General features: G+C 36.0%; 3 protein-coding genes and 1 non-coding gene across 6 annotated transcripts; 3 read left to right on the top strand and 1 right to left on the bottom strand.

Moving 5' to 3' along the window:
* Positions 1 to 74250: 74250 nt before the first annotated feature.
* On the top strand, positions 74251 to 227333 carry LOC125237033 (homeobox protein abdominal-B). 3 transcript variants are annotated; one of them, XM_048143959.1, is made up of 7 exons: positions 74251 to 74306; positions 120808 to 120853; positions 166906 to 166967; positions 200751 to 200840; positions 214851 to 214897; positions 219362 to 219967; positions 225037 to 227333. In XM_048143959.1, exons 4-7 carry the CDS (start codon positions 200830 to 200832, stop codon positions 225429 to 225431), a joined length of 1059 nt encoding a protein of 352 aa, XP_047999916.1. In that variant the 5' UTR covers positions 74251 to 74306; positions 120808 to 120853; positions 166906 to 166967; positions 200751 to 200829; the 3' UTR covers positions 225432 to 227333. The 3 variants fall into 3 exon arrangements, with proteins under 3 accessions (XP_047999916.1, XP_047999933.1, XP_047999926.1); XM_048143976.1 differs by having other exon boundaries at positions 74262 to 74306; positions 120808 to 120858; XM_048143969.1 differs by lacking the exons at positions 74251 to 74306; positions 120808 to 120853 and adding an exon at positions 132633 to 132859.
* LOC125237051 lies at positions 105983 to 117952 on the bottom strand. The gene is made up of 5 exons (XM_048143988.1): positions 117928 to 117952; positions 107665 to 107781; positions 107210 to 107380; positions 106758 to 106914; positions 105983 to 106077 (listed from the first exon to the last, which is right to left on the bottom strand). The coding sequence occupies exons 2-5, from the start codon at positions 107752 to 107754 to the stop codon at positions 106013 to 106015; spliced, it is 483 nt and encodes a 160-aa protein (XP_047999945.1). The 5' UTR covers positions 107755 to 107781; positions 117928 to 117952; the 3' UTR covers positions 105983 to 106012.
* On the top strand, positions 206374 to 206445 carry Trnas-cga. The gene has a single exon. It is a non-coding gene; the product is annotated as a tRNA-Ser (tRNA).
* A 25867-nt stretch (positions 227334 to 253200) lies between the features above and the next one.
* On the top strand, positions 253201 to 287972 carry LOC125235488. Its single transcript, XM_048142063.1, has 3 exons — positions 253201 to 253256; positions 262812 to 263017; positions 287877 to 287972. The coding sequence occupies exons 1-3, from the start codon at positions 253201 to 253203 to the stop codon at positions 287945 to 287947; spliced, it is 333 nt and encodes a 110-aa protein (XP_047998020.1). The 3' UTR covers positions 287948 to 287972.
* The last annotated feature ends 386 nt before the right edge of the window (positions 287973 to 288358 follow it).

The raw sequence follows: 288358 nt of genomic DNA, 5'->3' as shown, positions 1-288358 counted from the left end.
TCACATTTCTAAATATCTCGAGAACTACTTATGCTATCGATTTGAAATTTGGAACAGTTATGAACATTTTTAACCTCTATAAGCTGAAACTATTATTTTTAAAATATGTTAATATTAATTATAGAAAATGGCCAAAATGGGAGGGAGGCAAACTGTAAATGTCAAGTTACTAGGTCAAGTGGGATATCGTTAGAAAGAACTCAAATTGTACATATCAAAACTATTTTTTATAATGTTTTTGTTGTGGAAAAAAAAATTATGAAGGAAAATGTAAAAAAACCGGCCAAGAGCGTGTCGGGCCACGCTCAGTGTAGGGTTCCGTAGTTTTCCGTATTTTTCTCAAAAACTTCTGAACCTATCAAGTTCAAAACAATTTTCCTAGACAGTCTTTATAAAGTTCTACTTTTGCGATTTTTTTCATATTTTTTAAACATATGGTTCAAAAGTTAGAGGGGGGGGGGGGGACGCACGTTTTTTTCCTTTAGGAGCGATTATTTCCGAAAATATTGATATTATCAAAAAACAGTCTTAGTAAACCCCTATTCATTTTTAAATACCTATCCAACAATATATCACACGTTGGGGTTGAAATGAAAAAAATATCAGCCCCCACTTTACATGTAGGGGGGGTACCCTAATAAAACATCTTTTTCCATTTTTAGGGTTCCGTAGTCAACTAGGAACCCTTATAGTTTCGCCATGTCTGTCTGTCCGTCCGTCCGTCCGTCCGTCCGTCCGTCCGTCCGTCCGTCCGTCCGCGGATAATCTCAGTAACCGTAAGCACTAGAAAGCTGAAATTTGGTACCAATACGTATATCAATCACGCCAACAAAGTGCAAAAATAAAAAATGGAAAAAAATGTTTTATTAGGGTACCCCCCCTACATGTAAAGTGGGGGCTGATATTTTTTTTCATTCCAACCCCAACATGTGATATATTGTTGGATAGGTATTTAAAAATGAATAAGGGTTTACTAAGACCGTTTTTTGATAATATTAATATTTTCGGAAATAATCGCTCCTAAAGGAAAAAAAAGTGCGTCCCCCCCCCTCTAACTTTTGAACCATATGTTTAAAAATATGAAAAAAATCACAAAAGTAGAACTTTATAAATACTTTATAGGAAAATTGTTTTGAACTTGATAGGTTCAGTAGTTTTTGAGAAAAATACGAAAAACTACGGAACCCTACACTGAGCGTGGCCCGACACGCTCTTGGCCGGTTTTTATTTTTGCACTTTGTTGGCGTGATTGATATACATATTGGTACCAAATTTCAGCTTTCTAGTGCTTACGGTTACTGAGATTATCCGCGGACGGACGGACGGACGGACGGACGGACGGACAGACAGACATGGCGAAACTATAAGGGTTCCTAGTTGACTACGGAACCCTAAAAAACCGTTCCCTCTTATCTCCGAAGTTTACCAACGAAAAAAAATTTTTTTTTTTACAAAATATTGGTTTTATGCTTAATTTTACAGGAAAAATAAAATCGTATCTGTACCTTGGATTTTGTTTTTAATTCACAAAAATTTTTTCAGATTTTAACTTTCAACTTAACCACCCTTAAAAATTATATCGAACTTCAAATTAATACGAGATTATACGTAAAAAAAATCTCTTTTAAATAAAGAAAGAACTGTCCAAATCGGTTAACATTATAAAGAATTATCCCTGAAAAACTGACATACTAAACAGTCAACAGGTCGCGCAAATTAGCGAAATCGCCGAGAGATGGCGCTGTGCAGTCAGCTGCTGAGAAAAGTAGACCTCTCTGCATACAAATTTGTATTGTACCTGTAGGTAATTATAGTCAAACCTTTAAAGTTATACTTGGTTATACATATGAGATACATGAGATTATTTCAACTTTTGTAAGTTTGTACGGATACGGAACCCTCGGTGGGCGAATCCGACTCGCACTTGACTTGGCCGGTTTTTTTTTCTTAAATCAAATTCCAAAATCGGATGAAAAAATGTATAGACAAGAATCCGACACACTAGGCGCACTTGTCTGATGCAAGAGTTTTGTACCTTTACCTTTCATTATTTTAAGCATAGGTAGTAGATGACACTGATAACTGGACGAAGAAAGTATACTTATTGTATTTTATTGTATGGGAAGGTAGTAGTTTGTATGGACCATTCCGCAATTTGCGAATTTAACGCGAGCGATGCCGCGGGCAAAAGCTAGTACTTAATTAATATATGTATTGTATTAATATTGTGGGTATATCATACATTCCGTATGATATACCCACAATATGAATACAATACATATTATTATAAACTCTGTCAAACAAGTCTGTCAGTAAATAAGAACAAAGAAAACTACATATATGCATCCCTTTCTTTTGGGGTGCTAGAGAAAAGGATACCTTTAGTTTTCTTTGTCCTTATTTACTGACAAACTTGTTTCTCGTCGATGCGTCGGAGAGGGAACACTGGCCGTCGAGATTTTTTGAAATCAGAATGGGCATATAATGGGCAGCACTGGAGACTGACTGATGACGCTGGATTAAATTTTACAAAATAACTGGAATTTGATAGAGATCATTGGGTTGGGATATAAAATCATTATAAAATGTTATTGAAGTACCTAAATAAATGTTGTGAAATTTCCTAAAGTATTTTGCTGAAGCTCACGGCCGTTCTAACATATGAAAATATATTACGAAATTTCAAGTTAATAATTATGGTAAGTATGAAGCGTATTTTTCTATACTTATCAAGGACGATATATACCGGGACTGACAAAGCCCATACAAAAAAGTGTGTGTGTTTTCGCCACGGGCGCCTCGATTCAACTGACAGGAGATTAGTGGATGAAGTCATAGACAGAGCTGTCAATGTGGATGATAGTCACAGTTTTTAGGGTTCCGTACCAAAAAGGTACAACAGGAACCCTTATGGTGCGACTCTGTCCGTCTGTCTGTCCGTCTGTCACATTCCTAAATATCTCGAGAACTACTAATGATATCAACTTGAAATTTGGAATACTTGTGAACATTGTAAACCTCTACAAATAGAAAGTATAATTTTTTTAAATATATTAATTTTAATTGTAGAAAATGGCCAAAATGAAAGGGGGGCAAACTGTAAATTTCAAGTTACTAGGTCAAGTGGGGTATCGTTGGAAAGAGCTCAAATTGAACGTAAATAAGCTATTTTTTATAATTTTTTTGTTGAGGAAAAAAAAATTTTGAAGGAAAATGTAAAAAAAAAAAATACCGTTCCCCCCCTTATCTCCGAAGTTTACCAACGAAAAATTATGAAAATTTTAGTGAACATTGGTTTTATGCTATATATTACAGGAAAAATATAATCGTGTTTGTATTTTGAATACTTATTTTTTAATTCACAAAAAACTTTTCAGATTTTTACTTTCAATTTACCTACCCTTGCGGATGTATATCGTACTTCAAATTAATACGAGATGTTACGTAAACCATCTTCTGTCCAATAAAGTAAAAACTGTTTAAATCGGTTAACATTATAAAGAATTATCCCTGAAAAACCAGGACGCGCAAATTAGTTAGCAAATTGACCGGGAGATGGCGCTATACACTATAATACTCATTAGTGCCTATACTTTAGTCTTCTAGTCAAGTCATTAGAGTTATATGAAAATATGGGATTATTTTTACTAGGTAGTTTGAAAGAAAATTTGTACGGAACCCTCGGTGGGCGAGTCCGACTCGCACTTGGCCGGTTTTTTTAGTATTGAGCGTTACGTCCATATAATATTAGGTCCATGGGCATCAGTGGCATCACCAGTAGTGTAGTTATGGTGGCGCTAAAAAAATATGAGGTACGATTCTTAGTATGAAGATTCTTAATCCTATATAAACCATCCTTGATAAGTATGTATAATATTATTTTATGTACATTCATATGTACCTATTAAGCTATTTTAGATCCAATAGAAGTTGTGAACTCCAAAAATAACCGAATATTTGTTACACCAGTTATACTTCCCTGGTAACATCCATTACATCTAACTAAAAAATAAATGAAATTACCGGAAACCAGTACCTACCCATTTAATATTTAAATAGTAGCCTACCCATTTAATTTAATATTTTTTCTACTCCCGTGTTGTTATTCGTCATTTACCGTGTCGTACATAGATCGTTAAAACCCTACATAAAAGATGCCCGCCCCCGGCCGGCGCCCCGCGTACCCACGCATACGATAGGTATAGCTCTTAAAGCATTGTGAGGATGCCTTTAAAGCCCCATTTAGATGGTACGAGTTTCTCGCCTCGAACGTACGATTATCGAAGTACGAGAAAAAATATCGTATCATGTAAACTATGCGTGCGATATCGCACGAGAGGGGGCGATAATCGCCTCGCCTTTGATATTTGTATGTCTCCGTGTAAACAAAACACATATGCGAGAATCGTATACGAGTTTATACGCTACTCAGTCGAAATGAATTCAGTAGAAATCATGTAAAACATGGTGTTTTTATATTTATAGCTGCCTCTCAGTAACTGCTAAAACCAAAAATAAATTCGGCTTATTAATATTATACAGTTAATGTTTACCTACTGACATTTTACCTCATATATCTATGGGGCAAAATGCCTACTATGATTTAAAAAAATGTTATTTATATTCTATGTTTAATAATAATCGCAAGTATCGCAACCAAGATTTTATTAGCTAGGTAACGCTACGTACGGTCGAATTCATTATTTTCCCTATTGTATATTATTGAGACTTTCATAAATCATTTATAGTGTTTTTAATATTATTGGGTACTATTCAACTTAAATTCAAATAAATCCAATGTAAATTATACCCAATATTATAAAAAAGCATATAATATATGTGTTTATAATTAATTAATTAGCAACTAAGCACGCAAGTTGTCAGGCAAAACTCGTATGAAAATCAGTTCGCTCCGATTCGTGCGATAATCGCACATTCGAGAAAAAATGTCATACGAGAACCGGTTTAGACGAGTCGAGAAATGTTATGGAAATATCTCCCGAAAATTCTGCTCTCCGTCTAAACTATTTCGCCTGGCGATAATCGCCTGGCGAGTCTCGCATACGATACTCGTATGCGAGTTTTTATTTCTCGCACTAATGTAAACGTTTTGGTACGATACTCGCCAGGCGATTATCGCATACGATAATGTCATACGAGTTTCTCGACCAAGACGGGCGAGAAACTCGTACCATCTAAATGGGGCTTTATAGGAAACAGTGCGATTTTCACGAAAGTTATTCTAGAAAACTATTCAAAAGTAAGTACATTTAAAGGACAAACGAACTTTGTCGGCTTGATAACTTTAGTGTACCTACGTTTATAAATAAGGATAAACGTACACTAAAGTTATCAAGCCGATAAAGTTAGTTTGTCCCTTTCTATCACACCAATACGTCGGAGAGGGACAAACAAACTTTATCGGTTTGACAACTTTAGTGTACGTTTATGAATAAGGGGTTACCCTTTTTTTAGAATATTGTAGTGATTTCCGATAATTTTATTTTTATTATGGTTTCCACTTGAATGACTTTAACAAGGTAAATAAGTACATTAAAAAATTTTTTTATTACAAATTGGGACTTTCCGAGTAGACATGATTTCGAAGTTAATACATATTTCAGAACATAAAACATAAGTATAAATTGAACGCGTTTCCTTCATATACATAATGCACAGATATTTCGACTAGGTACCTATACTATATTTATTATATTTTAATTTTTTGCGGAACCATGTTGAACTCGATGTTCGAGTTCGAAACACGAATCAAGTTTATTGTTAACTAGTGTTGGTCCTAGGAATATCTATTGAAGACTAAGGATGAAAAACTGGTATACCTTCGGAGGCGTAAGAAGCGAAGATATATAAATACAAAAGTTATATTCAGTAGACGGACTTCCCTGATAGACGGTCTTCCCAACACTGACTTTACCACACAATACATTACATAGGTACACTCTAGATACAGATATGTATATCAACATTAACAATAAGATCCCGCCAAAAACAATTACCTATCGACCGTATGCTTGATGTTTGCCACCGACGTAGAATAAAAAAAAACCTTAAATGTTAATCTAAAATATCTGGGAAATTACTTTTTCTCAAACATGCAATGAAATATTGTCTTTACGTTCCTTAAAATGGGCTGGGAAGTATCGCTTTTTGGGCGCAACAACTCGAGAGGACTGTAAAGGGATTTCATTATTTTTCAGGCCTAGGCCTGCAAAGTAACTTTTTTTATAAAATATTGTCCTTTAGAGCATTTTTTTATTTATTTCATTGTATGTTTGAGAAAAACACAATTTTTGAAAACGGATTCCCGGCCTCGTAGGCATTTTATCGGCCGTATATACCCACTTGAAATTTCTTCTGTATGTAATGTACTATTTTATTGATTAAATTATTGATATTATATTATTGGTTTTCCAATTTTTGTATGTTTCTTTTTGATTTTCTCCCCTCCTTGACTCCTCCAGCTGCTCTGTTTCTTTTGCTCTGTTGACTTTATCTTATCTCTTGCTATGTTTTGCCTTCAGTAGCCACAATGTCATCCTGCCATTTGGCAAGTGGATCCTCTCTTTCTTGAGCCCTGTGGCCCTTTCCATTTGGTCACCTTTCCTGTCCACCTGTCATCATTTAGCCTCGCCACGTGACCCGCCCATCTCCATTTCATGCTCTGAACAAAGCGAAAAGCATCAGTTTTAGTTACTTGTGTCCTTTTTAACCCCCTGACGCAAAAACCACGGGGTTTTATAAGCAGTGATCGGGGATTTGGATGTCACACGGGGTGAATGACCTCAAACATTATGCTAGTATGGATATGCCGCGGGATTCCAAACTTTATGTGGTTAGAAAAGAACATATTTTTTTTATCATAATTTAAACCTACCTTTATATTATTATCAATTTATTGCTATTATTGGTCAATGTTTTAAATAATTTACGCGACAGCAAAGCATCGTTGTTATTACTGCTGAATTTATTTTTCTCGATCAGTTTAGGCCTCCTTCACTTACAATAAAATATGTGATATATAAATTAAAGTGAAAATTCACTTTATTATCGATAAATAATTTAGTGCAAAAATTTTCCCATATTATATTCTTAGTGACAAAGAAAGTTTGACTTTTTTATATTACTTACACGTAAATAATACCTACAGTTCTAATCATTACTATTTACCTAAGCAACACTTGCTTATTTAATATCGTTTATGTTATAAATATATTACCTACACGGGAATTGCGTTTATTCTTCGACCAGTTACTTGTAACCTCATTATTTATGGGCTACGATAGTTCCTTATTATTAGTCGCTCCGTCTGATCATTTGTCTACTATGACATAAGAAAAATTATCACGGGCCGGACGGCATACCCATATTTATCATTGTTTCTACTTGACATTCCGCAGTGTGGCATGCAAATCCCTGATCAGTGGTTATAAGTTTGACGTGCCTGCCTGTTTGTGTGCGTGTCTGTCTGTGGCATCGTAGCTCTCGAACGAATTAACCGATTTAGATTTAGTTTTTATATAGATAAATGTATTGTACAATAACTTATCCCTTATCATATCACTGAGCTGGAAAGGCGTTCGTATCAGAATAATTTATATTTTTTACCTATTTATGTTTTCTTAGTCACAATAATTTATAAGTAATGTGAATAAATCAAGTGTCTACATTGTACAATAACTACAATAAGGATTGCAATAAGCGCGGCAAAGTTTTTTTTAATGGATAGGACGCCAACGAGGCAGACAGGTCGGCTGATGGTAAGCGATCACTGCCGCCCATGGGGGTGCGAAACGATCGATATAACTTTTTTGTTATACAATTTTTAGCCGTAATAACGATCATTTGAATATAAAATAATCATATAACGACAAATAATGTACTAACAAATTGTATAACTCTTGTTTAATACTCGTATAATGATCGTTTTTTCGAATAACATACTTTAAATTGAAATACAAATTTTTTTTTAGTTTCGAACCCTAATTTGCAAGAGTACTTTAAACTTGAGTAGTTTCATGTGCTCTGCCTACAATACAGGCGTTTGTATTATGTTGTTGTTTTTTTTATGAGGATAGATTAATTTGTTCTAAGAACATACTTTAAGTAGAGGTATAATAATTATTTCCTATTTTATTCCTATTTGTTGAGGACTGCCAGCCATCTAAATGAAGGAGATGGAAATGTTGTCGCGTAGGGCGATGGCGGAAAGAAGCGGCAGGGATTACTTAATCCGAACAATTCCCCGGAGCACTCCCCCTTATACCTACATGCGATAGAAAATGCAGAGCGAGTCCACATCTCTACGATTTACATTTATATTCGAATACTAATATAATTCGTTTCGTCATAATGGACGAAATCTAGCGCCGGACTGAAACTAGCGCACTAACCCTGCTATGATTGTAAATAATTTTTCCCCTCACTACCTCGGAAACACGTGTTTTATCCTTTAATGCCAGCGGGTAAAAACGCATTTTATCCATTAGTGGGTAAAGTAATTTGACCTTGAATAAAGTCAAATTAACTGCTTTAAAATTGATAAAAGCAGATGAATCTAGTAATAAAGATGATTTACAACCTGTGGAACTACTGGAAGCAGTGATAAACGCATTTTTTGCGTTGTAGTTTCCTCGCTATAGTGAGGGGAAAAGTTTTGTGTTACATTCGGGTGCAAATGTATTTTACTTCTCGTGTGTTAAAAAACTCGCAAGTTCAGGATTCTATTCTCGAACCACTCGCTTCGCTCGTGGTTCAACTATAGAATCCTTTCACTTGCTCGTTTTTCAATTTGACACTCGGCGTTAAAATACAACTTTGCCCCCTTGTATAACAAATAACTAATAATTGTCGTTTCAATATTTTGTTTTCGATTAAACATAATGATCGCGTATCTGCTTGTAAATGCTTATCAGTTAGTCTGCCAGCTGCACCTTCGCTTATGTATCCTTTAGGGCTACATCGAATCCGTTTTATAGCCAAACTCAATTGTTGTGGTAATAAAATCATAAATAATTCCCAACATTTCCAAAAAGTAATTTGGCTAGCGTCGTAAAACGCTAAGTGCGTAAGGCTAGCATTATTCAAGATATGCAATTTTCTTCCCGGGGTTTATATTTTTTTTATGGCCGTCTACTTGAGTAATGAAAAACTATTAAAGTGCCCGCGTGGGGATAAAACGAGGGTCGTTGGGACCTTCTTGTTTAATGGCGCCCCGGCGAATGGCAGGATAGCTATTTTTACAACCCTGCCAATTTTATGAGCTTCGCAAAAGATGGCCACGGGTAATGTGCTTAATAGTAAGCAATATGTAGTTAGCAGTTCGGAGTAGGTAGGTACCAAATATTAGGTGTATATCTGTAGGTGGAGGACGGTTTGTAGGTTTGGTAGATTTTAACAGAAAAAATTACCGCATTTTAAACATAAATTCGTTCATAATTTGTCTGAACTTAGATAATTCAGGAAAATCTCTATAATCATTATTGTTTCCGTTTTCATCATCAATCATTACTATCACCAGAGTGGTCTACATTTGCAAACAAATAATTAAGGAGACATTAGCAGTTATATGGAGTGCTGCAACATGACATAGGTCGTGCTATCTGAGTCGAACTTGTATTTCATACAAATGGATTTTTAAGTACCAATTATAACGAGCCCAGCCTAGACCATGAGTTGGATACGAATTACGACGCTTTACAGTACATTATGGTAATTTGAATTTTTGACAAAAGTAAGTAGTTACGTAATGAGCTCATTACCTAACTAGTTCGGTAATATAACGCCATAAGATGTAGGTACTGTAATAGTAAATTACGATTTACCTACGATAGAGGTGCGTAATAATTTATCGCCATTCGTTTCGATCATGGACCTAATATTATACGGACGTCACATTTTTTACGGAATTACGGAATCACTGTTTTTTACATTGAGTAATTATTACTTCGTATAGAGGAGCTATAGCAAACAACGAACGTGTCACAGCCTGTAAGCTGAAGGCGGGGTGAGGGGGCGGGGTGTGAACCAATGGCCTGCTTCCGTAACGTCGCAAGCGCTACGATTTTACTCGGCGCTTACGACCTTTCGGTCGCGATGATGAGCCCTGCATAGAGTGCATAGATTAGAAGTCGTAGTATAGAAGTGACATGGGTTTACATGGGCATTTTTTAATTTATGACTTTCAATTAGCGTGAGTTGTTAACAAAAAACATAAATCGCTGTTAGTTTTGTAATGATAATCAAGCTTGAAATCTGTATTTAAAACTAAACTTTTTTCACGTTCTGAATTTAGATTATAGCTTAGTATAATTTACGATGTTTTTATTGAAATTCCATGCTTAATTATCGTTGCAAAACCGACAGCGATTTAACTTTTTTTTAACAACTCTGTGAGTTCCAATTTTTTCAAATGCCCACAATTTTTAAAGCTGTATACGGACTGAGCTACATGTGTACACGTAGCCGCAACTGGATATTAGTTATTTATGTGACATTTGCATAATGGTAGGCATTAAAAGATGAGTGTTGTTTTTGTTGTGTTAATAAGATAACATGAGTGTTTTAATGCCTAATTATACACATATAACTTTATGTACATCTATGTATGTATGGGCGCGGGTTTATCATCCCATAGAAAATTTGAATTTCGCGCGTTTTTATACTCTCATAATTTGCTTGACCGTCTACCTACCCAAATTCATTCAGGCAGGTTAGGTACTGCACTTACATTTACATACTCACATGAAATTCGACACGCGTATTGAGAATCTGTTATAGACCGACATGTCGGAAAACTGTGCAATTCTGACAATAATAATTAAATAACCTTTTTTGCGTCGATAAATATATATAATTTAATGTATGATAGGAAACTTGAACTAACTTGCGATATTGTCACGTCTGCTTTTGTTGCATTTTTTACTCTTTGGTTTCAACGAAACATGGCCGCCGCAACATGGCGCTTCGGCATGAGTTTATATTGATACATTTTTTAAAAAGTAAGCGTGTTTAAACAAAAATGCAGTAAACCTACGTATGAAAAGTCACTCCTTAGCTTTTGTTAGATTTTCCTGAGCAGTTTGTGCAGTACCTCACTACACATGACGGCATTATTTAGACGAAATATTTTTCATTGCGATACGTCAATCTACCACAGCCGTTCGGCACAGACTAAGCGCGTTTGTGCTGATCAGCTCTAAGTGTTGTTACACAAAATCAAGTTGAGGTGCCCTCTCTAGTTAACATAATTACTCAAAGGTTTTTTAGTACTGAGCGTTACAGTACTAAAAAACTGTGATTCTATCATCCACATTGACGGCTCTGTCTATGACCTCATCCACTAATCTCCTGTCAGTTGGATCGAGGCGCCCGTGCGGCCCGTGGCGAAAACATGTGAAGAAAAATAAGAACATATGCCTATATGCGCTGTCAAACTATGTAAAGATGACACTAATTGAAAGAAAAAAATACGATGTCAGTTTTCACGGCTAACTTAATCAATTATCATTTAAAAGTACGTAAAATCACGATTAAATTAATGGTCATAAATCAGCAAACTGGAAAATACTAGTGTGGCCAGTAAGTTGAATGGGGTAATTTGGTGAAAGTAGGTTGATGTCCTTTTTATTATATAATATATAGATTATTAAGGTGAATGGCGAAATTATTAATTGCGATTTTGTATTTTCAAAAAAATAGGCGTGTTTGACAATTTCGCGAGTAATAAATGCTTAAATTCGATTTTTCGACCATGAACTATGTCGTGTTTCAATCTTCGGTAGGAGTAATTATTTTATATTATACAACGTGTTTCCGGTATCACTCAAACCCTCAGACACCCCAACTGATTTTTATTTTTTTAAACTCATCTAGAGTATTCATCTTTTAATCTGATGGTTACTTTTTTTAAAATTTAATTTTTAATTTTCTGTTCAGCTCTACTTGACTTTTAGCTCTACACTCAATGAAATAATTGCTAACTACCATCATAAAAACTATTTATTTATGTACGTTACTGCAACGACATAAGGTTTACCAATAGACAGCTAAGATGTCACTGTAAAACACTTTAAAGGTTTGTCACAGTAAACTTCTAATTGGACAGGTAAACGCAGTAAGCAAATTTAAACCCAATATTCAAAATGACAAGGTTGTAATTAGGTACGAGTTCAATTTGTTATGACTTATGATAAACATTAAGATTAAACTGACAAGCAACGTCAAACTCGTATCGGAAAAAAATAATCACCCAGTAACCAGCCAGTATTAATACCCCTTAATACTGAAAAAGGTATACAACCTCTAGCAATGCGATATACACAATGTTGTATTACGAGTACAATAGAATAGGCACGTAAAAAATAACTAATAATACTAATTTAAATAAAAATATTACCCTCATCAAGATATAGCTCAATCGATTCTACTCTCGATTCTGAACAAACTGTATTCAGGTTTTTAGTGTAAAGTGAAACACGGTGTTTGTATATATCTACTGACATGTAATATGTATTTTTTATTACTACATATCTTTTTCTTATGTTAAATTGCATTTTTTAATGGTGGTTGCACTCATTTTTTCTAGACACGTTTCATTTTGATTTTATATTGTGTTTGCACATGGCTCATTTATTCTGTAGGGTAAATTTGTATGATATGGCAACACTAAATTGACACCGTCCGCCATTGGTATGTCACAAACTGGTCTTCAGTGAAACTCCCTCTGTCTACTATAGTAACTCTATGGTTTCGATCTTCCTTTTTTCCGCACTAGTATCGTAAAGTACTATTTTAATAAATAACAGAATTTCCATATATCTATATACATGCAGGCTTTTCCGAAGTAGGCATTAAATACCTTTCTTATTCTATTAATCATAATCAAGGCAGTTCAAAGAAACTGTTAAGTAATTTATGGCTTTTTGGTTCCCAGCACGCATTTTTTTTTCATACATGTTTCATAATAATGTTCACGTAAAATGTGTCCTGTCTTTTCTTCACTAATTTTTATTTCTTGGATAATGTGTTCAGCCAAAACACATTATTCAATTTTTCATCGATTTCATTGGTAAGCACCTTGACACGGCGGATATGGCGGGGTCATCTGCGCAGCTCTTTCGTCCTTGTCTTTTTTATCATGGTACGAAGGGCTTAAATTACTTAAATAATGGAGAGTTCCACTATATATTGATTTAAACTAACACGATCTTCACTCATATTATTAAATTAAAACGGGACTTAATCGCGTAAAACTTACGTTTTATATTTAACCCGACGTTTCGGACATGACATTACGTCCGTGGTCACGGGTAGACTGGCTGGGAGTTGTATCAACATCTTCTAGCTGTACGAGTTTTTCGAACTACCCGCACTTGATTGTCATCAGTCACTTTTACGCTAGGGTTGCCACTCTGCCTACATACAACACTCACGACATCCGATGGTATGGGACGGGAAGTTTTCTCACGTTTACACTTGCTAATCACTGGATTCCACGAAGATGAAATCCCTTGCCCTTCATTTTGATTGAAATTACGATGTTTCCTGATTTCAATCGCTTCACGTACTTTCCTGCTATAGTAAAGACGTTCAGTTGAAAGGACTTATTAAGTAAGAGTATTTATTAGTAGCCAAAGAGGCGGGGAAAAGTGACAAAGTTTTACTTAATAGGTTGACACAACTTTGTAGACGATGCCATTCGAGAGAACTGTAAAGGAATTTGGCACAAAATGGAAAGTTATTTTCGTAATTTCCAATTCATAATTATATATTTGTGACAGTACCTATCAGATTTTTTTTTTCGTTTGTCTACTAATTACAAGTAAATATATTTATTCAAAAGACCGTAGTTAGTTTTACATGTACCGAGGGTACATGTAAAACTTCAAAAATAATTGATTTGTTTATAATTTGGATGTTTAGATTATTGCAATCTGATAAGAAATCTGAATTCAAAGGTTTGTTATTTTTGGCTTTTTAGTTTCTCCGTGTTTTGTAACGCGCTTATTTTTGAAGGCGGTTTTATTTTTTGTTAAATATTACTTTAGTAGATCAACTACCTTATGACCGAGCAATGTTTAGTTTTCTTATTTATGTGTACGAGTATTTAAATAACTTTGTACATTTTTGTTGCATAGTACCAAATATTAAAAGATTTTTGCTACGGATATTTAACTATGTCATATATCAAACAATAAATCCCTATGCTTTAATTTATCGCATCTTCGTCCACTGTCACAAGTTCAGTCACAACACATCCAAACAATCCTGATTTACGATACGCAGTAAATCTCAAATTAGAGCTTTACGTCCGTTTTACGAGATACGCGTAAACCAGAACTAATCAGTTTATCCTGTACATATTTTCCCATTTCGGTTCCGGGACCCTTTTTTCGTGTTTAGGTTTATGTGTTTGTAGGGGAGAAAATGGGAAAGCAGTCGTTAAATTGTGAGTGCGGGATGCGGATAATGTGTAGGTAGGTCTACCTACTATCACAAAAAGCGCACGATGAGATAATATTTAGGTAGCTGTAATTTAAGTTGTGAAGGTGAAGGTCTTCACCTGCAGAAGGGTTCTTGAAAATTAAATAAATACTTATGTAATGTAGAAAAATAATATAACTAAGATCTAAACTTAAAAATTAATAATTACACTTAAAGATACATGTATCTCTAATACATATTACTTACTCATAAAAATTAACAGTACTAACAATTTTACTTTAGTTTTACTTTTTTGGAAATTTGCAACCAAATAAAAGGCTTTTTATCAATTAATTTAAGTTGTACTTGGTTGCACATAGTAGGTATACATATTTCCACTTCTCGGACTAGTCCAGGTAGAAAAAAGCACCATTCTGTACTGAAAATAATATTAGCTATAGACGTTAAACTTTCGTGACACATATTAAAATCCAATTTAGCCAATCGCGATATATGAACGTGAGTAGGTGTAGGTGCATCTATTATAGTATAGTAAGTACATATATAGTTGTTGCATATTTGAGCCGTTTGGGGTTGAGACCCTGGGGCTCTGGGGGGAAGGCGCCCACAGGGTCTTCAAAAAATGCAGCCGCAAGCTTGTCGAATTGACACGTGACCAGAGGGTTGGGTCTTGTCTGTCATAGCGGATCATCATTGCCATACAACCACAGAATATATAATAGTACAAGTACAGAAGGCTCACTCCTTTGATGTTCACAAAACGCCGCCATTCTAAATTCTTACCTACATTAACAAACGGACCGCACGCGTGCAGACGACATTGAATTCTATTGCGCCGCGCGAAATCGTCGCCATTGAATAGTTTAACTCGCGGCCGCCGGCATTTGAAAGGATCGCGGAGTGAGCCGCCCCTGATACAACGTGGCAATGCTGCTAGCCTTCTGGGCACGTTGCCAGTGGACGGCGATTTGGGGCAAATCTTTTATTTATAGTTTATTTATAAGTTTAGATTTTACTTTTAGTTTGTAGTTTTATGGAAGGATAGGTAATAATTATATAGATACACAAACTCAAAAGATCGTGTTTTCCCTGAAATAAGCCCTGGCCCCGTAGCCGAATGGCATTTCTCCGACGCCAAACGAAAGCGATACGCCGCTGGCTCTGTCGCGCCAATACGCAAGCGCGATAGAGATAGATATCTACTTAGCGCTTCGTTTCGTGAGCGTTTCGTGAGCGATTGTGCCATTCGGCTAGCCACCCTGTTAGCTAAATTTTTTTTGCCCCCGAAAAACATTTACTATATTGCATCACATGAATTGTTTGAAGGATAGCTTTAATTTTAAAATTTCAATATTCGTCTCAGTTGTTCACGTAACTGTAGATACATAGGTAGGTAGCTATTGTTAAGTATTACATATTTCATTTTCAGATTGACTTAAGTGTAGGTGCGCCATAGGTATATAGATATAATACTAGATGAAAACTAATAAACCTGAAATTGCTTCCGTATCTTGGACGGTAGCGCCAACACGTACGCAGTAAAAATAAAAAAGCTATTCGAACGACCCCTATAAAAAGCAAGGAACATTCATTTTGTTTTATAAGTCTTTGCTGTTGCCAGGGGTCCGGACAGGGACACGTCTGCTGCAGCACCCGGACCCCTCGGTACGACTACATACGTTTAGGTACCTAAGTTAAGCTTGCTTGCTTGGAGGGTTTTTATTTAATAAGGGGTAAGATGAAAAATGTTCTATATAATGAAGCAAGACGAGCGGCTTTCCATCTTCAACGTAAAACGCATTGCAAACAATACCTATTAGAAATAAAATTGAAGTCATTTGATCAGTCAATCAATCAATCAATCAACATATTTATTTGTATAAATAAGGGTACTTACATAATAATCCTTATTTTGCCAAGTTTGGCGTAAAATATTATCACAATAAACAATCTTTAGACTAATTATTTTTTTTAACGGACTTAAAAAAAAAGGAGGAGGTTCTCATTCGATTGAATTTTTATTATTTATTTTGTATGTATGTTACTCGATATCTCCAAGAATTGTGAACCGATTTTCAAATTTTTTTTTATCGCACGGGTATAACCCCGAGATGGTCCCGTTGGCACCAAGTCGGGGTCTGATGATGGGATCTTGGAGAAATCGAGGGAACTTTGCAAATATTATAGGCACATGTTTAACCGAATGTAGGTTAAACGATAATAAACCAATACCCCACATACCTAACTATACTGTTCTATTAACTAAAAACAATTTAAATCAGAATGACGGAGTTGTGGTATTTGTAAAAAACCATTTAAAAGCAAACCTCGGTGAGTTAGAGCTTGACGAAGCTTCAGGTATATATATTAAAATAAATAACATGATAATATTAGGTATTTACCGGTCACCATCATACTCAAATGCAAACATTTTCATCAATTCTCTAAGTAACTATTTAGATAGTATCAAATCGTATAATAACATAATAATAACGGGGGACATCAACATAAATCTTATTTCTCGACACCAAGACACGTCACAGGAATGTTTAAATAGGAATCAATATCTAACTATTCTCTCTACATATGGCTTACTTTCCGCTCATTCATTACCTACTCGATTGAATAACTGTTTAGACCATTTTATATTAAAAATTCAAAACCACAAATTGACTGCCGCTGTCGCTGTTCTGAACACTTCTGTGACGGATCATAATTCCATTCTTTTAGTCATGACAGGATATAAAGCAATTGAAAAAGCTCCTAAAATTCATACATTTTATGATTATAATAAAGCCCTTGAAATCTTGCAAAATAAAAACTTAGAGTATCTCCTATCAAGTAGTGATCCAGATTTTATAATTGATCAATTAACAATACACATCCAAAAATCCTTAACCGAAAGCAAAAATGTCAAACTCATTCCTAAAAGCCGTAGAATAATAAAACCATGGATAACACCAGGAATTATGCGCTGCATCCGCAATAGAAATAAAATGCAACTTAAACTTCGCTCGGATCCACAAAACATAATCCTGAAGACTACTTTTACTAGATACCGTAATTATTGCAATAACTTAATTAAAAAATTAAAACGGAATTATGAAAGAGAGAAACTTGCAAGTTCGATGAAAAGCTCCAAAGCACTTTGGGACTCGATCAAGACAGTAACACAATACAAAAAGGGAAAAAACAATAATAACGATTTATTAAAATGTAAAGCTTCCCCTCAACTTGCAGTTGATCACGTAAATGAGTTTTTCGCCAATATTGGCAAAAACTTAGCCGAAAAGATAACTATCGCTGAGCCTAATTCCTCCTCTAGTAGTAACATAGCTGATCCACCTAAATCTAACCTTTCTTCATTTTTTCTCAGTAGCACTGATCCCCATGAAGTAGAAAAATTGCTAATGAACCTAAAGTCTAAAAGTGCCGCAGGACTTGACAATATCCCTACGGAATTTCTCAAACTGTCCAAAAATATTGTTGTGCCTATAATCAGTCACTTGGCCAATCAATGTTTTATAAGTGGAGTGTTTCCATCAGCTCTTAAGAAAGCCAGAATCACACCAGTGTACAAGGGTGGGAAAAAAGACGATGTCAATAATTACAGACCCATTTCTGTTCTACCTGCAATCTCCAAAATTTTAGAAAAACCTATTAATATTAGATTGGTTTCATATTTAGAAAAATATAAAATTTTATCTAGTTCACAATTTGGATTTAGAAAGGGCAAATCTACAGAAGATGCAGTACTAGCCCTCACTTCATTAATAACTCAGCAGTAGACAAAGGCGACAGATGTATGGCAGTTTTTCTGGACCTTAAAAAGGCCTTTGACACCGTCTCGGTTCCTACTCTTGTGTACAAATTAGAGCTGATTGGAATAAGAGGCAAACCCCTGGATTTATTGAGTGATTATCTCCATAATCGTGAACAGCGAGTCAAAATTGAGGAATACGAAAGCCGTGACTCAGACATATCGTATGGTGTTCCTCAAGGCAGTGTACTAGGGCCCACGCTGTTCTTGATCTATATTAACGATCTGACTAACATGCATGTAAAAGACGGGCATGTATTTTCATACGCAGATGACACTGTTATTGTATTTAGCGGAAAATCTGTGAAGACCGGTCTGTTTAAGCTTACTGGGGCTGTTATAACTTAGTAACTTTAATTCTAATTTTTATTAAATTAGGACACTTTGTTCGGTTGTCGTTTGTTTCCTTTCTTTTAGTGAATATTTTAAATATATGATTTTGACTCATGGAGACCATATACATCTCTAAGGAGAATTAGATTAAGTAGATATACATTTTATTTTTAGTTGTGACATTTAGAGTCATTTGCACCTCTAAAGTAATTTTAGACTTTTTTTTTTGTATTTGTACTTTTTATATTAAAATTTAGTGTAGTTCTTGGTTGTAATTCGACATTTAGAGACCTTCTACATCTTTAATTAATTGTATAGAGTTAACTTTAGTTAGAACTTAGAATTAGTATATAATAGTATCAATTGTAATTTCAACTCAATTTTAAATATTTTTTTTAAATACCTATGTACATGTGACGTGTAAAAGTGCCCCTGTGGCCTATTTGCTGAATAAATTATTTTGATTTTGATTTTGATTTTGATTTGATCTTGGGATAAAGTGTATAACAGCGCTGAAATTGGACTAAGCAAAGTATCTCACTGGCTAAAATGTAATTTGTTAACACTGAATATATCAAAAACGACTTATACCTGTTTTACAAAAACCATAAGTACTCAGCCATCTGATAGTCTTTCTCTAAAAATACATACCTGTCTTCCAAATCACACCTACGACTGTAGTTGCACACAAATAGAAAAAGTCAGCTTCACAAAATATCTTGGCATTGTAATTGACGTTCGCCTTTCATGGTACTCACACATTGAATACGTAAATAATAGAATTAGAAAATTGAACTGGATTTTTAAAACTCTTAGGCACATAGCGTTAAAGCCTCTTCTTAATCAACTGTATACTGCTCTAGCCCAATCTGTAATTTCTTATTGTATTACCGCTTGGGGTGGGGCAGCTAAAACCAAATTTCTTGAAGTAGAGAGGGGACAGAGAAGCTTGATTAAAGTCATGTATTTTAAACCTTTCAGATATTCGACGGAAGAGCTTTACAAATATTCTGAATTACTCTCAATCAGAAAGTTGTTTGTACTGCAGACAATTCTTAGAACACATAAATCCTTACCATACAAGCCTAATCTGATTAATACAGGAAGGCGAAAACAAAATGTTGCACTGGTACCCCCCACTAAATCACGTTTTGCAAGGATACAGTACAGCAAAGTCTCACCTCGTCTGTATAATAAAATTAATAATAAATTAGATATTTACCCCCTTCGATTATTTAAATGTAAAAAAGTTGTGGCAGAATGGTTAAAGTCACAAAGCTATGATCAAGTGGAGACGCTCATTTTATAATACACAACAAATAGAGAATACATGCATACTCGTACATCCACATGAATACGTATCACACACCCACCCACTCATACAATACACCCCCCCTACACACACACACACACACACACACACACACACACACACACACACACACACACACACACACACACACACACACACACACACACACACACACACACACACACACACACACACACACACACACACACACACACACACACACACACACACACACACACACACACACACACACACACACACACACACACACACACACACACACACACACACACACACACACACACACACACGCACACGCACACGCACACGCACACGCACACGCACACGCACACGCACACGCACACGCACACGCACACGCACACGCACACGCACACGCACACGCACACGCACACGCACACGCACACGCACACGCACACGCACACGCACACGCACACGCACACGCACACGCACACGCACACGCACACGCACACGCACACGCACACGCACACGCACACGCACACGCACACGCACACGCACACGCACACGCACACGCACACGCACACGCACACGCACACGCACACGCACACGCACACGCACACGCACACGCACACGCACACGCACACGCACACACACACACACACACACACACACACACACACACACACACACACGCACATGCAAATTATATTAAACATGATTTTACTTTCTTAGATTATATTTTCGTTAGATTTATTTTTGTCAAAAGCATTGCACTTCTAAATTGTTAATTAAAATAATGTATACAAGTTGTTATGGAAGATCGGAGTCTTCTGACACAGGTATTTTATACTTAATAGAAGACTCCAACCTATATAAATTGTTACCCCTACATTGTTTTACCAATAAAATATTTTTCATTTTCATTTTTTCACATGTTATGTTTCTAGTGTATTTTTCAAAGCTACACCGCATTTACGCCTGATGGTAATGATTTTATGTGGCTGAGCTGATGGTGGAAGGTTAACTCGTCAATGGTTAGGAGTTAAAGGATTATTCTTTCACTACTGTATGCATATTCAGACTGCTACTTATAATATCAATAGGAACCACTAAAAATCAAGAAATAAATAAACTTTAAAAAAACCGCCTTCAAAAAATAATATTATGATTAGATTTCCTCCTAAATCTAAATATCTAAACATCCAAATTATAAACTAATCAATTATGTTTGGAGTCGGGGCCAGCTTGCGTAAGGTTGGGTGGGGCAAACAGGCAATAGCAAGGCGAGGAACAGGGCTGGTACCGACTACAAAAATAATTGATTAGTTTATAATTTGGATGTTTAGATATTTAGGTTTAGGTAGGAAATCTAATCATCATATTATTTTTTGCTTTTTAGTTTCTCCCTGTTTTCTAACGCGGTTATTTTTTTAAGGCGGTTTTTTTTAAGTTTATTTTACTCGTAGATCCTATTTACATATTTTTTTGATTTGTTCTTCTCATACTTAACTTGTGTTCAACTCATAACTTCCATTTGTCCAACGTGGGGCAATGTTTAGCGTTTAAAACATTAAAATCATGTATTATTTAGTGTTCTTAAATGAAAAACAAAAAATAAAAATAGTATATAGCGATACAAGTGCGAAAAAGAGGAAGTTTGAAACGAGTGGCAACAAATTAAAACACGACCCTACAGGGAGTGTTTCAAATCGTCACAAATTACGAATTTCCTTTTCGCATGTGTATCGTACGACGTTTTTCAGTACAGATAGTCATCCAAAGTTAGGACTTGACATATATATAATGAACCACTACTCGCAGTTCTCGTACTAGCGCGTAAAAAAACCACCATATGTATTGAAAGGAATATTTAGAACTCAGCGACAAATATAAAAATCATCAAGATTTCGTTTGTGGCGGTAGTGGCTTGCAGCACTATTTAAGATACAATTTTGAATAATATTTTACAAATTTTTTCTTTTAATTGACACCATTATTATATGCCAATATTTTATAATTACAGTGAAGGTCGAGACGAAAATATAATTCGGGTAAAGGCTTTGTAAATGATGATTTTTGAATCATAGACATTGAAAAAAATCGATGGATTTGATTTAGTTTGATGTTTTATAGTCAGTATTTTGTTCGTGTTGGTGTGGTGAAAAATTTTGTGTTTCACTCGGTGGAAAAGTTTGTTTAACCTTCGTGCCTTGAAACCCTCGCGACGCTCAAAATTCCACTTTTTGAACCACTCGCTACGCTCGCGGTTCTATATTAGAATCTTTAATATTGGCACGTGCGGTTAAAAACAACAACTTTGCCCCCTTTTAAAACAAATAATTATTATCAGTTGCCCACCCTGTATTAACATCCAAAGAAAACGAAGCGCTCAATGCACTACCAGTGACGTCCCGGAAAAGCGTGAATCATTTCATCCCCAGGGGGCCGATTTTTGAGTCTCACGGCGTTCGAATTCAGAAAATTGTCACTGAAAATAATAGGCAATTCACCGTTTTCAACCGGTATTTTAGTGAAAGTGAGACTCAAAAATCGGCCCCCAGGGGACCGATTTTTGAATTTGGTACGCACGAAGTCACCGTCCGAATGTTTGTGGAAAATTACGTAATTAATGCTATTTTTGAAAAGGGACTGCTAGTAATTTTAAATCTAGTGGTAATAAAATTACTACTTAGAATTTAAGTTGAGTCATTCTGAAAGCCAGATAAATGGATTTTGGGGTTTTTTATATTTTTCCTCTTTAAAGACAACAAAGAAATTCTTTCGTAAATTTTCGTTAAATTTTCATACGTTTGCCATTACCAAGGACGATATAATAACGGGACAGACAAAGCCCGTACAAAAAAGGGGCCTTTTGGGCTTAAAACTAGATGGCACTATTTTGCAGCCTGGAAGTAGCCAAAATCATATTTTCCCCAAATATTTTATTTCTTATAAGACCAAATGACATGCTTCTTTTTTTATCATGATATCACGTCAATACACATTTAAAAAAAATTGTAGGCATCATCAGTGTAGTTATGATAGTATTTAATAGGTGGCGCTAAAAAATGGAGGTACGATTCTTAGTATGAAGATTATAAATCCTATACAAATTGTCCTTGCCGTTACTGTCAGAATTCTCCTTTGGATAATGATAATTGTTGGTTCATTAATACTCAGTTACTCAGTTAAGTAGGCAATTAATTAAGATAGGTTTAAGATTGCGTTCCGGGCACATCCCGTCAAAAAAATTCGCTTACCTAATTAAAAAAGAACCATCCCCTAATTGCGTAGTTCGTGGTTTTGTTGGAGATGTGCAACATATCTTGACGGAATGTGCACGGAATGAAAGCGAGAGAAAATCTTTGCTTAGCAGACTCAATGTAAATAGATTGGATGTAGGTATGCTTCAGAGCATTTTAGCAGTACCCACCTCAGAGGACGCTAAGCAAATATTTAGTTTTGCTATTGATTACTTTAATAAGTACGATTTGTAAACACTAGAATAAGGTACAATGGGGCTGGCATAATCATGTTAATGATTTAAGTCCCTAATAATAAATGAATAAAAAAAAAAAAAGATAATAGTCTATGTTTGGATCAGATGCCGCGAGCGGCAGACGAATCACCGATCGCTCCTTGTTGACGTTTAATTTTGATAGAAATTAATGAACAGTAATTAAAGCTTTCTGTTAAGAATAGTTAAAAAAAGTACGTCGTGTTCCTACAAAACGACTTTTATTAAAATACTACATGGCGCAGTCGGTAGGATACGAACCTACGGTCTCAAACTACTGTTTCTCTAAATGGCTAGAAGTAAACCAATTAATAATAAAAGTGCCAAGACCATCATAAGTAGTCTCATAGATATTTTTTTCCCCTCACTAATCGGAAGTAATTTGACCTTGAATATAGGCGTATTTTCTTCTTTAAAATTGATAAGAGTGAATCTAATGATGAAGATGATTTGCTACCTGTGGAACTACTGGAAGCAGTGATAATTGCGTTTTTTGCGTTGTACTTTCCTCGTTATAGTGAGGGGAAAAGTTTTTTGTTACTCACGGGTGCAAATTATGTACTTTCCTACTTCTCGTGTATTGAAAAACTCGCAAGGTTCAGGATTCTATTCTCAAACTATACAATCCTTTCACTTCCTCGTTTTTCAATTCCACTCTCGGTGTTAAAATACAACTTTGCACCCTTGTATAACAAATGACTATTGTATTTTCCCTTTGACTCACGAGAATGTAAAAATTTTGCACATGGGCATTTAAATTTACACCAGTCCTAGGTACCCACAGCCTAGCTGACAAGGCAGTAAAAAATTCCAAGAAAATGCTTATAAAATGTCAGGAGGACCACACTGATGATTATAGATAGCGCTTCTACAAAATAGATTTTTTTCTGTTTGTGGTACAAAATTTTCACCAGCTGAATTATTAATGAATAGAATTAAATAAAAATTACATTACCTGTGACTTTTAGATATTTGAGGCCAAGACTGAATATGAATATTAAAAGTGAGTTTCATAATACGTACTGTTTCTAGAAATGTAATTAATTATAATGCTAATACCAAAGGTAAAAATGATTTTGTTGTTGGTAGAAAGTCCTATTTAAAAAATACTGTAATAGGAATAAGTGGCCAAATTGTCTGAAAATCTATTAATGCACTTTTCTTAGTTTTATAATAAAAGTCTTATTTTAGTAAAATATATATAGATAGGATCTATGATATTTTAGGTACTTTTCCTCTATGTGGCGTAGCCATAGGACACCTGTATATTTGTTTTGTATGAAAAATTAAAATTTTTAAGATTTCATAATTTTTAATGGTAGCTGAACAAATGTTGGTCAGTTTAAGAACTAATAGTCTACAGTTTAATTTTTTGCCTTTTGTTATATTATAGGGCCCACCCGGTTAGAGAATAGTAGGCACCAAAGAGCCAATTAATATTACATATTTTCGTAATGTTCCTTCTGGGCTAGGTCGATGAACTTTTGTAGGTATGATCTAGAATATACTTGAACTTTTGTATGATGTAGAATATAAATTGGTTCATATTAAAAAACAATATGGTGTTTGTACCAAAAACCGAACTTGTTATACAGGCTGATTACAAATTTGTTTCATTTTTTTTTCATGAATTTAATTGGTTATCAGGGTCATATTTTTTTACATACCTATAGTTTCTAGTGCCATTAATGTTTGTACAAAATTTGAAAATCGTCACTTTCATAGTTTAGGAAAAAATAAATAAAACAGTTTTGGGGTTAAGCGGGTGTTTTTCATCCGCAGGGGGTAACAGAGGGATGAAACTTTGTGCAGGGTATTGCCTCTTCAAAAGGCATCATTCGATTATAGTTTCGACCCAAAAACGCAGACGGCAATTTTTCTTAGCTTATCCTGCTACCCTTTGAATCTACTTAATTATTTTGCAGTCTATTGAATGAAATGCTACTTTCTCATCATTTTTAGGGTATAGTACCAAAAAGATACAAAAGTAAATCTGTCCATCTTTTTGAAGTGTCAAGACTATCAAGAGAGTGTTTACCAGTTGGTGACGTGAAATATAATTACTACTAGTAGACTAATAACGAGTCTGGGTGAAAACTTCTGCTCCGAAAATTGCTACAATACATGAATGGACACCCTACCAAAGACAGTTCGATTTTATAACGCACGTCATTGGTAGAAAGTGTCCCATATGTGTCGGGACCATTATTGATCCCGTCTCACAAGCCCGTTGCACCGCCCTTGCAGCGATGGCGGTCTGGATTCGGCGCTGCTATTGGCTGAAATTGCCGCGCTTTCTCTCGCGACCGCGCATGCGTCGAGCTTTCAATATGGCCGCGATGCAATAATGACACATGCAATACATGTGTCACGTTCGTTAGTAAGTTTTGAAGCACTGTGATATTATATTTCCGTCCTTGTGATTTGGGAAGATACGAAAAGCATGAAGAACAGTATAGTAGCTTCAGGATGGCTGTATTAGACAAGGTATTTGTATTACCTATCTGCCTCAAACGTCGCGAATTAGCATGTTGTTTGTAAAGTATACTTATCTAGGAGTCAATGTGTAATTATTAAGGTACATTTGGATATAGGTAGTACTGTTAGTGCGTTTTCACAATATCCGATCCGATATCGGATGTCGGACCTATTACCTATGCTTACATTACAGGCGCCATCTTGGATTTTTTCTATTCAAATACTTCCGACATCCGATATCGGATCGGATAATGTGAAAACGCACTTTGGTACCTGTTTTTAATACAACAAAAAAATTGGAAGACTTCGGCACTAATCCATACTAATATTATAAATGGGAAAATGTGTGTGTCTATTTGTTTGTCCGTCCTTCACGGCAAAACGGAGCGACGAATTGTCGTGATTTTTTAAGTGGAGATAGTTGAAAGGATGGAGAGTGACATAGGCTACTTTTTGTCTCTTTTTAACGCGAGCAAAGCTAGTACCTAATAAAATAGAAAAACTAGGAATCAATCACCATATCCACTTCGTAGATTCTTAGATTTAAGTATTAACAGTCATGAAATCATGATTCAACCTGAGGTCAAAAAATTACCTACCTATTCCCTATGCACTGTACTGCCTAGGTAGTTATCCTTTTTGTCCTTATCACTGACACAACACTAATGATCACTCTTGGTTAGTAACTCACTCGATAAGGCCGAATACTGAATGCGGTTACACTTCGGTACCTATAGGTAGATTTACTATACATCAGACTACGAAAAAAACATTAAATTAGGGAAATAAAATCACAACCCAACGGCGTTGACCGAAACATAACAAAGAATTTTAACAGGGTCGGATTAGGAACCTGTGATGCAACAAAATATGTTTTTAAAATAGATTATTTTCCAAATCATAATAAAATGCTTTGTCATCCTATTTACATTGTATGCTTTTCAACTTATCCTAAAATTGGTCAGTAGTCTATTATGTACTTACCTACGTATAGAATCGACGCGTATACACCGTGTTTTTTTTGTTTTCCGTTAAATTCGACATGTCGTTAGGTTCGTTATCAGGAACCACCCTGTATATATTATCACTTTTAGTTAAATTCGAAAAAAAATCTTTTCATCGTTTTCATACATAATAAATGAATTAATTAGTGTGAGAGACCGTAAGAGCAAGTTTTTTAGAGAAAATAATTGTATTTGATCTAAAGAACCATCCCTTAAGGGTGCTTTCAAAAAAACGTCAAAAGAATGTAAAATTGATAGTTTTAGTCGGTGAAATACTACACTTTCCGTTATCCAATAGATTTATTTAATTCAAGTTTCAGTTAGATCATCTTACTATTTTGATTTTTATAAGACTGGATTTTTGAAAACTAACTCACTCAATTAATTATGATTTTTTCTCAAATGCACGTTTAGAAAAACTCACGTATACAGCTGAATAAGTCGATCTTATTTGTAAAATTTGAACATTTTTGAATACTAAAACAGGTAAATTTATAATTTGTATATCCTGTACTACAATCTTCTCAGACTACATTCTTATTATAAGGTTTTGAAAAAGAGTAAACGAGGCTGAGACGAATTCAATTTTTTTCAGAAATTACCTAAAATTAAGTGACAATTTCTTTGTAAATCTATCACATCGAAGTAATTTTTGGAGTTAATTAATCTGCAACGCTTACTTAAATTTCTGCTATGCCTAAGGGATTATAAGTTGCTATTATTTATTTTTGGCAATTATTGGAAACGAGCTTTCACTGATAGGTACAATTATTACCACTTTTGGACATTTTCTCATATTTTGTTAGACCAAGTAGAAAAAGTCCTATAATGTGATATATATTTGTAAACTACTAGCAAAGCCCTTTAATTTGATACCACATACGGTATGATCAAACGCTCGGTTGCGATTTCACTGTTTTTCACATGAAAGCCCTCTTAAAATTAACGGAATTCAATAAAAACAGGTAGATACATATAAGATCATTCATGCATTTTTTTTATAGTGGCATGAAATATAATGGCGATGGATACCAATAGGTATGTATAACATACCTCTTACATATAGGTTCACCATTGGTTCACCATCATCGCCTTATACCTAATTGTCAAGTTTAGTTACTAACTTAAAATACCGTGTTTCAAATCCTGCCCTGAGCGCAATACACCAAACCTTTTATTGCACCCCTCAGCACACGTTTGGTCATCAAGTCACCATTATTGTCATGAATGGAACCATTTGCATAAAAAGGGCATAATCTCCTTCCATAGAAGAACTTATGGCATTATACAATTTAAACAACCGATGATTCGGAAAAAAGGGTTGTTTGATTTTTTGTTCCACAGTTAGTAGCAACAATAGTAAACCTTATTGCAAGGAAGCAGGGTTTATCGTTGATTGATAAAGCGAATTACTAATATATACTAAGGACTGAAGTCATACCAATATCTCTCTAATCTCCCTCGCTCTACCTGCAGCTCTGCCAAGCGAGGCGAGCGAGGATGAGATTTTGTACGACCCCGGAAATGATGTTGCGATTTGAAGGGTTAAATTTGAAATAGTAAATTACTTACGTATCTAGCTGAAATAAAGTTTACAATTCGATTCATTCACGACAGCTCAAAATCCTCCTGCCTACCATATACTGCAGCTTGAGCCATTGAAATTTAAACCAATTTTTTGAATAAATATGGTAGATTTTCCTTTGTAGATGTAGTTGTTAGGTAAAACATTTAAAAAAAAAAATATTTTTTGCCTATCCAGTAGGGCAATCATGGTCGCGCGATAGATGATAAAACATCGGGCCGTCCCTGTCGCACTTACAAATAGTCCGATAGGGACGGCCTGCTATTTTATCATTTATCTCGTGACCATAATTGCCTGTCTGGTTTTTAATTTATGTTCCAAAAAATTGAATAATATGTCCTTATATTAAATCATGTTGGGGACGAAGATAACATTAAGCGAACGTGCATAAACTATAGTGACGAACTGTAGAGGGCAGCACTAAAGCCTATGCGATGTAAAGCCGGCCGAGTCAGCGTAAACTGTAGAGGGTTTCGATTTACGCTACGAGATGGCAGTTCCTACTACACCACCTGTACAATTAATCATTTTTTAATTTTATGAAAAATAAGAATTTACTGACGCATCGACATAAAGCCTGACCAAAAATATATTACCAGACTACGCGCCCTGTAGCGGAATTTCATTAGAACTATATTTTCTTCATACTGCATGGAACTGTCACCGCATACATCAGAATAACAGCGCCCTCTTGACAATAGTCATGTATTTTTCGTCAATAGTCATATATTTTTGGTCAGGCTTTAAGTAGGTAGCTTTATTTATTTTTGCATAACTTAGAAAAGGACTCTTGAAGTCTTACAAGTGGAGGCTCCAAGCCTAGCTAAATTAAACTCTAACTTAGTTGAAATAGAGAGAGACTTTATAACAGTAATGTATAAATACAGTGGCGCCCCTAAAAAAAGCTTTGTTCCAAATATTCCTTTGCTTTAAGTTCAATACTTTGCTGACCGAGTTCAGCTTACTTAATGACATACAAGTTCCGACCGTTGACGGTAGATGGCGCTACTGACTGCAGTTAGAAAATGTCGAACACGTGCTTACAGAGCTTTCAAAGCTTCGTATTGGTTTAGATTATTTTGGATAGATGGCGTGTTAATTCAATAAAAAACGTTTTTTTTAATTTATTTTTTATTCTAATAGCAGGTGTATAAAGTATTATTTTAGGAACTGTGTGTGAATTAAACAGTGTAATACCAATGTGGTGGTCGTATTTGCTTAAAATTTAGGTAAAATTATTCAATTACTCCATACAGTATTTAAGAAAGTAGCACGCCACAACACAAAGATAAATAAATAATATAGTCTGACATTTATGCAGTTGCATATACTTTACCGATCTTGAATCTAGATGGAGCTACTAGGTTCCTAAGAATCTTAATTCTAATCAAGAAGTAAGCATCTCAGACTGTTAATTTTTTTTAGTGACTTAAGTAATTTACACATTTCATTTCTGTGACATATTGTGAACTACTGAAATAATACTATCCACCACAGAGCATTGTAGGTCGGTACATCGTCTACTTAGATATACTCGGTGATAGTGATAAGAATTGGTCAAAATGAGAGATTGCCATACCTTACCTACCTACATCATATTTTCAAATGTTTTATTTTATTCATTTTATTTTTTTCAAGGGATAACAAACAACTATACAAATACATTTTATAAATGGAATTACATAATAAGTGTTGTTTTATGCACAGTCAACAACGTTATACGATTACAATATACGATTTTGCTATTCTAGTAATAGTTTAAATGTATCTCTGGCTAAACACAATAATTTACAAAATTAAGTAGGAATCTATTCTTAAACATTCTACGATTTTTGCTATTTAATATAGGTATTTTAATCTATTTCAAACAATCTAATACAGCTTTTTTATATTTAGCGGCGGGGTATGTTGTGACTAAGAATTTTTCAACCTTTTTCTCTCGTGGATGTCACAATTTCGGTTTCTTTCAGTCCGGTAACACTGGTTAACAATGGTTTTGCCCATGAATTATGAAATACAAAAATAGAGAGTACTTGGTAAATACTAATCATCAATTATAATATTACAAGTGTCTTAGCTCGAGTTTTCGAGCTTTGCAAGTTTAATCTTGTATTGCGTTCGCCGCACTCTCGCAAGTTTCGACTTGTTCGTTATTATAGCACAGCTTTACTTTACTAGATTTAATACATCATAAAGAACGTTAAGATTGCGCTGGCGTTCGCTAACAAACACCGTGAAAATACAATTAGTGTATGACGTGGTAATAGCACTGTAACATACAGCAACATCCTTAAGTGTATCAAACAAAATTTGTTTTTAGTTTTTATTGTGAAGTTTGAACTAAAACTTTGTAAATTTATATTTTTGATATGCCTCGTTCCTGTGAAAGTAATCCTAACAATTTTTGTTACGTTTGTGGTAAATTCACTACAAAAAATAAGAGCGAAAACTTCAGTCCCAGAATCTGTCGTGCTTACGAACTTTATTTCGGAATACCAGTGAAAAATCAAGACAAACCCTGGGTTCCGCATGTAATATGCTCGAGTTGTGGTAAACACTTGCGAGATTGGCTATCCGGCCGCCGATCATGTTTGCCTAAAAGTATCACATTGAAGATTGTTATTTTTGAATAAATAAGACAGAAGGGCTTAATACGCGCAAAAAGTTCAGGCATGAAACAGCGATACCAGGGCAAATGGAGTCCTGCTATGTTAGCAGACTACTACTGGACGTTGAAGAGAGAGGCTGTAGATATTATTTATAAACGGAACAGCAATATATTAACTCATTTTTAAATTTTATAATATGTGATTTATGAATATAATGTTATCTTAAGTCAAAAGATTTTTATTTGATTCCACAAAAAACGCGAGCTAACTCGACCTTAGAACTTACATCAAAATGTATATTTAGAGGTATTCTTTCGCAATTAGCACAACTCATTTCATGGATTAACAAAACCTTAAAATTTGTTAACCAGTGTAATTGCTAGGAGTGACACTGAAAATTAAGCAGTTGTTAACGAAAACCAGTCGCGAAATCTAGACATCATATTTTTTAATGTAAATGGACAGTTAGTTTGATCAGACTTAACCTGATATTCTATATCTTTAAATTATTTCTCTAGGAGTAACAAACCTCACGAGTACGAGTACCTATCCTTCGGGGTAAGTCCACTAGACTCGAACATAAATTTGGAGCTGGTCGTTATACAAAATTAACTCTGCCAAGCCGCAAGGGATGCCAAGCACATGCTACTCCGTATTTAAAAAGACTTAACTACAATAGAAGTTTTCTAGTGGTTACGACTTTCTAACTATTGAATGGAATGTAATGGGACCATAAAACTCTTTACGGAGGGATGCCGACAGGTGGAGGCGAAGGTTTTGAGCGCTCTAGGTAGCTTAGTTTAATTAAGGATCTTGAAAACTTAAGGGGGTTTAAATGGGATTTCATTTTGGAGGAGCGTTTTAGTGTAGTTAGTTATTTTATGGCGTGGAAATACTTAAGCACCTACGTTTTAAGTTACAAAATTATCTAGGAGCTTAAGAAGTACTTCACAAACTAAACAGATAATTAATTTACTTGAGATCGTATTATAACATTAAATACCTTCCTAACAACACTTTATCTTAGTTTCATACCTAATAGGTTGATTTCATACGTAGGGAAGTATTTAATATAAAAATATCGGCTGGTATCCATTTGACTAAGGTGCTTAAGTATATATTTTATTCCCTCTGGGCTAATATTAACAACATAGGATCAATCTCTATTTGTTCATGTGTAGGGTGGGGTTAAATCTACCGTAATTAATAGCACTGAGGGGAAATGACCGTCCATCCGTCCGCCATTACTGAGATAAAGCACGCTCCAAGGGGAAATGTCCAAATCAGAGTCCCCTGGTTACGTGATTTCTTCTGCATGAGTTGCATTAAGGGAATTTATAAACCAGTTTAATAAGACTCCAATTAGGGCACTATTGTTAGTGATAAAAAGGCCAGGATGGAGTGGACGCTTTTAAGTGAGGGTGTGGTTGCAAGACCCCAATAAAGCACATGGGTCTCATGTCCCATCTTATTTGAATAAGAAATTGGATGGTGTCTATTTGAATTCATGAATAAATATTAGAGCTACGACTACGATATTATTAGTAGGTATTAACTATGTATCTAAATTTTAAAATAATGTCAAAAGTATAGGTAGAACCCTGGAGCGGATTACTCAATATGGCATGGCACATTTCACACGTTAAATTTTAACTAATAGATACGTTTATGTAGGTAGTGAATAAAAAATCAAGATAAATAATACATAAATAAATTATAGGATATTCTTGACACATATTGACTGAGCCCCACGGTAAGCTCAAAAAGGATGTAACTGTGGGTACTCGGACAACGATATATATAATATACAATACTTATATACCTACATAGAAAACGTCCATGACTCAGGAACAAATATCTGTGCTCATCACACAAATAAATGCCCTTACCGGGATTCGAACCCAGGACCGCGGCTCAGCAGGCAGGGTGACTACAGACTGAGCCAGACCGGTCGTCAAACGATACTGTGGGTGTCCTTACGAAGTTTAATACTTAACCAGGTACTTACCTGCTTATTACGCACTCAAGTCTAGATATTAGGTTGGTATACAGTGTTTTTTACTTACTTGTCTACATTTTTGATTTACATTTGGTAAATTTAAAAGTGGAAAATGTCTGCCTTGGGTGAGACTTGAACTCACGGCCTCTGGATCGATACTCCAGCGCTCTGCCAACTGAGCCACCAAGACTTCAACCAAGCCAGCGAAATTCTAATGGCATCGATTGCAGACGTTTCTGCTAATCAGAAGTTAAAATTTTACATTTGGTAAGTCAAAAATGTAGACGGGTAGCATCTGCTAAAAATAGTTATATATCTACCTACCTATTTCACTGCAGTTTCGCTATGTTTATACCCAGTATCCTATGACACCGAAATTTACGAGTATAGTAGTCCTTATGGCAGTTATTTTTGGTCACGGGTGGACATGCAAGGGGATGCAGACATGTCCGGTCGACATTTATAAACAGGCAAGCTACCGTATACAAAAGACAAGGATATGAAATGATAAGACTGCCAAGGGTCTATTCAAAAATCTGTTTCGCTTCTCATGTTATAGATGGCGTTACTTAGGTATCTATAAATTGCATTATGGTGCAGATATAGATACCTAACTAACGCCATCTATAATATAATTTTAAAACGGTTTAAAGACTTTTTTTCCTATCGGTAATTTTGACATTTCTGTTTATTAGAAGATTTTTAGCAAACAAAATATCAGATATATTTTGTAAGACGCTTTCATAACATAGGTATGATAATTGATAACCAATGAACAATTAATGGATTATTTACACATTCAGGTGTTCATAGCCCAATACGATTTTCTTTGGTTGTGAAAAATTATTCAATATCAAAATAATTTAGGTATTCAGCAAATAGGCCACAGGGGCACTTTTACACGTCATATAGGTACTTACATATTTAAAAAAGATTTAAAATTGAATTGAAATTACAATTGATAATACTAATTCTCCTACTACAGGAGTAAGTACTACTTGCTACTTTTGCCTCGTAAACTAGCATGCACGTCGTCATTAATTTTTGTCGAAATGTCCAGTCTTTACCCCTATCCCGTCTCTCCATTTCCGGACATTTATGCAGCAGCAGTAGCACACCGTAAACCCACAAGAACCATTACTGCTTATTACCGCAGTAACTATGGAGTGGTAGGTATAATTAACGACGCGGATGAAAGCAATCATTAAACGTAGTGCTAATCAACGGAGTAATGGATATGGCTTGAGGTCGGGTGGGGAATGGACTAACCTATGTGCCACTCTAATACCACAATCATATATAGACCGTCAACCAAATCTTGTCACTAGAAAAATGCGGCAAATTTGAAAAATCGCGGGCTAGCAACACTAGTTTTGAAAATCGGTGGAAATTCGCGTGTCATTTGTATCTTATCTGTGGAAATCTCCACCCTACCAAAAAGAGAAATAACTAGCACATATCCGTCCCTTTTTAATACATTATCTAATTCGTAAGGAAGGAGCGAGCCTCGAAAAAATATATCTGTGGCTGTTCGACGTACATTGCTGGTTTTTGTTCCTTTCATAGGGATACCATACTTTAGTTTGATGTACATTGCTACTGCCAAAATTTGGTTGACAGGCTATAACAAGCCAAACTGACAATGATTTTGACAGAACGCCGAATATTATGTCATATAAATTTCTATGATATTATAGCGGTTGCGTACCTATTTGTGACCCTTGCACTAGCGGCGCAATCAATTCACTGTCAACTTAGCTTGGTAAACTCTGAATGGTAATGAGCAATAGCAAAATGTATCAAAGTACGATTTTTTTTTGTTTCAGAAACCTACACCCGAATATGAAGCGAAGTTACCAACTAGTATTGGCGCAGGTACTGCAGGGTTACGGTGCTGTTTCACAAGGTGCCTTGCGTATACTCTTCCTAGTAACAAACGTATTACACATTCAGATTTGGATATCTCCTTTAGGTATACCTATAGGTACCTATTACTAATTCTCGAAGAAAGCTCTGCCTATTGGTAAAACGTATCGTTCGTACAAAATAGTATTTTTTTAATAAAAATGGACGGGCTGCATCCCTCCAAAAGTTACCCTAAAGTCTCATTTCACCACCCATTCTACTTCCGCCACCCTGTAAGCGCCCCTTTAAAAACTCGATGTAGTTCGCAACTGCAAGCGTGCATGCTGTACACGTGCATTCCTTCTACCCATTCAAGTTAAATGAGCGATTTTCTGTAGAACTGCAACTTTATAATAAATTCAAACATGTCGTCAATTTTTTTTTCTGTAATTAAGGTTTGTTAAGACAATCTTTCTCTGGGTTAGGCACGAAAAACAGTATTCTCGAAAAAAAACTAAAGTAATTCAGTCAGTTTTACTTTTTGTTGCGCCCAGAACAAGGTCTTCAAATTGTATCAAAATCTGACGAAAGAAGACAACATATCTACCCTAGAAGAATGCACATAAATAGATTTTTTAATAACAAAACTTTATGATTATATGGTAAATGTGGTACCCTATCTCGCATTTTATCAAGAACCTTTTATTGTGTCACTTAAGGGTGCCAACGTTCCTTCTACACTTTAACAATATTAAACACTCAATACAAACCTACGCATTTACTTCCCACCTTAAAGCGTCTCGCACCCTCCGAAAAAGCACTCTAGTGAAATTTCCTGCAAGTCGAGTTGACACAAAGTTTACGACTCTCGTTATCGGGGCCGTAACTGCGTTATTTGATCACATTAGGGGGTGTTCATGCACCTTGGTTATAGGCCTGAGTAACGAGATAAACAACACAAACGTGCTGTAGGTACGTACGAGGTAGTACCTACTCATAAATCAAGTATTCGTAGGTATTATAAATGGTGAAATATAGTTTATTGACAATAACTTGTGTTATTGAGAATAACTGCCGCAGAAAAGACATACCCGTTATGTGTATTTTCAGTGACAGTAATATATACGTCGACAGGGCGGAGCACAGTCAGCGTCCGTTTTCACACTTTTCACATTATCCGATACAATATCGGATGTCGGAAAAATTTCAATGGAAAAAATCCAATATGGCACCATGTATGGCATATCGGTCCGACATGCGATATCGGATCGGATAATGTGAAAACGCACTAAGGGTTAATTTTTAAATATTTCCGGCCACAGAACAGAACTCGAAATAGTTATTTGTTTTACAAGGGGGCAAAGTAGTTGTTTAACCACAAGTGCCAATATTGATACCTGAGCAAGCGAAAGATTCCAATATTGAACCGCGAGCGTAGCGAGTGGTTCAAAAAGTGGAATCTTGAGCGTTGCGAGGGTATCAAGGCACGTAGGTTAAACAAACTTTGCCACCGAGTGAAACAAAATTTTTCACCACGCCAACACGAACAAAATACTGACTATAAAACATCAAAATAAATCAAATCCATCAATTTATTCAATATTTATGATTCAAAATCATCATTTATAGGTAAAATCTAGCAGCCAGATTAAGATATCGAGTTAAAATTTGTATGAAATTACTTTGCCCCCTTGTGGATAAAATACAATTTTGCTATCTGTTTTCGAATAGCAAAGAAAGCCTTTGCCAGTTGGTGTGGTGAAAAATAAATTATTATACCTATAGTTAAAAAGTTTTCTTCAATTCCTTATTTTATTTTTCATTTATTTATTCGTTATGCAATAATAGGTACGTTTCGTTTAAAATTAATTTACTGTCCAAATAAATGAGTTTGTAATTCTAAATATGTAAGTAGAAAAGTAAGATTCTGTAGGTAGGTAGGTGATACATACATACATACATACTATCACGCCTGTATCCCATGAAGGGGTAGGCAGAGCACATGAAACTTCTCAAGTTTCAGTGCCACTCTTGGCAAATAAGGGGCTGAAAGAAAACGAAACTGTGACATTGCAGTGACAGGTTGCCAGCCTCTCGCCTACGCCACAATTTGCCCCATATCCCACAAACATGCATGATAATAAAGAATACCTCATGTCTAACGAACTTAAAAGGATACCTACCTACAAAACCCCATTAAAAGCACCCTACGTATAATAGGTATATAATTATGTAAGTTAGAATTGGCCTGATATATCCAGGACATAATATACTCCTGAATTCTGAAACCATTTCTTTTGTTTTTAACCGCCTTCCAAATCTCAAGGGAAGGGGTTCTCAATTCGTCTGTATTTTTTTTTAAATGTTTGTTCCTCGATATCTCCGTCGTTACTGGACCGATTTTGAAATTTTTTTTTAATGAATGTATATGCATACAGATTGGTCCCATATTTCTCAGAACCCAGTTCTGATGATGGGATCCTGGAGAAATCGAGGAAACTCCTCAAATTTGAAAGGCATACATATAGTTATTTTTGTGTTTTTAAAGGAACAGCATGTATTTACGTACGGAACAGTAACATTTGGTGCAGTGGAACTCTTGATGATGGTCAGAATGGAACTCCTCAAATTTGAACGGCACACTTATAGTGACTTTGGTATTTTTATAAGAACATCATGCATTTACGTCCAAAACACTGACATTTGGTGCAGTGGAACTGCTGATGAAGAGTGAGCCGCCCCTGGTTAGAGTTCCGTTCTGATAATCATTCTCATCTGTATAAGTACTTCAGAATCATCCAAATTTCAGTTCAGGAATGACGGAAATATCTAATAACAAACATTAAAAAATATACAGACGAATTGATAACATAATCCAACATTTGAAAGTATTTATCACCAGAACCCCAAAGGAAGGCGGTTTTTTTTCTTAAATATTATTGAATTTAAATTTAGGAATATGTACAAAAAACTGTACACGAGGACTTAGGAGGGGGGGGGGAAGTTAGGAGGAAGTAATGAAGTCATTCTAGCAATTAAAACGGCACGTGTCATCTATTAAGGTTGTATGGAGATAAAACTTCAGGGGAGGAATAAGTATAATTATAATTACAAACTTTATCTTAACGAACTTTATTTACTTGATGCCTTATGTATGCGGGCCTCAAGTAACGTGAGAGTATTTAAATTAATGTTCCCATATTCTACCTTATACGTGAAGGTATTTCTAGTACAGGCTTAAGCGTATAACAATATTTACCTATCATGATTTTTAATGAAATAAAAATGTGCTGAATATCTAAGTACCTACTTATAATTTGCGTTGAAGCTGAATAAGGATTTAATTTCAAAGATACAACACGCTTATTTTTTCTTTGGAAGAATTTACAAAGAAATAAAACTATGGAAACGGATTTAATCGCGTATAATGAATTTACAATTCATCCCAACGTTTCGAACACTTTACAGCGTTCGTGGTCAACGGGTGACTGAGGAAAAATTACAATGTGCAAAACCTACCTACATAAAAGAAATATTAACGAACCATGACCATAACTAATACAGATTTCTAATGCAGGTTCACACACTATAAATAAAGCTAGTTATACAATATTCAAAAAATTTACCATTACTATGTTAAAAAACAATTAATCACTACACAAAATTGACAAAAAACAAATTGCAAATTTCCAACACAAATGCCTCACAGTCTTCGTCGTGCTTGTTCCATTATCAGATGTACTACTGGATCCCAAGCCGGTGGTAAAGTAAAGCCATTTTCTCTATTAAAGTTGGATTTAATCCGTTTCCATAATTTTATTTCATGAGTAACTATCGCGGTAACCGAAGACAATGTAATTTACAAAGAGTTAAATCATTAGAAAAGTCTTAAAATCCAGATAGTTTCTTCACATTCCATTCAGCGGCTCAGGGCACCACGTAGAGTTCTGAAAATAAATAAAAATACGTTTGAGATAAAACACATAAACTATAGATAATGAAAACATAAATTAAACCTAGGTAGACTAAGTAATTTCTACAAAAAAAATGTCCCAGTAATTTTGAAAGTGAGACTGTTAGAAAAGTTATAATAACAAAAGTTTTGATGTCATAGCCTCTATTCTGAATAATATGGGTTCCTACAATATGCTCGCATATTGCCGTCAACGCACGGCGTTCAGAAGATTCTTTTAAACAGAAGTACCTATCCGTTTTTCTCTACAAATTAAGAGTAAGTATTTAGTACTTAAGTATGGTAATCCTGTATTAACACGCCCCGTAGTAAAACACCGACCACACATCAGATCCCTACTCTCTTACGACTTACATCCAAGGAGCGCAGGGTAAGTGTGCGCGTAATGGCCATGTCGGCTCAGCCAGTCCTTTAATGACCCCATAATAGGAGACTGAAATTAAGTGTTATTTTTATGATGATTTCTCGACTACTACTATGTTGCTTTAAGTAGACGTAACGGTTTTCTATCAATTCAAATTATTGTGCAAATTATTTTTTACTAACATGATTGTCTTGTTATATTAAGGTTCTTTACCCAATATTATACAGTTGAATCTAACCGACAATTATGTTTTATGGATACTAGAACCTATAAAAGGGCAATTAAATTAACAAATTATAGTTTTAAGCCTATAACGCCTTAAAAAACTAGACTTCAGATATTCAACGGCATTTGTCGAAAGTGTCTTTGTTGTCAAAGCGGACCCCAGGCTCCCATGAGCCGTGACAAATGCCGGGATAGCGCAAGGAGGATGATGATTTGTCGGAAGTGTCTTAAGATCAGCCCTTTTTCCGCTAAACTTGGTTATGGGGCACTCGAAGGCTATATGGTGCACCGTAGGATCTGGGTGGCCACACTGTCACTCCACAGACTCGCACCATCCCCATCTGCACCACAAAGATGACCAGTTTCCGATGCCTTCCCTGATACGGTTCAGCCGACACCAAACCTGTCGAGGCTCCTTAAATCACACCGGTCGGGCCCCAGTATCGAACTCGGACAGCTCTGTAGGAAGAGCTCTGGCTACCCAGTCCATTATCCATGCCTCTAAGGGGCCTTGGGGGGGTAGTCGAGACTTCAGTCTGAGAGCCTTTAGCGCGTCGAGGTCTCGGTGGATGGGTAAACTTGTGTCTGCTCGAAAATTGTGGCCGTATAGCAGGCACACGGCGATAAGGCCTATACATTTCAGAGGTACGCTTTTTTGTATGGGCTTTGTTAGTCCCCCCCTATTATATCGTTCTTCTTTATACTTAACTAAATACGTTCGCAGAAAAATACTAACTTAAGAGCCTCAACCACGGAAAATCTACTTAGTACAAAGAAAGTTCAAAACGCCCCCAAACGGTTTCATTACCCGTTTGGGGGCGCTTAAACAAAAATTACATAATTAAGTAGGCTAAATTTTTTGTGACGTCTTCGTAAAACGTGAAAAACTTTACTCTTGTCAGATGATCTGGAATAGTCCGAAAAGAAGTGATATAAAGTACAATTAGGGATTGCAATCCGGTCTGATATCCAATCCGGCCGGATCCGGCCGGATTCTGGTCCCAATCCGGCGGATCCGGCCGGATCCGGCCGGATTGGCCTTGAGGATTAAAAGTACCCAAATAGTAACTTTTTTGTATGTTTTCAGCATAATATGAGAAATATAATAGTATTTTGCTTCACGATTAATAAACCAAAAGTTGAAAGCTTAGAAATCAACATTTTTACCAGGTAACAAGTAAATTTTACTAAAATAATCAGTCGTGAATAAAATTCTTTCGTTCTTTTTAAACTTTCATAGGATAACAAAATTATTTTTACTGTATTGTTTTACAGTAATACCTTTAGAGCTTTTAAGATACAATTAAGATCGGACATTATAACATTACCTACATGCACTATAGATAACTATTTAAAAATAGATAATTATGTTTTGTCTTATTTTTCTGTTAACTTTTCTCACATGCAAAGAAGAACTAAAAAAAACTACAGTAGCTAAATTAAAGTCATCAAGAGTAATTGACCTTAGTATTATTTGCTATTGCTCAAACCACAATCTTACTGGATACCTTTTAAAAATGTTCATATTCAAGCTTTGAATTGTTCTTTTATGATTCTTGTAGCAATGTGCCCTCGTACTTCTAATATCATGCTGAAAACGTTGTTGTTCTTGTAGTCCTACGTCAACACAGAGATGCAAAGGGCCTTCTCAAGCTCGCGCCATGCCTTCCTATCTTCAGCTACCTTCGTGGCCTCGCTCCAGCTCGCCCCGGTTGCTCGTAGTTCATCCTCAACGGACCGCTTCCATTGTTTACAGGGCGACCGGAGCCAAGGCTCCGTCCAGCGGCAGGCGATTTCCAGCCGAAAGAAATGGTTGCGTTATTTCGTTAGAGGGAACTCTTGGAATTGTGTGCTACCAACGTACTTTTTGTGTCGCGGTTTCCTCACTAATGGGTGTTTGCTGGCATATACTCAATAGATCTTGATTTCGGATGGTGTTTGGTCAGAAAACGCGAAGGATCGACCTCAGTGACATGCTAACGAAGTTTTGTCGTGTGGCCCTTTGTCACTCTCCACTATTCCACATTTTGCATCCAAGCAAACAATTGCACAGATTTCACTACAGATTCAAAGACGGAAAGTTTGACGCGTCACTTGAGCACATTATTTTACTTCCAAACGGCCCAGTAATGCAAAAAACATTCGTATTAAATTATGTTTTGATTGGAAAGCAGACCGGATTGCAATCCCCTGTTGAGCTACGTTCAAATGTTAGCGTAAATGTTATTTGCACTATTCTAACATATTAAATTACATTACCGGATCCGGTACCGGATCCGGCGAATTTCACCGGATCCGGTAGCATGAAAAAAGCACCGGATCCGGCCGGATTACCGGATCCGCCGGACCGGATTGCAATCCCTAAGTACAATTGAATATGTTACTTATTAAAAATACCCAACTTTTCGATTTCTATCAACCCCTTTTTGCCAAGAGTGGCACTGAAACTTTAGTAGTTCATGTGCTCTACCTACCCCTTTATGGGATACAGGCGTGATTATATGTATGTACCCAACTTTTAGACTAACCGACATGTCCATTAAATCTTTCGAAACCCGTTTAAGAAAAATAAAGCACAAAAGCAAGGCATTTAGATACCTGGTCCAAGGGTTAGCAGATAAATTTACGACCTCAATACGCTCGCACGGCGCATGTGCGAACTTGGCCCATAACCCATAAACCGGGAGGTCATAAATTATGTGCAACTTTGTGTGCTGTAAGCTGATGTATACCTACCTAGAAGGACCTAAATATAATACTGATGATACCTACTGTCACACAAATGATATATTACATATTATGCGTAGATTGCTTAGGTAATATCGATACATGCCAAAAAGTAAAAAAAATGTAGGTATCACCAAAGAAAGCAGAAGGACTAAAATACTTTTATCTATAAATTGTTATAGGTGTACTTAGAATAAGTATAGTTGCAGTTCTAATTCTACGTTAACTACACCTACAAAACATAAATTGGCTACCTAAATGTTATTTGGAAGAGATTGTTTTTTTTTAGCGATAAGACAGCTTGTTGTAAGAGAAAGTATTGTGTTGGTTTACTAAAACTGTTTCCGCAAATCCTGGTAAAATAGGTATACTCGTATAATCCAATGCGGCATTGGCACTGGCGACGTATTACAATTATCGAGATTTTGATGAAATAAAACAAAAACCTATCCATCTTGGGCGTTACTTTGTCCAGGGGGTAGTTGGCGGATATAAACCGAGTAATGCCATCTATCTTTACAACGGAACCGTCGCTACAATTCCATCCCTACATCAAAGGAGCCCATTATCCTTTCTTCCAGTCCCCATAAAACCTTATCTGAGAAAGCAACGCAAGCTACGCAATCTACATAGAGCTGATAATGGCAAACCATCGTAGGGTGATGACCTCTCAACTTTGTTCGTCTCAACGACGAAAATGCTTGTTTTAATGAAAAGCCGGGGCTCAAATTTCCCTGGCAACGATATAAGTAATCTTGGAGAAGCGGAGTGGGCGGTTTACGATCCCGGGAGGGAAAAGCTTTTATATTTATTAAGTAAGTTGGGCTTTCGGTAGTATTAATCCACCTTTATTGGGGGCATCCGGGCGCCTGCGAGCAAAGCCGTGCTGAAATTCAACCTAATTCAATTTAAAGAGAAATTCCGTAATTTCATTTGAAATGTAGATTACCATTAAGCAAAGAAAATGTTGGAATGCAAAATTTGGAAAGGAACCCTATTTCCTTTTCGCAAAGGGGAGAACTGAGATATTAACATAGCTACAGGCTGGCGACTGCTACGAGTATAAATAGTACCTACTAACATCGAGCACTTATTAGGCAGAGTCTTTAAACGTAACGGGACTAATAGATAAGTACTTACACAGATTCTTGTACACATCTTGTACATTTTATTCTATTACTACCTAGAATCAGACACGCATATCATTGATTAATAAAACGACTTTGAATTGATTAAGGTCAGTGGCAGCATTCCCTTCAAGTGCTTAATAAATTGTGATATGATAATGTATTTATCAATTTGTTAACACACCTGCAATGGATGTACTCGCTGTAGGTACTTATACCTAGATAAGAAATAATGTTTTCATACTAAGATTTAACCAAGCTATATGTATCTATAATACAAATATATATTACAGGTATATATACAGGTAACTGGTATTAAAGGTAGCCAAAAGGTATTTCGTCGAGGCTGTATAGCCCGCAATCCCATTAAGTTATCTGGAGAGCCGTTAACGCAAACGCAACACGCAAATGTGCCCACGTGCCCCAATTAGGCACGTTTACCCCACGAAACAATTTGTTTATGGATTTCTTGGATTAAGTAGGTATAACCACGAGATGCTAAACCTTTATATTTTTTATATTTATAATGGAAAACAATTTATTTTGAAAATTCTGTCTATCTATTAATATATAGAGATGTTTATTCTTTACATAACAACAATTAGGCAACATAACTCGTAGTGTCACCGTATGACCAACAAAGATAGGTGTGGTATAGAGCTTTCGATTTATATCAAAGCTCAAATGAATCATTGTCCCAATTTAGGATTTCATAATTACATATGTAAGGAGCTCTTCAAAAAATAAAAAGTTCTGATAAAAAGAAAATATAAATAAGGTTCATTTTCATTATTTGATTAGAGAACCTGCCCTTAAAACTTATTTAATTAATTGAAGTTATTTTTATCTCTACAAAAACATTATCTCCCGTACTTCCAAATGAACACAGACCGAGCGGAAATGCTTATCAACCTTTCTCAACGAACGTGTACCTTAATTTACTTTTCACCTGACCCGCTTTACCCGCGCGAGGAGGATACGTGAACGTTATCATATTTTTACGGGCTACGTGAAAACGTGCGCTTTTATTAGGGGGGTTTTATTGGGTTTTCTAGATTAGAAGTGGGCGGGGGAATTCCTAAGCTCGAAGCAGGAGTATGGTGCATATTTATATTGTAAACAGATTATAATAATCACAAATATTTGTCCAATTCTCATCTTATTACAGTAAATATTATAAAGAGACACAGGTTAACCAAGCGGATCCTCAAATTGACCAAATCTTAAGCTTAGATAGGTAGGTACTTAGGTAGGTAATTAAAAAAATGCTGCCTTTACCAATGTGCGTATACCTTTCATTTAGGCAGTAGGTAAATACTTGTAGATATTTAAAAAAACCTTCTGGAATTAAGTTCTAGAGCCCCTAACCCATACAACCATTTCAGTCGCAAAATCTTCAAATCAGTAACTAACTGTCAAATGTGACATAACGCGTGGTAACGTCGTGCAAACAATGCGACCGTATTGTTACAATAACAAAGTGTAGTCGTCGTGTGCACTCGTTACGGTAACAAAATGTGTACGAATTTGTGGCTGTCAATGTCACTGTCAGAATGACTTTTAACGACACTTTATTAGTCGACGTTTGCACACATAACGGTAACAACATGTGGACGAATTTGTGGCTGTCATTGTCACTGTCAGAACGGTTTCTGACAGTGACATTGACAGAATTTGTACACACATGTGTAGGTCTGATTACCGAACTGCTCCTAAACCACTGTAACCGCAAATGACAATCTGAAATACGAAGGTTTCTCAAACTTTCTTGTGAAGTTGTGGACTGGTTGCTTTGAATCATTTAAATGAGCGAATTAAATAATAATAATCGACGACGACCATTTAAGCACTCTTCGACATTTTATAGAAATGTGGGAAAGTTAAGAAAAGTGCAGAATGATAATACAAATAGATAAGCACTTTATAGTTACTTAATGTATTAAATATATAATTTTTAATTCTTATTGATAAAAATGAAGTGCAGTGTTGCTTTACACAATAAAAGTAGGAATCAAATGAAATAGAGTATTTACTGTGATATTAATAGAATTTCTGTTGCGCAATGATAGTTTTTTTCAGTACAGATGCTGTTTTTTACACGCAGTAGTGCGAGCAAATCAAGCAATGATTCATTTCTTGTCTGGTCGAAACTCTTAGCTTGGATTTAGGTACTGAAAATCGTCATACGATACACGTGCGAAAAGGACATTCACAACTCGTGTCGATTTAAAACACTCCCTTCGTTCGTGTATTAATATATCGCTACTCGTATCGATTTTCCTCTTTTCCGCACTCGTATCTACAAGTATTTTGTTTGGGTTACAAAAAAAACATTTTATTTACTCTACTACGTTTTATTTATGTCTCTTTAACATTACAAATTTGTAGACACTTATCTATACAAAAATCTTAACAAAAGAAGTACAGATCGCTGAAATTAATGTTGATAGTAATATTATTGACGACTACTTCAACAAGTGTCAATTGTGAAATGCCGCAAAATACTAGTTGCTCTATAGAAGACCATAATAATATGATCCCCGATCCTTTACAACCCAGCAGCTCGGTACGCACGTTACATTTTTTTTAAATCTTCTTTAGTGAGGGCAACTGAGTACGACGGCATATTTAATTGTTTATAAAGTTTGAGGATACCTGGAAAAAATTAATACAAGAATTACGCCATTTTGAAAACAGCTTTCTGTCACGCGTGTACGCTGCGACCATTTTGCGACCGTTTGTCGACCGTTTGGTGACCGTTTGGCGACTGTTTTTTACATGGAATATTACCGTCTTAATCCATATTTTAACAACTTTATTGGTTTTCTAGGCATTATTTTTAATATTTCAGTATAGTGTATGCACCGGAGCACTAAAACTTCACCAATCAATATACATAACACGCAAACACCGAGTAGTCAATAATATTATTACTGGTTAAACTGAGGTAAATTGATGGCGCGTTGATAAATTTAGACTTATTTTATGAAATCACTCGAGCAATTTAATTGGCCATGGTAATTAGCCCACATTATATTACAAATGCAAACAATATTTATCTTTAACAAATTCTTACGCCATTACATTTTAATGTCAAATGGTTTTATTTCTTTTTACTTTGACGTCTCTGACAGTCGCCATTTGAAAAGAATGAAATGAACGAATGATTTTCGGAAAGTAGTCGCCAAACGGTAACAATGTGTGCACGCGTAGTGCACACTTCTGTCACTTCTGTGACCATTTGTGCCTGTTACCAATCGTCCCCATTTGGGTCGCCGCGACTAAACGTCGACCGTACTGCGACTAAACATTGAGACCCGAAGACCTGTGTGTACACAAAATAGGAGGATTTGCGTAGGAACGGCGACCGATTATGGCTATATGGGTATTGTCTAAGACTTTATTGTTATGGGTGCTATTGAAATTGTGTTTACATGTAGATGATTTGAATTTATGCCATTGTTATGAATATATTCAGCCAAACGCACTTATGCACCTACTTTATGTCTGCCACCTTACCTAGATTATAAATATACGTTTCAAAATTCGGGAGGGCCGGGGAAAGCCATCAGCGTTATGAAGCGTGAAGGAATCGGTCCTTATTTATGGGCAAAGTTATTGTTTGAAACGTCTAAGTCGTAATTCTGGGACATAAACCAGCAGGCACCCCCCCCTTTTCTACCCCATTCGGGATGCTGTTTTTCCCGCGCGAAATGGCCCGTTTCAAATTGTTGTTTTATGGAAGTTTTTAGTAGTTGACTTTGCTCGGGAGGAAATATAGAAGCAATCTTATAGCTATGCTTAGGTTGCTGACGAAGCAGTACGTACAATGTATCCATAAAGACGGCAGGACATTGTGATATGATGTGGAAGACAGTGCCACATAAAAATGTAGAAATTAAATAAAATGGAAGTAAACATTTCCCATACAAATTGTAGCCATGATGCCCATGATTTGCCATGATTTAATTTTTACTTTAATAATATGATAGGTACCTAACGTAAATAATTATTCTTTTCCCCGCACTAGCTCGGAAACACGTGTTTTGTCCTTTATTACCAGCGGGTAAAAACGCATTTTATCCACTAGTGGGTAAAGTAATTTGACCTTGAATAAAGTCAAATAAACTGCTTTAAAATTTATAAAAGTAGGTGAATCTAGTAATAAAGATGATTTACCACCTGTGGAACTACTGGAAGCAGTGATAAATGCATTTTTTGCGTTGTAGTTTCCTCGCTGTAGTGAGGGGAAAAGTTTTGTGTTACACTCGGGTGCAAATGTATTTTACTTCTCGTGTGTTAAAAAACTCGCAAGTTCAGGATTCTATTCTCGAACCACTCGCTTCGCTCGTGGTTCAACTATAGAATCCTTTCACTTGCTCGTTTTTCAATTCCACACTCGACGTTAAAATACAACTTTGCCCCCTTGTATAACAAATAACTATTAAAACTCGGTACTTAATCGCGTATGACTACATATTCGTCAGTGTTGTGTGTCGACAGAGTGCCCTAGATGCGCAAACAGTTCAAGTTGATAATCAAAACCAAGCGCGGGTAGTTCAAAAAACTCGCGCGGCTGTCAGAAGGTGTTGATGTCATTTCAAGCCAGTCTTCTCCGAAAACACGGGGACAACGCCGTAATATGCGATTAAGTCCCGATTTTTAATAATAATTATCCATACCTATTAATATTATAAATAGGAAAGTGTGTGTGTCTGTTTGTTTGTCCGTCTTTCACGGCGAAACAGAGCGACAAATTGACGTGATTTTTTAAGTGGAGATAGTTGAAGGGATGGAGAATGACATAGGCCACTTTTTGTCTCTTTCTAACGCGGGCGAAGCCGCGGGCAAAAGCTAGTGTGTAATAATCGTGACAGTTTAAATAAGTAAAACCTACGTAAAAAGTGGTAGGCAAGTGGTAAGTACTTTCCTTTATTTTCTACCCACTGGGAAGGCACATGCCATGCCATGCCGATTCCGTTTAATGAATTTGAATTAACGTATTAAGCACAAATAACTTTGTAATCCCCTGTTCCCCTGCTTCTATTTCTACCTATATCATATTTAATATAGCACTGGCATTACTTTACAATACATTACCTAATTAATTAACATTTAATACTAACCTCCTACACTTTTTGTGGATATCTTGCATCACGGAACGGAATGGAATTACAAATTTAATAGTACCTACCTACTTATCGCGTATCTTTTTCAATAGTTGATTGTATTTGTTGCAGCTCTAAGATCATGAACTTTTGACACAAAATTCTACAGTCCGTAAAAGGACGAAAAAGATACCTACTTCAAAATTCTTCGAACCTTAAAAAATCGATGCCACGCCGCTATCTCGAGAAATATCGAAAGCACAAACCGATAAAAAATCTAAATAACGACCTGTCACAAAATAATATAGGATGAAAATTATCTCCACCATTTTCAAGGTTGGAACGCTCGTCCCGCGCTGCCATTGGCCCGGTCTTGACAGCTGGGGGAATTTATGCCGCTCCGCGTGCCCGCGCGCAGCGGGTGACAACATGGCTCCACTAAAATCCCCTAATGAAATTAAATTCCATACGTTTTGGATTTGCTCGTAAATAACGCGAGTATCTAATCCGCTGATTAATGAAGGAGAACTTTAATATTGCTGGGGTAGAATTTCCATTAGGCGTCTTACCGAGCAATAAAATTAGTGTAATGAGTTTTGTGCAGAGTTGTGCTAAAACAGACTATGGTGAAATAAAGTATTGAATTCCTGTTGTTGAAATGTTGAAAGAGACTATAAATTAAGGGCATAACGTCTACCGATGCTTAGGTTAAGAGTGTTGCTGTTACGAGTAGTATGTATTGTATACATACTTAGGTATATTATACCTAACTTTAAATATACAACAAATAAAAAAGTAGTTTGTCAGTTACAAAGATTTCCAACTTACGTTGGACCTGACTCAGAAGACATAGGTACCTATGTAAATAACCATAGCAGTAAACTACCAACACCTTTAACCGGCCATCGACATCACAAGACAGCCATAACAACAACAAATAACAAGCAATCATCCGACACTTTTATGACAGCAAATAGCCAACAAATCACGGCTATCTTTATTTGGTAAAATCCTTTACTAGGCTCGTGGCAGTCGTGCCCCAGATAGGGGCATCTTAGCACTTTAAACGCATTACGAGTTGAGATAAACCGGGCGTGTGTCATAGGCCTGATAGTGTTTATGGGGACAATACCATAAAATACGGTTATCGGCTACAAGCAGTATGCGGTTGAGGAGGACCATAATGTCTCGTATATCAACCCTTTGTTATCGAAACGTAAATATGTATTGTTACATCTTTGCATCTTATAACTGAAAGCCATGATTTCAAGCTCTATACTCTATAACTACGAAGAAACCTTAAGCGCGTAGTGTTGCAATTCATGACACCCTATTATTTACGACTGTCTCAAGCCCATCTACAAAGTTTCAGCCCACCCATGCTTATAATAATAAAACGCGAGCCGTCTCCGAGTATGAGGCATAAATTAGTTAAGGAAACCGATATATTCTCCACGAGTATCGTAAATTAAATATTTTAATAACAAAAGTTAAAACAAAATGCATTAACGAGGCGGTACGGTAGGTTGAGGTCTCGAGTGCTACAGACTAAGAGCTGAATGTGAGCGAGCGATAATTTATGGACATGCTGTAATTTAAACGAGGATCAGGAAAGTGATTCCACTAACACGACAACCACATCTCATAGATGAGTCAGTATAAATGTGACCTCAATATCCATAACAATTCTAGGTAAGCACGGACCATGCTTGCCTTGGTCGTAATCGTAAACATAAGTCATGGGAATCGTCAGTTTTCTGCCCAGGGAGTCTAAAGCCACCTTCTGTTCTCCGACCGGTTCCCAACTTGAAAATTTATAGGACGACGCTTACATTTACATATCCTTCAGAGATTATATCTACTCATATTCTCGGGAATAAATTAAGCCGATAACATTTGAAATTTAAATGCCATTGTGCTGGTGTTTTCAGTTACTTAAAAAACAAAGAAATAACTACACGGTTTTAAAACTTGGCTTTTAAATCAGAGGTTCGTTAAGTGCATCCTTTTTATCTAAATGGCGTTATTATGAAAGCGCTAGAGTACCTAGAGGTATACAGATAATTGACTTAAGTAAGTGGCTTGAGTTCATATGTATTTATATGTGGTGCATACATAGTAATTATTTAGCAGCAATGTAGCACAGTTACTTAGGTGATAATGGTATATCGAATAAGTACAAGACGGGAAATGTTGAATTACCAGAACTACCAAACAACTACGAGAATATGTACACCTACACAAATTAAATATTATGCGATAAAATGAAGTAGGTATTACAAATAACAAAAACCGTAACTGTTTAAATAAACATGCCTATCTATTTCTTTAGTCATTCAGATCTCAATCGTCGCGTCATATCTGTCTCCATAAAATATATTTCAGGCAGTTTTCTATATTTCCCGCGCCACATGCGTTCCGATTCCGACAATTTACGATCCAATATTTTTATGCAAAGTATGTCGCCAAATGTGCCACGTCGGTGAAAAAATACACAGTCACGTCCTTTCGCACGTAAAAAAGGATGCTACAGAATAAATATACACGGAGCCACCCTTTTTGTCCATTAAACCGACGAGGTTTTTTCTGATGCCGCCATAAAATGTGCCCCAATAAATATGTAAATCAGATGAGAAAAAAAACTCGCATACCGCCGGTCGAGTTTCACTTTTCGTGGAGTTAATTGGTGTACACAAATGAATTGCGTTGAATAGGCTCCGTGTCAATGATCTTTGTTCTTTTACTATTGGTGTACGGTGCACTATACTTGCAGAATGATTCAGAGAACTGGTGCTAGGTTTATATTTTGTAATTTAAAATTGAACTGTAGGTATCTACAACATTTGTTTGTAGACAAAAAAACCGGCCAAGAGCGTGTCGGGCCACGCTCAGTGTAGGGTTCCGTAGTTTTCCGTATTTTTCTCAAAAACTACTGAACTTATCAAGTTCAAAACAATTTTCCTAGAAAGTCTTTATAAAGTTCTACTTTTTTGATTTTTTTCATATTTTTTAAACTTATGGTTCAAAAGTTAGAGGGGGGGGGACGCACTTTTTTTTCCTTTAGGAGCGATTATTTCCGAAAATATTAATATTATCAAAAAACTATCTTAGTAAAACCTTATTCATTTTTTAATACCTATCCAACAATATATCACACATTAGGGTTGGAATGAAAAAAAATATCAGCCCCCACTTTACATGTAGGGGGGGTACCCCAATAAATCATTTTTTTCCATTTTTTATTTTTGCACTTTGTTGGCGTGATTGATATACATATTGGTACCAAATTTCAGCTTTCTAGTGCTAACGGTTACTGAGATTATTCGCGGACGGACGGACGGACGGACGGACGGACGGACGGACGGACGGACGGACGGACGGACGGACGGACGGACGGACGGACGGACGGATGGACGGACGGACAGACAGACATGGCGAAACTATAAGGGTTCCTAGGTGACTACGGAACCCTAAAAAAGATTCCTCATACAAGAACGATACCTAATACGGGACTGAAAAAACCCATACAAAAAAGCATACCCCTGAAATGTATGGGCTTTTAGGCTTAAAACTAGATGGCGCTGTTTGGCAGCCTGGAAGTGGAAAAATAATATTTTTCCCAAATATTTTTGCGTGTTTTTATTTTTTATAAGAACAAATGACATATTTCTTTATTTTAATATCATGATATCATGTCAATACACATTTTGAAACAAATAAATTTGTCGGCATCATCAATGTAGTTATGATAGTTTTTAATAGGTGGCGCTAAAAAATCGAGGTGCCGTTCTTCATATGAAGATTGTAAATCCTATATAAAAATCCTTGCCTCAAGTAACCGAGAGTTGAGTAGATAATAAACTTTAGCTATCCAGATAGATGCGAGTTTTAGTCAACTTTAAAATATCGACTCTACCTGAAATATAATATGTATTAACAAACAGTGTGAGGACAGCATTTACTTTCAATAACTATGTAGTAACCTATATTTTGTGTGTGATTGTACCGACGTATGTCGTTAGAAAAAGAAAACAACGCGAATACCTATATAATTTATAAAATAAGCACCACTACGGTTTTTTTATAACGATATCACTGCTGCGACATCAGTTTTCCATGAAAACTGATCACGGTCTTGTGCAACCTGGCCGAAACGCCGGAAAAAAGCTAATTAAAACAATATCATTAACTAACTATATCACTCAAGTGTCTATAAAATATGCTATAGTTTAATCTGTACTTATAATAAGTACTCTGTGTATATTTTACATCCGGCGTTGTTTCTCCGAGCAAATCGACGTCCGTGGTAGCAAAGTGGGGTAAAGGAGCTGGATCGATCGGCCCGGGCGAAATGCCGCGGAGGGTTCGAGCTGCTTCCGTCCCTTGGCGTTATAACTACTTATACCTACCAACATTCTGGAACGGAGTGGCATATCTAATAGTGAGTGACATTTTTACTTTTGGCTAGGAATAGGTACGTATAGTACATTGTGCAGCGTTGGGCGGAATTTGAATATTGCTAACGAGAGTTAGTAATAATCGAGTAACACAGAATGTTTTGCATCACTCTTGCAATATAAAACATATGTAAAAAGATAAAAAAGAGAAATAGGTACGTCCGGTATTAGAAATTATATAACTCCCTATTTTACTATAACTCCCGCTCCACCTACGTGCGATTGTATATTTTCTGTGGGAGTGTGATGGAAAGAATATAGAACGATGGCTATCTTCAATCATAATATCTAGCTAAGTATTAGGAGTATTTGTTACCTAAATACGTAGGCACTTCTATAGAATTATTGGGTTTTAAATATATTAGATGTTAAATCAATTTTTTTAATTAACATGAGTTAAATCATTTATATGTTTAATCGTTTATTCCTACGAATTTATTTTTAAACTTATTAAATAAACCTTCCTCAAACAATCTAAAATTCTAAATACATTTTCCATTACATAACTTTTTGTTTCGCAGCGTATATTGACTCACTACTCACAACACATGTTCGAAGTACTCATGTTCGTGCGCAACAACATAAGTCAATTTAAACGAGTACACTGTCCGGGGAAACTGCTACGATCAACAGGACGCCTAAAAAGTGTCCCTCGTCGCATGGCACTTTCAACAAGGAACCCTCGTGTCATCGGACCGACTTATTTCGAGCACCTACCCGCCGATCTAAGAAATGAGCCAAGTGACGAAACATTCAGGCGTCAATTGAGAAACCTTTTGGTGAAAAATCCTCTATACTCAATAAAAGAGTATATGGAATTGAAATTTTGATGATTTGTTGTTGTTATTATTATTAATTGCTATTGTTTTATTTTTGATATTTTTTACGTAAATGACGATCCTTATTGGGAGATTTAATTTTATTTAAGATTGTTATTTTTATACTTATTTTTGTTGACGATTCTTATTGGGAGATATTATTTTTACATTGAAATTTAATAATGACATTATATTTTCATCTTTTATCTTTGTGTGTGACATTCCTTTAATAATCGATTTGTATTTTGATTTGTAAGTATTTACATACTTATGTTAATTAATTTTTAATTTTAATTTTTATTAATTTGTTTTTATTGTTAAATTTTGGAAAATGACGATCCTTATTGGGGGACACAATATGATGATTTATTATTAATATTATTCCTGTTATCTCTAAGTTTTTAATTTTATGACGATCATGATGGGAATTCTTATATTTTTGTACAGAAACACAAACTTATATTGTAATTTTTTTCGTGAAATAAATCATCTATCTATCTATCTATCATAAATCATAATTATGGGATACCCCCATTTGCCAGAATTTCATTTGCCATAATTTTATTTGGCATCCTATTCAACAATCATAATATTGTTTCTCATAACATCTTATGCCATAATCATTGTTTACTATATTAATCTAGTGCCAGAAACTTTGTTTCCCATAAAGTCAGTTTCCATAATGTCATTTGTCAGAATCATCGAAATCCGTAATTACCACATTCCATACCATCATTTGTCATACAAATTAGCGTCCAGAAAAGTCTATTTCCATAATGTGCTTTGGCAGAATCGAAAACTACTATAATAGGTACTAGAAGGACTAGAGAATGAAACTGCTATCAGAAAGTAGGTTAGGTTAGGTTAGAACTGTGACCCCCTGGAAAATGAAACTGCTATCAGAAAGTAGGTTAGGTTAGGTTAGAACTGTGAACCTCTGGAAAAGGAAACTGCTTGAAAAGTAGGTTAGGTTAGGTTAGAACTGTGACCCCCCGGAAAATGAAAATACTATCAGACAGTAGGTTAGGTTAGGTTAGAACTGCGACCCCCTGGAAAATGAAACTGCTATCAGAAAGTAGGTTAGGTTAGGTTAGAACTGTGACCCCCTGGAGAATGAAACTGCTGGAAAAGTAGGTTAGGTTAGGTTAGAACTGTGACCCCTGGAAAATGAAACTGCTATCAGAAAGTAGGTTAGGTTAGGTAATAATATGGGCAACAATTAATATGGCAATAATTGCTTATGGCGTTTGAATATTCTATGAAACCATATTATTGCACTTAATAATATGGCTAACAAATAGTATGGCATTGTATGATTATGGAAGGTAATATTCGGATAAACAACGAGTATGTCATATGATTTTTATGGTATACAAATCATTCGGGCAAATGAAATTCAGCTGGGCAAATGAATATTATGTTAAATGACTGTCGGGCAAACAATAGACAACCCATAATTATACTGTGAATGTGAATACCTACTGACAGTACTGACAACACCTACTATTTAATAGCAATATTTTTATGATAATTATGTTTTAATGTTCAGTAGATTACCTTTATTTCTTTAATGAGATCAAGGTGTCGTTTTAATGCACTTAATGTCTTTAATAGTGCCTGTAACAAGGAAATCACAGGTTAAGTAATGTATACCTAGTTTATTCTAGCTGATTTTAATAGGTTATAATTTATACGTTAGTAATTATTTTAATATTACACCAAGGAGTACATAAATAAGATGATGTAAGTAACTGCAACGCTATATTTAGCGCAAAACGCCATTGATGAGTAAAAGCACTAACAATAAAAATATTTTTAAGTAATTTCGGCGCTGTGTCATGCCGCAAACTTCACGTTAATCCTTTTTAAAAATGGTTGAAAGACGTAGAATGTAAAGGATATATTTTTCCGTAATGAACGCTATTGATCGGGCCGCTATAAGCGAGTAATTTACGACACAAGTCCCGTGCGCTCAGGGTAACCAAACATGGCTTTTTTTGTAAGTCCTAATATGGACAAAATTTTCGGCCGTGTTGTTTTGAGATATTCATACATTATGAATAATATGAAGTTTTAATAAATATAATATCGATACCTCCTAAGTACACTGAGTGCAAAATCACGATTTTACAGGAGAGCCGTTCAAAGGTATAATTAAACATAACTTGAGTATTTGTTCACGTAATAAAAGGAAAATTTGGATTTGTAGGTACTGACGAAATAAATAAGATTAAGGTCAGTGCGGGCAAGACCGGCATAGTTTATTTGAAATAAAGTTTGAGTGGATAAAACTCTATAATTAATGTAGTCTGGCGTAATGCGCATGGGCCTATGGGATAGCAAATATTATATTTTACAAAGCTTTTTTAATATTTTGGCGAAATAAGGTAATTTTAAGTGATAAAAATCACATTTTTTTAAGGCTCAGCGGGTTGACCGTCCCCCGCGGTGAGTACGGGAAGACCGTCTAGTGCTTGTTGTCGCGTAATAGGTATCATATGAGACTAGGTTCCAAAACCATGATCATTGTTATTTTACGCAATAACAGGGCAGAATGTGCTAGATAATTAATAAAATAACGTTGAAATTTTAAACATATAAGCATTTTTCCATTTATAAGGCAAGACCGGCATATGTCCCGTAGATGGGGTTCATAATAACCTTTTCTTTTCAGATCCAATTTAGTCACGATATTACAGGCTCATATAAATCCAACTACTTATTTGTTTTTGAAACTTTGTTATTAAGTAAATGTAATAGGATATTAGGTACGTGAATTAGTTTGGTAACATTTCTTAGCAATGTCTGGGTTTTGCTATAGTCACTACCAGACTTTTGTGTCAAGTGACAGTCAGCAATATCAAATTCCAGATTGATTATTAATTTTGGAATCATCACCCCCGAGAACCTATTTGACCACACCCATGACCACTTTTGTGTCAAAGTGACAGTCAGCAATGTCAGATTCCAAAGTGGTGTTTAATTTTTAAATCAGCACCCCCGAAAACATATTTGATGACACCCATGACGACTTTTGTGTCAAAGTGGAATTAACGGTCGGGTAGCCGTAAAATAGTCGGTCAAAACCGTTTTTAAGGGTACCCATACGGTCCCTGTTGGGTAATGCTGATTATAAAAATAATGACCAACTTGAAACCCTACTCTCTTTTGAAATATTTGTCGCCGCATTTTGCACAATCTACATAATTATTATACTTAAACAAAAATAATAAAAAACGGGTAGAACTTATGATAATTCTACCAACTTAAATATGATGATGAATAATGCAGTGTAGGCTTACTTCTGTTCACCTCTTATCATTCTTCACAACCATGTCACATATATTTTATTTTTACTTAATACTTTCGAATGATTTTAGTAACACCATACGAATCATTACCAAAACTGTATTTCGAAGTTAAAATCAAAAACGGTACAACTACCATAAGCCAAAAACGTACTTATATATTGATATCGTTTACACTCGACTTATTTCCAATAAAGCCTAAAAAAGGTTGGCAACTCCTTGTTTATCATATGCCGGTCTTGCCTTTCTCTTTTATACCGGACTTTCTGAGTAGGCACAATTTCTAAGTTACATATTTCAGAACATAAAACTAGAAATTGAGCGCGTTTTGAGTAAATTAATAGTACTAGTCAGAAAGAACGGTTATTAAATGACTACGTTACATATACAATACGAGTATACAAACATTCCGACTGCTTCTATTTTATTTTAATTTTTTGCGGAACCATGTTGAACTCGATGTTCGAGTTCGAAACACAAATCAAGATTATTGTTAACTAGTGTTCGTCCTAGGGATATGTACTGAAGACCAATGGCTTGAGGATGAAAAACTGGTATACCTTCGGAGGTGTGAGAGGCGTAGATATATAAACACAAAAGTTATAGTCAATAGACGGTCTTTCCGGGTAGACGGTCTTCTCCACACTGACCTTATTTCTGCATTCGCAGAATTTTCAAATTTGTAGCAGTTTTTGATATAGGCGTACATGATCCAGTATACGGTGAGTATTTTAGACGAATACTTGGACCAGTATTCTAGAAGTGAATTTTTTTTACGTTAAAATTTGATTTAACTTACAATATCATGTTTCCTTTGTTATAAGAACTTTTAAAAGTTTATAATATTATCTTCGGTTACCGCGATAGTTACTCATGAAATAAAACTATATGGAAACGTCGGGATGAATTTTAAATTCATTATACGCGATTTAATCCGTTTCCATAGTTTTATTTTTAAAAGTTTGTTAATTCTAACATAGATTGTTATTAGCAGTTTTTACTTGGGCATCTAAGTTAGTTGTATGTATCAGTATTCTATACACGACACTGCGATCTAACTGCACGACATAGGTACAGTGGTGCAAGTGACTTGTCTCAGTATACAATGTTCGATGTTTAAGAAATATGTTAGTTGCATCAGTATTCGTCACTTTATTTCCAAAACTAATGCGAATTTCAGCATGAAATTTCAGTGGAAGGTAAATATTAGTAGGTGTTTTAATAATACCTAAATAGGTATGTAAAAAACGTAAAATCGTAAAATCGTCACTTGGCTCAGTATACTTAAGAGGTATCGATATATTTATTACTAGCTTTTGCTCGCAGTTTCGCTCACATTAGAAAGAGACAAAAAGTAGCCTATGTCACTCTCCATCTTTTTAACTATCTCCACTTAAAAAATCACGACAATTCGCCGCTCCGTTTTGCCGTGAAAGACGGACAAACAAACAGACAAACACTTTCCCATTTATAATATTAGTACGCTGAGAGAAATTTGCATTGTGAATTTAACAAGTTCGACTTGTTGCGGTTTATCCGTTTGAATCAGCCAAACGTATGTTTAAAACAATATGTGTCAGGTTGTTTTTATAAAATCGACTTGTTGATTCAAATATATTGCCGATTCAAATGACAAGTAGCTTGTTGTTTGAACCAAAGAGCACGTAGGCGCTATTTTAACCAAAAAACTTGTTGAACGAACATGAAAACTGGTTGTAATTTCTCTCAGTGTATGGATAACTGCATAACAAGATGTTAAACCTCTTTCTAAAGATTAGTTTACAGACACCAACATGCTACGTAAAACTTCTATATTCCGTGGTGGTTATATACCTACGATTGATAAATGTTGGAAATGGAATATCCATCTAATGTTTGCTGATGTGGAATTTTAATTGGCTGACGATCTCTTTTCGCGTCGCTAGTCTACTGGGTCGTTATAGCTTCAAACTAACAGTTGATATAATTGCCATTATTTATTCAATGCATTTCACACATTACCGTTTACGACCCATTTGTTCGATATACAAGTAATTGTCAACATCTTTTCCTTACTCAATTAGGTCGGATCTGTGAAAATAAGGGACTCATGCAAGTTTCATCTATTGCTGTATTCAGCGATAGAACCTCAACAGTTCGCAATGTAAGTCGCAAGCCAGTTCGCGTGCTGCCTGAACGCCACTAAGTTTTCAATATTTTTAGAAAAGCCTTACTACCCTAAATTCATATCGCATGGTAACCCTACGCACGCTCGCGTGCAGCCCAGGAGGTGTGTTATTTATACCCCCTTTTTCTTTATGCCCCCTTTTTTCGCAGCTCGTAACAGCTGCCATAAAGGGGACGTAATTTTAATTTCATGATTGGAAAGCTCGATTGGCCGGTTATGTGGTTTAATGAGTTTACGACGGCCGCGGCGATAACGGTCGTGGGATTGCACTGTTTAAGGGTTCAAGGACGGATAGTGATTTATTCTGCTATTTCGATCAATAAAAATGACATTTATATTAAAATTTAACGATTTTATAGTCATAATATGGATAATTAGTCTTGCTATGTTGTAAAATTATCATTATCTCTTATTTAGGTAGATATCACGAACATTATCAAATATCTGAAAGCTCGGCCACACATGCGCGTTTTGAGAGCGTAGGCGGAGCGTTAGCAAAGCGCATGATAGCGGTGCGCCGGACGAACGCTGGCGTTGCGCCCAGCGGACGCCGGCGGGAACTAACGAGCGCGGATTGCGAGCGGAATGCGCGGATTGCGAGCGGCACGCCAGCGTTCATCCGGCGCATCGCTATCATTGCGCTCCGCTAACGCTACGCTATCAAAACGCTTTATGTGTGGCGGAGGCTTTAACTTAATTACTAACTTACTTTGTTGGCGCGATGACCCAAGATGAGTCTTGACTCCAACACAAGAGCACGCCACTTTATGCGGTCCAGTAGGCCTAGCACATGATTGTCGCGAGAGTATGTCGCCGCGAGATAGACTACCTTATGCTGTCATTAATACAGTTAGAAGAAGACATATATATCATCTATCTCGCGGCAATCATGAGAGCGACATCCCGCCAGCCCACGCCGACATATCTAAGTAGGTTATTTTAAAATACAGCTAAAAGATTAAAAGAGAAGATGAAAGCTATCGTGTACAAAGTCACTATGTATCCGACCAGGTGCCCGTCTATATCCATATGCTGTACACATAAGCGCAAAAAACTAAGGTTAATGGACCGCGCGGAGGGCGGAGTGAGAAGATTTATCTTTCCCCTCACGGTGGGAACCATTGCGCCGACGCGCTTGCCTTTGCCGTTCTCGATGCTTCCTGATTCGTGAGAAGTGAGAACCAGTGTAATTTGCCACCCCAAATAAGTTCAATGGAATGTATGTCAATATCAGTCATAAAATGGCCAGCGGTAACGTTGTAGGTATTTCGTTTGTGAGAATTAGGTTTGGCAACTCCCAAAACTTGGCCTTCAAGTGGAATTTATTTATGAAGACACGGTTTAATTTCAGTTATTTTGAAAAGGCGCAGTCGACGTTAGTAATTAAGTGCATTCAAGTGTTTTTACTTAAGGAAGAAAAAAACAACTTTCCGGCGTGTTGAATCCGAAATGATTGGTTTAAATATTTTTTCACGTATCAAATTGTGTAGCAAAGTACGCTGAACGAACGCTGTAAAGAGTTCGAAACGTCGGGATGTATTTTAAATTCATTATACGCGATTTAATCCGTTTCCATAGTTTTATTTCATGAGTAACTATCGCGGTAACCGAAGACAATATTAGCAAAGTAAGATTTTTATAATGATTTTGATTGGTCTATATCTAATGCTACTAGGATTTTATGCATTTATCTTATCTGTAATAGGTTGGTAAGTTATTAATTAATTGTTGGTTATCATGTGACAGCATGACTTCTTTGTTTTTCTTCAGGAAATGTGTTTATTTTCAGGGAAGGATCATGGGGTGAGAAATAAATGTAGTTGTGAATTCGTCAGAGACGAATAGTTATCAGTTTATGTAGACTGTAAAGTCTACATAACGGCTCAGCCACGACATTGGTCTAAGCGCGACAACGGTGAGCGGCGGCCATACATTGGAGCGAGACACAGCGATGGGACTTTTCATTCGCACGTATGGCTGCCGTTCACCGCTGTCGCGCTTAGACCAATGTCGTGGCTGAGCCGTTATATACTATTAATATGCAACCCCCGTAAATTAAGCATCCTATCCCTGTGTGAATACCTGCATATTGTGCTCGTATGAAAAATAAGTAGATATAATATACATATCTACTACACCTAGTATACCTAAATAGAATCTGTTCGGAATGAAAAGAGTCCAGACCTACCTAAAAGGGTTTTCATTCAACAGTCATAGGTACTATCTAACTAAAATGCCAAGCTACTATGTAACTACAAATAAGTACTACAATGTATAATTCTTTAGGTATTCTTAAGGTATGGGCACACGTGTTTCTTTATGATACAAGTATGATTCAATACAGTCTTAGTTACAAAAAAGGTTTTCGAACGCAGGCAAAAAGCGAGAAACATTTATTTTGATTTATTAGGTACCTATCGCCTTTAGAGTGGGAGTTATGACCGCTTACATTTTTTACTCCCTTTATTACTCGCAACATTGTTAGATGGAGTCACTTAACCAAAATATGGCGTATTAAATCGCATAAAGAAAACAGTGTTTTCGCAAAATAGTTGAAGATAAAGGAAAGCTGTAAGAGCGTCGTAACTCGGCACATAAAGTCGGTGAATGGCTTGAAAAGAATCTATAGAGAGAATTGTTAATAAAGATATAGAGCGAATATCGCAGGACATTAGTGAGATTTTACGATGAGAATGACGGGAGCCATTGAATGCACCCGTATGGCTAGAGCCGATAACCTTTCGTCGGAGATGGCCAAAGGATGAAATATAGACACACGATCATTATGCTATTAAATTATAGTGTGAAAAGCAATAAGTGTTGGGAGGACATCAGTGTGATCTATGCGGACCTATAGTTTATGGCATTTATAGCAGTTTATGTTTTTTTTTTCATAACATTACCTACTTTGTTAATAATTAGTTATGATATACAAAAAAACACAGAAGTTAAGGTGGAAAAAAGATGAAAAAAGTTTCGTATAACGAAGTACCTACTACACAGTACAACAGGCGGTTTTTTATCTGATCCCGCAAGAAAAACCCTTCAATATTTCCCCACCTCACCTTACTTAAATGTACCTATGTGATAATGAGTAGGTAAGCTATTTCCCTCAGAAAACTTATAATTTTGTCAAGGGACAAGACAAAATATATGTATGTATGTATGTAAACACTTTATTGTACATAAGACAAGTTAGGACATAGAAATACAGTATAGTTAAACAAAGGCGAACTTATCCCTATAAGGCTCTTCCAAAACCTTTGAGCGAATAAAAAATAAAAAAATAAAATAAAAATATAATATATTTAAAGAAGTGAAGTGAAGAAAAGTGCGCAAAATTTCGAGTCTGTCTCTTGTGTCCTATGTACTGTCAGTGTTATCTTGATTGTGTAGGTATCATATTTTCGCAAAAACTACATACGAATAGGTACATACTTTTCTTCGAATCTTGGTGGTAAGTTCGAATTTTGCTCCAATGCAGTCGAAATTTCAGATATGAAATCCAATTCTCCGAAAGGGTGTTTCTATCAGCGATCTCCGCACATAAAAGTACCTAAGTACCAGAAACTCCAGAAAGGGCCTAAAAGGCCACCTATACATATCTCCGAGAGCTATAAATGTCTTGACCGGGATGGTATTTTACGACGGCTTATACTCCGCCTTATCTCCTACACATGTGCAGTGACATCCAAATTTATCGACGTAAAAATACTCAAGATTAAGAAGAGATATGCCCCCATCCGCTCGGCTTTTATAAAATATTATTTTTAGACACAAAAACTTTTTACATATTTATGGACGAATGAATTTAATGTCGAGATAATTTCAAGTATTAATTTAAAATTTGACAACGGAGGCTAATAGGTTTCTGGTTGCTTTTGTTGACATTTGAAGGTTTTACAGGCGTCGGTATATATCTATAGGTACATAAGGTACATTTACATATTTGGACGGACCATTAGGACCTATATTTTCTCGGAGGGTTTTTTGCACAGAAGCAGAACCTCCACCGTCATTGTATTAAAGGTGGTGATTTGATTTTATAGTAGATATAAACTACTAATTTAAGTAGGTAGGTAGGTTTTATGTACTGTGGAATATTTTTCTTACCTGTCAAATAAATAAGAATAAATTTATTGAGAGAACCTTATTGCTAATGACCTGACGATGCTGATGATGTCAATAAAAATACATTAAAATTCAACCAGCCTACCGTTCAGAAAACTTCACAAATGTGAAAATTCACAGTCTTCGCAAGAGGTTCGTCAAGCAAACAACAAGTACCTGAGAACACAACTAGGCTGTCACAACGTGGCCAGAATACATAAACTGCGAAATAGGAGCCATTGCGGTCAGAAAGTGACATAACATTTACTTATTTAGATACTTGTAGCTTCTGCCTATAGGTACATGTACAATTGTACATGCGTCTGCTAAGGAGGATGATTATAATTGACAAAATCTACTTACTAGGTACTCTATGTATTTGCAATAATTTCAATACAAATCTTATTACATAATTATATTTGATTAATTTAGGTGGTTAAATCTGTAGAGATAACAAGCTGCGTCGTATGTGTGCCTGTAATCGCTATATGATCCATCAAGTCATGGAAAAGCGTAATTCTTCGTGTCTAGTTTCAGTTTTCAAAAACCATCTATGTAAGTAGTTGAAATGATTCTCTAATTTCCTCTCCGCATTATAGAGGGTAAATATTTAATACTACTTATACCGGAAAGTACCTATATAGTGATCAAAAGGAAAAGGGGATGGAATTCTGTACATAGCATAGGTACCTACCTACCTATTTCACTCTCTAATCCTAAATCTTAAATAAATACACTTAAAAATTAAAATTACTTAATCCTATCCAAATTGCTCAGATATCCAGAAAAGTTTATCCAGTTGGTTATGGAGATTATCCATACTAATATTATAAATGGGAAAGTGTGTGTGTCTGTTTGTTTGTCCGTCTTTCACGGCAAAACGGAGCGACGAATTGACGTGATTTTTTAAGTGGAGATAGTGGACGGATGAAGAGTGACATAGGCTACTTTTTGTCTCTTTCTAACGCGAGCGAAGCCGCGGGCAAAAGCTAGTAGGTTTATAATCTCCATACAGTAGGTATATCCGCTGAACTTAGGTTAGCTAAATAAAGAATGTCATGTAAGAGAAAATAAAGAAACAAGACATAGCACTCAGCCTGCGCCAAATGGATGGCACAGTCGTGTCGCCATTACAAATGAGTTTCTAAATCGAATCTTTAACACATGTGTCGTTTAGAAACGGTTCGGCCATTTTCTTTCTGTCGCGCTGGTAATTTATTTGTTTTTAATCTCTGGAATTCTTACATAGAGAGTTCGAGCTGTGATGCCTGTCGTGTGATTAGAAGATGGATTTGTAGGCGTTTATTTATTTCACTAAGTAGTTTTTAAGCGCCAAAGAACTTATTTAAGTTTGTACGGAGACTTAAATTGGCTGGCTTAATTTAAAGATTCTCCTGAATTTTGAAGAGTTTGAAGCTATGAGCCGCAGTTAGGATAAGATAGTTACTCACAAGTAGGTATGTAATAATTACATGACGTGCAAAAAATAATTCGTGTTAAAGGATCGGTGTGACAATCGGGTGAAGTCATGAAACCGGAACCTGCTCTGGCGACAAGACAACTTCACTTACACTTCTATACGATATATGTTAGGTGCCTATGCCTACCTCAATACAATTTCGCCTTAGCACTCTTAGCAGACCTGCGGCTCCGAAGCAAATAATGCAAACGGGACGAATGCATCATATGAAGGGAGGACGTGAAACTTTTGTTTTGGCTTCTTTTTTGAACTGCACTATCACAACACTAGAATTCCTATTATTTTCAACAAGCTTGCGGTGTTCTGGACTTCACTCGAATGAGTTTGAAATTGGACTAACATAGTGACTGGCCTCGCACGTTATATGAGACGCCAATAAACCGACCGCATCTATTATGGCATGGCCAGGCAGCTGACGTGGAACATAAACCTTTATGACCATACGTATTTGGACCCGGTGACCTTACACCGGTGGTTTTTAATTGCCTTCAGGACTTTGACTTTGGCTTACGTATTTTTTAATTGTGTGTGGAATACTTATTACACGTCATTGTGTCTCAGTGAGAAATTGAGAAGTTCCAATTGACCAATCTAAGCGCTCTCAGTCTATTTTCTCGAACATAGGTAATTGGCTTTAGATAGAATAAGTAAAATCCAAGGATTTTAATAACAGCAGACAACATTCTCAGCACAGAAAATGTGAATCTTTACAATTTTTTTTTGACCTTAAGTAATATTACAAGTAGGTCAGGTGCTGGTTAACTTAGTAGATTATTGATTTCGACTTCTGCAGTAAAGACAAAACATAAAGATGACGAGTTAAGGCCTAATTTGGTTTAAAATCGACACGTTAATGCGAAGTGTCTCACACGCCAGCCACAAAAAACGAACAATACTAATATTTAATGGCAAATATCGGTCCTAAAGTCTCATACACACTAAATATTGGGACTCGGCTTCGTTAAGCCGGCTCAAACTGATGTAACAAAGTGTGCAAACACACCGTGTGTATCCGACTTATTAACAGATCTTCACCATGCGTTAAGCGTAGGTGCTAAATATCCTATCATAACAAAACGTTTTCCACCAAAATTTCACTTTACAAGGTAATTATTAAGGTTTCTTTTGATTTGGATATGGATCGGATTTTTGAATTGCATGCGCATGATCCGGTCAGCGTTTACTGCACCCAAGGCAATTCATCCCGAGTTAACGTTTGACTAATTTGTGAAGTATTATGACTGCTCATAAAATCGAGCCGCCTACCTAACGGGTATCAGCTGATAGAATCGAGTAGGTGAAATGAAAACCGAGATCCATTTGAAAGGGAAATGCAATTAACTGGAAGCTGTTTAGAAATTGAATTTCCGATTAATCGAATGATGTATTGCTTAAGTACGTGCGATTACTTAGTTAAATTACGACGGAGAGTCTTGTAACGGGACTTCCAGCAATAAGGTAGGTTGTAGTAGATACCTACTACATATTTACTTACTACAAGAATTACGTATGCACATGCATGATCATATGAGTAATTAGGTAAGTTAAGGAAATAAGTTGCTTTAATGATAGGTGCTTACCGTTTTCCTGCTTCGTTTCCTTTGACTCCGTCCATCTAGATTAAGACACAGACTAACATCAATCCAGTCTTCACTTTCTGAGATCACCAGACCCACGTGCTGTGCAGCACAAACCAAAACCCCAACTGGCCCACTCGCCCCGCTTACCTTGAACTTCGTTTTCACTTTTCGCGTTCAAATAAACCGACATTTTATTGTTTTTGCTTAGTATTATGCAAATGAGAATCGCCAACAGTAGCCTGTTTATGAAAGGGTTTCCTAAAAACGGGGAAAAAATCGAGAGTGAAAGCCAACTGGGGGCATATTGTCCCATCGTCACGCTTGCACTGGGCTGTTAAAGAGATAAATATTTACGTTCCGGCATGCAAAAGAAGTTTTTTAGTAAGCGTGGCTACCGGATCGCTTTTGTTATTTAAAACAACAACCCTTTGGCAGCTTTCGGCGGAGTCTGTTTGTTGACACCGGCGGACAAAAAGCGTGCGATGTGTCAAATTGGATGTTTAAATATAGTTTCGGATGTGATCTCTTTAAATAATCTTAGCCAGTTTGGTTGTTTGATGCGTAAGGGATACAGACAAAGTAAAATAAAACATGTAATTTTAGTGCTTGAAATCAAAGGCGTTAGTAGCGTGTAGGTGGGATGTACCTTACTTAGTGATGATGTAATTATTAGATTATCTAAATAAATAAGTGGGTAAGGCAAAAATACACCTCTATTCATTTAGGTACAAATGTTACCTACATAATTAATGCAACACTAGGTAATTATAATAAATTATTGTAACTTTAGTAGAAATACCTAACTGAATAATTTATTAAGCGGCATATATAGTATTTTATGCAACTGGTGGTTAAAAGAGGTCAAAAAAGGTGAGTGGTGGGTGGCGTGTTAATAAAGACGCCACGAGCATTTTTTGACTCAGTTAAACACCGTTGCATACAATACTTTTTCTACGACCAAGCACTTATTTTGAAAGAAAATTATAAATTCAACAAATACCTACTTTCAGTCATCTTAGTTATCTAGGTGGACCGCCTACCATTTTGAATATGCAGTTTGAGTGCAAACATGAAAATAAACCTGTCTATGGTATGGTTCTTTGAAGCCTGGCCACTAAGACGAATCGAGCCGAATTGAATCGAGTTCTCATACATTTGAATGCGATTCGACGCGTCGCCAATGAACGCAGCAGAAAACGAAGGAGTCTCGACTCTGCGAATTGGTTTGTTAAGTTGGTAGCAATGTATTTACTGAACTGTAACAGCTATATCGTGCTACTGCTACTAAATGTTTTCAAGGTATAGACTAGATAGACTTGTCCTGACATCTTTTATGTAGGGTTTTAAAGTTCTATGCACGACCTTGTAACTCACGAATAACAGTACGGGAGTAGAAAAAAACTTTATTGACATCTAAAAAGTCAAACGCGACATCCCAGCTAAAAAATCTAATCAAGACAAAGGAATAACAATTCAAATAATGTAAAAGAATTCGATGTATGGCAGCCGAAATAATTCGGCATAGACAGTGCGGTAGCGGTATTAAAGTTTACGACGGGATTCGAGACGTCATAAAAGTGGAGATAAATCCAATCAGCCCGAGAAAACAATCTACCCGAGAGGGAATTACGTTTGGGACCTAATGTTATGTATTCTGTGATTAGGTAGGTTCTGTTGTGCCTATAGGATAATAACTTATAGAAAGTTACCGTTCATGATTACAATCATTTATATTTCTTCTAGGTGGTAACTAATACTTAATTTACTTATTTGAGGCGGTTGCAAAAAAAACATTAAAATTTCGGCACATAACTAATTATTATTAAGCGGGATACCCCCATTTGCCAGAATTTCATTTGCCATAATTTTATTTGACATCCTATTCAACAATCATAATATTGTTTCTCATAACATCTTATGCCATAATCATTGTTTACTATATTAATCTAGTGCCAGAAACTTTGTTTCCCATAAAGTCAGTTTCCATAATGTCATTTGTCAGAATCATTGAAATCCGTAATTACCACATTCCATACCATCATTTTTCATACAAATTAGCGTCCAGAAAAGTCAATTTCCATAATGTGCTTTGGTATAATAGGTACTAGAAGGACTAGAGAATGAAACTGCTATCAGAAAGTAGGTTAGGTTAGAACTGTGACCCCCTGGAAAATGAAACTGCTATCAGAAAGTAGGTTAGGTTAGGTTAGAACTGTGAACCTCTGGAAAAGGAAACTGCTTGAAAAGTAGGTTAGGTTAGGTTAGAACTGTGACCCCCCGGAAAATGAAAATACTATCAGACAGTAGGTTAGGTTAGGTTAGAACTGCGACCCCCTGGAAAATGAAACTGCTATCAGAAAGTAGGTTAGGTTAGGTAATAATATGGGCAACAATTAATATGGCAATAATTGCTTATGGCGTTTGAATAATCTATGAAACCATATTATTGCACTTAATAATATGGCTAACAAATAGTATGGCATTGTATGATTATGGAAGGTAATATTCGGATAAACAACGAGTATGTCATATGATTTTTATGGTAAACAAATCATTCGGGCAAATGAAATTCAGGCAAGTTAGATTCGGGCAAATGAATATTATGTTAAACGACTGTCGGGCAAACAATAGACAACCATTATTAAGCCTATACAATGGATTTAAAACTATCTGGTACGTACTTCTGAGTTTTGGTCTGGTTGTTTAAGACATCGCACTTTAGCGATAATAAGACAGCTTAGTTCTAGATCTACCGTAGCTAAGATTCTTTTAAGTACTTTTTCTGCTAACCAAATAAGAACTTTTATAATGCCTATATCTTGAGCGATACCTACTTAAAACATGTCTACCTAATAATGTTTAAAGTTAATAGTGACTATAGTAAGTATAGGGACTAAGGGACCTTCTTTTACTTAGCTCAAAGGCATCAAAGAACCAGATAAGTGAGTAAGAATACCTAATACTTACGTCAGAAATGTAAACATTAGAGCGCACTTCGCACTCTGCTAAGCTTCGAGACCTTGTTTTATTGCATTCGCCATCGCGGACTTATCTACATTTTACTTTTCACTTTAAATGAGGATATATTCTGCATTTATTTGTTACAGTTCGTGACATTTATGTGTTCACCCTTGTGTCATGATTTAATATTACTTAAGTTGGAAATTATGTAATTAGGTTCGGATTTAATTCTTGATTGCGTCAATTTCCTGTTCGTTCGAAATGGGGTAGTTTAATAAAAAAGAAAAAAGTGTTGACTAAAGGTGTGGGAGTGGGAAAACATTCTCTCTCGTTTACTAGTAAGTACTTATCATAAATATGAAATGTAGAAATGAATCTTCTACAAGTTTCTATCACCTAACTAACCTTCATTGACGATTTCTTGGCGAATCGTTGATTTGCAGGCCATGTTTCGAAAAGTAATTATAGCGTGTCGAATTTTCCTGCAATGCGTCACGTCACGCTCGCAAATAGTAATGTCTTGTTATAATATCCTTAGGAAACACTGAAAACACGGAGGAGAGGTGGTCTGCGGGAACTCCGCGACAAAAAGTGGTGAGAATTCGCGCACGGCCGAGCTAAGTGCCAAGTCTTAAAAAATGCTTACGGAGCCAGCCGAGTAGGTACTAAAAGTAGGTACTTAGTTCACAAACTGTCAGCTATCAACAATGAGATTCATGATTGAAGAAACCAGATCTCATCCGAATCTAATTGGTAACAAGCGCTGACTATCTGAATACGGCTTCTGGTTGTAAGCTGCGTGGAGGTCGTAGGTGTAAGATCAGCTGAAAGCCTGTCTGGTCTGGCAATTAGCAGAGCCAGTGCAAATGCAAACGCAGCCTGCCTCGTATTGACTGTACCGACAGCGACAGAATCGTAATTTGCAATGGTGTATTCAGAATTTATGTTTTGAAGTTTAATTTGTGTTAGAGAATTTTTGAATACAAACATTTATTGTTTTTCTAGGTTAACGGCGTAAGTACAAGGATCGGAATAATTGCCATACCTTATGTTCGTTGTGAAATTTGTGATGTCTTATATGTCTTATATTATAATTCTTTTTTTAGGGTTCCGTACCAAAAAGGTACAACAGGAACCCTTATGGTGCGACTCTGTCCGTCTGTCTGTCCGTCTGTCACATTGTTAAATATCTCGAGAACTACTTATGCTATCGATATGAAATTTGGAATAGTTATAAACATTGTGAACCTCTACAAGTTTAAAGTATATTTATTTTAAATTAATTAATTAATTCAGATTGAATCTGAATCTGAAGACTATTAACACTTGTTTTGAAATCCTCCCTCTAAATACTAGAAAAAATAGATTTTGTTAAACTCCATCTCAGGTCCTAGTATTTAGAGGGAGGATTTCAAAACAAGTGTTAATAGTCTTATAGATTTAATTCAACCTTGCCTATAAATTGGCTATAATTATATTATAGTCTGATTTGTCCCGTAATAATTTAACTGAGTACATTATAAGCAGGTGATGTAACATACCACTGACGTTCTACATAATTATACACATATATGGGAAATAACTACACAATATCCCACGGTAACACGTATATATTGTGTATACCTACTTATATATTGCCTAAATTTAAAACTTTAATTAATTGGCAGTAATTTACTCTCCAAACATGCGGCCATAAACCGTCCTAAATGGCCGGGATCACTCGAGGATCCACTTTTATTCCAATTTTATTGATACGCAAATTAAGCTGGTAAAAAACATAAAAGTACCTACTTCAGAAAGTAAGTATTGGACTTAAATCAGTAACTATTTGAAGGTAATTAAAAATTAAAATAAAATTACTAACCAACACCTGAAATTTAAACACGTATATATTAATAAACGCTTTAATTTAAAACAAATAACCACAAAAATGAAATGAACTTAACGTCAACCTGAAGTAGTATTCGATATATTGTTTAAGACTCGTGACATGACTATTATAGATACTGTCAACATCAAAGTTCACCAACGACAAAAAATTTGGCTTAAAGGTCTAGTTACCAGGCTATAAAAATCTAAACTACAAAAATGTATACCTATCAGCAGCGGCTAGTCCATACAAGCCGATTCCCACCGGCTTGCCTAAAATTGATTACTAGTAAAGTACCTAATGTTAAGGTAGGTTTCTTTTTGCCGCCACTGATACCTACCTATGTCCGTGAATTCCCATTCTAAAAGCGTTGAAGTCACTTAAAATAATCATTAAAATAGTGACATTGTAGGATTGGTAATGTGACAATTATTGTGTCTAAAAAAACTTTAATACCAGCCCTCTATCATATCCCGAAAGCATTCAAAAACAATTAAGCCCGTATTCTGCATTAAGTCATTAGAACAAAAAGCGCATGATTAAAACTAAATAAACAGTACATAAGATAACTCTTGGCATTCGAGATAACAATGGTTTTATTCTCCGCCGCAATTATAATAAAATGATGAAATGTTTGTGGAGTTAACCAGGCCCGACTAATGCCCTCTCGAAAACAATAGTAAATTATTTTATTGAGGTGCTTCAAAATGTTGATTTGTGTTTTATTAGTTTTTTTAATTAATGTTGGCTTGTTGTAATGACTGTGTCATTCAAACTTAAGTCAAAATCCGTTATTGATATCTATGTAAGTACTAAGACTAAGACTAAACGCTTTCTTGGCGGATGACTTACCCACAATACCCACCCAGAAAGCGTGCGGTTGTTTGCGATAAATGCGATGGCGATAAACGAAGATTGAACGCATGCGATCGACGGAATGTAGGAAAAAAACCGGCCAAGTGCGAGTCCGACTCGCCCACCGAGGGTCCCGTACAAACTTTCTTTCAAACTACCTAGTTAAAATAATCTCATGTTTTCATATAACTCTAATGACTTGACTAGAAGACAAAAGTATAGGTACTAATGAGCATTATTGTGTATAGCGCCATCTCTCGGTGAATTCGCTAACTAATTTGCGCGACCTGTATACTATGTTGGTTTTTCAGGGATAATTCTTTATAATGTTAACCGATTTAAACAGTTTATACTTTATTGGAAAGAAGACGGTTTACGTAACATCTCGTATTAATTTGAAGTACGATATACAAATACATTCGCAAGGGTGGGTAAATTGAAAGTAAAATATGAAAAGTTTTTTGTGAATTAAAAAGTTTCCAAGGTACAAACACGATTATATTTTTCCTGTAATATTTAGCATAAAACCAATGTTTTCTAAAATTTTCATAATTTTTAGTTGGTAAACTTCGGAGATAAGGGGGGGGGACGGTATTTTTTTTTACATTTTCCTTCAAAATTCTTTTTTTTTCACAAGAAAAAAATTATAAAAAATAGTTTATTTACGTCCAATTTGCGCTCTTTATAACGATATCCCACTTGACCTAGTAACTTGAAATTTACAGTTTGCCCCCATTCATTTTGGCCATTTTCTACAATTAAAATTCATAAATTAAAAAAATATATACTTTCTATTTGTAGAGGTTTACAATGTTCATAACTATTCCAAATTTCAAGTTGATAGCATTATGTAGTTCTCGAGATATTTAGGAATGTGACAGACGGACAGACAGACGGACAGAGTCGCACCATAAGGGTTCCTGTTTGTACCTTTTTGGTACAGAACCCTAAAAATGATAATGCGCTTACTATTGTGTTCATAAAACAATCAGGTATTAAATTTAGATGTAGTATCAGATGAAAAATTGTCTGCAAACGACACTTAGTTATCGCATAAAACAACCGATTTTTCCTGACCATTTATTGATAAGAAAATTTTGTTCAGTTCAGGGTGGGTCTCCACCTGGTCTAGGTACTTATTATAGGGAGTTCGTCTAAATTGAATACATTTGATACTTATACGACGTCAACAATAAGTTACAATTTACAACACAGATACTTTTTTAAGGCAAGGGAGCGAAGACTTAGAATGTATAAGTGTAATGTGTTCAACAATTCTTTATTTTGATGATGTTGTAGCTACGCTAATTTCGCACAATGAAAGTTTACGACGCTATAGAACCATAGTGCGCCGGCCGCCGTTTACTTTTATTAACATTACCTCACAAGTGTTTTAATTAGCAGTAGTTACCTTGCTGTAATCTCATAGAAATCTCCAATTAAAATAAAAACCGCAGTTAAGTGTAGTCTGTTATCTTCGTAATTTATATTCGTGCGAATCAGATTGACAATCGAGTCGGGTTGAAAAAGCGAGGAATCCACGAAGGGTCGATGGTACATTTCCCTCGTCCCGAGTCGAGCACATACCTATACCGCCATGTATAAGATGAAAGATGAGGGACCACTAGGGCTGTCACGCGTACAGGATAGGGACACTTGACTTTTCGGAATTTTTACAGGCACGCAAACAAAACTATCCGAATGATTTGATTTCTAATACCTACTTACGCGTCCTTTTGCTAAGAGACTAGATATCACATTTTCACAAAATCAGTCTTAATTTACTAGATAAGTAAATACCTACTGCAGGCTCCTGAAAGTACTGAAAGATTCGTAACCTGCATTATCTTACAGGGACAACTGCGAGAAAATAACCTAAAGTAACAAGAACGATCGAAATGAATCTAAAACAATGTCTTACCTTCAGAACAGCAAGTGGTGTGATCGCATTATTCACACATGGGCTATGGCCCTACACAGAGCGGCGTCTCAGCAGTGGCAGCCCTAGCGGCAGCGGCGCGCGCTTGCTTATCCACCGTCGTCCCGGGCCGCGGCCGCCCGCCCAGTCGCGGCGCGCTCACTACGTCGCTCGCCTCCGCGCCGGCAGCTCGCTCAGCCGCTCCGTACCGTAAACCATAAACTATTAGTGCACATAATTAATTTACAACACAGTAAAAGTGATGATACCAGTTTATCGACTATAAATCTGTGTGTTGTGATCGCGTGTCGCAGGTAAGTGATAATTGCTCAGTCGTTGCCGCGCCGTTTGCGGGGCAAACAGTGACAGTGTGAAACGCTGTTGGAAAACAATGCGTCGGTAACCCTTTGGCTGTCGTTCGCGTTTGTTTGCGTTTTGACAGTTGTTTGCGTTGTACGTTTTTTGTTTTGTGCGCGTTTGTTACACGGAGGGATTTCTAATTTTAACCAGTCTTTGGAAATACGAAATGGCTTGCGACTTTCTGTTACGCTGCGGTCGGTCGTTCGCTAAAATACCTAAAGTATTACTTACCTAATTTACCTATACCTACTTTCAAGGATCGCCTGTGTAAATACACCTGCGTCACATACTTATTGTGGCTAGAGACAAGGTAATCCAGCGTGCTTGTGGTTGTTGCGCTATCTACCTATCTTTGTCTAATTAGTTCAGATTGGAAACTAACCGATTAACAAGTAGATAAATATCGTAACGCGTTAGCAGCTTCTTAATGTTTAGGTAAGGTATAGCGGGGCAAATTTCGACTGGGGGACAATTGTAACTCATAAAAAAAATACTTATTGGGGACACCTTACACAGATCAACTAAGCAAAGCTTGTACTATGGGTGCTAAGCGACGATATACATACTTAAATAGATAAATACATACTTATATACATAAAAAACATCTATAACTCAGGAACTTGTGTTCATTACAGAAATAAATGCCCTTACCGGGATTCGAACCCAGGACCGCGGCTTAGCAGGCAGGATCACTACCGACTGAGCCAGACCGGTCGTCAAACTAATTCATTTTTTCCATTATTACACTCTTTGGATGCCTGGTGTCAAACATTAATTATTAAACTTCGACAAAACATAGGTGGATTACATTACACAAAGTTTTTAGCTAAGTAAACAACAGTTTCAAACATATCTGAACTATATCTACATTTTCTTATGCCTACTTAAATATTAGAAGATTAGATAGGTACTAGTTGTGCAACGTTTGTCCATAAACTTAATTAATTTCTTAGGTAAGTAGTGTAACGCCGTGTCTTGCGTGGGTGACGGTCACGCGACCGTCGCCATCGCGTCTCATACTTCCATATAGATAAGGTTTGATTTCGTATGCGTCGCATCGCCGTCGCGCGACCATCGCGCGACCGTCGCCCACGCAAGCCACGGCGTAAGTAAGGTCAATAAGGATAAATAAATATTGGGGGACACCTTACACAGATCAACCTAGCCCCAAACTAAGCAAAGCTTGTACTATGGGTGTTAAGCGACGATATACATAGTACTTATATAGATTTATTTATTTATTTATTTATCGTATGGCATATATCGTTTCTCTACTTTTAAATGTTTAAAAAGTCAGACTGCAGATACTCGATTGCAGTCGTCGACAAGGTCTTAAGATCTGCCAATTCTCCGCTAAATTTGGTGGTGGGGCACTCAAAGACAATGTGGTGTACTGTCTGATCCGGGTCGCCACATTGGCATTCCGATGACTCGCGCCACCCCCATTTACACCACAGCGATGCGCAGTTACCGACGCCTGTCCTAATCCGATTTAACCGACACCAAAGTCGTCGAGGTTCCTCAAATCCCACTGGCCGGATCCCAGCTTGTAGCTCAAAAAGGTCTGTAGGCATAGACCTCGAGTCCCATTCTGCTGTCCACGCCTGTAATGTGTTAGTTTGTGGGTCGAGCAAATGGAATTTTAATGCTGGGGGTTTGCGAGATTTAAGCCTGAGGGTCTTGAGCGCGTTGAGGTCCTCGTGAATAGGCAAGCATGTGTTCGTGCGGATCTTCGAGATTTCTCGATCGAGGCACTTTTCGCGTCGGATGCTTGGCGGTAGGATATGGCTGAGTGCCGGCAGCCAGTGCGTGGGCGTTGGTTTAAGGCAGCCGCTAATAAGCCGCATCGTGTGCTTCAGCTGGGTATCGACTGTGGAGGTGTGGGTGCTATTTAACCACGCTGGTGACTTATATAGATAAATACATACTTACATACATAGAAAACATCCATGACTCAGGAACAAATACCTGTGCTCATCACACAAATAAATGCCCTTACCGGGATTCGAACCCAGGACCGCGGCTTAGCAGGCAGGGTCACTACACGCTAGGCCAGACCGGTCGTCAATAAGCGTGTATGGCCTTCACATTTGGCTGTTTTACTCATTGTCAGTGGTGGTTTTGAGAGTTCATATTATACTTTTGCATCTTGCTACTTACGATTATGGGTAAACGTATTGAACTCTCAATAAACACTGATCATCTTTTAAATAGGCCTAATGAGAAGATCACACTTCTCCTTATGACGCACTTACCCGTGTTGACCTTACTGTTGACCTTACCTGTTACCTACCTCGGTATGAAAAATATAACAATATCTCCTATATCCAATGTCTCGGTATAATATCAATATCTCCATCTATCAGTAAATTAAGTACGTACCTACTATCTTTCGCCATAAATCTCTGAATAATTTATTCACCGATATCACAGCCATCACAAGCACTTTCCGAGCTCCGCCTGGTATTTTCCCGCTTTTCATTTATTTTATAAACCTCGTCGTTAAACGCTAGCCAAACATCAAAGGCGGCCGCCTGTTCGCATTCAGCCAGACATCAAACATGTGACATGCCTCACATGCCGTCGCCGCCTCCGCGCTAGGCCGCGCTGCCGCTGCCGACGGTGCTACCTACACCAGATTTACATTGCACGTTTCCTTTAACCTCCTCAGTCCTCGTGTTCAAATGTTTGCACCACAGAACTAGTGGTTTGCACATATTTCAATATCTAAGTATTTTGAACTTTTATTGAGTAACAAAACGCTCCAAATTCAAATACAACAGATTCATTTCAGGACTCAGAATGGCAGGCAGCATAGCCTAATTACTCTTCAAGTTTCTGTCCAGTGCTAGTTTTCGTCCATTTGACGAAATGTGTATAGAGTAATCTTATTTGCAACAAACATAACTTTAAGTATTTAACGTTCATAAGCGCATTTTCATATGCTTTCTCATTTTATAATATTTATATCATAAAATTACCTAAACCACTATTTTAGCGTTAGAAAGAGACAAAAAGTACCCTATGTCACTCTCCATACCTTCAATTATCTCCACTTAAAAAATCACGTCAATTCATCGCTCCGTTTTGCCGTGAAAGACGGACAAACAAACAGACATACACACTTTCCCATTTATAATATTAGTATGGATTATAGAAAAACAATCTCAGAACTTTTTAACTAGATAATATAATCTCTTCTTTTTCTCTTTGCTCATCCTTCTACCAACTTAAGCAACCGCGGTCAACAAATAAACAACGACTTATTACACACACACATGGACACATGGACTTATTAGTTATTAGCTTTTGCCGGGGCTTCGCTCGCGTTAGAAAGAGACAAAAAGTAGCCTATGTCACTCTGCATCCCTTCAACTATCTCCACTTAAAAAATCACGTCAATTTGTCGCTCTGTTTCGCCGTGAATGACGGACAAACAAACAGACACACCCTCTTTCCCATTTATAATATTAGTATGGATGTACCTTGATATTTCCCAAGTAGAATATTACAATTTTAAAAATGTTTTGTTAGTTGAAAGCGCATGGTTATTTTATTTTATGCGAAAATGCAATGCATTTACAGCTCATTTTATAACAGACTACAGTTATTGCTAGTTTTTGTCAAGCGCTAATGTTTGTCCATTGACCAAATTACATTACATAAAATTATGTATTTCAAGGAATATTAAAAATTTAATATAATTTATTTGATATTCCGTGAAGTGGACGAAAACTAGAGTTGGTGTGTGGACGATAACTAGTGAAATTACCTACTCTATTGTTTTATACGGTAAACGCAATAATTAGTTAATTGCTGTTATGACTCGCAAATGTAACGAGTCATCCAAACCAACACATGACATAGTATATATCTGGCCAAAATATTCTCTTTGAAGTCTATATGCCTGGTAGTCCGAGCCATAGCGTGAAACTATAAAGATTTAATTAATTATCATTTCATTACTGAGACTGCTTTATAAAAAAGGATTACTGCTAAAATATGGTTTCAGTGTCGACTGCTACCTGTTTTTTAGGATAAATATTTTTATGAAAATATATATCTGTAAACAATATAGGTACTTATGTACCTACATATTTACCAAATAGATATATACCAACGTAAAAATGATATATCAAAAGTAGCATACTAATAAATTAATATTAAGTACCTGTTTTACTTTTAGTGTGTGGTGTGGATGAAAAGTAGTGTAAGTAATTGGACGGAACCTAGGTTCTCATAAACCTGCCAAAGGTACAAATAAGCGCAGTGAACCTAAATACTTATTTAAATACTGAAAGAAGACTAAGTATGATTTAATTTAATGAGTTTTTGTTATCTTTACTAGTTTTCCTGAATAGTAAATTACAAATTATCTAAATTATTATATGATATTAATTATGGTTAGCGTAACAGTAAATTGTTTTAATTGCATTTGCTTTTATTGTAGGCAGAAATTTATTGCATTCCTATGGGGTAATCTATACAGCAACTATTACTAACAATAAAAATGATTTATAACCAAGTGCACTTGAAAATCTAGCTAGTAATTATTTTTAGTTCGCACTTGGCTATTGGTTGTAGGGGGATAGGATATGAAGTGGCTAAATTATTGACTGTTGTTTTTAAAGGTTTAACTACTCCCTAGTTCCCTGTGTTTTGGCGAACAATCGTAAATAACTATAATAGCAATTCGATTGTTTAAATTTAGTTCGCCATAGTCTACAATTGGTCTTAGAAAAGCGGACAAGTTATACATAAGTAGAACCCCATCCCATATGAGTAAAATTCACCGTACAGTTTACTGCGTTATCTCATTACAAACACTAGGATGATGTAAGTAGATACAATCCCACTTATAACAAGTATGTGAGATAATTTCCGGTCGATGCTATAATAAAGTTTAGTATTTATTTTATTTGCTAGGTACTATCAGCTGCAAAATTGCATGGAGAAATTATGAATGAATTTATTGATAAATTCACCATGCACTTTTGCAGCTGATAGTACATCGGAAATATATTTTTTAGGGAGAATCATTTATTGTTGTTTTGAGTTGACAGTTTTTTTTTTATTTAATCAATTTGACGAAAACTAGAGCTGGACTAAGACTAGCACAATGACTCCTCTCGTAAGGGCGGTATCAAAATGAAATTCTAATAAATAAGGAGTGGAATTCCTTGCCGGCGGCTATATTTCCGAGCTCATATAACCCGGCAACCTTCAAATCAAGAGTGAACAGGCATCTTCTGGGCGAGCTCACTCCATCGTAGGCCACGTCTTTGCCTTTGGCTAGTCTGTGGTCAAGAGTAAGCCCATTTATAATTAAAAAAAAATATATATGGTTTATAAGAGAAAGTACTCGATTTCTAGTTCCGGCAGCATTACAGTTTTATTACAACTTAAATAAGGGACTAAATAACCAGTTTAATGTAACAACAAATCGTAAAGCTTCACTCAAATCATTCAACTCAAAACTTGACCTCCATGCCTATTAATTTTACTGCTTCAATGTTGCACAACTGACTAAAGATAGCTCTAATCCACTACTTGGGTGTCTACTTTTATGTTATAGGGCCATAAATACGAATTGCGTTTATAAAACTATAAATTGTTTTATTTTGAGCCAAACTGCTTTTGAAATAAGGTGCAGCTAGTGTTAGTTTTCGGCACACGTGGGTGAATCAACTGTTATGCGTTTACGAGTGTCATTCATTTGGCGAATCGTGATTGTGATGAACAGATTTAAATGAGTTTATATTTGTAGAGCTTTTTAGGTACTTAAGGCCTCTAGGTTCCATCAATTACCCATGTACCTAGTTTTAGGATAAGTGGTTAGTTAGGTACCTAATATTTTTCTATGTTCTTAGAAAACTGATGTTACCTACTTTCATTTATTTCAAAAGTGACAAAGGAGTTTGATTTAATGTCTCGTATTATTTAGCTAGAGAACTTTGTTTATGATTATGAATGTTTACTTAACTTTCATTAATAATATTGAGTGTTTCTACTGATGAACAGTTTTGTGTTTTCCACGCCAGGAAAGTTTGTTGAACCCTCGTCCTCTGAAGCCCTCGCATCACACATATGTTGTCTGTTTGAGCTTTTCGCTATAAGATCGTATTGAAATTTTGTGCAACTCTAGTTATATGTTTTGGAAAACAAAAAAAACACGGTGTATAAAACAAATTATTTGGTTTACTATAAAAAGAATCTACACACATAATTGTGAAATTATATTTTAAATACCTACTACCAAGTTATTTTATAAAAAAAAGCTTTTTTTTATTTTTCCATTTTTGTCTCAGAAATGCGTGGCCAGAGTTAGTCTTTCTGGTTCCTCAAAATAAAACATCTACCTACCTATGTAAAAATATATGTATACAACTGGGCTTGAAGTATAAATACGGTTAAATCCGCATATATAAAGCAACACTGAAAACCGCCGCCCGGACGAGTGAAACGGTTTCTAATCAATATCCAATCAGCGCGCGCCGTAAAGTTAACTAAGCGGGAAATTAGTTGCGGCCGCTGTCTGCGCATGCGTCCAACAGGTTTTAAAGAAATTCTAAATGCTTTTACTCGTTCCATTACTAGCGCTGGCACGGGTTTATCAAGCACGATCAGACAGACAAAAGCTTGTGCTATATACGAAATATACCTATTCGTTTTTTTACTGCCGGGAAAGTCGTAAAAACTCACTAGTTTGACAGATATTTTAACATCGTGTAGTATATACCTAGCGTTGATTTGTTATCTGTGTAAACTACTAGTAGGATCATTGTGCTAGTTTTCGTCCACATACCTACTCTAGTTTTCGTCCACATTTGGAATATCATTTTTAGGGTACCGTACGCAAAAAGATACAAAAGAAACCATTATGGTGCGACTTTGTTCGCATGTCTGTCACATTACTAAATAAGATCTCGAAAAGGGGGCAATCTGTTAAATGTCAACTTAAAAGCTAACGATTAGAAATAACTGAATTTGTACCAACCAAACAATTTTTCATTCGTTTTTTGTTGTGAAAAACAAGGATTTCTGAAGGAAAAATGTTAAAAAAGCCCCTCTATCTCTGAAAATTACAATATTTTTAGAAAACATTGGTATTATGATAAATATTACCTGCAAGAAAAACAATCGCGTAGGTAGCTGTCTCTTGGATTTTTTAAATTCATTCAAACCTTTCTGAGTTTTAACATTTTTTACAAGTTAATAACCATAACCACATTTATTTTAACTCAAATTTATACGAGATAGTACATAAAACACATAAATAGACAAAATATAAACTGTTGAAATTGGTATTTATATATTATACATATATAACATTTAAAAAATTAAGTTTCTACGGGATCTCGGAAAATGGACAAGCAGGTACCTACACATTTCCCCCCTATTAATTACTTATTGATAAATTTAGGTACCTTATAGATAATTATAACCCATGTAGGTACTTGAACGTAGATATATTAAGAAAGAAAGTTGATTACGCCATCACACGTAGATACCAAGTATTCTGTAGCTACCTACACTAGCTACGTAGATAATATTAAGATACCTATATTTATGGTAGGTAGCTACTCGTACTCGTTTTAGAAAACTTACTTCACGCATGGAAGACTAGAAAAGGGAAATTCGCTTTTACTCAGACATTTAAATGCATTAAGTAAATAATTAGTTATATGGATAGATAGGTTTACCTGGCTTATCGATAATTATTAAGAAGCTTAATCACTAGGCATACGAAGAAAATCTTTCATAGACTAGATACCTAATGATGGTATATCTAGATAAAGAAAACATTTAAAAACCGATATGATATATTATATAGGTACCTATCTACCTTAAATATGGCATTAAGTGAGTATACAGGGTGTAAACCTAATACGGGCGAACCTCTTAACGGTGGTGAGTATAGGACATAAGAAATGTAATTAAATAACTTTTACTTAAAATTGAGATAAATGTTTTATCCATACAAAATAATTCGGCCCGCAACGTAATGCAAACACACGCGTTTAACGCTCGATGACAGTTGTCATTGATTGTCATCGCAACCACATTTACATCAGTACATTGCTGCTGGGAAATTTTTCAAAAATTCATTATGGGGTGAATATTAAGAGTAACTCAAAAACACCTCTTAATTAATGATAACAATATTGAATTATACGCCTGGTTTCATTTATCGCCCTTATTAGGTTTACGCGCTGTATAGATATTAGGTTATGCTTTACGTAAGCCGTACTAGGTAGGTAAGGTAGGTACCTAATTTAGAGACTTCTAGTTATAAAATCTCATTTTTCGGTCCAGTGATAGTTTGCGTCCATGTGACGAAATTTTCTTTTCCCCACTTATTACAATTCGTACCTACCTACCTACTGTCTTAACTAAAGTGTTAAATAAAATCTAACTATGTATACTTACATAAAAATGATATTTTGCAAATACCATATAACCTACAGATTTAATATTTTATTGCTATTGCGTTAGTGTTGTTATAAGACTAGTCTTGAAGACTTTTAAACCTTAAAGACTTGCAAACCCTAAAGGTTCACGCTTTAAAGACTCAAGCGTTAAAGGTTTTAACTCAGAAACGGTTCAGAACCTTAACGACTCAAGCTTTTTATGAGCTCTAAAGAGTGAGTCTTTAAGACTCGGGCTTCATAGAGAGCTCAAGCCCCCTAAACCTCGAAGGCCTGTGTCAAGCTTTAAGAGCTCAAACAACGAGCTTTATAGGCAGATAGTATTTATTTTTAACCCTTAATTTGACGTGTCGGTTTGGTAGATTTTAGGGTTCCGTACACAATGGGTAAAAACGTAAGTCTATTACTAAGACTCAGATATCCGTCCGCCCGGTCACGTCACCACGCTGTATCTCATGTATCTCAGGATGCTAAAAAGTACGGAGCTCTCAGTGGGCGAGTCCGACTCGCACTTGGCCTGTTTTTTTACTTCTGTTGACCTTAGGATCTAGTTTATTAAAAGCTCTTAAGACTTAGATGCTACTAACCTTATAGACTTAAACCTTCAAAGTTTAGGAGTCTTTAAAGCTTGAGGACTAAAGACTCGAGGATTCTCTGCTCGTAAGCAGCAACGGAAACTTATAAGGTTGAGGCTTATATGGTCGAGGCTTTAAGGTTCGAAGCTTTAAGACTCAGAAGTCGCGACTCGAGTTTTGTAGTTTACGCCTCAAAGCTTAAATTCACAACACTATATTGCGTAGGTAGGTACCCGGTATGTGGACGAAAACTAGCACAATGACCTAATTTAATATTAATCAGACTGCAGAAGGTACCTACACCTACCTACCTGAGCCTAATCTTGTACGAAAAATGTTGACATAAAATTTTACATTTTGTTTACGGATTTCTAACTTCAACGACTCATAATCTAACGTCTGTCCAAGGTCAAACAACCAACCCGTCGATTGTTTACCGAAACAGGATTTACAAAACACTTGCTCAGAAGTGTAAGAACACAAATCACCGCATTCAACCAAATGGCCAATAATTCCTACGTTATGAAGTTTTGAGTTCATAAATCGAGTTAACGGCCCCGACGTTGTTGTTTCTCGTAAACGGTACGAATGGACAGTAAACCAGTCGCGGGTGACGGGTTATCACAATTACTCGCTACTGAGAAGGAAAACTTGCTACTGACCTAGCCTAACTTGTAGTTTAATTGCCTACTAAACACATATTTAGGTATTTGTTTAGTTTAGTGCTGTTTGAAACACTGACTGCAGCCGTGTAGTTGGTAAGTAGGTTCTGCTGTCAAACTCTATCTCTAAAGTCATCTGCAAGATTTAAATGTGATTTCGTTCTTAGGAATCAATTTTGGGGAAGTGAAAAAATCACTTTAATCACCTACCTATCTGATTGAACCTACAAGGTAGGTACCTACTTACCTAGTTATGTAACTACCTTTAAGGAAGTGTAGTTAAGAAGACTAGCATAATATTTACCTACTTATATTTTGCTAGGTGCTAGTGTTCGTCCAATTGACGAAATTAAATTTGAAAACCTATACCTATTTTGTTGCACAAATTTTGATTTTTTGAGTCTTACTATCTGAAAAATACCTAGGTACCTACTTATGTATCTATCGAACTAGTAAAGTAATATTTCGCAGAAACTAACACAATGATCCTACCTAATACCTACATACTAAGCAGAGTAGGTAGTATGGTCACATTTGCGTAGGTTAGGTATGTACCTAGGTTAACTAATAAAATTGTAGTTAAGAACGATATAATACGGGACTGACAAAGCCCATACAAAAAAGCGTACTCCTGAAATGTATGGGCCTTTTAGGCATAAAACTAGGTGGCGCTGTTTCGTAGCCTGGAAGTGGCCAAAATCATATTTTCCTCAAATATTTAGGCGTGTTTTTATTTTATATAAGAACAAATAATATATTTATTTATTTTATTATCACGATATCACGCCAATACACATTTTGAAAAAAAAATTGTAGGCATCATCAGTGTAGTACTTAGTTATGATAGGTGCCGCTATTTTCAGAACTCAAGGTACCTACCTACCAATTGTTCTTTTGAATCTTCCCTATAATTATTTTATTTACACAGACGAAGCTTATTATGGGCTTCTAACCTAGGCTATTTAATGGTTTTACACTTCACAGCATACCTATGTTTTTTTACATCACTACCTCCTTAAAATCAAATAATATCAAAATAAACAACACAAAACGCCATCTTGTTAATTCAAGAAACCTGTCAGGCACACACTTTATCATTCCTTGTATCGGAACTGCCAATCTTCCAGTCCATCAATTTGATTTCACTCCTCCCCTCCCCGCGCCTGATTGGTTGTCTGCAAAGATGGCAGCAGCAGAGGCGGGATCGTTGAACTGGATTCGGGGGCGTGGCCCGGAGATGTCCGGCCCTTTGCAAATGGCGCCGAATTCCGGCCAATAGCGTGACGAGACTGACAATGGCCTTTGGAACTTGAATTTTAAAAAGATGGGTCTGAGATTCTGCAAATGCTGAATAATTTTAATTATATCTGGGCTTGGGCTTTTCAGGTTAGCAATAAACTCTATTATTGGGTTTTAACCATATGAGATAAAATAATATTAGCTACCTATATATTATAAAAACAGACACAGCGGCTAGTAAATTTATTTAGGTTAGGTAAATTAAGTACCAATATGTAGATACCTCTTACCTTTCTGTGATTTTAACCATATACAATAGGTAGTAGGTACTTAATAAAAAAAAATATTTAAAGTGATTTAGACAGTACCTAAATAATATTATCATCTCTATGCTAGTAAATTCGTACCTATTGGTTAAAAATATTCGTCCCTATTTTCTCTACTTTTAAATTATTAAAAATATGCAGTTTGTAATGACATCTAGACTTGATCCTCGTAGTTTTTTCCCCAACTTTCTGCCTTGGAGCTTTTAAAAGGACTAAAGCTTTATGACAATGCATAGAAGTTCATAAGTACTCCGATAGATGTCACTGCTTGCCCTGTAAGAGCGGTGTTAAAGATGACAATACTTTGTAATAGATGGCGCTATATGCACCCAGGAACCCTTTGGGACTTGGCTTTCGAGTGTTGAGGATAATTTAGCATGATTCACCATTTGAATTTTAGGTTCTAACAAATATTAAGCAATAGCTTTTGCCCGCGGCTTCGCTCGCGTTAGAAAGAGACAAAATCACGTCAATTCGTCGCTCCGTTTTGCCGTTAAAGACGGACAAACAAACAGACACACACACACTTTCCCATTTATAATATTAGTATGGATACAATTAAATTGCCTACAATAAACAGATATAAGTATAATTTAAATTTCTAAATAAATGAGTTTAAGGTCTAACATATATTTTGACAATATTTTCATATTTTCCAGAACTTGTTCTTGTTCTCACTTCTCCATTCGCGTTTGAAGCGACATCTGCCGCGACAGTCGGGTAAGGGATAAGTTCGGGTAAGGGTCCATGTTTGTCACAAGTGAATTTAATGCGTTTTATGCGTGATAGATGGCGCTAGTAATTAAAAATAGCCAAATTGTTTTTTTTTTTTAATTACAATATTTAATACATGTACCATCTTAATTAACAAATTAGTGACATTTTTATGATAATAAGAATAGGCTAATAAAAAGTAGGTTAAGTATTAGGCCACTGTCTACAGGCAGTATGTATAGGTCTAGTTACCTACTAAATTAAGTTAATAAAGCCTGAACATGACAATAAAGCCTGACAAATGACAATGCACTTGCAACCCAGGTATCCACCAGCTTCCTGCTCCTGTTCTCCTCCTACCTATCATAAAAGGTAACCGGCCAAGTGCGAGTTGTACTCGCGTTGCAAGGGTTTCAGTACACTACAAGAAGGACTTAAGCGCCTCCTTTTTAGTAGGAACTTAAGTCATTTTTGCGAATAATCGATATTTTGAACAAAACGAAACAGAAATGAGTTTATATGTAGTATTCAAACGCGCTCACACAATTTCAAGAGATCTGGTAACTCCTTGCAGCGGCAGTGAGTGAAATTCGTAATTTGAATTTTTTTCTTTTAAGTCCGACTTACGCTTTACTGTAGATTTCTAATAGGTTTCCTGTAATGTATAGATTTAAAACTATCTCGTGTATTTTTTTGAAAATTTTACGTTTAGTAGTTTCGGAGATAAGGGGAGGGGGAGTGGTCATTTTTTGCCTATTTTCTTAAATTACTTGAAAATTACTTTACTAAAAATTATTAAAAAAAATATTTTTGAAATACTTATAAAAAGCTCTTTCATTTGATATGTAACACAATATAGTTCTAGAAACTTTGATTTTTAATTTTCACTTCTACCCCCCAAAAGTGGCCCCTATAATTGAATTTTCTCAATTTAAATTACATGACCGTCTTTGGGTCACAGGTTTAGATATGTGTGCCAAATTCCAAGTTAATCGGTTCGGTAGTTTCGGAGAAAATTGGCTGTGACAACGGACAGACAGACACTCGAGTGATCCTATAAGGGGTTCCGTTTTTCCTTTTTGAGGTAGGTACGGAACCCTAAAAATATTGATTTTCTTGGCTAAGGTAGTACCTCAGACGATATCCATGTAAGTAGCTAAATATTTGTAAGTAAGTGGTTTCCACCTCACCGTTAGTTGGTTTTGGAAGTCCTTTGTGCGAGCGGTGAAAAAAATGTATTCGTGTATGTAGGTACCTACTTATTCGTTTTTTAAAGATTTTTAAGGCCTACATACATACATACATCCCTAATGTGCTATACTTACCTACCTATTACTGGTCAGTGTATTGTATTGTGTCACAGAATCAGGGAGGATAGTTCGAACATATGTACCTACCCTACCTGTAGAAACTTAGGTAGCTATACCTAAATATAGAGCTAGCTTTAACAGTAACACTTTAACAGTAAGAAAGGTATCTAACTAAAGAAATCAAATACTTCTAATTTATTAAACAAATTCAAATCTATTTTATTGTTTTAGTTCTCCCGATAAAAAGGCAGACAAATACTTACCAACCTATAGATCTTCAGCAACGCCATCCGTATCCTGCACCTACATATAAATGTGCTATCTTACAAAAAGGTACACTACATACCTACCGCTGTAAAGATTTATCTCTTCAATTTGTTTTCCTAGTCCTTAAGTCGACGCAGCACAGGTTATAATGGCTTGGATCTGTGAACAACAAACGTCACGTAGATGGGGAGGGTACAGGGTGGTTTGCTGTATCGATCGGCGGCCATCTTTGGCGACGCATGCGTACTCTGCTTCCTGCATTCTGGTTCCTTTAATCTAATTTTAATTCTGCCAGTCTCTAAAAGACAGTCTTCGTTGAACATTTTCTTAGCAGAAGTCTGCCTTTTAGCCCTTTTAGGCATAGGTCCCAATTAATAGCGAGTAAGCGATGCTATTTGCCATAGAAACGAACAAAAGATAGTTGCTTCCGTGTGAATAAAAGAGACGCGTTGATATTTTACCTCGCTCTTCGTAGAACTAGTGCCTTAGGACAGGACGTCAGAATTGTAAGACTTATTCAATTAAATATCCGGCACAAAGCCACACAAATTGCTCACATCCAAACACTTTCACATTAGCGGAAAGGAATGCGAATACAATAACAATCTTGTACTAACACGTCAAAATTAAATTTAAGAATTATCCGTTCATGTTGCCTTCAATTCATATGCAGTTGTTAATTTTAATTAATAATTTAATTTCATGCAATTTATTTTACAATGGGATATCCCCGGCTATCTACGATGGCCCGGCTATGACAGTGGATGAGCGTCCATTGTATTTGGAGCACAATGTTATCCGTAATAAGAAGGTAAAATATGGTTACCTAGGTAGGGTAGGTGATGGTCTGATTTCTAAGTTTCTTAGCTCTGTTGATGCTGTTATAGTTGTCATACAAATACGTTAGCGAATTATTAGTAGGTAGGTAAGTAGGTACCTTTTTTTATAAGAACGAAAGTTATAGGATCCTGATCCTAAAAAAATATTTTATATTAAAATACCTACTGAAGGCATGTAATATCACATTATCTACAACTACTACAATCTACAATTATCTAAGATTAGGTGTACGTAATTATTTAGATGTAAGATTATTTTACTAGTTACAGTCCACAAAATTTTAACGTGAACCGTATTTGCCGCTCTTACCTCTTGCAATTTTTGTGGTCTAAGCAATGTGGAATCTACTAAAAAATCTCAAGTAGCATAGTTATTCCAAGTGTGGGTGAAACTGGAAACTAGAGTATGCGGGCAGAAACTAGAATAAAATGACTCTAACTAGTGTTCTAGCGACTACGAAATAAGCGTTAGGCCACAGTATAATAAAGAGTACTATCGTACAGTATGGCTACTCCCGCTCCCCGCTGAAAGTGCCGCACACCCCCTCTCGGTTACCTCACAGTTACCGCCTGTCAAAAACGCGAACAGTCGACCTGTCATATTTCACTCATACAAGCATAGTACGCGTTCACCTACACGAGCTTAGACTGTGTGCTAGGAACGCGCCTCTTTCATATATTTGATCGCCAGTGTCCGAGGTGTGGTTAGGCGTAGCGCGTAGCGACGGCTGCGTAGAGCGCGTTGCCGACGGGTACGGTTATTTGACTTCAGTTTGACATTGAGTGTCTTACTAGTTTCCTTTGTTTAATACTGATAATAAATACCTAATTGCGTATTAAATACTTACTTATTTATATTATATTAAAATTAAAAATAACCTTACAAAAATATAACCTAATAGGATTCTTTGAAATTTTAGCAAATGAATGTACCTACCTATTGTAGTGTAATTTATTAGGGAATCCTAGGAAATGTAGTATTCAAAACTAATATGATCATCGAGCTATGCTAGATAAACCTTAAATTACAATGTTACCTTTACGATTATGTGCTGGATGAAATCTGCACAAAAAAAAAAACAATTCGTAAATATTCATAGACTTTTCAGACTTATTTATTTCATGAGTAACTATTACCAAAGAGGATCAAGTATTATAAAGAGTTACTGTCAAAGTAAAATATGTAATCACAGGGCATAGACTGCCATCTCTCGACACAAGGTTAAAACTTTTAAACCTCAGCCTCAGTTTCGACAATTTGGCCCATATTCTTAGCTTGATAGACATGTGTTAAAATGTCAAATATTAATATTAGCGCCATCTAGCCGAGCGTCCCCCGAAGGTGTAATGGCATCTAGGCCACCGTACCTTTTTCTATATGGTTCTGAGGTACGTTTTTTTCTTAGATTGTAGCTGTCTATACGGAGTTACATATGTCTTTGCTATTACCTAAGTAACGCGCAAAGCGAAGACAATATTGTAGTACCTACCTAATTACTTATCTTAAATCAGTATTTTTCTTTAATTACTTTAGTTGAATTACAAGTGTTTTGGTTAATACCTTTACGTTTACTTACGAGTGTCTTACTAAAAGGCAAAAACTATTGCAAACCTAGGTATAAGAAAGGGCCGAAGGGTCTGTTTTACGCGCGTTATGAATAACGACACACTGCCAGGCACCTCTCGAGGGATCACCTTTTTGCTACGCATAAAATTTGCACAGATATTGGATAGATAGCAGTGGCGGGGCGTGAAAATTTTCGTTGGTAAAGCCGGAGGGGTTTTTGGCATCTGTATTGTATGGACTTCTACAGATACTAGAGAATTTTAGGGAACCCGTTGGGAATCGAGTTTTATCGACGCTCCGCCACTGATAGATAGGTAAACCTATGTCAAGTTGTGAACTAAAAATTTTTTTATTATTTTGAGAGCCAAAATTCACTATTTTCTTATTCATTCAGTGAAAGAAGAAGGATTCTAAAGACAAATGCGTACAAAAGTAGGTATATCCTACTTAATATACCTACCTTCTCGCTAAGAAGACCCTGAAAATAAATTATCTGAATGTTAGCACTCTCTTCGGTTAAAATTAAGACACTTTTGTTGTTATATTGCTATAGATTTCGTCATGCACTGAGAAAAAATACAACCAGTTTTCATGTTCGTTCAACAAGTTTTTTGGTTAAAATAGCGCCTACGTGCTCTTTGGTTCAAACAACAAGCTACTTGTCATTTGAATCGGCAATATATTTGAATCAACAAGTCGATTTTATAAAAACAACCTGACATATATTGTTTTAAACATACGTTTGGCTGATTCAAACGGATAAACCGCAACAAGTCGAACTTGTTAAATTCACAATGCAAATTTCTCTCAGTGTGAGTGTAGGTATGCTACAAATGCTTTTTCCTCATCACGTGGCAAAACTCCAGATTTCTTTGTTATAGTTTTATATCTCTTAGGTATATTGAGTAATTTCTCATTGCAGACGGTTGAAAGAACACGCGACTTTCGTTAACATTGCGGTATCTGGTCGACTGATTCATTGTATTTAATTTAAGTACCTACTCTCTATACATAAGAATGTATCAAATATTTCATGCAAGTTGTATACTTATGTATATCGGTATTTAAGCTTTAAATAAAGTTTTTATTCCACTTGTTTTAAACAAGTATTGTCTTGTGAATGCTGTAAAGTGTTCGAAACGTCGGGATGAATAAAATTGTAAATTCATTATACGCGATTTAATCCGTTTCCATAGTTCTATTTCATGAAGAATATTATTTTTACAAAAATATAGGTATTTTTTGCTTCAATATACCTATTTCAATTTTCAATTTCAATTTCAATGATTTATTTTCAGAAAAAGGGTTAGTATAGGTCTTAAAATTAGGTTAATAATTGTTCCACCTTTATCCGCTATCTCAAGACAGCATGCAAATGTATAACTTATTCCTAAAACTATACCAGGTATCAGTATATTTAACACACATTCATTATAATATATACAATTTGTACCTACACAACAGAATAATTATAATATTTTAAAAATACCAAGCCATTAGGTAGAGTCAGTCACCAATCTTATATGGCAGCTATGTTGATACTTGATACCCAAGGGTTAAGTAAATCTCGTAATCATAATTTTATAGAAGTTGTACGTACTAAATCTTGCACCGGCAGGGTTATCAAAATCCCTGCCAACTAAGCTTAGTCTGACTTTAGCTAACCCAGGCTCTTACATCTGGTATGCCTAGTTGCCTACTCTTCAAGTTGATGCGTTCCTATTGTAGGTGGATATAAATATAGCCGCGGCGCGGCATGCTGCGCCAGCGCCGGGGATATTTTTACAACGAGGGCGACGAACGCCACACACCCGTGCTGCTGTGTTGTGGGTTCGTATTCTAAAATAATGTGTAAAATAATGTATGGTAAAATAATGTGTGGAAAATATGGGCCCAATACTGCAAAAATATGGGAAATTTGGTATTGTGCTAATTTCCATCCAAAGTACCTATGTGGCAAAGAAAGTTTAATATTCAAATTTCGTCACTTGTATTACGAAAACTAGTAAGTACCTATGTACTATCAGCTGCAAAAGTGCATGGCGAATTTATTAATGAATTCATTCATAATTTCTCTATGCACTTTTGCTGCTGATAGTACCTACACTTACTTAATTTTGGTATTTTCTCTAAGAAATATTACCGACTTTTGGAAAAGTATGACTACAGAGACGCGAGGTGCTTGTCTAATTACCTACTCGTAATATGATGGCTTACTTAGCATTTGCCCGTAGCTACTGAAAATGAAATAATTTTTGTTGCGGAATATGTAGAACTAGCTTTTTCCCGCGGCTTTGCTCGCGTTAGAAAGAGACAAAAAGTAGCATATGTCACTGTCACTTAAAAAATCACGTCAATACGTCGCTCCGTTTTGCCGTGAAAGACGGACAAACAAACAGACACTTTCCTATTTATAATATGGGATGGGACGGGATGGATACCTTGTATTTCTATCCATAGCTACATTTTACTCCACGTATTTAATTCTTTACGTATCTCACCAAGCATACAACACGTACAAACCGTGCACCTAGGAGAATACAAAGCCTCTCGGCGTCACGTGCAGTAATAAAAGTGTGCTATCAGAGGGAGAGACTTTTCTTACATTTTCCTTGGCCTTTACGCGCCCGCCGGGACGGGACGTGACGTCTCGCTAAATTTTGATTATTTCAAAAGATAGGAGCCTCGTTACTTTTGTTCGCATATTTTTAGGAGGGAAATAAGATAACGAACCATTTTATAGAAAGGTATATTGTGGTTTTATAATAATACTTCACGTCCACATCCAGTCGATAGCTAAGACTGGGAAAATAAAATATTTACTTTCCTAGAATCTATAGGTACCTATTGGCTTTGTTAGTTTTTTACTGTCAAGTGTCTAAAAGAACTAGGGTTTGAACTTCACTTACCTACTTCACTTGGGTTTCTAAATACTTTGGTAACCTATATGTACACACATGAATGTATTCGCTTGCCCTTATCGTATTCATTTGGGATCGGCTCATCAGTTGCTTTCTTTTCATATAATCTCTCTTACAATCTTTTTTTCGGTTTTGCTTTCCAATTTATTCCTGCCATACATACTTACCTAAATACCTACGAGAATAATGGATCTGAAACGCTATTGGTACATAAAATAAGTATACATCTATAATTAGAGAATTTGTATGTTTATATGTACCTAATAAAGTCAGTACAACGTCTCTAAATAACTTGAATAAGTATACAAGTATACTCGGATCTCGGATACATATCTAAAGGAGCGTCATTAAATTTCTCATCCGAAAACTTCGTTAAGCCCGAGATTTCAAAGTTGGTTGAAATTCAAATCGGTTACCCTTTTACGAGACTTGGCGGTGGGTCGGCAACGGCATAGCGAGATAATTAAAATCTTGCATCAATGACATTTATGCTGATGATGAGGCTTGCTTAATGAGGGAGCGGCGCTTTGACCCACCCTCCTTATGGGTCGGGGTCTTGTGGAAATGGAATTATTTTGTTAATGCGAGATTAATCTATATTGATAATTCCTACCTAAATGAGGGTTTTTATATTGACCGTAAATAACAGTATTTTAGCATACCTACCTGATAGGTTTAATTAAAAAACAGTATTATCTTTCTGTAGGTAATACCTACCTACCTTAAGTAGCTCCACACGAATGGGGTGAAATGAACTTTAATTGTGTGGGTAACACGTGTGTGCAATTCTACTTAGCATTTTTAAAATTTGGTTGAATTTAATTTACCTACTTATAAGAAAATATAATTAAAATAGGTATTTATTTGAAAGGCAAGTTAAATTTATTTTAGATTAAAGAAACTGAAGAATATTTATCTATAATCATTTGTACCTATTTTAGTAACGGAAATAGTTTGCCACTAAGCCTTTAAAGGTAGCCAAGTGGCAATAAGTTACTGGTGTTTCAAACTTCTCATCATAATAAAGTGCTCAAAGTCGTTGAATTTATTTTCGACTAAAGCTGGCAATAAACGACAATCCTCGTATATCATTAAACAGCCATTTAATAGCTTTTAAAATATCTCTATTTGTAGCAGATTAAACGTAGCGAAAAGAAATCGGAACTCAGCGACGTCCATAAAATTTTATATAAAATTTATTAAGATTAAATAATATATGTACTTATTGGAGCAGACGAAGGGTAACTTTGCGATTTTTTTTATGTTAAAGAGTGTTTATCGTCTGAATAAGATATTTAGGGTGGGAACTAAGAGGCAATCGTAGAAGTAAGAACGTTATTTAGATTGAATGTATTTTTTTAATATACCTAAATATGGGCCTCTTTTAAACAGGTGTGATAACTTCCAGAGATTTGGAACAATAAGAAATAGAAGTGCTTAGTAACTTTATAAGTATAATAAATTAGGTACTTACAGAAGACTTTTGCATTCATATCATTCCGATTTCCGACACAAATTCAGCATCTTTAAATCAATATTTCCTTTGTTGTTCTTCTACATACGAACTAATGACTGTGGCAAAGTATAAATTACCTGCAAGAGGGTATACGCATTACTTTAAGTACTGAATAAAATGGTCAATTGTATCTAATAGGAACTATAAGGAACGGCATTCAAACTTACTACAGTAAATGTTAAATATATATTAAATTCATATTATTAAATTAAAACGGGACTTAATCGCGTAAAACTTACGTTTTATATTGAACCCGACGTTTCGGACATTATGACATTACGTCCCTGGTCACGGGTAGACTGGCTGGGAGTTGTATCAACATCTTCTAGCTGTACGAGTTTTTCGAACTACCCGCACTTGATTGTCATCAGTCACTTTTACGCTAGGGTTGCCACTCTGCCTACATACAACACTCACGACATCCGATGGTATGGGACGGGAAGTTTTCTCACGTTTACACTTGCTAATCACTGGATTCCACGAAGATGAAATCCCCTGCCCTTCATTTTGATTGAAATTACGATGTTTCCTGATTTCAATCGCTTCACGTACCTTCCTGCTATAGTAAAGACGTTCAGTTGAAAGGACTTTGGGATTATGCAGTACAATCCAGTGGTTTGGTCCTGACTCTAGCAAATGCTCGGCAACCGCAGACTTATTTATTTGTCGTTTTTTGACCGCCGCGATATGTCGGATGTCGTGAGTGTTGTATGTAGGCAGAGTGGCAACCCTAGCGTAAAAGTGACTGATGACAATCAAGTGCGGGTAGTTCGAAAAACTCGTACAGCTAGAAGATGTTGATACAACTTCCAGCCAGTCTACCCGTGACCACGGACGTAATGTCATGTCCGAAACGTCGGTTAAATATAAAACGTAAGTTTTACGCGATTAAGTCCCGTTTTAATTTAATAATATGAGTGAAGATCGTGTTAGTTTAAATCAATATAAATATTAAATTTTTCACGAAAGAGTTAATGAGATCACTTCAGTCTTGGTTTCTTTTGATTTGATTAAGGCCTTAAGTTTTAATACACTATTAACATTAAACACTTTCTTAAAAAATAGAAATAAATAAATGAAAACATTGTTGGTGTCGTTCCGTTTCGTTACATGTATTAATTTGAAAGGACTTTGATGTTGCCAGTCTCTATAAATTTACTCTATTTTTCCTGGCATTTAAATTACCATATTATACCATGTTACCTAAGGAATTTTATCCCAGTCCATACTTACAAACAAAGTAAATAGACAGCGCAATAATATCGCTGTTGTTGAAGCAGAGAGGCCCGCCAGCAAGTATGGCCGAGGCCAGCATCAGCAACTCCTCACAAAACATGAGCAGCGCGAACGCCGCCCAAATGATGCACGCGAATATGTGCACTTCTAGTGCTGATTTTATCCACTGTGGAACAAGTTTATGCTACACCAAGTATAGTTTTAGGGGGCTATGGTACTGATGTGCCCATGGAATGTTTCAAAATTGCAAAATTTGCAAAATAGGAAAAATTCTAAAACTTTAATTATTTTTGTATAGAGATTGAAATATTCCAATTGATAAATTTAAATTCCCTATATTTCTTGCGAAACTTTAAAAATATAACTGTGGGTCTAGTGAAAAACAACAAGTCCGAGGTGGGACTTGTGCCCTTTTTCACCGAGTCAATTTGAGTTATACCCTTTTTCACTAGACTTACAGTTATATTATTAGAGAGTATTCGCAACTTGAACTTCAGTCAGTAGGCTATGGACATCTTCCATCACCAAACTTATTGATAATAAAAAAATGATCCACATGTAATGTCACGCTATTACACTATATACATCGGGTTGGCTCGCCAATACACACCGCACGTCCGTGCTCCATCGCACTCGGACACCGACTCCATATGTACTCGAGACACCTATACACTACATCCCTTTCTTGTTTTAATTTTTTTTTTTTTTATAAATATTTAAATAATAGGTCAATTTAGTTTTAATTCAAATACTTGCCATGCTGTGCCGTGTATCTTTTTTTTTTCTTTTAATGAACTACGTTTCTTCTAATTGTCTGCCCACTTTCGTCATTCCTAACTTGATCATCTCCGTCTTTACCACTTAGTACTGTATGTGAAGTAGTTATAATTAGGGATTAATTTTCTATCTTTAGTCATATGTTTAGGACATTCCGGTCTGAGGGTTGACTCAGAGCGGACGCTGCACCACCACCTGCAGTGTATACTCAAACATACTTGTGTGTTTTATTAACTACAATTCCTAGATGTCAGTCTCACTCCTTCTTCTTTAAATCTGTTACCTTTTTCAATTCAGACTGTTTTGAAAACTAGATTAGTACATTTTTTTTATATACATATATGATTGTTTTTTTTTTCTTTCTTCAATAGCATACAATATAATTGTACAATGCAAGCACCGCACATTTCTCGCGTCAGCATTAAAATTAATATAATTATGACTTGATTAGAATTGCTTTGCATTGCTTGATTGCATTTGCATGCATTTAGTTATGTTTTATTGCAAATAAATAATGATTGATTGATCGCTGTATTTGCGATTACGCTATACATCGATTTATGCATTAGTTTATGTTTATACGTGCTCCTAGCTAGTACTCAGTATACCTTGGTTATCAATAAATTTATAAGTGTATCAAAAATCAGTGTTTCTATCAAGACTACCATCAACCATCAAGAATCATATCATCTAAGGTGTACGGCTCGTACAATAATATTTCACTAATTTCATACCTTTTCATGATTTACATTATTATTATTATTTTTTTTTTTTAATAGGTCGCTTGTCAGGCGTCTAATGTATAATAGGTAATTATTGATGATAACATTGATAACTGATTGTATCGGCCCTATACTTCATTATATGCACCTATTATTGCTAGTAACTAGTAAATAGTACATATAAGTATTTAGTTATAGAACCTAATGTATCTGGAGCCTCGTCTGCCGACAAACCATACTCTGGTTTGGCAGAAGATAAATTTAGTTGTAGGTTTAGTTTTTGAATAAACATTTATTTCATTTTATTTCATTTTTCATTTCATCTAATGCAATTCATAATACTTACGGATATTATAATGTTTAGTTAGATCTACTCATAAATTTAATTATAAATTGCAGTGCATAGTTATTAAAACTTTTACTGTCTACTGTTTTTTTTTTCTGGATCGAAAGGGCTCGTGATTCATTGCATTGTAATACATAGAGATACTATATAGAATATGCATTAAAATCCTATTCAGGGTCACGTATCCACTTTATCGTTTCATTGATTTTGTTTCATCATGATCAGCTTTCTTTCTCGTAGATACTTTGTACCACACAAAGTAATCAACGATTAATTTTCTAAAATAGATAGCTGTTCATATACTATTTAAGAAGTGCTTACCCAATTGACCCAATTATACTAACATCCGATTTATATCTACACAGTATGTATATATTTTAGATAACACTTTTCTTTTAAAGTATTTTATCAACATCTTTTTTTTATTATTATTATCTCTTTATCTATCTTAAGATCTTAACTCTTAGGCTAGGCTATTTTATAATATGATTGTTAAAGAAATTACAAAACCACTTTTTTTTTTTTTGGCTGATTGGCGATTGACCATAGTCACACCTGATGGAAGGTGAAGATATAGTCGAAGATGGAGCTCACCGATTCAGTAATACTTAGCATATTCACTTTTATCTTAAAGAGACCGAGGTCGTATTTTTCTGGGAACATCTATGGTGGGAGTGCATTCCATTCCTTTGATAAAATATTATCTAAATTATTACCCAAATATTATCTCCTTCATTTACTTTCTTTGCGCTGTTAACCGAACAAATCAGCATGCCCATTTACAAGGCATCAAGTCATACTGAAATTGACCGGAGTAACAGGAGTAACAGAATACTTATACAGCTCACCGAACTACGAGGTAACTACCTCGTAGTAGGTAAGCACAGTGTTTCTCCCCAGGTACCACGATCGATTTAAACATATGTTTGGCTGATTCAATAAAATATATTTTAACAAGTTTGACCTTGTTGTTTGGTTCGTACAAATTTGACTTGTATCATCAATATTGTGATTTATTCCCTTTACTAAAATACTATTGTTTCAAACAGATAAACACGCAACAAGACGAGTTTGTTAGATTCACAAGGCAAATTTCTCTCAGTTGTACCCTTAACTTCACATCCGTCTATCAATCCATTTATATATAGAATAGAATCATGTTCCCTAACTTCTAAATAATGTGCATTGTAAGTAGTTAGGTACCTAGATAATTGACGTGAAGCATTGAAATCTGTGATTATTTAACATTTTACAATCACTACAGACAAAGCTGATTCAGCCGCTGACTGTTGTCCTTTTATTCATTTTCTTGACCAGACGAAATAAGGTCACTAGTGAGATTTATTTTATAAATTTACAAACTTAGGTTACTAGTTCGCTTGGAAAATCTTATACAAATTTAATATGTATTCACGAAAGAGAGACCACATTTCAATATCCTCCCGTGAAATTACGCAAACAAGTTCAGCATTTTTATTTCTTATTTTTTTTTCTATATTAGTTCAATAGAGGCTCACAGATCCATTAGTTTATTTGTTTTAACTGGACACCTGACTTGTATGAGATTCACCTACATGAATCTCTGCAGTATGTACCTATTACCCTAACTGATAACGAGTACCTTCAGTACCAATATATTTTTGTAATGATTTTCAACTGACGTAGATTGTCTTTGAAAATCTATCATGGATCAACTTAAATAGGCATGTCTTTCTCTTGAGGTCACCCATACTGACAAAGCCTTGTTGACGGTAAGCAGAGTTAGCAACTTCTTTTTTTTTCCGCGTTGTTGAAATGTATCAAGCGTTCGCTTAATTTTATTCAATTCAGCTGCACCACTACGTGTTTTTTTTTATATACAATGCAATGTCAAACCAATGAACTGTCTTTATTTATTTATTTTTTTCACTCTTTTCACTCTGATTGACGTTAGCGGCATCTAGGTATATAAAGAGTGCTCTTTTCCAGCGCTCCCACCGAACTCCTACTGATGTAGGATCACCTTCGCTGTCAAATGCCTCCAACGACAATTAAGAAGCCATACTGGACTTTCTTGGGGCAACCTGTACCCAATCAATTTAATGATTCTAACTAACACAAGTCAAAATATATTATATTGAAAATATTTCAACTTATGCTATCTCAAAGTACTCAGTCATTGTACTTGAGTGTTTTACTGGGGTAGTTGTCTCAGACTCTCAGGCACTGGATGCCTTGGTATTTTTTTCGTTCATATGTGTAATTTATTTCGGTTTCAATTTAATGATATTTATTGACCGACGTCAATCTACTATTATGACAATTGAAGGCTCAGATAGCATTTATCATCTGATCTAAGCGTCATTTAAGCGCACGTTCAACCAGTATAACCGTAATTTACTTCGTGTTTAGGTTATTATCATTAAGCTCATATTTGCAACAATTCAATGTTCAGTTTTTTTTTTTTTTTTTTTTTTTTTTTAATTGCTGTTTAACTATGTTTACAACAATTTAATGACCAGATAAATATATCTGCCTTAACCAAGGTAAGTATGTTTTTTTTTTCATTTATTTTACATGACAATTAAATGTCCAGATTCAGTAATCTGCTGCTAAATCCACATATATCTATATTTATCCTCGTAAGGCTAAAGTCATGTCAAATTAATGACCAGATACATTTTATCTGCTTTGAATGAGCCGTGCACACTGTACAGGTCAGGTCATTGTTATTCTGTTACCAGTAGGTTTTTTTTTCCATGACAATTTAATGTCCAGATTCGGTAATCTGCTGTATTAACTAGCTTAATAACCAGAATTTCTGTTATCCAATTCACACACATGACAATTAAATGTCCAGATTCTGTAATCTGCTGTTTCCAAATTCGCAATTTAATGCCTTATTTTCAGCCACAAATGGCATAAAATTTCATAGTATTTAGATGCCATTTAAATGGTCGATACTAAACGATACAATTGAATGTACAGAGTGCACCTCCATGTGCTGTTTCCAAATTCGCAATTTAATGCCTTATTTTCAGCCACAAATGGCATAAAATTTCATAGTACTTAGGTGCCAATTAAATGTTCGATACAATTGAATGTACAGAGTTGCATATCCGTTTAATGCCTCTTTTTTTCTGCCGACTTTACTGACAAAGTAATTTAATACTTAGATGGAAACTGCTTATCATAAGTGCTTCAAAAATGTATTTTTTTTTGTTCTATACCGTGTTTTTTTTCGTTAAATTTGACACGTCGTTAGGTTCATTATCAAGAACCATCCTGTATATCACTTTTAGGTAAATATGCAATAAAAAATGTTCATCCTTTTCATACATAATAAATTAATTTATTATTGTGAGAGACCCTTAAGAATAACATTCAAGTTAGAGTCAAGTGATTGGCGGCATATGTCAAAACAAATAACATTAGGAATTGTTGTATTCAGCACTTTTTTTTTTTTAACTCGATAACCGCAAGAATTACGACGCTAGTTTCATAGATAAATTAATTGTATTTGATGTAATGAATCTCTTTTTTTTTTTTTTAAGTTAACGTAATCCAATAACAACAGGGTGTATATTTCTTTATTTATTATAAGTAGGTATATTTAGCACTTAATGTGAACCCATCTAGTTTTCTGGTTTTTAAGTAATTAAATACTCAGATAAAACTGCTCGAAATCGGCGTTAGGAATGTTTACGTAAGTCAATCCGCGACAAGAGTATTAGTCACGATTTTATGGCATGTTCAATCAATTCAAAAGATTCACGTTCAAGTGATAATCTATCTCTAAATAAGTGTTACTTTCCCGACATATGCATAGATCCTTTCATTTGCAGCTGTAGTTCAAATAACCACTTAATGAAGTCGTGACTTACGTTACTTTTACGTAAATTCACCCCTGTAAGGAAGTATACCTACTTAGGTAAGTATTTATCTAGTTTGTTTTGGTTTTCACCTTACTCTCAAACATCGACTAATGCTACCATAGGACATTTAAGTGTGATGGTTGTACAACATTTTATCATTCAAGTAAATGCCTTATTTAGGTAAATAGCTTATCCATTCATAAATTTAGCAACATCACATAATTTTGTGTATTAAACCAACCAACAGGTAGATGGTAACTTCACTAATTAAAAATAAATATCATTTCTTTTGGTTGGACGGAAATTATTGTAATGATTCCGGGCTATGATTTATGTAAATAATAAATCAATTTTATAAACCCACTACACATAAACTCAAATAACATTTTGGTACCTAAAAACATTTGGCAATCTAGGTAGGTAACCAAACCGTTTACTAGGTAGGTAGGAGCCACACACCGACACCTGTATAGGCATGACAATCTAGGAAGGCTGGCCGTATGTTGTCAATTGCCTCAAACATTTTATTAATTGCATCGTTTGGCTACCTGCTTAAGGTTTATATTCGCACGGTTGAAAGAAATAACATTTCATTTATTTTGTTATTTGGTTTTGACTTAATTCTTGAAAAACTGCCGTTATAATCATTTCGCTTTGTAGTATTTAATGAACACTTTCATTTAGCTTCATTACGTTCCGAAACTACTAAGAATGCCAGTAATTTAAAACGGCAGGTAACCAAACCTGTTTACAAAAAGATAACGGTGCATCATGGCGCATCGTTACTCGATTTTATAGGTTATGTTACTTATGTTTCTATCCCATCTTTTCCGAATACTAGATTCACGTGGTAAGTACTTGCTTTTATCCTCGTCGCCACTTGTAATGTCACGCTATTACACTATATACATCGGGTTGGCTCGCCAATACACACCGCACGTCCGTGCTCCATCGCACTCGGACACCGACTCCATATGTACTCGAGACACCTATACACTACACCACAATAAGTTCGTTTTCACATTACCTATCCGATCCGATATCGGATGTCGGAGGGATTTCAATGGAAGAAATCCAGGATGGCGCATATAATGTATGGGATATCGGTCCTACATCCGATATCGGATCGGATAATGTAAAAATGCACTAAAGCTAATACTTATATGTAATAAGTCAACCCTTTAAGAATGTTTTCCTACGTATACAATCGTCTTTTTGACTTACCACAACTATTCCCGCAACGAAAAAGACATCAGAAGCGATGAAAAGTATTGACGCGATGAATAAACACCATCTTAAATAGTTCAGCGATAAGATACCCTCGTCTGCAGCTTTAGTCAGGTACAGGTCGCATGATGGCGTAACACTCATTCCTATTCCGTGCAAGGATACAACCTATGGGACAATATTTGAATGACCTTATTATGAGTTTCCTTACTTAATTTACTTGTCAACAAGGCAGTAAGGTATCAGTGCATGATGTCTCTTCGTTAAACCTCGAAAATTTGAGCTTTCGTTCCCTGACCGAGGAGTAAAGACTCATGAAGAATGAATGTATCTTTTGTACCCATGCGTACTTACACATTACTATACGAAACTTATTCATTTCTTTCTACTATCTACTTATGCTTGAGTTGATGGTAGGTTGCGAAGTGGAAAAATGAGATTCAATTTATAACTAAAAGAGATCCTCAAAAACTCTTGGCCAAGCCATTGACAATTACATATTTTAAACTTTAAATATTCACATATTAAAAGTAATAATAGATATGGATTATACATATTCTTACAAAGCTATAAACGCTAATTAAGTAACACGCAGTTTTTAAATTCTTGACGCAACAACACCCAGTGGGTTTAGGAAGAAACTTAAATAACCCCATATTTATTAAACACGCGAATCGACTACATATTAAATACTGGTATTAAATTTCTATTTTGTAATATGTACTCCTAAGTAGGTACTTTTAATTTCTTTTATTGACATATTATGACTTTGTGGCGACTTCAATCTGACTTTTATAGAGTTTGTCAATAGTTTGACAGCTTTTCATTCATAGATAGGTATCTATCTTTGTTTTCCCTCTTTTCTTGATGCCACAGCAATGCCACAAACATTGAAACTTTTTCGCGAGTTGCTAGTGAAGGCGCTTGCACATTCTTCACTAATCCACTATAGGCGCAGATTAATTTTATTATACAATACAAAGAGCCTACGTTTTTTGCAATGCAAACAGTACAACTAGCTTTTTCGGGTTGCCGATGCCGGAACAAGCGGCTTCAGCACCGCACCCTCGCGTTAGAAACACAACACTATGAGAAAAAACAATACAAAGTAGCCTATGTCACTCTCCATCCCTTCGACATGCCTTCAACTATCTTAAAACATCACGTCAGTTCGTCGCTCCATTTTGCCGTGAAAGACGGACAAACAAACAGACACACACACACTGTCCCACTTATATTAGTATGGATCAAAGAGGATCGAGTATTAAAGAGAGTTACTGTCAAAGTAAAATGTGTAATAACAGTGCATAGACTGCCATCTAAGAACACAGGCTTAAAACTTTTGAACATCAGTTTTGACAATTTGGGCCATATTCTTAGCTTGATATGTGTTAAAATGTCAAATATTAACCCTTCGTCTGTGTCTGTCAAAAAATTGTCATTAAAAAAATTAACTTTGATATACATTTTTAACCCTTCGTCTGTGTTTGATAAGGAAGCGCCATCTAGCTGAACGTACCCCAAGGTGTAATGCCATCTAGCCCACCGTACCTTTTACTGTATGGTACTGAGGTACGTTTTTTTAGGGTTCCGTAGTCCACTAGGAACCCTTATAGTTTCGCCATGTCTGTCTGTCCGTCCGTCCGTCCGTCCGTCCGTCCGTCCGTCCGTCCGTCCGCGGATAATCTCAGTAACCGTAAGCACTAGAAAGCTGAAATTTGGTACCAATATGTATATCAATCACGCCAACAAAGTGCAAAAATAAAAAATGGGAAAAAATGTTTTATTAGGGTACCCCCCCTACATGCAAAGTGGGGGCTGATATTTTTTTTTCATTCCAACCCCAACGTGTGATATATTGTTGGATAGGTATTTAAAAATGAATAAGGGTTTACTAAAATCATTTTTTGATAATATTAATAGTTTCGGAAATAATCGCTCTTAAAGGAAAAAAAAGTGCGTCCCCCCCCTCTAACTTTTGAACCATATGTTTAAAAAATATGAAAAAAATCACCAAAGTACAACTTTGTAAAGACTTTCTAGGAAAATTGTTTTGAACTTGATAGGTTCAGTAGTTTTTGAGAAAAATACGAAAAACTACGGAACCCTACACTGAGCGTGGCCCGACACGCTCTTGGCCGGTTTTTTCTTAGACTTTATCGGTCTATACGGAGTTATATATGTCTTTGGTATGGATATACTTGCAGTATACAGTATACACATGTAATGTGCGGACAACATGGCGGAATAATATGTTTATTCCGCCATGTTGTCGATTATTCGGTCGGTCGTAGATTATTGAGATACAGATCCATACACATCCAAATCGTATCGAATAGCTATTATCATTAGTTCATAACGTAACGTATACAGACAGTCAAAATATGGTTGTGGTATAATTATACGCGTCCTTCTCATAATGTTAAGGGGCTCCACACGATTTTCAAGTATCTTTGACGGTTTTCAAATTATTTTTAAACATGGTCTAAAAACACTTTTATTGAAAATTGATATTAGTGAAATCGACATGTTAAGATTTACTTTTAGATTTTCTAAAAATTCAAGAGAGATTTTAATTTTAAACTGATGAAAACAAAAGTTATGACAAAAAACACTGTTTTTGACCCTAAAATTGTTCAACTTTGATGCCCAATATCACAAAAACAAAGAGCTGTGAAGTAATTATGAGATAATAATTTGTTTATAGACAATGCTGTTAATATGATAAGCTTTAGAAACTATCATAATATCAATGGATTCAAATCGAAGGTCATTGGCGCAGGGAACGCCCTTAAACTACAACCTTTAAATCAAGTCATGGGTTAACTGAATTTACTTCATACACAATGAGTCAATTAATTTAAGAGAATATTTAGGAACCTACGACAAAATAACAATATCATAGAGTAATTAAAACATTTATTGATTAAAACATTAACATCTACAACAATATAACTAAACGTATACCTACCTATAAAAATACAACTGAATATAAATGAAGAAACTGTAGGAAGATTTGTGATTTTCGAAACAAACCAATTCTTATTATCTTTTTTCAGATCCTGGGTGAAGAATTGAAAATGTAACATCCCTCTATCACTTTATCGCGCATGTTGAGTCCATGAAGTCAAGATCACCCATCTTGTGCTCGTATTTTCTTGCTGTAGGCATGAACCACCATTAAAAAGTAGACCCACACTGAAAATTTCAAAAATCTTTAAAAAATCTTTATACCTGAAGAAGTTTGCGATCCACTGGCAGCAGTCACGTAGGGCATTCAAGAAATTGTGTCCAAGAGAGGCACGAAACCTGGCTCTAGGGGCCCGAGACCCAGAGGCCGCAGAGCCCTGGCCCTCTCTCCTCGTGAATAAAAACATTTGTCCAATTTTTTTTGTAAGAGTTGAGAGTTCAGGATCTTTTAAAATCATTTCTTTCTTTACATAGGACGGTATCACTAAGAATAAGCAAATCCACACTGAAAAATGAAATACTTGAAGTTTTTATAATTATTGTGCCTACAGGCAACTCGTGTAAAAAATTATATCTATATAAAAACAACTAGCTTTTGCCCGCGCGTTAGAAAGAGACAAAAATTAGCCTATGTCACTCTTCATCAGTTGAACTATCTCCACTTTCACACAAATTCACGTCAATTCGACGCTCCGTTTTGCCGTGAAAGACGGACAAACAAACTTACCCATTATTTACCCGTTATTAATAGTATGGATATCACATTTAAGTATTGGATGAATAATGATGATAAATAAAATTGTTACTTTTGATGGGAATATTTATTTTTCTGTTGACTTTTCAATTTTTGAGTCACTAGACTAGGGCCTTCAGACTATTTAGTAGGTTAAAAACAACGGATAACTTACCTCCTAGATCAACAAACGTTAAACATAGCTGACAAAGGGCGATGCCTTTCCCCCGAAGAGCGCAGACTACGACATACATTATTCCATAAATACTTGAGAGGAACAACGCTACCAATCCACTGATGATAAAACCTAAGGCAATCTGACGCGTAGGATTCTGAAAAAAAAAGTGGGTATTTAGAAACGTTGATAATCTTTAGATGACAGATTTTGACCTTCATTTCTATCATTTAGCCTATGTAATAAGACAGTGATTGTGTGAAAACTTCATTGAGCTTTATAATATTTACTTAATTTGTAAATCATTTTCAGTTCTAAAATATGTTTTTTACTCCTTTCGACATTTAAACTAAACATTTTTTTTATCGAACACTAGTCTTGGTACATAATTGTTACACCAAAATCAACTATCTAGAACAGTGTCTGTAAACTGAAATATTCCTGACTCTTACCTGATAAATTCTAAGAAGGAATACTGCACTGAAGATCAAGAAAACGAGGTCAGAGAGCAGCACGATCCATCCCAACCCCTTAATAATTTGGTTTGTCAGTCCCTGCGAATCCTGACTTGCTGTCAGACAAGAAATCCCTAGGTCAGCGTTCACACCAAATCCAAAGCTAATCTGAAATAAGTTGATTGAATATCAAATTCTGGTAAATTAAAATGTTAAGTTAATTTAAGAGTCTTGTTCCATGTTTGTTAGGAATTGTAAAACCAACTAGAAAACGTACTTAGTTAGTATAGCAACCAATTACTGCAAATTTGTAGCTGCTGACATAAAGGTTCTACGAGTCAAATTATAGGTTTGTGATTTAAAATACAATCAGAAACTTACATAAATAATAACAAACTTCAGCCTTCTGTTTTGCGAGCTGCAGAAATGTATAAAAACCACTGGTTCCTTACCACATTATTGATGTTGACGTCGACGACATCCAATCGACTAGCTCCTGAGAGGATACACGCCACCCGCACCGCGTACGAATGCCGGATCATTAGCCATGATAACAATGGATTCGAAACCTGTAACAAAAATTACAAACTCAGTTTTTAAACTCATGTTTGAAGGCCGGTGTTGCCCCCGTCGTCTTAGTGGTGGCGATGTTTTCTCCAGGAGCTACACCATCTACGAAATCAGTTTTAAAACCTGATTTTTACGCAATAAAGTCCCGTTTTGTGCTGTACGTTATGTGTGGAGTCCATGGTTGTTGAAACCAGCGTAAAACACATACGCAAATTGAGACTTTTGAGATTAATTTACCTACAGCAGTTTCTGCGGCTTCAAAATAAGTCAATAGGTGTTTTGATGATTGATTAGAAAAATGAAGTCGAAAATACTAACAAGGGCAAGTACTGCGATAATAGCTGCCGCTGTCCTTAAACTTGGAATGCATCCACAACATGATTCTATATCTGGCCAATATTTAGGATTAGACATGCTAATTGTACACGGGTAATCAAATTATAAGCATTGTAGAATAATTTTAGATGTGCTTGAGTGACAGATTATGTCAAGTTTTTAGACAAATATCGCGTTGAAAGATTTTAGCTTAGAGTTTGAATAAAACTGATAAAAATAGATTGTCATCTTACAGTCTGACCAAAAAGAGTAGAAATAAGAAAGTGGCATCATTTTAGTGTCATCCCTTTCAAATCAATTTATGTGAGAAAACGGGACGACACTCCGATGTTGCCACTTTTTAATTTCTACTCTTTTTGGTCAGACTGTACAGATTTCATCAAATTTTGCTTTGCAGTTTTGAAAAGATCACGTGTGAAATTCTATCCTCAACATGAATGCTTTTACAGATCCTTGATTTCAAGGCCCTAAGGATTTCGAGTTAATATAAGTAATATTATTACCTATTCTGTGATAATCTTGACAGATTATTTCCTGAGTTACATGAAAACGGTGCTGCGTTTGCAGCTGCACACATACGAGTAGCTGCATTTTTTTTACTTAAGGTGCCAACACACTAATTTCGCTAAGGATTCCTCCGTAATACCGAGCTTAGTTTTAAGCGCCGAAACCGGGGATCAGGGCCTTATTGCCAGGGGCGTGAGGCGCGACGATGCGGGCTCTCGCAGGGTTGCTACTTGCTACATCATCTATCTCATTTGATGCGCGGATAGGAGGACTTTTCGATTCATTAGTTATCGCGTTTGCATATCTATCTATTTGATAGCCTTTGTTATTTGTTAGTTTTGAGTTAGTTGTTAGTTACTAATCTTTGGTCGATCACAATGCATGGGTAATATTACCTATTTATGTAATCTTTGTCTATGAAACATGTATGAAACATGACGTATCTGTCAGTGTGTATGATATACTCAAGATCTTGCTCAAGATATACTATTTTGTGACCTTTGTGACTTTTCCCTTTCTTGATCAATCAACACCATATCAACACGCAAACATCCAGAAACCAGACTGTTCAAAATGAATTGTCCTACCAGTTCCACCTACTCCAACAATACGATCTCAAAAGTTGTCTACAATATATACATATTCCGGCATACAAATAATCCAAAGTAGGTACGTGTACATTATCCTTTCTTTGCTTGCTTCAATTGTTGTGCCAAGATTATTATTATCTTTAAAATTATTTGAGTGTTTCACTTTCGGCTGCGAGGTATTTACATATGTATTAGGTAGCTGATTCGAAGTAAGTAACAGAACTACGCGACTGGTGTCCTATACCTTAGATCATGATCAAATTCGCTTAAACTTGAGTTGGTCACGAAAAGCTTTCCCACGTTTCAGCAGCCCTAGCAACACAAGGCCTCTTAACAAGATTACATTGGAGATAAAACGGGGCAAATAATAGCGCGCGGGTAAGCCCAGCCGAGCCGGCTCTAAAACAAAATTAAAATCGGCCGAAAACAACAACTTTCCTTAAGATATACGCCAGCCTAGTTACTTTCATTACCAGTGGCTTTGCAGAGCCAAGAGGATTCTTTATTTTATGACACTGAAACCCAATTTTGATAAGAACTTTTATAATTGTTTTGTATTTTCTACAATCTACAGAGATCTGAAATGAAAAGAGGCCATTTCATGATAGCTTCAATTTACGCTGTAATTCCTAACTCTACTTCTACCTACATGAAACGTGTTAAATTCGTAAATATAATATCGGAAATATTCGCATTATTTTTAGCTTATTTTAACTTTTCATTATCTGGTCAAGAGATGGTGATATGAAAGTTAACTGAAGTAATAAATACTAAAAACCCCTTCATTGAAGTTTCATGGTAGGTACATAATAAATAGCTCATATTTTATTATTATTAATTATATTTGCTTCAGGCACGTCTCTCAAATATCAGGATTCAAGAACACTTATTCGAAATAATCCTAAAAGATTTTATAAATAACTAAGCACTATCCATCAAAACAATCGTGCACTGCAAAAAGACAGTACGAGTATTCATACCTAAGAGCTTTCTTGTATAAACACTGCAGAAAGACTGGTATACTATTCTAGTATCTACATCTAAAGTATTTATACCTAGACCTTTCTCGTAAAACACTGCACAAAGAGATATACTATACCTAGTACAGTATCTAATCTACACCTATACCCGCCCCCATATCGATCCCCGTTTTGGAATTCAATTCGCCTCGTGGAATTACTGCGCCGTTTATCTTGGCTGGTATCACCTGCGCCGATACGTGGAGGGAATACTCATCCGTCCTGATACCATCAGCACGGGGAATTATTTATTCGATATCCTGTTATGTAGGTATAGGTATGTATTATATCACGTATTAATGCTGATTTTGAATGCGTATTTGAAAGCTTTAAATGAAAAAATTTAAACACTTTGGGAGAATAGGTACGAGTTAAAAGCTAGTAGTGGAGGTAGTATAAAAAAAAACAAACAAATAAATACAAATAATTATCTTTTATATCAAATAAAGATACTCGTACAATTACGAAATTCATGTACCTTAAAATAGGTAACAATGTCTTGTCTTGACGACTTAGTGGAGTAAAAGTAAGGTACCCTGGACATAATTCAATAACTCGTCCTTTTTGATATTTTATTGGGTATTATTATTAAGCATCAAATAGTAATTATGTACATAGATAAAAAAAAAGACGATCGTATTCATATCTTATAAAAATCATGAGATAAAGTACATTATCCCACTTTTCGCTAACAGCAAAATAGTTAACCGAAAACTTTGTTAGATTAACTTTGTGGTGCACTCAGATGCGATCAGTTATTAGCGATATTACACAGAAAATAAATCTGATTGTGTACTTTTTTTTACCGTTTTCATTTAATGTGAATATCTAGGTAGGTAAAAATGGTGACCATGATATATATATCAATTTGCATTGTATTAAGTATATATAGACATTTAACACCGATCTTAAACATATATTTTTAACGCTTAAATAAACATGAATTTCTCAGTAGGTATAAATTGTAACTGAGATTTTTTTGCTTAAGACCAGGTTTTTGTGTACTATAATCATGATTTTATCAAAATTAATACTGTGAAGGTCGCGCTTAAGAAACTGTAAATGTCAGTAATTTAAAAGGGTGCAAAGTTGTCGTAGAGCGGCTGTCGCGGGGCGGGGGAGCGCGCGGGGCGCGGGCCTGGGAGAGCGCGCCGCGCACCGGCCGCGTCACCGCGGCGGATCGGTTAATAGGTTAGGGACGTAAGGTACCGGCCACACCAGAGCGTCGCGTGTCTCGGGGCGCGGACGGACGTCCGCGCCACGCCACCTGAGTGTAATTCAAAAATCGTCTCCTCAGTACATTTTGTATAGGAAGGACGTAAGACGCGCCCCAGGCGGCGTGGCGGCGGCGTGGCGCGCGCCGCGCCGCCTGGGACTTGGTGCCAATAGGACCATCTCGGGGTTATACCCGTTCGATTAAAAAAATAATTTGAAAATCGGTCCACGATTCTCGGAGATATCGAGTAACAAAAAAACCGACCAAGAGCGTGTCGGTCCACGCTCAGTGTAGGGTTCCGTAGTTTATCGTATTTTTCTCAAAACAATTTTCCTAGAAAGTCTTTATAAAGTTCTACTTTTTTGATCTTTTTTCATATTTTTTTAAACATAAGGTTCAAAATATAGAGGGGGGGGACGCACTTTTTTTTTCCTTTAGGAGCGATTATTTCCGAAAATATTAATATGATCAAAAACCGGCCAAGAGCGTGTCGGGCCACGCTCAGTGTAGGGTTCCGTAGTTTTCAGTATTTTTCTCAAAAACTACTGAACCTATCAAGTTCAAAACAATTTTCCTAGAAAGTCTTTATAAAGTTCTACTTTTGTGATTTTTTTCATATTTTTTAAACATATGGTTCAAAAGTTAGAGGGGTGGGGACGCACTTTTTTTTTTTCTTTAGGAGCGATTATTTCCGAAAATATTAATATTATCAAAAAACGATCTTAGTAAACCCTTATTCATTTTTAAATACCTATCCAACAATATATCATACGTTGGGGTTGGAATGAAAAAAAAAATCAGCCCCCACTTTACATGTAGGGGGTACCCTAATAAAACATTTTTTTCCATTTTTTATTTTTGCACTTTGTTGGCGTGATTGATACATTGGTACCAAATTTCAGCTTTCTAGTGCTTACGGTTACTGAGATTATCCGCGGACGGACGGACAGACAGACAGACAGGGGGAAACTATAAGGATTCCTAGTTGACTACGGAACCCTAAAAAACATTCAGTCGAATTGAGAACCTCCTACTTTTTTTGAAGTCGGTTAAAAAAACAACCTTTATTGCCGGCCGGCATACGGCTAACCGATTGAAACAGAAACATAAATGAAAAGAGAGGGCGAACGGCGACACCTGTGTGTCGGCGATTTCAAAGGTAAGCGCACGTGCACCCGATCTCGCTACCTACGCCCAGGTGCGGGCGCGGCTTTCGACCTTCGCGCCGTGCAATAGAATTTAATGTCGGCTGCTCGTGTGCGGTCTGTTTGTTTTATAGAGTGGCGGCATTTTCAACATCAAAGGGCAAAATTCTGCAAAATTTTGTGCAAAATTCTGTTATATCAATAACTTCTCACGTCACTAGATTATCGACTTTGAATGTCGAGTATATTTATAGTATCATCACTTTATTTCAGTGTACGAATTTCGTATGTGTTAAAAATCATTGTTCTAGCTTCATAAACCAGGGAGGAAATAATGGAGAGCGTTTATATGTCTTGTTTTGCCTTAATTCAATATCATCACATATTTTTGTTGCTGATAAAATAATACATCCTATATATCAAGGCCTTGTAGCTCGGCGAAAGAATCGTGATCGCGGAGTGCGCCGGCACTGATTATAATTATTTTGTCCAGTTATTATAATAACCTATACAAAAAGTACCGATAGAATAGGTATTCTAATCTATATCTGCATAGAACTATTTAAAACAAACCACAAAAGTTCATAGTTGATCGTTATTGGTACAGTCAGCAACTCAGCTGTGAATAAAGATAAAGTGCCAAATATATGTATACACATACCTTAATGTACCAAGTACCAACACTTGTACAGGAAATAAAATACTCTATACATATTTTTGGCACTTTGTCTTGCCAGCTGTGTTGTTGACTGTACACGATCTAAAAAGGAGCCGAACGGTTATTATAATTACGCGGCGACTTGCGTAGTCGGCGGCCGCGCGATACATAGTGCTGTCTCTGTTCAGGCCCCGTAGCCGAATGCCATTTCTCCGACGCGAAACGAAAACGAAACGCAGTCTGGCTCTGTCGCGCCAATACGCAAGAGCGATAGAGATAGATATCTACTAGCGTTTCGTTTCGTGAGCGTTTGTGCCATTCGGCTACGCACCCTGTTCTCACTACCACGAATTTGAAGAACAATATTGCTGTCTCTCTCAATCTTTAGGCGTCATTCATATATTACGTCATACTAAATGTGACAATCCATGTTAAAGGATTAAAAAAGCGTGACATTGGGGGGTCCAAATAGTAGTCCATAAACCACGTCTTTGACCAACGTGAGTGATATCTCTGTCACTCTTTACGTCTTTACTAACAGAAATTTAAATAACAATAGTGCTATCTCTGTCACTCTTTACTAACAGAAATTTAAATAACAAAAATGCTATCTCTGTCACTCTTTACTACCAGGAACTTAAATTATTATAGTGCTATCTCTATTCTCTGTCACTCTTTACTATCAGGAACTTAAATTGTTATAGTGCTATCTCTGTCACTCTTTACTACCAGGACCTTAAATTATTATAGTGCTATCTCTGCCACTCTTTACTGTGTGCGGGAAGTGCACATACCACGAGTTTGACTAACATGAGTGCTATCTCTATCACTCTTTACTACCAGGAACTTTAATTATGATAGTGCTATCTCTGTCACTCTTTACTACCAGGAACATAAATTTTATTATTACAGTGCTATCTCTGTCACTCTTTACTACCAGGAACTTAAATGATTATAGTGCTATCTCTGTCACTCTTTACTGTGTACGGGAAGTGCACATACCACGAGTTTGACTAACATGAGTGCTATCTCTGTCACTCTTTACTACCAGGAACTTAAATGATTATAGTGCTATCTCTGTCACTCTTTACTTCTAGGAACTTAAATATTTTTTTCGGTTTCGGTTTTGGTCTTGGTTTCGGTTTCGATTTCGGTTTTCGTTTCCATTCCCGTTTCGGTTTCCGTTTTCGTTTTCAGTTTTGTTTTTGTTTAAACTAACAGAACTAAAACTAAAACCAAAACCAAACCAGAAACGGGAAACCGAACACGGGAAACCGGATATCGGATACCGTATATCGGATGCTGGTTACCGGTTACTGTCTACCGTTTACCGGATACCGGTTACCGTCTACCGGTTACCGGTCACCGTTTACCGGATACCGGTTAACGGTCATTGGTTACTGGTTACCGGTTACCGGTCACCGAATACCGGAGACCCGTCACCGGTTACCGGTTACCGGATACCGGTTACCGGATACCGGTTACCGGATACCGGTTACCGGTTACCGGATACCGGTTACCGGTTACCGGATACCGGTTACCGGATACCGGATACCGGTTACCGGATACCGGTTACCGGATACCGGATACAGGATACCGGATACCGGTTACCGGTTATCGGTTACCGGTTACCGGTTACCGGGTACTAGATACCAGAAACCAGGTTTTGATTTCTGGTTTCTCATGTTACAACGTGTATAGATTAGTCGATACCAAGTCGGACACTTCCGATTAGGCGATTTCGGCTCGCATTGTTACGCAGCATTCGAGTGTTGAGTTTCTCACACATGAGGCCCCCTAATAAAATTTGTACCACTCATATTATTGATTTGACTCTCGCAACACAAACACCTCATGCCCACACAAATACACACAAAATAAAATCATTCACAAACTTCAAATCATTCAAAAACTCAACAGTCACACGCGCTCCTCGCGGTCCTCTAAGAACTCCCTCGCGAGAGTCGACACTTCAAAATGAAGCGACATCGCATCGGCTCATCATCCACAAATCCGAAAAGATCCACCGATAAATTTGTACCGGAAAGACCTCACCGCGACAATGTCATATTACCCAAATTACTTCAAAAATCCTCTGAAAGTGAAACAGTTCATTAGGTTTACCGTAAGAGTGAGTGAGACAGACACGCACTGTGCTTCAAATTTGCCTCGCCAAAATACGTTACACACGACTCGAAAGAATACAGTCTTAAGCGCCGCAAGCTTTCATACATATTACGTTGTTGTGATCCAAGCATCTCGTCAAGCTCGATAGGTACTATTATTGAGCTAACGACTTGACCAGTTTAACGTGACCTATCGGACTAATTGATTTGTATGACTTTTGTCACTTGTAATAAGGGAGCTCTCTTATACTGGACGGTGAAATATTTGTTATCGAAGCGTTTTGAAAACGCGGCGCCCTTGATATGAAACACGTGTTGACGACTCGCCGCCCGTTCCCGCTACTACTATACTAGCTATACCTACTCTGTGCACGACCTTATTCTGCAGGTAATAACGTTCATATTAAAGCGCAAGTAAGAAAAATATCAATTAAGTAATGAATCTTACATATTTGTTGTTTAATTGATTTCGTATAGTACTAAGAATATATTAACGGCAAAATTTACCATCTTTCAATTTAGTTAGGTATTTTTCCTTTCCTAAAATTATCAATATTTAAGATTTTGAACAAGCGCCAAAAGTATTGGTATAAGTTTTAATAATTTATCAACACACGTAATATTATATTCATAATAAATTGCAGGATTACGGTTAACAATATTTTCTAGTGAAATACGCCTGAAAATGTGTAACTTACTAAACCTTCTTTATAAATGATAGTTCTGTATGAATTATTTATAAAAATTAGATGTTTTTATATGAAATGCAGGTGTCACAACATAATACAAGCACTTTTTCCGGATTACATTTAATACTTTAGTTATAAAATCAAAAAATATTCAAAGTTCGTTTTTATTTTTTTTTAAATTGAATCAGAACCCTAATTTGATTAATAATTTGTATTTTAACTATCACTAATGATACTTTATACGACAGAAAAAGAAAATTACGGTTATCGAATTATGTCCAGGTCAAGCTATTTTTCCTGGTCTAACTGGTCTGGCTCAGTCGGTAGTGACCCTACCTGCTGAGCCGCGGTCCTGATGGGTTCGAATCCCGGTAAGGACATTTATTTGTGTGATGAGCACAGATATTTGTTCCTGAGTCATGGATGTTTTCTATGTATATACGTATGTATTTATCTATTTAAGTATGTATATCGTCGCTTAGCACTCATAGTACAAGCTTTGCTTAGTTTGGGGCTAAGTTGATCTGTGTAAGGTGTCCCCAATATTTATTTATTTATTTATGTTTGCGCAGACGATGGCACATTTTAAGGTTAATTGGCAAACTGCAACGCACATAAGGTGTATATACTTATAATTACCTAATTTTTAACAATACAGCAGCAAGGACAAAACTATACTTTGATGAATAAAATATTCGTTTGCGCAGTCACCTATACATAAGCATATGGTCACCATCAAATATACTTATATCAAAACTGCTAAAGCGTTCACAAAGATCTTAAGTTCTGAACATACCCAAGTTATCAGGGCATATAGCGTGTGTTCAGATCTTTTGAGGACATCGCCCGCTTTGCTGTATCTATATCTTATGGCGATTATACAGTGATTTAAGGAGCAATGTACGATTATGGCGCCGAGAGTTAATATAGGCATTTGTCGTGAGCCGTAATGCAATATATGTATTCAACGCGGTAGAGCCAAAACTGGTTCTCGTGTAGGTACTTAACGTAACCACTGTTGCATATTCGATATCCAAATTTTAGTAGGATCTAACCGGTGTTTAATTTGGTTCTTGGAATTTTTCTTTTGTAATTGACACCCTAGATCAATGATACTTCTTTTTGTAATATGAGCTAACCAAGTCTCACGGTCCGCGTGTGTAATGTAATGCCCTCAGCCTTGTACAGTTCCACGAACAAGCATGCTCCCAACATGGCGCGTACCAGGAAATGTCAAAATATTTCACACAAAAAACCTACTGTAAATATGAGAGGCGGACCGCAATAGATGATATATATCTCTATTTTTTACTGCCACCGTTCTTATCCTGTCTTTCGGGCTTCGACCGTAGCAAAAACACGCCTCGGGCCCGAGTCACGAATCGCAATATGGCCCTCGTGATAAATCTTCACGAATTCCAGTTTTATTTATTAAGTTGTAGGTGGTTTTATGAGGCCGCGGCGGGGGCGCTCATTACGGGGCTTCGCCGACGTGATGAAAAAACTTTTACCAACAGAATCTTCCTTGCAACATTAATTACAAAAGTCGAAAACTTTCCTCCCTACCCCGAAGTACTTCTGTAGGTATAGGTACCTACACCTACCAACGTAGATATACATGTTTCGCTTTGTAGGTATAACCTGTATTTTATATTCTCGCTTATGAAAGAGGACCTAGTTCCCTAATAAGAATATACTATGAAATACATGTTGCTTAGGCAGCAGTAAAAAACTGAAGACATCACGTAGACCGGTCCACAGAGAGTTTTATGTCGGCAATTCGGAGCTTGCACAAAAGAAATGCGGACTTAGCAGAGAACGTGCCGTCCCATAGAAAACGGGAAATTGAAGATACTTACAAGTTTGGCCTTTGATTAGATTTCTTTTTCATTTCACTTTGACTTTGCAGTTTCTGCTCAATTTCAGGTTACAGAAATTTTAAATTTGAACCAATTTAATCAGCCAAGGCAACGTAGTCCAATAATCACGGAGGGCGTATCTTGCAGTTAATTTATGCCACAATAACTCAGCTGGACAGCCAGTCAATAGGTAATTTAGACGTTCCGGCAACTTTGTAGTAAATGAGAGCGCCTTTCCAGCAAGGTTTATTGGCGCGCTGAGGGGCAAGTGAGTGGGCGCGCTGATGAGCTTGTAGGTTTTGAAAGCGTTCACTTCAATTCTTCATTTTCAATTCTACGACAATAAAAACAAGAGTTAAAATCCATAATACTTTTATATTATCCAGTGTACATAATAAAAGCTATTAACTGAAGTGACTCCAAATCGATAACACTGAAGCCAATGGCACTGTAATTATTGTAGGTAGGTACAAGGTAAATGATTATTACTAAAGTGCGCTTCAGGATTATTGACTCAATGTCTCCGCAGCTAAAAATCGATATTTGGTTGCACGCAAATTTATTCAAACCCGTTTTAAAACGGTCGGGCTTAAATGAAAAAGCTCATAATGTATACAAGATACTGCTACATGTGGCAGTTTGTTATGAAGTTTATTGGGAAACCAGCGGTGCTAGTTGCGGGGCTTATTGAGAGAAAAAATATAAGACCGCCGTCTCGAGTGTTATGTGTCATAATTTACAGATTGAATCACTTCGCGTTCCTAAAGTTATAATATTGTGAACGAAAGCAGATACATTACAAGTAGGTAGTAATTGGATAGTTAGATATTTTAAGTTTACGAGACGTAGGTGGATATACAGCATGATAATCGCTTTGGGAAATATGGAACACGACGCCGGAATGTTATTAAAGAATTTTATTAAAGTTTCAGTCGTAAAGTAGATCATAGGGAGCGATTCCACGGTTAACTCTTTATAATGATGCTAGTGCTATCATTTGTCGAACACGTTTCAAGTCTTTATGGTTTGTTATTACTGGCGTCTGTGCTGATGAAGTCGGGTTGCCTTAATTCAATTTATTATAGGTCTGGTAAGGTGTTATTTTAACGTTCATAGTAATTGCTGAGCACAAAACATACCTACCACTTACGTAATTTTCCAAGATATTAGTTTCTTAAGTACAGTAATTCTTATTGCCTTATCCCGTTTGTTTGAATTATCGTTTCCCGTGATCGTAATAGTGTCTGTCTGTAGTGTTTGTAAATTAGTACCTACCCCACAGATGGGACAAAATAATTTAACATCGTTATCAAATTAGTTTAGCTAAACAAGTGTCACGAAGAACCTTATAAGTTTTATCAGTGATGTTAGAATAGCAACATTCTTATAAAAAGGAACCTATGAGGGCTACGAGTACAGGTAGATCTGAGAAGAGTGGTTTGGCGCCACATATTCGCCACAAAATGTCGCTTATCTGCGCGATAGTCCTACTTCACTTGCCTTAAAATATTTTCATACTCTTTAAAGCTTATTAAAGATAAAATTCATTCGTTGTCATTTATGTTTGTTTTTAGACGTTTATTTAAAAATCTCTGGTCATTTGAGGAGGAGGTCGGCGGGGTGCAGGTGCGGTCGTAAAGCGAGCGTTTTATGGAAATATAAGATCCTTGTCGGGCGAGCGCAGCCAGCGAACGTGGCGCTGGCGCCCTATTCGGAAAATGAAAATTCCACCTTTGCGGTGCATACAACTATTGAATTTTCTTCACGAATCCTAGTAGTAAGCTATTAAGCGGAGGTAAAAACGCAGTACGGTTGATTCTAATTACACATAATCCTGCGGGCGAAGCACACTATTTGGATAAACTTTATCGCATCGGTGCGACCGTGCTTGCCTGCCTAACCTCTTTGATGTCGATAGAAAGCGAATTACTTACATATATAAGAAACTATAGTTAAAAATTGCTGGGTTATGCTCCTCCTAAATCGGTATTTATTATAATTCACGCCGTATGCAGTTAGCTCAAAAATCGTGGTCCTTCTCATGGCGTTTAACTAAACAAATACACGGGTAGGTACTTATATTACTCGTGCATATCATTGAATACACATAGGTACGTAACGTAGATATCGTTAGAGTGCAATGGTAAAAGTTGGTAGGTAACTGTTTTATGTAGGCACCTAAATATGTAAATATAAGTATTTATGGTATTTATTATATGTTGTGTATATTGCAGTTAGATATCAGATAACCTATGGTGTGTTTGTTTGGTATGTAACAACGGTAACAGGCACAGAACGCTCCCGATATATCGTGGCAGCGTAACATTTACGTTACCTTCATTCATTTGAAGCAAGTAGGTTGTAAACCTTATCCTAAATACGACGTTTACTTATCTCGAGCAATCAAATTTGATAGCGATCGAATACGGAATCTATTTATCCAAATAGCCGAGTTAACTTCCGAATTCTACAGCGCGCTTCAGAATCGATACTCGATGCCTATAAAACAGCATCGATTCACTAACACATAAAATGGATTCAAGTCTTCTGCTCTCTGTATAAAGCTAGAGAAGGGTTCCACTTTTATTGCAAGGAATTTGCATATAAAGTAACCATTGAAGAAAAGCGATCTCCGTTTGGCTCCGTGTTTTTTCGTATTCATTGTTGGGAAGGCCGCGTATTCGCGCACATTCCGTTTTATGGTTCATGATGCTTTCTTAGCTTTTAAATATATAAAAGCATCAACAGTTTTTTACGCTGCTTGATTTATTTTGAGAAAACACTTTTTATGGTTTTTTGCTAGTCAAAATTGTATTTACTTATATTGTGATGATAGGGACGTTATTCGAATTTTACACTAATCTGATTTTTATTTTTCAGGTTCATGGATGAATTGCAGTCGCACCGAGTATGGATACATAAACTGGTAAAGTAAGCTATATTATTTTTACATAGACGAGGCACTAATGCTTAAAGTTATGACGACGCGACGCGACGGGATAAGGCTTAAGGCCAAACGAAAAAAAACTTGTTGACCACGGGGCGTTTCCGAGGATTCCTAATAAAAATGGTATTTAATTGAAGTCGATAACGCGTCGCGGCGAGAGAGCTAATAAAGTGTCTTTATTATGATCGTGTTAGCCGGCCGCGATAAACTAAACACTATCTGCCGGGTCCGGGCACCGTGTAGCGGCGAAATAATGATCTCGGGGATTTTGTTGCGCATAAGTATCCGGAGAGGTTTTATTTTGGTTTGTTTTTGTTTTAAAGCTTTCACCGGTGTCTATTTTCTTCTTGTTTGTGTTGATAGTATGTAGTTTTTTTTCACTAGTTTACGTTTTTACTTAAGTTGGCGTAAAGTGACTATAAAAAGCTATCACTTTAGTATTATCTAATAAATGCCAACAACGAGTATCAAATATACCCTATTAAGATGCATATGGAAATATGGATATCTTCTCGATTAAAACAAAATATGTTAATTTATTTAAATGGAAGTAGCATTCCTACATACTTACTTTATTTATATATGTAGGTATGTATTTTTTATCTTAATAATTAGGCACCAATCAATGTCACAACGAGTTAAGTTGATTGCTTTCATCTGTTTAGCATTAATAAGGAAATACTTGCTTAAAATTTTTAGCCGGTTTAGTGTAATCATTGCTTAGATTTATCAAACCTGATTTATAAATCCTAAACAGTAAACTGGTATTAATAATTACGTAGATTACACGTCTTATAGGTGTGTGTTTTATTGAGCTATAATATTAATAAGCACAATTTACTCAAGATCCAATGTAAATGTTATGATTGCGTGTTGCGTGACAGAGACCTCGAATTATCGATAAGCGCCTAGTTAATGATTATGTCAGCAATAATTACGAACGTTACGTAATCTATTACGACGGTGCATGGTCTTAAAAGTACCAAGCCGAGGAGATTATATTAAGTTCATGAAGTTTCTTACTTCTATTTAGGAATTAAATATCGCCTACAAATTGCCTTCTCTTGTGTTGTGCCTGTAGCCGCCGTCAGAAAATATCAAAGCGGGGTAAATAGGTGCTCACAAATATCTGAACGAGCCTTTATAACCAAAGAGTAAAAATGTATGATCAGATATTTGTGAGCAGTGAGCACTTTGCTCCGGAATATCAGATGGCGGTGGCGACTGTACACTTCGTTTTCCTCTTGATATAAATACCTACGCGTTTTCGACATATAGGTAACTAGCTTTTGCCTGCGGCTTCGGTCGGGTTAAATTGGAAAATTGCTGAATGATCCATATAAACTTCCACCCCTATTTTAGGTAAGTGGAGGGGTTAGAAAAAGACAAAAAGCAGCCTATGTCACTCCATCCCGTCAACTATCTCCACTTAAAACATACCGTCAATTCGTAGCCCCGTTTTGCCGTGAAAGACGGACAAACAAACAGACACACACTTTCCCATTTATAATATTAATATGGATACACTTTTAATACTGCCTTATGTATTGGGTACTGCCTTTTAAAACAATTTGGACCATTATTAGCAATATTCAAATCCTTACACCTTAAGTCGCACAAAGTTGCACTTTTCGTCAGTCGTTCGAGACACAACGGTCTCACAATGGCGTTTAAGTGATAGTTATGGCAGTTTTTATAGGCAGTTAGATTTATTTTTATTGCTCTGTTTGTTTAATGCGTTCGCGATGCAAGAGTTCGCGACAATTGCTCTCGTATTGCATTTATCTGCTGCAATTTGATTCGAGACTGTTAATAACGGAATAATTAGAACAGAATTTTACTACCGGTTGTTATGTCGTTGTAGTAGATTTTCTTGATTGCGATGATGAGTCTGTGCAATTAAATATGATTGCCTGTAGGATTTATAACATTCAAATGGAGGAAAGCAAGAAGATCAATTTCAAGTAGGTTACTCTATAAATATCTTTTTTTTTTTTTATACTACGTCGGTGGCAACGTATACGATTTATAACCTGACGCCTGCAACTCAAACAGTTCACATGCGTTTTTGTATTGATCTAACGTACGATTTATATATTTTCTGTTTTATTGAAAAAGTTTTAGAATAGGTGTAGATAATTTAACAGACTAAGGTAAATACTACATATCTACATAGACTCTACAAGGAAGAACTTAAACTGAAATGCAGAAATAAGAGTTAAGCTCCAAATTAATCCAAGCTTTGACTTTCACCTGAGGATTTTTTTGATCCGACCTATATATGAAGTACTTACTCTAAATTTAATAGATATACCTTCCATATATATCCAGTAAGTGGGTAAACAATCTTGTGTTGGGCGTTTATTACGCGGAGGTTGGCGGAGTGGGCCTAATCAGGAAATATGGGCAATAAACCCACCGGTGGCTGCGTGGCCGAATTGACAACCCTGCGGGACGTCATGTGAGACAGTTAACAATATTACCAACCTACCTACTATATTTTTATCTGAGGTCAATGTAGAGAAGACAATCTATAAGCTCGTTTGTCAGTTTTAAGTCATTCATTTGTATTTCTTCTTAGGCACCTAGTCTATTTACAGAAAGTCGGTATAGCAGGAGTGAAAGCTCTTTAGTGACTTATCTAATACCTCTGTTTCAAAGTTACGTAATTTATATCTACATAGGTACCTGTATTAAATTTATTTCCTTTAACACTTTCGCTTCGTAGAAGCGTAGCCGATTACATGGGGAAACCCGTTACGAAAATACTTTTCGAAAGTGTTAAAGTTACCTCCTTTATTTGTATCAAAACTTATAGAACAAGAGGGTATTACCAACTATATTATTTATATTCTGTGGTATTACCTAAGGCAGGTAATTAAGCTATTTTAACATAACGTTTTATTTTGATAGTTGTAAATGTATAATACTTTTGTGCCTCCTTGTTTGCATAAGATTACAAAATACAAACCGGGTCCTCACTGTAATCTTACTCAATGAGGATAGGGGGAGCATTTCCATGTTAGCTCAGGCACAGACTAAAATAGATAAAATTGCCCTCGTTATTTCAAAACAAAGATCTCATCAAAAATTCACCATGTGACTCTCGGGATGTATCCAATAAATCAGTTTTACAGCATTCCCGTGTCATTTCAGTCGTCGAACGGCATAAAATGATAATTTTACTGCGCTCCCCTTCCGTCTCCAGACTTTACGACAATTGTGAAATGTATCGACAGTTCGGGTGTCACCTCTGAGGTGGACAAACCTTGGAACCCCCTGAAAATGTAAATTTTCCTAATTCCCACCTTCACAAGGATGTTATTCGCTTGGTTGCTCAGATTTCCATAGTAAACTTTGTGTGGTTAATCAGAAGCATATGGTACCTTCCCGCCCCCGCGAAGACTCTCGTCTGATATTTTAAGAGGCGCTCCTGAACGCATCAATCTTTCAGGTGACTTTAAAAGTAATGAATAATGGTTGCAGCGGGAAGATATTTTGAGAGCTCCACCGTAAATCTTCCACAGAATTATTAAGGATTTTTCATAAAAGTAAATAATAGTACCTACATAGTTTGATGTAACTAGCTGTAGGTACCTGACATAATAGTTTTAAGTTACTGTTCAATTACAGGACAGAATGTTTTAACATTTTACTCATTGATAAATATGTATTTTTGATAAGCAATCGTACTGTAAAATCTACAGACTGCTGACCAAGTCTTGATTAAGTCAGAGCTGAAGCTAGCAGTTTTATACTGTCGGCGATAAAATACCTAATCATATGTTTTATCGACTATCGCATTTATATTCAGTCTTCGATCCGCTGTAGAATAAGCAGCAGCATAATAAAATTTTATAAATTCGTCTCTTCAAGTATACCACAATACTTTAAAACATTAAAATCAGTCCGTAAGTGATAACAAATGTCGTAAAAAATGTACTTTCGTATCTGTTCTAGTTCTAAGGCCAAAATAAACTATTTAAGGGCGGCGGTGATCGCTTACCATCAGGCGACCTGTCTGCTCGTTTGCCTCCTATCCCATAAAAAAAAAAAAAAAAAATTAAATATCTTCGATCAGGTGCCTTTTGTTTGATGTAAGAATCATGTATTATCATTAAACAAATCTGTGAACGTTTCCTCAGAGCCGCTTCAAAACTTATCGTCTCATAAATAATCTAATTATCTGCCCGTAGCCAAAACATTGCCCAGTAAATTATGGGTAACCCCTTAGAAGTTTATTACTAGACAACAAAGCCCACACAATCAATGAGGCACATTCAAAATAAGGGACAGTCGTAATCGAACAATAAATTATGCAAATTGTGTTCAGAATGACAAAAAGACGGTTTCTCTGTGAATTCACTTTCGTTCTATACAGAACTAAATAGGTACGACTTTATGGCTTCATTATAAATTATCGTAGGCTTCAAAGGTTGCTTGTTTGTGACCAATTGAAGGGTTGTCTAGCATTCACATCACGAGTCGTGATTCACGACTGAGTTCGACTAAGTGATATAAGTTTTGCCAAATTGGCTAAGAAATCCGCGTATTCGCCGTAAATTGGTACTCAAGAACAGCGAATACGCAGATTATGAGATATTTAACACTACGTGATACAGAGATTGGACAACGTGAAATACTTGTGAGCGGAGGAAGAATAACATAAGTCCCAATACTTATTTGGTAGGAAAGGATCGATATACATATCTTGAATCAACGCTAATATTATTGAACTTTATATTTATTACAGAGTGACTTGTGGAAGTTGTGGACCAAGATAACCACGGTGTAGGAGCCCCACGAGTCAAACCGGGGATCCGGCAGACCAAATCGGCGATGGCGGGATAACTTGCTTTTTGAAAGATTGGCCAGATATTGCTCTAAACAGGGATGAGTGGAAGAAGAGGGGGGAGGCCTATCCAACAGTGGGGTGGAATACATTGGACTCTAAATAATAATATATTTACTAGTTAAAATGGCCCACCCATTAGAGCTTAATAATAGAGGCTCGTAGCATAGGTAGGTATCATCTATTGCCCACTTGGTGTCACAGTCACAGAAGCTTGGGTGTATCTAATTCGGAGGGTGTCTCCTTAGTTTTACTGTGGCTGACTTAGAAGATTCATTCCCATGTCTACACTAGTAAAACCTAGGTAATGGATTCTATCTCTCGCTGACCTAGTTCACGATAAGATTGCGGGCCGTTCTGCAGCGGAACCGCTTCAGTTTACACGTCGGAAATGAAGCCGCCATTAACGACAACGACAATCGCGGTTTACAGCTGCGTTTCACTTTTACTGCTATAAACCTTCTCAATAAAAGTTTAACCGTCGCACATCATCTGAACACTTCACTGAGGTTTCATTTGTTAGGCAATTGGTAGTTGACATATTAATAGCCAAGAAACTAACAACGTAAGTTCAGGTTCAGGAGCAGGTTTGGCAATGGCATATCAAATACAGTGAGCGTAACTTATTAACCCCAAAACGACGGGGTGTTATAAGTTTGACGAGTCTGTCTGTCTGTCTATCTGTCTGTCTGTTTGTATGTGTGTCTGTCTGTGCTCCCGTCATCGTAGCTCCCGAACGGGTGAACCGATTTAGATTAAGTTTATTTTGTTTGAAAGCTGAATTAAACGGGATTGTTTGAACATGGCTAAAAATGTTTCATGAAAATCGATCGACTACGAGTAGATATGTCGCGGTCGGGTGTTTTTTCAAAATTTCAATTTTGTTATTAGGTTAGGTAATTTTCAATGCATGGTGCAAAAATCAGAGAATATGCTAGATTGACACAGCAGTAGTGCTATGGCTACTGGCTTTTTTTTCGTTACGTAATAATAGTGCGGAATATTTACAAAAGTAAACCTACCTAATTCTTATTTTTTCTAATGATAGGTTATCACCTACCTACATATGATTTAAATTGCTTATTTGTGAAATACCTATATCTATAATCTATATAGGTATATCTACAGGTATTTCAAAGCTACCTATATCTACTTAAAACCATAATCAGCTAGGATTATAATCAAGTTAATAGGAACATATTTATTACTGAACATCGGCAAATAGCTTTTACAACCACATTCATCTAATAACACCTCCAGAGCCATTCTAAAGTCTAGAAACTTAAAATTACATACAATTTAGCAAATGAAACCTTTCCAAGAACGTTACGAGAGAAGTGGGTCCTAATGACGGGATTGAGACGTAAAGGTCTCCCATCACTGCCTAATGCCTCATGCATCTATGGAACAGCTCATTAGGGAGATACCCCCGAAACTAATGGGCTTGGCTATCAAGTGGGGGATGGGAAATTCATTATGGTTTGTGCGTGCGTAGGTGCTTGAGTTGTTTTCTTGTGGTGTGTGTAGAGTAGAGGCACATCTCGGACACTGGTGATCAAATATGTATATGAAAGAGGCGCGTTCCTAGCACACAGTCTAAGCTCATGTAGGTGAACGCGTACTATGCTTGTATGAGTGAAATATGACAGGATGACTGCTCGCGTTTTTGACAGGCGGTAACTGTGAGGTAACCGAGAGGGGGTGGGCGGTGCTTTCAGCGGGGAGCGGGAGTGGCCATACTGGGCGATAGTACTCTTTATTATACTGTGGTAAAGATGGAGCAAAGCTTGGGATTAAACTTATTATGAGTACAACAGGTACCAACGCACTCTTGATGCGACTTGTAGGAAATATACCACCAGCAAGTAGGTACGAGTATTATATACTGTATTTTACAAGAGCAGGCCTCGTAGCCGAATAGCATTTCTCTGACGCGAAACGAAAACGAAACGCCGCGAAAGGTAGTCTGGCTCTGTCGCGCCAATACGCAAGAGCGATAGAGATAGATGTCTACGAGCGTTTCGTTTCGTGAGCGTTTGTGCCATTCGGCTACGTACCCAGGTAATTGAAATCGTAAGATCATCGTTTACGGCTACATCTATTACGGCCTGAAACCTCAATAACTGAACAGCACCAAGTTTCAATGACATCCGCATCTGACGTTGCTATTTTACAGCTTTTTAAATGATTGTTCGTCCACAAATGCGTTACGTCACGCCGCTAGGGTTGTACTTAAAAAACCGGTCGGGTCACGCACACAGCGCCAGTATGGATTAGCGCGCCTGCTGTGCGGGCGAACGTCACAAAATGGCGGCCGTAAAAGCAAGTTTAGTGAAGAGTGAGTTACGGTCGGGGGGCAGCGGGGTGGGCCCCGGCCAATGGCGTCTCGCTGAGCGAGCACGCCGCCCGCCAACTCTGCTCTTTCTTTTATAGTCGTCGTTGTTTTTCTCTGGCGCGCTTTTTCCTGATTTTTTTGCGGAAAAGTGTTTTGTTTGCTTTGTAAACGCGGCTACACAATGTATGTTTAAGCGTTTTCTCTGTCTACTGAGTGTACGTAGGTACCTATGAAATAAAACGTTGGAAGAAGTCGCTATTAAATATCTAATTAATGATCCTAGACTTGAACACTTGTTTGACATGCTCCATACTTTCCTATATGTTTGCAGCTATTAAATGATAATATAAATTATTTGGTAAACTTCTAAAAATATTTTTCCTACGATTACTTACAGCTATTTATTTATACTTTATTGCATTTAAAATAATAATACAGTACCTACAAATGGTGGATGTAATAACCTTAGGTCAAAAAAACTATTTTTTTATCCTTTAGGTACTTAATTTAATTTCATCATTGGCTTGCCCTTATCCCATTTATTCGGGATCGGCACAGCATGTCTTTCTCTTCCATACCTCGTTTACTTAATTTAATTTAGTAGTTTAATAAATACCTTTATTATTATATTTAGGTGCACATTCAAAGTAAATCGCTTTGCACGTAATTTGCATGTAAAATATTCTCAAAGTATTTTTTGTCATAACCGATAAAATATCGACTGCGCACACCTTAAAATATTTATCTATACTAGGTATCGAAGTACGGCGCGATGCGTGCTAGCCCTAAATAACTGTAAATTCCATTACTGGTTACTGGATCCAGGCACGCATGTCGATAAGCGACAGCCTTGTGCTACAGCCGACCTACCTGCTTGCTTTCATATCTACATACCTAAATATGTAGGTCACTTCATACATGGTACGTTCCTACCTACCTACAGAGGCATTTATAAGTAAAGTCTATATTTTTACATTTTTTGATTAATAATTAGTAGTAAATAAAAATATAATTAGTAACAATGCATTTCTGAAAACAGTAGAACCGCAGTATCCACTTAATCTAATCCGTAAAATTACATCACACTCATGACTACTTTCATTTACCTAACATTTCAGGGAGACTTACTAGCTAAGTATCCAAGCACACCTATATACCTAAATAATAAATCTCACTACCAACTACCTAACTAAATTGATAGGTGTTACTACTTCAAAAGTGTTTGCTAAGTAATTTCAACTCGAGCATAAAAACATAACTGTACAAATACAGCCAGGCTAATAAAATGTAAAAAGTTATTACAGAGAGCGAACTCATCAGCAAAAGTTGCGAAGTAATAATTTACTAAGACGGAGCCCACGTCTCCGCGTCGTGTAATATCTTCCTCTGACATATTTATTGTCTTGGAGGGTGCCTTCCCTGAGGGGACCCGCCCTTGGCCCGCAGCCAAGCCGTACCAAAAAGAATTAAGAAATTCAGCAAAAAACCGCGATATAAATCGTTTCTTGTTAAGAATTTTGTAAATTATAAATAAAACCCTTATCTCGATTAATACGTAAAGAACAACTTTGGATAGAGATGTCCGTAAGATTCGTGAAATTAATTATTTTCTGGACGTTTCTATATTTGGAAGGGAGGCAATGATAGGCGATGAGTTTTACGAGCTCTGATATAGATCTGTTGACAAAACGTGCGATGAAAGATAATACTTGTCGCAGTAATGAAGTAAATATTTTTGGTCATGTTTCTATGTCCAATGCAGGTGTTAAAATTGCTTTTTAAATAAATAAATCTTAGTAATTATAAATTAGGTAGGTCGACTTTATTTTTAAATTAAGTCATTGCATATATATGATCCGATACCTACCTACCTATGCGTACCTACTTATGCGTTTGTTTTTTACAGCCATGATTAATTTATATAAATACCTATCTCAATCGTAATGTTTATACTTATACCTTATAATGTACCTTAGTTTTTTTTTACCATAAATATACAATTTTTAATGTACCTACAGTTTATTTATTACCAATTAATACAGAATTCATAAGGCGTTATATTAACAAGGAGATATCAAGTGTGCAGAGGGTATGTTTGTTCAGGCGTCTGTCAGCTGCGAAACAAAATTAAAAAACGGACGCCGAGTTTCTTTAGGGACGCACATTGGCGATAAATACTCGCCTATTATATATTATTAACAAATGATGAAAAATTCAATCAAGGTTTTAAGTTATAATTAGTAAAATTGTTGCATGAGAGCTCAAATATTTCTTCAATATTTTATCATAGTTAATATTTAATATCATAAAATTCAAAGATTCCGTATTCAGTCTTACACAATCTAACACAATACCTACTACACAATCTACCGAAGTACTATAAGTAATACTTATCGACACTACTTTGAAAAAATCTACTCACCCTGCTACTTTCGGTTGAAACGCACTAACTTTATATACTTACCTACCTACCTACATACGGTAAGTACTACATTTGTCATTTTATTGACAGAAGAAGATACGAGTTTTTTTCAAAGTAGTGACGATATTTCCGTACTACAACAATATGTGTAGTACTTACACATAAACGTAAATATTTATTTATTGATAAAATGTATTAGATCCATAATCAAAAAACAATAGTGGCAACCCTAGCAAGCCCAGAGACCGGTGGCGAAGGTCATCGACCGCGCTCTGGAATACCGCGCGATATCTCGCCGCTAAAAACCCGCTCTCGGCTATGCTATTCAAAGTTTTCGATACAACGATATAATATATATCTCTATACGCTATACGTTTACATAGTATGTCGTATAGCTGAGACACAAGTGTAGCTGTTTGTAATAGGATATGTGATAAGTAAATGTATTGTGTTCAGAGCTATCTCGTCGGCTATGTGCGTTCTCAGATGTATTGATTTCGAAATGATATAGGCATATTGTCGACTTCTCGAGGTTTCTCTGTACCATGTCAGACTTTAATGCCACGAAATTTGTAGTCGTTCAGAAGTAACGTGTAGTATTTGAGAACTCAAAATAAACAATTACTCCGCGCGCGACTCCAAATCGTTACTTATCTAATAAGTAATAACTATTAATAAGTAGGTATTTTACCACAATATATATCTACATAATATGTACCTATACCTATGTAATACAGATCAAAGACATATTTTTATGTTTGAAATCTTTTTTGCGTCAGACACATTCAATTGCGTCAAAAAAAACAATAGTGGAATTAGGTAGTAAATAGTTATAACTCCATTTGAAGCTTTGTAGTTTTTTTTGCTAATTAAAAATAAGTACATATTATTATTGTTTTCATCTGTTCTTGTGTGTCGCAATTTGTAACATCACCGATGCAGCAGTTAAATTTAGCGTTAATGAAGATAATTAATTAGTAACATTAATTAACATTCCTTATGGTAGAGAGATAAAAGATAAACAATTAAATACTTGTTTCAAGCTTAGGTACGTACCTAAACTAAAAATTCAGGATGCTCAATGGACTAAACAGATTATACTTAATTAAGTAGATATATCTTAAATATATATATTTGCATAATATACCTACCCATTCATTATGATTTATGAATAAGAAAAAAAATCTTTTTGAGCTACACTTCAATAACTATGTACAACTTTTGTCTTAAAAACGTTTTAAGGACTTTTTCAAGCGGGCACCCTTACTGATAAGTTATCGCATTCTAAGCATGTTTCTTGTGGTTAAGTGTAGTTAAGGAGCATGTTATCTTGGGTCAATATTATGTATGTTTTAGAGACTTTCATAGTTAATTTTGATAGATTGTAAACATGTGTACGTAGGTACATATACCTGCCTAGTAATATGAGCCTAATAAGAAATTTTGGTGACTTATAAAGGATTCAGGAAAACATGACAATTTATGTACTTATTTGATGCGCAAAATAAGAGTAGTTTTTAATAAAACCAATTGTTAATACAGAGTGGGGCCTGTAACAAAGGCGAAAAATTGAACTGTAGGCTATTCTCCTTATACTGATCAACATTTGTTCAGTGACTTTTAAAAATTAAGAAGTCTTTAATTTTTTTATTTTTCATACAAAATAAATATTAGCTTCAATGTACGCCATTATTGTTGTCATTGACGTTGTCTGTCACACTTTAGACTTGACAGAATTCGCAATACATTACCTCTTAGAAAAAACTTTCAAGGGTGATAAAAATCAAAATACAAGTTATTTTTAAAAGTCGCCGAACAAATGTTGATCAGTATAAGGAGAATAGCCTAGAGTTCAATTCTTCGCCTTTGTTACAGGCCCCACCCTGTATATTTTTTCAAATTAATTAACATACACTTGTTTAAATTAATCTAGGCTTTGAGATAGTAATAAATAATTAAGACGTTACACAAACCACAAACAACGAGTCCAGTCGTGCACATAGGTAGGTATCACACAGCTAGACTATAAATACCTACAGCACGCACACATGCAAAGAAAATGACGTTGTTTTAACTTTATTTTATTTTTACACTCGCGAGCGGGCAGCGCGCAGCCTAAGCCTGTATAATTTCGCGCTCGCGGCGCAGCCGCACGCATCAAGATGGCGGCGCTCTCATTCCAAGTTTAAATTATAATTTCGAATTTAGAAGTCGTTTTCGTACGCGATAACGCGTAGACGCAACAATTTGTTATTTCCATGGGAAATCAGTGTGACGTGCGCGGTTCTTCGGTTACAGCTGAGCGCTCTAGCTTCGTGAATTTCAGTTGGATTCGGGACCACGTTCTTCAGTTAAAAGGAAATATCGAACGTTTTAGTAAGTAATATATAATTAACTTATATAAGTACGTACCTAAATCATTTAGCTACTTAGTAACGGTTTCGTTTTAATGAGTTTTTTTTTAAATATAAATCTTAATATTAATTAAATGAAATTACTGACGCTTCTTTCATTAAAATAAATAACTTCTTGCTTGATTAAGCTATTATTTTTAATAAGGAAAAAGGACCACGCGGACAAAAAAGTTGCTCTATGAAACTAAATTAACAAATGCATTATCAACACAACATAATTATTATATTCTTATACCTATCTAGAATCACTAAATCACTAAATATTTACCTACTTTAATCACATTGCATCAAAGAATTACTTAGGCTTACGAATCAATCAATGCAAGTAGATAGGCCCGAGGAACTGTGCTAAAAACGTTAAATACTTACCTTTTATTGACACGCTGCTTTGAACAATTAGGTACTTACTAGCTTTTTCCCGCGGCTTCGCTCGCGTTAGAAAGAGACAAAAAGTAGCCTATATCACTCTCCATCCCTTCAAAAATCACGTCAATTTGTCGATCCGTTTTACCGTGAAAGACGGACAAAGAAACAGACACACACACTTTCTCATTTATAATATTAGTATGGATATGGAAGTATGGATTAATTAACTTACAGGTACCTAATGATCGATTAAGCATGTATAATAATTTTGACCAAACATCTGTCATCGCGGTACAATCAAAAGACATAAACGCGCTATTACCTATTTCATAAGCATGTTATTCATGAAATAGTAGCTCGTTTATGTCTTTTATACTACCTTTTTGTTTCTTTTTTTAAGTATAATAGAACTGACCTATTGCAGATGACTCATAAATATATATATATATATATATATATATATATATATATATATATATATAAATATCGTATCTAACTTAGGCCTCGCCCGAATACCTCTATCACGTTTGTATTACATTACATACTTATATATAGACATTAAGTAATCATTATTATTTATTAAAAGCATTAATTAATAAAAAATAATATGTATAGTATGAGGTGGCACATCATTTCTGATGTGATGAATTTCTAATAAATTGGAAATCCTGTAGTAGGTAGCCGAAACGAATAGTCGGAGTATTTGCTGTCTACGAGTAGTTCAGTTGGCAGAGCAATGGGCTAGTGATCTAAAATGCATGAGCTTTTTTGTCTAAATTCCACTTTTCTTTTTTGTTCACATAAGTAATTTTTCAATTATACTTCAAATATATCCGACATCCGATGTTGGATTGGAAAATATGAAAACGCGCTAACCACTAAACTTATGATTTGATTCACTGAAAAACATCAATTACGTGAGTGGCTAAGATACCAACGTGTTCTTCGAAGTCGTTTAATGGCCAGGATCACAATATTCACAATAGCCGACCTCGCGACGGCTGAGGTCGCGGCTTACATCTCTTATTTATAGTTGGACGCATGCGCGGTGCGATGGGCTTGCGCACAATTTATGCACAAACAAGTTATAAGCTAGTAAGTAATACCTAAACAATACTATAAAGTGACCTGCCATTTTTTTTTTCGCAATTTCTTACATTTATTGTAAATCAACCTACTTAAAAGACGGAGGCGTGAGTTATGGCGAAGTAAAAAAAACCTGGGGGCTTATTCAAAAAGTGATCGGTATAATAATCCTAACGTGATGTATTTCTAAAAATACCTATAAGCCAGGAAAATGTAGAGCCGAATTTGACTAAGTAGTAAAATGTATAATTTTATAAGATTACAAATATTTTAATGCCAAAATCAAAGCAGCTCGAAATTTACAGAACTCAAGGTAATTATAATAAAATTTTGTCAGGTCATCACTATGGGGTGCCATTGCCTTAGTTTCGGATTCGAAAAATATTTGGTTGACAAAATCTGGCTATGTCGGCCGATATGTTTTTGTAATATATATATACAATTTACTTTACTTTAGAAAAATATATAAATATCGTGACTAAGTGGCTGATAAGTAGCGCGTTTCATTTGTTTTCTCTCCACGACCGCGGCGCGACTCGTGAGTCGGAGAAACATCGTGTGCCACGTTTGTGAGATGCGTGACAAACTACAGTCAAGTTTATTCCAATATGTCTATAACTTATTGCTGAAAACCGTATTAGATTCGTTCTAAGTGATAGCCCAAGTATAATCTAATTTGTTTTATATAAAGGACAAAGGGAAAAACCTCTTAGAACTTTGGTTTGTCACAAATGTCTTTAGTTTTTGGGTTTAACTTTAAGCACTTCTTTTTGCTCGGCTTTGGAAACATAGGTAGGTAGTAGGTATTCGATTGAATGTGACTCAAAGTTGACTCAACTCCACTCGATATATTGGCCAAGGTATTTTTTAGGTTTCAAAAGAGGCCTATAACCTTTTTATTTGCTAGTATCTCGACTCGACACAAATTAAAAAAACCTAAAATATTTACTTGCCGGTACGAAGTTGTTGGTATTTGGGTCATTGGCAGCGTATACGAACGTACCAACCTGGAGCGTAGAACATGCCTACACATGCCCCTTGGAATGGCAAAATTTTTATCGCATGCCCGTTATCGTGGTCGATCATAAATCTGTTTTCAAATCGTGAGTCGCCATTGCTGGCTTAGCGACTTGCAAGCCGATACTACCCGCGGGCGCGACTCAAACCAGACCTTCTAAACTAGTCTTAAAGTATAATTTACTATTTCCTAGGTCCTGTATTTATAACGATTTGGAATTAAAAGTAGTTTATTGTCGCATTGTACCTAAGTATTTGCCAATGCACGTAAAATGCTGGTCGGGTTCTCAAAACGCCAGACTTATTTACGGTTTTGCCAACGCCGTCTTTCCAAGCCGGGGACTCTGAAAGATAATGGCTGGAGTTGAATTATATTCTAGAATCCTCTAGATACGACGATAGAAATCGGAACGGGCAAATAAATAGCTTATTTTATTTATGGGTGCTTAAATTAAATATGTTGTTGGTGTCGGAAAATCCTAATAGGTGGAAAAGGAGAGGTCAACAAATTAAAGTTTAGACCACTATTGAATTGTGTTTTCCGCTGAATTGGTCTACTGACGTCGTCCTACGTGGTAGCTCTTTAATTTTGCTTGTAACTTTAGGCCAACCGGAGTACCTACTTGTGTACCGAGTATTTGCGTCTGGTGAATGAAATAATATTACTAGTAGAACTACGAGTATGATAGCCGTTTTGAATTAAACTTTGGTGACCATACTTAGAAATTTGAGGGTTTAATAGTTCTGAAATGTTCCGTTTAGAAGATATCTTCAAAAGTCGTATATTTATCCCACTCCACCAGACGCAAATATCCCGATTGACCTTAAGTATTTTCGTAATGTGTCGATTTTAAATTTAAAATATAGATCATTCCAAATAAGTTACATATCTATATGTCAGTCAGCCAGTTATCCAGTCGGTCTCTTAGGTCGGCCTATATGTCAGGTCACCAGGGAGGTTAGACGCCCTCACAGTCAATATCCATTTATTACTCTCAGCAAGAGCCAATTACCTATATTGACTCTACCAAATTAATACAAAAACAGGGCGTTCCTGGAGCGAATGGGGTATTTTTTTAAACTTTCTTGCCACGTAAAGGAAATTCACTTTTGAAAATTTTAGTTAAATTAGAAAAATTTGTGTAGAGTTTGACTTTCTTTACCAACATTATTAATAATTTCCTAAATAAAAGCTTTATTGAGTTGTACAGAAAATATGTATTTAATTTTCGATAATTAATTACACACCCGAAATACATATATGACTACGATCTACATTTTTTGAATATTCAATGTGATTTACAGCGCCTTCTTGAAATGCTCATTTATATTATTTCTTTCAGGCTGAAAAAAAAACAGGAAATTATGTAAGAAATACTAATCTTAAGTTTACATCAGTATATATAGAAAGAACATTTATGAAGTTGATTTAGCAGAAACAGCCAATAAGCGGTTGTTACAGCAATTAAACAACGAAATTGAATTGATAATGAAACGAATACGCGTACTTATTACAATGCAAATGCACGTTAATGAAATCTAATCGACCGGCAAATTAAAACCGGTGCATATCAGCGCCTAAACCGTAAAACGGATTTTTGAAGGACTTTTAGAGGAGATGAAATTATATGCTTTTGAAAAAAAAATCGTACCTAACTCATCAGATTTTTAATTTTATACGGTGCAGGCAGTAGGTAGTAGGTAGATAGCGTACGCGTAAAAAAACAGTCTAGGGTTGGCTATAGGGTTGTAAACTTTGAAATGTAAGATGGAACCAGTGAGGTCACATTATGACAACAGAGATTTTGAAAAACAAAAATTACCTGTCTATTTCAGAAGTCTAGTTAAGCACTTAAACCTGAATTCTGAACGGTGAATGCCTAGCTAGAACACGCAGCCTACATATAAGCCCTAGAGCAATAGATACACCTACTTATATATTAATTTAAAACCGCTTTTTAACTCCCAACGCAAAAACGACTGGGTGTTATGAGTGGACGTGTCTGTCTGTTTGTCTGTCTATTTGTGTGTGTCTGTCTATGGCAACGTAACTTCCGAACGGATGAACCAATTTAGATTTTTTTTTTGTTTGAAAGCTGAATTAGTCGGGAGTATTCTTTAGCCATGTTTCATGAAAATCGGGCGACTAAGTATGTCGGGGTTTTTTTTCAAAATTTTAATATTGTGGTTTGGTTATTAGGTACATATTACTTAAGTGAACCGCTTTCTAGTTTTCAAACGGAATTTGTAGAAAAATATTCTACTTTACATTGGCCAGACGCAGAAAGGTAGTAAACGAGAATCCACGTTTTTGTCCCAATGCCAAACGATCTAAATTCTCCAACAGCCCCGAGTTTCCAACAAAACTTCCCCACCAAAATGTATGATTTACGATTATAAAAGATCTAGCAATTAGAGCAGGCTGCGGGCTCTGCGGGCCTGATTTATGGTGATTCGCAGTAATCATGCCTGCGATCCGTCAGAGTAATTCTATTTTATGTCAGGCCCTGATGAATGACTGTGGTCGCCAGCGCCATCTTGGAGTAGCTGTAGGTAATTGTGGTTGGCGGTGGCTACTCGGGTTATTTTTGAAAATGTGAGCTCTTTATTCACAAGGGAATAGAAATAGTGTGATGCAAACTAACAAAGTAAAATGCAAACTAACATATATAGTACGTAAGATAGGTCCAATTACTACGAAGTGATAGGTTTAATTATGTTTTTGGTGATATGCGGCGCCGTGCTCTGTGAATCATTATATATTAATTTTGGAGGAAAACATTTAATTTCTTAAAAGTAAGTACTTTCTTACATATTAAATTCTTTAGTATTCGTAAGTCGTCTGTAGCCGGCGCCGACATTTTACAAATTGGAACTCTGTTTTTTTTTTAAATACCTAAGCAAATTGAAACATAAGAAGTAAACCATTATATGTACCTTATTCTTGACCTGTAATTGACTTTATCAATAAATATATGAATATGAATAGGTAATTTTCCAACATATGCCTACGAAAATGCAGTTTGAAAATATACGTTTGTGACAGGCGACTTATTTTGCTCATGTTGGCATGTCATCTGGAATTTAGAAAATAGCTCTAGGTACTTCGAGACTTTAAAAACAAAAACAGTACTACAGATAGGTATCTCGACATTTTTATAGTGTACCTATATAAAATTTAATTCTAAACATTTATACCTACCTATTATATTTATCGCAGTGCAAAATTCGTAATAGGTAATCGCGACCGTCACGAACATAAGTATTTCATGCGGAACATTTTATTATATTATTTATATTTCAAATGCGTAATTCAATGTTAAACATAAAGCGTTGTGAAACACTTTTAATGCATGTTTTGTTTTATTCTGACACTTGATGATAATAAAATAGCATTTTCATCAGAAAATCAGCACACATACACTGGTATATGTTATCGTTCACTTTGTTTTTATATTATTGCTTTCAACGCTCAATCAACGCATAATCACAAATATTTTAATTAAGTAAAATCTTACTAGGTATGTGAGAAATAATTAAAATTATGTATCTACCAATTTTTTTAAACTCTCTTCATTCCATTTTTCATAACAAGGTATGTTATTTTTTATGTTTTATCTACTTACCTTAAATTTATTGCATGCCCAAAAAATATATTTCCAACTTTGACAACATACATATAACATAGAAGTTAGACGTATGATTTTTTTTATTTTTTTTTATTAGCCTGTTGCAGTGTCCCACTGCTGAGCAAAGGCTGAGCAAAGGCCTCGCTTCTTCCACTCAACCCTGTCATGTGCGTAATTCTGCCAGCTTGGATGGAATGCGTTCAAGTCATCCCGCCATCTCTTTTTTGGTCTGCCTGAACCCCGGGCTGCTGTATTAGCGCCTCGACTGCCCGATTACCAAGTATTGGGTGGAGGTGTCGATTGGGAGAGCTAAATAAAGCTTTTTGAATCGACACATCTGCCTAATAGTTCTTTAGGTACTTGCTGTAGGTCTTAGTTTTAGTTATTAGCTTAGTGTTTAATGTAGAAACTAACTAACATAGCTCTTAAATTTTTATTTTTATTTTTTGTGCTAACATCTTATGGATCAATGATGGATCTGAAATAAACGAATTTTATTTTATTTATTTATTATTTATACCTACATGAAATATTATTTTATGTCGTTAGATTCGCCAACAAACTGTCATACAGTTTGGCGAAAAAACCTATAATTAGAATAATACTATGTAACCTTTTTTGAGTAAATAAATTAAAAAAAAAAAGATAGTTACTGCCTAGTAATGCAGAAATTGCAGAACATTCCCAAAAAGCGGAAACATTCTTGAGAATGTTCGGAGAACATTCCTGCAACATGAAATTTATTGTTCAAACTAGAGAATATACTTGAAATAAAGTTTTCCTCTCACTAGCTCGGAAACACGTGTTTTGTCCTTTAATACCAGCGGGTAAAAACGCATTTTATCCACTAGTGGGTAAAGTAATTTGACCTTGAATAAAGTCAAATTAACTGGTAATAAAGATGATTTACCACCTGTGGAACTACTGGAAACAGTGATAAACGCATTTTTTGCGTTGTAGTTTCCTCGCTATAGTGAGGGGAAAAGTTTTGTGTTACACTAGGGTGCAAATGTATTTTACTTCTCGTGTGTTAAAAAACTCGCAAGTTCAGGATTCTATTCTCGAACCACTCGCTTCGCTCGTGGTTCAACTATAGAATCCTTTCACTTGCTCGTTTTTCAATTCCACATTTGGCGTATTATACATGTAATATTGTCTATTACCTAATACAGTTAGCTATTTTGTTGATAAGTGATAAGTTACCAATAAGTTGCTTAAATTCTCATTATACTTCATGGAACATTTCGACTTTCAGACTTCACAGTTTTATTCCTGACTTTTTTTTTATTTAGGTACCGAACGGTCATGTCAAAATATATTAAAAAAAAAAAAAAAAGATCGCTGTCAGGATTGAACCTGAGAACATCGGCATACGAAGCCAGCGCACTACCACGGGACTACGTCTTGACTTACTTAGTCCGACGAAATCATGGTATAACTACGACGTTACTAAGTATTCTGATAAATTCTCGTTCTCGAGAACATTCTCAGAAGTTAACGAAAATTGTCATGAGGAATGTTCTGCAACTTTGGAAACTTACGTCCGTGCATTGCTACCTCGTCCACTAAAATAGTCCAGTCACATCGCGTGTCCTTACCACATGTAGGTTTCGTCACCACTTCGGGAACAGAAAGCAATAAATAGGGCAATAAACGTAACACTTACCTCAACATAAAGAGATCGGTACATAGCGCGATACCGCGTCATCGCCTGTCGCCGCCGCCGATAAACAAATCGTCGACTCCACTCCACTCAGCCCTCTATCGCGGCCGTAAAAACTTAACTATCCGGTAACACGAACACACCTGAATAGGTATAAATCAGAATAACTTGTGCGTACTTATCAAAATACACTCGACACGATCGACGCCCTATTAAACTCAACGTTTCAAAACATAGCTTTCACAAGTTAAACTCAAACCTTTCGCTTCAAGCACCCGATATTGACTAAGATGGTGTAAAATGGAAAGTAGAGTTTACCGCAATGGCCAAAATGTTTGGTCAACGGAATTAATTTCCAATTTATGTAAATTTCACCCTTTCAAAACAGACGGGTACGACAATGCGTGCAATCATTGCAGTTTTTGCATACCGCTTTTGTTGACCGTTCTTACAACAATTTTCTCACAAAAAGATTTGTAATTTGCCTAATGCGTATCGATAATTTATGTAAAGGTTGCGCAAGTACGGCTTTTGTTGCGCGGATCCACTTTCGGTTTCAGACGAACTCATTTGCATAAGGGTGCGTACAATGCGCGGATCCGAACAATCCTTTTCGTTTCACTTTTAAGAGCGTTATAACATTTCGGCGTCGGGCGAATTTAGGTATTTTACCCGCCGCGCGAGCCCAATATGCCGACCCTTTCTAGCACGTCTTATCACTCGCTCGCACTACAATAATGGACAAAACAATCTTGATCCTTTCTATGGAATTTTGATAACAACCACAATCTACTATCTCGATATAAACTTTTGGTTTCTAATAAACATTATTTTGTACGAAAATACGAGAATATAGCGGGAAATAATATCAATTATGTTAAAATTTATTTAAAAAATTAAAGTAATAATTATAAAAGTAGATCCCATCCCAAATATTTGCTTTTGTTATATGATAAGTATTAGAGTACAGTATATATTAATATGATGATAAAATAAGACAAATACAATTCTAATTACTTCAAGGTGGTGCTCAGGGTCTGATGATGGAGCCAGATGGTGGTCACCAATACCAATGAACAATATGACTATACAACTTCGTGGTTTACATGTCATTCTAGCATTTTCACTTTCACATTTCAAGTGCATATACCACGAGTATAGGTTTTCGGGTGTGCTGATTTAAAAATTAATGACCGATTTGGAATCTGACATTGCTGACTGTCACTTTGACACAAAAGTCGTCATGGGTGTCGTAAAATAGGTTTTAGGGGGTGCTGATTCCAAAATTAATGACCAATGTAGAATCTGACATTGATGACTGTCACTTTGACACAAAAGTCGTCATGGCTGTCGTCAAATAGGTTTGCGGGGGTGCTGATTCCAAAATTACTGAACAATGTGGAATCTGACATTGCTGACTGTCACTTTGACACAAAAGTCGTCATGGGTGTCGTAAAATTGGTTTTAGGGGATGCTGATTCCAAAATTAATGACCAATGTGGAATCTGACATTGCTGACTGTCACTTTGACACAAAAGTCGTCATGGGTGTCGTCAAATAGGTTTGCGGGGGTGCTGATTCCAAAATTAATGAACAATGTGGAATCTGACATTGCTGACTATCACTTTGACACAAAAGTCGTCATGGGTGTCGTAAAATAGGTTTTAGGGGGTGCTGATTCCAAAATTAATGACCAATGTGGAATCTGACATTGCTGACTGTCACTTTGACACAAAAGTCGTCATGGGTGTCGTCAAATAGGTTTGCGGGGGTGCTGATTCCAAAATTAATAAACAATGTGGAGTCTGACATTGCTGACTGTCACTTTGACACAAAAGTCGTCATGGGTGTCGTAAAATTGGTTTTAGGGGGTGCTGATTCCAAAATTAATGACCAATGTGGAATCTGACATTGCTGACTGTCACTTTGACACAAAAGTCGTCATGGGTGTCGTCAAATAGGTTTGCGGGGGTGCTGATTCCAAAATTAATGAACAATGTGGAATCTGACATTGCTGACTGTCACTTTGACACAAAAGTCGTCATGGGTGTCGTAAAATAGGTTTTAGGGGGTGCTGATTACAAAATTAATGACCAATGTGGAATCTGACATTGCTGACTGTCACTTTGACACAAAAGTCGTCATGGGTGTCGTCAAATAGGTTTGCGGGGGTGCTGATTCCAAAATTAATGAACAATGTGGAATCTGACATTGCTGACTGTCACTTTGACACAAAAGTCGTCATGGGTGTCGTAAAATTGGTTTTAGGGGTGCTGATTCCAAAATTAATGACCAATGTGGAATCTGACATTGCTGACTGTCACTTTGACACAAAAGACGTCATGGGTGTCGTCAAATAGGTTTGCGGGGTGCTGATTCCAAAATTAATGAACAATGTGGAATCTGACATTGCTGACTGTCACTTTGACACAAAAGTCGTCATGGGTGTCGTAAAATTGGTTTTAGGGGGTGCTGATTCCAAAATTAATGACCAATGTGGAATCTGACATTGCTGACTGTCACTTTGACACAAAAGTCGTCATGGGTGTCGTCAAATAGGTTTGCGGGGGTGCTGATTCCAAAATTAATGAACAATGTGGAATCTGACATTGCTGACTGTCACTTTGACACAAAAGTCGTCATGGGTGTCGTAGAATTGGTTTTAGGGGTGCTGATTCCAAAATTAATGACCAATGTGGAATCTAACATTGCTGACTGCCACTTTGACACAAAAGTCATCATGGGTGTCGTAAAATAGGTTTTAGGGGTGCTGATTCCAAAAATAATGACCAATGTGGAATCTAACATTGCTGACTGTCACTTTGACACAAAAGTCATCATGGGTGTCGTCAAATAGGTTTCCGGAGGTGCTGATTTGAAAATTAATGACCGATTTGGAATCTTGACATTGCTGACTGTCACTTTGACACAAAAGTCGTCATGGGTGTCGTCAAAAAGGTTTCCGGGGGTGCTGATTCCAAAATTAACGACTATTTTGGAATCTCACAGTGCTAATTGTCATTTTGACACAAAAGGAATCATGGGTGCAGTCAAATAGTTTTTAGGGGGTACTGATTCCAAAATTAATGAAATGATTTAAAAAGTAATGACCGATTTGGAACCTGACATTGCACAGTACCCCTGGAAACCTATTTGACGACACCCATAACGACTTTTATGTCAAAGTGACAGTCAGCAATGTCAGATTCCAAATTGATCATTAAAATTGAGATTGTACCCATGAAAACCTATTTGAAGACACCCATGATCACTTTTGTGTCAAAGTGACAGTCAACAGTGTCAGATTCCAAATTGGTCATTAGTTTTCAAACACCTCCGGATACCTATTTGACGACACCCATGACGACTTTTGTGTCAAAGTGACAGTCAGCAATGTCAGATTCCAAATTGGTCACTAATTTTGGAATCAGAACCCCCTAAAACCTATTTTACGACACCCATGACGACTTTTGTGTCAAAGTGACAGTCAGCAATGTCAGATTGAACATTGGTCATTAATTTTGGAATCAGCACCCCCTAAAACCTATTTTACGACACCCATGACGACTTTTGTGTTAGAGTGACAGTCAGCAATGTCAGATTGAACATTGGTCATTAATTTTGGAATCAGCACCCCCTAAAACCTATTTTACGACACCCATGACGACTTTTGTGTCAAAGTGACAGTCAGCAATGTCAGATTCCACATTGGTCATTAATTTTGGAATCAGCACCCCCTAAAACCTATTTGACGACACCCATGACGACTTTTGTGTCAAAGTGACAGTCAGCAATGTCAGATTTCAAATTGGTCACTAATTTTGGAATCAGCACCCCCTAAAACCTATTTTACGACACCCATGACGACTTTTGTGTCAAAGTGACAGTCAGCAATGTCAGATTGAACATTGGTCATTAATTTTGGAATCAGCACCCCTAAAACCTATTTTACGACACCCATGACGACTTTTGTGTCAGAGTGACAGTCAGCAATGTCAGATTGAACATTGGTCATTAATTTTGGAATCAGCACCCCCTAAAACCTATTTTACGACACCCATGACGACTTTTGTGTCAAAGTGACAGTCAGCAATGTCAGATTCCACATTGGTCATTAATTTTGGAATCAGCACCCCCTAAAACCTATTTTACGACACCCATGACGACTTTTGTGTCAAAGTGACAGTCAGCAATGTCAGATTGAACATTGGTCATTAATTTTGGAATCAGAACCCCCTAAAACCTATTTTACGACACCCATGACGACTTTTGTGTCAAAGTGACAGTCAGCAATGTCAGATTCCACATTGGTCATTAATTTTGGAATCAGCACCTCCTAAAACCTATTTTACGACACCCATGACGACTTTTGTGTCAAAGGGACAGTCAGCAATGTCAGATTCCACATTGGTCATTAATTTTGGAATCAGCACCCCCTAAAACCTATTTTACGACACCCATGACGACTTTTGTGTCAAAGTGACAGTCAGCAATGTCAGATTCCAAATTGGTCATTCATTTTGTAATCAGCACCCCCTAAAACCTATTTTACGACACCCATGACGACTTTTGTGTCAGGGTGACAGTCAGCAATGTCAGATTGAACATTGGTCATTAATTTTGGAATCAGCACCCCCTAAAACCTATTTTACGACACCCATGACGACTTTTGTGTCAAAGTGACAGTCAGCAATGTCAGATTCCACATTGGTCATTAATTTTGGAATCAGCACCCCCTAAAACCTATTTTACGACACCCATGATGACTTTTGTGTCAAAGTGACAGTCAGCAATCTGAGGTACTACATATTCGTAATCAGAAAGTAATCAAGTCAATAATTTCAGTTATTTTGAATCGACTATGATTCCGAATTATTGGTAATAGTAATGATTGTATAAATGATTAGTGATTCCTTTACATGTAATGGTAATTTACCGTTTCACTTGATTACATTACAAGTAATCTGACACCCAGTAGTGTCAGATTACAAAGTAAAATCAAGGAATCGTGTAATCCGGAATCGATTACGATTTCCCCATCTCTGGGTTTAGTTATATGGTTCATTGGTACTGGTGACCACCATCTGGCTCCATCATCAGACCCTGAGTACCACCTCTTGTCAAAGGTCTTGTTGAGACGAACCCAACGAGCCTAAACACGAAGTCGTTTACTTACATGGTTCACTGGTACTGGTGACCACCTTCTGGCTCCATCATCAGATCCCGAGTACCATCTTGATGTGTCTTATCATCTTGACCGTATTGTAATTTTCACATTTTTATCATCACAACGTTGTAATACTTTAACATTCAAACATAACAAAGTATTACAAAAGCAAATATTTACGGATCTAGGATCAAATTCGTTGGTCGCTGTTTACACACACACAATGCGAGGATAGCCCGTGTAGAAACAAGGCGTCCGACCCACACAACAATAAATATTCTCGACGTTTGCGATGAAAACTCGGAGACCAAAGCGACATACGTCTTACCTGCTCGAGCTCCGGCGCGGCACTGAAATCGCAGGCGTCCGTCGCCGGTAAAATAGCGACAGGAAGGCTAGTTTTCAAAAAATTGTCAAAAAATCATGATAAAATATTATAACGACAAATGGATAACAGCAGTTTAAGCACATTGTGCAGATTATTTATATACTAAAATAACTTCGATAACATGTAGATTTTCGGAGAAATGATCACTTGTTTCGATGTATTTTCAAGACAAAATTGAGTTCGTTTTACTTTCAATTTCTCAATTTCAAAGGATTAAATGATAAATATTGTTTAATGGGCCTTAAGTACAAGATATTTGGAACTTAAATTTACCTCATTTATGAGAGTGATCTTATCAAATTGTACATAATAAGAGCTCCGAATTCTGTGCTTCACGCGGTTTTTCCTAAACGAGCATCAGAAAAACAATCATTACTAATTGAAAAAGCTTTTTTTTTTCATATATTTTTTATTTAACCGACAGTTAATAAGATGTTCTAACTGAAACAAGTACTTTCACTGTCTTTTAGTATGAGTAAAGTGTACAATTTTGTCGATAAATATTGTGCATTTTACAATATATCGCCTTTTTTTGTCATAGCGCTCTTAAAGCTCGCATTGTTGATTTTTTGTGGGTACCTAATAAATAAATCAAGGCAAATTTGTACAGTCCAAGTCGCAAAGTCTGGTCCCTATAGCTTTTTACATTGTTGATATTTATTTTATGTAAGTAAACAGGTTTGCGTTAATATATAGCTGACGTTTATGTAGATAACAGGTATGTCAAAGAAAATAAATACTGTAAACGTTGACCTTTTTGATAATTTATGTTTCAAACCATGAGAAAATAGGCATAGAAAACCGGCCTCTCGGTACGGTAGAAATCCCAAGGGTACTACTGCAAATTGATGGCCAGATATGTACCTAAGACACGCTTACACACCACTAGGTATTATCTTGCGCTACGCTACCTACCTGAGGTTCTCGTGAATCGTGATGTCGTTAGAGTTATCAATGTTATCATAACTGACTGACTGGTACTATGCTGTGACAAATTTGTTTTAATTAAACTACAATCATAAAATTTGTATCAATGGTTATTGATGGTTGAAATAAATGCCAATAACACACGTCATTATGGCGTGTAATATCGTTTTACAACTTTAAGGCAATAAATAAATTGACTACCGTTTGTAAATTTTATTACGATTTTAAAGTCGATGACTGTTTGAAACGAATAATTGATTTATGCGGGTTATTAATACTTAATTTGATATCGCATTCAAACTTAATCAGTTAGTTGCTAGTATGATAAAAATGAATTGGGCTATAATATTGTATTGCACCTATAAACTTTTATATAAAAGGGTAAATAAAATGGAACATGGGACTACATGTTAACTTAGAAAACAGCCAATAGAAATATTTTAAGGATGGACAACATGAACACCGATAAGGGTATAATATATATGTAGTTACCAAGGTAAGTTCATGCCGGGATAAATAAAAAGTAAGTACTTATGCTGAACAAAGCAAAGAAAAAAAAACGTTTACTTTCTTCTTAACTATAACAGTGTTCAATTCAAAGTAGGTAAATTAAACTATGAATACCTAATGTAGATCCTGAGTATATGCATTTGGTAGGTCTAGATAATAGGCATAATAAAAGAAAATATTAATTGCCTCACCCATGGATGTGTGGGTTTGTAGCATCGTCGACGAGGCATCTATAATTCATATGTGCTCTTGATCTTGAATTATCACAATCAGCTGCTCCACAGATTCAAACTGGAAACCTGTAAGCGGTAAACTAATCACCATCATATGTAATATAAAATAAACGTAACCAGGTTTTAGTAGGGCCATAACTGTAGCCGGTAAGGACAGCAGTTCATCACACCAACGTGTTAATGGTCGGGGTTTTCTACAAATGTTTCAGTATTTTAACACGTGTTAATAATCAATAAAACGTTTTAATGGTACATAAAAAGTTGAGATTTACTACGATTAGGCTCCGTATTATGATTGGTCGGAACGTGCCAGTTTTACAGTGTTATTAAAATTACGCTCAAGTTTCATTGACTTTCACTGTTTCTTTGCTATTATGATGTCACAATCAAACTTAATGACTTATGCAAATCATTGCCGGTTAATATGAATGTAAATTCGTTAAGTGGAGTAAATATGAATCGTCATTAAAACAACAGCCCTCGTTTCGAGTCTCTTAAGATTTTGGTCGACAATTTAAAAGTTATTTATGGTCCTGACAGTTTTTAAAGCAGATAAAGATTGCCTGACGCTTTGAGCCCCAGAATTAAATTGGTTTGGAATAAATTGGGATTCCGGTGGTAGGCAGTAACGTACAAGTTCATTCGGTCATAATCGCTTTCCCCGCTGGTAGCCCGCTTTGACCAGAGCTTCATTAAGCAACCACTCTCTTATATCTATAAATTATCTAATCGTACATCACTATAATAACTTGAAGCTCTGTAAAAATAGGGAAATAAGACCGTTTAAAAAGCCTGTAGAATAAAACGGAGCCGGCAGTTGATAGAATCAGAAGAAACTGATAAGTTGTGCTACTTACTCGTTAAGATAACTCACCTGAATTCCTTGTTCCACTATTGTTATCTGTTCTTTGTTAAGTAAGAACAATGTATGAGCAACTCCCTGACTTCGTTTCTATTTCATCAAAACAGTCACAGTCACAGAAAAATAAACACCATAATCAACATTTGAAACTAGCTATATCGTTTTAAAAACGCACTTAATTAAACGCTAGATAATTTATTTACGCACTTCAATATAATTCGAAGACGATGTACTTAATGGATACTTTCAATACAGAGCCTCGTATCGTATAATCAATCCACCTCCGTAACTTGATTTAACTTGATAGAAGGTAGGTAAAGCTATCTCACCTTACACGGGCAGACAGTGTGGTGAAACTTACACGTGTAGCGAAAGGTTTAATTAACGGAGAAACTTTACATTAGACGCGCCCACTTTCTTACATGCTTGCCACAAATTCTTACTGATTGCAATTACCAGACTTTGTCTGTAGCTGTTTAATGTGGAAAATGTACCTAAAAGCAAAGTTTTTTATTTAGTACCTATTTGAAAATAAAATTAGAGACAGTGATGTGACTGCCATATAACTTTTTCATCGTCATCCATCATTCATTAGGTATAGCAGCCCTTTATCGGCTACTGCTGAGCATAGGCCTCTTTTTCAGTACGCATTTTCCGGCTCTGAGCTGGTCAGACCCAGAAGTAACCCTTAAGTAATATCCCGTATTTCTTCCACCCAATTAACGATTACATATAGGTATCGGCGGCCACCATTCCATTACCATCACGATTTACATAATTAAAAAAAAATAAAACGGTTCCAATTCTAAATTCATTTAAAAATCGTATATAAATATGAAAGAAAGGCCCCGCATCGAGGTTTTGAAGTCCGTCCCACGCATAGGGTCCGGCTGTGGGAGCCAGTCGTAAACAGATAGAATTACCTACAGGCCTATTCTAACATTAGGACATCTGAAGTATGTCATTCGGATATCCTGCATCTCGCTCGTGCTTGCTCTTATCTGTACTAGCACGAACGAGACGCACGATGACTAAATGACATCTTTCTGACGTCGGTTTGATCGTAGGTTTTCGTTTGAATTGGCTTGTTAGACGGGAAAAGGTTAAAATTAGACTAGTCTGTGGGATGCGGTCTGATGGATCTGGAAGGTTAGGATTTCAAAGACTAAAGGCATTTAAATTGTGGGAGGCTCTTTGAGATTTTATCTTCATAAAACGTCGTGGTGATAATTTTATGTCATATTGAGTAAGAGGGATTTAGTTAAGAGGGGCTTAATGAAATAATTATATACTTAACATTTTATACTGAGATAAGAAGAAATGTTAATCGAAGGTATTTATGATTACAAAGATACTTGTGGTGGTATGATCTATCTATATGCGTATATATCTATATTTACAGGTTAAACCAGATTTTATTTACTATTCAAATGAAGTATTATCAGGGGCGGCTCACTCCGCGATCCTTTCGCCGCGCTACAAGTACATGCCGGTGGCCGCGAGTTCGCGGCCCATTCAGTGGCGACGACCTTCGCGCGGCGCAATAGAATTCAATGTCGTCTGCACGCGTGCGGTCCGTTTGTTAATGTAGGTAAGAATTTAGAATGGCGGCGTTTTGTGAACATCAAAGGAGTGAGCCTTCTGTACTTGTACTATTATATATTCTGTGGTATTATTAAATAGTAAACCAAGGTATGGTATAACTAACAGTGTGTTCAAATAAGATCTCAACATTATAAATTTTACTTTTTCAATCAAATTAAATATGATTAAATTGCGTAGGCACTATTTGTACCTACACTTTCTACACAGGGTATCGTTTACAATTCCCTTTACTCTTCGAATGAGACCAAGAATGTTAACTATCTTAAATGAAACTCCGTTACTCATGGTTCTAACAACCAGTTCAATTAAAACGCTAATGAGTTTTCCCCCCTCCCCAGCGACCAATTATACAGATTACACGCACCCGCGCTGCGTACACTTTCCCATCAACCCATTCGGATTGATTAAAACATAGGACACCCCTATCTGCCTTTTATGTCAGTTTGATTTGTGCGTGGATATGAAAGGGGTGGGAGCGGCAGCAGAGATGAGCATGTTATCAAGCTTTTGTTTTTGTACGCACGATTTATTCTTTGAATTAACATTTTTATTAAGTGGAAGAGGGAAATATAAACTCGTAGATGTGTGAGAAGGTATATTTTGTTTATCATGAAGGCACATATGAAGGATTTAAGGTGTACTTACTTCAGACCGCCAGTTAATTTATATGTAGCATTAATTTATATCATGAAAAAAAATGTGGTTTATAACATAATATATTAAGTTTTACTTCTTATGAAAACCAATATTATAAAATAAATGTATTACCAAACATGTTACAACGCAAGTTTTGTATCATAAAGAATAAATAGACAATAAAAAATGAGAGGTTCTGCTAGATAGCTCGTAATGAATAATGCATGAAAAAGTTAAAGGAAACTTTAGCCACAGACCATTTCCCCGGAACTATGGACCGGCCGAAATTATATCAGAGGGGGAACTTTTTTATTATTTATGTAATATTTTGCAATTTTTTGAATCAGAAGGGTGGATCCCCTCGCTAAAGGGTGGGCTCTGAATGAATTTATAGTTCTTTGTAGATAAACATATCAATTTGTTAGTGTTTTGTTAAGTATGTGAAGTGATTGTTGGTCGTATGTGGCCTCAGTTGGGCCGATGACTTCGATGGCCGCACTTGGGCCGGAATAAGAGTGGTTTTACGTAACCGTGTGCTTTACTTTAATTTCGTATCAATACGTACTTTACAGTGAGTGGTTTAGGTTAGGTTAGCACGCAATTTAGTGGTCAGGAAATGCAGGTAAGAGGTTAAGAGATTTATCTAATTCTCTTTAAGTATAATTTTTTAATAATATTAAATTTTTAAAACTATTAATCCTTATACACAGGTTTAGATTCTAGAAGCGTACCTAAAATTTAAAAGGCAACCTACTTTTGTGGTTTCTTAAAAGGTGCAAAATCAATCATTTTCCACCCTGTTTACCCGGTCACAGAAAGGATAAGCTCCCATTCAAAAGATAAACAAGCGTCCAGCGAACGGTGTTTACCACCATTCTCCGCCGTATCCGCTAACCACTTCCTGTAAAAATCGGACCGGCCCCGCCTTGCGTAATCGATTCCTTACCGAGCAACTTTGGCCGTGAATCGATTGGAAAGCAAGCGAATAAAATCGATTTTCCCCCAAATTGAATAGTCGTAAAATGTAGGCAGCAGTTTTAATGTTCGAATTGTTTACACCGTGGCGTCGCGAGTGTAAACGCTTGTCGATAATTGATGATTTGATTTACAGCCGCACTAAACAACCGGTGTTTAGGCGGTCGCGATATGTTCCTTTGAATAATATCAGTATATCCTGATAACTGGAATGTCTTGTGCTTGCCTCTGTATTGTTTGAGTAACGTAGACGTGCTTAGATGTACTATTTTTAGTGTAAAAGTAATCTATGTACATAAATAGAACATCTATTTTGGTAGGTTCACAGATTTTTATAAGAATTTTTAAAGAGTTCTTAATACATTGCGATTCTTTATTAAAAATAAAAATTACAGATCAGGTTTTCACAACCATGATAAATTAAAAGCAAAATAAGATTCACTCAATCGTATATTTTGTTGATGATATATTGATAATTATGTATTTGCGAGAAGGGCGGGGTATTGAAAAAGGTATTATAAAGAAATACACAAGTAATTAATTCTTAAAGTAATGTATTTACTTATTATATTTTGAAATAACATTTTTGTAATAAAAATACCTATACTTATGCTTTATTTTCTGTTCTTACAATAATTTCGTGCGTAAAAATCTGCATAACAAAGGGCTGAAACAAAAGGCTTTCCGCTCCAGCGCAGGCGCACGGCATCGCAAGCGCCGCGTACGCAAACCATTAAAAAATCGTAATTATCCGATTTAAGGTTCAACGCTCGTGTAACGGCTCACTCATAAAGCACCTATAAATTTTATACGATAAACAAAGAAACAATTGCAGTTGTATGACAAAGATTTGCGGTAGGTTATGTTGGTTTCCGTGTTTTATGCAGGCTTGTTGAAACTTTTATGCCCGTAAAGCTACTAGTCGGAACGCAAGTTTATGCTCTTAATATATTGTGGTATACATGTGCGAAAGGCTACTTGTATAGACCATTACCTACACAAAACAAAACAACACAATATTTGCCTGACTTCTAAGAAGTAGGGACATACATGTTTTAAGTACAATATTTTTTTATTTGAAATAAGTAATATGATGACTCTATCCTTTTGTAAACGTAGGTACCTAGATAAAAAACACAAACACTATTATATTTTTCTGCATAGAATATGCCTATTGCCTATGCATTCAGTAGGTACCTACTTAACCTCCTACTAGATGACTGAAACCTACTGACTCGGTAAATTACTTACATGAAATTAATCAAGGAAAATTATTTAGCTATTGATTAAAAGGGGTAGTCTAGACTTAGTAGGTATTAGCTAGACTGCATGTTTGCAGACAGCTATAAACCACAGCTGAAACATACACGAAGGGGAATGCACGCTACCTTACTATACTTTGAACTATTAGGGATATAGTTATTTAGGTACCTACTAGGTTTGAACGTTGGTTTCACAATAGCGCCTCGTTTATTTTGTATTTTCACAAGAGTACAAGGACTGCATTGGCTGCAAGGTCCCTAAGCCACTTTTATTGATGACCCCTTGGCACACGGTATGTATGCCACTTGGAAATCCGGGGGCCCCCTTTTCCATTCATAACGACTGTCATGTTACCTCGGCCCCAAGCCTCGCGAAAATTTTAGGTTTTGTCATAACGAATGCCACGCTGAGTTGGTTTTGCCTAGGTACGCTAGTTTATATTAATTCATAACTCTTAAATGTTAATTTGCCTTTTAATAAGTTATGAATGTAATATAAATAACTCCTTGTTCGCGGGTCCGCTACATTACGATCGTAATAAACGTTTATCGCGTATTCTTTCGACTATTATTCGACAGTGTTGATGTATTAAATTACAATTATGAGACGATTACCGATTTGCCGTGACTTTACAGCCTCTTTGCAATAAATTGCTTTTATTAAGAATCAATCACACATACTTACGTAGAAGGCACGTAATATCACGGTTGACCTTTGTAAATGCATTGTAAATTAGCTTTTTATGGCCTTTAGTTAATGGTTTTAATACGTCGCACCTACTTTGCGAGCGAGCGTAAATTTTATGCAACTATGTGCATATTCGTAGATGCAGCACTTAGTTACCGACAGTATCTGCGAATATCTAGCGAGGAGATCTTTTAAAAGAAAGCCGAAGACCGTGGCAACTTACCTGCAAACAGGAATATAAATAATCTAATCTATTTAGTATTACCACAGGATACAAGATATTCTTAAATAATATTACGAGGAAAATACTGATTATGTATTGGCGATACGAGTTTGAGGATGACAAAGGGTCATATCATATCCTACAATAATTAAACATACCATAGTGCCACTCCTGGCAAAAAGGGGTTGAAAGAAATCCAAATTGTGACATTGCAGTGACAAAAAAAAAATAACAAGTTGCCAGCCTCTCGCCTACGCCACAATTTAACCCACATTCCAGTCCTTTTTGCCAAGAGTGGCACTGAAACTTAGTAGTTCATGTGCTCTGCCTACCCCTTTATGGGATACAGGCGTGATTATATGTTTGTATGTAATTATACATATTATACGTATAATATATTTACTATATGTAGGTATGTACCTACATAATTCAGTAGATAGGTACTATAGGTAGGTACCTGAATATTTTACAATAATTACTAAGGTTAAATGCATGCCCCCATGTTATTACAATTAATAATTTAATTGCAAATAGGGAGGAATCGAATTAGGTACACGTTTACATAAAACAGATACTGTAATTAAAATACTAGGATTTTCAATTTGCAAGATGTCATTGCGATTAATTATGTTTGCCATGTTAAGTTTTTAACTACCTAAGTGTAATTTAATATTTATTTATCTCTAGTTATACCAAATGTAGGTATAGCTACTGGTAGGAACCTATAATTGGCTATTTGTTAGGTACTTAAGTTATATTATATCATTATTCTGAATTGTGAGCTGTTGGTTCTTCAAATAAATAAATAAATAATTTTTAAGAAAAAAAAAACCGCCTTCCTTTGGGGTTCTGGTGATAAATACTTTCAAATGTTGGATTATGTTATCAATTCGTCTGTATATTTTATAATGTTTGTTATTCGATATCTCCGTCATTTCTGAACCAATTTTGAAATTTGGATGATTCTGAAGTACTTACAGATGAGAATGATTATCAGAACGGAACTCTAACCAGGGGCGGCTCACTCTTCATCAGCAGTTCCACTGCACCAAATGTCACTGTTCTGGACGTAAGTGCATGCTGTTCTTATAAAAATACCAAAGTCACTATAAGTGTGCCGTTCAGATTTGAGGATTTCTGTTCTAACCATCATCAGCAGTTCCACTGCACCAAATGTCACTGTTTTGGACGTAAGTGCAAGCTTTTCTTATAAAAATACCAAAGTCACTATAAGTGTGCCGTTCAGATTTGAGGAGTTCCATTCTGACCATCATCAGGAGTTCCACTGCACCAAATGTCACTGTTCCGTACATAAATGCATGCTGTTCCTTTAAAAACACAAAAATCACCATATGTATGCCTTTCAGATTTGAGGAGTTCCCTCGATTTCTCCAGAATCCCATCATCAGAACTGGGTTGTGAGAAAAATGGGACCAATCTGTATGCATATACATTCAATCAAAAAAAAATTTTCAAAATCGGTCCAGTAACGACGGAGATATCGAGGAACAAACACTAAAAAAAATAAAAAATAAACCGCATCCGAACGGGAGTAGGCCGTTCCAATGAAAACCTTTACAGGTGGGGAATTTCGTCGTCGCCATCCTGTGACTGTGGAGAGCCAATCCAAACCATCTCTCACATAGCTGAAGAATGTCCTAAAAGGGGTGTCCTGCCGTTTCGCCAAAAAACGTTTCGTCAAATTTCATTTCCCAATAATCATTTCGCAATAGTTTCATTTCCCAAAGTATTGTTTGGCAAAGGTATGTTTCGCAATGATTTTGTTTGGTCAAATTATCATTTGGCACAATTTTACTTAGTCAAATTTTATTTAGTCAAAACTTTATTTCGCAAACGTTTTTAATGGCAAAACTTATATCCCAAAAACATGTTTAGTCAAAATTTCACATCGCAAATTTCGAAAATATTTAGGCATTTGCATTTTCATTTCTACGGGATTAATTTACCGAAGATTTTTTTGCCAAATTTAACTTAAAATTGTCAAATGATAATTTCAGTTTTATTCCCAAGGCTTCAGTTGGATTGGACACGAAAAGTTTGCTCAACTTTATTTTTGTCAAATTAATATTACTGGACAAAATTATTTTGTCAACTATTTTTTTGTCAAAAAATGTTTCTACAAATTACACCACGTTTGACAATAAATATTACAAGGCATAAATGTAATGTAATAATTTTATTAGTATTGTAACAGAAAACTCGTGTGTGACAGGGTCAGTTTAGGTGCGACGACAAGCGAAGCGAGGAGGAGCGTGTTAGGTTGACAGTGAGCAAATGGCGTTTTAAAGTAATTAAAAATTAATAGAACATAATGGTATGAAAACATAAGGTTTCTTATTAATAGAATGTATCCGGACATGTAAGTGAAATTGTCATCCTTGACATTTGCAGCCGGAGGAAAAAAAAGTAGGTACGACATACACATTATTTCACACAAATCTTGGACACATAGTATAAAATTAACAAACAAATTTCCAGTGCACCATTTAATTACAATATATTGGGAAATGGAAATTTTGCCTAACAATACTTTTGACTAAATAATATTAGGTAAAATGAAATTTGACCAAGTAAATATTTTGGGAAACAAATACTTGCCAAAAAAAGTTTTGCTAAATGTCAATTTGCGATAAGTTGTTTTGCCAAACGTTTATTTGGGAAATGATAATTTGGGAATAATAGTTTGGGATGTGAAACTTTGGGAAACGTTTTTTGGCGAATCGTTAGTAAACCCCTAAAAGGAGGTTTCCCGGAAATATGCAAGACCTCCTGGCAATCACACCGGAAGCAAGGGATTGGCTACTTAAATTGGATGTTAAATTGTAATCTTACTATATATGCATGTATAATAATTTAAATTTTAACAGGAATAAAGCCATACGACATAATAATAATGTTCACGTGCAGTGAACATACCTACTGACATCAGCAGCATCAATCTGGGACAAGAAACTGCATCGGCTCACGTGCTTGCACAAACTACGTTTGCACTTAATATGAAGAAACTGCAGCGTGGTATTACGCAAACATAGAATAATTTAGTATAAATAGCTTGTAAAAAGTGTAAATAAATCTCTTTGATCCTGGACATCGTGGCTGTATCATTTGAGTATAAGGTTTTCCTCTCACTGTTGGTAGCAGTGAGAAAATCCTTTCCATTACCCATTTCCTTCCCTATCCGTCTGTACCTTAGGTCTCATGGTGCAGATATCCTGTACTTATTAAATATATGTATTATTAATTTATAGTTAGGGCTAGGGCTGTAGGGATGTGTAGGGTTGTTTAGGGTGCTAGGGCACTTAGGTTGGATAGGCTACAGTTCTCCCCTTAACTTCTTGGTAAAATCACTTCATGATTTTACATTTGGTCCTTCGAAAAATTTGAATCAGTTTGAGTTAGGTAAAATCGCGGTCCTCTTGTCCCTGACATAACTTTGACTGACTGACACTTTGGAGAGCTGCATGCTGGTGTACTCAAACAAGCACCAGTATTGTGGTAATTCGAAGTACTTAGTAGGTATTGCTTTCGGAGAAGGTACCCGTACAGTAGCAGATCGGTTGCTGGCCTCCCACAAGCGGGTTCAACCAGTCAATTGAGAAGTTGCGATACTGTATGCGAGGGCGCTGAGAGCAGTACTTGCTGACGTCGTAGGGCGATAGGAGTAGGTTAGGGAAAGTAGGGACTTCAAGAAAGAAGAAAGAAGAAAGAAGAAAGAAGACCGGAACACACAATGGCTTTGACCATCGACGAGATCAACGTTTTAATCAAAAACCAGGAAGAAGACTGTGAAGAAATTAGAAGGATTTGGGCAAACATCAAAAAAGACTCAACAGCCAGGAAGACGCAAAAATATGTGGACGAAAGAAAATCAAATTTGGACAGTATTTATCAAAGAGCATTACAAAACCACAGACTATTACAGGACCAGGAGGTATTGTCCACGCATAAATACCTCACTCTCAACTACTTCGACACCAGCATAAGAAAACGCTATGAAGAAGCCATGCTGCATTTGACAACAGTTGAAAACGACTTAAAACGACAACAAGAAATTATCGACATTACGACCGCTTCGGGTAGTAAGAGTATCACGGAACCCAAGACAAGCACAACTTGTTATCCGAATGCGCAACAAGACTCCACTATTACGTCTAAGCTGTTTATTCAAAAGTATAGATTAAATCAGCTTAGAAAAAGACTTCTGACCGCACAGACCGCCATAACGGAAGATAAACCTACATGGCACTTGCAAAGTTTGACCAGGACCCTTGAAAAACTATTTCAAGAAATAGACGACACCCATATGCAATTGTTGCTGTTATACGAGCAGTGTACAGTAACCGACGAATATTTCATAGACGATTTATTCACCGACATGCAAGACGAATATGAAACCGTAATGGAGTTGCTGCAAGAAAAAGTTTTTAGCCAAGACAAACAGACCAGTAAAACCTCATCAACTAAGTTACCCAGAATTACGATACCATTTTTCACGGGAAACTACGAATCATGGACTTCATTTTATGACTTATTTAAGAAAATTATTGACGAAGACTGTACTTTATCAACAACAGAAAAAATGCAATATTTAAAGACACATGTTCGAGGCGACGCAGAAAAGCTGATCAAGCATTTGACCGTGAACGAGGTTAATTATAAGGCCGCGCTCACATTGTTGACAAATCGCTATAGAGACGAGCGACTTGTGACCCAGACATTTATTGACAAATTATTAGAACTGCCAAAAATTCAACAAGCGGATGCGAGAATGTTACGTAACATGCACGATTGCGTTAACGAGTGTTTAGAGGCATTGAAAAATCAAGACATAGACATTTCGACATGGGATCCCATACTAAGCCGTATTGTAAGTCGGAAATGGGATTCGGACACAAATATGAAGTACGAAGATCAGTTAGACGAGCCGAGCAAGGTTCAAAAATTCAGTGACATGATGAAGTTCTTGGAAAAACGATTTAAAAGCTTAGAGTCAAGCAAACCACAGTGTAAACCTACCTTTACAGTGACATCGAATCAAAACAAAGAGAGGTCGACAACTTGGCAACATAAGAAAGGAATGTGTTGGTTCTGTAATAATCAGCATAATATACATCAGTGCCAAGCATTTCTAGCGCTACAAGTGAGTGACAGAAGTAGAAAAGTGCAAGAAAAACAGATGTGTCAACTATGCTTAATGCACGACGCAAAGATAGAGTGTGTAAGCAATAAATACAAGAAATGTGATATCTGCAACAAGGGTCATTCTACACTCTTGCACCGTAATTATAATGACTATTTAGCTTCAAAATCCAATGGCAAGAACACAACAACACAAAATACCTATAATGCATCCAAACCAAACACGGATAAAAAGACACTATATTATAAACCGACCCCGCATGAAAATAATGTTCAACGACATAGTTCAAATACTACTACGCAACAAAATAAAACTCAGAATTTCAAGATATTGGCCACAGCCTTAGTACAGGTGATAGGTTACGATGGCACATCACACTTACTACGTGTACTTTGTGACCAAGGTTCTGAGATTTCATTATGTACACCAGAAACAGCTCAACTGCTAGGGCTTCCCAAACAGAAAATAAACGCCGAAATAAATGGGGTTGGGGACGAAGCACCGAAAACCTCCAGCTACATGATAGACGTCACATTAAAACCAAGGTTTTCCAGCCAATTTTCACTAAGAACATCGCTAATTGTGTTATCGAAATTAACCAAAGCGGTACCAGAACAAGATATTGACCAAGTGGATCCGCAGAAAATTAACAATAGGGTTATTGCTGACCCTACCTATTACAAACGAGGCCCGATTGACATTATTTTGGGCGTTGAAGACTTCGCGAAATTCATATTACAAGGATTAGAAAAATTTGAAAATGGCGTTATCACTCAAAATACAGAGTTTGGATGGATATTTTCTGGGCGTTCCGAAACAGAACGTTCGCAAGGGTTAAAAACAATAAGTTTAATAACGCGTGTTAACGACACGCAATTGAGAAAATATTGGGAATTAGAGGAAGTCCCAGACGATTATCAGATGAACCAAGACGATCAAAAATGTGAAAAATACTTTTATCAAACGACAAGACGCAATTCGGACGGAACTTATACAGTTAGACTACCTTTTAAGGACTCCTCGGTTGAGTACGGGGAAACACGACCAAAAGCAGTTGCTAGACTATTACAATTAGAAAAAAGTTGAGTAAACATGAAGATCTGCGACAACAATACAACGAGTTTATGCAAGAATATTTAGAAATGGGTCACATGAGGAAAGTTAACAAAAATGACTACTATGAGGGCAAGTTTTACGTCCCACATCAGCCTGTAATTCGAGAAGATGCATTAACAACGAAACTTCGTTGCGTTTTTGACTCAAGTAGCAAATCGAACACAAACTTGAGCCTTAATGACAATCTACACAAAGGACCTCGTTTACAGCAAGACTTGAGTACAATTTTATTGCGATGGCGTAAACATAAGATTGTGATAGTTGCGGACGTAGAAAAAATGTATCGATTTATTAAGATGCATGAAGATGACCTGACTTATCAAAGAATATTGTGGAGGTGGAGTTCAGAACAACCGATAGAAGAATACGAGCTCACTACTGTATCCTATGGTCAGACGTCCGCCCCATATTTAGCAATTAAAACTTTACAACAGCTCGCCAAAGATGAGCAGCACAACTTTCCATTGGCAAGTAAAGTCACGTTGGAAGACTTTTACGTAGACGATATTCTGACTGGAAGTAAAAACATTGACGAAGCAAAAGTGTTACAGACACAATTAACCGACATGTTACGCGCGGGTGGATTTAATTTAAGAAAATGGTCATCAAATAGCGCTGAATTGTTAGCACAGATTCCATGTGGAGACTCTGACGACAAAATGATAAAGTTGCCCATGGACGAAGCTAGAAAATCGTTAGGAGTTACATGGTCACCAGAAGAAGACAACTTTCGGTTTAAAATAAAAATAACACACAGCGACAAACCAACAAAAAGGTTTATTTTATCCGAAGTTGCAAAGATATTTGATCCTCTTGGATGGCTACAGCCGGTGACTATTTCAATGAAACTTTTGATCCAGGAACTTTGGCTCTCTGGATTAAATTGGAACGACGCAGTGCCGGACGAAATTAATAAAAAATGGACTAATATACAACAGCAATTAGAATGCCTAGAAGAAATTAGAATACCACGATGGATACACTTTAATGAGTCACCGCTCGAGTTGCATGGGTATTGTGACTCATCGGAAAAGGCGTACGGTGCAGTTGTGTATTGTCGGACAAAAATAAATGGCGAGTACAAAATATCGTTACTGCAGGCCAAAACAAAAGTTGCTCCAAAGAAACATAAAATAACATTACCAAGACTGGAATTATGTGGCGCAGAACTATTGACAAAATTAATGACGAAAATAAACGCAGCTCTTAGTTGCAACGACGTAAAAATATACTGTTGGACTGACTCTATGATTACACTCGGATGGATAAAGGGCGAAGCTGACAGATGGAAAGCGTTTGTCGCTAACAGGGTGTCACAAATTCAGAAAACACTACCTCAGGCGGCCTGGAATCATGTTGCATCTGCAGATAACCCAGCTGACTTAATTTCAAGAGGAATAGACCCTAGCAAATTGAAAGAAAATACATTATGGTGGAGTGGCCAAAATGGTTACAAGACGGGGACATAAAACATACAGAAACCATCCCAGTGCCGAAAGACGAAGTAAAATTATGTCATCAAGCGACAGTGAAAATTCAACATAATAACGAAACTTTCGAGAGATTCTCAAATTTTCAACGGATGGTACGTGTACTGTCGTATTGCTTACGATTTATACGTCGAAGCAAAAGCAAAGACATGTTGACATGTGAAGAGATCGAGAAAACAAGAAAAACCATAATTTTACAAGTACAACAAGAAGCATTTCAACAGCAGTGCAAAGTGCTCAAAAAAGGTTGCCTTTGCCAAAAGGAGATCGACTGTCAAGCTTAGACCCATATATTGACGAAGAAGGGCTCATTAGAGCTGGAGGGAGACTTCACTTATCAGAGTTGCCTTATGATCAAAAACATCCACTCATATTGCCGTATGATCATCACGTCGTAACAATAATAGTACGAGAAGCACATGAAAAGACATTACACGGTGGGAACCGACTGACTTTATCATATATACGACAAAAATATTGGATATTAAGTGGCATTTGGGAATCGGGAGTAAAATCCATGAAACACCACTTAAAGCGTGTAATAGGAGACAGCACGTTGACCTACGAAGAGCTTTCAACATTTTTGTATCAAATTGAATCATGTTTGAACTCTAGACCATTATGTATTCAAACAGACGACATAAACGACAACATAGTATTAACTCCAAGTCACTTCCTGATTGGCCGCGAGGCTGTAGGAATTCCAGACCCTATAATGGACACGAATACCGACCTCATAAAAATGAAAAAGGACTTTTGGAACACTTGGACTAAAGATTATTTGCACCAATTACAACAGCGTTATAAATGGAAAGCCAACGAAGACAATCTAAAGATCGGCACAGTCGTTCTTGTTAAGGACTCGAACATCAGCCCAAGTAAGTGGCCACTAGCAAAAGTAAAAGAAGTTCACCCTGGCAGTGATGGGAACACGAGGGTAGTTACACTAGAAAGGCCACAAGGTTCTGACCAAAAACGGGCAATTCACACATTAATCCCACTTCCAGTCAATGAAAATTTAGAAACGAACGAAGTGAAGATGCCTGCCAAAATTAACATAGCAACAGCCACCGTAAAAACGAAACGAGCATGCAAATATTCATTAGTAAATCTAATGCTGAGCTTCATGACTATATTGCAACTGTGTACAACAACGACAGCAACGTTCACAACTAAGCAGCTGGGACCGGGGTTGTACATTGAACAAATGGGAAACGCGACACTCGACCGAGGAACATTCAGGATTGACACATATTTTGAAAAGTCAATATTAGACAAAAAATTCGAATCAACAAGACAGGTTTCGGCACAGATTAAATCACTGTGTGATTACGCAACATCGTTGGATAAGCAGACTCATTGCAGCCAGTACTACCATCATTTGCAAGAGGAAATTCATCAGTTTCAAAGAACTTATGAATATTTGACAGAAATTAACACCACCAGAAAAAGAAGAGGGTTAATGGGACAAATAATGACTTCCATTTTCGGAGTTAATGACCAAGTCTACAAAGACATAAGTACACTGCAAGACAACCAACAGAAACTAATAGACTCGGCAAATCATCAGACTAAATTCATGATCTCAACCATATCAGCCGTAAACGACACCGAAGAGCGTATACGCAGTAAATTAGAAAGGTTCCAGACAAAACTTAATCAAGCCATGACATATATAAATGATAACAACCGATGGTTCAAGACAATTAATTCTAACATAGTTCAAATACAAGTGCTGCAGTCGTACCAACTGGCCTATAACTACATTCAAGAAATAATAGACTATTATTCTGGGATAGTGCAAATATACATATCAAAGGCTTCAGTATACAGCGTACTGGCCCCTAAAAGTATAGCTGATGTTATAAAACGCGCAAACAGCAAGTTGCCATCAAGTATAAATATAATACAAAACCAGCTGATAGACACGCGACTATCTGAAAATAAAACTCATATTCAAGTATCGGCTTACTTCCCAATAGCTGAAAAGGCAATATATACCTTAGTACATATTACTCCGATACCTGAGAAAACTAAAAACGGGTTACAAGGTTTTGACATTCCCCAGACATTTATAGGAATAGATTATAATAACGAACGGTATTTTGAACTTAGTCATGAAGAGTTTAAAGATTGTTTACGCAAATTTGACAGTTTCATTTGTTTTCCTGTGGCCGTGAAGAACATGCAATTAAACCAAAATTGCATTGTTAGACTTATTACTAAGAATGAAAATACTACAGATTGTCCAATCCGAAGGTATAAATTTACAAGTAACATTATCTGGAAACAAGTTCAAATGACAAATACATGGATATATTTAACTAAACAACCAGAAACGGTGTCCATTGTGTGTGATGGTCAGAGACAAGAGATAACTATTCATGACATTGGAATAATTCAAATTTCTGAGAACTGTATTATAAAGACAATTACGACTAGTTTAGCCGCAAAAAGAACAGTTGTAACTAATATTTTAGCTTCATACAGTAAGACTATAGAGTTTAAGTTAGATAATCAGTCCTTAGTTGATTTTCATAAAGATTTATCTAAAGAACAGGTAGTAGATAGCTCTAATGACATTTTTACTAGTTTAATAAAAAAAGAACATACCCTACAAACAACCCTAGACAATACGGTTTGGAAAAGTATCACTACCCAAACCTATGTAGCTAGCTGTTCGACAATAATAGTATGTTTATTATTAACTGTACTAATATACTGTTTCGGTCCACAGATTGCAAGGAAACTACGACAGATGACAGGGAGACGAACATGGGAGCCAGCACCAGGGGCCAGCGGCACACCAGACCAACCGCCAGCAAGCGGATCGCCTGCACCTCGGCGCCGGCACCGGCCTCCCACGCAGCCGCACGTCTACGCGCTGCCAGTTGCGCAGAGGAGCGCGCCCAGACCGGTCGCGCAGCCCACTGTACAACTTTACCAATTGAGGACTACTCCGTCAACACCCAGCCCTTCTGAGAGGCGCCAGAATGTTCACGTGCAGTGAACATACCTACTGACATCAGCAGCATCAATCTGGGACAAGAAACTGCATCGGCTCACGTGCTTGCACAAACTACGTTTGCACTTAATATGAAGAAACTGCAGCGTGGTATTACGCAAACATAGAATAATTTAGTATAAATAGCTTGTAAAAAGTGTAAATAAATCTCTTTGATCCTGGACATCGTGGCTGTATCATTTGAGTATAAGGTTTTCCTCTCACTGTTGGTAGCAGTGAGAAAATCCTTTCCATTACCCATTTCCTTCCCTATCCGTCTGTACCTTAGGTCTCATGGTGCAGATATCCTGTACTTATTAAATATATGTATTATTAATTTATAGTTAGGGCTAGGGCTGTAGGGATGTGTAGGGTTGTTTAGGGTGCTAGGGCACTTAGGTTGGATAGGCTACAGTTCTCCCCTTAACTTCTTGGTAAAATCACTTCATGATTTTACAAATAATAAAAAAAAAAAACCGGTCAAGTGCGAGTCGGACTCGCCCACCGAGGGTTCCGTACAAACTTTCAAACTCGCCAGTTAAAATAATCTCATGTTTTCACATAACTCTAACGACTTGACCAGAAGAGAAGACAAAAGTATAGGTACATGAGCATTATTGTGTATAGCGCCATCTCTCGGTGAATTCGCTAACTAATTTGCGCGACCATAGTATGTTGGTTTTTCAGGGATTATTCTTTATGATGTTAACCGATTTAAACAATTTTTACTTTATTGGAAAGAAGATGATTTACGTAACATCTCGTATTAATTTTAAGTACTATATACATCCGCAAAGGTGGGTAAATTAAAAGTAAAAATATGAAAAGTTTTTTGTGAATAAAAAAAAAAGTTTTCAAGATACAAACACGATTATATTTTTCCTGTAATATTTAGCATAAAACCAATGTTTCCTAAAATTTTCATAATTTTTTGTTGGTAAACTTCGGAGATAAGGGGGGGGAACGGTATTTTTTTTTACATTTTCCTTCAAAATTCTTTTTTTTTTCACAACAAAAAAATTATAAAAAATAATTTATTTACGTTCAATTTGAGCTCTTTCTAACGATACCCCACTTGACCTAGTAACTTGAAATTTACAGTTTGCCCCCCTTTCATTTTGGCCATTTTCTACAATTAAAATTAATAAATTTAAAAAAATTATACCTTCTATTTGTAGAGGTTCACAATGTTCACAACTATTCCAAATTTCAAGTTGATAGCATTAGTAGTTCTCGAGATATTTAGGAATGTGACAGACGGACAGACAGACGGACAGAGTCGCACCATAAGGGTTCCTGTTGTACCTTTTTGGTACGGAACCCTAAAAATACAGACGAATTGAAAGCCCCTTCCTTTGAGATTTGGAAGGCGGTTAAAAATAGGTACGTATTAGTGATCGTACCCTTTTAATACCCAAACTCAATAAATATTGTTTTCTTATGTCAACTATTACGGATGACAATTATTTCTTGTGCCCAATTAGATGAGTTTATAGGAGCCTCTTTCGGGGTGTTTCAGCAAATGTGTATCTACACCCCGTGTAAAATGCATATAAATACCTCATTAGGTATGGAAAACTACCTCCTATACTCATCTTTACAAACGATAGTGAACTATAGGTACCATATAGGTACTTATGTATTCGCAGTTCCCACATAAAAACAAGTCAGAAGAACTGTAGAAGTGTAGATAACTAACATCTCACTGCATGCATGCTTGTTTTTTTTAATAAGTATTTAAAAAATAAACTAATGAGGAATGAAAGATGAGCACTTGACTCTTTTGACATGTTATGGCGGTCTGGTTTTTATCATTCAACTTATTAGGTTTGTTATTTTTAGACTGACAAAGATACGTAAGGCATATGGTTTCCTACCAAAAATTCCCACTGTCGCTTAACCTTCCTGTTTCTTTAAAATAAACAATTAGATAAATAGGTTGGTATGCTGTGCTATCTAAGTTTATTATATTATTTATAAAATATTTATATTTGTTGCAGATCTCGCCAAGATGGTGTGAATAAGATATAACTCCTACCTCCGTCAAGACGTAGTCCTAAAGGTGAGTACCTAAATAATAAATAATTGCACAAATAAAAGTTTAAAAATAATGTGTAGCTGTAGGAGCTACAATATTAGGTCGAAATACTTTTATTTACAGTATAATTTAATTAATCCACCAAATCACCATTAATTTTGGTGTAATACAGCCGATCTGACCACCCAAACCCCGCCATACTTGTTTTTTTTTTTTTATTTTCATTCCCCTTCTTGAAATGGTAGACCGCTCGCTCTTTGCGATTTGCCAACAGATCTCCCAAACAATCCACTCTCCTTTAGTGCAAAAGAGATAGCTATAAAACACCCTCTCATGTTACACACGGTAGCAACAGCGAGAGCGAGGGAGACGGCAGATAAACTAACATGGCGTACGTGCGGCGTGGCTAAGACGACAAGAACTAAAAAAGCTCGAACACACGTTTGAAATTCATGGGAGTGTGCGTGCGTTCGTTTTGTGTAGGGATAAGAGGATATCAGTGGTCTGGGGTTGTCAACATTTGAATATATTTTTTTTAAATATGTCACTATTTTTTATTTCCACAAATTCCTTATTAGTTAAAAAAAAAATGTATTGTAGTAGTGTTAGTGACAGTTAAACATAAACACAGTTTGCGAAGCAATCCCTAATTAATAAACTAATCTCAAGTCATATCGAAATTATATCTTTTAAATATTTTTTTTTATTCTGTATTTATTTTCATGAGATTTTGTGACCAGATTCTATGATAAAGTAAAATGTTATTGTCGGGACAGTACTTGGATTTTTTTCATAAAGGACTTAAGCGCCAATAGCGCGTATGGCGCTAAAGACTACGTGACTTGAATGTGATCGTTTGACTAAAAGAACAAACCGTTTTCACTTTGCGTTTTCTAATAATATCACGAAGGTCTACGGGGGTCATTCAAATATTACGTAAACAGATTTATTACAATTATTTACACCCCCCTCTACAGTGCTTACGTAATACTTGACCGGCCCCAAAGCTCAGCCCAGAGCCACTAGTCTAGTATGTAATATATTCTATTTTCGACTAAAGGGATCCATAGAACTATTTCTATCTTTTTAGCTTCAAAATACTTTTATATTCAAACTACCAAGGTCACAGACATGATTTTGACTAATTTGAAATTCTTAAAGTGTGTCAATTCATTTGATACCCCATCACTTCATAACTTCAAAGTACAAGTTTGTTTTTTGCCGTCCCAAAGTTTAACAGTTGTCGTTTTTTTCACTTTGCAATATTTGAATAAATGAAAAAAATAACTATTGGACATACAGACATAATTCTTTCACCAAAAGATAACTTAAGGCCATGCCAGGATAAGCTAAGTGAATCTGCCCCAGCGAGTTTTGGCTTGAATTTTTTTTTATTGATTCGTCTTTCTATTAGTATCGAGTATGCCAAATTTCAGCTCCCAAAACTTTATAGTTTAGTAATAAAAAAAAAAAAGAAATTTAAACTTTCTTCGATATTTTTTTTCCGGGCAGCCGATTTTGACGTGCTTCACGTATATTGTGAATATAGGTAGGACAACTATATGATATTAATTTTGTGTTATATTGCCGTACAAAAACTTAAAAAAAAAAAAAAAAATTTTTAAGTATTATCTCATGCAAGCGACACCTCCAAATTTTTCATCAAAGTAAGCCTCTTTAATAAGCTACCAAATGAATATAAATACTTAATTTTATCTGTGGTAGAACAAGGTGTTTTTTTTAATTGAATACATCACAATACATTTTATTCCCATACACGCTCGTTAAAACGAATCGCTGACAAACTCCAGAGAAACGTGCACGTTCGTCATAAACACTGGCCGTATACTGGCAATATGTTTTTTTATAAAAAAAAAGTGACAAATTGCGAAAAACTTTTCTTATAACACAAAATTAATATCATATGATTGTCCTACCTATATGCACAATATACGTGAAGCACGTCAAAATCGGCTGCCCGGAAAAAAAAATATCGAAGAAAGCTTAAATTTCGTTTTTTTTTATTACTAAACTATAAAGTTTTGGGAGCTGAAATTTGGCATACTCGATACTAATAGAAAGACGAATCAATAAAAAAAAATTCAAGCCAAAACTCGCTGGGGGCAGATTCACTTAGCTTATCCTGGCATGGCCTTTTGTCATATTACAACTACTCATTGAAAAAGTAAGAAGTTTTCCCTAAAATAGTCACAAGTATGATATCCACGATTTTTTATGTAACTGACAAAGTGGGATGGTCGACACTAAACTTTGAGACCCTGAAAAGGTGCTTAAATTTGACATTTATGCACCGGCATCAAAATAATAACTTTATTACAGTCTTATTAATCAGTTTTTATTGAAAACCGATTTTCGGTAGGTTTTGCCATATTTCACTAAACTGCCCGTAGCTCCGTAACTAGAACCGACAAAGTGGGACGTTTTACTAAACACTCACATTTTGTCCTAATAGTTGATAAATGCAAGGTGCTCTAAACCTCCTAATTGTTAGAACAGAAATGGCTACAAATAGAACGTTTGTCAGAAATGTGTGGTAAAACTTCGATCTACTTGCGAGAAAAGTGTATTAGGTAAGATTATAATATAATAATTGCTAACTTGTACATTATACTTAATTGCTAATTATGAAGACGAAAAGTAAGAATGCAACAATCGAAAAAAAAAGTCCCTCAGGAATCCAATACGGCTGGTAGAGACGCAAACTTTTTGAATTTTTTATTATCTGTGCCCTCGCTCACTGCCCATAATGATATAAATCTTGCTGACGGACAAAACATACCTAAACTGTTATTTCTTTATCTTGTAATAATGTGATTCTAAAATGAGCTTACAAGGACAAAACACAAATATTTAATTTGAGACTTAAAATTTACCGAAAAACATTACAAAAACACTTTATTGCAAATAAGTGGTTCAAGGTTGACGACCAATGCCATTTAATTCCAGGATGTGATAGTTTCAAGAAATTATCAAAGATGGCGCTGAAATCAATATACACAAAACACAGTATCAGATATATATTTTACGGGTTGTCGCCTTCCTTGTCTAGGAATTTTGTATTATACTCTTCATTTGATAGATAAATATTAAAGAATTATAATGGGTATTAAATAAATTCATGCTTTTTTTATCACTTCACATTTTTTAATCATTCGGTAGTAAGTATTCTTCGACTACCTGCGACAGCCTAATATAAAATTTAGTCTTAACAATTGTTTTCTAAAATTTAATAATAAAATGAAAATTTACTCATTCTCAACAACTCATCTGTAGAAAAGCTCGCAGCGAGCGAAGTCCTAACAAGCAGAAGCTCTCACAGCTTCCATTTCCACGATGTAGTCCATGTGTTTATCCAAAGATGGCGCTGTTATCAATTCTGCGGAAGTTACATCTAAGTTCTTATTATTATAGAAACTGTTATTATAATAGAAACTGGCAGAGTTTACTTAGATATTTAATAAAATTGTCCTATTACAATAAAAATAATTCTTAGGTACCTACTTAGCCAGAGCCCTGGGGGCCGATTTTTGAGTCTCACGGCGTTTGAATTCAGAAAATTGTCACTGAAAATAATAGGCAATTCACCGTTTTCAACCGGTATTTTAGTGACAGTGAGACTCAAAAATCGGCCCCCTGGCCGTCAACACATGGCGCTACGTTCCGTCGTTACATATTAGCTTATTACTACACCAAGATATTTTTCACATAGATATTTTTCTGGCACGAACGTCAAGTTGTTAGTGCTTGACAAAATAAAAACATCGAAAATCCTCTTATCGATAAAAACCTTGCACAAGATTTTTAATTACCTATCTACTGCACCTAATAATAATTTCTAAAATCATGAATAATCATGTAAGAAATTATGTAATCTATTAAAATATGGTTCGTTTTATTATTATTGTCCATTTATTTTCAATCATGTGACATCTGTATAAAAAATAATGTTATATACACATAAATTCAAGCCTATATTCCCTAAACGGTGTATGCAGAGCACATGAAACTACTCGAGATTCAGTGCCAGTAGGTAGGTGTCTATTTAACTAATCATAATCATACATACATAAGTTACATACATGGTCCTTACTTAACTAACGTAATCACAGAAGCACAGGCATACATGGTCCTTACCTAACTAACGTAGGTAATCACAGAAGCAGAGGTTGCCAGGCATGAGGCAACCGATATTGTTTTGATGCGGTGAAAGAACCAAATTGCACCATTAAATCTCTAATGTACTCCTGTACGTTTGCACATTAATCAAAATCTTAGATTCTATTTGCTGAGGAAATATTTTAATAGTATGTTTTTTTTTAAATTGCGAGTTGACAGTTACCTACCTATAGAAACATCTGCGATTCATTCGTACAATAAAATCAGGCATGTGGTATGATTGGTAAGTCGCCTCATATCATAACTCTACATTTCCAAAACATAGTTCACACAGTTTCAAATTAATAAACCAAAGGGTCTTGGCCAAGGAAACCAAATAACCTAATACAATTCAAAGATCCTATTAGCATATCCACTATTTCAAACAAACTTATTAAAATTCATGAAAACAGACCTTTCTTTCGCCAAAGCGTAACGGCCCAACGTTTTGTTTGTAGTTGCTTCTCGGAACAACCGAATGCTCGGACCCAATTTTCTATAAACATTCAAATGAATTTTTTGCCAAGAGAAAGCTGAGTTACACATTGCACTATCAGTTCAGTGCGAGGACCAAGCCGAGAAAGTAGTGTTGTGGAGTGATTGAAATTATAAAAATGTTTGAAAATACTAAGTTGTGTTTGGTAATGAAAAGAAAATGGAGCGTAGGGAAAGGGTCGCGTTGCTTGCTCCTGATAGTTCGGGGAGTAAAATGAAGATGGCGCTGCCTGTTGTTTGGTGAGTTTAAAATTTACAGTTCAAATTATGAAACTTTTAATCTAAAATAAATATGTGAGTGTACACGGGAAAACGTCTCACTTTGTCGATTGCTATGAAGTCAAGTATCAGTACCTAATCAAGTAAATCACGCCTTAACGTTAACAAAGTGGGACGTTTTACTTAAGACACTCACATGTAGTGATTTAAAGAATCGAATGAAAATTTTAAGCAATTTAATATAACATTTTTGAAAATATAATGATATACAGTACATGATTTTTTAGCCTAATAGAAAAAAAATTACCGAAGTATACATGTAATTTTCTGCATTTTAATTTTGTAACTTCAATTTATATAACTTAGTTATGTTACCTAATGTAAGTATTAGTTATAATCTTGATGTCCGTCCTTGACCTTATTGTATAAGTACTAACAAAATACTCAATTGGACCTGCACTAACTTACTGAGAGCCGGTTGCATCAAACCGTCTGTCACCGTTAAAGCGTTCGTTAAATTTTATAGTATGGGAAGCTCCATAGACGTCTGCTGCGTGACGATGATGTGTCTGTCAAATGTGGTTGATGCAACTGGCCCTAAGGCTACTTAATCCATAGAAAATCCCAATAAAAAAATCTAAGAAATGACCCTTATTGCGCATGAAGCTTAAGGATCCTTAAGAATCCGATTATTATACCTGCCAAGGTAACTTCTTAATAGATGTCTAATTAAACTATTAGAACGTAGTAAAATACCGATAAAATTCAATATTCGCTACGTGTACCTACAACTCTAGCTGCCCTCATTTTGTGGGCTTTTTTTCCATGATAGTGTCGAATACTAATAAAATTATTGTTAATTTAGGTTATTCATTTTTAGTTTAATTAACATATTTTATAACTTTTTATTTTCTTTGTTTCTAAATATGTTTTCTTTGTGATAAAATAAATAATAAATTATGGTAAAAAACAGGATCGGACAGTGCAAATATTAGATTTTAAGCTGAATACTTCAGAGCTTTATTTTAGTAGGTACATAAATAGACCATTCTTAGGGCCACTTGCACCAAAGAAAATGGAGGGTTAACCGAGGGTTAACCCACCACTTTATATGGAATGTGACAGATGACAGCCCACTAACCCTGAGTTAAGTGATTGGTGCAAGTGGGCCTTAGATAACTACCTCAATACCTACTAAGCACAATAGAAGATTTAACGAAACCATATCGGAAGATAATAGGACGCACAGATTGCGGGTAGTTTTAATAAATGGACAGTATTTATTATGACATTTAAAAACCCGTTGATATATCTCAAATCTGTATACATGACAATAAGTCAAAGAGAGCTATCATATACTTACCCCCTTATTCATAAACGTTTTCTAAAGTTATCAAGCCGATAAAGTTCGTTTGTCACTTTCTATCACACCAATACATCGGAAAGGGACAAACGAACTTTATCGGCTGGATAACTTTAAAGAACGTTTATGATTATGAATAAGGGGGTTCTATCTATATTATATTTTACTTACTGACTAATACTTAGGTAGGAATCTAAGCATGCACTAATATTCCACTGCATGTAAGTAGCTGGTTAGATAATATCGTTGTAAAACATATTTATCTAACTGTCATATTTTAATAACATAAAAGTTATATGTAACTGTCCTCTTATCTACGTAATTAAAGTATAGGTAGCCACGGCCCGTTGCTTCGCAGTGTGTGGTCCACGAATAAAAAATAAAATACGACAAAACAAACTTAATTTATCGCGAATACCTGCGTTGCTGTGCGTAAACAATTTATTTTATTTTATATATTTATAAAGCAATCTTATCAGATAATTATTGCAGTATTAAGCTTGCTTGATTTTAATAAGGAATCTATAATTTGTGCCATCCACAATGTCGCCCAGGTTTGTCAAAACCAACCTTTAATAAAATGACATTACGAGTCATAGCGCGCGACTTCGGCACGATCATTAATAGATCTTTTTATGTGAAACCTTATTCTTAAAAGTTGATTTGACTAATCAAATTGTATTTTTTTATTTTATTTATTTATTTAGAAACAAACAGTCACTTATATAATACATTAGCACAGTTGAATAATTACATTACAGACTTACAGTTTCCTCAATTAGAAAAAAATTGTATTAAAATCGAGCATTCGTTTCTTTCTTAGCATAGACATATATCTGTATGAATGAATGCGACACTCTGATTATAGGTTTCATTTGATTGATTTTGATTGTTTCTGAATAGGACCCGAGAATAAACGGTCGGTCACCTTCATTTACTTAATTAGACTGAACTGGATTAAATATCTCTATCAGATATGTAAATGAATGCCTCCGGTAGGTATAGGTCCGAGACTGCGATTTAATAATACGATAATAATTATGTTTTTTATACTTTAGTAACTCAACGGTGGATATGATACGACTGGTTCGGAATTATTTCTGCGGCATTTCTTTAGAATCGGATTCAACATAAAATAAGTAAAAATTACCTTGGCCAATAAATAAATAAATGTTACAATACTGTAAACTTGACTTACCCCAATCATAACGAAAAATGTCGCCTCTTTAGTCTTTTCTACAACCAATACTTATTAAACTTGTTCGAACATAGGTATTTGTAGCGCCTTATTCTGATATTAGGTGTGCACTTATAGATTGTCACTTATACAATACCGATTTTCAGTAGAAAAAGACGTTCTAGACTCTGAACTTTTTTTCTTTTCCACGCCTTTTTTTCCTGGTTTATTATTTTCTATGTACATTATACTTTTCTATGACGTCACGAAGACGATTGACGCAAGCCGTGTGGGACTACGCGGGGGTTCCATAAGTAACATATGTGTGTGTGTGTGTGTGTTTGCAAGCCGCCAGACGGAAATTAACGGCCTCGTTAGTGCTAATAAGCGAGTTAAACCCGACTCCCAGTTTATTTATTAACCTAAGGACTGATTTTCCAATCGTTAGAAGGTTTAAGAGTGTTTCATTTGAAAGTTCCTTCTCTAAGTTTAGAATCCTGACTGCTTTAAGAGCTGACACTTTTTTTAGTCAGTATTTCTATTTAAATTAGTAAATATAAATAAAACCACAAGTTGTGTAAACTACATAGATTTCCAGATATAATGATATTAATGACGCATATTAAATTCTTAGACCCTCTTGATACGGTTGCGGAATCTGCGGTTCAGCATAATTCTAAAACGGCGACCAATTTAATAAGAATATCCACGCCAGATTTTTATGGCGTTTCTTTATAAGAGGGGTGTAAGTGAAAACATGGTCGGAAGCGGGGAAATCCATGCAATAACTATAACTCATACAATTTCGAGAACCCCCGCTAGATGGCGGCGCACGGACACAACTAATCCATTTATTCTCGGGGCGAGCTTTAGTAGCTAACTCTTAAGCACTGCTCTTATATTGTCTTATATTATTTATAAATGTTGACGCATGGTTACAGTCAAGGGATTATATTAATAAGCGAAAGTCGTTTACTTACGTAATTATAAGGAAGATTATTCTTGATGGTGTTTTTAAGTAGGTAGATATATTTCCGGACAAGAATTTACGAATCCAGGTAAAAAACTTCAATTCAAGGTAAACGCCAGAGTTCGAACCTAACGATATCCAACGATCCTGACCAGATCATCATCAAGTCCAACTTGCCGAAATGCCATCATAAAATTGTCATTTTACGTTTGTAAAATTTTATCAAAGCCGCAGGCAGGGGTAGCGAACAAGAAACTTTTGCGAGCCGACGTCATTCGAAGAATGCCTGCTATTACCGGGTGCTTCCCTGTATTCTATTGCTCTTTGTGCCTAGGCCGATTTTCCTCTTAAATCAACCACCTACAGTGATCTCGAGACCCGTAACAAGTAGGTATCTGAGAAAGATTTTAGGCAAACTGGTTCGCTTAAATATCCGACTATCAAATTCCTGACAAGTGATTCTAATAACACTCCTAAAGGGGAATCTCCGAAGTTTCGAGTCGGAATTTTGCGGATGAACGTTTTAATTGCAACCTCTCGAGAATATTTTGTAATTGCGTGCCGTGACAGAGCGGAATTATTGTGATATCGTCACTGGTTAAATTAAATGTTGGAGGCGTGCAGTAATTTTCTTAGGCACGCCGTTTTGTTTTCCAGAGATGGTTTTTCTAAGATACCAAACCAGCTGACATAAATACATGTTGATAAGATATTTAATCTTTCGTTGACGTTTAAATACACAGGCATACCTTTAAATTGGATATTTAAAATTTGAAGTGTTAGAGTTCATATCTAATGATCGATCTGAAGTTGTAACTACACCAGTAGGTATACTCAGTAGCCCAAATGCCGGGGGCATTTCGAATGATTAATATCTTAAAATCCTACTTAAAACTTTTATTAACCTTACGACTTTTATAGAATTACTTTCATAATATTGAGAGAGATAATATGGTCTTATCTATAGCATTAGATACGTCTAACGTGTTTTTATCCGTCGAGTTTGCTGTAAGTAATCTCGTCTGAAAGACTTTCGCACGAAAGAGTTCTGCGCGATGGTATCTGGTAACAAAGAAAGTTTTTATTGTACAAGTTCTCATTCCCGGGCGGATGCGGACGGTGTCTGCGTTTTCCAATTTAAGAAAAAGATAGTAAAAACTACTCGCACCGTTCAATAGTACCGTACCCATTGTTATCAAATGATTCCTAGGTGTAGGTAGTACTTTATACTTAATAAAAAAAAAAAATATTAGCCCCCACTTTACATGTAGGGGGGGGTACCCTAATAAATAATTTTTTTCCATTTTTTATTTTTGCACTTTGTTGGCGTGATTGATATAAATATTGGTACCAAATTTCAGCTTTCTAGTGCTAACGGTTACTGAGATTATCCGCGGACGGACGGACGGACGGACGGACGGACGGACGGACAGACAGACATGGCGAAACTATAAGGGTTCCTAGTTGACTACGGAACCCTAAAAAAGATTTTTTTATATTCAGAAGTCTAAACAGATTAAATTTACACGTAGCGTGTCTGGACAAAATTTGTCATGTACGGAAACCCAGACTAATTTTTAGCTTCCCGCCAGTTTTTCGTCTAATAAATTGGTATTCTGTTCAGCAGACTAATATCGAGTAGTAAATTCTGGGTTTATAGAATACTATGACATAATATTGATGAGAATGAGATTAAGTCACGAATTTTCATGATACCTATCCTATCGTGAATGAGGAGGAATGATGGTAATATTGTTAAAAACCCTCATGTGAAATTTTTCAATCTCATCTTTTTATTCCGTTTGGCGATTCAAGCCTGAAGAGGCAACGTAACTTTCGATTTATTGGAAACTTATGATAGCAACAAAAAAGATTTATGAAAAGGGATTACATTTACCTATAGGTACTAAGGTACCCAATAGAGAATAAAAGGGTACCACAACACCACAAGAAGTATCTAATACGGACTTATAATCCAAGACGGGCTCAATACGGCAGCGAGTTTATGTTTGAATTTAAATGACTACATTTTATAATAATGTCTTTGAGCCCAGCCGCTCCCTTGCCCCAGGGTTTTCTTTTACTCTTTTTATAATGTAATTTTCTTAAATCACCTTGGCCCTCTCGCTCCCCATTGTCGTGGAATTATACCTACATTTGAGGCGGAAACAAAGAATGATAACTTTTTAAAATTATTTTTATAAGTTGTCAGGTTTGTGTATGATAAGATAAAATTAATAACCAAGCACTCGGGTCTGGTGCCCGTTATGTTTCGGACTTTGTGGTTAATCGCTTAATCACGATAATGATGCAGTTGGTTATGTTCATCATAATTTAACATATTTTATCTAGGTAGGTAACTATTCTATTTTCTACAGGGACCGATAAAATCATGCTTAAATTCTATGTATAATTTGGGTGAGTGCATGCCTACCTTTTCTTCTTATTTCATATCTGCAATCAGTCGCAAGACTATAATCAGATTCTTTGAGTGACAGTTATGGCGTTTCCAGAACAATAGGACCATTTCCTCACCTTCTCTCAACTGTCTAATGTTTTTTCTGTTAATAATTTTACGTACTTACAGTACTAGCCACAACTAGAGGATAATCTTTAAATCAATAATATAAATGTTAAAATGAATAAACTGCATTTAAAACCTGGGGTCAAGTCTTTGTCGGCTCCGAATTGTAATAACGTAACAAAATAATACCTTTTTTAATGAAGTTGTCCGTAATTTGTAAAACAGGAAGCGCTGTGTCTGTGTTCACTTTAACATTTCTATTTTAATTACAATACGTAGTGACAATTTATTAACACTAATCCGACCCCCGATTCGACACGCGATGATGTTCGAGCTGTTCTTCATTTCAATTTCATTATCTTCTAACTTATACTTACGAATAGAAGACCATTTGATTCTTTTTTTAACATTATTTTAACATCTAATGTATGTACCTATCAAAACCAATCAAATCTGCTTATAGGTGAAGTTATAACATAAAATTCTGATTTAACGAAGCCTATACGTTTTTACATTATCCGATCCGATATCAGATGTAGGAAGGATTCCAAAGGTAAAAATCAAAGATCGCCATCTTTGATTAAGGATTTCAAAGGGGTAGAGCAGGGAGAATTTTCAGAATCTGTCAAATTACCCCATTACACACACAAACACCCTTCACTCACACTACCTCAATTTACTGTGAAAGGTCAGTGACCCTTAATTTTTTTCAAGAGTGTTATTTTGAGTTTGTAGTCAACTACTGACCTCCTTTGAGAAATTAAAACTGTAAAAAAGGTAGCATACAAGAAGACAGAGAAAAAATACGCATCATCTAGCTTTCCTTCTCTGTTCATGTCTCATGTGACTTAAATTTACCTAAATATGTAGATAACGTTCCTTATTCAATTGATTGTTTATCTAGGTGTATTTCAAATTACTTTGCACTTCATTTTGTGTTACTTTTCTATACTTAGATTAAAAATCGTCAGCCTGCCTATCCCCGCAAACATTATTCAAAGACGTGTGTGAAGGGCTAAAGGCCGATACCTCCAGGCAGACAATTATGGTCGCGTGATAAATGATAAAACATCAGCCCTATCACACTATTTGTAAGTGCGATAGGGACGGCCCGATGTTATACCATTTATCGCGCGACCATGATTGCCCTGCCGGTCTTCGGAGGCCTGTGCTGTGCATTACGTATATGCGGGGTGTATTAAAGACTAACAGATAGGTACTTTATTATTTTTGGTCGTTAGGTTTTTTATCAATTTATCATTTATTTTGATACAAAAATAAAGTATGTGTATAAAATAAAAACCTAATGAATAGAGTACAGCTAGCAGCAGTCATGTCAGAGACACAAAGAAAGACAGGGAATATCGACGCATATCTTATCTTATCCAATACTGCCATCGGCATCTGCATCAGACTCTTGATCTTACCCAATTTCCGAGTCCCTTCTCTTAATTTCAGTTCCTTGAGTTGAAAATGTTGAAACTCATACTTAGTATTAAATAAACCACAAATACATATAAAAATCACAATATAATTTTAAATTATGGTTTAGGCCCTGTACCAGTTGCAGTCGCCACGTCTGTAAAGCCCCTTGTAGTTTCTTTTAAATGGCTAAATACCTAGATGTCATGTCATACACATCTGTGATGTAACTGAAAATTAAAAAACATCGCTCAGAGATAAGGTTCAAATTAGCATGGCAAAAAATACAGTGCAGTCAAAATACCATCAAAATACGAAAAAGCATATGTCAATGTCAATATCACTGCCGTATGCCGTATTTCAGGCCATAAGGGCTGTTTTCTCAAATATGAAAAAATCTCAAAAGCAGAACTTTAAATAGTATTTTATGCAACAGGCGTTTAAAGGAGATCCCCGTGGCGTCTTCGCCTCAAATTGTTACCCACGCCACTCGTCTTTTTTGACTCAGTTAAACACCGTTGCATACAATACTTTTTCTACGACCATGCACTTAGTTTTTAATAGGTTTCTTGAATAACTTTCGTGAAATTCACACTGTTTCCTGTTATTTGACGCAAAGGTTTGCACTGTCAGCTCTGCTCAGCTGCCCAAAGCCTTCCCGCGCACGCGCGCCGTATCGTTATAAGGCGTTGCCATGGTTACAGAGCCAAACAATGCGTTTTCAGTTTTTTCGATACTGCGCGCATGCGCGGAAAGCCGGCGGACACTGGCTTTGGGGAATAGACTTTTATGTAGGGTTTTAAAGATCTATGCACGACCCTGTAAATGACGAACAATAGTTCGGGAGTAGTAAAAAGACTTTCTAGGAAAATTATTTTGAACTTGATAGGTAGAACAATTTTTAAAAGTTGTACAAAAAAATCTGAACTAAGTTTGTAACTATAAATAGAAAAAAGCATTTTTTATCTTAGATTGCATATTTTATATGCATATTATCGTAACGAATTTTCTTTCAAATAAAAAGAGAATTATTAGAATAGGTTGACGGTGTCTACCGTAAACTGGGGTTACATTGACCAATTTGGGAATTTAAACTTCTCTAGCTTCTACATTTAATGGGTATTTTTACCCATTAAATGTAGGAGTTAGAGAAGTATAAATTCAAAATTGGTCAACGTAACGTAACTAAGGAAGAAAAAAAATGGGACCATCAACTTTTTCAGTCTTTTCCTGCTAAAAATCTAAAAAGGTAACAAAATAAGTGATATCGCAATTTCAATCGGGACGAAGGTTTTAGGATCTCATCCACATGGAATCCTGTCATTAATAAGTGTAAGCCGAAAATAATATCGACAGTCGTTAAATCAAATATCGTCAGTGTTGTATGTCGACAGAGTAACATCCCTAGTGCGCAAACAGTTCAAGTTGATAATCAAAACCAAGTGCGGGTAGTTCGAAAAACTCGCGCGGCTGTCAGAAGGTGTTGATGTCATTTCAAGCCAGTCTTCTCCGAGACCACGGGGACAACGCCGTCCTTAAAACGTTGGAGGTCAGTTTAATATGTAGTTATACGCGATTAAGTCCCGATTTTAAAAATAATGAAAATAAGTGATATCAGGATTATTGTTTTCTGTCACGATGCCTGCACGTATGAAATGTTTTTTTTTAACCCAGTGGTTGACTGGTAGAGAATGCCTTAAGGCATTATGTCCACCATTTGTACTTATTTTTTTATGTGCAATAAGGAATAAATAAATAAATAAATAAAATAATGTACGCAGAAAAAAAACGATGTGATCAAACATAAACTGACATTGGGGTTACTTTGATACACTATATATTTTTTTTAATGATAATCGAATGCAATCCCTTACAAAAGTATTTTATGTCAAGAAAAGATAAAAAAAATGGTTCGCAGTCAAATATTACAACTCTTTAACGCTATTTTGGGGTTACTTTGATCAAGAATAAAAATTAACATCTTCGAAAAACCAACTTTATTTGCAATTATTTCAATATTTATCACAAGAAGCGATCAAATTATCAGCCTCAACAAGTACCGTGACAAAATCAGACAATAATTAACTATGTGTCATTATGGTCAATGTTACCCCATGCAAGTGATCAAATACACCCCACAGAGTAAATCATTAGTAGTAAATACCTAGTTTGACTTTATGATACAAAATTCAATACAATGGTATAGCTAAACACATTTCTGGCAACCTAATATTCACTGTGAACCTTTTACTTTAATACCCACTACGTTAGTTTAGAAGTTTATTTAAACATGAAAAATAGCAACAAACTATGCTTATATTTTGACACGTTATCCGCACTGCCCACGACCATACTTACTTATTCACCTCGTCAGAGCACCATCTAACTATAAAGGTTGGTTAAGGGTTATCATAATATGTGTAGATTTCATTACCGACCACTCATAACATATTAAATCCTTATTTTTTGGTAAAATAAATATAATACGCTCGTGACAGGTCATATTTTGTTCGCAATCCGAAAGAGTCAACCCTTTTCCCTATTCACCCCCTTCCCGACCCTATTCACTCCAACGTTAGGGTGAGCGAAAATTACTAAATAAAACGACATATTTTCAAAGACAAACCGAAGTTCACACTGCCGGAAGATTTTTTGTGTAAAAAATTAGCATGGCACATATAAAAAAACTGCTATCGACGTTCAAAAGTCGGTTTTGGCCCTATTCACCATAAATTACGTTAGTTATACCCGTTCCGACCCCATGAACCCAAAATCTTCAGAAAACGATGTACTATGTAGCCCAATTTTATTTGGTATTTTGGAGGTAACTAGTAAAAATAATTTAGTTTTACAATTGTGCGAAAATAGATTCTCATTTGGCCGGTTTTTTTAACCTGGCCTGGTGGCCTAGTGGTAATAACGTTAGCTGCGTAAGCTGAAGACCCGGGTTCGATTCCCGGCTCAGCCACCGTGGGCCTTGTCGTTTTTTCTTTCGTGTATGATATCTATTTCAATATTATGTATGTATACTATGTATGTGAACACTTTATTGTACATAAGACAAGTTAGGACATAAAAATACAGTATAGTTATGATGTACAAAGGCGAACTTATCCCTATAAGGGATCTCTTCCAACCTTTGAGTGAATTGAAAATTTATTATTTATATAAACTTGAAAAAGAACAAATCAAAAATGATTCAATAAAATAATTTTATTTCTTCCCTAGTTGTATAGTTTCATACTTATGATTTTTATTTTAAAGTAATCCGTCTATATTATAGCAACCATGGGTGATTTTTGCGGACTTAAGTAGAAACGTGGAGGTAGACAGAAGTGTGATTAACATTTCTAAGTGTTAATTTCTTGTATCTAGTCTAACTACGAAGCAATACATTGACGTATAAATTGCGTCCATATACAGAGAGGTCATTCATAAAAATACCACTTTAGGTAAGTTATATATATTTTATACAATGTGACAAGCATTGACCACACATCCCAATTCACCCCTCTTCCGACCCTAATCAGCCCCTTCGTAAACCTATTCACCCCCTTTGCGACCCGATTCCCCCCATTCCTGATCCTATTCACCCTCAGGCCGCGGATATTTATTCATCCCGTAAAAATTCCCCAACACAGTTGCATCGCTTTCTTCATGAAAATCATTATAAAAATGAAAATATGTCTTATGATTTTCTGTTATACATAAACTTTAGAAGTGTATACACATTCAAAAGGATAATGAACGATTAAAATGAGTCAAAATCCAATAAATTTGAACGTCAACTTTGACAGACATGAAACTGTAAATAAAAATGTGTGGCTTGCACATTTTCACTGTAATTTTAAATATGTAACACATTTTTTTTAGTAACATATTGTGTATAATACTTTTCACTCAACAGATAACTGTTATTGGCCTAATACTATGTAAAAATACCTATGTAAGTTGAATATTTACGGCTGTTGTCCTAAATACCAATAATAATAATAATAAAAAAAAATATAAGGAATATGTCATAATATATTATTTTCCTACTTTGATTGCGGAAAATAGAAGGAATATGTCAAGAAATATAATAACATTATATACCCCGGAACCCTTTTCACCCCAAATTACGGTATTTATTAAATTGTCATTATGTAAAATGTCGGAAACTACGGAACCCTACACTGACGCGCTCTTGGTCGATTTTTCTTCTTAATGCTATGTAAGAGATAATAAAAAATTACACCTCCCAATTTATAATAAGTTTTTTTTGCAAAAAAAATATTTATTGCTCTCCGAGATATTTCTAAAAACCCCTGACTCAATGGGGATACGACGTTTCATAACAGAGTTCCTATGATCACTTTCTGCTCCATCATCAGATTAGCTCCATGATACCATAATATTGCATTGTCACTTGATTTACATATGTGTGCAAAATTTCAGCTCAATTGGAAACCGGAAAGTGGGTCAAATTTAGCTTCTACGTTTTGACTCAAACTAACATACCTACTAACAAGGCAAGTTGAATAAAAGCTTGTACCTATAAAGGCTTCTGATACTAGATTTGCAATAAGTTTACTTGTCATAATTTAAGAACAGATGAGACAGACATATCCAATGACACAAGTCTATACCGTTTTCGTGAAACTGTCAAATCACCTCATACAATTTACGGCTGTAAGGCAACCAGGTAGGGTTTATTATTGCACTTTAATTACATATTAATGATTTCTAGCCCGTAAGATATACGAGTATATTTGCTTTAACAATGGATAGATATTTATGCCTCCCACATCTACCGTCTTGCGATCGTAGCGTCGGGCCAACTGTATGGCTAAGCCGCGCTGACGCGGCGTCTTTTTCCATTCAGTTGGCCCGACGCTATACGCTCGCGAGACGCTAGAAAGAGAGACGATGTTTTTGCCGGTCACGGAGCATCACAAATTTTTGCCGGGAACATGTCGTCATATACATATGGCCCACTATTGAAAATCAGATATTTTTGCACGGCTGTTCATAGTCATTTATGCTGGTCACCAGCTGGTGTTCCGTGAATATTTGGTCTAGTTGAGTGGAGAAGTGCCATTCAAAACAAGCGCTTTGTAAACAACGATGTATTTAGGTGATTTATAATTATTATTGTTTTCAACTCACGGTTACGTGTTCGCGGTATGCACAGAGTAAATCTTTAATGAAATTGAGTAATTTTTTTATATACACAATTAAATTTGAACCAGAAGCACTATACCTATACCCGCTCGCATTCCCCTTTTTTCTATTCTAAGTAAGAATCGATTAATACGTATCTGAATATGTATGAATAAATTAAATTGTAATTGTTTACATACAACCTGTGAAGTTTGGTTGACAAAATTTGACGTAGGTACTGTCATATATATTTTTAAAATGACGTACTGTTAATACCAGCGTAATGAAAATGTATTCCAATGAGTAAAACAAAACATGAAACTTTTTTCAATTTAACCGAACTAGAATGAAATCATTTATACTCATTCGGTTGTGTTCGTTATTTTCTTTAATAATGTGATATATTTTTATTTATTTTTTATGCACAAGCCATGCACCTTTAAATTTTAAATGAGGTTGGATCTCCACCTGACATATTTGATTTACCCTATTTATTTTGAGCGCAGTTTTACACTGGTATGGTTTTTCGTGTACGTACACTATTTTCTGTCAAAATATTTGTCAAATTTAATTGTCAACGCGGAGCGACCGGCGACACGTCTGCCTCCGATGAGCCGCTCACGGCATCTAATCGAAAGGAGAATTCTGACAGCAATGGCGAATGTATGGAAATTTTACGATAGTTTAAATTTAAGGTAAAATTTCTTTGTTGCCTTTGAGAGGAAAAATATAAAAAACCTCAAAACTTCTAGTCCATTTATCTGGCTTTTAGAATCACTTAATGTTATAACTAAAGTATTGAATTTTTTTAACAAAGTTTACTAAACGGCAACATACGTTTTTCTCATTTTAGGTCAACTTTGCGTGGGTTTATTTATTATACCTTTAATAATTAGAGATTCTGAATAGTCAAAAGTTGTAGACACACTCTTTAAGATAATAACTCTATTTATTTTATTTCATTTAATTTAGAAATGTGAGCAGCATTTGTTAAACGCCGAATGCACTTTTCGAGGATTTCGTACGACCCCCTCTTAAGAAGGCTCGTTTTCAAAAAATTGGCAAAAATCAATAATAGCAATTTATAATCACTAAGGCATAACAGCAATTTAAGTAAACGTTGCAGATTAATTTAGTATAAAACTTACTTCGATTTGATGTAGATTTTCAAAGAAATTGTCACTTAATTTTAGGTAATTTCTGAAAAAAATTGAATTCGCCTTAGGCTAGTTTAGCTCTTTTTCAAAAACTTAAAATAAAAATCTAGTCTGAAATGATTGTGGTACAGGATATACGAATTATAAATTTACCCGTTTTAATATTCAAAATTTTTTCAAAAATCCAGTCTTATAAAAATCAAGATAATAAGATGCTTAAATGTATGGGAGATAGGTCTTAAATCCGATATCGGATCGCATAATGTGAAAACGTACTAAGTTCAAACAATATACAATCCTCAGAATTTTGAACTAATATAATACTTACCCAACGAAAATATGCCAGGTGTAAGTGATTAATAATAAGTAAATTAGTCCCAAGAATACTCCCAGAGTTCATGAATCAAACAAAGCCACAGGCTAAAGTAAATCAATCGCCGGAGCCCACGGTTCGATGACCCCAACATCTGTTCCCATATTTATGTCGCACACTTATCGCTCGCTCTTGAATTTAAATATCGAATGCGACTTGTTATCTGGTAGTTGGTAATGAGATTCAATTTGAGCCATTTGTGTGCGTTACGTGTTGAGTGGTGATTGGAAAATATTGGTGCAACAATGTAGTCACATTTAAATTGAGGCATTTGAGGCCCTTCATTGCTTCGCGTCGGCCGTCCAAGTGATATCAATATTAATGTTTGATTAGGTTGGGATGGGAATGTATTGTGAAATGACGAGAAAATATTTCTTTTATAATAGGTTTTTTTTTATCGTGTATTTTGGTATATACTAAATAAATACATGAATGTACCTACTTAACATACAATGATCGATATAATCGATCATAACATACATACATTTAAGATATTAGATTCTTATTCCACTGATTTTGGTAGAGCTTTAATAAGTTAAAATAAATAAGTCAACGTAATAAGTAATCGTGATGCTCCCGTTATTAAATTTAAATTACTTATTTTATATTAAATATTTAATCATGAGATAGATATGTATGAAAATAGGTAATTTAATTACAATTTATTTTTTATTCCGATTTAATCATTTTTTTCTTCTGCCTTCTTTATAAACGAGAGATACAACATAATCGCCCGACCGCCATATCTTCGACCAAAAGATATCCTTCCAGCTAAATCTGCTTCTACCTCTATAATCATAATAAGACGCTCAACTATAAATCAAATCTAATAATAACTGTGTTTACAAGTTCGAATCGATCCCAGCGTCTAAATATTCACGTCCGCTCTCCCCGCCGGCAGACATAATAATGGGGATTGATACACGCTACTTATCCGCCATATTTTCTCTGGCGATTGCCGCGCTCTGATTGGTCGATTGGACAACATGGTCGCCACGTGTTTGTAAAAATATTTGTATTTGGAATTTGGTGTGTAAGTCTGTAGTGTTAAATAAATGGTCTAGCTAGTTATTGGTTATAAGATGATTTTGTGCTTGAAGCTCTATCGTTGAATTTTTTTTAACATAATTAGTTAATCATGTATAGTATTATTGTATATTTTTTACTTTTTAGATAGATACCAATGTGCATGGCTACTTTATTCATGAATTCCGTTCAATTTTGAGGATATCTATTGTACGATAAGTAGGTCTAAAAATTTTTTTTTTGTTAAAATCAACGGGTAGTTCTTCTTAAATTCAGCAAAAAATTGCCTTCCAAACGCAAAATTTCTAAAGACAGTCTCGCATTCACTTAAAGTTTTTTCGTAGCAGCGGCTGTGCGTATTTTCACCAGCGACTCGCTCAGATTTACGAGCAATTTGGACTCTCAGCGATTCAGCACTCCCACAAACATATCTGCCAATTGTGCCGGATAAAAGGATTGGAATATTTTGGGACAAGTTTTGGTGCATTGGCTGGAATTGGAATGCTGACGTCAGCGAAGACTGAGATGTTGTAAACGGTGCCAAGATCTGAAGACTCTGTTGGTAGATAAATTAACTTTAAGAATGTGCCGAACATGGTTCCATTGCTTTTAACTACAGTACTATCAATAACAAATTTTAATAAAGATTCTAAAACTTTCAGCTAAGTAGGTAGGTATTAGGTACTTACCTACTTACTAAATCTTTAGTTAGGTAATCAAAATTAACAAGTAGGTAACCTGTATTGTGGAAATGTAACTAATATTTTTTTAATTAATTGTACCTGAGGAAAAGAATAGAAATAGCATAAGCTTTCAATGTCACCAGATAAAATGAATCATGATTGCAAACGTCAAATTAATTTCGCTAACCCTGAAACTGTATAACAGGTACCACACAACTAAATTAACAGTAACGTACATCCGCTAAAGTTAGTAAAGAGGAACAAACCAAGCCAATCCTAGTCTAATATCCCGGCAAAAGTAATTCGCAGAGTTTCAGTTTTGCGGTAACGGATTAACTCGTCACAGCGAGGTTTACTGAGACAGCAGCATTTTCACTCCATTTGGAACTCACCCTTATAACTATTTCTTCGTTTACCAAATGTTAACCATGAATGAAACAAGATAAGGTATGCTTTTGTGAGGAAAATATAATGACCAATAGGTCGGTTTTAGGTCGATAGAAGTTCGGAGTAAGTTATTTAGTTGGGCTTAGATGACGTTTCCGGAGCTGCGGCTTTGGTATGCCTTTGGTTGCGATCTCAATTTTACTTATGTGCGATTCATATTTTACCTTAGAAAGTATACTGACTGAACTGTGCAGTTATTTCGGCGTTACGTTAGGGCACATACCTGTCCTACCTCATGTAAAAACAATCGTAATTTTACCCTATGTTTATATTGCGAATTTGCGACGTTATATGAAATATATTATAATCAATATCATGAAGAACCTGTGTTGAAGTCCTAAATACAATACATACTATATAAGGGTTCAATTTTACTCACCATCCCAAAAATACGTAATCTTGACAATAATCCTTTTTGTGGTTATCTTCGTTACTTAACTTTTGTAACTTAACTAATAGACAATTATATGCTTATCTATCCTATATACCTACTTACTCTAGATATATAATACAGAAACTAATTTAGAGACACTAAAGTTTGGGAACCTAAAACTATTACCGGTTTGAAAGTAAACAAAGAGAACAGAACATAGGTGTTATTGTGCTCGCAACACACAGGCCGGTCCGTAATAAGCGTTAGGTAGTAACTGCCTACCTAAATAGGTAGCAGTGGTTGAGGCCGGTTGAAGATCCCTGCGAGGTAATTTAATATATAGCCCGGCCTACAATTGAGGAAACTCTGGTAAAATGAGAATTAATTAGCGCGGGCAGGTTTTGGTTTTTATTTCTCATAGAACTTACGCCGTGGCTTGCGTGGGCGACGGTCGCGCGATGGTCGCGCGACGGCGATGCGACGCATACGAAATCAAACCTTATCGATATGGAAGTATGAGACGCGACGGCGACGGTCGCGCGATGGTCGCGCGATGGTCGCGCAACCGTCGCCCACGCAAGACACGGCGTGAGAGATAAGTAGGTAGGTAAGAGTACCTAGGCAGGCATTATGTACTGTCAGCTGCAAAATTGCATGGAGAAATTATGAATGAATTCATTGATAAATTCTCCATGCACTTTTGCAGCTGATAGTATTTCAAATATCCATCGTATCTGAAAGGTCTTAAATGTTAACGAAATTTTTTTGTAACTTAATCGTGGAAAACAACACTTTTAACAAAACAACCATGGGTTCCGAACCTTTTTACGACTAGGACAAACATAGCAAATGACACAAGTATTAATTTATAATAAAACCTTTATCAAGTTAGACCTGATTGTAGGTGAATGTAACCAATATATTATAGTGATGGTGTGGTGTTGCTATTTACATCAAAAAGAAAGTTTAGTCACTGAAAAAATTAACAATAACAAGGATTCCTTCAACCAAATTAACATGACAGAGCATCTCCGTGAAAGCGGAATAATTTCTCAAAATATAAAGGAAAATAAAAAAAATATGGTAATCAGTTGTTTCGGCGTCCCAATTTCACAAACAACCCATTCATATTCATGCTACCCTTTGTCTGTTGCGTAACGCCGGCCATAGACACGTCTTTGTTTTTTTTTAATCATTTCGGCACCCGCTGCCGCGCCGCTTTGTTTGACGGACAATTTCCTCTTTTTGTTTAAAGTTATATCGTCCAAGTAATAAATGATAGGTACTTAGGTAGATAGGAAAAGATTAGGTATATTATCCATACTAATATTATAAATGGGAAAGTGTGTGTGTCTGTTTGTTTGTCCTTCCTTCACGGCAAAACGGAGCGACGAATTGTCGTGATTTTTTAAGTGGAAATAGTTGGAGGGATGGAGAGTGACATAGGCTACTTTTTGTCTCTTTCTAACGCGAGCGAAGCCGCGGGCAAAAGCTAGTAAATTATAAAGTAACTTTCCGGCATCGAAGCAGCACTAGGTACCTAAGTCAATAAAACTAAGGAGTAAGTTTTATCTTTAAGCACTGATTAGATCTTTTCACAGCCGAAGTTAGTCATTAGCATACGAAGTATTAAGACAGGAAAACATATTTATTTCATATTAACCGCGAATGATAATGAGTAGATGACTTTATCAAGAAAAAGGCTCATTTTATATTTTATGAGAGAATAGATAAAGACCCGCTGAGTCGAGGCTCCGAAGGCTGATTTACATGCAAATGTTAATAACTTGATCTGGGGCTCGAGACCCTGCGAACTCGTTTGGAGACTTATGAAGACGGTTGACAGCTTTTCCATACAAACGGTCCCCATTTCCTTTCAGTATATTATTATTATGGAACATATCTTTACACTTCTTTACAGTATTCAGTCACATCTAAAGATATGCCGTCTCGTGTGATCGGTCCTGATGTTTTATTTAATGTAATTATTGTAAGAATTACTTACCTACATGGTTCGAAATATTTGTAACTTAGTGTACATATGTGTAGATATTTGTTTTGGGTACCTATTCCGTTTCTTATAGAATTATAAAAAAGAAAACAAAAAAGGGAAACGTTCAGGCAAAGCTGTGGTTAAGACTTTTACATACCTACTCAAGTATGTTACATTAACATCCACATGGAATATAAACACCTATAGTAAATTTGTATGAAGAACCGGTCATCAACATTCCTCGCAATGCTTATACACAAGCTTCACTCTGGTTACAAGTTTAACATACGAAGTTATCAAAAGAAGTTACTTTACTCCATGTAGTACAGTAATACCGACAGGCCCTTATTGGGGTCTACCAACCCATAACTTGGACAATTACTCCAAGCCGGCTCATGCGGACTGAGATAAGAATAAAATTGCTGGCAAGTCAGATATACACACTATTAGCAGTCTAGATTGATATTAACTTGTTTTATTTACGCATATGTAGAAGTAAAGTATGCGATACGAGAAACCTATTACTTATGCGTATAAAAAAGTGAAAAAAAAACATCTGTTATACAAGGTACTTACCATCAGTGCCGGGCAGGCAAACATGGTCGCGTGATAAATGCATGATATAACATCAGGCCGTCCTTTTTGCACTATTTGTAAGTGCGATAGGGACGCATCGACGGATAAAGTTTATTGAACAGTATAGTGTGCTACGCCCGGCAGGAAACATATAAGGAAAGAACTTTCCAACCATATATTATGTACTTACTAGGTAATGCCAGCGGCTTCGCTCGCGTTAAATTCGAAAATTGCGGAATGCTCCATACAAACTTTCAACCCCTATTTTAGGGAAGTGGGGGGTTAGAAAGAGACAAAAAGTAGCCTATGTCACTCTCCATCTTTTCAACTATCTCCACTTAAAAAATCACATCAATTGATCGATCCATTTTGCCGTGAAAGACGGACAAACGGACACACACACTTTCCCATTTATAATATTAGTATGGATTTATCTGTAATAATGATAATGTAAGAAAGAAATGGTTGTGTGTGTACGGACACAACGTCATACTCATACATTTTACTTTCCGCAACGCTACAATTTGTTTTAACTCGATGTGCCCTTAGCTCAGCAGTTCCAAGGTACTTATAATGAAAATTGTTATTCATTTTGAACAGCTCGCTTCCAGGCATGTTTTAAACATATTTCTCCGAGTCAGAATTGTACATTTCGTTGCATTATAATTATAAAAGCGGACAGCGAGGGAGCTCTCTGGCGAGGGTAGAGCACATGTATTTTAGATTCATATTACTTTAAATTTATGCGAAATATCTTATAATTTGGTGAAAATAAACCCGGGAGTATCTTTTGAGTTCATAAATAAATGTCTGTTTAGTTTATATTTATATACTGTGTAGAATGTTTCATTATGCATATTTTATTTTGGATTTTCAGCTCTAAAATAAATATTTTGATAAGTACACAAATAGAGGTCTTAGAGGTAATTAGGTGAGAGATTGTAACCTCTCGTATATCAATTTTTTTTAAATGGTTTCCTCGTAAGTGCCTACACGCGGATCCGTGTACTGGCATAGCGCTAAGCACTAATATTTTTGGGTAGGTAAGATAAGGTACCCTATTATTGTAAAAAAATCTATCATACTGGCTATATATCGAAAACAATAAGTCGAAAATTCTTAAAATCAAACTTTTATATAAAGTAAACAACTATTGTATCATCATTAGAAATATGTATTTAAGTAAGTAAGTAAAACATAAGAGTCTTAGGAGTCCCCTAGGTGGCCCGTGGGCAGCCACGAGAGTCTTATGCGGACTAGAGAGAATACACACACCAATCGTGTAATACCTATGTTACTAATATTGAACTTCTTATTATTTATATAATAATTTATATAATAAGAAGTTCATAAAATAGCGAATCCTAATAACAATATAATATAGAAGGATTGTTTTTTCAATCACAGAAGTCGTTGGTATGAAAATTATACCACATCATTATTTTACTATTTAAGGCCCACAGGTCTACTCGGAAATACTCGGGCATACGAGTTAAAAATGTGTTTTAAAAATGAACCTCAAGTTGCCCATATTGTAAATTTCATCAACATCGCAACAGCCGTTTTTTTTTTTAATTTACGAAATAAGTATGCAAATGTGTACGAAAAAAAAAAGATATATTATTTTCCGCTACTGCACCTACTAACTTAAATTCAGTGCCACCTTTAATTCCATACCGCAGATATATAACGCTCTAATTAAATAGGTATTGTTCGTGACCCCCCACTGATTCTGATATTCCACTAGTAACTTAAAATATAAAAATATAATTTCATCAAAAACGAACGCAGCACGTGCGTATCAACACGCCAAATAAAGTTTCCCGATCCGATATTTCCCCGGAACATGTCGTCAGGCCTCGCAAACTTCATGAATCCCAATGTCCCGGAAAAATAACAAGACGATTTATATTCCGGCCCGGTCCGGACCCGCTTTTTCTATCATAGAAATCTGGAGCTGCCCACCGTAAAATATAGAAGGCCTTATTGGAGATATGTGTAGCATGTGGAATTAGTTCGGTTGATTGCCTTCGGAGATTACGTTTTGTTAGCATGTACTGGCAGGTATTGGTGTTTTATATACCTTAAGTAACTACATTATAACAGGCAGGTACGTAACATAAAATGTGCATTATCAGATTCTAACAAGAAACTCTAATCAGATTCACGAATAACGCTATATCATCATCATATATTGTAGGTACTTAATCTGCACATTGTTGTTTCATGCTGCTATTCGTAATTGATAATAAAAGTGAGACTAATTACCTTTGAGGTACATTGGTACGCGTGGAGGAAATAATTATGGTTGAACACACGTAACAATAATGACGGGGCATATCAAGCATGGCCGACACGAGGCGCGCTACTCATTTTGCGTCTAAACTTAAATTTTCAATCACGCAGAACAGTTGCATCCTGTGAACTGGGCCCGAATGCCAAGAGGGTGGTAACGAAATAATGCCCATTAGGCCGCAGGGACGCGAGACAAAGGTTTTCGTTAAGGGACGCGTTATTTTTATACGCCACGGCCTCTGAATAACAACTCGGCAGGGTTTTCTTCGTAAAATATCTTCATACGAGCCGGAATTACGCGATCACATTCTGAATATTCTGATCATGCGCTTTCGGCTTCCTCCCTTTTCGAACGTCAACTTATTTAACTCTGATTTACGTTACGTTCCACCATGATTAACAACCATTAAAATGACGTTTTATCATTACTTTATAGGTATGTAGGTTTGAAATATTTCTGTTGAATTAAATTAAAAAATGACTAAAGAAATGATTGTAATTTTCCGACCTTTTTACATTTCTTTACGTCTCTGTATTCACTTCAAACTTAATTAGACTTTATAGAGCGTTCCTTCCCAATTTCGTTTTACTCTCGCGTCTGAGGCAGTCTGAGACTTATTCATTGGAGTGCAGGCGTGCTCGGGGCGGCGGCAGGGGTGCGGGGACCCGGCTTGGCCCGAAATAGCAAATAAATGAGACGAAAATGTAAATGTTGCGCTTCGGAGATGAAAAGCGAGCCGCTCGCTGCTCTTGTTAAGCTCATCGCAAATGTACCAGAATTAGAGGCGCGGCTAAAATAATTTTCAGAGCAGATGCGAGGTACTGGATACATAAACAACTGGAAATAACCATTGCCGTGTCTACGGGGGTTCTTGTACAGTACAAAAATGTGTGGAAATACCTGGCCTTTACTCATGCGTCGCAAGGCTCGTGTCAAGCCCTTGTGGTGAGCTTTAAAAGAATATAAATATTCATAACATGTATAATTATATTATTTGCATAACGTAGGCAAGGTTTTTTGCCAATACAAGCATACATTAAGTATACCTTTATTAGTATGGAAGTATAATAAGAAAAGTGAAATATGATAGTGTATTATAACTGAGGAGGCGTAACCCGTCATCCCAGTATCGATCACGTACGGATATGCGATTCATATTTGAAGCACGTAGCCACAGGAAACAATATCCGAATTTATATCGCGCGATGTATATCTACTGGCGAGTGACGAAAGATTATCTAATGTACCTACAGTACGTATTTGACGTCAAGTTAGTTACGAAGCTATCTATAAAGTGAAGAGTAGGTAACACTTTATTTTAATCTATTTCTAAAAGTACCTACATCTAAATTATAAAGCTACCTACTAGGAGGTACCTACACTACCTACCACAACTAAAAATAGAAACCTAAAATGCTAGCTTATATCTTAGGTAGTTGATATAAATTCAGTAAGTACATACCCTATTTGCAATAAGTTTTTAAGTGTTTTACTTTATCTTGCAAAATATTTCAAAAATACCTACTCGTGATAATTACATTATTATTTAGGTTAATACTTACTGTCACAGCAGAAAATGTGCAACTGGGAAAACCTCGCACAAAAACACCCTTCTGTAGCAACTCAATCAGTGCTTTTACTTAAGCATTTCTGCCCATTTCAGTTATTGCAATATGAAATAAAGCCCCGTCCACACGGGGGCGCCTCCCCACATGACTCAGTGTAATCCGGGTCGACATATGTCCGGGGTTATGTCACATGCGGACTTATATTAAACGCACTTATTTGGAAAAAACGTAGGGTAAGGTGGGCAACAGAGAACCAGTGGTACACAAGGAACCAACGGTTTTATTCGAAAATGCGACGTTGCCAAACTGCACTGCGAACATAGGCACGCGCCGCTAAGGTTCCCCCGCTCGCTCCCCAGTCGGCGGCCGGTCCGCGTTGAAATTGCACGTGTAGTGAAGTATTTTGTGATTTTGGACAAGAAAACAGAAAAAAATTAAGTATTTAGTTTTTTTATTTTCTCAGAATGTAGTTATGTTTGATTTATCTAATTAATCAGTTGTGCGGAGTGACTATTTCTCTATCTTTTTGACATTCACTGATGCGGCTTTCTTGTGCCGTTTATTTTTACCGAATTTAAAAAGTGAAAATGTATATCTAGCACACATTGAACCACAAGGCTAGAGTACTCAATGAACCAGGAGGTTCTCTAGGTAATTCTCTAGTTAGCCTTTGGAAGGTCTATTTTGTACAACTTTTGCCATGTTTAAGAGTTAATATAAATATATCTAATATAACGTTACTATATAGTACAAAAATATATGATAATACATATATTATTTAAGTTTTTTGAAGTGCAAGACTTTATTTTTCATATAACGAAGAATATTGTGACGGTTACATTAGTAAACTACTCTTAGTTTAAATAAATAAGCATTTTTGACATTGTAAATGTTGTATTTATTAAATTGCCCCATATTTACCTAAATCAGTTTGTATATTTTGCAATTATTTATCAAAAACTATGCAATTATATAATGGTAGGTTCATTGTGTACTAGGCCGGTTCATTGAATACATAGTACCGGTTCAGTCTGTACCAGAGATTGTACACAATGAGCCATTGTTCATCTTTTAAAAAAACTAAAATATCTCGACTTCTATTCAGTTTTATTAAAAAATAATGATGAAAATTTAGAGCTAGATAAATAACAAATGCACTGAATAAAAAAAAATTGAATTTGGACCTATTATGACTGACTTATTAAGATTTAAATTTTTGGTGGCTCATTGTTGGCAACCTCACCCTACGTATCCGACTACTTACCTTTGTCGAAGACCTTATCTTGGTGACAAAAAATTTCAGAATAACCACCTGTTTTTTTATGAAGGTAAGTCACAAAAGTGGCGTCTCATGGATATATGTTGTGTTTCAACACATATGATATTGAGTATAAGTAAATGAAATAGGTATTTATACATAATTTATCTTTATAATATTTGGCAGCAGCGGTTTTACTATATGGTTTCTTGGAAATATATCAATGTTTTTGTATGTCAAGGAGTTATATTACATATAGATAATATTATTATGACATTAGAGTTTAATGTCGTGAATTAATCAGTTTTATTATAGCTATCGTATTTTAATATCACTTATGAAAACGTTTTAATTTATGTTGTGTTGAGTAGGTACTGATAATGTTTAATTATTTACTGCTAGATTTACTTTTGATATGTTTATTTCACGTGTTGTTTACAATGCTATTACTTACTTACAATTTATTCGTTCAAAAACGTCTCAAATCTTAATAATAAATATCTTGCACCTGTTAACTGAATAAAATAACTAGATGTTGATACATAAAACTCCATTAGTACCTCAACCTTATAGGTATGTTTGATGTAAGTAAGTATACTAAATAAGGTTGGTATATCGCATTATTTTTAGTTCAAACCATGTCATTAAATTAGATTCTAACGCGCTTTATAAAGACATGCCTATGTTACTCACCCGGAAAGGTTGTCTCGAAAGTGTAATTCTTTCATGCATATCGAATTTCTGTGATGGCGGCGTGAGTCGCTCCGATAACATCGCAACCCGTCTCATTACGTGGCCAATGTGTCCATAGACGTACATACTATACATAGTATACATGGTATAAGTTGTCGGTATACGCGTCGTATCTGGGAGCGCATCGCTGCATCCGTCGGGTAACGACTGCTGCAAGATCCCTGATATTGCGCTTCTTAGAACTCGAGTGCGGTACGGGATTGCATTTTGCAGTGTTATTACTTATTCTTGTTGTGGAATAAGCACGAAAATATGTATTTTTACTTTAGAGACAGGTAATGTTATTATCTTAATCTGTGAAAATAGACGTTTAGTCATATTCGGCAAAAAGTGCAGTCTGTATAAGTCAATCAATTTTAAATCATAAAAATATCTAACTTCAATTTTATGACTAATTTTCCATTGAGGACTGCCTAATAGAATTATAAAAGGGAAATAAATATTTTATAAGCATAAAACAGAGTCGTCTTAAAGGTTGTTCAGCTATTAGAGCGCAAATCGGAGCAACTGAAATATTGTTTGTTCATGAAAATGAATTAATTTGCCGGAGTGGAAAAACGGGGACGCCCTCAACTCCTATATTCATCTGAGCCCCGTAAATATTTTATTGCCGAACAAAAAAATACTCCGGAATTACCGGGAAAATATCGGGTACATTTTTCAATCTTATTCCTTAAGTGGTACAAGCGATGAAAATAAATTTAGCGCTTGTGGGCATTTATTGCCGAGATTTCTAGAGAGCTCTCCGAGTGTTTCCCTGCTGTAATGGGTCGGGCGATTGATAGACGAGTTCGTTCTTTAATGTGTCTACTTGCTAAAGTGAATTGTTTTATGTATAAAAAAACACAATTCTTAACAAAAGTAATTGTTCACTGTTTGTCCGTAACTTTTCTCAATATATTTCAGCGTTTGACAAAGACTCCGGTTTATTTATACGTATGTATCTGTCTTTCTGTCTAGAAAATACTAATGTTATCTAATACAAATAAATTACCTTCATCCACGGAACCCTCACTAAACTTGATACAGTTGTATTTAGTATATACCTACCTATTTTTAAACACACGTTCTTAAATAGTTTGTTCAAAAAGAATCCTCAAAGTCAACCGTGCGTGTGAAGGCGGCAATCGGGATGCCTCGGATTTTTTATAGATAGTAACACAAATCAAGTAAATTACGTTGTTATCTCGATGTAGTATGAGGTGTTGACGCAACTTATCACTACAGATCAAAATTATAAACTGTGGACTGCTTTAAGAAACTAGTTACCTAAATACCTACTACAATTTATTTATACCTACTGAAATATATGTCATACGAAAGAAAAAGTGCGTATGGAATCAAACTATACTTATTTCGTTTAGTAATACCTACATACATATTTTTAACTTCTGATTAGCAGAAACGTCTGCAATCAATGCCTAGTGGCTGAAAGTTCAACTCATGGCCTCTGGCCTAAGTGGTGGAAAATTTCGCTGGCTTGGTTGAAGTCTTGGTGGCTCAGTTGGCAGAGCGCTGGAGTATCTATCCAGAGGCCGTGAGTTCAAGTCTCACCCAAGGAAGACATTTTAAAATTTACATACATATTGTTTTTACTTTTAATCATATAAGTTAATTTTTAAGTTACTTTACCATGTTATCCTCTGGTTCCAATTACTCAACAGTAATACATACCTATACGTACTTGTGGCATGGGGTTCCAATTACTAGACTGTATAGGTACTTACCTACTGTGTTAAATTTATTGTTAGGTATGTACTTAAATACTAACATACAGTTTTGTAAACTAAAAGTTTAATGTTCAACTGACGACATTTTAATACAACAACAAGAACATTGTCCCTGATTTTCAAAAACCATAAAACTTAAGTAATAGAGGCATAATTGTTGATTTTTTGACAACGCCATACAATGTAAAACAAGGAAACGCTCAGAAAGTCACAACCATTAATATACTTATTTATTTCAATCGTTTTCTTTACAATGTTGAGCTTTTAAAATAAAGTTAGTACCTTCTCTTTTTTTGGAATAATTTAATGCATGGTACTGTATACATTTGTTACAATAAGTACATTACCTATTTAAGAGGTAGATAGGTACTTCGATTTGTCTTTAAAAGAACATTGTGACTACCTCCGAGAATACTTAAAGTTCAGATGTAGGTGGCGCCAATGAATACGTTTCACACTTTATTGTAATGCAGGTACCTTTTTATCTGTGTACACACTCCTGACTTGAAACAGTCGCAAGATTACATGGAAATTGCTTTTGAAACAAATATTATTGTAATTCGAGCCACCTTATTATGTAAATAAAATAAGTAGATATCTACTGAAAATAGGAATTTCATATCGTGGAAAACATTTCATGATATAGAATAGAATAGAATATCTTTATTGCGAACCATGGTACATGTAGAGTTGTTACATTACATTAAAATAGAGCAGCATGGCGCCCTGAGAGGGCATTGCAAAGCAGTCTTAGATACTTATGTCTAGTTATCGTACAATAACAAACAATACTTAAAACTAGATTTTTTTTGTAATTGTGTTTGATCATAAAGTATATATATGTTAATTTAAGATGATGTGTTATAGAATTATATATTGAAGCCTGTGTTAGTATTTAAGTTAGTTAAATAATATTGAACAAATGTATCTTGATATATGCTCTAATTATTTATAAATTTTAAATTCATTATACGCGATTTAATACTCAAAACTAGTGTTTATAAATATGACTAATAATTACCCAATGACATACAAATATAAACAATTTAGAATGCGAACTACATACTTATACCACATCTCGGACACAGGCGATCAAATATATGAAAGAGGCGCGTTCCTAATAGCACACATTCTAAGCTCGTGTAGGTGAACGCGTACTATGCTTGTATGAGTGAAATATGACAGGTCGACTGGTCGCGTTTTTGACAGGCGGTAACTGCGAGGTAACCGAGAGGGGGTGGGCGGCGCTTTCAGCGGGGAGCGGAAGTGGCCATACTGTAGGATAGTACTCTTTATTATACTGTGCTTATACAGTGTGTTACCATCAATAAGTGGGTTTTTTTAAAGGAACGTAATCTTACATAGTTATTTAACTTAACCATCCATGCCATTAATTTAATTAATAATTTTATTTTTGACTTTATAAACTTTCTAAAAAAATTTTACTGCCAGCAATGTACATAAACAGCGTACACACGTCAAGTGAGGGCAATGACAGCTCATAAGTATAAGCGATATGAGTAATGACAATTAAGAAGTGCACGCGTTACATTGAATGTTGGGATTTCGGAAAATTATTTTTCAGTTAATTTAAATAACTATGATTTGCTGATATGCGCAAACGATTGCTAATTGACTCTATTATTATGAGTTTTAATAAATGCCCGGGTGGTGGTAACATACTGTATATTTATAAGTATTTAACTGTCTTTATAATTTAAAATTTGAAAATAGGTAATAGAATAGCAGATGCTTTTATGGAATGTTAGAGTTTTCTTTCCGCTACGTACTTCATTTAAAAGGTACTTATAGCTCTTGACATTTGTTTGAATAAAGCTAAATTTTTATTCTTTTAAACGTACATTATTTTCATCAAAACAAGGCACCTAATTAGTACGAGACACAATCGCTACAGAAACTGAACGTTCAGGCATCACGGATGATTGACCCTTGTAGACTATTGTACATTTATCACCTAATATCACCTAACTCCAAACATCGCCTCAACCAATCGTCACCTTTATTCCATTGCATCTAAGTTGGTTTCGGATTGTTTATATTTGAGACATGATACCTTTTGTTCCAGGCACATAGCTGGTAAGGTTCGGGCGCGGCTGTACGCGGTCGACCTTACAAACAGGTGAGGCGGGGACGCCACGCAGATCATGCTACTAAGGTTAGACTTTATTACTTGTGTTATAAAGTAGTTTTTTGATTGTGCTGAATATTGCTTACTGTCCTGAATGTCTTGAGTGGAAATGGCTTGATTTATTTTATTTATTAAAGATTGATAGTGCGGTTAAGTCTAACAATATGGCAAATAAGTATCTTGATATATTTTGAAGTTAAATAAAAAAATGAAAACTTGACAGTTTTGGAAGTTCTCAAACCTGTGACTTTCTGGAATGCCGACCAGTCGCTCTCACAACTGAGCCACGGAAGAAGGGAAATCAAAGGAACGGAGGAAGGGGGTCAAATTTTCCAATTTTTCCTTTAACTTCAAAATATGTATTTATGTAATCGCTCGCAGCGTCTCTTCTCTTCTGCAGGATTAAAACTAAGCTAAATTTCTTAATAACTAAATCTTCAAAGAAACGTAAAGTCAAAATATTGAAATATTCATAGGAAATTACAACAGCTTGTAAGGCAACAGCAATTTGGCTACTCGGCAGTCCACAAAAAACTCTAAAATGTGCAGTATTTTTAATTTTCTCACGTTCAGATTTACGTGCAACGACAACAGGATATTAAGCGGTCATATACTGCACAATGTGCATTCGCGATTACCGTCGCGAACGCATTAACATCGCGAAAGCTCAACAGAAGAAAGACATCAATCCACATAAAGTTGTTAACGATTTTTATACTTTCCCCAGAAGTAACACAGTCGTAAATCGTACATAGAGTTGAAGAAATTAACCTCATTCTTGATTTAAACCTTTATTTTTATAGTAAGGCCCTTGCCCGGGCAAATTGTGGGTGTCAGTTGCACTTTTGCAAACTCTTGTCTCATGAAGCTTTTCTTAAAACTACGCCTTTAATTCTTACTGGCGAAAGTTGAAAATGCGATTGAACAAATATATGAGATCCGATTTGTCTAAAATTAAAAAATTCCATGATATCCATCAAAACAGTATCTGTTATCTGAGTAAGTATCTATATAAATATAAGCAGTTTAAGTAATATAATCACCGACTTTACTGTTTATAGTGTGGTCTATATTTAGTAAACGATGTACACTACACACTGTAGGTACTTTAGTCACGTACGTTGGTAAGTTGGTATAGCAGTGATTCAAAACTAGGTATTAGATAACAAGTGTCTGCTTAAATATGTGCCGTTTGAATATTTTCAATATTACATTTTTCCCATATAGGTAGTAGGAGTGATAGGAGTGATAAAATTTATCGTTTCCAATTTTAAATTATTCTCTCACATTTCCGGTGTGTAATTTTTCCGTTTTGAAGACAGTCATTCATTTGTACCTAGTCTGATTACTATAAATGCACTTATCAGGTACTCATTGAAGTTGTTAATATGTACATGTTTATAGACTCTAGGCACCTGCTGTAGGTAATGTGCATTAAGAATATTACATACACGTACCTGCCCACAATTTAAAGTTCGAGGCATGTTTAATTAACTTTAAGAAATAAAATAATAATGTAGAGATGTGTAGCGACATATTTATAAAAAAAATATATCTAATTAAGCATAACATAATTGAAATGGAATAGAGAACGATTAGCACTAAGTATATGTAGCTATCGCATTTCCATACAAATTATCCGCTTTATACCGTTAAAAGGTTTACGATATAGAAGAAAAAGGTGTCAGAATAATTAAAAAATGAAAAAGTGGTGATTGTAATAAAGACATGCTGGAGTCACACATTCTTTGCATAAGGGCACAAAGCTCATATTTGCGTAGTTTTGAAAACCAAGCCCTTTTTGCTGCATGCACACACAGGTAAAATGTAAAAAAAAACTTCCCACTATATCGGCCGCCATTTTCGAAGGGCACACCTGCATTCCCCGACCTTTAAAGGCACCGCCCTGTCGTATTAATAATTCCATATCTTTATTTATTGACCTGCAAATTATCTTGTTTAATACAAAACGTTGCGTTACTACAATGTTGCTTTGGGATTAATTCATATTGCCAAGTTTGTACAAACTATTATTAAGCCTGACAAACCTAACATTATATAGGTAGTATATTTGAACAACTTATAATGAACATGTGTTAAGAACGGGTGTATTCATAAATAGCTACCCAAACACACTATAATAAGTCAGTTTGAATTATTAGTTTATAATTCTCGTACCTCATACGTGTGAACTAACTACACAACTCACTTATACAAGCAATCATTAATAAAATAAAAACTTTATCAAGGCATGAAATGAATATCATCGGCCATCGCAACGTTCATTCATGCTAAAATCTACCGATATCGATAGCAAGTACCGAGGGCACCAAACGAGGGTACGTGTCTAAACTAGGTATAGGTAGGCGTGTATCTTTCGGGCGATCTGTTCCGGGCGTGGAATCACAATGCTTGTCCTTGGCGATGCCACGGCCTGTCGAATACACAATGACAGACCACCTATCGATCAAGGCTGATATTCCTATCGATAGACAAAATACTAAGCGATTAACCAATTTGTTTGAGCTCTATACTTGCTTACGCAAAGATAGAAGGATAGAAGTATCCAGCCCACCTAAACTATACTTAGGTTGACAATAACTATCGCTCCGACAACGAAACGCTTTGTGTCTCTTCGGTCGGTCTTCGATATTAACAGACAGTTGCGTTTCGATCGCTACACGTGTATACCAATAGCGACGACTTTCCGAAAACATTACACTGAACAGGGTGGAAGGCTTTAGTCCGTGGGCGACTGGAGCAAGCCAAGCTGAGTCGGGTAAAGACTCTCAAAATACCGGGCTGGCAGTATCGAATAAGGATTACCACCACCTCTGAGGAAAAAAAGTATGAGCCACTTGTCTACGGGTGCAGATTACACTGGAACGCTCTTCGCTATCAGAACTCAGCGTACTGTTGCTATAGAAATACACGGCTAGTTGGTTACGTGATCGGTGTTCGAGGAAAGCGCTTTAGACGGCTGAATGTTAATCTGGAAAGGTTTTGCTAAGTAAGTTTCTACATTTTCGCAGATGTAACTCTAATTAGACAGTTCTATTTAATTATCTATTGGCATAAACATGACGATAGAATTTTGCACATTCAGACAAATTATTGAAGGGGTTAGAAAGGGGCCTAAATTCAGGAAAACTCTATTGTGTAGGAAAATCACTGCTAGTCAATGTTTGACAATGAGGAAATTGCCTATATTTATTCCGCAAGTAAGTTTCATAATTTCACTTTCAGAAATCGATTGTTAGTCCATAGTCTCTATACACTATTGTCATTGTGACAAACGTATTTATCTACAGTGTAATTTTCACTACAAAAGGGAAAACGCTGTATAAAATAACTTAGAAGTGATATATGGTTACTTTGCCTATTTAGTTGCTAAACATAGCCAAATTTTGAAGACACATTGCGTTTTTCAATTCTGAAGAAAACAATTTTAATATTTTCTTTTATAATTATTTCTTGTTGACATTTTTATTATGTATTTACTATCAATAAGTTAGTTTATCAGTACGAAATAAATATGAAACCCTGATTTACGACAACCAAATTTGAACATTCCATCGCTACTTGAAGAAAGGTCTCTGCTCGGATCGATCGGACCTCGCACGTAGTACGTGACTCACTGCTTTAAGGGCCTATTTTGGCGAACTAAACGTCCAACTGAAATGGAATACTATAGCGTTCAATTGTGCCGGACAAAATGGTTTCCCAAGGGAAAAAAAGACGTAGGCAATCTTTATGCGCAATGTGGAGTTGTGGATACGCACTAATTTAGATTTGAAAGTGTAGATATAAATGTAAAAAAAACCTTATTTGACTTTATTTTATATATTTCTACTACTTCATCTTATATATATCAGCGTTTTTTGGTGTTTTTGATACAGACTCGTGTTCAGAAACAACATGTGTCATAATATATTTTTATTTTATAGGTACTTATGTTTCGTTGCAGCAAGGTTAGGTAGTACCTAACTAAATTAATTATTTTCTATCCTAATTAGTAATTACTTACAATTTTAGCCGTATAACCTAATTGTCTACCTAAAAAAAATACCTGGTAGGTTACGTAGAACTCCCTGTCACTCTGAGAAAAATGTACAATATCTACATACTAGAATGTATGTGCAATAGAATTTTAGATTGGTCTTCTACACAAATTCGAGGTACGTAAGTATATAAATACGATTTTTTCTCTTATCATTTACGATCAACAAACAAGAACTGCCATTAATAGGAAATACCAGTCTCAAGACTGTCAAGTCAAGGCCGAAGTTAATCGTTTATAATAGATATTATTAAATTCGTTTCGTTCTAAAAATCGTTATTAAAATCGTTTATTATAATAGGCATGGTGACAGCTGCTAGACAACGCATAAATGATTTACGAGAATCAGGTATTATGCAACACTTAGGTATGTTAAGTTACAACGAAACACCATGCGTGTGTTCTTTTATAGATGTGTCTGATACATCTAATCAGAATAATTATTCATATCTACATACCGGGGTGTGACCTGTGATACGAGCAAATAATTTAAACATAAGTAGGTAGATTATACGCTGCGAACGATGGTATTGGTATGGACGGTTTGAGTTTGAACGACATAGGTATTGGTTATTAATGTTAGTATTAGTATAAGGACTCGCTGAATGCTCACTTTTACTTATTGCTCGATTCAAAACGTCGTAAGTATGCTCGTCATTGATACGCTTATTTCTGGCAATATTAAACTCCTATTTATTCGGGCCTAAATTATTCGCGTATGCAAAAAAATATTATATAAGTATTACATTTTTATTTCCGAACTACGTCTCAGCAGGCAAGTAGTTTTGAATTTGAATATTTGGTCGTCAGAAAACAAGCTTATCGCTATAATCCCCGGCCACTGGCCCCACAACACCATATATGATGGCAGGTATGTATTATGTACGCGATTTTATCTCTGACCAAGGCTATGATAAGCGTAAATAGTATAGGCCGTAGGAAATGTGCCGGAAACGCAATAGAATAGCACTTAAACGTAATCTAACTGGTTTTCTGCTCGGGTTTATATAATAACTAGCTTTTGCCCACGGCTTCGCTCGCGTTAGAAAGAGACAAAAAGTAGCCTATGCCACTCTCCATCCCTTTAAGTATCTCCACTTAAAAAAACACGTCAATTCATCGCTCCGTTTTGCCATGAAAGACGGACAAACAAACAGACACACACACTTTCCTATATTTATAATAATAGTATGGATATAATATATAATATATATTATATTCAGTAAATACTCGCAGACATAAATTCATGTTGAGATTAGTGAAAAACTTTGTAGGTATTAGGTAAACTTTCTAGGTCAGAGATGGCGGGGAGGCGCCATAGGCTTTCGATAATTGTCTTTTTTTTTTATAAATGGGCTTACTTTTGGCCACAGAGTAGCCGAAGTCAAAGACGTGGCCTATGATGGAGTGAGCTCGCCAAGAAGATGCCTGTTCACTCTTGATTTGAAGGTTGCCGGGTTATATGAGCATATACTTGAAAATTTCGACCCTTGCCACCGTGTCCGAATGGCCGAGTGGTTTAGGCATCCGTCGCGAAAACGGAGGACGCTGGTTCGAATCCAGCTTTGAACACTGGAGGCCTTGGTCACTTTTTAACCGTCGCCTCATATCTCTCAAGAAGGACGGTTATCAAGTCGTCTGTATGTATGTTTTTTTTTATTTTTTTTATTTTTATTTTTTATGTTTGTTCCTCGATATCTCCGTCGTTACTGGACCGATTTTGAAATTTTTTTTTGATTGAATGTATGTGTATACAGATTGGTCCCATTTTCCTCAGAACCCAGTTCTGATGATGGGATTCTGGAGAAATCGAGGGAACTCCTCGAATCTGAAAGGCATACATATGGTGATTTTTGTGTTTTTAAAGGAACAGCATGCATTTAGGTACGGAACAGTGACATTTGGTGCAGTGGAACTGCTGATGATGGCCAGAACGGAACTCTTCAAATCTGAACGGCACGCTTATAATGACTTTGGTATTTTTATAAGAACAGCATGCACTTTCGTCCAGAACAGTGACATTTGGTGCAGTGGAATTGCTGATGATGGTCAGAACCAAACTCCTCAAATCTGAACGGCACGTTTATAGTGACTTTGGTATTTTTATAAGAACAGCATGCACTTTCGTCTAGAACAGTGACATTTGGTACAGTGGAACTGCTGATGATGGTCAGAACCAAACTCCTCTAAATCTGAACGGCACGCTTATAGTGACTTTGGTATTTTTATAAGAACAGCATGCGCTTACGTCCAGAACAGTGACATTTGGTGCAGTGGAACTGCTGATGATAGTCAGAACCGAACTCCTCAAATCTGAACGGCACGCTTATAGGCTTTGGTATTTTTATAAGAACACTCACACTCATAGTGACTTTGGTATGAGGAATTAAGGAAACTCCTCAAACCTTCACGTTATACGTATATTCATTTGTGTTGCCATCTAATAATTAAAGCATTAAAAGCAGTTTTAAAAAATACTTACACATTTCTACATAATCCAACATTCGCAAGTAGCTTTCACCAGAACCCGAAAGGCGACGGTTTTTTTTCTTAAAAATTATTCTTTGTACCTATATGTCATTTATTTTCAACTTTGTAGGTTCTGTAAACTCCTTCATACAACAAACCTAAGGTCAGTGCGGGCAAGACCGGCATACTTTACTTGAAATAAAATTTGAGTGGATAAAAGTAGACTATTAAATTAGTCTGGAGTGATCCGCATGGTCCTATAGGCGAGCAAATTTTATATTCTATACAGCTTTTATAATACTTTGGTGAATTAAAGTAAACTTATGTGATAAAAATCACTTTTTTTAAGGCTCGGCGGGTTGAACGTCCCCACGCGCTGAGTAAGGAAAGACCGTCTAGTGCTCGTTGTCGCGTAATTTTATATGGAAATAAGTATCAAAATCATGTTTATTGTTATATTCTGTAATAACAGGGAGTAATGTGATAGATATTAAAACAAACAACGTTGATATTTTCAACATATCAGCATTTTTCTATTTATAAGGCAAGACGGTCATATGTCCCGTAAATGAGGTTGATAACCTTCTTTTTTCAGCTCCAGACAAAAGCAAAGCCGAAACTTATAATGAAAATTAACCTACAACGCCTGTTTAAATTCGACTTATTTCCCATAAAGCCTGAAAAAGGTGCCCTACTTATATGCCTCTTCGACGCCTTTCCGACTAGGCACAATTTCGATGTTACATACCTGTTTCAGAACATAAAACAATAAATTGAACGCGTTTTAAGAGCATTAGGTAATTGTACTAGACAGGAAGAAAAATTACAGTTAAATCAACCTATCTCAAAAACTATAAGAGATACTTTGATCAAACCAAAAATGTTGAAAGAGTTAATTAGCATGCATCACCTCTATTTTTTTTAGAATTTTATACCCCGTAGTTATAAAAATAGAGGGGGGGGGGACATACTTTTTACGACTTTGAGAGCTGATATCTCAAAAACCGTTCACTTTAAGAAAAATGTTTTTTAGAAAACTTTATATCATTTTAAAAGACCTTTCCATTGATACCCCACACGGGTATGTACATCGAAAAAAAATTTTCATCCCTCAGTTACATGTATGGGGGGCCCCACCCCAATTCTTTTTTTTTTTACTATTTAGTGTCATAATTTTGTAGCGGTTCATACAACACATATTCCCATCAAATTTCATCACTGTAGTACTTATAGTTTCCGAGTAAATCGGCTGTGACAGACGGACAGACGGACAGACGGACAGACGGACAGACGGACATGACGAAACTATAAGGGTTCCGTTTTTGCCATTTTGGCTACGGAACCCTAAAAACGATTATTAAATTAACACGTTACATACATAATGCACAAATATTCCAACTGGCTTCTATTTTATTTTAATTTTTTGCGTAACCATGTTGAACTCTATGGTCGAGTTCGAAACACGAATCAAGTTTTTAACCGCCGCCTCAAATCTCTCAAAGAAGGTGGTTTTCAATTCATCTGTATGTTTTTTATTTTTTATTTTTTTGTTTGTTCCACGATTTCTCCGTCGTTACTGGACCGATTTTGAAAATTTTTTTTTTCATTGGATGTATATGCATACAGATTGGTCCCATTTTTCTCAGAACCCAGTTCTGATGATGGGATCCTGGAGAAATTGTGGGAACTCCTCAAATCTGAAAGGCACACATATAGTGATTTTTGTGTTTTTAAGGAACAGCATGCATTTACGTACGGAACAGTGACATTTGGTGCAGTGGAACTGCTGATGATGGTCAGAACGGAACTCCTCAAATCTGAACGGCACGCTTATAGTGACTTTGGTATTTTTATAAGAACAGCATGAACTTACGTCCAGAGCAGTGTCATTTGGTGCAGTGAAACTGCTGATGATGGTCAGGACCGAACTCCTCAAATCTGAACGGCACACTTATAGTGACTTTGGTATTTTTATAAGAACAGCATGCACTTACGTCCAGAACAGTGTCATTTGGTGCAGTGGAACTGCTGATGAAGATCAGATCGGAACTCCTTAGTTTTGAACGGCACACTTATAGTTACTTTGGTATTTTTATAAGAATAGCATGCATTTAAGTTTATAACAGTGACATTTATTTAGTTATGTTTGTTAAGTATATTGAGTTTTCAAGTCAAATTTTGTGAAGCTTCGATTTCTTATAATCGGATTCATGAGGAATTGTTGAGGAAACTCCTCAAACCTTAACGGTATACGTATAATTCATTTGTGTTGCCATCAAAATAATTAAAGTATTAAAAGCAGTTTAAAAAAATATCTACACATTTCTACATAATCCAACATTCGCAAACTTTCACCAGAACCCCAAAGGCGGCGGTTTTTTTTTCTTAAAAATTATTTGTTAACTAGTGTTCGTCCAAGGGATATATATCTATTGAATACTAAAGGATTAAGGATGAAAAACTGGTATACCTTCGGAGGTGTAAAAAGTGATAGATATATAAATACAAAAGTTATATTCAGTAGACGGTCTTTCTGGGTAGACGGTCTTCCCGACACTGACCCTTCGTAGGTATAGTTTTAATATTATATTATTCGTAAATATTATAGTAGAATGCGTAAATACCTAGTAGATATTACATACCTATGCAAATTAAACGTTTTATGTGTAAAGGTATGAATAATTTTGTATTAACACTAGTAGTCGAGTAAAGTTATTTTATTAAGTACATATAAAACGTTATACATATTTTAAAATGTTTTTACTACCTACCATCTAACATTATCATTTTATCCGGGTCCAACGATGATGGATAGATAGGTCAATTCAATAAAAATAATACAATAGATATTGGAATAGAGACTTTGTATATTTTTTATGGTTCACTATTATCTGGCAGAAACTTTTTACGCATATATTTGATTCGTATAATAAATAGTTCTTGGCAGAGTCACGTTTGGCAGAAACACCTTACGCAGAATATGCTTTGGCATAAATCATTTCACAGATTTTTGTAATACCGAATAGTCTGTTGTCATAATTTTGATGAGCATAATAGTCTTCTAGTCGAACAATACTTTTGCAGATAATATTTGTGCATAATATTTAGGCGGCATAAAGTTGCAATTGCAATTTGCTATTTGATAGCGAGTTGGATCTGTTGGGGATCTCCTCGCTTCGCTCGCCGTCGTACCTAACGGTGACTCTGGGGCAGTTTTTCTTTTTTGATAGCGTGTAATAATTCTGCTAATGTAATATTATGCTATAAGATTATTATGGTACATACAATTATGCTAAATCAAAGTCGACCAAAGTAATGTTCTGTAAAAAATATTCTGCCAAATGTGTCTTAGGTATGCGTGGTAGTAATAATGCCAACTAAGTTTTCTGCCAAATTACCATTCGACTGAAAGTGTTTCTCACATGTTATGCGAAATGTGTTTCGGACTAAGATTATTCTGCCAGATGAGGGTAACCCATTTTTTGTTACTAGGTATAATACCTACGTACCTAGTAGCACCGCCCACAATCTCTCTACGTTTCCTGAACGTTGGTAGAGAGTGAGCGTCAGGACCCCTGGACCACTACAGATATTTGATGTTTAGTACATACTAAAATTTAGTACCTATTTGATACTATTTGGTACCTGAGTACATATATTTGGTACCTCCACTGATATCGAAAAATCGAGCGAATAAAGTGGCCAGACATTCTGACGTCAGGATGTCTGGACCATTTTTGGTTTACATAGTTCTAGACAACACTACTAATTGATATCTTAGTCAATATTTACTACCTATTTGGTACCTGTCAATATATTTTTTTCAAATTTTTTTGGCATACCAGAAAAAAGTTATGACGGAATTTAAAGTTGTGAGCCCGGCCGTGCCGTTGAAGTATGTAGCGCCTGTTTTGACACTGTTTTGTTACTTTTATATTTTGACTATATTAATGCCACTAGTCAGTAGAGATGATGTGCGAGTGCCTAAAAATAAATTCCTATTTAAGTTGACGCGCAGGAGGGCAGACGGATTTGCCTCTATTCTTTTGACTTGCGCTACATACTTCAACGCCACGGCTGGGCTCACAACTTTAAATTCCATCATAACTTTTTTCTGGTACGCCAAAAAAATTTAAAAAAAATATATTGTCAGGTACCAAATGGGTAGTAAATATTGACTAAGATATCAATTAGTAGTGTTGTCTAGAACTATGTAAACCAAAAATGGTCCAGACATCCTGACGTCAGAATGTCTGGCCACTTTATTCGCTCGATTTCTCGTTATCAGTGGAGGTACCAAATATATGTACTCAGGTACCAAATAGTATCAAATAGGTACTAAATTTTAGTATGTACTAAACATCAAACATCTGTAGTGGTCCAGGGGTCCTGACGCTCACTGGTAGAGAATGGCATGAATCCTCCTCTTTACGAAAATGATTCCTTTCTGTCATAAAGTTTAAATAAATAAATAGATAAACGCCTACTGATAAAGGCCAGTCGCCGGACAATCGCAGCTCGCGTTAAGGCGCAGTTAGAATTGCAAATGAATCGGCCGTTTACTCCGCGTCGTAAAGCCGGGATATGATCCAGTGAGTTTTCGCGCCATTAACCTTTGGTCCTCCCACTCCGGGGGCTGTTAGGTAAACAGGGCTATACGTAGCGCTAGTGATCTTCGATTTACATACATACGCCTTAACACAAATAGCTGTGTACTTTTGTTGTTTAAGAATATAATATACGACATATACTTATTTAAATAATAAAGTAAATCTATCCTCGGCTTGCAATAATAACCTAACCACAAAATTAAAATTTTGAAAAAACCCCCGACCGCGACATAGTGGACCGATTTTCATGAAACATGGCTAAGAACACTCCCGACTAACTGAGCTTTCAAATAAAAAAAACTAAATCGAAATCGGTTCACTCGTTCGGGAGCTACGGTGCCACAGACAGACACACACACAGACAAACAGACAGACAGACAGACAGACAGACAGACAGACAGACAGACAGACAGACAGACACGTCAAACTTATAACACCCCGTCGTTTTTGCGTCGGGGGTTAAAAAATGGGACGAGTGACGCGTCAAAACCCACCGAAGATTTTAAAATAGGTAGGTAATGAGTATAATACATATCTTTACTTAATATAAATAAATAAATATTGGGGACACCTTACACAGATCAACTTATCCCCAAACTAAGCATAAGCATGGCTTGTACTATGGGTGCTAAGCGACGATATACATAATTAAATAGATAAATACATACTTATATACATAGAAAACATCCATGACAGGAACAAATATCTGTGCTCATCACACAAATAAATGCCCTTACCGGGATTCGAACCCAGGACCGCAGCTTAGCAGGCAGGGTCACTACCGACTGAGCCAGACCGGTCGTCAATATGTAGGTATGTATTTAAATAATTATTCAGCAATTAGGTCCCAAAAACCTAATACATCCATACTAATATTATAAATGGGAAAGTGTGTGTGTCTGTTTGTTTCTCCGTCTTTCAGGGCAAAACGAAGCGACGAATTGACGTGATTTTTTGTGGAGATAGTCGAAGGGATGGAAAGTGACATAGGTTACTTTTAGTCTCTTCCTAACGCGAGTGAAGCCGCGGGCAAAAGCTAGTATTAAACAAAACAGGGCGTTGCATATAACTTAATATCAAAAGCGACTGAACAGTAAAACAATGTCGTATATGCTAATTATAAATTAATCATTAGGTGTCATAGAGGTACTACGACTCACTTTACGTACATTGATGCTACTTTTCTCTGCAGTCCATTGCACTGTCTTAAGTAGACTGAGAAAAAGAAAAACAAATTCACATGCATCTCAAGCTACTCTTACTTGAAACAAAGGTTTATTGTAGCAGCTCTGTGCATCAACAAACGTGTATTTCTATTTCAGCATGCGTTAAATTATTTTTATTTTGTTGTTTATCGTAATTCGAAGCCATGTAGTCGGGTATGCCCGCCGCGTCGCTCCACTCAACCGTGGGAGTCGGTCCCTGTATCACCGAATACTTGTAACACCGATAACGCGACTTGGCGGCTTGTAATGTGCCTCCAAACTCGCCCTGTCACTAAGACTATTGAAAAAACTGGCCAACCAAAGCTATCAGAACTCCCAAAAGATGTTTATTTCCCTCTCAAACCAAATGTAAAGCTTCACCGACAGAGGGGAGTAGTGTGTCTGATTAGACTGGTATTAGGAAACAGGCCGGTCATCCTATGCTTGGGAAGTTTGGATTGAGTCGTAAATGTCAGCTCAAGTGCTCTCTGCCATTGCCATCGCTTTGGTACTCTATTTACGTATAGACGAAATAAAAAGTTGTACAAAACACTCGCACCTCATTTTCCGGATACATTTACAATACAAAGCATCAGACAAACAGGAATACCTACTTGGCCAAACCTGGAAAGGTGTACCGGTAGTCGGTAGGTCCATTGTGTATTAATGAGGGATCTTCTAAGCTGCTTCTCCTGCTCGGTTTTTCTGAAATTTTTCTAAATTTCAAAGGTGGATCAATTGGTTGATTTTACAAGAGCTTTGTGCAAAAAAACAAGCATATTTATCAGAACAAAAAAATACCTACACGAACTAACCTAGTTACGCAACGCTCGAATCTTGATACTATTTTGTTGCGATGAATTACATATTGTTATTCAAAATCAATCATGGCGTAGCAAGGAAATGTTGTTACGTAACACAAAACAGAATTTATGATCCCCAACAGATCTCGGCCGCAAACGTTACAAGAAAAAAGCCTGTAAACATGTTTTTTCTCTGCTTTCATAATTCGGGGGTAGTGCGCCCCAAAATAGAGCAGGAAAAAACCGTGGCATTCGGTGCAAATCACCTATTTTATGTAAACTTCGTGACTGTGCGCCGTATCGAATGACTTAGAAAGGATTATTTATATACACGTATCGAGACTGCTAGGAAATAAAACTGTAGAGTTTGTCAATGGACGTCTTGTATGGGTTTGTTTTAAAAATAAACTGAGTTATGTGTTCGGCGGTGGCGTTTACGCCAGCCGATGATTTAAGCGACAACCGGGGGCTTGTTAGACGCGTCATTATTTTAGAGTTGATGTTGCTCTTGTTACAACTATGTACCTACTTCTCTTACAGTGATATGTTGAAGTTATTTCGTAACTTGACCGTGAGTTAAACATACCTACCTACATACTACTAGAAATAATTACTTGTGTAGCATTCTTAGGTAGCCCGCTGCTGACATTCGAACTATAATAAACTATCAGATATGCTTATTATCTCTTTATAAAACCAGCCGCACGTTCGAAGCCAAGTTCGAAATTAACATATTAATTAAGCGTTCCACTCGGGCGTATTTGATTGGACACACCTGTACCTGTCCTCGCCAGTAGTTATTGTATAACATAATCTTATTATGTATAAGGCTTCATTTATGTGCTCGTGTAGCTATTTACATTAGTTACCTATGTGTAATTTGTTTGCAGATTGCCGTGCCCTTTTACGCAGACTTCTTTAGCCAGTTTACGACAAGGTGATTATTACATTTATTCCATATTAAGTACTCAGTAATATATCGTTTATGTCAATTATTTATTTACCTACCATAAATACTGATAATTTTTTTTTACATACAGCAGAAACAATCCAGGTGAAAAACTTTATTCTTTCAGAAACAAAAAAATGCACTACGACTAATATATTCGGTTATAAATTACTTAAATTAGACAGAAATGTTCATCGACCAGTCATTGAATTTACTATAAAATTTAAACACGCATTTATAACTGAATAAATAAATAAATTTCTACTGTATTTGACCTATAGGTAATATGACTGCTGCATAATCAGCCAAGCAACTAACCAACCGTTTTAATTTGTTCTTTTATAAAACCGCTACGCAATTTCAAGTCCTTTCCACGAAGCTATAAATTTCATCAGAACGGTAATATTCAGATTTGAGTGCACCCGCAGACTTTATTTACAACCAAGTCCAGTTAAGAGAAAGCCAGTGCCTTCGTACGAGCCCCGACGGGTTTCTGAATAAGGATATACACATACCCACATTCATTATAGTGATATTATACACTATACAGGGTCATGAGCGGCATTATGAATCCAAGAGATGTCTGATTTGACTTTCTCTCGATTTCCCGATATCAATAAATTGGTAGCGTCAGTATTTTATCCTGAACTGAATGATTTTACCACCTTTTACAAATGGTACAGGCACCGGCATAAATAAGTGATGATTTCTGTACCTTGTCGCTTTTAATCGTTTGACAATTTCGTGTGAAATTTCAAACAAGACCTTAATGTGACAAGGTATAGAAATCATCACATATTTATGCCTGTGACTGTACTACCGAATGTTTAAGTAGTAGTACCTACCGAATGCTTGCAATATGTTAAAAGGGTATATTTTGAAAACATAAAACACCTATTAAGTACTATGTAGCTACGTAATCTATCCATTACAATATTCCTGCACATACCTAGAACATTTGATACAATGATGTATGCATATGCGCGCATAAGAAACCTGCCTAGTTCGCCGGTTATAAATTATTTTCCACAATGGCGTTTCTGACTCAGTCTTGAGCAATTCGTATTGGTATAATATTAACTTTTCCAATATGTGAGTAGGTAGGTACGATGTACGGCTCCTGTTTGCGCAACACACATGTTTGAGATAAGAAAGCGTACTTTTATTTAGGTGCGCCGGCCGACCATTGGCCTGAAGTTTCCTAAAGTAAATATTTATAGACACGCCGGGCTCAGCGCACACTTGTTCCTATGTTTGTTTCTGTCATTCAACGCGCCTGAAACTCGTCTGCTTCGCTGTAGATAATTTTACTTTCATTTTGAAACGTTGCCTATACATACTCGTCTTTTCGTTATATGAAGTCTTAGTACATAACTTTGCGTAGAGTCTTATCTACCTACCGATCAATTCGTTGTATTATTTAGCTGAAAAACTGTTTCAATTTAAATTCCAGGTTAATAAATTTTCATGTTAATAATGACTATAGGGGCGGAACTGCATGGCTTCAGACATCACACAGCTACGGTTAACCTCGTTTACATGTACCCATTGTTGGATATTTCGTTACATATTTATACAATTTTCAAACAAAATAGAGCCCAAATGAATTATTCCACTAAAGCTAAGAATTAATTCCGTTGACACGTACACAATTGTGACAAATTTATAGTTTACATACCCTTTGTCGTTCGATAATTATGACCATGCACTCAATAGCACAAGTGTGGGAAATTAGCTTTTTAACCTATGTTACACTTCGTATTATATTTTGACAATTCGGTTTCTATTATATTTTTGATTTGTGGCCTTGTTAAAAGCATTACTTAGCGTGTAATGCTATGTATGTTCTTCTTTTGTCCGTTTGATGCGTTTTACTGCCGTGTCTTGTGTAAACAGAAAACACGTCCATAGAGTACGTAAGGTGTGAAATATTGTACTTATTGCATTATTGGTTGTACGTCGCATTGTTTCCTTTGACTCGGTGCGAACTCAGAAGGGTGTTACGCGAGGGGTATGCCAACCTTAGATTTTACGTTGGTATCTGTAGCCTCTGTAGGTATTGTAGGTACGACAATAATTCGATTTTCTTTTACTTAGACAAATATTTTGGTAAGTAAATATTTAAATAATGTTTGTTTTTATACTCGTAGATTTTGATGTCCAACAAGGATAGTCCTAGTTCAGGCATTTAAAGTTTATGTACATATATTAATATTATTTAGCTGTGGAAATGACGCGGGGAGAAGCCTATGCCCAGCAGTGGGACACATAAACGGGTTATTAAAAAAAAGTTACAATTCGCCTTTAAGAGCATCCAACGCACAGTACTTTTTCTGATCAATAAATTAATTGTCTTTTGTTACATTTTGTATCCATAAATTAATTCAGTTATTTAATGTAAATGCTTTTTAGGGTTCCGTAGCCAAAATGGCAAAAACGGAACCCTTATAGTTTCGTCATGTCCGTCTGTCCGTCTGTCCGTCTGTCCGTCTGTCCGTCTGTCACAGCCGATTTACTCGGAAACTATAAGTACTACAGTGATGAAATTTGATGGGAATATGTGTTGTATGAACCGCTACAAAATTATGACACTAAATAGTAAAAAAAAGAATTGGGGGTGGGGCCCCCCATACATGTAACTGAGGGATGAAAATTTTTTTTTCGATGTACATACCCGTGTGGGGTATCAATGGAAAGGTCTTTTAAAATGATATAAAGTTTTCTAAAAAACATTTTTCTTAAAGTGAACGGTTTTTGAGATATCAGCTCTCAAAGTCGTAAAAAGTATGTCCCTATTTTTATAACTACGGGGTATAAAATTCTAAAAAAAATAGAGGTGATGCATGCTAATTAACTCTTTCAACGATTTTTGGTTTGATCAAAGTATCTCTTATAGTTTTTGAGATAGGTTGATTTAACTGTAATTTTGGTTAAGTTATTGGTTTATTATATTTGCTGCTACGGAACCCTTTGTGCGCGAGCCCGACTCGCACTTGGCCGGTTTTTATTACTACGTAAGTGTAGTAATTAAATGATTAAAAACCACAATCTTAAAGTAAGTCAGTAGAACATGACCATGTCATTGACATTAAGCAATAAAACATTATATAATTCAATCTAATAGGCTAGTATTATTTGTGGTGAAATTAACAGACGATAAAATTAAGTTTATATTCACAATAAAATGTGAGTTGCCGTCATAAAGTCTCGAGTTTTTTATTGGTGGCAACACTGGTCGAGTGACGCTTGCAGTTTGGTTAAACGGCAGTTTATGGGTATTTTGCCTGTTAATCGCTTTACTACGCGTTCGCGCTTCCTCGGCCTTCGGCCCTCAACCCTTCGCCCCACGATTTATTCCTGTGTGGGTGTCTGTCACGATGGAAATTATGTCGTTTTCGTTTAATGGCTCTTCATTTGGAGTTTTTGATACTTGAGGCTATTATTGGGTTAATTCATGTAGACTTGTAGAGTTTTTTTTAATTATCTAATTTTTACTCTTAAATTGCCCTATTAGTCAAATTTATAAATAAAAATGTCTTAGCCGTACGTAAAAGACCCCTATTATAGGGTATATTGCAAGCGAAGCCGATGTTAGTTATCTACCGCTCAGGAAGACAGATAGAGTCAGTAAATTTCACTTAAGTAGCTCTCCCTGTTACCGTTTTCATTACGCCGCTTCGGTTTCAGTTCGTTATTAGTTTTGTAGGACCGTCGTTGGGAACTTCGGGCAAAATTTGGGACCGAAAATGTAGTTTCATGGAAGTATGAGAATGAGGGCACGCTGGGCGGGCGTTTGATACGTGCGGGGCAGGTTCCGCCGCCCGCCGGCAGATGGCGCGCGCCGGCGAGTAGCGCGCTGTGGCTGTGTGCGGCGCGCCGACGACTCGCCACACTGCTGCAGCCGCCGCCACTCCGCGCCGGATCGCGGCACAGATCGCGCGTTGCCCGTGTTGTCGCCTGCCGCTATCTCGATACACACGCTCGCGATAACAACGTAACGCGATACTCTAAATAAATAACAAGAAAATAATACGCCGCTTCCTACTACTGAAACTGAACTACAAGTGAACTTGCTGTACGATAAAACTAAATAAATAATACTGAAACGTTATAATAAATGATAATTCGACGTTACGAGCTTATCATATCAATGACTGTTTGGTGCATTTGAAAAACTTTGAAATAAAAATATCCGTCGAAGTTCGACGGTTTCATCGCCTGGACTGTTTCTGCGGTTTTTCTCTTCCGGAGAGCTAGCTAAATCGGGAATCGCGTTTTAATTTTCATGTGCCGCCTCGTGTACGCGTGTGTGCGCGGTGCAATGTGCCCGCGTCGCGCGTGAACTGGCCGTGTCGTGTGCTGTCCCCGTGGCTTGCCCGGCCGCCACCCTGTACCCTGACAACCATGTCGGGGGCCTCGGCGTGCCCTGCGACGCGGCCGCCGTGTCTCCAGCGCCCGCGTCCGGGCACTCCACCGGGCCGGCGTGGTGGACCATGATGAACGGCGTCGGCGGGACGCTGTACGAGGAGTCGCACGCGTCGCCGCCGGGGGGCTCGCCGCCGTCCGCGCCGGCCGCCGCGCCGCCGTCCGCCTCCAGCGCCTCCCCCGCCTCGGTGGGTTCCAACCCGCCGCAGCCGCTCCAGGTCCCCGCCAAGCGCTACGACCTCGAGCCCGGCGTCATCCGGCACGCGCAGCCCTCCTGGGGCTACCCGCCTGACGCACCCACCTCCTTTAACCACGAGTATGGGGCCGGAGCCCCTACCTACTACAACCTCCCTGTGGAAAGGGAGCGTAAATCTGGTTTGCCTTTTTGGCCGGGAAGCGGGGGAGAATACAAGCCCTACGCCGATGGTGGCTGCCATCAAGGCTTCTCGCAACCGTGTTGGAACTACGCGTATGGAGCGCCTCGTGGAGATCAGCCCCTGCCCTACGTGGGAGATGAGCGACGAACGGCGGTGTCAGAAGCCTCTGGGTTCACCCACGACGCATACGGACTTCGGAACTACGCGTCAGAATCTGTATCCAGCGCACCTTACCCACCTCCTGGATCCCTACCAGGTCAGTATCATTATTTTCAAAGACTTGCTGCCCCATAAATCACGTGTTCATATGTTCGCGTAACAGCTGTTTGTAATCTTAACAGAACTTATCGGCAACTCGAAAGTCAAGACCCAAAACATTATCGTTGAACACAGAAATTTATAAACAGATACAAAATTATGTGAACCATGATTATTGGGACTTTATGGTTATTAGTTTTAAATTTAATAACAAAACCTTCCACTAAAAAAAGGAAAGTAAAACTACTAACAAAAATATAGACATACATTTTTGTATGAAATTAGTCTGCACGGTAAACGGTAACATAACTTGCTGCCAGACTGCCACTTGCCGCTAGATGGCGATATTAAGCGCACACAGCGACGAGTTCCGGCTATGTGTGCGTGAGCTCGCACACTACGCCTCCACCGCTCGCTTGCCGGTGTGGGAGATTTCACGGTTGCAATTTCTGCAAGCTGCTCACGATATCGAATAATGTCATTTGTGTTCAGTAGCATAGAATCCGTTTTTGAATAGCAAGTTTTCGTAATTAACATCCAATGTCGTTCGTAATTTCCGTAAGTTATCCGTGGCCACGTAACGTATTTGGAAGAAATTCCAAAGTGTAATTTATTTATGAATAATTGCAACAATGCTATTCCATTGTGAATGAATAAAAAAAAATCCTAATTACATACTTACATTTAATTACGAAAGTTTCCGTACTAAAAGATAATAGCACAGCGCTTCAATAGAAAGGCGTTGTTAAAATTCTTGTGAGGAGAGTCGACGTGCACGGTGCTTCTAAAGATAGCTCGCTCACGCGTCCCGTGGCTGCGAGTGAGAGTACAGTCGGGTGAATCGATCGCCGCTCGTATAAAGATCCTATAAAGCAAAGGTAAGCTAAACAAACTGCCGAAGCCTCCGCAGCGCGCGGCCAATCAAAACATATTCCCACACACCATAAATTTGATGAATGAACGAAACACGTGCTACAAATGTTTAAAAACGAACCGTAAGCACCGTTTTATAGGCAACTTACAACGGTGGCGCTAAACAATCGACAATAAATTAAAGTTTACGTAAAATAAAGCGCCAATAAAAATGTATAACTAATAAATAAACACGATACCTGAGCTTCGAGACAATAAACCGAACTTTGAAGAGCAATAAACGAAATATTGCTACAATAAACACATTACGCTGATGAGACGATAAAAACTAGGTGCGAGCGAGACGGGTGCGCGACGTGCATGCGCCTGATTCATTGCGTCTCCTACAGACCTATATCACTTTTACGATATCATAAAACCGCGACGACATTCATAGACATGCAATATTACTGGTTTCTTTCTGAAATCGCGGCAAGTAGTAGTAATTACGGGCCGAGCCATGTCAGTACTATGAGAGCAATAAAAAGCCTCCATTCATAAACGGAGGTAGTACTACACTACACACTCGATCGCTGCCTAACCATAAAGATGGGTTTATCGCACCACTGTTACGGCAGAGGTGTAACTTGACATAATTTTGCGTAAAACGCGCATATAATGGCCCATTAAAAGGAAACAATTGTTGAAAAAGTTATACGAGTGTTCGCGTCACTTTATGATTGTATGTTTACGGCTACCTGAGGTTGACATTGACTTTGATTTGTGAATTTACGGCTTAGTAAACGGTTTGAGAAATGGCTCCGTTAATAATCGCCCCGCTATACGAGTAGTGTACTTATAGTGCACGTGCTTACGACGCGACTTGCGGCCGAGTGTTTTCATTACAACTTTTACTCATTCTGAACATTAGTACTGTTTATTATTTACATTATATCTATCTTATTGTGGTTTATATTTCTGCTACTAGCACAATCTAGTAGTGTAATCATGAACTGCGATCCGATAAACTGCGGGTCACAACTGGATGAGATTAGCCCAGGACCGGGAGAAGTGGCGTACTAGAGGAGAGGCCTATGCTCAGCAGTGGGCGATAAAAGGCTGATATGATGATGATGATGAACTCTACATATTATTAATATTGCAATGGTGTGTCGGAGCGTTCTTGCTGACATTTCTTAGTAAGAACGCATTGCAGTCAGCAAGAACGCAATTTTGCAATATGAATAATCAATAAAGCCCCCATTCCACTTACCATTTTGTCATTATTAGTAAAAAAAAACATTCTGATTTTTTTCTTATACCTACCTAATTTAGGCATTCAGAATGAATTTCATTCATTGCCATTACTTTTACTACGTAGTAGGAAAAAGTTCGTCTCTTCGTTCAGTTCATATCTCCTAGTACCTATGAAATGGAAATGAGCAATTTCCTTCAAAGTGTTTTTTGTTATTAATTGTACAATAAAGAGTTTACTACTACTCACAGATGTCATATATACCATAGATCAAGCAAACGTATCTACTTAGTGTGTCAAATGAACTCAGTGAAATCCACTGAGTTGTCCGTCTTTACTCGCAGCTTGCAGCTTTCGGGCGTCAATTTTTGTAAGTTGAAGTCAACCAAAACATAAAAAATGCCTCGTTACGTGATATTCAATTGCAACAACACCAAAATTATGAACAATCAAGAGCCTGAGACATATTTAAAATTACAGGCAAGAATCAACTTCAGTACAAAATTTGACACGCTCGGCCCCTATACAAATATATGAATTTGTTTCTTCTATCTAAATTAAGTTCTGTGCTACTACTACTACAAATCAGTGACATATTTAAATTGCAATTAGAACAGTATTATTTCAATTATTTAGTACAGAATACGCGACTAAGCCGGCCCCTTTGTAAACTCAACCCTATGACACTGTAATACAAATGAGTTGTCCTTGCGAAGTGGACACCGCGGTCGGGTAGGTACTAGGTACGTTTTACGAGCCGCACTTTTACTGCCACTACCGCCGCTGATCGCTACCTCGCCCCTCGTAATTGACAAGTCGCCTTGTCATTATGTTCTTAAACAATCGCCCGCTGACATGAAAGGTTTGACTGAAAGTGGTTGTTAGATGTGGCTTTACAAAAGTGTTCCTGTGCCGTTCTTAAGTTATAGGTCCATATTGTTGCTTGTCGTAAGGATGAAATTTGCTCGTAACTTTATATCAATAACCTGCTAGAGCGTCTAAAGGAAGCATATTTTGCTTGTAAAACTTGTAAACGCCACTCCTTATGCTTTATTTATATGTATTATATTTATGTGCTAAAGAATCTCTCCATCAGAAGGGTCTCTGAATTAGGTAGCATTTGTGATACAAGTGTAGAATAAGGTTACATTTTCATTTCGTTGTCGATTTCACAATTATGAGCTCTTTCTATTCTAATGGATAAAAACTTATTTTTATTTTCCACTGAGTAACGATTTTGCATGTTGTGTAAGAAATCGTAACTCAGTGGAAATAATTGAGAGCATTTCTCCTGAAAAATCAAAGGAGGTCATGATTGTTAGTTAAAAGTTTAAAACGTTTAAAAAATATCGATGTTTGTAAAAAAGGTCTAAGGTTTGTAAATCAGGCCAAACAATGAAAATGTACGCACCTTCAACACTTCTGGTGTGTCGGGTATCCATAGGCGGCAGTGGTCGCTTACCATCAGGTGACCTGACTGTTCGTTTGCCTCCTATTTCATAAAAAAACTGTAATTTACAGACAGACCTTGCTCGTAAATCAAATGAAAAAAGTCACATACGAATTTACACCCACTATAGTAAAAAGAATAAACTACCTTAATGAATTTGTTTATTGACAGCGCCAGTGTCCCTTCACTTATTGGCCTAAATTGATTTAGATTTATACTAGTTACTGTTACTCATTTGACTATGAGTAAATTATTCAGTTAAAGTTAAACGGTGTATTTTCTTAAGCAGGGCTCTTTGAATAGCACTTTGGTTGTAAAAATGTGCCACTAAGCGGTTCGCCGCACTTATAAAAGTTGCGGTAGGGCAGTTTTATGTGGGCAACAAGACTCCTACAACTAATTCTTTAAGGCTTTGAATTATTTAGCAGTTTATTGCTCTATTCTATACTATTTATACTGCTGGGAAGATAAAGATGTTACATAACAACCAAATACGACAGGTCAAGAGATTTAAGAGTCACAAAAAATCACTTTGATTTTATCTTTAGGGCCTATATGTATAAGATATATTTATTAGGTAATGGAAAGGTTAAGTTATAGTTTGCAACAAAATATATGCAGATATTTACTATTACTAAGATCAAACCGTCAGGAAACTGTCTGTCCGGTTTCCTTTCTAAACCAAACAACTATCCGTCAGTCGTAGCACAGGTCGTAGTAAATTCTCCCGTCAAATAAACATTCATTTATCAATATTTTATGTAAGTCGCTCATTTAAGAGCCGCGTTACGCCAGCAGAGGTGACCACTAGCGAGTTGAAGAAGCAGACCAGTATCTTGCCCTCCTGTTATGAATACTCATTAGGAACCTCTAGGTCACCTTACACTGGTCCACAACCCATGAGAACAATCGGTTTTTCGCATCGTCCGCTAGACAATGAGGCATCCATTTCCCAACGTCGCGGACGGTCGTTCGGCACAATAGGAAATAGTGCAGCTATTGCACGCGCGGCGCATTGAGAAGGTCGCGGGTTGCATACAGTATTGCGGCGGTGATCTCATCAAAGGGACCGCTGGTATTAACTCCGCTATATCTAACTTCTAACGCCTCTTCGCCGGCGGCTATTGTTTCTATGAACGTCGTATGGAAATAAATAGTTAAATACGACCGCTCTCTATCCGCTACGACTACGAGCCTCGCACTGGAATTGCCCTACTTCACAGTTGATTAAAATTTTCCTGGCGAGCGTTCTCGTACGCATTATTAAGGTTGCGATTTCACTCTTCTGTAATAATGTTGCAGAGCTCAAAATACGATGAAAACAAAATATTAGGGCTAAAAATATGCAGCATGTTCTAGGAACCATTTGCTGAAACCCTATTGCAGAATCAGAATGTGCCAAAAGATATTTACGTTCTCGGCACAGTTATGTCGATATTACATAATTTAGTAGAAACTATGCACAGGCTATTTATTTTCGAGTGTTAAAACATGTATTATTTGTGTGCAGGTTCCCTGTCCATGTCGGTGGGCGTCGGAGTCGGCTGCGGCTCCTCGAACCCCCTGGACTGGACCGGTCAAGTGACGGTTCGCAAAAAACGCAAACCCTACTCCAAGTTCCAGACTCTCGAGTTAGAGAAAGAGTTCCTCTTCAACGCTTACGTATCGAAACAGAAACGGTGGGAGCTCGCGCGGAATCTCAACCTCACGGAGAGGCAGGTCAAGATATGGTTCCAGAACCGGCGGATGAAGAACAAGAAGAACTCGCAGAGGCAAGCGGCGCAGGCGGCGCAGAACAACAACAACAACTCGAACGCGAACAACCACAACCACCACACGGCGCACCACCTGGCGCCACACCACTCGGCGCTGCACCACGCGCCGACCACCAAGCACCATCAGTGACCCGCGCCCTTCTCTGGGACTTACCCCCTTCACCACGGTATAGCCAGTTAAATGAAGCAGGGCCAGTTTCAGTGTGGAAGTGACTTGTACTTAAGTTCCGAGATCCGTTACGTCCATGTTCGTTACCGAGTGCGGTACCGGTGAAGGTGTGAGGACGCTACGGCGGTGCCGGCGCGCCAGGTCCCAGAGAACTCCTCTCTAGTAACATAATGTGTTGTCGATTTGTGTATAGTATTAAATTACGAAGTTATGTTCGATAATTGTAACGAGACTAAGTACGTGAGTAGATAACGATTCCTGATATTAATAATGTCTAGTGTAGCGCTAAATATTGTATTTGAAATTATTTAAGTATCTACGAATTACGAATATTAAAGACGTCACCGATGAATTATAGTTTCTAGATAGTTTATTGAAAATAAATCATGTATAAATACTTTGTGAGACTGCTTATTGTTGTATTCGTATTGCTGTTCGGGTGTTCTTTTAGTTTCGTTACCAAATTGTTGAGTCCTCGCGCAGAGGCAGCTCCCCGGCCAGGCACTAGGCAGCTCCTGCAGTACTAACTGTCACAGTCCTCTATTTATTTATACTTAGGCAAGGATAGAGACCACAACATGATCAAATATTTATTAATGTTTAATTTCTTATCTCATAAATCGTAAATTTTGTTATTTAAATTATGGATTTCTGACAAAGCTTTAACTCGGTTCCAGTAGAATTATACATTAAGTTACTGTTATGACTTTTTTAAATATTGAAGTTGATGTTATAATCAATTAAAATTAGGTGATATGGGCAAGTGCATTAATATTGTCCTCTATTGATTAATTGTACTGTTCGCTTTAGCCTGTCTTATTACTTTTTATTTTTGTTTTAGTTAAATATTTTATTATTTATTTTATACACTATTGTGACTTACCAACCGTATATTATAATGTTTTCAAACTTCTCTTGCTCTCATGTTAAGATGTATGGTATGTATAAATAACGAAATATTTTCCAAATATTGTAAGTAATATAAATATCCAAAAAGAGAATCCTCCCAGTTTTAGGATATTATCGTACTTCTTAGATACCGCCATCTTTACAAAACAAGTATAATTATTGTATATGTAATAAATGTTTTATTGTAAACTTAGTACTCTGATCTATTGAATCTGTATTGTCGTAATTTTGTAGGGAATAAAATAAAATAGGTGTTTTTGTACAAAAAGGCGACCTCGTCTAGGTGACCGAATTTCTATTTTTATTGCAAGGCATCTCGTCGATACTTGTACCTGCATATATACCTACACATAGAACGAAACAACGAGTAAGTAACTTAGCTCATGTCCTGTATAAATGATTAAAATACTTAATGTTTTATAAGTAGGTGCTTCAATTTTGTCTGAAAAACTGACGCTGGCAATTCAGTTTATTTTTTCAATGACTTCTTTTTTTTATTAACCTGTCCGTTTTGACAGTTTTCATTTAAGTCACATATAAAAAAACATATTGTAAAGTTTTATTTTACTAAGCATTCAATTTTAGGAGCAATATTAAATAAATTCGCCAAAAGACACTCTAGTTCTAAATTTCATGTGCTAAAGTTATTCAGACAAAATATTACTTTTCTCACATCTGCTTCTCTAAAACATACGATCATTCAGTGGATTCTGTAGCTACTACCTACTACTTATATTAGAAACATAAAATATAATATACCTACCTTGTAATAAATAAAGGTCTCGTAATATTACTGTACAGTTAAATTAATGTAGTTAATCGCGCCAGAAATGTGAGGTTTTGTTAAGTATAATGTAATAATTAAAAATAAAATGAATGTGCTCTCGACAGTTTTATGACGAATTGGAAAGAATGTATGAAAGGGGAAAAAATTAAATATTTCGTCGTGTCCTGGATTCTTTTTGATTTGCTTGATACCCTGATTGCTAAGTTTTTTTTGTTATATTTGGCGCTGCATCGCAGTATCAATAACTGGTAAGTATAGCATAAAAAACTCTGTCACAGTATCTAAGTTGCATCTGGAAAAATAAATTATCAAGATAATAAATACCTCAATTATATCCTGACGACCAGACTGTTTGCGTTTGCGAGTTTGATGGACGGCATACAAAAGTAATTCGTATTCGTTACTAGAAGTATTTTTAGTTACCAAGTTTTAGTACCTACTAATTACCTAGCGCGAACGATAAACCAAAAAAAAAACTAAATAATTAATTCAATTTATATCCTTCAATAAAATGGAAAAGGAGTGATCTAAACTCAAAAGCAACACTATTAATTGCAAATTTACTTAGGACAAAAAAACAGCACATTAGTTACAAAGCTATGCTGCTGCTACGCATTTTCGATACAAAATGCCAAATCTGTGGCCCGTTTCTCGAAAGGTACAAGCCTTATTACAAGTGTGTTTCCATGACAACCCATACGATTTGACAGTTCGCGCACTTGTAATATAAGGCTTGTACCTTTCGAGAAACGGGCCACTGGTGTCTGCTACAAAGCAACGGAACGTGGTGCAACTGGGGTGACTCAGGTGTCAATTGAGTACTTGACAGGAAAATATCGATTAACTTATAATACACAGCATTTATCTGAAGGAAAAGGAAACACTTAAACCCGTAAAAGTTTAACTCATACAGAGCGACTGTTACTAAAGGAACCAACAACGAAATCCCAAAAAGAAAACCTTAACTGTTTCTTACATTATCATTTTGGTTGTGTGAAGCTGAATTTTTATTAACCCCCGACGTAAAAACGACGGGGTGTTGACGGGTCTGTCTGTTTGTCTGTCTGTCTGTCTGTGGCATCGTAGCTCCTGAACGGATGAACCAATTTGGGTTTAGTTTTTCTTGTCTGAAAGCTGAGTAAGTCGGGAGTGTTCTGTGTGTGTGTGGATTGAGTGAGCACCTTCCGAAAATAAAAAAAAATATGCTGATCATTTAGTAAAAGTTCTAAAACAATTGTAAAACGAATCTCTGAATTTGTAAAAAGATAAATCAAAAGATACAGCCATTAACATGTGCTCACTCAGTTCTCACAAACTACCAACGAAAACAGTGAATATATTCATTTAACATATAATATTTATATACTAACATTTAGTAAAAAATAGGCCAACCTACCTCTATAAATATTAGATCACCTAGTGACGTATTAAATTTTTTACAAATAGTTTCTTATGCTCACTCAATCCACACACTTTTGAAAAGCCGAATTTTGATGAAAAACAAAGATTTAGACCGCTATTATATGTGTATAGTTTAGTAAAAGTGAAATGGGAATTTGTAAAATACAAAACGAACCACTAACGTGTCAGGTTTTTTTATAATAAATTTTTGTAAGTGCTCACTCAGTCCACACGTTTTGAGAAAGTTAAAAATGTAAATATCTTACGATTTGTAGCACCTAAGACACTCGAAAGTACTTCAACATTTAGTAAAAATTTTTACTAAATATCCACCATCTAATATTTTATATTCGTTGTCTGGTTTTAAAGATATTCAGACATAACTTTTCTCATACAAATGTATCAAGTAGGGTGACCACACTATGTCGGCTCCTGATTTTCCCCACCTTCCCATTGTCATATTGAGATTGGGGAGTTTCGTTCGTTCAATTTTGATAATATTAAACTAATACCATATTAATTCTCCATCTGCAAACTGTTTTTAGGTTATGTTCTTGGCCTAGTGATGATGTGTATTGTGTAATTTTTATCGACGTCAGGATAATAACCATATCGACATGCATGCATTAAAAAGGACATGAATAATAATTGGTTAGAAACAAAGAATATAATACTTCACTAGTAAGAAACCAGAACCTGGTAATCTAATCGCGCTAACAGATGAGCGTACCGGATTTGTAAGTGGGAGCGAGAAATAGTTATTCTTTTCTCGCTCCCACTTACAAATCCGGTAAACTATTATCAAAATTGAACGAAACTCCCCAATCTCAATATGACAATGGGAAGGTGGGGAAAATCAGGAGCCGACATAGTGTGGTCACCGTACTTGATACATTTGTATGAGAAAAGTTATGTCTGATTATCTTTAAAACCAGACAACGAATATAAAATATTAGATGGTGGATATTTAGTAAAAATTTTTACTAAATGTTGAAGTACTTTCGAGTGTCTTAGGTGCTACAAATCGTAAGATATTTACATTTTTAACTTTCTCAAAACGTGTGGACTGAGTGAGCACTTACAAAAATTTATTATAAAAAACTGACACGTTAGTGGTTCGTTTTGTATTTTACAAATTCCCATTTCACTTTTACTAAACTATACACATATAATAGCGGTCTAAATCTTATGTTTTTCATCAAAATTCGGCTTTTCAAAAGTGTGTGGATTGAGTGAGCATAAGAAACTATTTGTAAAAAATTTAATACGTCACTAGGTGATCTAATATTTATAGAGGTAGGTTGGCCTATTTTTTACTAAATGTTAGTATATAAATATTATATGTTAAATGAATATATTCACTGTTTTCGTTGGTAGTTTGTGAGAACTGAGTGAGCACATGTTAATGGCTGTATCTTTTGATTTATCTTTTTACAAATTCAGAGATTCGTTTTACAATTGTTTTAGAACTTTTACTAAATGATCAGCATATTTTTTTTTATTTTCGGAAGGTGCTCACTCAATCCACACACACACAGTGTTCTTAGCCATGTTTCATGAAAATTGGTCTACTATGTCGCGGTCGGGGGTTTTTTCAAAATTTCAATTTTGTGGTTAGGTTAGTTGGGAGCTTAATTTTTTTTCGCGATTTAATTTTTGGTCCTAGTGCAAAATTTACTTAGTATGACCTAAATCCTATCTACTGTGACTATAATCAGCTGGAGTTACTGAATTATTGCTTCAAGTACTGAACGTAGCCGATGGTAGTCAGTAAAGTGTGTATAGTATAGATACCTAACTACTGAAATAAAAATATACACAGTGTAAAATGAGGAAACCGAATAGGTAATTTAACAGTGTATTTGTCACATTTTAAGACTAAAATGTCAAAATAAACTTTTCTAGATTTCGCATAGTTATTACCACTTTTAAAAATAAACTCAAGTACCTACAACATGCTTTTTGATGGCGATGATGATATGATGGTGCATAATCTAACTATCGTTATTGAAAGATATAGAAAATTGTCAGGTACAATCATTGCAAAAAGTTGAGTTGAAAAGAAATCTCGAAAAATTGAGCTGTTTCGATCCTGAATATCCTGATTATTATAAGAGACAAAGAATGTCCTAAAATTTTCAAACAATGTTTTACTTTCCCCTGAGTTACGACCTTCGAGTTCTGGGAAATAAGTATTGTAATCCTGCGAAATTGAAAGAGATCATGATTCTGAGTAAAAAAAAACATCCCTCATTTGGAAAAAAGTAAAACAGACAAAATAACAAAAATTTACCCAAATAAAATATAAATATTACAGTTTCGTTTTCTTTCAACCCCTTATTTGCCAAGAGTGGCACTGAAGCTTTAGTAGTTTCATGTGTTCTGCCTACCCCTTTATGGGATACAGGCGTGATTGTATGTATATATGTGTAAAATATTTTCTGTTGCAGTCCAAAATATAAAGTAGGTAAATTAATATAATGTAATGTTATTTATTTCAGCGGTGCGGTACCGAAGTCTCAAAATAGTATGAATACGAGAAACAAATAAGTAGGTACCGTACGTAATTTTGTCAGATTAAAAAAAAAAAATAGTTTATTTTGTAAAACATTCGCAATTTCACATGTTTTCCACTGCGTTAGGAAAATTGGTCCCAAGTTTAGGTCCTTAAGTTTATTCCAATTTACTAGAATCAGGAGCTATTCAAACATAGCAATTTTAATCAATATCCAACGATGTAAAACTAAAATAAACAACAATAATATTTTGATTTAATATTTTAACTTCAGTATTTAAAAATCCACTAAAACTAAAAGCAACACATCAGCGCCATCTAGTGATATGAACAGCAATAACGTCCAAGTTCAAGTTGAACTTCTCTTCTGGTGTCTTCAACCATGAAAGCAGCTCCTGCACACAAAAAGAAAGAAAATATTGCGTAAGTTAAATGTAGAAATTGGGTAAGTAAAAAACTGTGTATTATGTAAGTATAATTGAAAGATACCTGCAATAAATGGGTAAGCGTGTGTGTCTGTTTGTTTGTCCGTCTTTTACGGCAAAACGGTGCAACGAATTGTGATTTTTTAAGTGGAAATAGTGGATTTTTTAAGGGATGAAAAGTGACATAAGTCTACATTTTTAACCGTCGCCTCATATCTTTTTTTTTTATATACTACGTCGGTGGCAAACAAGCATACGGCCCGCCTGATGTAAAGCGGTCACCGTAACCTATGGACGCCTGCAACTCAAACAGTGTCACAAGCGCGTTGCCACCCTATTAGAAACTTGTACATTCCCTTTTGCTGCGTTAAGTACACAGCAAAAAGGAATGTACAAGTTCTAAGGAGGGATCTCTCAAGAAGGACGGTTATCAAGTCGTCTGTGTTTTTTTTTATGTTTGTTCCTCGATATCTCCGTGGTTACTGGACCGATTTTGAATTTTTTTTTGATTGAATGTATATGCATACAGATCCTGGAGAAATCGAGGGAACTCCTCGAATCTGAAAGGCATACATATGGTGATTTTTGTGTTTTTAAAGGAACAGCATGCATTTAGGTACGGAACAGTGACATTTGGTGCAGTGGAACTGCTGATGATGGCCAGAACGGAACTCTTCAAATCTGAATGGCACGCTTATAGTGACTTTGGTATTTTTATAAGAACAGCATGCACTTTCGTCCAGAACAGTGACATTTGGTGGAGTGGAATTGCTGATGATGGTCAGAACCGAACTCTTCAAATCTGATGAACGGCACGCTTATAGTGACTTGGTATTTTTATAAGAACAGCATGCACTTTCGTCCAGAACAGTGACATTTGGTGCAGTGGAACTGCTGATGATGGCCAGAACAGAACCAAACTCCTCAAATCTGAACGGCACGCTTATAGTGACTTTGCCATTTTTATGAGAACAGTCAAGTCAGTCAAAGTTTGTCAAGCTTCGATTTCTTATAATTTAATCGGATTCATGAGGAATTGAGGAAACTCCTCAAACCTTAACGTTATACGTATATTCATTTGTGTTGCCATCTAATAATTAAAGCATTAAAAGCAGTTTTAAAAAATACTTACACATTTCTACATAATCCAACATTCGCAAGTATAGCTTTCACCAGAACCCGAAAGGCGACGGTTTTTTTTTTTCTTGAAAATTATGTATATTTCTAACGTCAAAAGCTATAGTAATCAAAAAAATCCCTGTACCAATCTAATTACCTTGATTGTTATTAAAATTGCTAAAATAGAGTTAGACCAGGAATAAAAAAGTAATGCGAGGTACGTAACAAATGAATTTCTGGCCTATGCAGGCCATGTGTCACCAACATGAGCTAATTTCAACCCTTCTTTCCTCAGTTGTGCCAACTAGCATCTGTAAAAATGCCTTAGGTTAACCTTACTTACCTTATATACTTCCGGGGCATTATAAAATGTTACCTATAGGTTTTTCATTAATGATTTCTATATTTACCTATCTGATTTATCTTAGATAGAAACTTGCATTAGTCTTTTACCCACTTTTTGGTTAATTTTATTTTGAATTTTTATTTGTAGATTATCAGGAGGGCGCTGTTATTCTGATGTAGGTAGGTATGCGGCGACACTTCAGTATAGCCAGTAGGTATGAAGAAAATAGTTCTAATGAAATGGCGTGTACATTCATAGGTATATACAGACAGAGATGTACAAAATAGTTTTAAAAAAGCATTTAAATACAAAATGCAAAATACTTTTCAGATTTACTATTTCAAATGCAAAATACCAAATAGTTTTGAGTTTTGTATTTCAAATGCTAAATGCAAAATAGGTATTTTCAAAATACTTTTTGAAAATAAAATACCTTTTGACCAAATCTCAGATATTTTTATTTATTTTCTGTATTAATAATCATAAGAAATAGAGTCACAATGCCGAACAAAAACGTCTAATAACATGGCACCTAATGAAAGTAATGAATGACATTTTGGTCATATTTATCAGTAGGCAATCAATAATAGTTATTGGGTTGGTAAGTAATGAGCGATCGATTGAATTCCACATAAAATTTTTGAGAGAGTTCTAGAATCTTCTATGGTCGAAAGTATATAAAGGGCGAGTCGCACAGTTTCTCGTCAGTCATTCACTAGCTGTCGCCGAGCTAATATAAGGAAGAAAATGGACGAATTAAAAGTGCATGTAAGGCATTGCTTACTATATGAATTTCAGTCTGGCCATTCAGCCGCCGAAGCAGTGCGTAATATATGTCAGCGTGTTGCTCCTGAAGTTGTGTCTGAGGCCACGGCGAAACGATGGTTCCAGCGGTTTCGTAGTGGCGACTTTTCATCATCAGATCAACCTAAGTCTGGTCGACCGGTGAAGATTGATGTAGCCAAATTAAAAACCTTAATTGAAGGAGATCCGAGGCAAACGAGTCGTACTCTTGCTACCGAGTTAGGCTGCTCTCATGTCACCATAGAAACACATTTACACGAGTTGGGAAAAAACTACAAATACAGTGTTTGGATACCGCACGAACTTGATAGAGATCAACTAAACCGCCGTGCCGATATCTGCATACAACTTCTGTCTTTTCGCCGCACATTCAACTGGTTGGACCATCTTATCACTGGAGATGGAAAATGGGTCTTATATATAAATCACACACGCAAACGTCAGTGGCTAGCTCCAAACGAAAAAGGAATAGAGGCACCAAAAACAGAGCCTCACCCGAAAAAAGTTATGCTGTCCGTTTGGTGGGATATTCATGGTATTATTCACTGGGAACTCCTACCAAGTGGAATGACTGTTATCGCCTCAGTATACTGTAATCAGCTTGAAAATTTAAACCAAAAAATCTGTCAGAATCGTCCACAGCATGCTAAAGTTTTTTTCTTACACGACAATGCTCGCCCACACATTGCAAAAGTGACTCGGCTAAAGCTATTGGAGCTAGGTTGGAAAGTGATACCTCATCCACCGTACTCTCCAGACTTGGCACCTACGGATTACGCATTGTTCAGATCGCTAAGCAATGCCTTGAATGAAAAAAAGGTCGATGATCAAGCCCATCTACGACAGTACATAGCTGAGTTTTTGAATCTAAACCTAAGAACTTCTTCGCCGATGCTATTCATTCTTTACCAGAACGATGGAGACAAGTAGTAGATAACGAAGGCCATTATATTTTTGATAAATGATTAAAATATTAAATTAAATAAAAATTACAATATTGGTTATGATTCGCTCATTACTTTCTTACCAACCCAATATTTGTTATACAAGGGGGCAAAGTTGTATTTGAACGCCGAGTGTGGAATTGAAAAACGAGCAAGTGAAAGGATTCTATAGTTGAACCACGAGCGAAGCGAGTGGTTCGAGAATAGAATCCTGAACTAGCGAGTTTTTTAACACACGAGAAGTAAAATACATTTGCACCCGAGTGTAACACAAAACTTTTCTCCTCACTATAGCGAGGAAACTACAACGCAAAAAATGCGTTTGTCACTGCTTCCAGTAGTTCCACAGGTGGTAAATCATCTTTATTACTAGATTAGCCTACTTTTATCAATTTTAAAGCAGTTAATTTGACTTTATTCAAGGTCGAATTACTTTACCCACTAGTGGATAAAATGCGTTTTTACCCGCTGGTATTAAAGGACAAAACACGTGTTTCCGAGCTAGTGAGGGGAAAATAAAGTTATGTTATTTTATTTATTAATAACATAACAGAATTTCTTGATCGCCTACTATTTTTAGGTACTATTATACCTACTCACTTAAATAATGTAAAAAAACTAGACTACCGAAAAGAGAGCCATGGCTCCATTTTGTTGATTGTGTATCTAGTTCTTATATTTCACACCTGTATCACCTAAATGCTCTTTATTTATTTTCATTCTATAGCTTAGGATTTTTACAATAGGAATAATAACTCAACACTTAAAAGTAGGTAGGTAATTAAATCAAAATCAGTCATTAGCACTCAGCACCAGCAGTCCAGCAAACAATAAATTCGTTAAATCGTCGGCGTCAGTGGCGTCGCTTTCCATAGATAATATTCGTTTTCGTTTGACATTGACAGTGTCAAATTGACACTAGTCAGTCAGGCGCGCATGGCTAGCAGGCGCCTCTATCGGTCAAATTCGGCAATACAAGCGTCATTTGTTCACATTTTGTTTGACTGGTAATGTTGGCTAAATTTAATTTAATCATAAAGTATTTTGCATTTTGAAATGCATATTCAAAATGCAAAATACATCTCAAAAAGTATTTCAAATAAAATACAAAATGTTTTTTACTAAAAGGCATTTAAATGCAAAATACAAAATAGGTATTTTGCATTTTGTATTTGCATTTTAAATAGAAGTATTTCAAATAAATCGCATCTCTGTATACAGAGTGGGGCCTGTAACAAAGGCGAAGAATTGAACTCTAGGCTATTCTCCTTATACTGATCAACATTTGTTCGGCGACTTTTAAAAATAACTTTTATTTTGAATCACCCTTGAGAGTTTTTTCTAAGAGGTAATGTATTGCGAATTCTGTTAAGTCTAAAGTGTGACAGACAACGTCAGTGACAACAATAATGGCGTACATTGAAGCTAATATTTATTTTGTATGAAAAATTAAAAATTTAAAAACTTCATAATTTTTAAAAGTCACTGAACAAATGTTGATCAGTATAAGGAGAATAGCCTACAGTTCAATTCTTCGCCTTTGTTACAGGCCCCACTCTGTATAATAATAATGCTTTATTTCAAGTATACAAATTATGGTCAGGCTTTATGTATTGTACAGTAGAGTTCATAATTATGTGTACATTTTGTCACCTTATTGCAACGAGTTTAGGTGAAGAAATGTACACATATTTATGAACTCGACTGTACCTACCTAATTCAGTAAATTTTCTTGACGACTCATGTTTTTGAAGTAAAAAGAATTTAAAAGATTTAAAGAACATATCGAAAGTGGCGACTAGTGTCGCATCGGATCCATAAAATGGTGTAACAATTTATCTTTTTTTTCGATGGTAAGTAGGTATATAAATGAAAAAGTTAAATGTAGATACTTTGAAAAAATCTGGAATTAAAACTTACCAACTATTTATATTGGTGAATTTTCTCTAGTAGGTAGCATAGTAAATAGAATCCTCATAGAAATTTTCCTGTACCTATTTGAAGGAATTGGAAGAGAAAGGTCTCAAAGGTCCAAATTAAGTAGATATGTTTTTTCGAAAAAACGACAAACCTTTTCTAGAAAAGGTTCCGCACCCTCAGATATGTTAGTTTTTTTTTTTATTATAAACTGGCCAGTGATTGACCTTAGTCGCACTGATGGAAAGTGACGACAAGGCCGAGGTTGTGGCTCACTGGTTCAGTAATAGCCTATTCACTCTTGACTTGAATTCACCCAGATTACTTACTCTTTGATGGTAGGAAGATGTTAAGAAAAAACATCAATATGTAAATTTCGGGTTCTTCGTTGCGGATTTTAGACACGCTTTCATTCCGCAGCTACACTCGTATAGACCTTATTGGAGGTAGGTATCTACTTTGTAAATGTAGGTATATTCAGTATACTTACATGCACTTTCCAAAGTACCTATGCTCGATGAAGCAGGTAGCTAGCCACATAACCATGAAAAGAGTTCAACTGAAAGTAAACCTTAAGGCAAAGCAATATAGGTATAAGTATTTAAATACAGGAATAATCTTACTATGCGCCTGCGGCTATACCGGTTATAGAACGAGCTCGCTCATTAACATATAAATGAACCGAGCCGAGACAACTTTATACTGATCCGCCATTTTTAAGTTTACAGGATCCAGGCTTACTATGTTGGGCAACATGAAAAAAGGTTGTGGAAGTTAAAATGGCCGATGGCTAGGTGGGTATAAGCCTTATTCTAGAGCCTCTGTATTAGAACCTGACATAAAAACATTGTTCTAAAACTCTTTAATTACCTACATAGTGTCGGTGCTCTTTACAAAGGACGGATCTACTTACGCTTATTAAGTTATTACCTGCAATCACTAATGGCAACTGGCAAGATGTACTTACGCCGTGGCTTGCGTGGGCGACGGTCGCGCGATGGTCGCGCGACGGCGATGCGACGCATACGAAATCAAACCTTATCGATATGGAAAGTATGAGACGCGACGGCGACGGTCGCGCGACCGTCGCCAACGCAAGACACGGCGTTATTGTTTCGACAAATGGTGACTTTTCATCAGGCATGAAGCGACAACACTCCGGGCGTATGCAATAGGCTACTTGACCCTTTTTTAAAGTTTGTCTTATATTATTTGCCCAATTAACCAAAAAAATATATATAAGTTATTATGACTTAGAAACCGCAAAAAATATTTTTAAGAGTATATTTTTTACGTAAACAGGCAAAAACAGCATCAGCCATGCCATCTATAGATTTTCTGTGAATGAAGTTATTCAGTGCGAAAACAACACTTTCTGAAACTTTAAGTACGATAAAGGTCATTATGTCAGTGATTGATTTGACATGAATTCTTTGACGTCACTACACGGCCGACAGCCGGTTAGCGTGGCTTGATGTGATTTTTTTTATTTATCATTGCTTGGTTAAATAAAAGTTAAATGTTTTTAACTTTTATTAGGTATAAGTAGGTTCCGCAAAAAACTGTTAATTTAGATTTTGTTTCATTTTAATTGTCCGCTAAAATCTAGTCAGGAATTTCAAAATAGGCAATGATAGCTTTAACTGCTATAAGCAAGGACTTTTTTACAATATCGAATTGGAAAATAACTTTACTATTTCAATTAACTACTCTTAAAATACCTAGGTATTTATGTCGAGTAATTAGAGCACCGATAATATACCGTTACGAAAAAGAGGTTTTTCGTAACGGTATTATCGGTACTCTAATTACTCGACATAAATACCTAGGTATTTTAAGAGTAATTGAAATAGTAAAGTTATTTTCCAATTCGGTATTATAAAAAAGTCCTAACTATAATTTGGTAGATTTCAATACCGTTTTCTCTTTACTGTAAAATCATAATTCGTGTCATAAGAGTAATTTCACCGATGTTGTAAGTATGGAATTTTCGGAACACAATAGGAATTTAGGTACCTACCTACATATAATTTAGTTGTTCCAAATTTGGATGTATTTAATAATTAAACAATAAATCCAAATTAATATTCCGTCCAGATTGAAGAGCGTTCCAACCCAACCAATTTTTGCGACAACGATGACAATTAAATAAAAATTAACCCTTACAAAAAATTATAATTAGAACATAGCAGTTATGTTATGATGTAATTTACCTGAGTTAATTTACGGTACTGGTTTTAAGACGACACGGTAGGGGTCAATTCTCCATACAAACGCTCTCGACTATTTCCTCCCTGGTTTTTTAAGATAGAGCAATGATTTTTTTCAACACAGATTGTTACTATTTTTATCTGTGTCGGACCGTTTTTATTTTTTTGATATTCTGCTTTTTAAAGACTAGAGCCAATCGAAAATTTCCAAAAACGGCCTTTTTCATTGTGGCGCAAAAAAAAGTGTGATACTCAAGATTGGTAACAATTAACCAAAAAAGCTAAACGGTTCGCCATAGATTATTTCATTGTTATTCAGATTCTCAAATTTCGTTCCGATTGATTAAGTTTTGAAGGAGGAAAGAGTCGAGAGCGGAACCTCGATTTTAAAGATTTTTTTGAAATATCTTTTGACTGAGTTGTTCTTAATGGACAATTTTTTTTCGATAAATCTAGTTAATAACACTTGTATATTTAACTAAAATTCCCAAGTTGAAAGGGGGGCTCCTTTCCATTTTAGCATTTTCGCTACCGTATCATCTTAATATTTGTTTCTGAATACATCCCCGACTAAAAGCTCGCGGAGGCGTCATCGACAATTACTATAAAATATGGTCAATTTTGCACCTTTGATTTTTTGCTGTCCTGATATCTTAAGCAGTGATATTAAGGCAACAGTGTTGCAGGTTCAATATAAAGTAAGTAAATATGTAGCTGCAATGAAATCCGAGGTTTAGTGTTATTGGGGCGGGTATTTATCATTATGGGTATGTTAGCCTTTGCATTTAGTAATATTCCATCCCATCCATAATGCCAACCGATAATTAAACCTTTTTGATATGGCAGGAAATACAAGCCATTGAAATAAACTTTAATTTTGTTTATCTACCTTCAGTAGGTAAATAAATTGATTACATTTTGTAGAAAAAAAACTACCAACAGGCTAGTTTTTGAAAAAACATTTTAAACCTGAAGCTTAGGTACCTAAATCTAATAATAGCGGACTCTACTCTACTCCTGAATTTTATCTAAATCTTATAAAAAGTAAAAAAACGGCTAATAATAATCTTATACTATTAAACGAGCAATTCTTGTATATTTATTTATTTATTTATTTATTTATTTATTTATTTATTTATATATACCGACGATCTCGGAAACCGCTCTAACGATTTCGCTGAAATTTGTTTTGTGGGGGTTTTCGGGGTGAAAAATCGATCTAGCGTAGCCTTAGATCCCGGAAAACGCGAATTTTCGAGTTTTCATGAGTTTTTCTTTCGCATTTGTAAACGTAAAATATGGTCCTTAATGCCGCGCGCGCATCGATTCCGCTTAGCTCAGTCGCACGAGGTCGGTCTAATGTACGCAGATAGATCGTAGGTGTCAGGGTTTCGAATCCCGGTCAGAAATTAAGTTTTTGTTTTTTGTCTTTTTTTTTTGTTTTTGTATTTATAAGAGTTTTTTTTTTATCTAAAGACGTGATATATTAAAATAGAACCGAGCGAAGCTCGGTCGCCCATATAATTAAAACGGCAGCTTCAATACCTACAATTTATTTATCCAAGATCTTCACTCACATGCAGTGTTTGAATATTTTTTATAAAATTAAGTTGGCATGAGCCGTTGGTCATCGTCGCTACTAATTTTAGTGCCTTTCATTTCACACTCACCGAAATACCTAACGATGTTCAATTGTTCACCTAATAAATGTTCCTCTTTAATACACTCATCACAGCCGTGACAATACGGGCTTTAACAATACGCATTTTAAAAATAAAAATTCCACGCCGTAAATTTGGAAAAGGAAAACAGAGAGGAAAATTCCCGTAACCGTTTATCAGATAATGTAATTATGTACAGAGTGTTCCGGGACACCTCGGCTCTCTACGTAATTGAGTGCGCCCCCTCACTTCGGCTATTAGGCAAATCGAATCTGCCTGCCCTGCCCCCACCCGGGTGATATGTGAAGCTTGGCGAGCAACCAAGGATTCAATTTGGGAATGTAAATAAAAAGCCCGCGCATACGAGCGAGATTCTATTTATTGGCACTTTAGTGTGTGAGGTTGGTTAATTAAAGTGAAATGCGGGATAAAAATACGAGGAAAAACATTTGAATATTAAGACTTGCTCGTTCAATATCAACACCGTGTCCTGTCTTTAGGGATTTTCGTAGAAATTCAAAATAATAGGTACCGTACGGAATTTTAACTAAGTGAAATGCTGGATAAAATACGAGGAAAACATTTGAATATAAGACTTGCTCGTTCAATACACACCGTATCTTGTCTTTAGGGATTTTTATAGAAATTCAAAATAATAGGTACCGTGCGAAATTTTAACTGCATTATACAATATTAACCATAATATAATTAGATTAATTACAAACAGTATTATCTAAAAAAGTGTTTGTTTCTGAATTTATATAATCTTCAACAAAACAGCGATATATAATATATACATAGTTTAAATACGAAAATAATTGAAAAAATAACCTACCTTACGGAGTACTTGCAGTAAATAATTAGGAAGAGCCCTTATAGAGTATAGCTAGCCGAATTATTCGAAAAGTTAAATAAAAAAATTTTTTTTTGTAGCATAAACTGTCATACTGTATAAAGGTAAACTGTGTTGTTATAACGACATAATGGTAAGTACCTACCATACTATTAAATTATTTGAATTGGAAAACGAGGTACCTAAATTATTAGCGCGCTATTATTAGCGACCCGTAGCGCGCGCGCTGGAAAGCTGCCCTGCGTGTCACATAGACTCGCTAAGTCAGGGAAACTCACACACGTCATGGGTCGCAAGATCTATAATAACCTCCCGAATGCAATAATCGCTACACCGAATATTAGATCAGTCAATGAATGCTCAAAAGGGGGGTCTAGGTGGAATGGCCGAAAGCAGAAAGTTTCACTACGGGATGTTGTTAGGGGTAGTCAGGAGACATACATACTAAAAGTCCTCGGACTTTGGACGTGAGCTCGAAGAGGGGGGGATGAAAAAAGGTCCCATTTTTTGGTTTTTTGCTCATATTTCAAAAACTATGCGTCATACGAAATTTTGGTTTACTACACCTTGAAAGCTTATAAAATTCTCTATAACTTTGATCTAGAAACTTTTTTTCTATTCTCAACCATTATCTAGGTATGAGCTCCTAAAAACTGTTAATTTTTTAAAAATCGTTTTCCCCCCACTTTTTGCTCCATACATTGCTCCATATCTTGAAAAATATTTATCTTAGACAAAAGTTTTCTTAAAAAATCTTGTAGATCATTCAAATACCTTTCATAATATGTGTACATATTCTGGGTCATGTACCGTTGAATAATTATACGACTTTAAAACGAAATGAAACAACAAATGTATGTGATAAACGTGTAAAATATGTATTTCATGAACATGATTGTATTATGATGCTGTATAAATGCATTCACACAACAGGTAACAATACAATTAGCTGTACACATCTACCATCCACCACTACTACAATCTGTGGTGCACCGGCAAAATATTGACTTCAGTATTTCTTCCGGAGCAGCTGGTACTTTGGTTTGCACAGGAATCAGTAAGTTGCTTTCGTTCCGTGCCATCCCCATTCATCATCCTCCTTGCGTTATCCCGGCATTTGCCACGGCTCATGGGAGCCTGGGGTCCACTTTGACAACTAATCCCAAGATTTGGCGTAGGCACTAGTTTTACGAAAGCGACTGCCTTCTTACTTTCCAACCCGAAGGGTAACTAGGACTTATTGGAATTAGTCCGGTTTCCTCACGATGTTTTCCTTCACCGAAAAGCGACTGGCAAATATCAAATGACATTTCGCACATAAGTTCAGAAAAAAGTCATTGGTATATTAGCGAGGGAGGTAAAAAAAGTGTGGAATACTAATACAACTAACTAACTTAGTTTCGGAGGTAAAAACAGCTTAAGTTACAATTATGTCCTAACTCTTAAAAGTTTTCTACTACTATTCTACTTTAAATCAAATTTTAACGTAAAAAAAAAAGTTTTTACTTGACGAATACTGGACCAAGTGCGCTAAAATACTCGTATACTGGATCAAGTACTCTTAGATCATAAACTGTTATAAATTTGAAATTCTCATGAATGCAGAAATAACCTCATTGATTTCGTTAAAACAAATCCGAATTTTTATGTTATTACGTGAACAAATATGTTAGTTATGTTACTTTGTACCTTTGAACGGCTCTCCTCTGCAAAATCATGAGTTTGCACTTGCCTCAGTATCCTTAGGAGGTATGGATATAACTTACACGTGTTTTAATTTACTCGCTGCCTCTTTGGGCGGGATGATACTAATCGGTCTTCTTTGTTTGTTTGAAATGCTGTCGGTCTCACACCTTACTACTGTCAACACTGCAATTCTCTAACCTTGTGTGTTACTGTGTTTGTTGTCCCAAATAAATCAAACAAATTGAAACTGTTTCTTCCATGTCATCTGGATCAGATGTGACAACTGTATCTTAGACAATATCCTCCCCGCCGTTATCATCAGTGTCTTCCTCTATCCTGGGGGTGTCGTTGACTTTCGATCCGGAGGTTGCGGGTTCGAACCCGGCTCGTACCAATGACTTTTTCTGAACTTATGTGCGAAATGTCATTTGATATTTGCCAGTCGCTTTTCGGTGAAGGAAAACATCGTGAGGAAACCGGACTAATTCCAATGAGTCCTAGTTACCCTTCGGGTTGGAAAGTCAGATGGCAGTCGCTTTCGTAAAACTAGTGCCTACGCCAAATCTTGGGATTAGTTGTCAAAGTGGACCCCAGGCTCCCATGAGCCGTGGCAAATGCCGGGATAACGCAAGGAGGATGATGAATGGGGATGGGCACGGAACGAAAGCAACTTACTGATTCCTGTACAAACCAAAGTACCAGCTGCTCCGGAAGAAATACTGAAGTTAATATTTTGCCGGTGCACTACAGATTGTAGTAGTGGTAGATGTGGGTATGACAAGGCCTTTATGTACAGCTAATTGTATTGTTACCTGTTGTGTGAATGAATTTATACAGCATCGTAATACAATCATGTTCATGAAATACATATTTTACACGTTTATCACATACATTTGTTGTTTCATTTCGTTTTAAAGTCGTATAATTATTCAACGGTACATGACCCAGAAGCATATGTACACATATTATGAAAGGTATTTGAATGATCTACAAGATTTTTTAAGAAAACTTTTGTCTAAGATAAATATTTTTCAAGATATGGAGCAATGTATGAAGCAAAAAGTGGGGGGAAAACGATTTTTAAAAAATTAACAGTTTTTAGGAGCTCATACCTAGATAATGGTTGAGAATAGAAAAAAAGTTTCTAGATCAAAGTTATAGAGAATTTTATAAGCTTTCAAAGTGTAGTAAACCAAAATTTCGTATGACGCAAAGTTTTTGAAATATGAGCAAAAAACCAAAAAATGGGACCTTTTTTCATCCCCCCCTCTTCGAGCTCACGTCCAAAGTCCGAGGACTTTTAGTATGTATGTCTCCTGACTACCCCTAACAACATCCCGTAGTGAAACTTTCTGCTTTCGGCCATTCCATCTAGAATCGTTCGTTGACCAAGCTATATAGCAACATTTAAAACCAAACTGAAAAATTGGCTTATAGAGCAGACGTTCTATGATTATAAAGAATTCTTTCTTTACAATAATAGTTCCTAGTCTTGTACTAATAATTTCTATTTATTACGATTGTATTTGAAATATTGACATGTAATTTATTTATTATCAATAAACTGATTATGATTATGATTATTATGATTATTTACCGTGCTTGCTTCAGGATTTTTTTAGGTATATGTAAAATATATATATTTTTAAGTTTATTATTCAAAAAATCATATAAACATAGATACTTAATTAATACCTTAGCACGCTGTCAGACTACCCAATAAGACAACTGCAAAACTTGGTAAGTATTAAGTAGGTACCTATGCTTTGCAAATCTAGAAATCTGTTTATAAAGTGGCAATAAACCCTCCTATGTTTATTTAACATATTCTCGAATGCAAGACAGACACCTATGTATCAAAGATGTGAAGGTAGATATAGCGTATAAATATGCACCTTTATGCATTTGCTAGAAACCAGACATGAAAGATGCGTCTAGACCTAGACGCGTCGCAGGCATATCTCCAGTCTAGCGTTATCCATAAACTTCGCAAACTTTGTCGCTTCGATCCGAATGTTTGTTTAGCAAATAATAAAAGCGCGAAAATATGTTGCTAGCTTTGTTTGCCGTATATTTCTGTCCCTGTCTGGCTTCGGGACCGCCGCACGTCCGGGGGCCATAACGGCGTTTGATGGTCTGCTCTCCAATGCTAGCCGAGGCGATATAACCCGAGATGTACGGCTGCGCTCTGGGCGACGCCTATATTTCCTAAACATCTTTTGGCGTTATAATTCTGACGGCTGTGGCTTTGTCATGGGGTAGTGTTATATAAACGGTGGAAAAGAATAAAAATCTAAAAAATACCAAGTATAAACCCAATTACTTCTAATACCCACTTATACTAGTAGACCAGGTATAAATTCTTTATATGACATTAAAAAAGCACCAATATGTACATAAATAATAATGATTTGTAATGGTATTTAATACGTCGGTTTTTATCTAGTTGGCGTTTTAAAATTTTGATAGATTTCGCAGGTTTCATCGTAAGGTAGGTAAGTCGTGTTCTACAAAATCTTCCACTAAGTTACGAAAACGTGTAGAATTTTAGTAACGCAACTGAAAGTTTCACATAAGTTACCTACTTATAATTTTTAATTTATAATTTTGATATTATTATTAATTTTTATATATTTTTTTTTGATCTACCTTATTTTTTGTCTCTACTGGGAATTTGTTTTAATTTCGAGTTCGTTAAAGGCCACCAAATTTAATCAAATCTGTAAAAAAAATGAGATAACCTATCTATCTTTCTAACAGCACTTATAGTCATGTAATTAGCGGAGGGTGAATATATAAGTAAGGGGAAATAATGACAATTAGAGAAAGACATGGTTTTACAGGTCAATAGTTGAATGGCGTGCTGAAATGTCATTAAATAACCTACTTCGGTATGTTACGGTAGTCGGTGGGTATATACTACCAACTGTTGTTTTTGCAGTGCATTTACGTATTGTTTCCATTAACAGTTGTTTGTGCTAAGCTTACGTAAATAAAATTATGTTAATTACAAATACACAACGCCTAGTTCATAACTTCATAGGCAGGCAAGTATGTTGTGAAATCAGTAGGTAGACTATTAAGTCTACCTACTGATTTCGTATAGGTACATATGCTCGTACCTGGGTACCTACTCGTACGTATTTTTAAATTAAACATGATGAAAATTACAAATGAAATTATAGTAATGGCAAGAATGATTTAATACTGGACTGACAAAGCCCATACAAAAAAGCGTACCCCTGAAACGTATGGGCCTTTTAGGCTTCAAACTAGATGGCGCTGTTTCGCAGCCTGAAAGTGGCCTGAATCATATTATCCCCAAATATTTTTGCGTGTAGGTCCTATGTCATTTTTAGGGTTCCGTAGTCAACTAGGAACCCTTATAGTTTCGCCATGTCTGTCTGTCCGTCCGTCCGTCCGTCCGTCCGCGGATAATCTCAGTAACCGTTAGCACTAGAAAGCTGAAATTTGGTACCAATATGTATATCAATCACGCCAACAAAGTGCAAAAATAAAAAATGGACAAAAATGTTTTATTAGGGTACCCCCCCTACATGTAAAGTGGGGGCTGATATTTTTTTTCATTCCAACCCCAACGTGTGATATACTGTTGGATAGGTATTTAAAAATGAATAAGGGTTTACTAAGATTGTTTTTGGATAATATTAATATGTTCGGAAATAATCGCTCCTAAAGGAAAAAAAAGTGCGCCCCCGCCCCTCTAACTTTTGAACCATATGTTTAAAAAAAATCACAAAAGTAGAACTTTATAATGACTTTCTAGGAAAATTGTTTTGAACTTGATAGGTTCAGTAGTTTTTGAGAAAAATACGGAAAACTACGGAACCCTACACTGAGCGTGGCCGGTTTTTGATAAGAACAAATGACATATTTCTTTATTTTAAAATCATGACATCACGTCAATACCTACACATTTTGGAAAAAATTAATTTGTAGGCATCATCAGTGTAGTTATCATAGTATTTAATAGGTGGCGCTAAAAAATCGAGGTACGATTCTTATAGTATGAAATATGTAAATCCTATATAAATAATCCTTGGTAATGGTAATTTTAATCAGAATTCTATCAAAGTATATTAATTTTTTGTGATAAAAAAATATATGTTTTTAAAGAGATAATAAGTAAAAGGATTTTCCATTGTTTTACTTTTTGACGAAGCTTGTAGTTAATAACGGGATTTTGTATTCAGCTGACGAAGCCTGCGTTGCGGATTTGAGAATATTGTATCTGAATAAGTAAAATAATGACTGATGTACCATCATATTCATTATATATAGGTACCTATGCATTTTGATGTTCAAGAATACAATACAATACTCTTTATTGCACACCCCACATAATTTACAAGTAATGCACAAGAAACAAATACAAATTACAGAGGTAACAACAGGCGGTTTTATCGCTTGAGAGCGATCTCTTCCAGACAACCTTTGGGTATTGGAGTTAATATAATGAGCAGTTCCCGAAAACTTTGTACATAGCCACGTCAGCAAATTTTAATTGTTCCTAATTTGTTACCAACATTTAGTAATATAAGTATACTTTCATAAGATATATACAGGATGATTGTTATACTTAATTAATAAAATATAGATACTAGAGAACCTTAATGACGAAATAAAACTTACAAAAAATTTAATTCAGAACTGCTCCTCTAAGAAATATGCGAAAGTAGAATTTAAATACAACAAAACAACACAAAACACTCATGCAAATACACATACATAAATAAGTATAATCATAAACATACACACATAAATACATACATAAAAAGGTATATTATATTCATAAAGAAACAAACAACAGTGTCATTATAAATTGAAATAGATATCATACACGAAAGAAAAAACGGCAAGGCCCACTGGTGGCCGAGCCGGGAGTCGAACCCGGATCTTCAGCTTACGCGGCTAGTTGTAGCCTAGGCGGGGTAGTAGTGTGACTACTTGAAAAAAAAGAACAAATCAAAAAATATTCAATAAAATAATTTGATTTGTTCCCTAGTTGAACAGTGTCATTTAGAGATGGGCCGAATATTCGGTAAATATTCGGTATTCGGCATATTCGGCAAGTTTTTCGATGTTCGTATTCGGCCGAATAATTCGGTTGAATTGCCGAATATTTACCGAATAAACAAAGTACATCACTAATGAAGATCTTACCGTATTCCATTGGATAATAAGCTCCTATTTTAGTAGCTTTCTAAGGAACTACTAAAAAGAGATAATTGCCATTGCGTCAAAATATAAATACAAAGTTGAAAAAACCGTAGAATCAACTTGTTTTAACTTTGTAGTTAAATCCACTAAATTAAGAACATATGTAGTTCTAGTAACATATGCTACCATTATCTTCATTTATTAAGTTTTAATCTTAACATCCGCTTTCTAATTAAGGCGTAACCTTATTCGGCCGATCGTTCGAATAAACCGATCGGCCGAATATTCGTATTCCGTAGGCCGTTTACAATAATGAAGTTCTTATAATCGCCGTGAAACTCAAAATAAATATTTCCTTATGTTGCTCTAAAAAGTTATACAAATCATTCATTTATTTCCATTTCCTCACTTCATGAAAACTTAAATATGTCGCTAGGTAAACCACTTTGAAAGCAAATCGCGGTTATCTCTTTATATAAAAATATATCAAATACTTTAGTTTATTGCGTAGCTATTATATTTGTCTTTAATATAATAATTATAGGATTAAAATTAGATCTTAAACTCTCATTCAATGAAATTTTCTGAAACCATGCTGTAACGAAGACATTATGCTAATTTTTTCAGATTGTTACATTTTATAATGAAAAAGTTTTCAAATACCTTTTTTCTAAATATAAAGTTGAAAAACAATTATTACCGTAGTTTAGAGAGTTGAGAAAAAAACATTGTTGTATTTGAAATAAAGTTATCGTTAAATCTACTCCAAATCGTAAGAACATATTATTATGTATTCACAAACATATGCTACCATTATCAATCATTTATTAAGTTTATTTTCTTTAACAAACGCTTTCTAAATATGGATCGAATTGTTTCTTAATATTCCATAAGCCGAATGTTCGCTCCAAAAGCCAATGCGAAATAACTTTCTGATTTCAAATTGTATGATTTTGTTTTCATTCGTTCGGCTCAATATTCGATTCGAAAAAGTCCATATTCGGCCCATCTCTAGTGTCATTCATTAAATCCAAGGAACGGAAAGATAGTATGTATTCCTTAAGCCTTAAGGTTTGATTTAAAAGAGGCAATAGATTGAGAACGGTTTAACTCAACAGGGAGAGAGTTCCACAATCGAATAGCTTGGAAAGTAAATGAACGATTATAAAATTTTCAAGATGAAGATGGCACAGATAGAAGGAAATTTTGAGAGGATCTAATTGAATTCTCCGCTCCTTGAGATAGCGGGGAGTTGCTGGATTAAAAAATAAAGAAGAGAAATTATTTGAGAATTCCGACGACGATGGATGGCAATACGTAGGTATTAATACCTATTTTATAAAACTAGGTTTTCTTTTCTTCTAGCTTATCAGCTATTACCTAAAGTTTTGTAATTTATTTTTCATTAGGTAGGTACTCATCAGGTTAGACAGTTTAGAACAAAACTGATGGGCTTCGCAAGTCACGTGTGAGCCCATGCACGTCTAATTCTAGCGGGAGGACATCATCATCATCATCATAGCCTTCAAAAAATATAAACATACTTGTACACTTAGGTAATATTTAGATGAGTAGGTATAACGCAATTTTAAAACGATTAATGATTTAAGTGTTGTGGCCAAGGCCACTAATTTGGTAACTCATTTAGGAGGTTGTACTCTCACTGTCTTATGATATAATGCATCCACGTCTGATGTATTCCTATTTGTAGGTAAAAATGCTGTTATATTGGACCCCACTGCAAGGTCACAGCATATAAAAATATGCAACACGGCGGCGGTACGTTACGGAGCGGATACCAATTCTATCAACAACCCATAAACCGCAACCTTTCTTTGTCTCGCCTCCTAATGTTATCGCGTCTGCGAGTGAGATAGAAATCTACAAGTTTAATGGGCCGTTACGCGAGAAAAAAAAATCAGTCCGCATTCGCGAGCGTAGATACGCGAGTGATAGTGCCAAGACCGAAGGTCTCGTGGTGCAAAGTGCAGTGTTTTGGTGTCCTGAGCCAACTTGTTGCGCCGCCATGTAAGTTATACGTTACATATATACATGCTAACTATATGCATGTGGTGGCCATAGAGTTGCCATACGTCGTAACTCTATGGCCGACTAAGGCACACTGAAGGCGAGTCAAAGCCATGTAGGCGTCATACTAGTTTTCAATATAACCTCACTGTGCGAGTTTAAAACGCATCAGCGAGTGACATTGACTCGGCGACGAACTAATTTGTTTGCTTTCAAAAGTTCATTCACCCTATAAGTAAATGCAATACGAATACCTATTTACGAGTATAAGTAGAAGTTTGATATATTGTATGATGTTTGCGTTGGTTCGTGGCATTAAGGAAGGTTCATTTCAGTTTAATGGAGATGTGGCATGTTTGCCAGAGGTTAGCCGGTAGGTACCTATGTAGAAACTACAAACCGACAGCAATAAGAAAGAAAATTAAATTACTTATGCTTCGTCTCGTTAGTTGTTGTTGTGTGTTCTCTATTAATATATATTATGTAGATATGTATTTAGTAGGTATAGCTTATTTGATTTCACATTACTATTTTCAGGAATTATCTTCTTGTTCCTGAAAGTCGTTAATACAAGTATACAATTAGGTGTAGGTACTAGGTACCCGTCTATAAAATTATCAGATTAACTAGATACCTACTATGGTAGCACAAGAAAGACACCACGAACAACTGGTGCCTTTCAGGAAATAACTTGGTTTTGACGGGCGATAGGTATTCAATTCCTTACTGCAAAAGTCCGCTAATACGGTAAACTTTATTTATACCCTTTTATTTATTTTGAGGCCTGGTCAGTTAACTTATGCACAATACCTATAACAATTGTATTTTACAGTAGACACGACACATGTCGCACACAACCTAAACATGAGATAAAATCTGAGCCATCGCGCATCTCATTACTTCAGCTCACAAACCTCAGTCCGTGTAAACTGCCCCATAACTTACACAGCCGAGAGAAAGTGTGGATTTCCAAGTGCTCATAATAGGAGATCCTACGAGGAATGTCTATCTGTATAAATAGGACGATTTCATTTGCATAACAACGCAGGACGTGGTCCGAAGTGCGACGGAATAATGTTGGGACGTTTTAGGTGGACACTTTTGGGTTCGGATGGATTTAGCTCCCTCAAATGTAGCTGTTTGGGGCTGTTTGGATATTTGGAAAAGAAGATACTTATTTAAGCATTATTTTGTACTTTATATTTAGATATCTCTCTCTATATTCAGAAAGGTTATATTATTTTGTAATTTAGGTAGTACCTAGCCTTATTTACATTGAAAAATATTATATGTATGTGTAATTGTATCTGTATATTGAGTTACGTTGATTGTTAGTTGTATCGTTAAATATTAGGAAAACAGTATACTTCTTTACCTATTCCTTATATTGTATTACAAAAGGTGTCAATAAGTTAATTTTATTAAAATTACAAAACTGTACAAGACTACAGATTAATATTGTTACCAAACAAGACTGTAATTACTCGTAGTCCTTGAGGTTTGATGGAGAGAGGTACACCTACTTATCAAGCGACTTCAGGTATCTACAAGTAACATATACCTACATAGACTAAATAAGTAGAGACACTAGGTATACAAATATTTTATCCTCCCACAAAATCACAGAAATATTCATCTGGCGTTGTCAACAAATAATCTAAGGACAATAACAGCGCCTCATTTACATAATAAAGGAAGTAGAAAGTATCAAACACCCATGCTTCCTCGTCCCACAAAGGGATAATTTGGAAAGTAGGTCGCGACGGCCATTGTTTCGGACACTCGGGACCACCATTTTGATGCAAATCGTCTTGGATCTATAGCCTCTGAGTTGCATAAGCATTTAGTTTGAGTTTAGCTAGTGGGCAGTGAATATTGTACTACTTATAGTGATGTAGTGTTGTGTCAGTAATAATATTAGATGTAAAAATCTATGTGCCAAAAGCAGACAGGAGAGGATCGATACCTGAGTTTTGTTACTTTGCTTTTTCCATTTTAACTTTTTTGTTATTCTTATAGCGATTAAGATATTTATTAGCTAGTGAACTGTAGCCCTGAAACCTCCATCACACCGCCATAATTGAAAAAAATATCTTCTTAAACACTGAATCATCGATCTTTATCACAAAATGTCATAAATATAGATTCTGAAATTTTATTTCGTGTAGTTTTCTGCCTATGTACCTACCTACGTACAAATCGCCTAAGAACTGCGTGTAGTTACATATGTAAAGATTATCTAGTATTATTAATTGCTTAACTATCATCTCATCTACCTATTTTATACAATAATTTACATATTAATGACCTCCATTTTCCAGTTTATAAAGTCTTTGCTTGAAAGGTTTAAAGTAGATGAAAATATTAAGTTGTTTAGTACACCTTGAGCACGATCATTCCTTAAATATTTTGCAATTTTATTTTATATACTTAATTTACTGTTAATTATGTTTCACTTAAGTTACATACTTGTTTATCTACAGCATCTGCATATTTTCTTCAATGTACCTACGTAAATATCCTTCATTGTAAATAACAGCAACAAAGTTGCATTTTATACCAACTGAATATTGGTTCTTGCAGTTAAATTGCAATATTAATAATCAGATTAAATCGATACACTTTGGGACCTCTTCCGTCGAGTCAGGCACCAAATGATACCAATGTACTAAAACAACATAAGCTTTGTATCGGCTGAAAACAAAAATAAAACAGCCAAGCATTTCGTTTCCAAGTACCGAATGCATATCAAGTTAGATGCTGTAATATCAACTGAGGCTAGTGATGTTACATTGACGGGAGATCTGACGTAAATATCGGGTCTTTTTTGCACTGCTGTAGGAATAGGTGCTTAATTTAAATTGTTACTGATTACGCTATACTGCTTGTGCAATTTTTTTTTCTAATATGTTTAATCAAAATAGTTAATGAGTTATGGAGCCCCATGAATCCCATGAATCCCTACCCACATAGTCTTAATGAGAGGAAAAGAGAGAGAGAGTAAGTCAAATGATTACTTAAAAAAATGGAAGTAGGTACCTACTCCTACAAATAAACAAAATCAGGTAACTAATACATAGTAGAATCGTACTTAAATTAGGTATCATGATAAATTAATTTAATTAAATACCTATAGGTAAATTTCTTAAAATTTTTAAATTAAAACGTTTTTGGGCACAATACAAATGCATTCCATATCGAAGTAGAGCTAATAAGTATTTGACGTATCTTAACATTTTCTCTCAAATTTCAAATTTTGCCGACAGAATAGGTTTAAAATAGAATTCTACGATTTCATCGAGTCTAATGCTTTCTGAAATAAAGTTTTCCCACCAGCCAGTATTTTCACGATAGAGACAATGCAATGCAATACTCTTTATTGCACACTTCACATACTTAGGTTACAAATTAACTCACAAGAAACAAAAACAATTAGAGGTAACAACAGGCGGTCTGGTCGCTTAAGAGCGATCTCTTCCAGACAACCTTTGGGTATTGCAGTTAATATAATCAGAATATACTGTAGGTGGCTCAAAGAAATATGAAAAGTTTTTTACATAAAACCAAACAACACAAAACACTCCTGCAAATACACATACTTAAGTAAATATCCTAACCATAAACATACACACATAAATACATGCATAAAAAGGCACCATGTCCCACCACTAGCTGCAACATAAAATCTATATCGGTCTGAAGCGATGCCATATGCAACATTGTACGCAGCCCGATCGTGACAATGTAAACTGTACGGGTTGTCTCCTAAACTGCGGGATAAGGCATTGGTATGGCCGAGGTCGTAGGTATTTTTATTAAGTTTGAGATTATAGCTTCTATGGATATTTATTTAGATTTTTTTTTGTGTGGGCTTTAATGGTGCGCATCGAAATTGAGATAAGTAGTTTTAATAAGTTTTAAAGTTCAGTCTGCTACTAATTAACTCCGTGAGACGCTCACTATATTACAGATTATTCAAGACTTTAAGCGTTTAGGTACTGCTATAAAATTTATAATGTAGGTATTTTTTAGTTGGAACTGTGCTACTGTATTTTTGTTAAAAAATACTGTAACTAATCAAAAGAAGAATGAAGTTTAAAATGCAAAAAATACGTAACCTTTATTTTAAGTTTTTCACAGGAATCACGTGGCCAAGAATAGCTACACTTTTTTTTTAATTAGCCTCTTTTGTGTCCCACTGCTGGGCAAAGGCCTCCCCTCGCTTTCTCCACTCGACCCTGTTGTTGGCATTTTCCCACCATTTTGGGTAGAATGCGTCCAGGTTGTCCCGCCATCTCCTTTTTGGTCTGCCTGCACCCCGGCCTGCCCCGTCTATGGTGTTTCGCGGGTTTAATAAATTGCTAATAAATTGCCTAATATCTACAAGTTCATAGATGATTTCCTTAACTACGATCAAAATAAATTACATACTTTTCTAAACCTTGATTGCACAAAAATAGTTCATAATTAGTAGTAAATAAATTCACTATTAGTTTTACTTTAGAATAAATAAATTTACTATTTATTTTACTAGTTCTAAGAGGTATATTCGTAGGTGAATTTACGATTATTTAAGGTGTAAAGTTTACATACTCTTCTTCTTCTTTGCATCCTATTACCCTGCTGGGGTGGTAGGGCTCAAATCATATTATTCCATTTACTCCGGTCTTGGGTAGTTTGGGTAACCTCCTCCAACCCCATGCCTAGCATCCTGAGCTCCTGCTGAACCGAGCGACGCCAAGTCGATTGAGGGCGGAATGGTTTCCATCAGAAGCGGAAATGGCATTGGATTGCACATCCTCAGAAAACCTGATACCCCACCTATCAAAAAATGCCCTCACCGGCCCTATCGCACTATTTATAAGTGCGGTAGGGACGGCCTGATATTTTATCGTCTATCGCGCGACCATGCTTCCCGTGCTGGAATATACCCGGAAAGCGGAAAGTTTCCATGTGTCCCATCCAATGCCATTTCCGCTTCTGGATTTCTTCGTGTATAGTAGGCCAGTTATTCTCCATAAAAGTTTACATACACAGATGTTAAAACACCTGTAAATAATATTTATTCAATTTAAAGTATAAAATGGGTACAAATTAGCCTACATATAAAATGAAAGGTGTTTTATAGTAAATTCACAATCGTTGGATAGTTTGAACATAACCGATGCGCAGATACTGTTTCAAGCTCTGCTCAGCCTACTCTGATGGGTGTCAGTGTCACTGATCATAACGTAAAGTACCTACCTACACCTTTAAGTGTAAATTATGAGCAATATTATGTTTTTATTTCTTCACGAATCGCAATTTTATCGTATTTTGTATACATTGTAAGCAGGGTAGGTAAATACTCATAATACATATATTGGGAGGAGGCATTAAGGTGTATGCTTTTTACAAAAAAAACAACATTAAATACTTAAGTTTACTTATGCATATTGTACCTACATACATACTCGTCATGCTATAAAATACCTACAAAAGAGTTCGGGTTACATATCTCGGGCTGGTATATGTTTTCAATAGACAATAGTATATTTCAGACAAATTCAGCGTGGCAAATTATCTTGCACCCGGTCAGTACGTAAACAGAGGAAAATGTGGGAAAATTAAAGTAAAATTCTATTGAGTCTGGGTTGAAATATTAAATAACTACAGAGAGAAAATAATTAACCACACACATTACAAAAGTGGAATGCATTAATTAGGTAGGTATGTTATTATTTCAAGACTAGAGGGCCTATTCAGAAACAAAGTATACTAACATAAGGGTTGTATAAATGTATACCTACATATGGGTGATCAACTGATCAAGAGCAAACCAATTAAAATAAAATTAGTGTATTATTTTTTTATTCTGATTTAGTACGTTTTCATATTATCTGATCCGATATTGGATGTAGGAAGGATTCAGAGGCAAAAATCAAAAATGGCGGCTTAAATATGTGGGATATCGGTCCTACATCCGATATCGGATCGGATAATGTGAAAACGCACTTATTTGAGTGTTCTTCAGAAAATAATAATAGGTAGATACGTATACGTAAATATAACCTACCTAATACCTATAAGGCTTTCGTTTTTCTTTTATGAGGTACGGAACCCTAAAAAACGAATTAAGAATAAATGTACTTCAGTTATGATTATAAGGATACTAATATTTTGATAAGTAGGTCTTACTAATATTTTCCATTACGCATCCTATTGGCATCGTTATAGAGATCGCTGGTGTGGGATAAATCAACTCGCGCGCATGTATCTAATTGACGTTTATGATATCTCAACGGCGGACAATTGAAAAGCGCCTGGTGCGTCTCTAGTTAATGATTCAATTATGATTTACGGCTAGACGAAGTTACGTGTACACATTTCATATACAATGTATATAAGGACTGTATCGTTAAGTATAAGGACAAAACAAACCTCGTCTAAATGTTGACATGTGTATAATTTTGTATTATTATGTTCCGAGAGTATGATCTTAAGGTATTGGTAAGTACTATTTGATATAAGAAGGTCTGATATTTTTTTTATTTTAGGGACTTTATGGTACTTTCATTAAGGTCTAGCAAATAAATTTCGGACAACCCCTATCTGGCTTAATTTGAGAATATTTCAATGACTCTTTGTACGATTTCAACAAACAAAGGTTAATATGCTGCCAAAATATATTCTTTAAGAGTCCTCTTCATGGTTTTTCCAATTGGGTACTTGTAGAATAAATGCGGCGAATTTATATAATTTAAAAAAACGCAATTTTGAGCAACGTTCCGGATTGCCGTAAATTTTTGATGCTAGCAGGATGAGAGAAACAGATAAAAAAATTAGCCATAGGCCAAAGTCTAATTGACATTCATGGTGTTTGAACAGTGCTTAAACCAGATCAATATAAACAATGTATGATAGTCAAATTCGACATCAAAGTCGGAGTTAGAGTAAGCACCATGCCACATTCTCTAAATGGCCGCCATACACAGATCCTGAACTATATTTTTTTTAAATAACAGTGGCTAGACTATGTCCAGATATTCTGCTTTGTGGATCATGTGTCGTTGAGGTTCGCACCATACAATTTTTTTTCGCAATCGTATCGTCTTTTACGCACTTTGTGAATTTTCTAGTAGCATTTGTCCGGAATCGTAATTGGTACTCGGGAGGATTAAGTCAATACTGTCTAAACCATATGCTTTACGACGAGTTTCTAGGACAAAATGTGTACCTTATTATGTGCCTTATTAAGCCCATGGCTTGTTATAAGAAAAAAATATAATAGCAAATAAATACGGCTACTCAAAGTTGTCTTCATACTTAACGATACAGTCTTTATAGGCATTTGGTACGTACTTTCAGATATACACGTAGGTAGTATTTTTCGTAACTATTTACACAACTATTACCAACTAGGTATATTTGTTACCATTCATGCATGGCATTCATGCGACGTTTGGTAACGCGCTGAAATGTACCTAACTCAACGGGAAATTGCATATTCAGCCGATTCTGTTCTAATTACCGTGAAAATGAATTGTGAAAATTACCGAAAAGATCATCGATCACTTCTTACTAGTTGCGCTACTATTGATGCTGACTGTACCTATCTACCTATACCTACTTATTGAATTATAGGTATTGAGTTGTGCAATAAATTATATTTGTGTTATAATATCATAAAAAAACCGCCTTAGTTACGGCCAGCTTCGCCATTGCAAATACCACGTTACCTTATCCCGACTCCCACAATTCTACGTCAGCACAAATACCTACACCTAAAACTTTATCTCCGCTAGACTTACCTCCACGAATACCTACCTTAAGCCGATGCAAATCCTAGGCGAACAGGGCGCATGTGCAATCCGTATCCGGCTCGTAAAACCCCCACCCCACAACCCCCTTGTCTGGGCTTTTGTTTTTGGCACAGGGTTTGGTCTTAAGACCTCTTAATGGTGTTTGGACGGAGGAAATTTCGTCTATTGTACCGAAAGAGGTTTTAAAGCCGGGGTAATGACTGCGGTTCTAATTAAAGAGTGAAATGAAAGAGCTGATGAGATATAGGTATATAAGTAGTTAGTAATCTGTTTATATTTTGAATGTTTTGGTTAGGTTTCCGTACCGTAGGTAACTGAAAAAAAGCCGCAGGGAAAAAGTAAAATTTACCTTTTTTGAACTAGGTTGAAACGTTTGGTCAAATATCTAAAACAAAGGTGGTACATAATGATTAAATATTTATGGTTCAATAATAAATTATAGTTACCATCCCACATCTCATAAATTGATATAAGTATTTTGAATAAATACATATATAAGGTCCTAATTTATTAGATGCAGATATTTTTACAGCTGATAGTAAGTACTCGGTCTCTGGAGTATATTAAACCGTGAAACATTATAGCTTTTACGATGTTTTTTTGGAGAAAACGGAAAAACAAATTTGCTACGTAAAAACACCCTGTTTATGTGATTATTAAATGAAAACTCATTGAACAGATTCTAGTACCTCTTTTACGTACCACTTAACTGTAACTGGCCACTTCAATGACATGTACAGTTTTCCCGCCGAACCTTTACGACATTTACAACAAACAATTGTTGACATGACAGACAGTGTTATTGTGACATGTGATAATGCACATAATGATTTTTTTTAGACGAAATTATAATAAATTTTTTTGTTAGGAAAATGAAATCAAAAAAGTTACATGAAAAGATTTCTTAATTTATATTTAAAGTTAATTATTTTAATGTAAAGTATCATGTGTTAAAATATCTGCAACTAATAAATTAGGACCTTATATAGTCGTAGTACTTATATTTGTATATATATTTTTAATGCAAAGAGTAGGTAAGAGAGCAAACGCTCGGTAGCTATTTTCCTAATGCCTATTAACTACATTACCAATAAGGTAGGAAAAATAAGGACCTACCTACATAGATACAAAAATAACAAACTTACCTACGTGCAAGAATTAACAATTCCTATTTGACAATGTTATTTTTGTTTGGTGTACATATCTTAATATCTAACTTACCCTTTAAAACAGTTTTGTATTCAAAGCTTGTATGTCACTTTAGCAGGTAGGTTAGGCAGCCGTAGGCGGGTATAAAATCCTTCATGGACGTTTGAAAAGAAATTCGATTTTAACCGACCTCGCGACCTTCCAATGTTGACTACATGTACCACCTATACGTATGTTGAGACCTCGTATCCAGGTAGATTATATTCAGACGAACGATTCCGAGCGGGGTCGGATTTTCTTAAAAAACGATGGAATTCATCTATCGCTTTTGAAAGTACACTGGCGGACACGAAAATGGTTGCCAACAGATCTCTCTGGATAAATGATTGGTAAAATATGACGGGACAAAAGTGTAGTGAGAAAATATGTGAGTGTGCACGGAAAAGCGTCCCTGCACTTTGTCGATTGCTATAAATCCGCCTTGTCAATTTATTCATATAAAGATACAAATAAATCTCGCCTTAATGGTAACCGAAAAAGTGGGACGTTTTTCTAAACACATTTACATATAATAGTTGAGGAACTTACATAAGGAATTTTAATATAATTTAGGTAGGTAGAATATTTTCTTTTTCTATTTTCTCAAATTTAATGTTACGGGTCAGCATTGCCTAAAACTACCTACCTACACATTGTTCAATTCTTAAAAGAGACCTATTAGTATATAATATAAATTTAATAAGTACGAATTTAAGGGATTTGAATGTCTTAGTATTGTAAAATAAACAGTGCAAATGTTATTTTTAACACCACACTAACTAAAGTGAACTTTGGTGCTCCTTCACTAACTAAAAGGCATACTTTTTAATTTAGTTTCGAAAAAAAGGAAAAATGTGCATACATTATTTAGGCAAAAAATATTAAGCCCTACCTATAATAATTATTAATTATAAATTGTTAACGGTACTGAATCGCTAATACCTACTCGCAAGTAAGATTATTAGATTAAAATTAATAAGCGTAGTTTTAAACTGTCCGCCAGTATAGTCTCAAATGTTCGTCGTTGTTCGGAATACTGACGAGGTAACGAGACGGCCTATCTATCTAGTAGGCATCGATCAGATATGGAGGCGTGAATTCCTCGCTACGTGTCCAAACTGATTCTTCAATTATCTTTCAAGTATGAAGTGTAATATGTTAAACGTGATCGAGAAAATATGTGAAAATGTACCTACATTTTAAATAGGTAACTCAAACTATACCGATAGTACTTAGGTATACCTTTCACTTAGGTACCTAAATATAAATATGATAGGTATATATCTGTACAACTATGTAAACTTTGAATACAAATTTTGATGTTTAATAATTAAATATTATTTATGGAAATTTGTGCCAAACCTATAGGGGAAAAACAGGTAGGTAATGTACATACCTACTTATAACGTAGGTACTTAGCTCCAAATGAACGAGTGTGAAAATTTATGTGTTCATCTCTTCTATATATACACCGTGTTTCACTTAACACTAAAAACCTGAAAACAGTTTGTTCAGAATCGAGAGTAGAATCGATTGAGCTATATCTTGATGGGGGTAATATTTTTATTTAAATTAGTATTATTAGTTATTTTTTACGTGCCCATTCTATTGTACTCGTAATACAACATTGTGTATATCGCATTGCTAGAGGTTGTTTACCTTTTTCAGTATTTAGGGGTATTAATACTGGCTGGTTACTTGGAAGATTATTTTTTCCGCTACTAGTTTGACGTTGTTTGTCAGTTTAATCTTAATGTTTATCATAAGTCATAACAAATTGAACTCGTACCTAATTACAACCTTGTCATTTTGAATATTGGGTTTCAATTTGCTTACATTTGAAGTTTACTGTGACAAAGCTTTAAAGTGTTTTACAGTGACATCTTAGCTGTCTATTGGTAAACCTTATGTCGTTGCAGTAACGTACACAAATAAATAGTCTTATGGTTTATGATGGTAGTTAGCAATTATTTATTGAGTGTAGAGCTAAAAGTCAAGTAGAGCTGTACAGAAAATTAAAAATTCAATTTAAAAAAAAGTAACGATCAGATTAAAAGATGAATACTCTAGATGAGTTTAAAAAAATAAAAATCAGTTGGGGTGTCTGAGGTTTTGAGTGATACCGGAAACACGTTGTATAATTATATACTTAGATTAGATATTTATTATAGATATTTATGATTGAAGTAACGAGGTGTACCAACCTAGGTACTTCTAACTATTACACATACGATATGACTTACAGCTTAATAACGATATAAATTCGACTTATATTGACCGGGATATAGACCGTGATTAGGTACCTTTTTGATTTTTGTCGAGCTCCCGATATTTCGACGCAGTTGCAAGTCTAATGAAAATAACCGTGAATCATTCAAAACTCTTAACGATATAAATGTAGGTACCTACTTGAAAGAAAAAAAGAAGATACCTAGATTTAATTGCTACAACACCGAGAGAATATCTACAAAAACATTAAAGAAGTTACTTAATCTATAAACATAATACCCACATACCTAATCGAAATCATAAACTATTGTAACTCATAACTAAACATTTGCTGTGACAAGTGGTTTGAGCGTCAGCAATCAGCATAATGCTGAACAGCATCTGTTGATGCTGACAACATGAGTAACACTGAAGCGCTGTTTTCAGCCCAAACCATGATAAAAACTAAACATTTACACTTACCTACTTATTACAAACATATATTATACTAACAAATGTATCTACTTATTAAAAAGAACAATTGTGTTGTAAGTAGAGTTACAATATTTTTGATTTTCGGCCACTTTTTGTCCGCCAGTGCACGGGCCGTTGCCGTAACGTACCTAGTTTGAAATGGACGAGGGCGAAAATTGAGGTGTTCGTCTCCCTATGTTATTGTAGCTACGAGGATATACTTCTTTTACACCTACGGCCTATGAGTTCTTTATAGTTGTATTTTATCACCGTAAGGTCGAGGTAACTTTGGAACTACAAGGCTAACTTCTTAAAAAAAAATCAACACTAAACACGGAAAACAAACCCCGATCTAACTGCATAGAAATTTGTAGGTAGCTGTGTAAAAGCTCTATTTTATTTAGTAAGTGGGTGTATTGACTTATTTAAATTACCTTTCCACAAACATTTAGTTTTTAGTTTAAGTGCACTGGTCGAGACTTCCATTCATAACAGCCCACGCACCGCCTACGCATCCTACCGTTTGTTTACCGGCGAGTAGCTCTTTGAAGCGGCCCGCGAAATACCTATACTCTTTAATAAAGTTGTCCAGATCCCGCCGCGAAAGGCGTCAATTGCCGTCCTGGCACCCAATTGTTGATCATTAGTACTAATCCGGCTCATATTCAATCAATACCCAAAACTTTACCCACACACCTCGCCTCCCTCGCCCCTCGCCACGCGACATTTAATGACACCCGTGCAACGGCCCGCGCGCACCATTGTGGTCCTTATACTCGCCACATAAAACACACTATCCCCGGAACACGCCCACCGCGTTATATAGCACCGAGGATCTATAAAAGTTACGTCTGTAATCTAACATAAAACTCCGGCCGTTTAGATGCGAACGCGGCCACGGACGACACATCTCGGTTCGCTCCGTACTTTTACCAAAATTAGACAGTGTTTTTTGTGTGAAAGTTGGTGTTTTCTCGTGGAAAAACGGTTGTTGTCGGTGTTTTGGCGTGGCGGCCGACGCACGCCGCCGCCGCGGCCTCACGCGGGGGCGGCTTTCCCGCAACTTTGACGTTTCTAGCCCGCTGTACGGTGAGTTTACCTGAATTTCAAATTTCGAACACCCATTGCGAAAGGACTTAAATAAACAAAATAGACGGAACAGACTTTATCATCAGTTTTTAGTCAGTTTTGAAACTAGCTGCATTTTAACCTTAGTTCTCAAAACTGACTTAAGTAGTACATAATTATTGTACCTACTTACTACAAGATTTGTCACAAAAGCGTGTTCTTGGTCAAGGTTTCTTATTATGTAGATAAGAATTAAAATATGGAAATACGTTATGTATCAAACAAATACCAAACAAATAATGCAGAAACTTTATAAGCATCATCTTTAATAGGTATCTAAAGTAGACAACTACTTTTTTTAAGAACAGTTTAGGTACCTACAGAATGATTTATTCATTGTTGATTTGTTGTTAGTGCATTTTTTAAAGTTATGAAAGGTAGGGAAAACCTTCGCTGAAACATGATTTAAATGGTTGAGATTTTTACCTTTGCTAGAGGAGTTATCGCCAGTGGCAAATTGCATGTAAGTCGCATTTCCTGTTTATTTATAACATATCTTACTAATAACAAAATTGTTTGAAGTTTATTTATACCGTGTACAACATATTCACTTTAAGAAAAAATAATACATGGTCACTACCGCAACCAGTGTAATACCGGTGGCGCCATCTCTTACAAAGTCCGCAAACTTCATACAGAGCAGTTTATTTAACAAGGCGCCCAGTGAATTCAATTTGGTCCCTTCTCTTTTTAACTCGCACATACGGCATATCCCTTCTCTCTTCCACGTAAGAATTACTTGAATGTCATAGCCGGTGCAGTCGAACAATCTAAATACAACTCTACGATGAATGCATTACGGTTGCAATTGCAATGCAAGTGAATGGTATTAAGTTTCCATTGCGAATGTTACCTTGTGATGAGTACTACTTAAAATATAGCTATCTCGTTCTCGCGTTATTGGACATCTCTGTTTGGTTTATCTTAGTTTATATATAGATATCTCGTTCGGCAAGAGATAAGCTGATGTCTGTTGGTTGTGACGATTTGTATGAGATTGAATGAAGACAGTTTGTACCACCATGATGAAATAGGCGTGGCGTCGGCTTAGTTGCTATATCGGGATGATCGTTTGAACAGTCGATTGCTTCTTGTATTTTTTAATTAATAATTACGTTAGGTATAAACGATGTTAATTATTGTAAGTATTGTAACTTGTTCCTCATTATTTAAAGTACCTTCTTTATTGTGTATTATTGTCAACTTGTTTGTGGAGCAATATATTTAACATAATGTTCTTGTATCCACATGTATATTAATTGAATAAATAAATAAATAATAAATAGGTACCTACCTACACTTATTAAAATAACGTACGAGTAAGTAATTAACTCTTAAGCAGAGCATGTTATTTTAAGTTTTTTACTTTGCACCTAACTTTAAGGTAGGTATAGAAACTGATTAACTTTAAGGTGGGTATTAAAACTGTAGAATTTTTAAAATAAAATAAGCAATATTTTAAAGGACATTAAGTAGGTACATTTTTTTGTGACAAACTTACCTACTTATGTAGGTACTACCCCGTCATCCGCCGATTTACTGGCTGGATTTATTATTATTACAGTACCTACCTAATGTAATTTAAGTTACTTTTAAAACAAACGGTTGAAATTATGTAATATGTAAAATTAGGTAGGTACCTAAAAATACCTAATTATAAACCTCAATACAGGTTAAGTACCTACTAGTAATTAGTAGTAAGGTACTAGTACCTAATAGGTATGTAGTTAGGAACAAGGTAATAGATAATCTTATTTGATTTTTTATAATTAAATAATATTGCTTATTTATAATTGAGATATTTTCCTTTTCATAATTTTATTTAGGAAAAAAATGCTGATACCTAATGTTAGTCAATCTCAGGCAATCTAGGCACCTGACTGCAATTTTCAAACTTGCTATGTTAAATAATTTTCATTTTTCATACAAATCATAGTCAATATAAGTCTAATGAAAATAACCGTGAATCATTCAAAACTCTTAATCATAGTTATGGAAAAAAAATCCCTGATTTTTGGTTTTTCTAGTCTAAAAAGTGTGAATATGGATAGTTAGGTAATTGGTTTCTCATTGAAGCAGTTCCTTTAATTGAGAAACCTGGTAAAATTGATTAAAAAACACATATCCCTTGAGATTTAAATTATCCAGAAGAAGTCAGAATTGAACAAACGTAGTGACACTGTGAGTGTAGTGTGTTTGGACAGACCATCGAGTGTGAACGCGACCAGTGGTAACGCTGAAAGTGAACGCAGCCGACGCGCGCGAAGGAGGGTAGATCGCGCGCTGTCTATACAACTTTAACATCCACCCGCCTTCGTCAGTTTTCCGTGATCATGATGCATGCAACTGCGTCGAAATATCGGGAGCTCGACAAAAATCAAAAAGGTAATCACGGTCTATATCCCGGTCAATATAAGTCTAATGAAAATAACCGTGAATCATTCAAAACTCTTAAATTATCCAGGTTTTATAGAGGTATGAATCATAATTATATTTATTTTTATTACCTATCTATAGACTAATCGGCGACACCTGACTGACGGAAGGTGAAAACAGAGTCTGATGAGCTCATCGATTCAGTAACAACCCATTCATTCACTCTTGCTTTAAAGAGACCGAAGTCTTACGCCGTGGCTTGCGTGGGCGACGGTCGCGCGATGGTCGCGCGACGGCGATGCGACGCATACGAAATCAAACCTTATCGATATGGAAGTATGAGACGCGACGGCGACGGTCGCGCGACCGTCGCCCACGCAAGACACGGCGTTAGGTATTTTTCAGGGATCACAGATAGTGGAAGCATTCCATTCCTTTGCAGTCCACGTCACAAAAGTTGTGGAAAATTGTAATGTTTTGTATTTAAATAGGTAGCTTACCTTTATTGCTCAGGATGGTAGCCGGTTGACTGATATTTGCTCCTTCAGCTTGACTTCTGATATAATAGTCGTGTTCCATTGCGGCCCTAAAACACTACTTACCTATACTACAAAAAAAATTAAGACTTTGCCTTATTTTGCCATTTTATTTGTAATCATCTTGACATTTATGTAATCGTCTTGACGTAAATGGCAAACACGATGGCGTTCAAAAACCTGGGTGATTCCTAAATGACAATATTAAATCAAACAAATTAAAATTTGATTTCAAATTATTCATTTGATTATGTTTATGTTAACACGATCAGATAAATAGTAAATAAGTTAATAATAATATGGTGCAGGTTTTAGGTTTATGGCGCCATGTATCCTTTATTATAGGCACCTACCTGTCTATGTTTTTATAAAGTATGAAATGTCAGTTGCATGTCATATAAATCGGTACAACGAAATCGGTATAAATCTTTATATAAAATAAACAGTTTAATGTGATATCAAAGGACTGATAGCTGAATTTGAAGGGTGTGGATGCAAAGGCTTAGTATTATAAGGTAAGCTCAACATAATTATGTTATACACACCTATTCTGTGGCTTAAGTAATTTTCAGTAGGTAATCCATACTAATACCTATTATAAATGGGAAAGTGTGTGTGTCTGTTTGTTTGTCCGTTTTTCACGGCAAAACGGAGCGACGAATTAACGTGATTTTTTAACTAGAGATACCTAGTTGAAGGGATGAAGATTGACATAGGCTACTTTTGGTAGGTATCTTTCTAACACGAGCGAAGCCGCAGGCAAAAGCTAGTTAACAATAATTAACAACTATTAACAACTATTTACCTAATTAATGTAGATATTTACTCACGTGATAGCGTCTATTAGCTTGGCTAGTAGATAGGTACCTAATCAAACCAAGGCGAAGGATTCGGGTCATTCGGGACATTCCACCACCCTTTCCTTATAATCAGAGATCGGACGGATTTGCGGCATTCTTAGTGACTTACGTCATTTTAATGACTTTTAATATGAGATGACGCACAAAACTCCGATCTCTGCTTATAATATAAACGTCCGTGTGAGAATAAAGTTGAGTAATCCAACATATTTTACCTTTTCATCACCAAAGGCCGGTAGGCGGTAACGCATTTCAAATTTGTCAGCGTTGCATTGCATGTGTCCATGGTGGTAAACGTTTACCATACCATAAAACGATCATAATCATTCATATCACAAAGACAAATAAAATATCTACTGGCCACTTTATATAAAGATGTACCTACCTACCTACACAGATTTTATTCTAATTGTTTGAAAATGTTTCGTATAGGTAACGTCGAAAGAGAAAAAAATGTTCTTGTTTTAACATAGTATATAGCCTATAGCAAGGACGATTTATATAGGACTAGCTTTTGCCCGTGGCTTCGCTCTCGTTAGAAAGAGACAAAAAGTAGCCTATGTCAGTATGTCAGTCTCCATCCCTTCAACTATTATCTCCACTTAAAAAATCACGTCAATTCGTCGCTCCGTTTTGCCGTGAAAGACGGACAAACAAACAAACACACGCTTTCCCATTTTATAATATTATTAATAATAGTACTCTCTACCTCTGGCTTGCCTTGGCTGGCCGTCCAGAGTGGAGTCAGGGCTACATGCCCCAGGGGTGGAAGTGAAAATTTGCATAAGACGCGAGTTGGTACAGTGGCTTAACAGCCACTGGGCAGAAAGCGGTGTACACCTCTCGACACCTTGAGTTCTCACACCGGTGTTGCCCTTGAGCCATCTTGGATGTCGCTTTTTGTGGGGGCCCATCTTGTGGGGACGAGTCACCGTCTGCCGGAAATAAAATTGGATACCGTTTTATTAGCCAGGCGTCCGGTTTTTTATCCATAGCCCAGTATTTAGTCCATCACTTTCATCAAAATAGACCAGTTCATTTTAGATTCCATTAACTCTCAAATAGTCCTTACACCCTGGCGGGTGTTGCCTCTCCGTGTGTCCCATGATATGGGCAAGGGCAACATCCGCTCGGTGTACCCCTTACATTTCATTAAAGTGTCGAAAGGGCCTCTACGCGTTGGCTTCGGCCCCGCGCACGCCTCCCAAAGGTCCGGAATACCATTGTTCCGTGATGGGAAAGACATACAAATAATATTTTTTCAAAATGTGTATTGACGTGATATCATGATATTAAAATTTATAAAGAAGCATGTCATTTGTTCTCTTAAATAAAAACACGCAAAAATATTAGGGGAAAATATGATTTTGGCCACTTCCAGTCTGCGAAACAGCACTTACGTTTAAGCCTCAAAGGCTTTGTCTGTCCCGGTATTAGGTATATCGTCCTTGGTACCTAAGTATGTAATCTACATAGTCATGATATAGCTAATTATGATTATTAGCTATAATAGCTTACCTTAATGAGGCGCGGGCGCGAGGTCATGATTCCATGACCTATGCGACAATGCAACCTATGCGTGCATGTTCTCAATCACCTGTTTAGTTATGCAAAAACAATGAAAATGTTGGTGACATAATAGTGGTCCTCTCTATGCCTTCCAAGTGGATAAATCTTCTTCTTATTAGCATATTCGCATACACTGGTGAACATGTGCCCCTTTTGTGGATTTTCATTCAAGTTGTATGCGGCGATTCTGGGTCAGGTCGGTTCTGTCATTTTTATGATGTTTTTCGACCATCAGGCTACTGATTTTTCGGTACTTCAGCTTCCCAATCGAGTTTTCTATAAAAGTATCCGCTGGCCCCATCTACCTATCGTCATCTCCGACAGACATGACACTCTAGCTGCGCAATCCTTATTTAACGTCGGTAACTCTTAATGCGTTTTCACATTATCCGATCCGATATCGGAGGTCGGAAGGATTTCAATAGAAAAAATCCAAGATGGCGCCTGTAATGTATGGGATATCGGTCCGACATCCGATATCGGATCGGATAATGTGAAAACGCACTTATGCGTTGCCAAATGTCTTTTCATTTATAAAAACAATTTCTAATGTTACTGCGCCCCCTGGGGGGTGAGCCCCACAATTTAAAATAAAAACGCTAGATCTTGGTCCATAGATCAAAATTGAAAACTATTTCCTTTTAGAAATTAAAATCATGAACATTAAAACATAAGGTACCTACTGCATGACTATACATAATTATCAGATCCGTGTCATCATTGTTATGATGTCGTGATATTGGCAGGTAGTTGTGCGTATAAGTAGGCTTCTATTCACAGCAGATCCGGGTTTGTCTTACAAGCTACAATGTAACTTAATAAGGATAATAATTACCTACTCACAATTGTGTGGAACATTGCATTAGCATACAATTGATGTATGCACACGCTCAGTAAAGAGGAGGTAGGGGAGAGTCGGGCAGAGGGTAGAATGGAATAATTCATGTGGATACCTACATGTCATTTGATATTTGCCAGTCGCTTTTCGGTAAAGGAAAACATCGTGAGGAAACCGGACTAATTCCAATAAGGTCTAGTTTAGATACCCTTCGGGTTGGAAGGTCAGATGGCAGTCGCTTTCGTAAAAACTAGTGCCTACGCCAAATCTTGGGATTAGTTGTCAAAGCGGACCCCAGGCTCCCATGAGCCGTGGCAAATGCCGGGATAACGCAAGGAGGATGATGACCTACACCAGACAATTAATTATGGACTTTTGTGATCACTTGTGGTAAAAATTTGGTGGGACATGTCTTGTTTTGACATTAAAGACATTGAATTGAATAATAATGAACGTTGCATAGTGCCTAAGTAGTTACTTATATTTTGAACATATTTTTTAAATAAAATAGGAACTGGAAATATTTTCCTATTACAGTATTTACCTACCTACTTACAGTGACAGAGCTGCGCCAGTTTGAATTTGTGCTACCTATGTTTAATCTAATTACAACATTGGTAGTAGTAATTTTTTATAAAACAATGTTTCAGTGTGTATTTTAGTATACATTTTGAAGATTTCACTGACATGAATTTATAGGTGCTCCAAATTATACTTCAGGTGACTGCTGTGTTCGCACCGTTGGTGAGAACGCCAATATTATTTTTTGATAAACATATGTTTAGAGTTTGACTTCGTTGAAGAAGCCTGTGCTGATTATGATTTGTGAGTAGCTTGTTTGGTTTGTTTCAATAAACTTAATATATTGGAAATGTTTTACGCAACAATTTTTTAAGATAAACTGTGGAATGAACAGTCTCCTGCGGTATTTCCAGACCTATACGTCCTTCAAACCTTAAAAAAGCGTACACTCCCCTTAATGGCCGCCAACGCATCTTCAACCCATCTGGTGTTTGGGGTGTCCATCGCCGGCAGTGATCGCTTACCATCAAGCGACCTGTCTGCTCCTATCTCATTAAAGTTTAGCGATTGGCGTATGAAAACTTCTGGATTCGTTATTTCCCCACCATTCCCGATCAACCGGCTCTCCCCTAGCTTGGTATATACTTACTTTTAACAGAAAGTACAAACCACTTTTCACACCACTATGTAATACATTTAGTAGGTTAATCATCTAACTTTCAAGTAATTTATTGTGTATAATCATGCTTACAGTCAGTCAGTATTGCAGTAGGTACTATAACTGCGTCTAGTTAGATACTTTTTACTTTTAATATTTCGTCGTTAGATGAGCGAAAACTGGCTTTGGAAGAATTGTATAAAAAGCGTATTCGTCACTAGACGTCTGGTTGATATTTTATGTAGCTTTTCAAAAATGTGTATGGTACCTTCAGGTAAAAAAAAAATGCATTGACAATTGAGTTAATAAGAACGGTAAACCTATATGTAGGTATACATCTTACAGGAAGCAGAATATTATAAATAAATAAGTATAAACTTTTATAACAGATTGTGTGAAAATTATAATTTAAAGGAATAAAAAAACTTACACACACAATTGCAAAGTCCTGCCTACTTGATCTGATTTCCACAACATCGTATTTGTTAAGCGGTAACTCCATTTCGGCATTAAGTGACAAGAACGTATTTTAAAAAGGTACTTTACACCGCTACATTAAGTTTTATTCTGCTTTATCAATGAACCGGGCGTTTAGTCGTAAAATTTAAGACTGGGACGAAAAGTTCCTACGTTTTCCGCCACCATCGCGGCAGCACTGTACCATCAAATCTTGTACCTATTGACTTTAAAAATATATTATTAGCGATAATCTTATTCGATACAAAATAAAATCAATATATTTGATTATTTTATAGGATCATTATTAGTTTGCTACTAAATAATAATCTCTACTTTTACAAACTCTAGCTCTATACTCTACCAAACTTTTTTAAACGTTTTTGTCTACAGCGCCATCTAGCGTCGAGTGGCAGAACTTCTTCGTAGCCACTCACACATGGGCATTGCGTAATGTATTCCCATTCCTTGTCGGTACGATGTTTACCACTACATTGAAATGTAATGTTTTCGTTATGTCAACTTGCCGGTTCCCGCATTGTCCGATTGGAATACCAAAATTGTTTGGGATATTCAGGAACAAAACACACTTCTCCACTAATTAATACCGAATATAAAAATATGAGCTAGGATTTTTTATTTAGTTCGTAGTTTTAGGTAGGTAAGTATTGAACTTTCGATTTCGCAAAAACCACCTAAGTTAACAAAAAAATGTTTTGTTGGAACGTATACCTACTCTGGAAAACCATGTCTTCGGTATAAAAAAAATCAAACGGCAGGTATGAGGAAGAAATATGAAATTTATGATATGATTTCCTAAGTGACCTTTAAATTTTGAATTTTGCACCTTTTGATAAGTAGTCTAACAAAGTTGGCTTGCAAGAGTAAAATCATTTTCTAAAGAATTTACCGGGTAAAATTCATATCAGGTACTTAAGTATTTAATTGTATTTTTAATTACAATTCATTTTTTAAATAAAGTAATGATCTTAAGAACGACGTATTATTAAGCAATAATATAATTTATTGAAATTAATTTCCATAGAGTACCTAGTCTGTTCATATTCTTTGATGAATACTTTTGCATGTTAAATTGTATCTTGTTATTTAATGCATGTTAATTATAAGATGTAATGTTTTGAAAAGAAGTTGCCCACCGAGTTTCTTGCCGGTCCCATAGTGGATACCCCCCTCCCAACTGAGGGGGGACTGAAATCTTCTCGAGGCTGAGGCGTAGGGTTAGAGCCGGCGTAGCTTTATTTGACGTTCATATGCGCATTGTAATATGCCTACTTGAAAATAAATATTTCATTTTCATTTTTTTTTTCATTTAATCATACTTATGTTTTGTGAGAATAAACAAGATTTAGGTAACTATACATTAGACATTTACGACATTTATGTTTAGGGTTCCGTAGTCAACTAGGAACCCTTATAGTTTCGCCATGTCTGTCTGTCCGTCCGTCCGTCCGTCCGTCCGTCCGCGGATAATCTCAGTAACCGTTAGCACTAGAAAGCTGAAATTTGGTACCAATATGTATATCAATCACGCCAACAAAGTGCAAAAATAAAAAATGGAAAAAAATCTTTTATTAGGGTACCCCCCCTACATGTAAAGTGGGGGCTGATATTTTTTTTCATTCCAACCCCAACGTGTGATATATTGTTAGATAGGTATTTAAAAATGAATAAGGGTTTACTAAGATCGTTTTTTGATAATATTAATATTTTCGGAAATAATCGCTCCTAAAGGAAAAAAAAGTGCGTCCCCCCCTCTAACTTTTGAACCATATGTTTAAAAAATATGAAAAAAATCACAAAAGTAGAACTTTATAAAGAATTTCTAGGAAAATTGTTTTGAACTCGATAGGTTCAGTAGTTTTTGAGAAAAATACGAAAAACTACGGAACCCTACACTGAGCGTGGCCCGACACGCTCTTGGCCGGTTTTATTTTTATTTTTCATCCAAATGATATTTAATTATTTTCCCTCGGCGTTTTTAGAAATAGGTGGGTTACTTACAGTTGGCCTCTTAAATACATCTATAGACACTAATAGTCAAGCTAGACTGTATGAAATAACACAGGATGAGCAATTAAGTAGGTAAGTATGTAGGTGATCAAAATGTGAATCGTTGAAACATTCGTCGCGTTTCACTGATCACTAATTATCGTTTGCTCTAACAGACACCTAATAAAAAACTTCACCAAGCATATTGCCAGTTTCCATCGAAACCTTTTTATTTTTTATCGCTTTCCTAAACGTTCAAGGTTGGCCTCGATAATGACCGGTACTTTGTTTTCCTAACTGTGGTCACGTAAAAACTGGAGCAAAAAGGACATGCAAAAACGAACCTATGAAGGGTTACAATACTTTTAGGGACAAGTCATTTATAGGGTAATATAAATACAAAGGCGGTGTGACTTGGTCTTTAATGTCTTATAAAAATAACGCAACGGATTTCGTACAAAGTTTAGTTTTACGTTTTGGCTTGCACAGTCCGGTCACATTTTCTCGGTGTTATAATTGTGATAATTAATATGTTTAATTGATAGGAAGTGTCAGTGAAGTGTTATCGGTAGAGGTTAACCGGTTAAGTGATATGTGATATTATTATCAAGGTTTGGTACGTGAATGATGCCTGAATTGTGATTGTGTAGGTACTACTGCTTGTAAAATTATTAATCATAGTATCTATACTAATATTATAAATGGGAAAGTGTGTGTGTCTCTTTGTTTGTCCGTCTTTCACGGCAAAACAGAGCGATGAATTGACGTGATTTTTTAAGTGGAGATAGTTGAAGGGATGGAGAGTGACATAGACTAATTTTTCTCTTTCTTACCTCCCCATTTTCCTAAACTGGGGGGTGGAAGTTTGTATGGAACATTTCGCAATTTTCGAATTTAACGCGAGCGAAGCTGCGGGCAAAAGCTAGAAGTGAATAAATAATGAACAAATATTGTCAATAAGGCATTTTTTACACAGATTGTTTACACAGATTGACTAAGTGCCCAACGTTCAAGGTGTTATGGGTACGTGGTAGGTACTGAGACATCATACATTCCTAATATACAAATATATACCTACTTAAATACAAATGCAGAGAAAACATCCCTGTCAGGCAGAGTGATATACGCAGGTGGACTAAAATGTTGACCGAATGGTGGCCGTTATCGGATGTAAGAAGCGCCTGGCATCCGTTGGCTCGTTGGGTGGACGACATCCGAAAATTACTGCGGGAGATACTTCTGGATGAGATTAGCCCAGGACCGGGATATGTGGCGTACACGAAGGGAGGCCTATGCTCAGCAGTGGGCGATTAATGGCTGAAATGATGATGATGATGATGAAACAAATATTATCAATAGGGCATTTTTTACACAGATTGACTAAGTCATGTCAAGGTAAGTTCAAGAAGGTACTTTATTTGATGTTCATAGGTAATTGGGTACCTACCTCGATTTCAAAATTCAAAATGGAAATAAGCCTGACCAGTTGTACCTACGAGTAACTTGATTGGTTTGCAAATTTCAATTTCAATATTTCTCTCAACTAAAGCATTCAGTACTTTCAGTAGCATTACTTACGTAATTAAATATGAAAAGCCACAGTAATGTCATTAAGCAGCCATCTAATAAAGACATGACATTTATAACTTGGTTAGGCGTTCATTTCCCTGCGAAGTGGCAATTAAAATATAACCACTTTACAATTAGCAACAATGTTCATACCAATTGAGAATAAATGAACATTAGGCAAGACACCTAATCCGTACCTATTTTGTGATCTCACGCGTTTAATGATCTTATCAACGATTGCATAAGTAAGTACTAATATTTAACTGCTCTTTATGTAATAGTATTTACCTATATCAATTTCTAATGAATCGATGGAATCATGCATTACTTTGCGGGAATTCATGTTTTGTTAATCAAAATCTTATTTTAAAATACATGTCAATTTAATATTTTTAAGAAAACCTAACATACCGCAATATACCGAGTTGGGTAGGCTACCACCATACCTATGTAGAGGTTATATAAAATAGTAACACATTTTTCATATTTTTTTACTATTTCTATTCAGCTCAAATATGTGTTTAAATCATAAATGTAAATAATTAAAACAAGAATTAAAAACTAAAATTATTAGCGGGTAAAGTATATGGAAGGTAAGGACAGCAGTGTACTTTTTATTTTAAATATTATGTGCTGTATTATTTTTCTGTACAATAAAGTGTTTACTTACTTACTTACATACCAATGTCTTTTGATAAGTTTATACTTTGCTTTGCAATCATACACATATAGAATTGCAGGAGTATAATATAATATAGGTACTCTGTCACGCAGCGTAGTAGAAACTTGCTGTCAGTAAATAAGGACAAAAGAAGAAGCAGAGAGGTATAGGTATCCTTTTCTTCTCTAGCACCCCGAAAAGAAAGGGATGCATATAGTTTTGGCAGAGAGGGGGATCTTTTCTGTTCTTCATGCGGGTGCCTTGGTCGCAAGGCCAGGCAATTTACTGACAGATGAACTACATCGTTTGACAGAGTTTAATATACTACATACAGTAACAGCTAGTTATAGCAGACAGGTAGATTATGTCCGTGAGTGAGGTCCAACTAATGTCTTGAATTTATAATGTCTCCTATGTTTTAGTGCTAATTATGCAGCAGGTGTATTCTAAATAAGTAAGGTGCAAAGTAAATTGCAAATGTGACAACTTATATACACGTACATAGTTATATATTACCATATTACCTACGATGAGATGATGACAGTGTTTTACTATACAAGTTATGTGCAAAATTAGTTGCAGAGGTGCCGGCTAAATGTTAGATACTTATACCTACGATTATTAATTACTATTTACGGAGAAGAAAAACGGGAAACATACTGAAAGATGTGCTTTAAAATATTACGGAGATTTCTCTTAGTATCTGTGACTCTCTTCGACGAAAGTCTTAGAAATCAGAGCCTCAACCCTGGTAATGACACATTACGAGGTATAACGAGCTAATTAAAAGCATAAATAGTTATATACCTACTATGAAATATGTTCCTACATTTGCACAATGAGGAGGCATACTGATATTTTATCCCGCCAGGCGGCGCCTAGGCATGTCATGTATCATTCATATATGAGAGAGAGAAGAGAGGAAAAAAATCATCTTCTCGCTCTCGCGTATGAAATTCTTTATCTGTGCAATGGACTAATAAGGTAGCGCCATCGTATCATTCTGGCCACTGAAATAACTGAAGAGGAAGTGCTTGAAATCACAGACGACCCCTCCCGCCGCCTAAAAGTGTTGTTGCAAAATGTGGACTGTTTTCAACCAATTTACAAGTTCGTTAAAAACACTTTTGGTTCAATTTGACGTTACCCCGGTTTGACGTTTAACATTATGCAACGAAGTGAGGTTAGTTTAAAATGTGTGAACTGTGAAGTGAACCAACTAAAAAACCGTACAAACGTATTATCATCAAAAATTAAAGTCGGCTTAAACTGTAAAGTGATATTAAAATAAATTGTGTAAATTGTGAAGTGAACATAGAAATAACGCATCACCATCAAAAATAAAGACTTGTCTTAAAGGTCTAGTTACCAGGGGCCTATTGCATAACAATTTACAACTTGTAATACAAGCGGAACTCTCTTTCTTATAAAATGAATTGGAGGGGGACTACCGCTTGTAATATGAGTTGTAAATTATTATGCAATAGGCCCCTGTCCATAAAATTACAAAAAAAAGGGTAGCGCCATCTGTCATAACATTTGAGGGTGCCTCCTCATTATAAAGTAATTACGTATTTATTTAGTTATTATAAGTTACCTTCCGACGGCTAGGTAGTTAAATATTCCGACTCACTGATATCTACCAACTGTAGTGCAGACGCACTATGAATCACTAATTGTTAAATAATGCAAATATAAGTAAAGTTAATCGGTATAGTAACACCTCCTGAATAAACAGGCACCTAATTAAAATTATATAGTCAGTTGAGACTTCTTCAAAAAAGTGTAGGTAGCTATACTACATTGCATGAATGTTTTAAAAATATTAAATTTTTAAGCTCATTTTATTTAGAATCGTTGACAAAATGTATCTCAATTTTTTTAATTTAATCACTTATTTGTATGTTGTACAGAAGTTTTTTTCTTTGTTCATGCAAGTGACGTACCTATTGGAACAATATTTTTTCATACAAACATTTGCAACACATTTTTCAATGTATGAGGCGTAAAACTACAAACGATTCTAACATGATGATCAAAATGATAGTAACATGAGCTCAAAAAGTAGGTAAATATTTTTAAGATAGGTACTTAGGAGTATAGGCAAAGTACGTTTTTTTACGAAACTGACTTATTGTTAGTGTAAGCACAGATTACAGGTAGGTTTATATGCATTGGGCAGTCGGTGGTTCTGTACCGAAATAGACAGCTGAATCATAGATCGCCAATCACTTTTTCGTGTCTAGCATACATCATAGAGGCATTTCTTATGCTTTAGACAGTAGGTACCTACCTAATGTCAATAAATTTCTAATGTTTTAATTTTATTGATAGATACTTACTTAATTTTGACTTGATTGCTTTTGATTGCCAGTAGGTAAATGAGCTTTTAGATTTGAAAAAAATTTTTACAATATGTCTACGAGTATTATTTATTTATTTAACCTTTTTATTGCACAACATAAAGTACAAATAGCGAACTTACTTCTCTACCAGTCAACCATTAAAACATGTTTGTAAATGTTTGTTTTACAATTGATAGTAGGTTACATGGGTAATATTTATACAGGAACGATATATTTACGGCCGCGATTAACATATGCAAAATATTTCGGTAAATATTAATAACCAACTAGGTTTCACATGATAATTAATTCAACTAAAGCCCTATTTATATACCTGTAAATTAGTAAGTATCTTTGTGGGCTAGGAACTAGCATTGCCACAAGGCAGGGCCGAGCACGCGATCGCGTGCCGTCGGCTCTCAAGACCTGACGCGAACTTGCCCATGTCCAACACAAACCACATTACACCCTCTCGAAACTATCTACAACCTTATCTTAAAACTATAAGACGCAAATTAGAAATATAATAGATAATTTAAAGGAAAATACAAGTTGGTCATGAGGGCTTTAGTTCCCTATGTATAAAACGGAAAACTGTATGGAGTCGGTAATTGGCATTTCCTAGCCGGATGACGAATTGTCCCTTCACATGGAATTGTATGTGTAAATATTAATACTTGAGTTAGTATAACAGATTACTCTTATAGGTAGGTAGATATGATTGAAACTGCAATGTAGAGGATACTAGGTAAACTATTTCTAAATGAATAATTTATTCGTAAAGAACTGTCGTTTGAGTCAAGTTTTTGCAAACTTTGCAGTGTCCTTTGGTTTATTATTTATTCCCTGCAAAGTATAGCAATTAGTTTTATTAATAACTTAAATATGTAGGTATCTGATCTACCATATTTTATTTTAGGTATTCTACATAACACCCCCGTAATTTTCCCAAAAACGGGAAATTGCGTTGTGTCAAAAACGTTTAACACAATTGCCCCTAGCCGTATTTCCTTGATTGGGTATTTTACAAGACAATTTGAAGGGAATGCGTTGTTTCATGTCGTCAACGATAAATGTCAGCTATTACGAGTGTTGGGTAATCCGATCATATCTCTATCACTACCAACATTTAACATTTTTTCCGTGCACGCAGTATTCGTCGGTAATGTTACCAACTTATTCTCCGTTCTTAAATGTGTAAATTGCCTATATTTTTTGGTTCAACATTCTAAAATAATCTTGTTTTCCATATATTATATTTAAGCCGCTAGGAATAGATTCGTTTTCTACCTAATAACATCCCTTGAAGGATGTGACAAAAATAAACCTACACACTTATGCCTTGTCGATAATTATTCGTTAATTTCGAGGGTTGTCACTCATAACAAATGGCAGAGCGCACTTAAGCGAAGAATTTTAATCGGCCATACCTCGGGCCGTACGGTACCCGCGTCTCCGTAACCTTTACATATTTTATCTGAAGTGGGCTTGATCGTCGACCCACGGCGTCCCTTCTCGAGTGTACATAATACCAACCTAACCAGACATCTGCCGGCTCCTTTAGCGAACACGACAAGTCGCGGGTAACGACCGATAAGGGGTCTTTAGAAAATGGACGACGCCTCTAATGTGGAGTAAAGGAAAACATGACATGGTAACCTAAAAATAAATAGTGGAGTAGTAAGAGCAGTCAAGTGTGAGTTGGGGCGGCAATTAGAGGTCATTACTGTAGGTAATCTCTCTTAGGAACCTTGCAACAAAATGGAATTTCAATTATGGCGTTTCTGTGACTGTTTGTTTTATTTATTTCTTATAAGATTTATAACATGTTTAGTTTTTAAGCGATTTGATTATGTAAAACTATGGGTTACCCAGCCCACACTATACAAGTTGCGTTGCTCATATGATATGTACTACACATAATATTTAGTTTATCATTATATATACAAGATTACAACTTACAAGTTTTTATTAATTCATTTATATTTTACCCCTTTCTTACAAAGTTAAGAAGATATGATGAACCCAATTGGATGCATTTGGCGGTAATCAAAGATGTTTGTTGACGAAACCACGCTAGATGCATCTAAAATTTATTTGCTTTCGGAATACTGCTTATACGAACAAATAAAACAACGAACTTCACAAACCAACAAATATTTATGCCCCCAAGAGACTCTATAAATCTACCTTTCTTTTCTCGTTTATTTAAAATACCTACCCCCGTAGGTATTCCGACTCCACTCCATCCGATAAACATCCTCATTTGCATTGACCCCGAAAGCCTTTTTCCCAGTTGATTTCCCAAAAAAATCCACATTCTCTCAGAGTAGTGTTTGTAGATTTTCCCTCTGACCTACTTGAGTATCTGCAAACCAGTTTGTTTGGAGCTTCCACGTCTCCTGGTGCGAGCAGCCGGGTGGTTGGTCCGGCGGGGCGGTCGCCGGCGCTGCGGGACCAGGCCACGCTGGCGGTACACATCGGTGGTGGATCGATAGAACCCTGGCAGGTCGCCCAGCTTCGTTCCCCGCATTATTGTTATTGCTAACCGTCGGTATCTGGCTCCTTCCGCCATCGGTATTGGTTGCTGAGCCTAGTAATACCAGGAGATAAACTCGAAAACGTATATTGGAATAAAGATACGAAAATATATACAGGAACGGCGGCGCAGGAACATTTCATATGATATGATGTTAAATGAAGATGAAAATGTGTATCTATTTTTATGTCTTGTCGTCTTACTGAAATAATAATCATCATAGTTCGGCTCCCGGTCTTTTTTGCTGTTGGCGTACCTATGCTTCTAATGGAATATAGTTTTCAACTGGATAGTGTTGGAATTCTAAACAGATATCTATTACTAAGTTAATAGGTGATTTATACGCAGGTTTTATAAAGCTATTGAATTATCAGTGTAAACTTAGTACCTAACGTAGCACGAGCACGTATGCATTAGAATGTAAGTACATGCAATGGAATTTACTCACCCTTTTCTTTCTGTGCTAAGACAGTTTTAAAGTACATAATTTGAATACATTTTGAATATGAAGTATTCACTGTAGCAGACATAACCTATTCAAGTGCTAGGTAAATTTTGTCCAGAAATGTAAATTTAAATTCTAAATACGGCGAAAATAGCAGCGGCGTAAACTTGGCATCTAATTAGGTGTAATAGGCGGCCTTAGGGCATCAAATGTCCCGTCTTTGATGATAATTTAAACGTCAACTGAAGCTCCAAAAAGGGCTCTTTTCACTAGCGATAGAATACAAGATTCATTGTGTATGGATACGTCGATAGGTTTGTTCATTTCCCAATAAGCCGGCCGGCCAGCGCCAAGTCACATAATTGTTTCAGTTTATTTTGAGCGCCATTCGTTAACACGCCTCGTATAAAATATTCAATATTCAGAATTAGGCGTTGAAAGTTGAATTAGTTGACTATCAAAGTGTACCTTTTCGAGTTACGGGCTCTTTGATCAAATTTATTAGAAATGCCAAAATATAAGTCGAATAAGAATATTATCAGAAAGAGACGGATAAATTAGGTGATTCTGATTCTAAGGACTTTCTTTTTAGGGTTTTTATTTTTAATAAGCCACCAAACTCTAAATGCGTAGAGACTCTACCTTTACCTACATTTAAAACAAAAGTTTATTTTAATTTTAAAAAGACACTGCAGTGAAAACATGTATCTACATAGAACTTAGACTTACCTACCTACTTTAGTGTGGAGCACAGAATTAGATTTAGATAGAAGAAACGAGTTCATTTATTTGTATGGCGGCCGAGCGTGTCAGATTTTGTACTGAAGTTGTTACTTGCCTGTGAAAAGCTACGTGTAATTAAATATAAAACATGAATTGATACCTACAGTACATTTGAACGCATTTATTGAATCAGTATTTTACTCATAATATAGAAAATTTAATATCAAATGTTCATTACAGTAGCACTTCATTAAAAGGAACAAGATTCGTGGCTGATAAGATAGTAATCAGCCCGGCTATTATGCTTCCAATTTTATCACTTATTTACGTGGATAAAACATCCGTCACGTTCTGGCAAGTACGTCAGTCTGAGAGTGACAAATGTCTTATCCACGTAGATAAGTGATAAAATAGGAATCATAATAACGGGGCTGGCCCTGATATAGGTGTATATTCACAATTCCAATTGACCAAATGAAGCCGCGGCATATAATTATAGGCGTGGTGTTTTACGATCTTCATTCTGACATAATAATGTAAAAAAATCTCGGAAGTAACTATTTTAAAATACTTAATTTGACTAATTGCACAACCTGAACATGCAAATGGCATGTTACGTTTCAAATTGCATATAATTTTGCCTTTAATATCTGATTAAGGGTGCGTTTGAAATGAAAATCTCTTTTTCGGAAAAGCACTTACCTATACCTTCTGTGTAATGTGTGTATTTTGTTCTTATAGACTATTTATGGGTGTGCACGGGAAAACGTCCCACTTTGTCGATTGCTATAAAGCCGCTTTGTCGGTTTATTCATATAAAGATACAAGTAAATCTCGCCCTAATGGTAACCGACAAAGTGGCCGGGGCGGTTTACTAAACACACTCACATTTTTTTCTGCGCGTTACTGTTTTTTTATAGTTTAAATGTTCGTAATCTTAAGATATGATGTTACGCTACAATTTTTATTAAAATAAGAAAACTAAGAAAATTTTAAAACAAAGTACCTAACTTTATTTTTAAGCAGAAGCACCTGGCCGAAAAGATCCCAATCTTGTATCCATTCTCATCGCTTAACTTACTTCTAACAACTATATGCTACAAAAAGATAATCTAAATTTTCTATCAAGTCTTCATAAAAGTCCTTAGTTCTTATAACTTAATAATAAACTTACAACAAGGTTTTATTTATTTAATAAAATCACATTTTAGAAGATCACATATCTTAATAAATATAGTAATAATAATTTGATACTCGTCAGTTGTAGTAGAAAATTTAATAATTACACTGATCAAGACAGAGGCAAGGTTCATCAATATTTTAACTATCTATCTAGTGGCGGCTGGTGAAAATTTATGCTAAGCAACACCAAAGCAAAAAGAAACCTACCTTAACATTAGGTACTTTACTAGTGATCAATTTTAGGTAAGCCGGTGGGAATCGGCTTGTATGGACCAGCCACTGCTGCTATCTAGGTACACATATGACCAGAAGCAAAATGGTGCTCTTACACTGTGACAGTGTAATGTCAATGCGCTGTCCCTGTCACACAATGTTATATAACATTTAATAACACCCAGTGTGGCAGCACTGAAACATACTCAACACGGTTCGTCAACGTACCTTTCTATAATTTTAATTTTGTCTAATATTTAGCATGTATTACAGTCAAGTGTAAAATGTACACGTCTTACTCAAAAATATGTCCTATAGCATCTTAGTCCGGTGTAATAAGAGCGTAGTACCATATTTATGAGACGATTATTTCGATACGTATTTTTGCACTTGACTGTACAATGTTATTAGAGTGGCGATGCAAGGTGTATTCCCACTCGTCCACGCCCCACATACTGCCGCCATACATAAGGCGGGGTCTAATGGGAATGATTTGTGGAAATTGCATCGATGTGTCATTAGCTAGTAAAGACTTACCTTGATTTTTGATGCACAGAAGTCTGAATTCAGATAAAGTATTTGAATAAAAATAGACCTCTTTAAAGTGTAACCATTGGCTCACGATTTGATCTCGACTTAAAAAAATGTTAATTGTTGTATAAAATTACTAACTACTAGTCAATAAAAAGGCTGTCTAAGGGAAATTTACAATATATGGCCTAAACAGACGAGAAATGGTCTTTAAGTTCGCATTCTTAATTTTCATTAATTTTTTTCTCAATGTTAGAAGTAAAATTAAATTAATACATATCAGTGACAAGTTTTAAATATATTTAGAACACCAATAGGTAGAAATTAAAAAGTGGTAACATTCCTCGTCATCCCTTTTTAACCACTAGAGGGAGAGAGAGAGAGAGAGACAACATGTCAAAATGGTTCTCCATTTGTAAAATGGTTCTCCATTGGTTTATGTAAAATGTTGAAAAAGGACCTCTTTTTTCTGTTAGATCAAAAGAGCTATCTTTTTATCTGAGTAGGAAAACATATTTTTTTTATAATTAAAAAAAGCTTGATTGAATATTTCTTAGCGAATATGCGCTATTGCTACCCGTAGTAACGCCGCAGTATGTTGTTCTCGCTCGACCAATCAATACTTTGTTGCAAGCGTGCAGCCTGCACCGCGTTGGCGTCTGCCGACCGAGTAGTGACACTCATTTACGTAAATGTCGACGATTAACTTATGTACAGTCAGCAAAATAGCGGATCAAGTAACGTTTCAGAAGTGTCTTCCATACTGTTACCGCTTACAAAAATGTGTGTCTAACTGTCTACTCTATACAGAGAAAGGATAATGAAACCTTGACATTTCTGACCGCAAACTGTACAAATTTATTTATAAGTATATTTAGAAATAAAAATCAGGAATTACGTAAGTACTACCTGCTCTTGATTAGGAGGCACATAAAAATCCAAAAGCAGTCTAAAGTTGTATATTTGATGTAAGAATGTATGTCTGTCAAATCTGTTCATCAAATAATAATGCTAACAACCTAACATAGGTGAATTATCTTCCTTCTCACATAAGACATTTATAAAGGGTAATACCTACACTTGTCATCTAACTGAATTGTCATCTAATAAAAATGCAAGCAAATTACTACAACTGAAAATCTCCTTTCGAATTCTTTACGAATATGCCTAAGTCTGTTCGGTAGAGATATTTTTGAGTGATTTCTACTAATTCGGTACTTATTTTTTTACGTATAATTTCTATAACCATTACGTTTAACACTATTTGTATTATTGCTTCGACTGTACCTAATGCTAAATCGCATAATAAGTACGTAGCTTCGCTGTAGGTAGCCGATAAGATCTTGATGGTAAGATCTGGCGACCCGTAAGTCTCGCAACCACGGCCGAATAACTTACGCGCGTAATTAATAGATACCTACATACAGTTACATAAATTGACTTATATTGGGTTGTTTAGTCTTACGTAGTTAGGAATGTATTTTTAAATTCAAAGTGTTTATTAACAACAAAGTTGTAGTAGTAGTAGTACATAGAAGATAAACAAGACTATAAAATTAACATTCGCTTTTACGCTAATATGATATGCCTGTCGCGTAGGCACAGCGAATAAACTTTTTTTCTTAGGCATGTTTGCCAACCCGCCACTTGCAAAGTCCAAATATTTTTCACGTTTTTAAAACTTTTCTTTGACGTTTACAGAAGTCAGTCAGACTGAAGGAAGTCAGTACCTACCAAATATATCGTTACTAGCTTTTGCCCGCAGTTTCGCTTGCGTTAAATTAGAAGTAGTGGAATGCTCCTTACCAACCCCCTATTTGAGGGAAGAGGGGGGTTAGAAAGAGACAAAAAGTAGCCTATGTCACTCTCCATCCTTTCAACTATCTCCGGTTAAAAAATCACGCCAATTCGTAGCTCCGTTTTGCCGTGAAAGACGGACAAACAAACAGACACACTTTCCCATTTATAAAATTAGTACACATATCGCGGCTATTTTATAATGGGGTACGTCTAAAATCCTGTGTCTTGATGGCTGCAAATTGGAATCCTCCTTGCCCTTTTGAATTTCCCGGAGTTTCATTATTCAATTATTATGAATTATGTAATGAAGTACATATCAGTATATACAACCCTAGTAGCTTTAGTTATGTAAACATAACGGGTGTTTACCAAACGCGATCAATGTTTAATAGTAAAACAATAACCGGGCCCAGTTGTCTTGGGCTTCAATTTGCCGATGCAATAAAAGGGAGGTACATCTGGCGACATGAATTGTAATTTTATAGATACGATGCCATCTTGCAGCCCAATTAGGTTTTATGTCGGAAAGATGAGTTCTCAGGTATTTTGCGAACAGTTCTGTTTCGTTTCGTATTTTCGAAGATTTTGTTGAGTTAAGTTGGCGAAAGCCAGGGTTTTAATAAATTTACAATTTAATCTAAAGCATTCAAAGCTTTAAAAGATGTCATATCTTACTGCAAAGTGATATTGATTAGGAGTTATCTCTGTTGCGTTAAGGCTGCGGCTGGCGTCCACTTACCTACGCCGAATCGAGCCGCGTTGAATCGAGTCCTCCGCTCCGGTACGGTGAATTCGATTCGAGGTGTCGCTAATGGACGCAGTTTCATAGTAAATGTAGAAAGCGTAGTGAACGCCACACTTATAAAAGCATCGATTAATTTAGCCAACAATAAATAGCATTAGGTAAAAATATAGGTTTGCTTGCACAGGTTACTTGACTGTTTATTGGTATTTTTTATTAGAATAATATGAGCGTTGAAGTTGGTTATAGGTCGTTGCTCAAAAATCTCTTAGTTTACTGAAAACTCCGCGTAAATAGTACCTACATATATCTTGACACTTGGCAAATTCTCAAAAGTTAAACAATGTTTTATACAATACTTCCCGAATACTTTCACCTCCATTATCTGAAATATTTATGTAGACAGTAATACAATTTAAACGTATTCATCTTTTGATCGTTTTGTATTGTCGCAGGATAATAAATGTCGAAATGTATCATCATCAAGTATAACATTTAATAATATGCAACTGTTGTTTTGTTGATAGCGCGTAGGCTGAGTACAGCGATCCAACATGGGAAGGGAAGGCTAATCAAGTTGCTACAGAATTTGGTCTGTAATCATAAGCCGAAGATGGTAACTTGGGTTATAGTCTGTATTTATTACAGAAGAGGTCAGTGGCTCAACGAGGCGTTCGCTTCTGATTGAATAAGCGCGTGGTGTCATCCTTATGATACGTCCCCACGTACGCACGGAATGAGCATAACTCTTAAATAGTTCGAATTCATGATTTAATTCAATTACAAAACATAGGTATAGATACATAACTTTTTTAATATTGTATGTGCTGCATGATGATAATTAATTGAGCTAAAACGGAAAAGTAGTATTTTTTTTATACCACGTCGGTGGCAAACAGGTATACGGCCCGCCTGATGGAAAGCGGTCACCGTAACCTATGGACGCCTGCAACTCAAGGGATGTCACATGCAGTGTAGAAGAAACTAATTTAACGAATTGTGAAAATAAAGAAAAAAGCTGATAATGAAGCAATAAATTTTTAAACCGATTTCATCTGATAAACCTGCCTGTTGTAATAAGATACATAGTACCAATTTTCGTGTACTAAAATTTGTATGCATAAGTCAGTATGTGGAGCCAGCATTACATGATTACCATGACGAACTTATTCGATCCCCGATCGTGAACTGACAGCGCTGCCTACTAAATTTACATTAGTCGTGAGACGACGATGACACTCGCCTCGGCTACAATGTCGCTTCCCACTTCGTCGTTAGTGTCACAATATTTTCTTTTCAATTTGACAACTGTATTGGGATGTGGTAAAGCTGGGCACATAAGAGGTAAACACGGTTTGTCGTTATTACATAAAACGTGGCAACCTTACCTTCGGCGTAGCTACCAATGAGTTCAGAATATGTTACTCGATGGTTACAGTCACGGAAAATGATATGTTTTGTATGGAGAGTGTGAACAACACCCCCAAAATGGTGGCACCTACTAGACCCAAACATGCGGGTCAAAATCATAACCTTCCTTTTGCGTTGCCGTAGTCCAGTAAAACTATAGACATTTTTTGTGGACAATTATTTTGCATATTTTACAAAACGTAAAATGTACCTAGCTAAAACTTCGAATTTACACTGTACCTTTCTTTGTCTTTTGAGATTCCCCTGAATCTACGGTATCAGTTAAGCCTTTCAATTCGTTGTCTGTCTGTCACAGAGATATCAGTGTGTATCGGGCTTTAGGGTTCAATGCCCAGTGATTGGGAGTCTCGATGGACTTTTGTCCAATGTAATGAATGTACCTAATGATGAAATATTTCGTAGTCGTCCCAATTTATTTCTGTACCTTGCCAGATTGTAAGTTTAAAACAAGGTATCAGATACGATATTTGTATAATTACCTATTTACTTTTTACTTCATGTTTTATTTATGTTGTATATTTACGTTGTTAATATAGCTTGCTTACGTCTATCTGGTTTAGATGATAACAATAATGTTCTGTTTTCCCAGTCCGTAATTATATAATGTTTTTATTATAACCAAATTCCTAAAAAAATACCACTGTTACTTTTATTACATCACGTAACTACAATATTAAGTAATACTTTAGACTTAAATATGAGAAAAACATAATTGCTTAGGTATACAGTTGTACACCTGTAAAAGTTATCTCAAATTGTAATTTTCACTGAATTACTTTTACAAATCTTAACTAATAAAACTTCTTTGTTCCAGGTATCACGATTCGCGTCGCGGGCCAGTCTCGCAGGTTGGTCGCAACTCACAACGCCGGCAGGCAGACGTAAAAAAATCCTTTTAATATTAAGCACCAGCCAAAAAGGTCTTAATTAAGCCGTAGTGAGGTCAGAGTTAACAAAACTCCGCCTAAGATTTCTCATTGTTCCCTTACGATGATCCCCGGGGTTCATTAAGGCGTCGGTGTTGTATAAAAAGCGAGTTTATATAAGAAGTTAATTCGGCATCACACCTGTCGCGGTCGTAACTTTGCCGCAGGATGGCCGGACTGCCCTATACTCTGAACTATAAGGGCTGCTTTAAGGTGGCTCCACACTGTACCACAAATGTCGCAGTTGCGTCAAAAATAAAGATAAAACTGTGTAAAGAAGAATTTTCATAACTACTTGCACTACTAATTAGACAAAATAGGCAGTCCAACTATCGAAATACGACCTAAGTATACGTATTTTACTATCGTT

The sequence above is a fragment of the Leguminivora glycinivorella genome, chromosome 2 (genome assembly GCF_023078275.1).
Source record: "Leguminivora glycinivorella isolate SPB_JAAS2020 chromosome 2, LegGlyc_1.1, whole genome shotgun sequence".
Taxonomy (NCBI): domain Eukaryota; kingdom Metazoa; phylum Arthropoda; class Insecta; order Lepidoptera; family Tortricidae; genus Leguminivora; species Leguminivora glycinivorella.
The sequence above is the reverse complement of the archived record's forward strand: the minus strand, read 5'-3'. Positions and strand labels throughout refer to the sequence as shown.

Bases quoted from the DNA above. Each gene is read 5' to 3' on its own strand.
- LOC125237051 (XM_048143988.1), bottom strand. From the start codon at position 107,754: ATGATCCGGCATTCGTACGCGGTGCGGGTGGCGTGTATCCTCTCAGGA. The intron at 107,381-107,664 runs GTAAGGAACCAG...AACTTATTTCAG, and splicing joins ACGTCAACATCAATAATGTG to ATTAGCTTTGGATTTGGTGT. The intron at 106,915-107,209 runs GTAAGAGTCAGG...TTTTTTTTTCAG, and splicing joins TCCTTCTTAGAATTTATCAG to AATCCTACGCGTCAGATTGC.
- LOC125237033 (XM_048143959.1), top strand. The intron at 214,898-219,361 runs GTGATTATTACA...CCGTGTCTCCAG, and splicing joins TTTAGCCAGTTTACGACAAG to CGCCCGCGTCCGGGCACTCC. The intron at 219,968-225,036 runs GTCAGTATCATT...ATTTGTGTGCAG, and splicing joins ACCTCCTGGATCCCTACCAG to GTTCCCTGTCCATGTCGGTG.
- LOC125235488 (XM_048142063.1), top strand. From the start codon at position 253,201: ATGAATCCCATGAATCCCTACCCACATAGTCTTAATGAGAGGAAAAGA. The intron at 253,257-262,811 runs GTAAGTCAAATG...CCGGCCGTTTAG, and splicing joins GAGAGGAAAAGAGAGAGAGA to ATGCGAACGCGGCCACGGAC. The intron at 263,018-287,876 runs GTGAGTTTACCT...TCTTTGTTCCAG, and splicing joins CGTTTCTAGCCCGCTGTACG to GTATCACGATTCGCGTCGCG.